Source organism: Notolepis coatsorum (genome assembly GCF_963971535.1).
Source record: "Notolepis coatsorum genome assembly, chromosome: 8".
NCBI lineage: Eukaryota > Metazoa > Chordata > Actinopteri > Aulopiformes > Paralepididae > Notolepis > Notolepis coatsorum.
The window spans coordinates 42,116,798-42,405,155 of record NC_140172.1 but is presented as its reverse complement, the minus strand read 5'-3'; the positions used below and the strand labels follow the sequence as shown (position 1 = coordinate 42,405,155).

Sequence of the window (288,358 nt, the reverse complement as noted above, 5' to 3'; positions counted from 1 at the left end):
TGTGTGTGATCTTGCGGAAACGAGAGAATAGATTTTTCAGCTCGCGTCTATAGCGTGCATACGTACACATATACAGAAGCTACTAACCCTACTACCCTCAGTACCTACACAACCAGACAGAAGCTACTAACCCTACTACCCTCAGTACCTACATAATCAGACAGAAGCTATACTAACCTATACTACCCTCAGCACCTACACAACCAGACAGAAGCTACTAACCCTACTACCCTCAGTACCTACAGTCACTCACATCCTGGATATGCTAGTCTATAAATTAAACGCCCCTCTCTCTCTCTCCATCTGTCAGTATTGCAGTGTATGACCTGGGTGGAGGTACGTTTGATATCTCAGTCCTGAAGATCCAGAAGGGCGTGTTTGAGGTGATGTCGACCAACGGAGACTCCTTCCTGGGAGGAGATGACTTTGACCAACACCTCATCACGCACATCGTAAAGGAGTTCACAAGAGAGGTCAGACATTCACATGAAGAGACCTTAATGTGATATGGGGGAAATATATACAGTATGTTAGGGTAAAAAAATATATACATTATGTAACTGTAAAGAAGTATGTTATGGTAAAAAAATATATATAATGTAACTAAAGAAATATGTTAGGGTAAAAATATATACAGTATGTTACAGTAAAAATAAATGCATTATGTAACAGTAAAGAAATATGTTGGGGTAAGAATATATGCAGTATGTTATGGTAAAATATATACAGTATGTTAGGGTCAAAATATATACAGTATGTTAGGGTCAAAATATATACAGTATGTTAGGGTAAAAATATATACAGTATGTTAGGGTAAAAATATATACAGTATGTTAGGGTAAAAATATATACCTTATGTTAGGGTCAAAATATATACCTTATGTTAGGGTCAAAATATATACATTATGTTAGGGTCAAAATATATACCTTATGTTAGGGTCAAAATATATACAGTATGTTAGGGTCAAAATATATACAGTATGTTAGGGTCAAAATATATACCTTATGTTAGGGTCAAAATATATACAGTATGTTAGGGTCAAAATATATACAGTATGTTAGGGTCAAAATATATACAGTATGTTAGGGCCAAAATATATACAGTATGTTAGGGTCAAAATATATACAGTATGTTAGGGTAAAAATAGTTAATAGCAGTCACGAAAGGGGCTATGCACTGCAAGCTAGCTAGCTAACATTGCATCGTGCAGCCGAGAAAATGGTTCCATGACACGTGACACCGTTGTTACTCCTTGCTGTTATAGATACTCTTCTCTTTCCTCCTGTCCTGTCGTCCTTCCTCTCTTCTCCTCCTCTCCCTCTTTCTCCTTTCCTCTCTTCTCATCCTCTCCCTCCTCTCTTCTCCTCTCCTTGTCTCCTCTCTTCTCTCTTTAATCACAGTGTGACAAATTGAAACGGGCTGTCACCAACCTGCAGCCGGCGTCCCTCAAGATGTTTGGGACCCTCTACAGTCTACAAGAAGGTACGAGTACAATAAGTCTTTTAGAACTGATGTTTGGGATGGCCTACAAGAAGGCATGAATAGTCTTTTAGAACTGATGAGATACAGAGAACTTTTTCTTCACCCTACACTTTTTTCTTTATATTTTCATCATTTTTTATTTTATATTCATTGAGAAATAAAACCATTATTTCCCTTACAAACAACAACAACAACAACAACAAACAAAAACAGTGCAAGGGCTTTTTGTTTGGACCGACGAGTTTTACTGAATCTTTGTGCTTGGAGATTGACCTTGAGACTTGTTACTCGTACATTTTAAAATATAAATGATATGAATGAATTTATGAATTTAACCCCGGTCTTCCGCGTGACAGGTGGGGGTACTCACCACTATACTAACGAGGACGCCCAGGTGCAACCGAGGGGAGGAGGAGGAATGGCACTGAGACGCATACAAGCGGCCAGATGGTCTCCCTGCAGCCATTTCCTCAGGTCAGTCTTTTACATTAAGCACCCCCCACAGTATGATGAATTGAAAATGGGGGACCCTGATGTAAACAAGACGAAAGTCTTTCTCTGGTCTGCATCCCCTTAACAATTGTATGTATTGAGCTGTACTGTACTGTACCCATTCTGCAATCTGTTAATAAAGTTTTCAATCAATCAAAGCCCAAATGAAATGATAGAAAAAAATTGTCTAGTTCATAGCAGCGGCGGTCCTAATTCAGCAGTCCCCTTTTCATATATTTCACATGCTGTGTGCTACCTCTAAATCTCAACAAATCTTTCCCAAACTTTGCACAAATAATGTTTGTGTGTCTGAACAAAATTTAATTTTTGCATTGCAATTTGATGCACCCTAACGGACAACTCGCTCATCACAGACAAGCTGGATGTAGCCAATTACCTAAACATTTTCTTCACAAACATAGCCACAACACTGGTAAACAAACTACCCTCCCACTCAGGGCATGTTGGGGTAGAACACATCATAGCCTACTACAAAAACCAAGGGGTCCGCAAAGACGATTTCAAACTAGAAATGGTAACAACAGCTGAGGTACTTGTTGACAGAATTGGCTATGGGGCGACAATAATATAGACATGAGGCATGGTTTCTACCTTGAGCCCTTAATCGGCGTGGTTTATTATGTACAATGATTCATAGCACAGCAGCACATGAGATCTCCTCTCCGTGAGAGGCAGATGTGAGAAGAGACAGAAGAGGGAGTCGGCATAAGCTTTTATACTCTCTACCTGGTGGTAACAGTAAAAGCTCCGCCTATAGCGCCCTCCAGTGGACACAGATATATATACAGTCAGTGGAAGCAGTTAAGTACAGTTAGACAGTTACTTGCAACCCTACATACAGGGATGCAGTGGTGGTAGGACGGGGTACCACGGCGTCCTAGTAGTTCGCTGAGCAGAAGTATGCGCAATCGCGCACGGATGTGTACACGCAGTCGTGCACGGATGTGCATGCGCGCGCACACAAAAATGCGTTCACAATTTTCACTGGACTCGTCGCGCCGTGCGCCAAGTACCCGGCCGGCACTTATCTATCACCTAGACTTTGCATAATAATAGGATACCGATAGCGTAACAAAGAACGAGAAGAGCCAAACCAAAATACAAGCCCTGTACCAATTGGTAGGGGTTTGCTTGATCTGTGGTCCCGACTGGATGTGTCAAATACCCTCTCTCTCTCTCTCTCTCTCTCTCTCTCTCTCTCTCTCTCTCTCTCTCTCTCTCTCTCTCTCTCTCTCTCTCTCTCTTTTTTTTTTTTTAATTACTCTATTTTACGAGTAATTACATAACCGCTCGCTTATCCTCAAGCATAATTTCTGATTATTTTTGTGTTCTCTAATGTGTCAAACCCGCCCTATTTTCTTGATCCTCAAATCACAACTGTTGCTTCCCTTGGACAAAGTTTGTGGAAGAGGGAACTGGTTGTATTAACTCAAACGCCACCCGTTAATATCACTTATCTCTCTCTCTCTCTCTCTCTCTCTCTCTCTCTCTCTAATAATCTGTTCTGTGTGCGTGCACGTGGCGTCCGGGCAGTTCCCATATTACGACTGCACCACTGCCTACATATAACCTCTAACTTTAACACTCCCACTTAGGGTTGTTTTAGCACACTGTATAACTTCTTCAAAACTATTTACAAAGAAAATAATACAGTTTAGAACATCAAAAAGAATATGGCAGTCAATATTTACACACCAAACATGACCTCTGCTAATTTTTTCAGTTTCAGTTTGGAAGCAGGCTTCGTCATAGCGCTGCTACCATGTCGTCTGTTGGACAATAAACCAGTGTCATCCTTTCTTCTCTGATGACAAATCTGATGAAATGGTACTTTATATCCACATGTTTACACCTTTGTCGGCAGACAGGGTTTCTCGCAAGGGCAATGGTTCCCTGGTTGTCCTCATAAACAACAGTCTTCTTATATACATAGGTATCCATTCCTTCGAGCAGTTGTTCTAGATAAATACACTCCTGTATTGTCATGGCCAGAGCCATGTATTCGGCTTCACAAGTTGATAGTGCCACTCTGGGCTGCTTCTTTGTTTTCCATGAAACCAGTGAGCTGTTTGTGTTCAAACTAACACAATATCCTGTGGTACTCCTTCTATCTGATGTCAGCTGCCCAGTCTGCATCACTGTAGGCTTTAAGCCCTAAGCCCTCGCTGCTCTTTCTGAAACACAGCTGTTTATCTACTGTACCTTTGAGATAACGAAAAACATGTTTTACCGTAATCCAGTGCTCCTCTGTGGGATCAGCAAAATTCTGTGACAACTTACTCACTACAAAACATAGGTCAGGGCGAGTACATGTTGTCAAATAGATGAGGCTACCCACAGCTTCCCTGTACATTTTTACATCTGTCAGTTTCTGAGCATCCTCCTGGTAGTCCAGTTTTTGATCACATGGTGTTTCCCTTGTTCTACATTCCTGCATGTCAAAACGTTTCAGGATCTTTTCCACATATCTCTTTTGGGATACTGTTACACAATTGGCAGACTGTTCAAAGTCCATGCCTAGGAAATGCTTTAACCTGCCAAGGTCTTTCATTTTGAATCTGGTGGAGAGCATACCTTAAGTTTCACCTGATCTAGGTTTCTAGTGTTGTCTGCTGCGATGATCAAATCATCCACCCAAATGCCGATTATCACTTTTCCTGACTCTTTTGACTCCCTTGAGTAAACACAGGGGTCTACTGGATTCTGTAGGAAGTGATCCTCAATGAGACATGTGTGAAGCATCTCGTTCCAATTTCGCCCAGACTGTTTCAGGCCGTAAATGGATTTTTCTAGCTTGCACACTAGCTTCTCTCCTTTCTTTTCGTAACCTTCAGGTTGTTCCATATATATCTCCCTATCTATGGGTGCGTGCAGATAGGCTGTCTTCACATCCATCTGATGTCAAATCAGATTGTCCTCAGCTGCTTTCTGAACCACTACCCTTACACTGGTCAGATTGGCTGTGGGGGAGAATGTTTCACCATAGTCTATCCCCTCCCTCTGACTGAAACCTTTAGCTACAAATCTCGCTTTGTACTTTTCGTGGCCTTCGATCCCTTCCTTGATTGAGTACACCCATTTCCCTCCCACTGTCTGTCTGCCCTCTGGCAACTTGGTGAGGGTAAAGGTGTGGTTGTCCTCTAAGGACCTCATCTCCTCATCCATCGCTCTCTCCCACTTACTCGACTCTGGGGACACTATGGCTTCCTTAAAGGACTGAGGCACGCCACACACTACTCTGTAGCAGTAATCAATACTGGCGAGTGTACTGTCATCCTCGTCACTTCCTCTCCGGGCATAATCTTTCAGATACTTTGGGGGTTTGTGTTCCCGTGAGGGATACCTCCCACTGCTTGGGGCATGTGACGTCACCCTCGGGTGCTCCTCGTCATCGTCCTCTGGGGGTGGCTGGCTGTCTGCCTGCACGTCTGTGCTCAGTACACTAGGCTGTGGTGTCTCTGTTCCTCCATACCTTACCCCGGAGTCCAGCCATGGCTCCTCTGTCTGTGTCTCGATTTCGCACGTTGTCTTTGTGACAAATTTCACTAGTCTGTGCTTTTGCACCTTCCCTTTACCGGGATAGTAGACTAGGAGTGCGGGGCTCCCTTTGTCGTGTCCTACAAAGAGTCCTTTTTCACATCTGGACTCAAGCTTGCCTCTGCCCTGCTGGTAAGCATAGCACAGTAGCACACTGATCCGAATTTGTGCATTCTGGCTAGATTACACCTTTTCCCTGCCATTGCTGTATATGGGGTGGTGCCTGTGTGTTTATTAAAACACCTGTTTCTGGTGTAAGCGGCTTCTTGTACCGCATAATGCCACAGGCTCTCCGGCTCAGTGGCCTCGTGGGTAGAGTGTCCGCCCTGAGTTCGGGAGGCTGGGAGTTCAAGCCCCGGCCGAGTCATACCAAAGACTATTTAAAATGGTACCCATAGCCTCCCTGCTTGACACTCAGCATCAAGGGTTGGTTTGGGGGGAAGTCCTTGCGACATACTAGCGTCATGTCCAAGGGGTGTACTTGTACATCAAGCTGCCTCACGCTCCGGAAACAGGAGATAGGCTCCTGCCCCATGTGCCGTTACGGCTCGAGAACCATTGGTTCTCAAAGGCAAACTTCTTCTTCTTCGGTATGTTACTATCGTCTAGCTTACACCTGGCCATTTTGAAAAGAGTGCGCCATTCCCTCTCTGCTACCCCGTTCTGATGTGGGGAGTAGGGATATGACGTCTCGTGTCTGATCTTGTTCCTTCTCAACAAACAGTGATTGGAACTCTCTGTTTGTAAACCCGTTGTCGGACCTCAAACATTTTATGTCCCCATAAGGGGCTACATCTGCAGGGAACTTCTCCGTGGCCTGGAGTGCGTCACTCTTTGCTTTAAGGAAATAAACAAACACTACGCCTGTACCCACATCTGTAAAGGACTGTACATAGTTAAAGCCACCTATGGACTCGTTCCTTACTGGACCGGCTAGGTCGGTGTTAACTAGCTCCAGTGGTCTCTTTACCTTCTCCGTGGGGCCCCTGTTCCTCGTTTGAGTAAACTTCCCCTTTATGCAAACTTCACATTCTGTCAGGTCTATGCTTTTCACCCTTAATGTGCATACCGTCTGTCACTGCTTGCAGCTTTAGTAAATCCTTGTGATTACAATGACCCATGATTTCATGCCATGTCTAGATGTCATGACTAACAGTCACATTACATTTATCATTGTTATTACACTCCGTTTGTAGGTAATACATTCTCTTATACACGTCAATGTTAAACCGTGTACCGTCTTGTTCTACAAGAACATCTTTACCTTCACTGAAGAACACCTTGGCGCCGTTAGCAGTAGCAGACTTTACTGAGAATAGTTCTTGTGGGAACAAGGGTATATAGAGAGCGTCCTTTAACGTCACTGTACACCGGCGCCCCTCACTGTCTATGAGGCATACCTGTGCATCTCCTCTCCCTTGTGCCAACCCGTAGGTGCGCTTCCTGTCTGCCAGCTCCATGCTGTGTCCCTCCGGCTCGAAGGAGTTGTCAAAGTTCTTGAAACTTGAACGGCTTGTACATCTCCGGTAGTCCTCTCATCACCATCGCCATCATTAGCCCATCGCTTGGTGCCTCTCCTGCACTCTTAAGCGCCGTGATGATCTGCTCAGCTTGGATGATGTATTCTGTCACCGTCTCTGTGTGCCCCTTCTTCAGAGCCGTTAACGTTATGTAGAGGGACACAACTCGGGGTCTTCCTCGTCCGATGTAATGCTCCCTCAACACTCCCAGGCTTTCTCGGCCTTTGTCCTTTGTGTCGCGGAATATTAGCCCCAAGCTTGTATCGTCGAGCAGTGGCGCTAGCTCACAGTATGCGTCTGCATTAAGCTTGTCGTCTAGGGCTTGTGCCTCTGCCGTCAGGTCTCCCGTGGGGGCCGTCAAGATCACCGTCTTGAGTCCCGCGCCGTGCATGCAGCATAGCATGCGCTCTTCCCAGACCCCATAGTCCTCAGCCTTTCCATTGAATGAGGGCCATTTGCTCCTTCCCTTGGTCGCCATCCTCCTTTTTGATGGTAGCCGTAGCTTTAGCTCTGTTGGCCTAGCGTCTAGCCACGCGGTACTCCCGGTGCTAACCTAGCCAACACTTCAGCTAAGCTTGCTACCCTTATTATTTAGCCCCTGCGAGATCTGGGCCCATAACCTGTTGACAGAATTGGCTATGGGGCGACAATAATATAGACATGAGGCATGGTTTCTACCTTGAGCCCTTAATCGGCGTGGTTTATTATGTACAATGATTCATAGCACAGCAGCACATGAGATCTCCTCTCCGTGAGAGGCAGATGTGAGAAGAGACAGAAGAGGGAGTCGGCATAAGCTTTTATACTCTCTACCTGGTGGTAACAGTAAAAGCTCCGCCTATACCGCCCTCCAGTGGACACAGATATATATACAGTCAGTGGAAGCAGTTAAGTACAGTTAGACAGTTACTTGCAACCCTACATATAACCTCTAACTTTAACAGTACTCAAAAAACTGAGCGCCCTCCAACCTAACAAGGCCACTGGCCATGACAATATCCCCTCCAAATTCCTCAGAGACTCAGCAGCCGCAATCACCCTAGTCATCACACACATAATAAACCTCTCCATAAAACAGGGACATGTACCCAAAGACTTCAAAATTGCTAGAGTAACACCCCTGCACAAAAAGGGCAGCAAATTAGACCCAGACAACCACCGCCCTGTTTCTATCCTTACCTCCATCTCGAAGGTCATGGAAAAAATAGTATACGAACAGGTCGAAAAGTACCTTGCAGAAAAAAATCTAATCTACGAATTCCAATCTGGCTTCAGAACATCCCACTCCACTGACACATGTCTCCTCTATTTAAACGACCACATCAAACAATAGGTGGACGCGGGCAAATACTGCGGCATGGTCATGCTGGACCTACAAAAGGCCTTCGACACTGTCAATCACACCATTCTGATTGACAAGCTAAAAGCAATTGGTTTTGACGGTACCCTACCCCCCCCCCCCCCCCCCCCTCCCAGTGAGCTGTGGTGTTCCACAAGGAAGCATACTAGGACTGCTACTGTTCCTAATTTATGCAAATGACATGTCGTCAGCTTGTGACTGCAACTTGTTCCTGTTCGCGGACGACTCAGCCCTGCTGGTCTCTGACAAGAACAAGTTACAGGTTGAAAAAACCCTCAGCTTGGAACTCGGCAAAATCTGCATATGGCTCGCTGATAACAAACTATCATTACACTTGGGCAAAACAGAGTCCATTCTCTTCGGTTCAAATAACAATAACAGCAAGACCGACGGCTTCTCAGTTACAGTGGGTGACAATATTGTCACAAGGAAAGATGAAATTACATACCTAGGTTCCATCCTAGAGGCAAATCTTTCCTGTGACAAAATGTCATCCAATGTAATCAAAAAAGTCAACCAACAAACTCGATTCTTGTACCGGATCTCCTCTCTGGTAAACAAGAATACCCTGAAGACTCTGGCAGGAGCACTCATTCAAGGGTACTACGACTATGCTTGCAGCTCATGGTACCAAAGCACCTCAAAGGCGCTAAAAACAAAATTACAAACATCTCAAAACAAACTGGTCAGACTACTGCTTGACCTTACTCCTAGAACTCACCTCACCCCTGCCCACTTTGACAACCTAGGATGGCTTAGAGTAGACGACAGAGTACAGCAACTTGCAATGAGCCTGGTCTACAAGATAGTGATACACTACACGACTAAGGTACCCTTGTTCATGTCAAAATACTTCCCAAAGGTCAGTGAATACCACGATCACAACACCAGAGGGAGCTCCACAAATCATGTTAAACCCAGATTCGGCTCAAACAAGGGACTAAACACGTTTCGCAATTATGCCACATCAATGTGGAACGCCCTACCCACAGCTGTAAAGGAATGTGAATCACTACCCACTTTCAAAACCACTCTCAAAGAGCACCTACGGGAGACTGCAATTCGAAACTGGACCCTGTAAATGTCCTAACGCAACCTCCAATGTACAATAAATGTCCTATTAAACCCAATAATACACGCGGCCCTCTTCTTGGGACCAAGTAAGGTTTAGTCGATAATCCAATGTACAGTTACCCCCCCCTCACCCCACCTACCCAACCCCCCCCCCCTCCCCACCACCTACAATGTAGTTTCCCCCCCCCCACCTACCTACCCAACCTCCCCCTCCACCCCTCCTACCAACCTCCTACCTACCAACCTCCTCCAATGTACAGTTTCTTCGTCAAATGTATATACTCTCTTTTTTAGACTCTTCTTGTATCAAAAATAGTACTGTATTTGTAAATCTGGTATGTCATAAATGTATAGATGTAGCAGTACTGTCTATCTGTATGTCATGTATGTCATATATGTTATGATGAATTGAAAATGGGGGACCCTGATGTAAACAAGACGAAAGTCTTTCTCTGGTATGCATCCCCTTAACAAGTGTGTGTATTGAGCCGTACTGTATTGTACCCATTCTGCAATCTGTTAATAAAATTTTCAATCAATTCAATCAATCAATCAAGATTGTGGGCTAGCATTGATTGATTGATTGATTTTATTTATGGATCCAAGGACACAACAAATCCAAGGGATGACATGCAAAAGTGACAACACTTATTTAAAGTATGTACAAAAATAGCATGTAAGATTATCATAGACATTTGTTTTTTATTTGATTCATACAGATAATATCCACATCTGTAAAATCGGTTATCGGCCATAACAGAAACGTTAATATCGGCCAAAATGTTGATATCAGCACATCCCTAGTAAAAAGAGATTTCATATTGATTTCATATTGAGCATCCTCAGCATGACGGGGGGGGGGGGGGGGGGGGGGGTTCCATTCCACTCCTGTTCTACACTCACCCATCCTTTACTCATGAACCTGCACAAGAAAACAAACACACATACAGCATAACCTCAGTAGTTATTATACTTTATTTATACTTATTACTAAGTTGTGACCCTTGGGTGCTGATCTGCTGCTGTTATACCCAGAATGAGTCCATCCTGCTTCCACACATCCTCCAGGCATCTTGAGTATTCCAGCACGTCTGGATCATCCACATAGGAAGAGAATAAATACAATGTTCACACTGAATCACAAGGATACATGAATTCACACAGGACACTGAATCACAAGGATACATGAATTCACACAGGACACTTGTAAGAGGGGTGATTACAGTAGCCAACTAAGAAGTATGAATGCTGCTCGTCATACAGAGTGAGGGAAGCACAGGTGAAAAAGGTGTCTGGGCATGTTAGATACCTGTACAGGTGTAAACACCTTTTGATGCTGTTACACACAGAACACCTTTACACACAGAACACATACCTTTACACACAGAACACACCTTTCCACACAGAACACACCTTTCCACACAGAACACCTTTCCACACAGAACACCTTTCCACACAGAACACATACCTTTCCACACAGAACACCTTTCCACACAGAACACATACCTTTCCACACAGAACATATATATACCTTTACATCAAACAGTGCTCACAAATCACAACCATACTGTAAGTAATCACACATCTGGTGGCAAGGTCGAAAGTAATGATGCAATATTAACTCCTACTAATTGTTGTGTACGCTATATTATGCTCTTTTGACTGAGACTGAAAATATATTATAGGCTACATTCTACATTCAGTCCTCTTCCGGATAGCTCATGTTTGGGATTACTTTCTTGATTCATTAGATTCTTTGTTAGTCCATAGACCATAGTTAAAACTATTCCAAATATTTTATGTACCAAAAAAATGCTGCTCTACTCCAATTGTGTGTTTGTTCTAATCTAAACACGTGTCCAGTCAGGTGGTTCAGGTCCAGGGGGAATAACCAGGTCATGGAATGAGACAGCTGATTCTGGTTTGCTGCATGTGTGCATGTGTTCACACTCCATCAGGTGACTGAGAGGAAGCACAGCGCAATGCTGCCATGACGCAGCAAACCTTAAAGACACAGCAGCACTTTGACTACAGCTGAAGGCTCACTATCTGCATCCCCTTTCTGACAATCGACTGGAAGAACTAGATTGGAGAGAGAGAGAGAGAGAGAGAGAGAGAGAGAGAGAGAGAGAGAGAGAGAGAGAGAGAGAGAGAGAGAGAGAGAGAGAAAGAGAGAGACCACCTGAGCCTTATGTAAACTGGCCTTTAGATTCCTTTCAGTGTGAGTGTGTGCCTTGGCATAGAAAGGCTAAAGAGTTCATCCCCACCACCTGATCTCTCCAGAAATCAGACTCTTAGACCAGTATGCTTAATTTTGGAGGCAGAGTTTCATACATAGGGGCAATCTGTCATCGGATAAACCCTGGTCTCAAAAGGTATAAAGAACTAGATTGGTTGTAAAAACAAAGGGATGGGGGAAGGGTCCTCATTTAAGTTAGCCAAATCCTCCTTATCCTAGAAGACTTCAGTCTAAAATAAGTATTGTAGTTCAATATAATTCAGACCATTTTTGAAAATGGGGGACCCTGATGTACATTACATTTAGTCATTTAGCTGACGCTTTTATCCAAAGCGACTTACAAGTTCTGTACGACAAGCCATCAGGAAGGGCACAACTCTATCAGCTGAGTAACAATGTTCATCAAAGTGTTGAGTGCTACAGTGTAGGTTAGTTTATTAGGACAAGTGCATGACAGTATGGTTAGTTAGGGTTAGGTTTTTTTTTTTTTTTTTTTTAATTCAGATAATGGTTGAAGAAGTGCGTCTTTAGTCGACGGCGAAAGATTGGACGTGTTTCGGCTGTCCTAACTGGGGTGGGTAGTTCATTCCACCATTGTGGGGCAAGGACTGAGAATAGGCGACTTCTCTTTGATAACCCTCCCGGAGCTTGGATAGGAGTAGGTCTGAGGCGGCCAGAAGATGCAGAGCGTAGGGGTCTTGAGGGTGTGTAGTTAGAGACCATTGACCGGAGGTAGGCGGGAGCAGTTCCCTTTGCCGCACGGTATGCTAGGTCGAGGGCCTTGAAGCGGATTCGTGCAGCAATGGGGAGCCAGTGCAGGTCCCTAAGAAGTGGGGTGACATGGGCCGACTTCGGTAGGTTTGAGATCAGGCGGGCCGCTGCGTTCTGAATGAGTTGAAGAGGCTTAGTGGCAGTGGCCGGGAGGCCAGCGAGCAGTGCGTTGCAGTAGTCGAGGCGGGAGATGACTGTTGATTGGACGAGGAGTTGGGTGGCTTCTTTTGTCAGGAAGGGGCGGATCCTTCTGACGTTGCTCAGGAGGAATCGGCAGGTTCTGGTTGTCGCTGCGATGTGAGCAGAGAAGTTCAACTGGTCGTCGAGGACAACACCAAGGTTCTTGGCGGTCGGGGACGCGGTCACAGCTGCATTCTCGACTGTGATGGAAAGGTCGGTCAGGGGGGAGGATTTGGCCGGCAGGTGGAGCAATTCTGTTTTGCTTAGGTTCAGTTTGAGGTGGTTGGTCGTCATCCAGGCGGAGATGTCGGACAGACAGGCCGAGATCCGCTCAGAGACGTGGATATCTGAGGGAGGGAAGGAGAGGAAGAGTTGAGTATCGTCGGCATAACAGTGGTAGGAGAAGCCATGAGACGTGATAATGTTACCCAGTGATTTAGTGTAGAGGGAGAAGAGAAGGGGTCCTAAAACCGAGCCCTGGGGGACACCCGTCCGCAGGGGGGCGGGTGGCCGACAGGGTCCCTCTCCATGACACTTGGTAGGAGCGGTCATTGAGGTATGATGACAACCATGTCAGCGCAGAGCCAGCCACTCCCATTCCTGCGAGGGCCGCGAGGAGGATCTGGTGGTTGACTGTGTCGAAGGCTGCAGATAGATCTAGGAGAATCAGGACAGAGGAGAGGCCTTTCGCTTTTGCTAAGTGAAGTGCCTCTGTGATCGCAATGAGGGCTGTCTCTGTGGAGTGACCAGTCCTGAAGCCTGACTGATTAGGGTCTAGGAGGTAATTCTGTAAGAGATAAGCAGTAAGTTGGTTAACTGATGTAAACAAGACAAACGTCTTTCTCAGGTCTGCATCCCCTTAACAATTGTGTGTATTGAGCCGTACTGTATTGTACCCATTCTGCAATCTGTTAAATACAGTTTTTATTCATTCATTCACCCGCAACACGGAACACAGAAATGCAAATGCTGTCGAGTCCTCACTGCTTGTAAAAATAAACAGCACAAACTGACTACTTCCGGGTTTTACAGGAAACAACGCTTGCTTTTTTTCCATAGCCTCTGTGAGCGAAGACGCTCTTTGATTGCAGTGAAGAAGAAAAAGACGCTCTCCGATTGGCTAAGCCTAACTCTAAGCATAACCACTTCGAAAGAGGGCCTAATGCCGCGTTCACGTTACGTGGGAAGAAGCGGAAGAACCAGAGGACATCTCGTTGCTACAACTAGGAAGCCTTCACGCATTGACTCGATGAAACGCCCACATCCATACTTCCGCAATTCGTGACGCGAAGTGGGAGATATCGGGGTCTATAAAAAAATCCCATATGTCCTAGTAGGAATTACCACTAGGAGGCTGACGTGAATGGTTTTTCCCAGTCGGAAGCTGGTTCTTCCGCTTCTTCCCATGTAACGTGAACGCGGCATAAGCATAACCACTTCGAAAGAATGCCTAAGCATAACCACTTCAAAAGAATTCTCGAAGTCAACTTCCTGCCTGTTGTTGCTACGCAACCGATAGGAGCTTATGTTATTACGTGGATGTTTGATCGGGTAGTGGCACACGTGGTACCACCACGCAAGATTAGATAAGATAAGCTCCTATCGGTTCGATATGATGTGATTAACGTTAGCTTAGCATGTAGCTACCACGACCACAACACCAGAGCTAGTTAGCCGAACGTTAGCCGCCAGCCACTTTTTCCTCCGTGATGGTATAAAACTTGCGATTTGGATTTCTGTGTTTGTTTTGTTATTAGTACAAAACGTAACATAGCAGCTTCAATTTGGGTATTCGAGAGATGGCCATGTCTGTATGTGTTTTGTATGGACATTATGTCAAGTCAATCAGGGGGAGCTTCTTTGAATAATATCTCGCCTTAGAATCACCAGAAAGGCTTTCGAAATAGTGAAATGCCATGTTGGCCTCAATATTTTCAAAACAAATCGTATGAAAATGTTATGAAATGAACAAGAATGTGATAAAACATGTAATAAAAACGGACCTCAACGCATGCATTTGATGGTATAAATTCGTATGGCCCCCCTATACCAAGATGGCGGCAGTCTCGTGACATCAGAGTGTCTTCGAGAATGCCTAAGCATAACCACTTCGAAAGAATGCCTAAGCATAACCACTTCGAAAGAATGCCGATAATATATGTACGAAGAGACCCTTCGGAGCTAAACCAGTCAGAGAGGATCTTTTCTTCTTAGCTGTACGCGGCCTAGCCAATCAGAGAGCGTCTTCGAAAACAGAGGCTACGGGGAAAAATCACGCGGAAACAACACAAGAGCCCCGACGCCCCGCCCACGCACAGTCACACAGAATACAAGCCCCGAAGCCCCGCCTCACACAGAGTACAAGCCCCGAAGCCCCGCCCAGACGTTGGGCTTGCGGCTCTGCAGATTTATGCTATTGGGCTTTTACAGCAGACCTGCGTGCAAACGTCACATCTGTACTTTCCACTCTGACGTCGGGCCTCTCATTGGCCAGTTCTAACTGCTTATGTCACTGCGCTGCCAGCTGATCGGAGTGGGAAGCCGGGTGTGAGTGAGTGAGCGAGAGAGAGAGGGGGAGGAGGTGGAGGAGGTGGAGGACGAGGACTCTGGCGAGAGTTCTAAAAAGGTGGACCGAAGTCATGAGAGCTACATTCTCCACTGCGCTGAAAAAGTAAGCCATTCGATATGAAAATGTATTTATGTTGACCAAAACGTAATGCTTCACTGTGGATCGTAAAGAATATAAAGAAGGTTCAAATCACGACTCGTCTCTGGGACTGGGAGTGGGCGAGGCACCTCGAACTCCGCCACCGTCCGGACCATCGGGATCGGTTGACCGGGTCGAACTGCCAAGGTGGGGCGCGTCAGGGTGACTGTGACTTGTCACCGGTTGAGTGAGTGGTTAATTCCCTGTTGGTGTGGTGGTGTCTGTCTGTGATTCAGCGTAACATAGGCCTTTTTGATGACCCACTTTCCTAGTAGCACCGGTATGTGTTAAACGATCCTCGATGGGGGAGGGGGTGGTTGCATTTATTGTGTTCGATAACCGAATCGTGGCCTTCTAATGGACCGATCATAGTGAACGCGGTGACACCCAGTAAAGGCCTACAGTAAAACTATGTGTTCTAGACCTAGAGCCACTGACTCAGCGTGTCTTGTTACCTTGTCTCTGCAGGCCTTTCAGGAATGTTCAGATGACTGGAATACAGTAGTGATAGTAGTGAGTCCTAGGCGCTCATGCGAAGAGACTATTCAAAAATGTCCAATAGCCTATACCGTCTAATTTGAAGTTAAAATGCTGTTGGTGTTATTATGTCAAATTCAAGACTGTTGTTAAACTATGCATATTATCAACATTTTGTAAATGAGTGTTGCTCACATTCTAGATGTCTAGGCTATTATAGTCTGAGCATACAGTAAATATTTTCTGCGATATCCCATTCACGCTACAAGTGATTAGGAGGATTAACTTTACAACTGCAAAATACATTGGGAATTTTTTTTATGGACAAATAATAGCCTATGATTCTACATTGCAAAGGTTCAGGTCATTTCTGAAGATTGATAATGTTTAGCAAATAATTCTAAGTGCAATTATAAAGAATGATTCATTGAGGAACCTTTTATCATGAAGTCTTTACACGCGAGTACGTTGTCTCCTTATACGTTTGGAAGCATTTTAAAATGGTTTGGTAATAAGTTTATATTTCATGTGATTTATATCAAGACATGAGGTCTCCCACCAGCTCAGGCCCCTGAACCCACCCACCCCTCCTTCAAGTCCATGGTCTTGTTATGTCATTAGAGTGCAGTAAATGGCAGTCTCGCCATAGCTAAGTTATTATAGCCTGGAGGGGGAAGTGACCACGCAGGCTTTTTAAGGACTAACGGAGGAAAAGCTCATTGCAATGTAGCTTACGCCGCCCATTTTCATTGTAACCTATCTTACATAATTGTACATCTGGAGTTCACTCCAGCGATAGGAATGCGCAATAGGCTCCGTCACAAGCTGCTATTGTGCCGTTTGCAGTCGGGAGTGCAACGCAGGATTCCCTGTTAGTGTGAGCCACATGATATGTGTGCGTTAAAATGTAACTATTTGATGACAGTCCCCCTTGTCTGCATATGATCTATGCTCTGTGGTCTACAACATGTAACACACTCGTGGGACTGCAATGCCCATATTTGCAGAAGTGAAGCTGGCTTGCTCAACTGGGCTACACCCTTCATTCCTATTGCATGTCTTGTCAGGGGAGGAGAGGGCCACTGGAGTGCTGTGTCAGTTCATTCAAACACTCCCAGAAGAGTGCCTCAAACTACAATGGCACAAACTTACTAAGGATAGGCCTTCTCATACGTTGTTGTCAGCTAGTATAATAAATTCAGAACTGGTATGAGACCAGCCTTATTGGCAAATCAGATCAGCCGATTCCTTTGATTAGGGGACATCGGGGGATAAGGACAGTTGAGAGGGAGAGGCGTGGAGGAGGCTCACTCGCTGCACTACCATCAGTATATTACCACAAAGCTGGCGTCGTATCTGTCCTTCTCCCTGTTCCCAGAGGGAAATGATCAGTCTCTGGCTGCACAGCAGGCTATAATCTATGGTGGTAAAGCAAACACATTTCTACTGGGCCACAATCCACAGCACTGGAATATATATACAGACTAGTAGCTACCTGAATAGATACGTGGTAGCAGTAGATAAGGGAGATCTAATTATTTCTACACCAGGCAACCAATAATACAGTATATTATAGCAAGATGGAGTGGTCAGTCTCTCTCTCTCTCTCTCTCTCTCTCTCTCTCTCTCTCTCACTGTGCCTTGAGACCAGGCTAAAGCGAGCCCCTGTGATCTAGAAGCATTAGACACCTTGTGTCTGCCACCTCCCTCTCCATGCTATTTATTTTCCCTGAGCTTGTTCTCCTGCTCTCATCCTCCATCTTCAGCAGAGGCAGGCGTTCCTCCGTTCAACAGTTTGTCTCTCATCTACCAGCTTATTTCCATTTGATCTGATTTCGAGGCTTCTTCTTTGCATTTTATTCATTTATATGAATTCTTCTATCTCACTACACATATATCTACCCCCCCCCCCCCTCCATCCACTGTAGAGTATCTTGGAAGGGATAGAGAGGGCATTTCCTTGAATAATCTCCTTTGGTACACTATAAGATGGCTGCCATCACACTCCTACGCAGAGCCGTCTCTATGCCTGTACGTCACAGCCTGCTAAAGCACTTCCTCTTTGGGCAGAGATGTGTGACGGTGGAAAGTAGTCCAACTCTCTGCGTAGGAGAGTGGGCTGCCATAGAATGTTTGATGATGAAGTCATGGAAATCAGCTTGTGTTTCACATGTGGACAGACTCAGAAAGTTGGAATGTTCAACACAACCGGAATGTCCATCCGAATAATCGCTTTTCTGTTTTCTCATTGGCCAAAACCCAACACTGATTACCATGACAAGATTATCAAATGTTCTACCTATCTCAAACCCCGCCCTCTTTTCCAGATCCTCAACAGTTGTGATGGAAGGATCAAGAAAAAAGGGCTGGGTTTGAGAGAGGTCCATTAGAATCAATGTTTATTATTTATTATTATTAATATATTCTTTCTGTGGTACTAGCCCCATGGACATTCTTGAATGTTCATTTGCACAATCTTCCCACTTTCTTCTCCCTGCATCAACAGAGACCGCCTGACCCCAGTATAGTCGAGATGTACGGCCTTGTGTTTTTGTGTTAGTTACTCATTGTGTTATCTGTGAATCAAGGTCCTGGCGTCTCATGGCCTTCCTCTTTTTGCCATCCTGTGTCCTACTACTGTGTCCAATTCGGGTCAGATTGACAGAGCGGGAGACTGGCAGATAAGGGTAAAAGAAACGCATTTTAAGTGAACAGAGGGAGAAGAAGATAGAAGCACAGTGTCGACGTAGAGGAAGTAATATAATTATATATAGTGGTGGAGTCTAACGTGTAACTCACAAAAGGTTAATGAATATTGGTGTATAGGGGGGAGGAAAGGGTGAACAGTTATACTTTTACAGTTTACATTTTAACCAAAGAGACTCTATATAAGCGGCAAGACAATTTTAGTATCACCACCAAATAAAAGAGCAGTACCAAGAAGAAGTAGTTCATTAACCATATTCACGTGGTGGCCATTTTGCTCTTATGTCATGCTCAGGTTGGGGACAATAAACTTGACACCCTGTTGGTGGAAAGGAATCACAACCTGAGCATGACATAAGAGCAAAATGGCCGCCGTGTTAACGTGGTCAATAGCCTCCGAATAAGAAGCAAAAATATAGGTATGATGGCAAAGGGTAACCGCCAACACCCTATCCCCCTCCCTCCACACACACACACACAGAGATCACATACCTCAGTGCAGTCGTCCAATGAGGACCAGATGGAGGGATGAAGGGGGGGGGGGGGGTTAGAGGGATGAAAGAGAGAGGGATGGAAAAGAATGAGAGGAAGACACAGACTGTAGGCCCCGCAGCAGCCGGATGGAACTTCTAACATACACAGCTGGAATGTCAGGAATTCAGGACAGTCTGATCTGACTGAGAGAGGGAGGGAGGGAGGGAGGGAGGGAGGCAGAGAGAGAGAGAGAGAGAGAGGGAGGAAGAGAGGAGGACAGACAAAAAATTGTGAGGAAATAGAGTGAAGAGATATGGAGAAGAGAGGAAGAGAAGGACTCGACACTGCTGGTTATTGTGTGAATATAAAGATGGTGTTTGTGGAGGGAGTGGCATACTATGAAACAAATATCTAATTCAGTTTCAGAGTGAGGTTGCTGGATAGTTCTGCATCATGCCAGATGGCCTGTGGCCTTGAAGACTCGGGTTCTCTCCCAGAGTGTAATGCATAATAGGTACAAGGTAGGGCTGGGTGATATGGGCAAATATTAAAATATAGTGATATTGTTCTTATTTTGATGGTATAACTCCATTTGAATAAATAAAAATAAAAAATGATTTTCTTTCTTTCCAGTGCACATTATAATGGGATTGACCCCCTTTTTGGTGTATTTCCCTTTTAATTCAAATGGGTATATTTATACATTTGTCTGAATCCCAAAATATTTGAAATACTGCTGCAAGAATAATCTTTAAATAAAAAAAATATATAGTATATAATTTGTATATAGTGTTTATGACTGCATAATACAAATCCATACCTTTGCATGAATTCATGACGGTATACCTTAATATTCAGTGTACCTTCAAGCCCTGTAGTACTGGGGGGATTGCATGTGCATGCTTACCACTGTAGCCAATTTAGATTTTCGCCTTTTTTCCAAGATAGAATTCTGCGAAAACGTTCCAGAAGGGCACAGGAAATACAAGACTGAGATACCTGATCTCATTCTACAATGGAATGTGAGCAGCATGAGGTACAAATTAAATAACAAGTTTACAGAGGTGTTACGATTAACCAACTGAATCAAATAAATCAATTACAAAAAAGAATCTATTCAAAATGACTGCATCAATGCTTGGAAACATTTTCATCTGTGGCAGTTAAATGTTCCAAAGTGTCTCGTCTGACGGAAACAGAAGAAGAAGAATCCTTTCATTGATCAAATAAACATTGGATGAATTGTTTACTTAAATAATTGTTAGCAGCAGTTCTAACACTTTCTATAATGGGATTGCATTCTATTAGAAAAAAATAAGAAGGGAGAGTACACCGCTGCTCTGCAAGTGGTCAGTTTTTCAAACTCTTTACCCTTCTCATTGAGTATTTTCTTGTCAGTATAGTGACATTAAGACTGACTGGCTGTCAAAAAAAAGTATTAAAATAATTGGACCACTGAATGGATTCTGAGATCTCTGGTTAAATAAAGAGGATATTTACCTCACTCACTGTACGGAAATTAAAACAACTGGTGTGCTTTTCTGGAGGCCAGTTTGTCATTTTGAGCATCATAACCAAGAAGAGGGTTCTTTTAAAAGAATATATATATATACTTTTTGATATTATGTGATATGCAGTGGAGAGAGAGCAGAGTTAGTGATGTGCATATCCCTCCTGATAATCCCATGCATGTATCTCAAGCCATTGTTCCATATCAGCTCATTTCACCCATTTACTTCCAGCTGAATAAACACACTGTGACTTGACTGCACTCTACCTCATATACCCATGCCACTAGAGAGCAGGAAGTCGGAGTGGAAGATAACGAACCATATCTCTCTCCTTATCTCTTTCTTCAGGACTTTTGAGTGCGCAAAGAGGAAGAAGTTCAACCTTTTGTTCCTGGGCAGGCTGTCCCTTGCCCAAGGTTCCGTCTTGGAAAGGCCAACCCTCACCCTATAGATGGCAGACTCCCAGCAGCGCCTCTCTGCTCCTGAATGGCTGACTCACGGCCGTTCTTCACTGGGAAGCTTTATGTTCCTGTCCTCATGCTAAAGCTGCCAGCTGAAGAACTGCTCTGGTCAGCCCTGCCCTAGACAAGGAGACAAGGAAGATGTCCGTACCCTCATTAGACCATCGAGTTCCATTATATGAGAAGAACAGTTCATGTCATGGTTAGAACATATATATATATATATTATATGAGGAGAACAGTTCATGTCCTGCTTAGAACATAGAGTTCTATTATATGAGGAGAACAGTTCATGTCCTGGTTAGAACATAGAGTTCTATTATATGAGGAGAACAGTTCATGTCCTGGTTAGAACATAGAGTTCTATTATATGAGGATGAGAACAGTTCATGTCCCGGTTAGAACATAGAGTTCTATTATATGAGAACAGTTCATGTCCTGGTTAGAACATAGAGTTCTATTATATGAGGAGGAGAACAGTTCATGTCCTGTATAGAACATATTTATATTATATGAGGAGAACAGTTCATGTCCTGGTTAGAACATATTTATATTATATGAGGAGAACAGTTCATGTCCTGGTTAGAACATAGAGTTCTATTATATGAGGAGAACAGTTCATGTCCTGGTTAGAACATAGAGTTCTATTATAGGAGGAGGAGAACAGTTCATGTCCTGGTTAGAACATAGAGTTCTATTATATGAGGAGAACAGTTCATGTCCTGGTTAGAACATAGAGTTCTATTATATGAGGAGGAGAACAGTTCATGTCCTGGTTAGAACATAGAGTTCTATTATATGAGGAGAACAGTTCATGTCCTGTATAGAACATATTTATATTATATGAGGAGAACAGTTCATGTCCTGGTTAGAACATAGAGTTCTATTATAGGAGGAGGAGAACAGTTCATGTCCTGGTTAGAACATAGAGTTCTATTATATGAGGAGAACAGTTCATGTCCTGGTTAGAACATAGAGTTCTATTATATGAGGAGGAGAACAGTTCATGTCCCGGTTAGAACATAGAGTTCTATTATATGAGGATGAGAACAGTTCATGTCCTGGTTAGAACATAGAGTTCTATTATATGAGGAGGAGAACAGTTCATGTCCTGGTTAGAACATAGAGTTCTATTATAGGAGGATGAGAACAGTTCATGTCCTGTATAGAACATATTTATATTATATGAGGAGAACAGTTCATGTCCTGGTTAGAACATAGAGTTCTATTATATGAGGATGAGAACAGTTCATGTCCTGGTTAGAACATAGAGTTCTATTATATGAGGAGAACAGTTCATGTCCTGGTTAGAACATAGATTTCTATTATAGGAGGAGGAGAACAGTTCATGTCCTGTATAGTTATATTATGAGGAGAACAGTTCATGTCCTGGTTAGAACATAGAGTTCTATTATATGAGGAGGAGAACAGTTCATGTCCTGGTTAGAACATAGAGTTCTATTATATGAGGAGGAGAACAGTTCATGTCCTGGTTAGAACATAGAGTTCTATTATATGAGGAGAACAGTTCATGTCCTGGTTAGAACATAGAGTTCTATTATATGAGGAGGAGAGGTGTATATATAAGGTATTATATGACCTTAAACTACCAAACCAGTAGTTCTCTAAAATACTGTAAATGTATGTATTACTCATTGCATATCTGTTGTAGGCACATGAAAATGTACCAAATATGAATTCTGTCTATAGTGTATATTTTACAATAAAGCGCATATTGTGTGGGAGTATAATATTGGTGATGTAGATACAGTGAAATATTCTGGGCAGCATGTCTGACACAGATGATGACATGGATGCAGCACTGATTTTGTATTATATAGCACAGTTCACACAGAAAATTCAGAGTGCTTTACATAAAAAAAGAAAAAGCATAAAAAGATGAAAAGACATAAAATAAAAATCGTGTTCACTTTTCAATTAAAGGCAATGGTGAACATAAAGGTTTTAGCCTGTTTTTAAAAGTAGCCAGAGTTGGGGCTGATGTTCCTGAAGTAACTGTAGGAAAATAACTGAATGCTGCTTCACCATGTTTTGTTTTAATCCTAAGAACAGTTATCAGATCGGTCCCCGATGACTTAAGAAGACTAGAGGGGGTGGAAGCAAGTCAGAGATGTATGTTTGGCCCTGAACCATTAAGTGTGGCCTACAGTATAACTGTCCTTCAGTTGGTCTCTAATGATCTGTGATTACAGGAAAACATGGCTTGTTTCTCTTGTAACTACATTAACATCAGCAACATGTAGGTTTGGTCATCAGTGCACTAGAAGGTATTTATTCCCAGTGACCTGTGTTCACCAACCCAATCTAGGAAACCCATTGTTTCACTAATATTCCATGTATGGATTCTGAACATAAAGTGGTTTCCAGATTGTCATACCTTATCTACTGCCTGAACAGGTCATATGGCCATTTACAAACCACATGGTTACTATAGTTTTACAATTTACATTATTTAAATGTAATTGAATAGTATTACAGACCAGCCAATTGACCATATTCACATAGTGGCCATTTTATATCACGATCAGGTTGGGATTACTTACCGCCCTCATGGGTGGGAACAGGGTGGAAAGGAATCCTGACCATGATGTGAGTACAAAATGGCCGCTGTATGAATATTATTTGGCTCTTTTGACTGTGGGCCAGTGTGAACGTGCCTGACCTGGTGTATTTCTCCCCTGACCTGACGGGCTAACGGTTCTCCACCGGTTACATCAATGAAAACTGGGTTGTGAAGAAAAAGCACATGCGGAAGAAGCCAATCTACCATGCAGAGAACGTTTTCATGGCAAACTGATGTAGAGAGTCTGATGTCCACATCCATGTAGTATTGCTTTGATCTCAAGTCCATTCTGTGCCTGTTGTGTCTGTTAAATGAAAACATAAATACCAGAGGGACGTGTGGCGTCTCCAGCGAGGGCCGGTCCCTGAGGGACCAGCGGACACCAGGTTGATGTGAAAGGTATACATGTACGTCCCATGATGTCCATGACCTTGTGTCAATTAAAGCCCATTGTCATAATTGCCACAATCAGCATTACTTTGGGTTTACCTTAGATGAGCTGTTTAACAAAGTAGTGTTTAATTTCTGTTTGTGGTTTTAGAGGGCATTTTCTACCTATTTGTTTTTATTACCGTTATTATTATTTTAAATCAATGTTCAGTTTAAAATGTTCAATGATCAAGCCTGCATGTACAAGTGCACTTTGAGATAATATAATCCTTTGATGGATGCGAGTATCTGTATTGATACAGTATATCATTGGTAGTTTATTTGGGCCAATTCAATGATCCAGATAATAGTTGATTCATAACTATGTATCCATGATATATCAATTAATAACTAGAGGATTCTCTGCAGTTCACCCACTCTCATGCTTTTAAATACAGCACATATGGTCCTAGGTCACAGGATTACTTAGCTTTAGATACACCACATGTAAAAACGAAGCTTGGCAAAACTGGGTTTAGATATTATGCCCCATACAAATGGAATGAACTATAGAAAAGTTACAAGTTGAAGGGATTGGAGTGAAACCTTGGTATGAGATGTAATTTCTCAACATCACCACTAGAGGCCATGCTAAACTATGCTAAAATAAAAGTAAATGTACTGTAGCCACAAGCGGCAAATACAGATTTCAAACTCATGTGGTCGGGGGTCAGGGCTGAATGGATTTACGATGGGGACATCCATCCAATCAGATTGTGATAGAATTTTTGCATTCATTTGTGTAATACAGTACACCGTGAACTAGATACTGTATAATGCTGTAGGTGACGGCAGGGACCAGGGACGTGCACAGGACTTTAGAGGGGCAGGTGCTCAAAGGTTTAGGGCACTAGGACTGTGCGCGTGTAGCGCGAGCAAGCCCGATTTTTGGGCGGGGGGCCCCCTTTTTATGCTTTTTGGGGGGTTTTGGTGATCAAATATTGAATATTGAACTATAATAATCAGTGCAGGAGCTCACTTATCCTTGAAAGACACTTTTATCACTGACTTAGGTCCATACATCTCCATAAATGTTGAGGGGGTAGGGAATAAGTGCTTACCTACAGACCCCAAGAAGTGCTGTATATTCTGTATTGTTTAATATAAATGCATTTTTTATTCCAATCCCCATTTGTATTTGAGATTCCCAAATCCCATCGGACTTGACTTCTTCGTGTCCCTCAGTGAGTGTAATACCAGCATTCAACTGTATGTGCCACAGCGATTTCTTTCATCATCATCATCACCCCACACTATGCATAAAATATATAGGTTTGCGGAGAGGCACGCTGAGGAGGCCGTGCAAACTGCAATGGAATATGGGGCATCTCTCTCTCTTTACCTAATATTTTGATTCTATCCTGACATTTTTCAGTTGGAATAATTTTTTTACTATAGGCACAAAAGGGCAGGTGCCATTTGGGCACCCCTTGGGCTCTATGTGTGCACGTGCCTGGGTTTGACCTACCAACTATCTTTATAAAAAAATTAAATATATAAATACATGTAGTTTTACGTGTCACAGCACTAGGATATCACAAAGTTACATTTAAAATATCATGTTCGGACAAGACTTTGAGGAGTAACGTTTTTAGGCAACTGTGAGAACAAATGACCCAAGACTTCACAGGCCTCCATGCTATTATAGGACAAACATATTTCTCAAGTTTGGTGCAAGGTTTGTCCCATCAATTATCTAAATGACACATCTAACGACGAAGGTCCCCAGATGCCACACAACAAGTTTGGTGAGAATCAGGTGAACAAGCTAGGGGGGAGTAGGGAAATGGTGTTTTTAAAAATCCCAAATGGTGGCAAATCCAATATAATGAACTTTATATGTCCTTATGGGAAATGTGTTGTCCGTGAGGAAACACATCTCTGGGTATTATTTCTGTGACTGTATGAGTAATGGGTCAGATATGCTGATTTGAAAATTTAAAGTTTGGCCTGACGGTGGGCGTTAGAGATTTGTGAAGAAACTGTTTGAGTTAGTTATCGCATTTACACAAAGGATCTGCCACGGTGGTGGTGGGGGTTCTTTTGGCTTGACAATCCCATTTTACTGCAATAATAATTATTGGAATGAAGTGAACAGACTGAACACTGAAACACTGAAGTATTTGCATTGCAGATCGTAACAAAGTTTTCTGTTGGGGACATAATTATTATTTAATAATAATCAAGTTGCGGTCAGTGTGTGTTAGACACTATGCAATTAGTTGTACATTGTTTCATGTACAATTAGCCAGTTTGTGATACACACTAAATCATTTGATAAGCTTCCATGTCACTTCTGTAAATAAATACATAATTCCTGCTTTTTGCCCCTTTTTCCTCCTTCAGTTACACAGATATTGTGATGTATCTTAGATAAAATGTCTTGCATGAATAAATGCTCAAAGGCCTGCCATTCAGCCCTTATTTGGTGACTTTGCATTCAATTAGATATGCATGCTTCAAGCATTAGTTTCTTGTGGCCAAACCTTCACACTGTAATTTCTCCCATTCTTAGCACTTTGCCAACAAATGAGAACAGTCTGGCGGAAGTTGCTCATCATCTAGGAATAAACTTTCAGTCTATAATCCAGCGTGGCACTCAACTAGAAATCTCATGGATGGTCTTTTGTGTGTACATTGCCTTGTCTTTGTTACCTGTTTCAACCATGTGTGTTTTCACAGCAGTCAATAGGGGGTATCTGCAGAGCCGCAGAGCCAGGCGTGGACGGGTTTGAGGTGGGGCTTCGTGGCGTAGACAAGTATTAGTGGCCTGGACAAGTATTTGCACTACTGCGCATGCGGATGAGGGGGGGGGGGGGCTCTCTCGCTCGCTCCATCTCTCGTTTACGACACACACAACTTAACTTTCGTCTCGTTTACATCAGGGTCCCCCATTTTCAACTTCACTTTCGTCTCGTTTACATAGATCCCCCATTTTCAACTTAACTTTCGTCTCGTTTACATAGGTACATTACATAGACAGTAATGTTACATCTAGACATTTATGACATACCAGATCTAGTAATAATAGAGTATATACATTTGAGGGGGAATACATTTACATTTAGTCATTTAGCTGACGCTTTTATCCAAAGCGACTTACAAGTTCTGTACGACAAGCCATCAGGAAGGGCACAACTCTATCAGCTGAGTAACAATGTTCATAAAGTGTTGAGTGCTACAGTGTAGGTTAGTTTATTAGGACAAGTGCATGACAGTAAGGTTAGTTAGGATTCGATTTTTTTAATTTTTTTATTCAGATAATGGTTGAAGAAGTGCGTCTTTAGTCGACGGCGAAAGATTGGACGGGTTTCGGCTGTCCTAACTGGGGTGGGTAGTTCATTCCACCATTGTGGGGCAAGGACTGAGAATAGGCGACTTCTCTTTGATGACCCTCCCGGAGCTTGGATAGGAGTAGGAATAAACTGTACATATACAGCACTGTTTGAACCTGGCACACAACATACTTCACATGTCATTTTTCTTTTTGTGGAGACGAAGATGATGAGTAGCAGTCTTCTCCTCAGACATATAAAATCAGTTTTTCAATACAAGTACGACTCAAGACACAGAACATTAGTATGCAAAATAAAAAATGAACACAGATTTTGAGTGTGAATGAAAACTTTATTTTAACAAGATTGCAGAATGGGTACAATACAGTACGGCTCAATACACACAATTGTTAAGGGGATGCAGACCAGAGAAAGACGTTTGTCTTGTTTACATCAGGGTCATATCGACATAGGGACATACAGGTATTTAGTACCGATACAGAGAAGAGAAGGGGCGTCGCGCTTGACAGAATGATCGATGGGTGTTTGAGGAACTTTTGCCTAGTTGTAGCTGCTTTAAATAGGCCATAATCACCGCCGCTGAGCAATGCAGAAAGCAATTAATTATCCTGCCCTCCTCCATCTGCCTCAAAACAGAGGAGACGTCCTCTGTTTTTTTGTTAAATTGGGCGATCATGATGCTGACTTACTTAGTATTTGAAGTAAACCTGGCTATAGTCATGACAAACTTAAACAGTTGGTTGGGAATGTATGTCCATACATTGTTTGCTGGCTACATGTCACAACAATATGACCAATCAGTAGTGCAAATACTTGTCCAGGCCACTAATACTTGTCTACGCCACGAAGCCCCGCCTCAAACCCGTCCACGCCTGGCTCTGCGGCTCTGCAGATACCCCCTACTCGCAGTCTGGGGAAAATGTGAGGAGCAGGTTATGGGTGTGGCATAGTTGTCACCAGACCCCCACGGGAAGTATCCAGGTCTAAGGTTAAAGTGTGCAAATGCACGGATACACTTCCCAAAGGGCTCAGCCAACCTACCACAACGGATTTCCCCAAGACCACAAACAGACACGGGAGAATGCTTTGAGAAACAATAAGAGAGATTTTATTATAGGAAAAATAGAGATCTAACATATAAGGTTATACTTTACATAAATAATTACTAGCTAACCTATTGCTAAAAGACCCACGCTCAATGCCCTGACGGCCCACCCCAGGCTGTTACTCCCACCCACGCTACCTATCCCCGCCCCTGAGGGACTACACACGTGAATAAGAGTGCTTACACTGCACACGGGTCTATGACTATCACACAACTAGTCTAGAATCACACTACACCTTAAAACACAGTTCACTGCAAATAGCCTGGAATATATCTCTCGGGGAGTCACGGCAAATGATTATAGAGAACACATGTTATGTCAATACACACTGGGTGTCACACAGCAAACTAGGGGGGCTTGGATAGGATAGTGGGTGCTGTTCACCACTAGGGGTTATGACCAGGCCTAGAATACTCCTCTCATATCCTAACCTAGGTTTGGGCCAGTGGAAGCGCTGAGTTACAAACAATACAAAAAGGTTAATTATGACCGGGGCCCGAAGGTGAGGGCCGGAAGGACGCCTCCCCCTTCCGCTCCTGTAGACCCTCACGCCTTCGGGCTAAAACCGTTCTGTCGGTAATGGGGCTTTTAGTGTACTCCAAACGAGGGCGTATAGTAATGTCCTCCCGCCTGAAATGGAGAGCAAAGTCAGTAACAGCAAAGTCCCCCGTTTGCGGGTTAGTCACAATGCACAATTATATATCCTCCACATGATAAAAAAGAGAGGCAGTTCACAGAGGGTGGAGCGTCCAAAATACTGTGCTCCAGTCTTCTACAGTTTACTGGCTTACTGCATGCCGTTCTGATAATCCACAGCTCCACACAGTTAATATCATTCACAATTCCAATGCAGTCACTGTTCTTCTATTCCTCCACTGACCGCTCGGGAACCAGTTCGCTTGTCAGGCGCGTATTCTGATATCTTGTATCCATGTACTCACGGCGTGCAGTGTTGCGACAATGTCTTCTCCTGTCTGAGGCTCCACCCGTTCCACAGCAGGGTGAACACCGCAGTCTGCAACAGGAAAATGTTCCACTGGAGAAAAGCACAAGACAAAGGGTTGTGTGTCCCCGTCTTCCTGCAGCTCTGCGTCCTCCGGTGTCGTCCTCTCGACTCTCGTTCTGTCTACTGTCCACCATTGATCCTCCTTTCAACAGTGCCCGTACTTCGGCGCACCGCCCCTCCACGCCAGCCAGCCAATCCACCTCTTGCTCCCTCCAGCGACACTCCCCAGCTGCGTAAGAAAGAGGGAGCACATGTGTAGACTGCATGACGGTAATTAGGCTACATCCCCCTGGTGGTCCTGCACTCGCCTGCTGTTGCTGTCTTCTGCACAATATCACCATCCTCCTAGGACGGCTCCCCACTCTCCCACCGGGACTTCCTGGACTCCGTCTAGACAAGAAAGAAGGGACAGCATGGTGCAGTACAGTGACGACGCTTCAGTCAACCACCAGATCCTCCTTGCGGCCCTCGCAGGAATGGGAGTGGCTGGCTCTGCGCTGACATGGCTGTCATCATACCTCAATGACCGCTCCTACCAAGTGTCATGGAGAGGGACCCTGTCGGCCACCCGCCCCCTGCGGACGGGTGTCCCCCAGGGCTCGGTTTTAGGACCCCTTCTCTTCTCCCTCTACACTAAATCACTGGGTAACATTATCACGTCTCATGGCTTCTCCTACCATTGTTATGCCGACGATACTCAACTCTTCCTCTCCTTCCCTCCCTCAGATATCCACGTCTCTGAGCGGATCTCGGCCTGTCTGTCCGACATCTCTGCCTGGATGACGACCAACCACCTCAAACTGAACCTAAGCAAAACAGAATTGCTCCACCTGCCGGCCAAATCCTCCCCCCTAACCGACCTTTCAATCACAGTCGAGAATGCAGCTGTGACTGCGTCCTCGACCGCCAAGAACCTTGGTGTTGTCCTCGACGACCAGTTGAACTTCTCTGCTCACATCGCAGCGACGACCAGAACCTGCCGATTCCTCCTGAGCAACGTCAGAAGGATCCGCCCCTTCCTGACAAAAGAAGCCACCCAACTCCTCGTCCAATCAACAGTCATCTCCCGCCTCGACTACTGCAACGCACTGCTTGCTGGCCTCCCGGCCACTGCCACTAAGCCTCTTCAACTCATTCAGAACGCAGCGGCCCGCCTGATCTCAAACCTACAGAAGTCGGCCCATGTCACCCCACTTCTTAGGGACCTGCACTGGCTCCCCATTGCTGCACGAATCCGCTTCAAGGCCCTCGACCTAGCATACCGTGCGGCAAAGGGAACCGCTCCCGCCTACCTCCGGTCAATGGTCTCTAACTACACACCCTCAAGACCCCTACGCTCTGCATCTTCTGGCCGCCTTAGACCTACTCCTATCCAAGCTCCGGGAGGGTCATCAAAGAGAAGCTTTGAGAAGCTTTGAGAAGCTAGTAAAGGGCTACATCTGCTCCTCCCTCCCCATCAACATGGACCCCCTGCAATTTGCATACCGCCCCAACAGGTCCACGGAGGACGCCATAGCCCATGTGCTGCACACAGCAGCATCACACCTGGACAAGAGGCAGGGGAACTATGTGAGAATGCTATTCATCGACTACAGCTCGGCATTCAATACCATAGTCCCCTCCATACTCATAGCCAAGCTCAGGGACCTGGGCTTGGGCTATGACCTCTGCCAGTGGGTCTTGGACTTCCTGACTGGCAGACCCCAGGTGGTGAGAGCAGGCAACTGCACCTCCTCATCCATCACCCTCAACATAGGGGCCCCCCAGGGCTGTGTTCTGAGTCCCCTCCTCTACTCCCTGTACACACACGACTGTGTGGCTCAGCGGAGTAGCAATACAATCATCAAATTTGCTGACGACACAGTGGTGGTGGGCCTGATCTCTGCCAACGACGAGAGGGCCTACCTGGAAGAGGTCAAGGTCCTGGCGGGATGGTGCCAGGAAAACAGCCTCTCCCTGAACGTCAGCAAAACAAAGGAGATGATTGTGGACTTCAGGAGGTCGGGGGTCAAGGACTACAGCCCCCTCAGCATCGACGGGGCACCGGTTGAGAGAGTCAACAGCTTTAAGTACCTCGGAGCCTACATATCCGAGGACTTGACATGGACCACACACATTGACAGTGTTGTGAAGAAGGCACGACAACGCCTCTACTTCCTCAGGCGCCTAAGGAAGTTCCAAGTCAGCCAGAAGATCCTTAAGAACTTCTACTCATGTACAATAGAGAGCATCTTGACCGGCAACATCACCTCCTGGTTTGGGAATAGCACTGCACAAGACCGAAGCAGACTACAAAGAGTGACACGTTCAGCCGAACGCACAATTGGAGGGGGGCTCCCCACCCTCCAGAACATTTACAACAAGCGTTGCAAGGGCAAGGCTAAGAGAATCATTAAAGACTCCAGTCACCCGAACAACTGCCTCTTTGAACTGCTGCGGTCAGGCAAGCGATACCGGAGTCTCAAGGCGAGCACAGAAAGACTCAGAAGAAGCTTCTATCCCCAGGCCATCAGGCTGCTAAACGAACAATGAATGAACACTACACAACAACAACCACCAAACGCACATAGCACACACATCCACACGCACACACTCACTTTAAACAAACACACTGTAGCACCCACTCCACACACTTTATAGCACACACCCACTTTAAACAAACACACTGTAGCACCCACTCCCCACACTTTATATGGGGGACCCTGATGGAAACAAGACAAACGTCTTTCTCAGGTCTGCATCCCCTTAACAATTGTATGTATTGAGCCGTACTGTATTATACCCATTCTGCAATCTGTTAAATAAAGTTTTCATTCATTCATTCATTCATATTTATGGATGAAGGATTGCACTACAACTCGTACACCTTACTGTAAATTGTACCTAAAATTGTACCTCATCCCATTTCTGCTTTGCACTATAGTACTGTACATTAGTACACTGCATAGTATTGTGTATTGTATATTATATGGTAACTCAGAACATTGTACATATGTCTATACCGAATACTGTGACCTCATTTTTCTTCTTCTAAATTCATGCTATATTATGTTATTATGTTATTTGATACTATCTTGTCTAGCACAGTCTCTGGAGCGTAACAGTAAGAAGCATTTTGTATGAAAGTATTCTGTACTTCTGTATGACAACTATTAAAGAACTTGAACTTGAGAAGTCGCCTATTCTCAGTCCTTGCCCCACAGTGGTGGAATGAACTACCCACCCCAGTTAGGACAGCCGAATCACGTCCAATCTTTCGCCGTCAACTAAAGATGCACTTCTTCAACCATTATCTGAATTTAAAAAAATAAAAAAATAAAAATAAAAAAATCTAACCCTAACTAACCGTACTGTCATGCACTTGTCCTAATAAACTAACCTACACTGTAGCACTCAACACTTTGATGAACATTGTTGCTCAGCTGATAGAGTTGTGCCCTTCCTGATGGCTTGTCATACAGAACTTGTAAGTCGCTTTGGATAAAAGCGTCAGCTAAATGACTAAATGTAAATGTGAATACCCATCATAGGCAGATATACACTTGCCTGTTACACCGGCCAGGTAAGCATTTAGGTCCTCCTCCAGACCATCCCGGGGCATGTCTTGGGATCCCGCAGGTACATCCACACACATACCCCCACCCGCAACATAGTTATGAGGTGGTTGTGGTGGCGTGGCATAGTTATGAGGTTCAGTTACAAGTCATCATGTAATATCACTTTCTGTTACAAGTCATCATGTGATATCACCTCTTTCAGTTACAAGTCATCATGTGATATCACCTATTTCTGTTACAAGTCATCATGTGATATCACCTCTTTCAGTTACAAGTCATCATGTGATATCACCTCTTTCTGTTACAAGTCATCATGTGATATCACTTTCAGTTACAAGTCATCATGTGATATCACCTCTTTCTGTTACAAGTCATCATGATATCACCTCTTTCAGTTACAAGTCATCATGTGATATCACCTCTTTCTGTTACAAGTCATCATGTGATATCACCTCTTTCTGTTACAAGTCATCATGTGATATCACCTTTCTGTTACAAGTCATCATGTGATATCACCTCTTTCTGTTACAAGTCATCATGTGATATCACCTCTTTCTGTTACAAGTCATCATGTGATATCACCTCTTTCAGTTACAAGTCATCATGTGATATCACCTCTTTCTGTTACAAGTCATCATGTGATATCACCTCTTTCAGTTACAAGTTATCATGTGATATCACTTTCAGTTACAAGTCATCATGTGATATCACCATAAACGGGGCTACCGTGGACAGGGTGAGCAGCTTTAAGTACCTGGGGGTCCACATCTCAGAGGATCTGACATGGTCAACACACATAGACACAGTCGTAAAAAAGGCAAAGCAGCGCCTCTACCACCTGAGACAGTTAAGGAAGTTCAGAGTATCGGGGAAGATACTCCAGTCATTCTACTCTGGAGCTGTAGAGAGCATCTTGACTGGAAACATCACTGCCTGGTATGGAAACAGCACGGCACAGGACAAGAAGGCCCTACAGAGAGTGGTGCGCTCAGCCGAGCGTACCACGGGTATTGCACTACCTCCCCTGCAGGTTCTATAAAACAGGTGCAAATCCAGAGCCTGCAGAATAATGAAAGACCCTCACCACCCCAATAACAGCCTGTTCCAGCTGCTGAGGTCAGGCAGACGCCTGCGAACCCCAGCTACTAGGACAGAGAGGCTTCGGCTCAGCTTCTTCCCCCAGGCCATCAGAGCCTTGAACAATGAACACTGAGTGCCACAGAACACTGAACTCTCCACACACAAGCACACATGAGCACACACACGCTCGCACACTAGCAGCCACTTTAACATGAGCAGGCACACACTCATGCTGCACATGCCCACACTTATGGCCACAAAGGAAGGGTCACTTTAAAAATAGTATAGCAACAGTAACAGTGTATTGCACTACCAAAGGACCTAGCATGTCCTACATGCTCTGTAAATAACTATGTACAGATACCGAGATGTCCCACTATGTTACCTGTTTATTGCAAAATGTTGTTTTATTGGATTCTATTATATGTTGTACTACTGTATTGCACATCGTTGCGGGCAAGACCACCCGCATTTCATTGTATACTTGTATGCCGTGACAAATAAAACTATTGACTTGACTTGAAATCAATTTCCCTGACACCACAGATCTCATCCACCTCGGCACTGGTCCTCCCGTCCTGCCATCTGACTCCCGCCACATACCTCAACATCTTCCGATCACAGCTCCTTAACACCACCTCTCACACATGGGGCATCTAAAATCCCTCACTCCCCTCAGATTTTCCAAACCTGAACATCTTTGGTAACACCATTTGTCACATTCTCTACACAGCACAGAGTTTACTCCCACTCCTCTTCCACAGACTCCACATGGGTATCTTCCTGACTGAATTCTCTCTTCTTACTCCCTGTTATCATCACCTTCGTCTTGTCGATATTTATCTTCATTCCCCTCTTCTTCATTCCATCCCTCCACTCAACAAACATTCTCCTCACTTCCTCCTCCGAATCGGAGTCATCATGTGATATCACTTTCAGTTACGAGTCATCATGTGATATCACTTTCAGTTACGAGTCATCATGTGATATCACCTCTTTCAGTTACACGTCATCATGTGATATCACCTCTTTCAGTTACAAGTCATCATGTGATATCACCTCTTTCTATTACAAGTCATCATGTGATATCACTTTCAGTTACAAGTCATCATGTGATATCACCTCTTTCAGTTACAAGTCATCATGTGATATCACCTCTTTCAATTATGAGTCATCATGTGATATCACCTCTTTTAGTTACAAGTCATCATGTGATATCACTTTCAGTTACGAGTCATTATGTGATATCACTTTCAGTTACAAGTCATCATGTGATATCACCTCTTTCAGTTACAAGTCATCATGTGATATCACCTCTTTCAGTTACAAGTCATCATGTGATATCACCTCTTTCAGTTACAAGTCATCATGTGATATCACACAGCTGGCCCTGTGGACAATAGAGGCCTTGCGCACACTGTGTGTGTAGTTCTCTGCCTTCCAACATGACAGCCTGTAGGCCGCATGTGTACATGGCAATGGAAGAGACAACAGTTGCTACACGTTTTATAATGTGGAACAGTAACATCATGCTTTCTCTATACCACTGCACATAAATTAGGCATTTTCTTATGAAAGTGATTACCAATCACTGCACCACTTGAGCCAGCCATACTGTAAGAACGAGAACTAGTACACTAACAGTCTGTGTTCAGGCGATAATGAAATGTAGTCCATATTGTACAGTTGTGGTATCTCCCTTTAGCGAGAGAGAGAGAGACGGTGTCTAGGTACTGATGCCATCGTGCGTAAATGGAAAGCTTTTACGCACCGCGCGCGTTCACTTAAGAAGAGGTTTAATTGTTGTGTTTTTGCATTGTCACACGACTCGCTGCTGAGCGCATAAGTAGGCTTCTCCTCAGACACCGAGTCTGTGGAGATGTAAGCGATGCGGTAATAGCTCATCACTACACAATAGAGGGCGTGCGTTCGAATGCTCAGCACATAGACTAAAGACGAGACGAACAGAGACGCCAATAACAACGCGCGCATCAATAAGACGTTTTGATGGGGATAGACTGCTTAATCAAGGTAGCCTTAAAAGTTGGGTTTACTGGATTTATGATACATAATCGGATGACTGTCCAATGGAGTACATCTAAAGGGAGAGACCTCTCAGCTTTTCCACCCAAAGGAAAACGGTTAAATTAAACATAAGGACAGCTGTTTTTTTCCTTCTTTCCAAATCGAGTACTTTTTCCATAATGGCTATTAACACTGATGCTGCTTTTGGAAAAGGCGCCCTGGTGGGCGAGAGGGAAGTTTCCCATCCCAGCGATTTCCAGGACACGGAGAAACTGTTGAGCACCACTACTGCCGAGTCCATCGGGCAGAGTAACGTCAAGCCGTCCGACACCTTCTCCCTCAACATCAGAGGGAGTATCCGCTCCCTCGACGCGGAACAGAATGGACACAGGTCGCCGCTCAAGTCCGGCTCTGTAGGGCAACTCGCGGCCACACCCTCCCCGACGCGACTCAGCTTGGGACCAGTGCCCTCCGTGGTGCCACCCGGCTCGGAGCCGCCGAGCTACCTCTGGCTCGCAGTGTTGTCCTGCTTCTGTCCAGCCATACCGATGAACGTGTTCGCGCTGTGGTACGCACATGTGGTAAGTGTTCCATTGGCACGCGTCAGATAAAAGTAAGAATTTTGTTCAAAATAACACACATCACTTATCTCATGGTGAAAGTGTTTGGCTGTGTGTATGATGTGTGCATGTTTGGCTGTTGCGTCTGCATAATTCCTTTACGAATATATCCCCCCCCCCCCCCCCCCGCCCCCCTCCATCCTTCTCTCTTCTCTTTAGTCAAAGTCTGTTCTCCAGACGGGAGATGTTGAATCAGCAAGGAGATATGGGCGTCTATCCATGCTGCTCAGCTGTGTTGCCATGGTAATGGGTGTGGCTGTAATCATCTTCATAGCCATAGGTATGTAAGCACAAGCACACACACTACAGACCATGTCAATATGAATCTGTGTCTTACTATTCTTTCCATCTCTCTCTTCTCTGTCTCATATAGGGACCCAAAAAAAATGAATGCAGTGATTTCCAAAGCTTATTAAACTTCGACTCATCTCCAAAGTGCACTGAGGCCGGGATGATGACAACACTGCTTTCAAGATGAACAAGCACAGCATCACCAAAGATACTGACTTCTAGAACAGCCAAATGGACTAGAATAGCTACTGTACATCGTTCAAATAATTTCTGCTAAGAACTTAAGAGGAGAAACTCGAAAGTCACCGTCGCTCCTCTTCACGTTCACGCAAGACTTTCTCTCAGTGGTTTTCACTTTTCCAAACTATCCCCCTCCTTCACCACCAAACTCAGGAAATGGCTGATCAAAGGGTTAAAGGAAACAGCGGAGGGGGACAAAGAAAAACGAGAATTAAATGTACCTATTCATGGCGTATATATTAATTGATGGCAGGTATTGGTCTGATAACAGGCTAAAGTAGTCTCCCCACACTTGGTATCTGGGAAGAAGCTAGTTGATGACATTGCAATTATGTTTAAATAACCACGTAACATCATCATTGGTGGGGAAGATGCGATTATATAAATTAGATCACATTATTTAACTTCCCATCCCATCCATTAAGTGTACCCCCCCCCCCCCCCCCCCATGAGTTTTTTTATTAAATAAAATGGCATGGCCAAAATTCTAAATATCGGTACCTAGTATCGGAATTAAACATTTGCACTTATATGCGGTCATCAAAATATCTGTACAGTTCTAGTGCTTCTGTACAGCTATCAATTTGAAAACCTACCAGTGCCTGCTGTTTTATCTTCACTGTTACTACCGTGTCTCATCCTATATAGATTTTTTTATGATGTGTAAGTTTATGGCATTAAGAATGACGTGGCTGTGGGAAAGTTTGTCAAGGTTGATTTCATATACTCATATACATCTAAATGCAAAATAGTGTAATATGCGTGTAAAGATTTACCACAATGACTCCCTGAGGCGTGTCATAAGCTTGAGACAGCTTGCTTTGCGTGGTAAAGAAATGACACTACTATGTAACGTTACCCCGACTTCTAAACCCCTTGTTTAACCTCTACTGAACTGCTTGGAGTAGAAGATCTCTTAACATCATTTGTTTACAATGTAAAGTTACTAAAGGGAGTGTTTTTTCCTGTATGCACTGTTGATGGTACTCTGTTGTTCTCCTCTTTCTACAATGATACTGTATGACTGGGTTACTGTGCCATATTTTTGCATGTCTGAAATAAACTTGAACAAGCATGAGGAACTTGTATGTGTGAATTCATCAACTTTTTATTAGAGGCATCGCAGAAACCATATAAAAATGTTGACAATATTATACAGACAAATTATTACTTCATACATCTAGAGGGACTTTATTTTATACAATAAGACTATGTGGAACAATATACAAATTCCCAAATAAAAAAAAAATTGTATCATAATTGAAATAAATAATCAAAACTGTCTCTCCCTACCCACATACTGCTCAAACTACTATAGGATACCTGATCTAGCGCCAGTACTCATGTCACTATAACTTATGAGTCAATCTGGTCTAAGATCACACTTTTAAGATGCAAGATTAATACAGGCCCAGGTCCTCCCTTGAACTCCCTGAATCCCATCCTTGTCAAGAGAATGTCAAAATATCAGACAAGAATTCTTAAACTTAACAACTTAACTTAACTTAAACCAACATTGGTCACTTAAAGTAGACTACTTCACTGAGAATAGCTGTACATGATAACCAGACACTTTAGAGGAAACTAGCAAGATAGGTCATGATCAGCAGTTGCTTTCTAGACAAATGAAAGACTTAGTTTGGCCCCATTTGAAGCTTTAAACAGATTCACTGGACTTGGGATATAGTCTTAAAAAAAGTGTAATGTTTCCTTGTAAATTTTCTTTGGAAATGGAGATGGCTTCCCTCTTTCAAAAGAAGAACGGTCTATCAAACGAACCTTTCTGTCAAATTACCCGGCAAATCAGTGGAAGGTATAAAGAAGCAGGAGGATTGTGCAGACTCCAATCACTCCGCCGAGGATGAAAGTGTCCCGCCTCTTGCGCAAATTGATTCGCTGAATCAGGCTGTTGATGGCCGGGAAACGATCTGTAGAGCAAGGAAGCATGGTGAAGGAAAAAGTGGGAAGAACGACTTGTGTATGATTTATGATTGTAAAACCATATCATGAGATCATGCTTTTATTAGCTACGACCAAGCAGCTGGTATAGTAAGTCCGTCCCCCTGTTTCTTGGTCAGTCCTGAAAATGTACATTTTTTTTATGTACATGATAATACATTTAGTTAGAGTGCCAATGCATCGCAATAAATAATCACACCAGTTGGCCTGATGGTGGCGCTATAATCGAAGGTCAAAATGTAAACATTTTAAAAACCATGATATTTAAACCGTAAGTCGTAGGATTCTGTACACTCATACAGCTATACTCCTCCTATAACTTTGCCAATATGACCACCCATGTCCTCCATATTGGATTTTTTAAAGTTAAATATTAAAATAACTTCTCCCCCCTAGTACTCCAAGGTTGTCCACACGATTTTCATGGAAACTTGCTGTGTGGCGTCTGAGAAGAAACATCGGTCATGGTGCGATTCTGATCGTTGGCATATGAAACCCATATGATTCCCAATATGACCACGACATCCAATTTAATTTGTGAAAAACAGGAAACAGTAAACAGGAAGTGAAGTGTTACTCGTGAGCACTTTGTTTGATTTGCGCCGAACTTCACACACGTGACTTTCCTCCGTGATGAGGAAGAGGTGTGTCAAACTTCAAAGCAGACGGGGGAGAAAAAATTATGAAAGACAGCTCTGTGTGATTTTGTAAAGACAGTTAAAAAGGATACTGGCCAAGGTGGTGACTCTGGTCTGAATGGACTTGAACATCCCACGCTGAAACATCAAGTTCTCTTTGGTAGCCATGGCAATACTGGGGGAGAGAGAAGGGGAGGGATTATGTACCATATGAAAGGTTTCATAGCACAACACATCAGAGTGAAAAGTCAAAATGTATGAAGGTCTCTTTTGACCTCACAGTGTGTGCATGTGAAAGAGACTATGACAGAGAGAAGACAACAAAGCTTACCTTATTGTGTTGTCGATAAGCCTGTCCGAGCTGTCAACGTGAAAAGTTGGGAGAGAGAGACAGGAAGGGTGGGGGGGGGGGGATCAAGTTAGCCTTTTCAGTACTTAGGCGCAAGTGTGACTTCAACTAAATATTTCAGATAGTGTCAAATACATAATTTTTCTCTGGGCTGACGAGAGAGTAATAAATATTACTACGTAGGCAAAACCACACAGCTCTCCAGTCCAATTATCGTAAAAGGGGCACTTCCTCCGAGTCCAGGGAGACTGGGGAAATGTGGCAGTTAATGGAGGATTTTTGGGAACACTGGGTTCTGATGGGTCCCCCCCCCCCCCATCTAGCTAATTCATCTCCAGGATTAAAATGGGCTCTACGTGTCTAAAGTGAGAGATACTGTACATTCCAGAATGACAATGTTTTCCCATATATAACTTTTTTTTTTACCTTGTCCCCCTGAATGTGAGAGAAACCATTCAGACACTCGTTCATTTGAATTAACACAGGTGGAAGACATTAAGTATCTACATATTCACAGCATTTTCATTACGCGTCATGCGAACCAATATGGCACAATCAATGCCACAGCTCATTGGCCACAGTTGTAGTCTGGGTAAAGCAAATTCCCCTAACACTATAACAAAGCAAATTCCCCTAACACTATATAACAACTACAGCACATTAGCATGGTTCTTCCAGAGTTGATAGTAGCTCAAAAGTGTAGCATAGCAAAGCTAATGCTAAACCTTTTTATGTATGTGAATGGAAAATGCTAAAACAAATAGCGCCATACTCCCGGAGGTATAATTAAACAAAAATGCAGATTTGAGTGGTCTAACCTAATTAGCTAGTTAGTCAATTAGTCAACCTTTCTAACCAAGTAGGGTCCATTTGATAGATTTGGTAGGTTACAGCAAAACATTTTAGTGATTGAATGTGAAAATAAAATGGCACTTGAGCTGAAAGGGAGCCGTCAATCAAGTGTGATCTAACCACGCCCCCACAATCGTGAGATGTGGTCTGAGCAGCCAGATGAGCTGTTTTTGAGCTGGGTTTTTACAATAGTTAACGTTTTTAATCTTTCAAATTTGGCTGGGTGGTTAATAACATATTTTTCTGTGGTGTGACAAACTAGGAACACTTTCCCCTGATTTAATGATAAATCAACTGTTATTTGAGTGTCGTTTTCCGACCAAGATGTCTGCGATGTTAATAGCAAGACATAGCCTAAACACAGACGGACTGTGTTTACATGAGCTGCCATAAGCTTTAATGGGGATAACCGGTGGAATAAAAAGACAAAGCCTTTAGTCCAGAGAGGCTGAGCATCTATGGGCAGCAGCAGCAGCAGTAAGCATCCTGACGGACTCCACTGGAGACCAGAAATCAATACCGCTCTCTCTCCTTCCTCCAGCCATCCATCTCTCGGGCTCTCCATCTACTGTCATCCTTCTCCTTCTCTCTCTTGTTATCTATCCATCATCCACTTTATTTCTTCAACATTACGCCCCCCCCCCCCTCCCCCTAAAATGTCCCAAAATTCTCTTTTTTCCATCAGTTTCCTCTCCACTCTTTTCAAGGCAGGCTGATGTGAGTAATGATATGCCCATTAAATCGTAGACATGCATGTGTGCATGCACCCCCCACAAACACACCTACCTACACACACACCAGAGTGCCCACCACTCTGACTAAAAACAAAACAAACTAAAACGTCCTCAAATTTCTCCAGTCTTTGAGCCCAATTTGTGCTAAAATTTGGTCGACCTCAATTTGCGGTGTTGATTTACTGGTTACTGTAAACTTCAAGCAGCTACACCACTGCTGCACCGGCCGTTCCGCGTAGGGTTTATTGGTCCCTGTGAATCTAACATAATGCCGGCCATAATAATTTAACGTAATGGACTCAAATGCATCTTACACAATTCATCATATTCACACACTGGCCATTTTGCTCTTATGTCATACTCAGAATAGAAGAGCAGAGTTTAGAAAATGCAACCAGTTAGTTTTCATCTGAACATAATTGATGAGACCATAGATTTTCTTGTAGGTTAAACAAGTAGTTTATTACAGTGTTGATTTATAAGTGGGTTTCTGACCCAGTACTCACTTCCTCAGATGCTCATGTTCCTTAAGGAAGACCTCAGTCCTTCTGTTATTCACCCCTGAGCCACTCTTATAAGACCTGAATGAGAAGAGACAGACGGAGAGAGATAAGAGACAGAGAGGGGTGGGGTGGGGGGGAATCAATCCATTTCAGAATGAGTTTTAACTACTTGCCAAATAAGTGCTTGAGCCAATTTACGTTTCTGCTATTTTAAGTATTTCATTAAGTGATGACCTTGTGTTAAAAAAAAGAAGGGTATCAGGTGTATGTATATATGATATTTAACACAGGGGTTCACTTTCATGATAAAGGCTGAGGCTGGTCAAAGGATACAGTACAGGAATGTTAAAAGATTATGTTCTGGCAGCACGTTTCATAGCTATAAGATATAAATCCAATGACACGGCTACCATTGACACAAATTTGGTAAATATTGTATGGACCCACATTGAGTTAGATTAAAAGACATTATTAAGTTTCATGATGATTGGACAAACCAGAGTTATGACCAATTGACTGATCTCAAGCCCTGCCTTCTTTTTTTTTATCTACTTTTTCTCCCATTTTTCTATTTTTCTCCCATCCCCAATTTCGTATTGTCCAATTCTACCCTCCCCTGTCTCGAACGCTGTTAGGCCATGCCTCCCACAGGCCGGCTGCAATGTGGACGAAGCCTTGCATCACGTGTCCCCTCCGGTACACGAGGAGGCAGCCGTCGCATCCTTTCACCTGCACAGCACAATCTCTCAGTGGCGAGGGTCTGCGTGGGAGGGACACGCCGCCCCCGTTGCTTCCTGATTCTGCTGCGCAGGCGCACCAACCGACCTGTAGGAGTCGCTGTCCACAACGTCCGATCCCCACCTACCAGCTTTCCACTCCTAACACCGCCAATTGTGTTAGTATGAGCGACCAGCCAAGCTGGTAGCAATGCAGAGAGCTGGGCTCGAACACAGCATCTCCTGCATTAGTGGCGAGCGCCTTGCCCACTGCGCCACTTAGCCGCCCCGCCCTGCCCTCTTTTCTTGATCCTCCAAGCAACAGTTATGATTGGAGAATCAAGAAAAGTGGACAGGTTCTGAGATAGGTCCATTCTGTAACCACATTCTGTAACCAGCTACACTAACTTGCAAGTTCATTGGTCATTGCTACTAAAGAAACACTTGTTTTCATTGGTCATTGCTACTAAAGAAACACTTATTTTTCTATTCAGGCTATATAGTGTTTGTCTACCTACTTTGGCTATGTACTACCAAGTTTGGTGCTGTAGGTAAAACATTTCGAAAGCGTCTATTGAGTTTTGACTGACAGGGAGGCGAGTATAAAATTACATGGTGACATTAACATTTCACAATAATCAATTTATGACTGAATTAAAACACCATCGTACTGTATCTTTGGGTAAGGTTGATGTACATCTAAAGGGTGAACTGTTCCTTTAAAAAAGGACATTCATTTAAGCTATTTTATCAAGACGTTGGACACCACTAATTAAGGGTGGCCTTCAAATAAGTGAAAGCAAACAATTTCTTCAGATGAGACTAGCTAACCAAAACTAGTGAGATAACAGTGCCTCAATTATTCATGTGATTCTTAGGACTCTGTAGTGCGATGATTCAAAGCATGTGTTGTGTCTGTGTCTATTCATGTGGGATTGCCTATCTGCCTCTCCGTTGTCCTGCAGAGCGCAGGCGCACACACTTTACATCAACAATGCTGAATGATTTCTCCGGCTGTTATGTACAAATGGAGGGAGATAAGACAGAATCCTGGGATACAGAGCTATAATGCAGTACTCTCTAACATCCAGTCTACAAAGTCACACGCCCCATATCCAGAGTGCACACCCACTACTGGTCAGAGCTTTGACTTTCAGAATAATGATAAGGATTAACAGTTACCCGCAATAGGAAAGTGCATCGCCACACAAGTCGATCAGCAGGCATATCACATTACTATGAATGTTTTTCACAGTGCATAGTTCATTACTATTTGATGGATTTGCATAACATTGGGGGGGGGGGGGGGGGGGGGAATCTTCACCAAGTTGTGTAGCGATTGTGCACTCACTTAAGAGTTATATACCATTGTATAATATACCATGCCACCCATATATGCTCGACACAATCAAACTTCATACTTTGACCAATACATGGTCCTAGAGCATATACAGTAGGCTAAACCAAATTTCTAATTGAATTTGGTCTTTACCATTGTAATGGCCCTTATTGATGAATATTATATATATAAGAATATAAGTACGTTCAAAATTCAGCTGCGAGGGTCCTCACTCACACCAAACCATGGCAGCACAAAGGCCCTAAAAACAAGACTACAAACATCACAAAACAAACTGGTCAGACTTAGGCCTGCCACGATAACACATTTTGCTGGGCGATTAATTGCCCCCGAAAATATCGCGATAAGCGATATTATTGCGACCGGTTAGAGAATTTTTTTTTGGAGAAATTTATTTCCCAAAACTTTTATTTTGAAGCCCACCGCTCCGTCTTTTCCGGTGTTTAAGACTTTTATTTTGAAGCCCACCGACCGGACCGGAAGTATTGTTGTGATTATTTCAGGTACTTTTTGGGTACCAGAAAAGTCACGTGAAACACTGCAGACCACTGAATAGAGACGCGTCTCTAGGATTTCATAATCATTATGTTTGCAGCAGGCACAAGTGCAATAAACAAAGGATACAGTCACTGTGTATTCTGCCTCATTTATTGATTAAACAAAACCGACATCAACACAATTTGCCACCGAGCGGAGAGTTTAGTCTCGCAAAAAGATCGCTGACTTGTTAAGGCTTGTTGTTAGGTTAGGTGCTAATGTTGTGCTAGCGTTTTAGCATGGCTATCGTACATAGCGTGATCAATAGAACTCGCTATTGATTGTTTGTATGTATGAGTAACGTTAATGCTAGTAGAATAGACACAACGTGAGGTAATCACCATCCATTTTAAACCGGTTATTACCTAATGCTAACGTTAGCAAATAGACGCGACTGGTAACGTTACAGCTTGTTAGCCTAATGCTCGTTAACGTTAGCATAGACAGCCTAGCTAACGTTAACGCTTGTAGAATAGACACAATGAGAGGTAACGTTAGCGTTAGCAGAATAGACACAACGAGGGTCTCGTTAATGTTGTTATTGATTGATTGATTGAAAACTGTGTTTACTCTGTTTGTATGAGTAACGTTAATGCTAGTAGAATAGACACAATGAGGGGTAACGTTAGCCCCACGGAGCTCCGGTGCTGTGCTCTGTAGTAAAGCCAGCGGCCCGCCTCCCAACACGGACAGTGACTGACAAGGGGCACTGGGTCCGCCTCATTAAAACAAACGCGCAAATAGCAATTAATCGCGCCCGTCAAAATCATTGCATTCATTTTAATTATCGCGGCAATTAATCGATTTATTGCTTATCGCGGCAGGCCTAGTCAGACTACTGCTTGGCCTTACTCCTAAAACCCACCTCACCCCTGCCCATTTTGACAACCTAGGATGGCTTAGAGTAGACGACAGAGTACAGCAACTTGCAATGGGCCTGGTCTACAAGATACACTACACCACTAAGATACCCATGTACATGTCAAAATACTTCCCAAAGGTCAGTGAATACCACGACCACAACACCAGAGGGAGTTCCACAAATCATGTTCAACTCAGATTCGGTTCAAACAAGGGACTAAACATGTTTCGCAATTATGCCACAATAGGGCTGTCTTAACACTTTGATTGCCTAAGGCTAAATTCATGATATACCATAGGTTGCCAGCTCTATTTGTCTATGGATAAGTTCCCCTTCTTTGCAGGGCTATAACTTTTTAAATTCTATTGCTAAATTGCCATTATTAGGGCCCATTCAATGTCCTATATGTATTGTTCAGGGTGTATGAACGTTAAACTTTTTCATTCACATATTCATACTAAAATATGATCTAAAGTATAAGTATGTTTTCATCTCTTTCTGCAGCTTTCTCCAGAACGTGATTTATAGCCCCAAATGCATTATATTGATGATCAAATACAGTTTGATAGCAATCGGCGCGATATAAAAAAATCCAACTGGACGGACTTCTGGAAGTTACTACACATCATCTGATGTTGACCGGATGGGCGAGGGGGCGTTTATAATTCCGTGGGCAGCGTTATACCATTCATCTAATGTGGGTCAAATGTTCATCAGATCAGTTAGTATAGAAGACATTGAAAAATAACGCTGAATCTTACCGTATCTTCCTCGCGCCGTTGGAGTATACATTTTCCTATTATGGGATGTTGGAATACCCGGTCCATTTCCAGGTTGTATAATGGTATATACGTCCAAATCATGTTGTTTATCGAGTTATTGGCAACGGATCGCTATGTATTGTGACGAGCTAGAGTGCCGGGACATATACCGAGTGCCCGGAAGTAATATGGTTGAACAGCACATCGTCCAAGTAACTTCCTGTTTGGCGATTGCGCCGATCGGCCACCAGATGGCGCTCTTGAACCGCTAGAGGGTTCAGTGGGGCTTTTTGGTGGGTCTCAGGCCAGCAGATGGGAAATATGAATCCGATCACAGATTTTTGAAATATTGATATCAAAGACGAGTTACGGCGTCTTCGGCAACTTGAGCATGGCGGGGAAGGACGCCTAAACTCGTCTTCTGGCAGTTAAAGTGTTAAATACTTCGAAGCTTCGTGGGATTCGAATATGAAAATAAAATTCGATTATTAAAAATATATATATATATGATTATGTATTCCCCTCCCCCGCTAAATCAACTCTGCCTCTCTTTGTTAATTACAACAAGCACTGTTTGTTATTTAAGATGAGGTTGGACTCAGCACTGACAGATTTGTGTTCATTGTGCTGCTTTTATAAAGCCTCAAATGACGGCTTACAATATTTCATGAAAGCAAAGTGTTTTGTTTGTCTAAGATTTAAAAAGGTTTAAACTTTACAGCACTGACAAAGTTGAACAAAGTGCTGTTCTCACAACATAAAAAAAATTAAAAATATTTTAATTCCAAAAGATAAATCGAAGGTCAGCCCTATGCCACAATAATGTGGACCCACAGCCGTAAAAGAATGTGAATCCCTACCCTCCTTCAAAACCGCACTCAAAAGAGCACCTACGGGTGGCTGCAATTAGAAACTGGCCCGGTAAATGTCTGCCTTCTCCTACGATGCTCCATACACATGGAATAAGCATTCCCGTCATTCATGGAGTTTAAAGGCATTGCACTTGACCTATGTACTGAATCATGTAATTGTTTTTAATCCATCATTGTAGTAATTGTAATTCATTGTAATTAATAACCGTTATGATATTTGTGTCCTTTGTTAACTCGTCATCACTGTAAATGAGGGAAACCTCAGTGCTTTCACAAGTATAAATAAAGGTTTGAAACGTTTTTGTGTCTTTTATTTCGAAAGCCTGTCTGGAACGCTGAGCGCAAGAAAATGTTTTTTTTCAGCAGTGAAACGGTGAAGTAGGCATTGTGGTGAAGTAGACAGCAGCACGGTGAAGTAGGCAGCGTGGTGAAGTAGGCAGCCGCATGGTGAAGTAGGCAGCAGCATGGTGAAGTAGGCAGCATGGTGAAGTAGGCAGCGTGGTGAAGTAGGCAGCAGCATGGTGAAGTAGGCAGCAGCATGGTGAAGTAGGCAGCATGGTGAAGTAGGCAGCAGCATGGTGAAGTAGGCAGCGTGGTGAAGTAGGCAGCAGCATGGTGAAGTAGGCAGCGTGGTGAAGTAGGCAGCAGCACGGTGAAGTAGGCAGCAGCATGGTGAAGTAGGCAGCATGGTGAAGTAGGCAGCAGCATGGTGAAGTAGGCAGCATGGTGAAGTAGGCAGCAGCACGGTGAAGTAGGCAGCATGGTGAAGTAGGCAGCATGGTGAAGTAGGCAGCAGCACAGTGAAGTAGGCAGCATGGTGAAGTAGGCAGCAGCATGGTGAAGTAGGCAGCAGCATGGTGAAGTAGGCAGCAGCATGGTGAAGTAGGCAGCAGCACAGTGAAGTAGGCAGCAGCACAGTGAAGTAGGCAGCATGGTGAAGTAGGCAGCAGCATGGTGAAGTAGGCAGCAGCATGGTGAAGTAGGCAGCATGGTGAAGTAGGCAGCAGCATGGTGAAGTAGGCAGCAGCATGGTGAAGTAGGCAGCATGGTGAAGTAGGCAGCAGCATGGTGAAGTAGGCATCAGCATGGTGAAGTAGGCAGCATGGTGAAGTAGGCAGCAGCACGGTGAAGTAGGCAGCATGGTGAAGTAGGCAGCAGCATGGTGAAGTAGGCAGCAGCATGGTGAAGTAGGCAGCAGCACGGTGAAGTAGGCAGCAGCATGGTGAAGTAGGCAGCAGCACGGTGAAGTAGGCAGCAGCATGGTGAAGTAGGCAGCATGGTGAAGTAGGCAGCAGCACGGTGAAGTAGGCAGCATGGTGAAGTAGGCAGCAGCACGGTGAAGTAGGCAGCATGGTGAAGTAGGCATCAGCATGGTGAAGTAGGCATCAGCATGGTGAAGTAGGCAGCATGGTGAAGTAGGCAGCATGGTGAAGTAGGCAGCAGCATGGTGAAGTAGGCAGCAGCATGGTGAAGTAGGCAGCATGGTGAAGTAGGCAGCATGGTGAAGTAGGCAGCATGGTGAAGTAGGCAGCAGCATGGTGAAGTAGGCAGCAGCATGGTGAAGTAGGCAGCAGCATGGTGAAGTAGGCAGCAGCACGGTGAAGTAGGCAGCAGCATGGTGAAGTAGGCAGCATGGTGAAGTAGGCAGCAGCATGGTGAAGTAGGCAGCAGCACGGTGAAGTAGGCAGCAGCATGGTGAAGTAGGCAGCAGCATGGTGAAGTAGGCAGCAGCACGGTGAAGTAGGCAGCAGCATGGTGAAGTAGGCAGCACGGTGAAGTAGGCAGCAGCATGGTGAAGTAGGCAGCAGCACTGTGAAGTAGGCAGCAGCATGGTGAAGTAGGCAGCAGCATGGTGAAGTAGGCAGCAGCATGGTGAAGTAGGCAGCAGCACGGTGAAGTAGGCAGCAGCATGGTGAAGTAGGCAGCAGCATGGTGAAGTAGGCAGCAGCATGGTGAAGTAGGCAGCAGCACGGTGAAGTAGGCAGCAGCATGGTGAAGTAGGCAGCAGCATGGTGAAGTAGGCAGCAGCATGGTGAAGTAGGCAGCACGGTGAAGTAGGCAGCGTGTATTTGTTGAGCTTTTCAAACTGGAGTCGGACCCTTTACTTATAAGAATCAACAGGCTTGTCAGAAAGAGGCCGATGGCTGCATGGCTGTTTTGTGGGGTGATTCGGACAAATTAACAGAAAACCGCCACCCTGCTCAAGTTGCTAGACAAACAATACCACTTACCCTTAGCTGCCAGAGGTGTACCCCTCCTGCTGACTTGTACACAATTTGTAAGAGTCAGCTAAATGACTAAATGTAGATGAGTATAGTAAATTATAAGTCTATTGTTGTGGGCAAATTGCATGTTTACTTGGCCCCATTGTCATGTCAGAAGATGCAACAATATTTTCTATTGGTGCACTGCACATGTGGGTGTCGTTTCTTGTTTCTTATTTACTTTCAGTAGCAGCACCTAGGTGTTGTCTGTGCTCCAGACACTGTGGTTCAGTAGCAGCACCTAGGTGTTTAGGGCTGCACGATTTTGGGAAATAATCTAATTGCGATTATTCTGACAGATATTGCGATTGCGATTTGCGATGCGATTATAACATATTTAAAAAGAAATTTACAAGAAGAATGTTGCTGCTTTCTGTAGTCGGGTCCCAACTGCAAAATTACTGTATTACCCTGTATTATACACTTTTACTATCATGTAGACTATTCTGCTTTGTGTTTACATGTGATGTATTGTATACATGCACATTTATTATGTTCTTGTGTGATGTATCGCACATTTTATTGCTGTGTGATGTATTGCAAATGTTATTGCTGTCATCTTGGCCAGGTCTACCTTGCAAAGGAGATCTTGTATCTCAATGGGACTTCCTGGTTAAAAAAAAAAAAAAAAAAAAAAAAATTAATTGCAGGCTTGGCGATTTGATAATTGCATCATTCCAAATCGCGATTTCGATTAAAAAACGATTAATCGTGCAGCCACTGTTGTCTGTGCTCCAGACACTGTGGTTCAGTAGCAGCAGCTATAGGTGTTGTCTGTGCTCCAGACACTGTGGTTCAGTAGCAGCACCTAGGTGTTGTCTGTGCTCCAGACACTGTGGTTCAGTAGCAGCACCTAGGTGTTTAGTTGTCTGTGCTCCAGACACTGTGGTTCAGTAGCAGCACCTAGGTGTTGTCTGTGCTCCAGACGCGTGTTGCTTTCTAACAGCGGAGGAGTGCAAGAATGTGACAATTTGACCATGTGACCGCGGCAACGCGGGAGAGCGGCAGTGCGGAAATAGGCTGTCTATTGCCATTCTCTAAGACAAACGCTAACCTTAACCAGCTCCTTAACAGCGCCTAAACTTAACCGTTCTAACCTTAACCAACTCCGAAACAATGCCTAACCTTAACCTTAACCATGCCTAACCTTAACCTTAACCATAGAAAGAATATTGCCATTCTCTCTAAGACAAACTCTAACCTTAACCAGCTCCTTAACAGCGCCTAAACTTAACCGTTCTAACCTTAACCAACTCCGAAACAATGCCTAACCTTAACCATGCCTAACCTTAACCGGCGAAAGAATACATGTTAAAAAAAAAATTTGATGGGATTCGAACTTGTCAACAACGGACCGCAGGACCGCTGCGCTGCCAGGTGAGCTGAGCTTCGAATGAAAATCATGGCGGATTAGGGCGGTTACATAATGCCGCAAGCTCTGCCGCTCCGCTCCGCGGCAGAGCTCCGCTGTTATTAAGCAATAGGCGCTCCAGACACTGTGGTTCAGTAGCAGCACCTAGGTGTTGTCTGTGCTCCAGACACTGTGGTTCAGTAGCAGCAGCTAGGTGTTGTCTGTGCTCCAGACACTGTGGTTCAGTAGCAGCACCTAGGTGTTGCGACCTGCCAATCAGCACCCTCTCTGTGTTCATCCTCTGTCCTAATATAGTGGATACGTTTTTCGTCTCGACAACCCATATCGCCACGTGGAGCAATATTTTGTCACACACCTAGTCCAGTTTAATGGCAGATTGTGTTGGCACACAGAGGGGCAATAAATGGACAATGTGTTTGCTGCATATGCTGATGTAGTATAATGCATAATGACTGGAATAAGCAAGCAACATGCATTATTTAAATCATGTTGGAACATGGACTTTAGCCTGATAGATGAGTATTAGGCCGAATCACCAAGAGCAACGAAACGGCCTACAGGAGAGAGGTTGACAACCTGGCAAAGTGGTGCCAGGAGAACAACCTCTCCCTCAATGTGGAAAAAGCTAAAGAGCTGGCCATAGACTACATGAGAGGGGGAGAGAAGATGAACCCCATCACCATCGACGGGGCTGCAGTGGAGAGAGTCGGCTGTTTTAAGTTTCTCTGTGTCCACATCACCGACAAACTCACCTGGGACGTCCACACTAATCATGTGGTAAAGAAGGTCGAACAACGCTTCTACCACCTCAGGAGGCTGAAGAAGTTCGGCATGACATCCAAGATCCTGAAGGCGTTCTACAGAGGGACAACAGAGAGCGTCCTGACGGGGTGCATCACCGCCTGGAGGGGGAACTGCACCGACCTCAACCTCAGAGCGCTGAGCAGAGTCGTGAGGACAGCCCAAAAGATCTGTGGATGTGAGCTTCCCTCCATCCATGGAAATCTATGAGAGCCGGTGCATTAAAAAAAGCCGGAAAATGATCAAGGACCTTAACCACTCCAACCACGGACTGTTCCAGGTGATGCGGTCTGGAAAGCGCTACTGCAGCCACACAGCCAGAACCAACCGGCATAAACAGAGCCCATTGAGACAGACCGAGCCACTTTGGTCTTTCACTCACTTCCTTTAACTGGTGACTGGACTGTGTTTATGAGACTTCCTACACCAGGGCAATTAGCTCAGTTTTACCTCCATCCACCACCCTGCTCTAGGTCTCTCTCTTTACCTCCATCCACCACCCTGCTCTAGGTCTCTCTCTTTACCTCCATCCACCACCCTGCTCTAGGTCTCTCTATTTACCTCCATCCACCACCCTGCTCTAGGTCTCACTCTCTATGTACCTCCTTCCTAGACCAACCACCATCCCTTCTCCCTCTCTCCTCTCGTTGTGCTTCTTCTTTTCTCTGTGCAACATTCACTTGTGTTTACAATCTCTCTCTCTCACTCTCTATCTCCCTTAACCCCCCCCCCCCCTCTCTCTCTCTCAGTCCTGCCTGAATGAAAGCCTTGTGGTCTGATTTACTGTAGAAGCCACTTAGGAGACATCCCAAGAGAAAGAGGGGGGAGTGAGAGAGAGAGAGAGAGAGAGAGAGAGAGAGAGAGAGAGGGGGGGGGGGGTGGGGAGAGAGACAAAAGAGAGGGAGAGAGAAAGAGAGAGAGAAGGAAAGAGAAAGGAAAAGGATAAAGAAGATGATAAAAGGGAGGAATTACAGGGTGGGGAAATGATACAATGAAGATGGCATCCCTGCCCCCTACTGGTAATGGCCAACATAACAGAGACTTGGACATAAGAATAGCCAACACAAGCAGCAAACGAGGCCCTGGTCAGACCGTGCAATCACATTAAATAAATAGGTTGTGCCAAGTCTTGGTGTGGATTTACATTAGCAGTCTGGATTTTTAAATGATGCGACACTTGGCCTCGCCCCCCTGGCTCAAAAAACCCTATTTAACTAGAAAGACGATGATCTTTTGCAATTAGAAAAACATTTGATGAGCTTTAACCCTTGTTGGCATTGGTACTTCTGCTTAAAACTATCAGTAATTCGGTATGTATTTTGGCAAAAAAAAGGGGTGAACTATTCCAGCGAAATCTATTATTCAAGCTAAAAAATATGTTCTCATATTAGTTTGGACAACAATGACCTGGCAAAGTAGATTGGAGTTTAGGGGTCCAATAACTGAATCCTTCAGACCAAGAACCATATACTGTAAATGTCTATTTTAAGTCAAATAATGTTTTCAGATCGAATTAACTCAAGACTGTAAATTATTTCCACTCATAGTTAAATATGGTATTATCGGGTGATGCATCACATTCATGCTACAAGTGGACAGTACTATTAGAGCAGCTCTGAACTCTCGCACCACCGCTTACAACCTGGGCAGAGAGTCAGGAAACATGGAGGAGTATAAGGCTTCAGTCTATACTCTACGCAAGGCTGTTAAACTTGCTAAGAGGACATATGCTGACAAACTGGAGACACAAATGGCACAAAACGACACAAGAGGCTTATGGCGGGCCGGGGACTGAAGACAATAACTGACTACAAAGTCAGCGCCCCCTCAATGGGGAGCGACAACGCCTCCCTCGCGGACAAGCTCAACTCTTTCTACGCTCGGTTTGGTGTAGACAGTGGCGCTGCTAGCTCTCCGGCTAGTGACGTCACTGGCGCGCCGGCTGTTGTGGAGGGGGGGGGGGCAACCGCGGGGGGGCGGGGACGCTCTCTCGTTGTCGGAACACAGTGTGAGAAGAGCATTTATGCAGGTGAACACCAGGAAGGCTGCTGGCCCAGATGGTATAACAGGACGCATACTTAAGTCCTGTGCCAACCAGCTAGCCCCAGTGTTCACCGACATATTTAATCAATCCCTGGCGGAGTCAGTGGTCCCTGCCTGCTTCAAGATGTCTACCATCATCCCTGTACTGAAGAAACCCTCCCCAACATGTCCAAATGACTACAGACCGGTGGCACTCACCTCTGTGGTCATGAAATGTTTCGAGAGGCTGGTCAAGGACCACATTTGTGCCTCCCTCCCCAGTGATATGGACCCTATGCAATTTGCATACAGGACAAACAGGTCCACTGACGACGCGGTCTCCCAGGTACTGCACAGCACCCTCTCTCACCTTGACCGTCAGAAGGGGGGCTATGTGAGACTGTTGTTCATTGACTACAGCTCAGCGTTCAACACCATAGTCCCCACCAGACTGGTGGACAAGTTGATCGAGCTGGGTCTGAGCTCCGCCCTGAGCGCCTGGGTACTGGACTTTCTGAGCGAAAGACCCCAGGCGGTCAGGGTGGGGGGGTCAGACCTCCAACACCATCACCCTGAGCATCGGGTCCCCCCAGGGCTGTGTTCTGAGCCCCCTGCTGTACTCACTCTACACACACGATTGTGTGGCCAAGTTCAGCTCCAACTCCATAGTGAAGTTCGCAGACGACACATGAGCGGGCACACACTCATGCCGCACTCACCCACACTTATTGCCAAAAGGAAAGGCCACTTTAAATTAGTATAGCAACAGTAACAGTGTATTGCACTACCAAAGCTACCTAGCATGTCCTATATGCTCTGTAAATAACTATGTACAGATACCGAGATGTCACACCATGTTACCCGTTACCTGTTATTGCACAATGTTGTTTTTATTGGATTCTATTATATGTTGTACCACTGTATTGCACATCGTTGCGGGCAAGACCACCCGCATTTCATTGTATACTTGTATGCCGTGACAAATAAAACTCTTGACTTGACTTGTTATTTGGATTGACTTGGTTACTCATCTGAAGGGTTCAATTAATTGAGCTCAGACATATTTGTCTTAGCTTTGAGCTTTTTTCAGTTGAATAACTTAACTTTTAATATTGTAGATTTCTTTCTTCAATTTCACCCTTAGAATAATATAGATTTGTTTTTATGAGCAGAATATATTTATTTTTTATACGTCAGACCCAGAGGGCTGGCCTACAATACCGAATATGTGAGTGTCATAGCCTACTGAGCATGTGAGCCACACAAACTCATGAAACAGCATGAAATAAATGTCAACTTTGGTTATGGCTACATAAAGTGAGATGCATGTCATGTTAACTTATCACTGAAGTGTAATGCATTTCTGACATTAGCTAACTCTACATTCAATCTGCATCGTCAGAGACTTGGAGGACTATCATCAGTTGCTTGCACTGGATATGAATTCATCAATATTTGTTTTCTTCTGTATCTATACTTAGTCACCTTGTGTGCTTGATGGAATTTACTCGCCCTTATTGCAGCCATGATACAGGCCGGGGGTACAGCGAGGAGTTTCACTGGGAGAGCATAATGGATGCTGAGGTTGACATCATCCCCAAATCCCCTCCCTGCTGAACAACTACAATATGACTTTCACTAATGGTGACAGTGGCTCAGGAGATAGAGCCACTTACTGTAACTGCTCCCGATGAGCAGGTTGGCACCTTGCATGGTTGCCTCCACCGTCAGTGTGTGAATGCATAAGTTGTAAAGCACTTTGGATAAAAGCGCTATATAAATGCAGTCCATTTACTAATGCATTTCCTGGTTGTTAAACATGGTGACAGTGGCCAAAATGGGCCAATAGCTAACATTAAACTAAAGGTGGGGTATATATATGCAGGCCACTCTATATATATATACCATATATATATTTCCCAGCCTCTGATCGACAGGCAGGTTTGTTCAATGTGGATACTTTTCAACAAGGAACACGATTGTGGCATTCATTTTATGATGCAACCCCAGGAACACCACTTGGCAGGCCAAAGAAATCTGATGAATACACGATGGCTAACTTGGAAGTAAACTCTTTTTTGAGAAAATATGTTTCCGACAACATTTTAGGCAAGAAATCGTTTTTTCTTTTTCAAGACATTTCCTGAGAACGCAAAAGGGAGGGGGGAGGTGTGGCTGAAGCAGACTGTATGAGCCCCTTTGTTTTGGTCTGAGATGCTGGTGCTCTAGTGTGACATCTAGTGGCTGAATCTCCAACATAGCACCTTTATTTAATTATTATTATTAGTCATTGCCGCCATATTTAACGTTATGGATTTCCCTATTCAAAACTACCACAGTGATCTGTCTCATTATATAGACTGTCTTTGGATGCTGGCAATTATCTGTACATCTGTAATCGAATGCACAGTGCAGGGCTGTAATTCAATTTCCATTAAATGGAGATATTTTAAACAAAACATGCCACAAGACCTAGTATCGTCTTATGTGCATTTCCCAAAAACACAAGTTCACTATTATAAGCTCTTTAATTGAAATTGGGCAACATTTCCAAAATTCCCAAGCTTAACTCCCCATAGAAGATTTCTGGTAAGTTTCAGGAAGTATACCATAAAGTTTCTGACCCTTTGAAACCCTACCCAGGGATGACTAAAATCTAAATGTTCAGCCCTATAATAAAATGTACTGTTCCTACATACTCGAGCATGTCACAAATATTGATGTAGAATAATGGAAATAAGTCTAAAAGAAACAAATATAGATGCTTAACAATGTTAATTCATGTACATATTTGGCAAAACTGATGTATATCTACAATATAATGGTAAATGGCTGCTTTTTTATATAGCGCTTTTATCCAAAGCGCTTTACAATTTGTTACTCACATTTTACCCATTCACTCACATTCACACACCGACGGCGGAGGCAACCATGCAAGGTGCCAACCTGCTCATCGGGAGCAATTAGGGGTTAAGTGTCTTGCTCAAGGACACATCGACACGCTGCCCGGGAGGAGGGGGAATCGAACCGGGAACCTCCGGATTGCCAGACGACTGCTCTACCTCCCGAGCCACTGTCGCCCCTCTACAATAAAAGTATGATAGCACTTACTCTATGTCTCTATGAACAGATCCCAGCAAGTCCTCTCTCTCTCGCAGGCTAAGGAAGTTGCCTTTGGTTTTGTGGAACTCGTGGGTATAGTCCTACCGGACAGAGGTAACAAGTGTGTACTAAGGTTTAGTTGGTGCCATGGAAATGGACTGATGCTGACAGAGAGGCCAGACCAAAGAGAAATATAAGAGAACACTGTTTTCCTGAAACGTCTGGGAATGGAAGCCATTTGTTTAGGAGAATTATATTTAATATAACAAACACTGAAATGTAATGCAATTCTGAACTGAAACTTAAATCAAGTAGCATATACATTCTCAATTGCTCTACAATAATCTGCTGTTTAAATGCCTTCTACGAGGAGAAAAATCCCACCAATGGCGTATAATCACAAAATGGAGTAGTAATGGAGCAAGTGAATCTATTGTATCTGTTGAATATAACAAAGTGAATCTACTGAATTTACCTGTAAAATGTTGAATACACAACACTGAAATGTAATGAAATTCTAGACCAAAACGTAATCAACATATGAAACGTGCAAACAACAATTTCTCTATTTAGGCCTAGATTTGCTGTTTAAATGCTTTTAGTAGCTTGTCTCAAGAGAGATACTCTTTCCGGTGAAGGAAATAAGGAATGGAACAAAGTGAATCAATTTAATTTACCTGTAAAATGTCTTTGTGTCTCTGTAAGGTGTGCATCAATGCTGCGTTGTGTGGGGCTGTTCCTGGGGTGTTCGTGTATTCTGCCATCTTGTCATTCACTGCTGTTAACTGAAAATAAACAAACATAGACCAAGTACTCAATTGCAATATAAGAAATATGAGAGATGTTTTCTAAGGAGTGACCAATTCGTTAACACAACCAGGAGATCATTCTAGGTAGGTTCCTTCTATATAATTCTATGGTTTATCACCATAACGTCCCACAAAAAAGAAAAAAAATACATTAACTCATTCAACGCCATAGCCACGCCCCATGTCTACTCTCTAGCACCAGCTTTAGTTTCCATTGCCTATTTTCACGATGCGTCACAATGTTTGCAGAGCTATATCTATATTCTATATTATAGCTATGGCAAAAATAGTCCGGCTCATTTGACAAGACACTATTTGTAGTCCAATATGTAAAAAAAGAGTAAATTTTTTCATGTATACGTTCGCGTATTATCCTGTGATGAATATTGTATAGTTTCAGAGTGATCCGGGCTAATTCCTGGAAGCTGAGTTATGGAGCGCTGTGTGCATTTTGCGAAAGTCATTCGCGTTTCTCGCCTGATTTGATTATTTCCAAATCAAAAGGTATATAGGTATTATGTTTCATCATGAAGGCATCAAAGGGGGGGTCGTTTTGTGATGCTCTGATCGTCAGCAACGGCATACGTTTTGAATAATACATACGTCGATCGTTGTGATCGATGTGAAATCATTGTCGGATCAAAGTAGGATTGATGTCATATAGTTCTTACCTTTGATAGGAGGTATTGCAAAAAGAATATTCCAATTGTCTGATCGCGATTTCCAGTATTGCTGTCCATCGGGTCCCTGACATGAAATGGCAGAAAATATGCATCAAGTGTGCTGAACGTGTTCCAAGGTGGTCGGATGAAGCTTTTCACTTGCCTGGGTCCAAATTCTCTGCCCGGACCATATAAAATGTAACACACAGTGTGAAATAAGGTTTCAAAGGGTGGGCGATACTGCCATCTAGCAGGATTTGGCCGGCATTGCACTCTCTGGGTCTCAGAATGAGTTCCAATGATAACACAGAGGTCCGTGAGAGTGTATTAAAGTGAGAATATTAAAGTCGAAAAAAAGAAAAACGGACCAAATAACGAGTATACTCGTGATTGGCGCAGAAAGTGTTAATAAATAAATAAAAAGGTAAACAAAGCAAAGAGATTTTAATACATTTTTTAAAAGGAAGTGATGCTCAGGAAAATTGTCAGGGGTACGATAAAATATGTGTGCTTAAATATGTAAACAGACTAAATATTTAGACAGCTATGGTCCTTTAAATCCCATCTAAATATTACATAGAATGAAAGGCCCAGGTGCATAAAGATGGCACCCTGTTATTGATTTTTTTTAATCTGTAGTCCCTGGATGGGAGACAGTAGCGTTACAGAGTAAATATGTAAAACACCTCATCAGTTTTGTATTCATTCAACTCTCCCTGCTGCACCACATCACACAGTGCAACAGACACTGAGGAATGAATGAACCCCATGTGAAACCAGGAGGAGGTCCAGTGATTGATCTTCTAGAGATGGTATCGTACATGCATGGCAACAGTATTGGTACTACACCAGTGACTAATGTGGTATTTGACTCACGCCAGCCAGGAGCTGCTCCAGTTCAGTAGTCATGGCCTCCAGCATTTTGTCTTGAGAGGAACCCACAGGGCCCGTCCTGTTTTAGGATGCAAGGGAAATTAGGCTACATAAAGACATTTGAATGTGAACATACCCACACCATCATATCAATACACACATGGCTCAAAAGATTTAGCAACGGGAGAAATTGGCCAAAAGAAAGACATATGTTTGAGGACCTATATTTACAAGGGATGGATCAGAAATACTCAAGACATTCAGATTTTCAATTCCCTCTTTGTTTTACTACCATTACACTTCAGTATATAGATTTTACTCATCTCAAAACTTCCGGGAAGCGACAGTTGTGATTGGAGGATCAAGAAAAGAGGGGGGGGGTTTGAGATAAGTCAATAAGCTGATATCTATTTTTTGCATGGAATTCATTCTCCCCTCGATCATTATCTTCTTCCTGTGTGTGGATGCAGCAGTAGTACTAGGCCTGTATCGTTTGAAGATGTTCAATACTGATGACTTGCATTGCATACCAATACTGTAAGAGTACTTGTTGAGTACTGTGCATGTTGTGCTGGTGCTGGTGAGGGCAGGCCTTCAGTTCCAAGGCAATAGCAAAAACTTGTACCCAAAGAGCTTTGTGTTCATTTCTCAATCAAGCCATGTTAGATACAATGATGCTGCAAAAAAACAAATGGAGCACAGCCTGAGCGAGGGAACATACAGTAATAACAAGCAGCTCTTTGATCCGTCAAGTTCCTTCCATATTAACTGGCTAAGATGGGTGTGTTATTTAAAACACGGCTCAATTTGGGGTAACTAGGCAACACATGTTTTTTTCTTTTTTTTTAACTTGACATTGGAGAAAGGGTAGTAATTGATGACACAATGCCCATTGCTGTGTGATCGCATTCACCAAGGAGGCTAAACAGAAGACAGGACATGGGAGTCATATCCTGTGAGTAATTTTGCAATAAATGTCCATACAATTTGGTCCCCAAACACTCCACTTGCGTTATATGAGCATCAGTGTGTGAATGTGTGAGTGAATGGGTGATTGTGAGGCATAAGTTGTGAAGCGCTTTGGATAAAAGTCCTATATAAATGCAGTCAATTTACCATTTATATGTATAAATCCATTTATATCACATATTCTTCTATGAAAGAGAGACATCGAGAGGCTTCGTATCTGATTTTTATCATCACTTACTAACGTCTTCGTATGGAATCCTCCCCCTAGACTCAGTCTGGAGGAGGGATATACCAGACATGGAAATAGATTTTGATTGGCAAGAAGTCTGGGCAAACGTTCGAATTGCGTCACGTAACCCGGACCATCAACAAATTAATCTTAATTATATTCATAGGACATACCTGACTCCTATTAGATTGAACAGAATGGGACTTAAACAAGACTCCCTATGTTCCTTATGTACAAATGGGGATGAGGGTACATTTATGCACATGTGTTGGGATTGCCCACCGGTTAAGATATTCTGGAAAGAAGTGTCCCAGCAATTATCAGTATTCTTATTTCTGAACATACCTGTACATCCCTCTGTATTGCTGTTGAATGATGTATTTCAGTTTGCAGCCCCTATACAGCTAAAGAGACTAGTTTTATCCGGTCTCACAGCTGCTAAAAAGCTGATAGCATCACGATGGATTCAACCGGAAAAAATTTGCCGGAAGGTATGGGTTCTTACCTATCTCGATGTGATTTATCTAGAAATATCTACAGCAAGAATTTTAGGTGTCAGTGAAACCAACATTGCAATCTGGTTAGAAGTGGTGGAGAGAATAAAAGCTAGCATATGAATTGTAGTGCCTGGTTAGAAACGAATGAAAATGGATGGATTATCCAAGTGGGGGTCCGGGGGGGGTGAGCGAGCAGGAGCTATGTATGTATGGTATTAGATAGCAAGTATTAGGTATATATCTCGTAAACTACATTTATAATGATTCAAATGGTGACTTCATTGGATGTTTACTGTTAATGCGTGTGTGTCTAATTTGATGTTATGTTTAAAAAATAATTAAAAGAAAATATATATAAAAAAGAATCCATTTATATATTAGCCTCGGCATTCATTCATTCACTAGGTAGTTTCATTATATTAGCCTTAACATTCATTCATTCATTCACTAGGTACTGGTAGTTTCATTATATCAGCCTTAGCATTCATTAATTCACTAGGTACTAGTAGTTTCATTATATTTGCCTTAGCATTCATTCATTCATTCATTCATTCATTCACTAGGTAGTTTCATTATATAATCCTTAGCATTCATTCATTTATTCACTAGGTAGTTTCATTATATTAGCGTAGTTTTGCATCAGTAGTTTACCTGCTGTCATTTTGGGAGCCGCTGTAGCTGGTGCAGAGTTTACTGAAAGACACCAGCTTCAGGTCCAGTTCATTCTCCAGCCGCCTGGCCTGTTTACGCAGGTCTGGGAGAGCAGGGGTAATAACAATAGTTAGTAATAAACAATAATAAACAAACACGAAAAAGTTATGACAGGTGAGACCTTCCTATAACTATGATTAAGTCTCTCTATCTCACTCTCTCTCAAACACACCTGTTTCATCAATCAAGTGCAAATGATTTGACCCATAATGGCAAGGCAGGAATGTACTATTTTGATCCACAAGAGGATTTATAAATTCACTCGACTTCCTACGTTAATGTTACAAAAGTGTCTAGTAACTAGACCACCTTGCGAGGCAGACAGGATAGTGGCTGTTGTTAATTTCCTATTTTGCACAATGAATGCCAAGCTTGTTGTGAGTGTGTGATGTATGTGATGGCCGTGGAGTTGGCTAACAGTTGTGGCTAACAAGCTACCGTTAACCTGGATGGCTGGATCAACTAATGTTACCTTTTCAGCCATCTTCACTAACTAAACGTAAATTGCAAAAGCTGTGGATTATGAGTGTCTTTGAACGAACAGGAGTTTAATGTATGTAGCTGGTTATTTCAAACTACATAAAGACCATAATTACCTTCCCAATAGTTGCAGTTGTCCGCCATGTCTGTTGTTGACATGTCACCATGAGCCGTAAAGGAGAAAGAATGGTCGCAATCGAGTAGCACACACACTTCTTCTTCCTTTGCTTTTCGGCAGGCTAGACGCCCGTTGGCGTAGTGCTGCCTCTCTGTTAAGACTTGAATACTGCACAATGGGTCTCATTCCCGAACGGATTTAGGACGAAAAATGTCCTCTCAGGCAGATTTCTGCCAATTTAAGACATATTACTATATTAGCGCTAGTAGCGCGATTCCCCAAATTTTCCTGAGAACGGATTTGGCCGTGGCTGAGAGCAGAATTTAGGAGGAGCACACTTATGATTGATTGACATTTTTATTAACTTGACAGACTGTGTTCTCCGTTCATAATGGCTTTATTTGGGAGGAATCATAGTGATTCCTTCATGTCAACGCTACAGGCCTCCTTGGAATTAATTACTTAATCATAATTAAAATAAATATGACAATATTTGTATGATAAGAAATTACGCATTTGATGTCGGAAAGATAAATAATATGGATTCATCTGATCACAGGGCAGCTGGATTAACCATATCTGAACCAGCTATTTTGGACAAATGTATAATTACTTTAATTACTCAGATATTCAAACACAATTATGCAATTATTGTGAAATTATTGAAAATAATAATTTTTTAATGCCTTCTGTGGAATTTGTATTTCTTATTTGTTACATATATGTTTTATTGATTAATTATACATTTGAAAGAATGCAGGTTATAGCCAACATGATTGGTACAATGGGACAGACATTTATTTGATATAGCTATAACTTGCATTCCTTCAAATGTATCATTAACCCATTCTCTGCCACGCTTATATCCATCGCTGTTTGATCTCTGCCAGCACTAGTCTGTAAGTCTATGGAGATGTTCACCTTCTTTGCAGGGCTATAACTTTTTAAATTGTATTGCTAAATTGACATTACTATGGCCCATTCAACATCGATTATCTATCGTTCAGGATGTAGGAACGTTTTACTTTTTCATTCACACATTCATACGAAAATACCGTCTAGAGTATAAATATGTTTTTATCGTTTTCTGCAGTATTTCCCAGAACGTGAGATATAGGCACAAATGCATATATTAGATCATCAAATGCAGTTTGATACCGATCTACGCTATATTAAAAATTTCAAGTGTACATGGTCCTAAACGTTATGACTGATCATGCGCGGGTGAACGGAGGGGGAGGGGGGGGGGGTCGTTTATAATTCCGTGATAGTCGTTAGATGCTTCATGTAGTATGGGTGATATATTGATCAGAGCAGTTTGTATCGAAAATGATAAACAAAAACGCTGAAACTCACGTCAGTCTCCTCGTACCGTTGGACGATGAGAGTGGAGCAAACAGATCCCAGTTATGTGGTGGGGATCGATTCGAGGCGATCCATTTCCGGTTTGTATATTACTAATACACTCCCAAATCATGTAGATTAATGAGTTATGGCAAAGATCCATATCCACGGTGTGTGTATTGAGTCCCGCGACGATAAACGAGTGGCCGGACGGAATAGGGAGACGCACCGGGATCACAAGAGATCCACTTCCGGTTGCAACTCGCCGATCAGCCGCCAGGTGGCAGTATTGAAGAATTGCAGAGTTGTGCTGGCTCACACAGCATCCGACAAGGCTCCGTGAGTGAAATATGAATACCATGGCGAAAATATGAAATTATGATCAGAATCACGTCGTACGCCGTTATTGGCAGAATTCGCATGAACTTGAAACCCGTTGTACGACGTTATTGGCGGGGAAAGGGTGTCATGTACGAAGGTCTAAGAATAACAACTGGAGGGCGGCACATGAGCAAAAGCAGCCTCTCTCAGTAAATGCGTTCAAATCAAGGTCCCAGGTATAGGTAAAAGAAGACACAACACAAGACGTTTTCCAAATAGTAAATTATATATTTATGGTGATAGGGATTTAAACCTCCACCATAATGCAAAAAGGGGAAAGGGTAGGGGAGGACAAACAATACATACATGTAAACAAACAAACACTTAATAGTCAATACAACCACGTGCCCATCATAGGACACCACAGCTATGGAGTTTAATCCACACTCAATGTGATAAATGGCACCCAGCCACACAGTGTTGCTTCAGGCAACAGATAGGCGAGACGGCAGCCTCCTCACTCCACCCTGAAACGTGGCAGTGACTTCCATAAATGAGGGCCCCGTGTGTGTGTCATCTTCCAGTTTATATCCACTCATCCAACTAACTGCCCACAGGTGTAATCAGGCAGGTGCAATCAGCTCAATCAGGAGGATGAGTGGTCTCTGGGAAAAAGAGAGAAGACACAGAATTAAAAGATGACACATCACACAACCAAGAACAACATAACCCATACTCATGATACTAATCTGATGTTCACATGGTCTTCCAAAATACAGTAATAATGATAATGACCAACCCACGTACGTCACACCTCCCCCCATAAGAGCGAACCCGCAGGGTTAGCAAAACATTATCACTTATTATTAACCAACATCCGATTAGCACCAACAGAACAGAAATAAATAAACAACACCCTTCCCAATACCACATGCCATAATGGGAACAAGACAGGCACCGTCATTACGTTCACCCTCCTGTAGTACAAAAAGACCGGAGGGACACATTAGCCATGGGAGTTAGAAGGCAAGGAGAGTCCCAGGGACCATGGCCAGGTGAAGCCAGCCCCCTCTTTCTTTTGTCAGGGTACATAGCCACTCTCCCCACGACCTCCCTCATCGCCACCGGACACCGACACGCGAACCGCTTACCGGGGTTCGCACTCCCAACATCAGCACTATGCGTCCTGCAAGGCACAATAGAACACAACCCAGCATGTGAACCAACCACCCTGTCACATCCCAACTCGGACGAGACGCGGGCAGAACCTTTCATTAGCCTATTTACATGACACCAGCGTGTCCTCCTCCGCCGCCCGGGCGTATGCAACATATACTTAGTGGCAGACACCCTTCCTTTTACCACATAAGGTCCTGAGAACCGGGCAGCGAGCACAGTGCTAGGCGTGGGCAGCACAATAAACACCTCATCCCCCGCCTCAAAATGCTGCGCCACCGCCAATTTGCAAAACTCACCACAGACAGAGTCACCCAACGCTAGACCTTGGTCTCGCTTCCGCTCCTGTACCCTAGGGACAGCACAAATAGAAGAAACATTGGGGTGATTATCAATCAATGAGTTAGTAAATGGAGCGTCTCCAACCTCCAACACAGGGACGACCTTACCCCCAGCGATATCATTCCCCATGACGAAATCCACGCCCTTTACGGGAAAACATGGGCAAACCGCGACCGGAAAGCAACCTGTGATCAGTACAGACTGTACATGCACCTTATGCAACGGCACGCGCACACACCCCATGTCAATACCTCTCACCAATTCACTCGACTGACAGGAGTCCACATCCAATGGTAATACATCAGCCAGGATGAACGATTGAGCAGCTCCTGTATCACGGAGTATTCTCACCTGTTGGTAGTCCCCAACTTTACCCGACAGGGACACATAACCATCAAAGAAAAAGGGTTCAAAAGAACTATGCTGGTCAGGACATGACACCGTACCAATCAACCCCACCCCTTTCGGGTCCTGGGCTGACTCCCTGGTCTCCTGTCGATCCCTTAGCGCATGACAGTCCTTCACAAAATGCCCTTCTTTTTTACAATAATGACACACCTTTTCAGACGGCGGTGAGCGTGGTCGGAATGCTCGCTCGTCACCCAAGGCATTTCGAGACGGCGGTGAGCGAGGTCGGAATGGTCGCTCGTCACCTCCCCGAAACGGCGACCCCGACGGAGAAAACGCGCCCCCTCCTACATACACATCATTTCGTACAGAAATAGATTTGTGGGTCATTGCTAACTCGTCACACAAAACTGCAGCTTCCTGGAGGGTAGAAACCTTTCGCTCCTCCAAAAACACTATCATGCGTTCGGGCACACATTTTTTAAATTGTTCAATGAGGATTAACTCGCTCAAAGCCTCGACCCCATCCACTTTACATGCTTCACACCAACGAGTGAACATCGTCCGTTGTTCCTGGGAAAATGCCACATGTGTTTGCGAGGGAGCTTTACTTAGTGCCCTAAACTGTTGCCTATACGCTTCCGGCACCAGTTCATATACGCGCAAGACAGCACCCTTCACTTTCTCATATACCATGCTGTCCTCCTTTGATAATAACTGGCATGCCCCCTTAGCCCTACCTGTGAGCTTATATCGCAATAATAGTGCCCACTGGTCCTTCGGCCACTGCAAAGCCCACGCTACCTGCTCAAAATGAGAAAAATATGCTTCCACCTCAGACTCCCGAAAAAGGGGGACCATAGATATATGCTGTCCAATATTAAAACTGCCCTGGTAACCTTCAGATGAGGGAGAAGAAGAGCCACCACTCTCCAATTCCATCCTCCTTATTGTAATCTGGAGCTCTCTATCCTTCTCCTCTTTCTCCCCCTGGAGCACTCTCTCCTCCCTTCTCTCTCTTTCCAGACTGTCTCTCTCCTCTCTTCTCTCCTCTCTGTCTCTCTCCTCTTTTCTCTCCTCTCTTCTCTCCAATCTGTTTCTCTCCTCCCTTCTCTCTTCCCTGTCACGCATAGCAGCTCTCTCCTCTGAAACAGAGGCACGTCCTGAGTGTACAGAATTATCACTGTCAATCTCCTCAGCCTTGGCACTGCTACCCCTCCGTTCCTGTATAGCACCACCGGTTCCCACACTGGACTCACCAGACTCCTCGTCATGCGTGACGTCCTCCGAGTCATTTCCCTCGGCTATGGGCGAACTAAATATCTCCTTATCTACTAACCCAGCGAGCACAATTGCTTTCACCTCCTCTTTACTCTTAGAACTTTGGACCGTAATGCCATAATGCTTGGCGACCCCACACAATTCAGCTTTCGTGCAGACATCAATCTGATCCCTCGTAGGATCCGCCACAAAAAAATCCAAAGTAAAAGCTGTCCCAGCCATAGTCCCTACAGAATATGACTACACCACAAATAACCTACGCACAATAATACAATAATAATAAACGAATCACAGGTGCCAAGAAAATAGCCCCTCACCTACTCCACAATATCTGTGCGTAACACATTTAATCATTACATTCCGCAGTATACAATTCAACCACTCTGATTTACTGCCCACATCTACCATTTATGAAAACAATAAATGCTGGTCTAACCATCTAACTAGGATCACCTACGTCACTCTAGCATACCCCAGCTAAACTACTCCCCTGCCGGGATGAGGCTACACATATCTTCAGTCGCTTACCGATTTCATTGCGCGCTCCACCGGAATTACGACGCGTGCCCCCCACCCGCTAACCAAGTAGGCGATCCCCCTGTTACCTATGTGGCAGAAAAAACAGATTAGTTCACGAGTGTCACATACAACAATGGTTTACATCAATCAAACTGTGTAGCACGGACAATGGAACCACACTAACTTACCAATTAGAAAACGCTATCTTATCTTACCTGACATGCTTCAATCGACAAGTCACCCCGTTATTTTACCAACAAGGAACCATACAATTGCGCAAACTAACAAGCCCCCATGTCATGTACGAAGGTCTAAGAATAACAACTGGAGGGCGGCACATGAGCAAAAGCAGCCTCTCTCAGTAAATGCGTTCAAATCAAGGTCCCAGGTATAGGTAAAAGAAGACACAACACAAGACGTTTTCCAAATAGTAAATTATATATTTATGGTGATAGGGATTTAAACCTCCACCATAATGCAAAAAGGGGAAAGGGTAGGGGAGGACAAACAATACATACATGTAAACAAACAAACACTTAATAGTCAATACAACCACGTGCCCATCATAGGACATTACAGCTATGGGGTTTAATCCACACTCAATGTGATAAATGGCACCCAGCCACACAGTGTTGCTTCAGGCAACAGATAGGCGAGACGGCAGCCTCCTCACTCCACCCTGAAACGTGGCAGTGACTTCCATAAATGAGGGCCCCGTGTGTGTGTCATCTTCCAGTTTATATCCACTCATCCAACTAACTGCCCACAGGTGTAATCAGGCAGGTGCAATCAGCTCAATCAGGAGGATGAGTAGTCTCTGGGAAAAAGAGAGAAGACACAGAATTAAAAGATGACACATCACACAACCAAGAACAACATAACCCATACTCATGATACTAATCTGATGTTCACATGGTCTTCCAAAATACAGTAATAATGATAATGACCAACCCACGTACGTCACAAGGGTTAATCAATAAAACAGATATGGAAATACACTATGTAGCCTAGTACACCAACACTGCAAATGACAGTGGATAAATAAATAAATAAGAACTAAAGCTAATCGTATGGAAATAGACTGCATTAATATTCCATAACAAGTCTTGTGTGCGCCAGTATATGGCCTATACGTGTCTAATGAATGAACATTATTCTAGTTACTTGTTTCATTAGGCTTTAGTAGATACTATATATATGCTCTGCCCTACGTACAGTATAAGTACAGACTGTACAGTACTTATACTGTACGTAGGGCAGAGCATATATATAGTATCTACTAAATCCTAATGAAACAATTAACTAGAATAATATAAGTCGACTGTTCATTCATTAGACACGTAGGCCATACTGGCGCACACAAGACTCTGGCAGCCAGAGTCAGGCGTACCATGAGCGGACTGCATGGTTGACTGTACTACGGTCTACGGGGCGGGCAGCGCAGTGTGTCTTTGCTGCTCTCCTAATGAAACAAGTCATTGGAATAATAAGCCTATTGCGTTCATTCATTACGTGCGTAGGCTATACAGTAGGGATGTCCGATATTATCGGCCTACCGATATTATCGGCCGATATTGGCATTAAAATGTGATATCGGAAAATATCGGTATCGGTTTTAAATTAAAATTATTTTTTTACATTTCTATAACCTTTATTTACCCAGGCAAGCAAGTAAGAACAAATTCTGATTTTATTTATTGTCAAAAGTATGCATAATGTTGTGTTAATTCCACAACAAGAGATATGTAATGTTAATTACCTGAAATTATTCCGTTTTTTGGGGGGGGGGGGGGAATCCTGCATATATCGGTATCGGTTGATATTGGTTGATATCGGTATCGGAAATTAAGAGTTGGACAATATCGGTATATCGGTATCGGTGGTGCTGCAGCAGGTGCACCACAAGCTGTATGTGGGAGCTATTAACTATTTTTACATTTATTTGTTATGTGATTTTGTAGTATCAATTTGTTTACGGCCATATTATTTAAGTTATTATGAGTCGCAGCTAAATGCTTTTACTTTGAAGGGGTTCTGGGCAATTGGGAAGCACAGCTGGGTGTATTTAGGTAATTAGAGGCAATAGCACAGTGGGCATCAGGGAAGGTATATGGTTTTTACCAGCGTCAGGAGATCATATAGAATCAAACATAATTTTTCTGTATTCTTTGATTAACAGACAATAAATGCCACAAAACTGTCAAATGCTGTCTGGACAATGGACTTCCTGATCTGCGTGAGATTCGCTGCCCTGGTGCTTCAGTGGCTTTTTAGTTTTTATTAGTTGTTGTTGACAAATAGCCACTACATAAAGTAAAAACCGTTCCTTATTGAAGCGGACACTTTTTATCGTTGTTTTGGATTTTTGCCGTTGGACGTTTTGGACATGGAAACACCACGCTCAAACGGAGGATCATTCAGATCAGAGGACATGGATGCTGGCGCTCCAGCGTTTGGTCTGGAGATCGAAGACTATGATCAGTGACTTTTGTGAAGCTTGAATTGCCTTGGATCAACCTGTTAAAGACACGATCGGAGAACGGAGGACCACACGGTCTAATGGACGTCGCACTCGAACAAAACAACATCATTGGTATGTGAAGAATAATCCGTCAGCTTTATTGGAAAAAGGCAAACTTATTGGAGTGACTGAATTATTGTCTCGCGACGCTAAATGATGTTGATGAATATTGGGAGTTGTTGAACTTCATTGTAAAGACATTCATTCATAAATCTCCGACGTGAAGTTGGCTGTATGAACCAATCAGACAGTATGGAGCAGCTGGTTGGGACATATGAGACAACGCCTGTGGTTGGTTCAAACGTTGCAAGTGTGGAGAATGTTGCTCCGCCCAAGCCCTCTGTAAAACGGGGCATCAAGTTTACCGCAAAAGGGTTGGCATTTTACATGCAAACATGCCAAGAAAAGAGGTCTGCAAAAATCAAACAGGCCAAGAAATACATTGAACCAATACGTACCTTGCTGAAATCTACTGACAATGTGAACTATGTACAGGCTCATTTGAGTAACTTCATCAATTGTTATGAGGACGCTAAGGACATGCATGAGTCTTTCATAAATATGGATTTGCCTGAGGAAGAGGTTAAAAGGCAAAATACATGTTTCAATGCAACAATAATGAAATTTTGTAATTTCACAGAGGATGTAAGGGGTTGGTTGTCTGCTGCTGGGCACCCTCAGGTGGAATCAAATGCAAATATTGACAATGAAACTAATGATGTTGTTGAAACAAATGAAGATGATGATGAGGCTCAATCTAAACAAAGTGTTGTTATTGATGATATCAATCCTGAGGACAGTGCCTCTAACATTTCATGTACAAATGAAAAGCAACAAAAGCCACACTCCAGTGTATCAAAGACATCATCCACCGCGTCTACCAGGCTAAAGGCGGAGGCTGACAAAGCATCACTACTAGAGCGGATGAAAGCCTTAAAAAGGAAACATGAGTTGGAAGCAAAGCAGGAGGAACTAAGGGCAAAGCAGGAGGAACTAAGGAAGGAAAAGGAACAGTTTGCTCTGGAAACTGACCTAGCTGCAGCCAATGCGAAAATCAATGTGCTGGAAACCAATTCAAAATGTAACTCTAAAAGGTCGGATGGAATGAACTCGTATCTGGACAGGAATATAGCTCAAAGAATGACAGGCCAACTCAATCCTCAAGCTGGTCAATTTGTCCCGCAGGGAAATAACATGCAAAATGAATTTCATCCCGAGGCCCAGGCTGTCACTGTAAGGCCCAAAGGACCATCACAGACCATCGGGTTTAAAGATGCATCACAGACTGTCAGGCCTAAACAAATGGCAGTATTACAGACGGACCTCAGACCACTATACACTCAGGCACCAACACAAGTGGTTCATGATGCTCAACAGACAGGACGAGCATCCTCCCTGAATATGGCATGCAATAATGACACCCAAAATGACATTGTGAATATCATGCAACGCCAAACTGACATCACTACAATGTTGGTACAGCAAAATTTGGCATCTTCTCTACCAGTGAGAAATATAGCCATATTTGATGGTGATCCTCTTCAGTATCATTCCTTCATCAGATCCTTTGAAAATTGTGTTGAGGTTAAAACCGACAATGCAAGTGATTGTTTACACTTTTTAGAGCAGTACACCAGGGGACAACCAAGAGACCTGGTGAAAAGCTGTCAGCACCTACCCTCTGTTCAGGGATATCAACACGCTAAATCCCTGCTTGCTGAACATTTTGGAAATGAATACAAAATTGCTTCTGCTTATATGGACAAAATTGATAGCTGGCCTCTGGTTAAAGATGAAGATGTAAAGTCATTACAATCATTTTCTCTGTTCTTGCGAGAATGCTCTAATTTAACACAGAGAATCATGCAAATGAATGAGTTGGACATGCCATCAAACCTCAGGAACATTGTGATGAAGCTTCCTTATAAGCTGAGGGAGAAATGGAGGAACGTCGCATGTGATTTGCAGGAGCAACGTGGTTGCAGAGCACTATTTATTGACCTTGTGAACTTTGTTGAAAAACAAGTTAGAATTGTCTCTGATCCACTGTTTGGAAATATTCAGGATTCAAAATGTACCAGCCGCAACAAACCCCCCATTGACAGTCAACCAAGGCAAAGGAAACGTTAGGTTATGACTATAACCAAGTTCTGTTAGTTAGGGGCGATGCTTGGCTTCGCCTTCTGCACTATCTCGCGTACGTGCACGCGTACTGAATAAACCACAAATGTACCTCTAATACCAGTATTAGTCTGACCACACCCCTCATCAGCTTACCTTCATAAGCAGGTGTGTGGTCACCTGCTCTCCTCCTTCCCAAGCTTTCACCACAAGGTGAGGTCAAGGGCTGCAGCGGCCGTCCGAAGCCAAGCATCGCCCCTAACTAACAGAACTTGGTTATAGTCATAACCTAACGTTCTGTATCGTTAGTGGCTTAGCTTGGCTTCGCCTTCTGCACAAGGGAGGCCAAGCGGAGCCACTTGGCTGACAAATACACCCCGCTGACAGCCCCCCAAAACCATCAGAACAGGGAGGGCCGAGCCCCCCCGACCCCCCCTAATGGAGGGTATCCCCCCTATTAGAGGCTTCACGGGAAGGCGACGGACCCGACCGTGCGAAGAGCTCTCAAGCAACTTAACGCACAGGGTGAGCAGACCGTGGCTTGACCCACGACTACACACACGCACAACCCGCATGCCACCCGGGAACGAACGGAGGAACAACCTCGTTACTGCCCCCAGAATCACGGGGTCAAGGGCAAACCCAACCCCGTGGCAAGGCCGTAGCAGCGGAGCACGAAGGAAGACCCAGACCCACCAAAAGGACTGGACTCCCTGGAATGGGGGCCCGGAGAAGTCCATGATGCCAGCATCAAGACCCCACCAGGTGGGCACGTAGTGCCCCGCCCCCCACATCGCCAGCGTATTCGGACAAAGGCCCCTCAGTTACTGCACCTGGTATTCCCAGGCGGAACCAACCAGGCCAGTAAGCCGAGCGGGCCCCGTCCCCCCAATAGTACACCGCCTGGCACACTGACCCTGCAGAATAGGCAGTCAGCATGGCCGTAAGCACACAAAAAAGGTTAACCAACGGAAGCAGGCAGCGCACCGGGGAAAAACCAGGCAACAGGCTGTTAACCCTAGCCTGGAGACTGCGGACGAGACAGGCGCCAGAGGGGACAGCTGAACACAGCCGCCCCGGCGGAAGGAGCGTAAGCTGGCGGTGTTGCATGACCAAGCCTCCATTTAACAACCCCCACCCAGAGGGGTCGAGGCAGAGAAGGCTGACACGATTGGCAGACGTCATGAACGTGCAGGGGCACCCTCAACCGGTGAACCCGGGAGTTGACACTGCTCCAACACACCAGGGAATCAACCACCTCGGTGTTACCCAATGCGGTGGTTGTTCCTATAACCCCTCAAGAAAAAACTCCAAAACACACCTGCGGGTATACACCGGCTATACCGCAGTACAAGTGTTTCAGTTTCCAAAAAGGGTTAACCCAGGCCTACGGGTCGCAAACATCACTTCGGACCGGGCCTGGCGGTACGGGAAGCACAGGGTCACCAGAGGAGGTCAAAAAACCACCCCCACAGGCCCCTCTTCGCCATGCGTGAGAGAGGAGCGAAAAACAATGGAGAACCAGCCCCTAAGCACACCGTTCCTGGTATTCCCCGGCGGTCTCCCAACCAAGTACTAACCAGGACCAACCTGTGTAGCGGCCGAGATCCGACGAGATCGAGCGCGTACAGAATGGCATGGCTGTAAGCCATGACGACAGTGCTGAGTAAAAACATACCCAACCAGGGTCTCCATAGCGCTTAACCCTGTGACACCCAGACCGACCTGGCATTTTTCCCCCTGAAAAAAGCCCAAGTCCCTCAGGGTACCAGAACAGCAGATCTGCATCCCCGGCGGACAACGGGTTCAACTGATCTGGACCAGCGTGACCAGAACCAGTCCCGTGCCCTAACCACGCCGACATGCCCCAGGAAAAAGGCAGATATGCGTGTTGATCTTAACATGAAAAGAAGGCGCCACCCAGACGTCGGGACGAACCGCGCCTGGTGGCCCACCCCAAGGGCGTGAGACCCCACTACATATGTTCAGATCCATCCCGTCATCATCCCCCAGACATGAACGAGGATCCGTCGACAACCCACCCAGGTCATGGGATGTGGTCGCCGGAAGAGGAAAAACCCCCATCTCAGTTGCTTTATAAAAACGCTGTTTCAACCACAAGCAACTAAGGCGTGCCAGTCAATCGCCTGTTTACAGCGAGCTAGCACTATACGTGCGTCGGGACACACCCCCATCAATGAACAGGCTATTTAGACCTGCCATTGAATCCCCAAGGCGCCCAGGGGAACGACAAGAGGGGTGTGACACTCCCTAACTCCAACACTTCTGGAATAGAAAGAAGGAAGCATCAACAGTATGTATCCCAGTCTACACAGCCGGGGTAAAAAATGTTCACATTTTTACATCCCACCACCCTCCCATAGGAAAGAGACGGGGATCCCCAGAGAGACTTCCCACGCGAGCTGTACAGATTGAAAAGAATATATTGCACCTTGAGCCATGTAAAAAACTGGTTTTAGGGCCTCCGGGGAAGAGGCACCGAACCCATACACACTCAATAAACGAATTGAATCGAATATACATACAATAGAAAAGGACCCTTCTAGAGGGTCCACTCACTTTGACAATCTGAGGAGGAAGGCTCTGTACTCTGATGGAGGCTTCCTCACATGGATCACATGGAAGAAGGAGTCCGAACTCACAGAAGGCCTGAGTAGGCGCTTGGTGAGGAGGAGCCCTGACCACCCCCCCTGAAAACAGATCCATCACATGGACCTGAACAGCACACGGAAGTCCTACCAACAGAGACGCGCACGGTGACGTACTCTATGGCGGGGGAATTCCTGCGGTGCACACGCCCAATATACCAGGCCGTGGGACCAGGAACTCCCTCCCCCCCCCCCCCCCCCCCCCCCCCGCAACGTGCCGAACCGCCACGTGACGGGAACCTTGAAGGACAGGGGGTGTACCCCTGACCGACAGACAATGGGGAGAGGAAAGGTTACCAGTTCACCCCTTTACGACCCCACACCCATGATACGACGTAACGACAAAAAGAGAATATGACACAGTCATAGTCAGCTCTATGAAGCGTTTCACAGCTCCACACAGCGCACGAGCTAACCTGCTATCTGATTTTTACTAAGGAAAAACACAGAATAGAGAGGGCTCTAAGAACCCCGGTCCAACATACACATGTGCTTCTGTGGCCAGTACAACCCAGTTGTAGGTCACATGACACACACAACCCATCATCATCACAATGAGAGAATACATCATTCTTGATTAGTATCGACCACAGGCCTTGCTAAACACACATGACAGCAACCAAACCAATTTCCCTTTAGGAAATAAGTTTCTCCAGCAGATTTAGCACAACCTCAGCAATCAAGCTGAGAGTCACATCGTATCCCTACCACACAAAAGACACAATTAATGCACAACATGTCTGATAGGAGGTGATAAAGTCCCCAGGGAACCGGGGGGGGAAAAACACAATCCTCCTATTTTACCCTCAATACGGCCAGTTAAAACAGGAAAACCTGTTAATGTGTGAACTCACTGTCCATTGTCATTACAGTCTGAGAAAGAACATTCTTTTACTCACTCGTCACCAAGCATAGCTTCATAGGTTAGTTGCCTTAGTAGTGAGTACACGGTACACATAAACACCATGATGTTTCTCACACAACAACCAGATCAATACATCACGACCTGCACGGAGAAGCTACTGCCAGTGACAAAAACAGCTCACACACAACCCGCAACGTATCTCAAATGCATTGCAACAACACACGTTTTGGGAAAAAACACCGTCATTCACAATACATTTAGCAAGGTAAAAACCAGAAGACGTGTTATGAGGGTCTGGCCAACCCCGTACCTGCCCGGAACGCAGATCAGCGAAGTGCAGTCACAAGCGTCCCGTGTTGTTCGATCCGGGCAGCGTCGCCGCTCCACCAGTCGCTACAGTCCTCTTTGTTGACGCAATCCCCGTCTAGGCTCGGGCAGGGTTGACGAACATCCCCTGTCAAGGATGACGTCGTGGTCAAGAGTGTAAAACATGTTAAAAATCAAAGCACGTTCAACAGAATAGCATCAAGCTAACGGCTGCTCCAGCCGTTCGGGTGCTATCGCTTCCGCTCGCGAGACGCCGATCTACGACGCACGCGATCAGGAGCGAGCTCCCGGCGGCGCGCGAGAAGCCAAGCTCCCCGCGCCAGGCCACCGACCGGCTAACCGTAAGCTATGAACATGTAAACAATGACATAACACTCACCCAGACAGGCCGCCGTTCTGAACCCTCCTCACTTTTTAAGAGAAAAGAGAAAACAAGACGTCAACACCGCTTCACAACGGTGACAATAACACGTCCGGCGGAATCAGCACAGTACCAACTGGCCTGTATAGCTGACTTTGAACATGAATCTGCCGCTATCGCACATTACATGCACATATCCCCTCGTGAAGGAATACTCTCATTTGGATATGAAAGATGGGGTCTTAACACGGTGACAGAGAGAATCCACTCGTCCAGAACACACAGGGATCACCAGTGTCAATGGTCGCGGCCCACTAGTTAAAACTATAATGGTCGCCAGACCAAGGCCTTCTGTCGCCTAGACGGCTAAACAAAGGACCCTAGCCTGGGGCCGGTTTCCATAAACTTTGTCTAGTAGCCCCCATAGCACTAACAGACAAGTGGAGCCCGCCAGCAAACACTACTCACCCAACCTGGAACGCACCGCTCCTCACAACAGCGGCATGTCCGACAGTTCAGCTGTGGCCTGACAGGTTTCACCCCAACAAACACAGCAAGGAACTGCAGTTGAGAAGCATGCAGCGGCGTGCTCCCAATACGAAAACCGGTGGAGGGTTTGTAGAATGATCATCATCTTCTAGACACTCCAGTACGAAGACAATATCGCCGTATTTTCTCGAAAATAGTGAGAGAGAAAATAAAGATATGATGTCAACGTATCCTTGTTTCCCAAGCTGTTCCTAATCCAATTTCTTCCATCATGGTGTCAAGTGTGGGGATCTACCGAGGCACCTCTTCCTTGTGGTGAAAGCGAGAAGGAGGAGAGCAGGTGACCACACACCTGCTTATGAAGGTAAGCTGATGAGGGGTGTGGTCAGACTAATACTGGTATTAGAGGTACATTTGTGGTTTATTCAGTACGCGTGCACGTACGCGAGATAGTGCAGAAGGCGAAGCCAAGCTAAGCCACTAACGATACAGAACAGAGCACCTTTGCCACCAGTGTCACTGCAATGAAAGAAGGAAACAACAAAAGGTACATGGATAATAAGATCAAGTCCTTCTCTGCCCAAAGTCACATCAAATGCTGCTTATTCTGCCAACGAACAAGTCACTCACTTGAAAAATGCTCACAGTTTAAGTTAAAGATACAAAAGGACAAAATACATTTCATAAAGGAGCATGGAATTTGTTTTGGTTGCTTGAAAGTGGGACACATAAGCAAAGACTGCAGGAGTCGATTGGATTGCAGTGTGTGTCAGCAAAAGCATCCATCAGTCCTACACATTGAGCAGAAGGGTATAAGTACACCTTTTAATAAGGCAGAAGAGCCTGTGAGCCATCTGAGTGTAACATCTGTTCAGTCTCAAACATGTGGCCGTATAGGGGCCGGAGATGAGGACAATGCTGTGTTTTCGATTGTTGCAGTTCAAGTGAAAAGCCAAGTGACTGACAGAGTTGTGCAGACATATGCATTCTTGGATCCCGGAAGTTCCAGTACTTTTTGCACTCATAACCTGGCAAAGAGACTGGGGCTAAGTGGCAAGCCAGCCAATATTCTATTACGAACAATGGGGCAAGAGAAAATTGTGAGCACCAATGTATTGTCTCACTTGGAAGTGTCTGGCATAGATAAGGAGGATTTTATTGAATTGCCCAATGTCTTAACCCAAAGAGCTATGCCAGTGTCACGTGTGAACATTCCACGTCAGGATGATGTGGAAAAATGGTCTTACTTGAGTAACATAAAGCTGCACGACTTGAATGCAGATGTGGATTTGCTCATCGGAACAGATGCAGCAAAAGTAATGGAACCATGGGAGCTGATCAACAGCCAAGGTGAAGGACCATATGCAGTCAGAACAAGAGTCGGCTGGGTCATAAATGGACCACTTAGGAGTGGAAGTAACAGCAGAGTTAAGACTGGCTGCTCTGTTGTCACAACAAATCGAATATGTGTGGAACATCTGGAAGAAATGCTCATGAAGCAATACAACCATGATTTTAATGAAAAAACATCAGAGGGGTCATTGGAAATGTCAAGGGAGGACATTCAATTCATGAAGATAATGAGAAGAACAACAGAGTTGAAAGATGGACATTATTACATTGATTTACCTTTCAGAGAAGAGGAACCGGTCTTGCCAAATAATCGCTGTGTTGCAGAGCAGCGACTTCAAGGCCTGAAGAGGAAATTTGAAAAGAACATCAAGTTTAAAGAGGAGTACACCTCATTTATCAATGATATGCTGGTTCAAGGTTATGCTGAAGTTGTACCCATTGAACAGCTGGAACAAGATGAGGGAAAAGTGTGGTACATTCCCCACCATGGAGTACATCACCCCACCAAAGGAAATCTGAGGGTTGTATATGACTGTGGAGCCTCATTCAAAGGAACATCTCTGAACTGTCAGCTCTTGCAGGGCCCCGATCTCACCAACACTCTTATGGGGGTCCTCATTCGCTTCAGGAAAGAGCCTGTCGCAATCATGGCTGACATCAAGGCCATGTTTCATCAGGTGCGGGTGCCTGATAAACATGTGAACTTTCTTCGCTTTATTTGGTGGCCTCAGGGCAACACTGACCAGGAACCAAGGGAATATCGAATGAGGGTACATTTGTTTGGAGCTGTTTCGTCCCCCAGTTGCGCCAATTACGCCTTGAGGCGAACTGCAGAGGACAATGCAACTCACTTCCCTCCTGAAGTGATCAAAACAGTCAATCACAACTTTTATGTAGACGACTGCCTGAAGTCTACATCCTCGGAGGGAGATGCAATTAAGCTTGTAAAGGATTTGACTCTGCTCTGTAGTCAGGGAGGATTCAGCCTTCAAAAATGGGTGACAACCAGCCGTTATGTTTTGTCATCGATCCCAGGTGACATCAGAGCAGCAGAGATGAAAGAGCTGGATTTGGACAAAGATCACCTGCCTATGGAAAGAGCACTTGGACTGCAATGGTGCGTTGAGTCCGACCAGTTCAGCTTTAGGACTTCATTACAGCCACGCCCACAAACCAGGAGAGGTATCTTGTCGGTGGTCAGCTCTCTGTATGACCCTATAGGATTTTTGGCTCCTTTTACAATGCCAGCCAAGTTACTGTTGCAGGAGCTTTGCCGGCAAAACCTGAAGTGGGATGAACACATTTCCCCCTCCTTCTCCAAACAGTGGTCTGATTGGCTGAGCGACCTCCAAAGGATGAGTGTATTCAAGGTGGAACGCTGTATCAAAACCCTGAACTTTGAAACATCTGTGACAGCACAAATTCATAATTTTGCTGATGCCAGTGAAGCTGGTTATGGTACAGTATCGTACCTGAGACTGAAGGATAAAGATAGAGACGATAAGGTGCATGTTTCATTTCTTGCCGGAAAGGCCAGAGTTGCACCTCTGAAGCACATCACCATTCCTCGTTTGGAACTCACAGCAGCAGTCCTTGCTGTCCGAATGGATGGCATGCTTCAAAGGGAACTACAGTGGCCACTGGAGAGGTCAGTGTTTTGGACCGATAGCACGACTGTCATCAAATACATCTCCAATGAAACCAGACGTTTTCATACGTTTGTTGCCAACAGAGTCACTGTAATCAGAGAAGCTACAGATGTTGACCAGTGGAAGTATGTGGGCTCCAAGGTCAATCCTGCTGATGAAGCATCATGTGGATTGAGAGCTGAAGAATTTCTCACACACGGAAAATGGATTAAAGGCCCAGATTTCCTGTATTTGCCTGAAAATGAGTGGCCTACACTGGAAATGGATTCAGTGATTCCCATTGATGACCCGGAGGTCAAAAGAGAAGCGGCAGTGAATGCCATTGTTAAGGATTCAGAAAATCCAACAGACCATCTCATCAGCTACTTCTCATCTTGGAAGAAGCTTAAAACGTCTGTTGCCTGGTTCCTTGAACTTAAAGGACTTCTGTTGCTTCTGAGTAAAAAAAGAAAGGAACTTAAAGCTACCGAAGATGACAAAGATGCTGGAGTGAAAAGTACAGTTGAACAGAAACTCAAGAGCTTCAAAGCCACACTCTGTGGAAAACATTTGACTCCAGACGATTGTGATGAAGCAGAAAAGGCAATAATTCGTTTTGTTCAGAAACACAGGTTCAAGAGTGAAATTGCCTCCCTCAAACATGGCTTAAATATCGTCTCCAAGGACAGCCCACTGTACAAACTAGACCCCATACTGGAGGACAACATCCTCAGAGTTGGTGGTCGTTTGAACAGGTCTGCATTACCATCAGAAACCAAGCACCCTGTCATTCTTTCCAAAGACCTGCATGTCTCCCAGCTCATTTTACGTCATATCCATCAACAACTAGGACACGCTGGGAGGAACCACATGTTGTACAGACTTCGACAGAGGTATTGGATAATCAATGCCAATTCAGCTGCAAGGAAGACTATTACAGAGTGCATGGTGTGTAAACGGCACAGAGGAAAACTTGGGGAACAGAAGATGGCAGACCTGCCTGAAGAGCGAGTTGTGCCAGACAAGGCTCCTTTTACTAAAGTGGGAGTTGATTATTTTGGGCCCATAGAAGTGAAAAGAGGAAGAAGCCTTCTAAAAAGGTATGGAGTGATTTTCACTTGTCTGACCAGCCGTGCAATACACCTGGAGGTGGCACATTCACTTGACACAGACTCTTGCATTAACGCCTTGCGGAGATTCATATGCAGAAGAGGCCCTGTGTCAAATTTAAGATCTGATAACGGCACAAATTTTGTTGGAGCAAACAAAGAATTGAAGCAAAGTCTTGCTGCTTTGAATAATGCAAGGATCCAGGATGCCTTAATTCAGGATGGAATTAAGTGGAGCTTTAATACGCCAACAGCCTCACACCAAGGTGGCGTTTGGGAGCGTCTCATTCGATCAGTAAGGAGTATACTGACCTCTGTTCTTGGACAGCAGGTTTTGGATGATGAAGGCCTGCAGACACTGTTTTGTGAAGTAGAGGCGATACTAAACGATAGACCCCTCACAAAAGTGTCTGATGACCCTAATGACCTTGAGGCCCTCACCCCAAACCATATTCTCCTGCTGAAAGGAAAACCCATATTTCCCCCAGGACTCTTTGAAAAGAGTGACCTGTACATCAGAAGAAAATGGAAGCAAGTACAGTATATCGCAGAGCTGTTTTGGAAGAGATGGACATCCGAATACTTACTTGTGATGCAGGAAAGACAGAGATGGGCAGCTCCAAAAAGAAACTTCTCCCCAGGAGATATTGTCATTATTGCCGATGCTACAGCTCCAAGAGGATCCTGGAAGATGGGTCGAGTTTTGAGTACCAAGTCCGACTACAAAGGATTGGTCCGGTCTGTGTGCATCCAAACTAAAACCAGCGTTTTGGAGAGACCTGTAACAAAGATCTGCCTGCTGGTGGAGGCCACAGAATAATAATAATACCTGTTCTATCTATTCTCTCTTTCTATCCTGTCTTCTTACCATCTGTTTTCTTTCAGTGGCAGCAGAGAAGGAGACACAGAAGACGCTTGAATAGAAAGAATAGCTCCCTTACATGTTATATATATATATATATAAGGGTAATTGTGACTCACAATTAGGGGCCGGCTTGTGGGAGCTATTAACTATTTTTACATTTATTTGTTATGTGATTTTGTAGTATCAATTTGTTTACGGCCATATTATTTAAGTTATTATGAGTCGCAGCTAAATGCTTTTACTTTGAAGGGGTTCTGGGCAATTGGGAAGCACAGCTGGGTGTATTTAGGTAATTAGAGGCAATAGCACAGTGGGCATCAGGGAAGGTATATGGTTTTTACCAGCGTCAGGAGATCATATAGAATCAAACATAATTTTTCTGTATTCTTTGATTAACAGACAATAAATGCCACAAAACTGTCAAATGCTGTCTGGACAATGGACTTCCTGATCTGCGTGAGATTCGCTGCCCTGGTGCTTCAGTGGCTTTTTAGTTTTTATTAGTTGTTGTTGACAAATAGCCACTACACTGTACTATATATGATGACAATACATTAATCTAATCTAATTTTGATGGGTCGCAAAGCGCTTCCGCATCCATTTTCACACGGCTGCATCACTAGTTGCCTTATAAGGAGCTCTGGAGGCATTGTTTTGTATGCAAATGACCTGAACGGGGACGCGCGTTCGCGTTTCAGACTGGTGCCATTCAGGGCCGTAGCCAGGGTTTAGAAATTAGGGAGGTCCATTTATTTTTTTTGGCCCAGACCGGCCCACTATAATCGGTCGGACACCACCCAGCCAGGGTTTAGAAATTAGGGAGGTCCGTTTCTGGCTTGACTAGACATTATGAGCCCTCACCTCCATAGCCATGAAGTGCTTTGAGAAGCTAGTGAAGGGCTACATCTGTTCCTCCCTCCCCATCAACCTGGACCCCCTGCAATTTGCATATCGCCCCAACAGGTCCACGGAGGACGCCATAGCCCATGTGCTGCACACAGCAGCATCACACCTGGACAAGAGGCAGGGGAACTATGTGAGAATGCTGTTCATCGACTACAGCTCAGCATTCAATACCATAGTCCCCTCCAAACTCATAGCCAAGCTCAGGGACCTGGGCTTGAACTATGACCTCTGCCAGTGGGTCTTGGACTTCCTGACGGGCAGACCCCAGGTGGTAAGAGCAGGCAACTGCACCTCCTCATCCATCACGCTCAACATAGGGGCCCCCCAGGGCTGTGTTCTGAGCCCCCTCCTCTACTCCCTGTACACACATGACTGCGTGGCACAGCGGAACAACAACACAATCATCAAATTTGCTGATGACACAGTAGTGGTGGGCCTGATCTCTGCCAACGACGAGAGGGCCTACCTGGAAGAGGTAGAGAATCTGTCACAGTGGTGTCAGGAGAACTGCCTCTCCCTGAACGTCAGCAAAACAAAAGAGATGATTGTGGACTTCAGGAGGTCGGGGGTCAAGGACTACAGCCCCCTCAGCATCGACGGGGCACCGGTTGAGAGAGTGAACAGTTTCAAGTACCTCGGAGCCCACATATCCGAGGACTTGACATGGACCACACACATTGACAGTGTTGTGAAGAAGGCACGACAACGCCTCTACTTCCTCAGGCACCTAAGGAAGTTCCAAGTCAGTCAGAAGATCCTTAGGAACTTCTACTCATGTACAATAGAGAGCATCCTGACTGGCAACATCACCTCCTGGTTTGGGAATAGCACTGCACAAGACCGTAGCAGACTACAAAGAGTGACACGTTCAGCCGAACGCACAATTGGAGGGGGGCTTCCCACCCTCCAGAACATTTACAACAAGCAGGGGGAAGGCTAAGAGAATTATTAAGGACTCGAGCCACCCGAACAACTGCCTCTTTGAACTGCTGCGGTCAGGCAAGCGATACCGGAGTCTTAAGGCGAGCACAGAAAGACTCAGAAGAAGCTTCTATCCCCAGGCCATCAGGCTGCTAAACGAACAATAAACACTATGCAACAACCATCAAATGCACACAGCACACACCCACACGCACACACTCACTTAAACCACACAAACACACTTTATATTTATTGATAAAGGATTTGCACTACAACTCGTACACCCACTGTAAATTGTACCTAAATTGCACCTCATCCCATTTCTGCCTTGCACTATATAGTATTGTATTAGTACACTGCACAGTATTGTATATTATATGGTAACTCAGTTACGTCTATTCTGCATTGAACATTGTACATATGTCTATACTGAACACTGTGACCTCATTTTTTTTACTTCTAATTTACATGCTATACTATGTTATTTTATTTCATACTTATCTTGTCTTGCACAGTCTCTGGAGCGTAACAGTAAGAAGCATTTTGTATAAAAGTATTCTGTACTTCTGTATGACAACTATTAAAGAAACTTGAACTTGAAACTTGAAACTTGATTACAATGAACTGGTACATTCAGGTCCAGAATTGTTGGAATTCCCTGACAAAGATGTGCAAAAAGCTGTACAATTTAAACAATACCATACTGGTAATGAGCAAATAGTTGTTTATTCAATTAATGCATGGAGCTGTTCCATTTTATACTAACTTCATTCATTCATTAATTTGGTACTAACTACTCAGTTCATACAGATTTCAAGTATCCAAATATCAATGATGAATATTGCATAAGGTTTACACAGTTATCACCTGTTTGTTTTATATTCATGCTCAGAGAGGAGTAATAGTTAGATCTTTATATGTGTGTGATTTATATGGCAATTAAATCAATGGTGTGCTTGTTTGTTACAGCCGGCCACTAGGGGGCAGCGTCTCATTAGTAGTGCTGATCAGCTTAGATCAGCTTAAGCACTTTGAACTGCAACCCCTGTATGAAAAGTGCTATACAAATAAAGTTATTATTATTATTATTATGTGACGGTCACTCACAGACTGTCACAGTAACGTGGGCTTATTTTAGCCAACGCGATGCTGACCAAATAACGTTATAATTAATATTATTATCGACATCACCATGGCAGAGATGGCACACACAAACTACCTCAGGTTCCTCCTCCAGCTCACCCTCCCTCCTCGGCCCTTCTGCCTGTGTCTCTGCCTGGCTGGCTACCTGAGGCTGTGTTGAACTTGTTGCTGCACCTGCACTAGTATTATTGTGGATGACGATGTTGAAGCAGCAAACATGTCTGTGATTTTATTATATTTTTCAGCATCCACCTCTAGTTTTCAGATTTTTTCCGCCGGCAATTTCTCCGCACCCCCTTTACGTTTGTTCTGTTTCTCCATTTTTCCTGTTTCCGCATCTGTTCTTCTCACACGAGAAACAGGTGAGAGAGGGGGGGGCTTATTAAGCGATGTGATTGGGCCGCAGCACGCATAATGGGCCGCTGTTCCCAGCCTAGTGGGGGAGGGGCTTAGTAAAAGATGTGATTATTGGGCCGGCCCAGTGTCAGTCAGTACAAAATGGGCCGGTCGTTGACCAAACGGCCACGCGCAAATAGTTACCTCATAGCTGGCTATGGCCATGGTGCCAGTGGCGGCTCTACCACTAGGGGCGCTAGGGCGCCGACCCACCTGCTGGCTGATTGGCCGACGCCAGTATTTTTTTCCATGGCAGAATTTCACAGAGACGATCTCTGATTGGCCGAATCCAATTTCTAATGTTCCAATTCTAGCTTCTAATTCTAGAGTTCCTAGGTTGGTCTAGGACTGTTGTTTGTCTTAGAGCGTGCCGTGCCGTGACTGCAAGTTCTTTAGACTGTTAAGCTTAGGCACTCTTTCAAAGTTGGTTAAGGTTAGAGTTTGTCTTAGAGCATGGCGATAGAACGCCAGGTAGTTTGCAGTCTGTTCGAGCGGAAATGGACAAAGGAATGTACTTGTTGAGTGTTGTGCTAACGAGCTCAGCTGAGCTAACACTTGGCTAACAAGCTATATGGCGGATTATACACGTTTATCAAGCTCTCCTGCCCTGGACGTTTCAACTAAACAGTGAGTCTCTCTCTCTCTCTCTCTCTCTCTCTCTCTCTCTCTCTCTCTCTCTCTCTCTCTCTCTCTCTCTCTCTCTCTCTCTCTGTGCTTAACGTTAACGTTTGTAAATAGTTTTTTTTAGGAGCAGTACTGTTAGGCTACTGCTGTGCTGGCCATTCATGAAGCGAGACATTGCTGATTGTTTATTTATTTTATAACACAAGACTATGACTACCAACTGCCTAGCCAGCCGTGTATCAATCTTGGATGCAATAATAACGTTACTTACCACACTGACTATGTCGATGGCTCATTGATTTAACTACTGCAGCTCTCTCGGATTGAAAATACGTGGATTATGGCTTGTTCAATATCGTCTATGTTTGAATGAATGAATGAATGAGAACTTTATTAACAGATTGCAGAATGGGTACAATACAGTACGGCTCAATACATACAATTGTTAAGGGGATGCAGACCAGAGAAAGACGTTTGTCTTGTTTACATCAGGGTCCCAGATTTTCGATTCATATCGATAGTTTAATAGCTAGCCTTGGCTCGTTTAACAATATGCAAAATATGTGTACAGCCCTGTACTCATACTGAAGTTATTCTTGGTATATAATAGGTCTGATTGTGTAACGAATCGATTCCACGTCGCGCTGTGTGTGAGAGAGAGAAGGAGAGAGGGAGAGATCTGCCTGTGTTTGGAGACGGGCGAGTTTTGTTTCTAACTTTTCTATTTATATTGTGTTTCAAGTTGTGAATTAGAGTCTAGACTATACTTTATTTGACTGGTTGTGTGTTGTTGTAGTAACAGCTGAGCGACTCGTTCATAAGAGCCGATTCATTGCCGTGAGCGTGAGTCGAATCGCTCACGTCTTGCCATGAGTCTTGCGTGGTACAGTACTGTACTGTACAAAATATTTGGTATAGCGCCCCTAGTGGCGAAGTACCCATTGGCCGCCACTGCATGGTGCCATTCCCCAACGCAGATATCACACACCCTTTGAGACACTTAAGACATCTTCCCCGCATGTTGGGGACGAACTTGTCATTAATTCTGTCTCAGTCGGCTCCAAGATAAGTCTTCCAAGAGAACTCTTTGGAAAATATACTTACTTTAAGAGTAAATATACTTAAACAATTATAATATATGTTTCTGGATGTGACGTACGTGGGTTGGTCATTATCATTATTACTGTATTTGGAAGACCATGTGAACATCAGGTTAGTATAATTAGTATGTGTTATGTTGTTTGTGCTTGTGTGATTTACCATTTGAAAACGTCTTTGTTTACTATCTGCCCACCCGGGACTGTTTTTGAAAAGCATTTCTACTGAGGGGGCTGTTTCTGCCCATGTACAGCCTGCCCCAGTTACTATTCTGTGCGGTCGTTAGACCTCTGTACATGACACTGGATCTAGAAAATAGCATAAATGTTGTTTTACTAGCATTCAGCATCAGTTTAAGCTTGATGAGAGTCTCCTGCAGAAAGCCAATCAATATTCCTGTCACCCAAAAAGTATACTTCTCTGTTTCCATCAGAGGCTTTATCAACCATGCTGCATACATTTGACAGATAATTAATATCATTAGGGGGTCTATAACAACATATAAGAAATGGCATATGTGGTAGATGTACCAGGACCCATAGTGCCTCTAGTCTATACCATCTATAGTTAGATCATCCATAGGTTCAGCAGGGATATGACTTTGAATATATATATTGCCACACCACCACCATATATATTTCTGTCTTTTCTGAATATATTGTAGCCTGTAATGACACCTCTGCTGCTCTGCATTACCAAATGAGGGGTCAAGGTGGGTTTCTGTTACAGTAAAAATATGGATATTATGCTGACAAGTCAGGCGCTTTACTTTCATGAACTTTATTTCTAAGACTGCATACATTTAGATGAACCATTATTAGGCCTTTTGTTGGAAATTTAGTCATAGCAACCATGTGAAATGATACAGCCTCCCATACCACTCTGCCAAGTATTCAAATTATGTGAATTACGGCCATACATTAAAAAGTACATTAACAAGTACCTGGCAAAAATATGACCACAATGAATAAATTTGAAATGACAAAGACAAAAAATATGATTGGAAATAGTTTTTTAATTTTTGATTATTATCTTTTTCCTCTTCTTTTTTCCGTTTTTCTCCCATCCCAATGTTTAGTCGTTATGCCAATTCCCAATCCCCTTCCTGGTCGTTCCGCACTCTACCCCCTACCGTCGGTCCGGGAGGGCGGAGACTATCTGCATGCTTCCTCCGACACATGTGTACCCAGCCCACCGCTTCTTTTCACCTGGCAGCGCGGACTCTCACTGGGAGAGTGTAACGTGTGGAAGGTCACACTACTTCTCTTAGATCCTTCCCTTGCTGTGCAGGCGCCCCAACCGAACTGTAGGAGTCGCTGTTTACAACAACCAGGACCCACCCTCACCGGGTTTCCCACCCTCTAACACTGCCAATTGTGTTAGTATGGACGGTCGGCCAACCCGGAAGCACCACAGCTGGATTCGATCCCACTGTCTCTGTGGTGGTAGACAGACGCTTAGTCCGCTGCACTACCCGGCCGCCCGATTGGAAATAGTTTTAACAATGATCTTTTTCCCTGTTAAAACTTAAAATGATCCAGAATACAGATCATGATACACAGTAAGTCAACTGGTCACCATAACAATGACAACACGACCCCTCTAATCAGACTCATTATCTCTCCCCTGCTGGCGACCAGGGCGAATAATGAGCTTGTCATGTCGCAAAACAGCCTTCATAATCTTTGGTAGTAGCTCTTTTCTCTTTTGTATGACAGCTTCTGTATAGTCTTCATTAATGTATACATTTGTGCCTTTGAGTTTGTTTGCCTTTCCTAGCACTGTTTCACTGTCCTTATACATCAGGAGCTTAACAACAATGGAGCGTGGCCTGTCATACTTTTTTCCAGACCCCTATTCTCTGTAAGCCTCAGCCTCAGCTTGGGCACTGGACCTCATGACAATCTTTCCTGTGCGATGGGCCATTTCAATCTCTATCTTAGTACTATATCATTTATATAAATAAACGATATAGTACTATTACTGTATATAAATAGTGAAGAGGACATGATCAAGAATTTAACCTTGTTGTGGCACTTGTGGCAAATTCAGATTGGGCTCCGCTGAACCCAACTTCACACACTGTCACCTATCAGACAAATAATCTAAAAACCAATCACATGCACCGCTATCCAAACCAATATTAGACAATCTCTTTAACCCTTTCACTGCCGCACGACAGAAGGTTAACCCTTTACTATGACACAACCGACAGTCGCCGTTGGTTGTGTGATAGTAAAGGGTTAACCTTCTGTCATGTGGCAGTGAAAGGGTTAACCGGCTGTCGTGTGGCAGTGAAAGGGTTCTATATCGTGTCAGCTTCCGCTCAGCGTCATTCTGCACATATCTCGCTCCAGTGTATATGCACTGAATAAAAACTTCACAATGTACCTTTACATACCAACATCCATCTGACCACACCCCCATCTGCTACCTACATAAGCAGGGGTGGGGCCACACACTCATCTCCTTCTCTAAGAGAGTGCCTGTATACCAATCACTTGAAATGGGAAAGAAAGTATTTATCTGAAGAAAGGAAGAACAAGGAGATACGTGACGTTATATCTTTATTTTCTCTCTCACTATTTCGAGAAAATACGCGATAATGTCTTCGTCACTGGAGTGTCTGGAAGATGATGATCATTCTGACCTCCACCGGCTTTTTCGTATTAGGGGCTCGCGTTGCTGATATACTCCCCACCTGCAGTCCTCCTTGCTGCGGCTGGTTAGGTATTGAACCTCCGGTCATACAGCTGGACTGTGGGAGGCACCGGCTGTTGTGAGAAACTGGTTGCTTCCGAGCTGGGTGAGTAATGTTTTGCTTGCGAGCACTAGTTGTCTGCTAGTGCTATGGGGGTTAGCTGACAATTTTACGAAGGCCGGCCCCAGATTGGGGTCCTCTGCTCGGCTTCTTAGGCGGCGGACGGAGGATCTTGGTCTGACGCCCATGATGGTCAAACTAGTGGACCGCGACCGAGACCTGGTTGAAACCGGGATTCTCTGGACAAGCGGATGCTTCTCTGTCCCGTGCAGGCCCCATCTTTCACATGAATGTGGAAGTACACCCTAAAGCACGAGGAAATGTGGGCATGGATCTTCTTTATCGGTAGTTCCATGCTCAAGTCGGCTGCAGCCCGTATGGGAATTGAGCCGACTCCGCTGTATGTCTGGTAAATCACTGTTGAAAACTGTGTTTGACATTTCTTTTTCTCTTCTCTCTTAGGATGAGGGGGGTTTCAGGCGGCGGCCTGTCTGAAGTGTGGCTTGTTATGTCGTTGTGTACAGTTCAGGTGATAGCTGCTTAGGTTGCGTGCTAGTTTGTGGCCTACTGTTAGCCAGTCAGCTGTTAGCTGCGGCGCTAGCCCGTTGTGTCACTAGGCTAGGAAACGTTAGCTTGTTGCTATCAGTCGGGCGGCTGTTACCTTAATGCTACACTGTTGAACGTTACTGTGACTATAACATGCCTTAAACACACTACGACGTCATCTTTGACAGAGGATGTTAGTCGACCCTACACCTGGGTGCCATGCCAGCGAGGACTTCGTCAACATGGAGAACGGCGGCTGGGTGGCGTAGCGGACATTACCCTCGTCACCAACGCAGGAGATGCCGGGTTCGACTTCGGTGTCCCGTTAACCAGTGTTGCAGTCCTCTCGGCCTGCGCTCAGGGTGGAGGTAGGAGTCCTGACCGGACTTTAAACACTTCTTCTTTCCTTCCCTTCTAAATGTTTTGTAATAACAATGTTTCCAAAACATGTGTTGCTGCAATACATTGAGGATACGACGCGTGTTGTGTGTGAATTGTCTTGTCACTGGTATAGCTTCTCTCTGCGTTGTTTTTTACATGTGTAAAAATGAACTAGTTAGTTGTGATGAGAACATGTGTTTTCGTAACGTGGGTGAACTCACAACTAAGTGGGTTAATTAACCTGTGAAGCTATGCTTAGTGACATGTGATTGAGGAACGAATCCTTTTCTCAGCCTGTGATGACAATGAACAGCATGTTCACATATTAACAGGGGTACCTGTTCAACCTGGTCGTATCAAGGGTAAGGTAGGAGGGGTGACCCCCCCGGTTTCCCTGGGGCTTCCCCCCCCTCCTCTCAGACATGTTTGTTTACAATATATTGTGTCGGGCGGTTAGGTGGTCGAGCGGAGATTGCGTTCGTCACCAGCCCCGGAGCTGTGAGCTTGGTTCGCCTGTTCGAATCCAGCTCACAGCTCCGGGGTTGTCACCAGCTTGGCTGGCCGTCTGCACTGATACAATTGGCTGTATCAGAGGGTGGGAGAAGCTGGCGGGGTGGGTCCGGGTCGTTGTAAACAGCGACTCCTACAGTTCGGTCGGGGCGCCTGCTAAGCGCGGATTGGACGTGAGGGGGATAGTGTGGTCCTCCCACACGCTACGCCCTCTCAATGAGAATCCGCGCTGCCAGGTGAAAAGAAGCGGTGATTGGCTGGACGTGTGTCGGAGGAAGCACGTGGTAGCCTCCACTCTCCCAAAATGATCTGACTGTGGGGGGTAAAGCGCAGCGACCAGGAAGGGACTGGGAATTGGCATACGACTAACATTGGGATGGGAGAAAATCGGAGGAAAATGGAGGAAAAAAAAAAAAAAAAAAAATATATATTGTGTCACTGTGTTTGTGGGGATACGATGTAACACTCCGCTTAAGCTGCTGGGGTTGTGCTTCCGCTTGAGAAACGATAATTTTCCTAGGGAAACGGTTGTTTGGTCACTATCATGTGTGCTTAGCAAGGCCTGTGGCCAATATGTAATCAAGGACTTATGTCTCTCTCGTTATGAAAAACGGTGTTCCTCTGTAGTAAGAGTGTACTTTTGCCATTTTTTGTTGTGATGAAGGGTTGTGTGTGTCGTTGAGATCTACAACTGGGTTAGGTTTTGGCCCACAGAAGCACATGTGTAGGTCTGGTACCGGGGCTCTTAAAGGGGCCCTCTCTGTTCTGTGTTTTTTCCTTAGTAAAATTCAGATAGCAGGTTAGCACATGAGCTATGTGAAGCTGTTAATGCTTCATGTAGCAGGCTATGACTGGGTCATGGCTCTACTTTGTCATTACATCGTATCAGGGGTGAGGGGTAGTAAAGGGGTGAACTGGTAAACCTTTCCTCCCCTTTTGTGATTGGTCAGGGGTTAAAACCCCCTGTCCTTCAGGGTTCCTGTCACGTTGCTGTTCGGCACGTTACAGGGTAGGGGGGGGGGGGAGGGAGTTTCCTGGTCCCACGCCCTGAAAGATTGGGTGTGTGCACCGCGGAAATTCCCCCGCCATAGATTACGTCACTGAGCGCGTTTCTATTGGTAAGACTTACGTGAGTTGTTCAGGTTCCATGTTATGGATCTGTTTCAGGGAGTTGTCAGACTCCTCCTCACGAAGCTCCTCCTCAGGGAGAAGTGCCTTCTGTGAGTTCGGACCCTCCTTCCCAGTGAGGGAGCCTCCTCAGAGTTTCAGAGCCTCCTCCTCAGATTGTCAAGGTGAGTAGAACTTCAAAAAGGTGTTCTGCTCTATTGTATGTGTATTCGATTCAATTCGATTATTGAGTGTGTATTGGTTCAGAGCCTCCTCCTCGGAGAGTCCTAACCCAAGTGTTACATAGCTCAATGTTGCAATATTTCTTTTCAATCTATACAGCTCGCGTGGGAAGTCTCTCTGGGGGTTTTCCGTCCTCTCCTTTTTGGAGTAGGTGGACGGGGTATTGTTTAGGGTTTCCCTGACTCCTCGCCTTATAGGTCTGTTGAGTCATGGGTTTCCCCCCGTCATAGAGGTACGTCGCTCACCGTCCCCTCTTATGAAGTGTGGTTGACGGGATGGTGTTTCCCTCAGCCGCGTCGCATGGGACCCATGTCCGTATTATTTTTTCTTTTTCTGAAAAAGGTAAAATTAAAAACCGGCTTCTTGTCGTTCCCCAGGCGGCTTGGAGGAACGGTATCTGGTGTCTTGTTAGACTATCCATTGATGTGTTTTGGGTCTCGATGCATACATAGTGCTGGCTCTGGGTGTTTCTGATAGGAATCACGCATTAGGCTGGTGCGCCTTGGTTGCTCGTTATTAAAGCAGCGTTTTTATAGGGCAACTGGGATGGAGTTTGTCTCTTCCGAGCGCCAGTTTACTAGGTTTGTCTCGACGAATTCTCGTTCATATCTGGGGGATGTTAACGGAATAGATCAAAACATAGATAGAGGGGTCTCACGCCCTTGGGGTGGGCCACTGAGCGCGGTACAAATGGGACCGTCTGGGTGGCGCCCTCTATAATGTTTAGATCGACACGCGTACCTACCCCCTCTCCTGGAGTGGGGATGTCGGCGTGATTAGGGCACTGGACTGAGTCTGGTCACGCTGGTCCAGGTCAGTTAACCCGTTGTCCGCCGGGGACGCAGATCTTCTGTTCTGATACCCTGAGGGATTTGTGCTTTTTTCAGGGGGAAAAATGCCGGGTCGGCCCGGGTGTCACAGGGTTGGGCGTTATGGAGACAGCTGTCATAAAGGGGCTTGGTTCTCCATTCTCTTCGCCCCTCTCTTCTCCCGCTTACGCATAGCTGAGAGGGGGCTGTTGAGGTGGTTTTTATAGTACTCCTCTGGCATCCCTGTGTACGTCCCGGTCCGCCGGGCCGGTTCAAAGTCGTTTTCGTCGACCCGTAGGCCTGGGATAACCCCTTTTTGAAAACTGAAACACTTGTACTGTGATATAGCCAGTGTATACCCGCAGGTGTGTTTTGGAGTTTTTTCTTGAGGGGTTATAGGAACAACCACTGCATGTGGTACCAAGAGGGTGGTTGATTCCCTGGTGTGTTGGAGCGGAGTCAACTCCCGGGTTACCCGGTTGAGTGTGCCCCTGCCCCTCTGGAGAGTCGGGTTTTTTGGTGGAGGCTTTGTCATGGTGTGCAACAATGCCAGCATACGCCCCTTCCGCCGGGGTGCTGTTTTCAGTTGACCCCTTTGGTGCCTATCTCGTCCGCAGTGCTCCAGACTCGGGTCAAGTGCCTGCTGCCTGGATTGAGGGATCGGCCTCTTCTGGAGGTCGTCTCCCCGGTGCGCTGCCTGCTCCCGCTGTAGTGTAGCCTCTTGAGTGCTTCGAGTTGCTGGCGATGTGGGGGGCGGTGTCACTAGTGACCGCCTGGTGAGGTCTTGATGCTGTGGCGTCGTTGACCTCTCCGGGCCCCCTTTTTCCGGGGGGATCCAGTCCCTTCAGTGGGTCTGGGTCTTCCTTCGTGTTCCGCTGCTACGGCCTTGCCACGGGGTTGAGTTTGCTCTTGACCCTGTGATTTTGGGGGCGGTAACGAGGTTTGTTCCTTCCGTTCGTTCCCTGGTGGCATGCGGGTTGTGCGTGTGCGTAGTTGTGGGGTCAAGCCACGGTCTGCTCACCCTGTGCGTTGAGTTGCTCGAGTTCCTCTTCGCACGGTCGGATCCGTCTCCCTCCCGTCCTCCAATAGGGAGGGTATCCTCCATTAGGGAGGGTCGGAGGGCTCGGTCCTCCCCGGTTCTGATGGTTGTGGGGGGCCTCAGTGGGGTACATTTGTCGAGCTTCAAGCTCCCGCTCAGCTCCCATTGTGCAGAATGACGCTGAGCGGAAGCTAACACGACATCTACGATAGGTTATGAATATAACCGTAGTTCTATGAGTGTTAGTGACGCTCAGCGTCTAGACGCCACTGCGGCCCTTGATCTTTCCTTGTGGTGAAATGATTGAGAAGGAGATGAGTGTGTGGCCCCACCCCTGCTTATGTAGGTAGCAGATGGGGGTGTGGTCAGACGGATGTTGGTATGTAAAGGTACATTGTGAAGTTTTTATTCAGTGCATATACACTGGAGCGAGATATGTGCAGAATGACGCTGAGCGTCACTAACACTCATAGAACTACGGTTATATTCATAACCTATCGTTAACCTTCTGTGTATTGTCGCAGTGAAAGGGTTAACCGTTTTGGTATTGCGGCAGTGAAAGGGTTAAGAGCAAGTGGTGACCGACTGTATCAAAAGCTTTGAACAGATCCAGCGGGTGGCCTAATGGTTAGAGAAGCGGGTTTGTGACCGGAAGGTCGCTGGTTCGATCCCCCGGACCGGCAGGAAGAAATCTGGGCTGTGGAAGTGAATTAATAACTCTCTCCTATCCCCTTAACACCAACCGCTGAAGTGTCCTTGAGCAAGGCACTTAACCCCCAACTGCTCCAGTGGAGTTGCTCAGTGGCCAACGGTGGCAGACTGTGGTTGTACTGGGCAGCTCCCAGGTGTGAATGGAACTGTGTGAATGTGAAGCAGGGCGTTCCTGAAAAAGAGCATCCGTGCTCAGGGAAACTACCCTGGGTAAATAAAGGTTAATAATAATAAATAGGGTGGCACAATGGTTCTTCTTGCCTAGTGCTGAAATTATATAATTTGTAACTAATATGATGGCTGAAACTGTGCTGTGATTGGCTCAGAAACCAGATTGGTGCAGGCTCAGTATTGAGTGAGTTGAAAAAAAGGATTTAAGTAGATTATTTACCAAATATTCTAGCTAAAGACACATGCACAATCACATACACACAGCCTTCTATCTACACACACTACCCCCCCCCCTCTCTTTCTAGTACAAACATATGCACACACATAGCCTTCTATTAGATTATCCTCTCCAGTAGAGGTCCTGGGATCTATGGATTGCAGATCATCTAGTATCTCACTATGTGAAGAGGGACAAATGTACAATCAACATCTACATCAGCATCAATATGAACTGGGATAAACCTAGAATATTCTTTATCAAATAAGTGCCCAGCATATGCAAAGTGCCTGTTAAAGGCCAGGCAAATTTCATTCTGGTTCGAAATCTCACAATCATCTAATTTAATATGGACAGATAGCGAATTAGAGGTCTTGTTTTTATTTAAATGAACTGCTTTCCAGGTCGGGTTTGAGGAGAAACTAGAGATTAGATCTAAATAATAATCAGATTTAGCTTTCCACACAGCTGTGGTACATTTATTTCTAAGCTGTTTGAAGTAAAGCCACGGTTGAGAAGATCAGATCACTCAGCATGAGACCAGGCCTTATTCCTGTCATTGAATAACGTTGATACTGTAGCTCATGCGAGAACCAATTATTTAATTCTAAGCCTCTTAAAGGAGCATGTGTATCAATGACAGAAATAAAGGTATCCATAAAGAAGCCCATGGTCACATGAGCATCAGCATTCTATATTACTATGCTTAATATCCTCTGAGAAAAGTTGCTCATAAAATTTGTTAAGGTTTCTCTTCATAACAGTGTGTGACTTTGTTTTTGCCAGTTTTGCACTTCTCACACAAGCTGTGGGGCAGTGATGCTAATTCCTAGGTCAAACACTCCAGTGGCCCCAATTTCATCAACTCTATTTGAAAAAATAAGATCAATTAACAAGGATTTCGAATTTTAATATTAGGTCTAGTGGGTACAGTTATTAGATGGGTTAAATGTAGGTTACTACTAACTTCGTTAAGATGATCAGAGGTGTTATTTAGCCAATACAAATTAAAATCACCAACAACCAACATTTCAGAATCAGAACAACAAGAAATTAGATTTGATAATGTGTCTAATTTCTTTCTGTATAGATGGAATTAATCACTACATTAATCACCACGTATATGAAGCTCCACAGGTCCAAATAGGTTTTTCCATAGAAACAGAAGATAAGCCAGCATCCAAAATAATGGCTGTACTTCTGATATTTCTGAGAAATCGATAAGGGATGTATTTGACTTATATGGTTGAGAAGGGGCAGGGATCACTATTTAACGTGATAGACTATTTCAAAGTGATAAAAATAACATTCTAAAAGGACTCAGATTTATTTCCTAATGTTTGCTAATGCAATAACTGACAGGAAATACATTTGGGTCCATAACAGAATTCCAATGAAACCATCATGACGTGCCAGTCAAACATTCACTGCTATTATCAGTGCTTATAGATTATGATTATCCATGAAGACATTTATTTTTATCTACTTTTTCTCCCCATTTTTCTATTTTTCGCCCATCCCAATTTTCGTATGATCCAATTCTCCCCCCCCCCCCCCTGTCTCGAACATTGCTAGACCATGCCTCCCACCGGTCGGCTGCAATGTGGACGAAGCCTTGCATCACGTGTCCCCTCCGGTTCACGAGGAGGCAGCCGTCGCATCTTTTCACCTGTACATCTCTCAGTGGCGAGGAGTAACGCGTGGGAGGCTCTGCGCCTGTAGTCTGCTGTACAGGCGCACCAACCGACCTGTAGGAGTCGCTGTCCACAACGTCCGATCCCCACCCACCGGCTTTCCCACCCCCTAATACTGCCAATTGTATTAGTATGAACGACCAGCCAAGCCGGAAGCAACGGCGAGAGCTGGGCTCGAACCCAGCATCTCCTGCGTTAGTGGCGAGCGTCTTGCCCACTGCGCCACTTAGCCGCCCCATCCATGAAGAACATATAGAAATATTAATTGTGATATAGTGATAATTGATTTTAAACAAAAATGTTAACCTTTGTTGTTCAAATGGTAAGACAGCCACAAAACGAATAACCCTTATTATCCTTACCTTAACCTTGCTAGAAATCTTGCCTAACCCTAAGCTCAACTAGAGATGACATTTCTGTTGTTGTGATAATCGTGCACTATTACATTCTGCAAAATCACCTTCCCTGGGGTGAAACTGCATGCAAACAGGCTGCTCCTAAAAGCAGGGGATGCAGCTGAATGGTGATGGGGCGCCCCAAAAAGAGGCCCTTCCCATTAGTCCAATTAGTACTTGAAAAACCAATGGAGAAAAGGAAAACCCAAGGCAACTCTTTTTCATGGACACAAATCTAGACTAAACTGTCTGTGCTACTGGAACAACACAGGTGCTGTTTTACAGCAGATCTTCGTGATCACATGCTTGTATTTTCAGGAATTTATGGTTCAGTTTAATGCCATTTCCCCCAATCCCCACTTAAGTGGCATTCATTCATTGACCTTACTCCTAGAACCCACCTCACCCCTGCCCACTTTGACAACCTAGGATGGCTTAGAGTAGACGACAGAGTACAGCAACTTGCAATGGGCCTGGTCTACAAGATACACTACACGACCAAGGTACCCATGTACATGTCAAAATACTTCCCAAAGGTCAGTGAATACCACGATCACAACACCAGAGGGAGCTCCACAAATCATGTTAAACCCAGATTCGGCTCAAATAAGGGACTAAACACGTTTCGCAATTATGCCACATCAATGTGGAACGCCCTACCCAAAGCTGTAAAGGAATGTGGATCACTACCCACTTTCAAAACCTCCCTCAAGGGACACCTACGGGAGACTGCAATTCAACACTGGCCCCTGTAAATATCCTAACCCAACCCCCTCCAATGTACAGTCATTTACCTAGTATGGTTTTGTCAATAGTCCAATGTACAATTTTGTTTGTTTGTACAGTGTCCCCCCCCCCCCCTCAATGTACAGTTTTGCTTGTTTATACAGTGTGCCCCCCCCCCCCCCCCCCAACCACCTCCAATGTAAATTACCCAGTATGGTTGTCAATATCCCAACGTACCCAACCCCCCTCACCCAACCTCATCCAATGTACAGTTTCTACGTCAAATGTATATACTCCCTTTTCTTGACTCCTTCTGTATCACAAACAGTACTGTATTTGCAAATCTGGTATGTCATAAATGTATAGATGTAGCAGTTCTGTCTATCTGTATGTCATGTATGTCATATATGTCCTGATGAATTGAAAATGGGGGACCCTGATGTAAACAAGACGAAAGTCTTTCTCTGGTCTGCATCCCCTTAACAATTGTGTGTATTGAGCTGTACTGTATTGTACCCATTCTGCAATCTGTTAATAAAGTTTTCAATCAATCAATCAATCAATCAATCAATCAATTCATGAGTAGTGTGTTGGCCTCCCTTCTGCCAGGGCAGAGTGTGAAGTGGAAAAGGACACCGGTGTGATTGAGATGCCTGTCAGTCATTGCATTGTGACACTCTCTCTTTGCTCATTCTCTTTATTCATCAGTCTTGAACATGAAATCATAATTTACCACAGTAACAGTAATACCGATGATGATGATGGTGGTGGTGATGATGATGGCACTGATGAAGAACACAATGATGATGATGATGATGATGATGATTATGGCATCAATGGTGAGGATGAAAATGAGCAAAGGTTCTGAGGTGTTCCGCCATTCTGCAGCTGAGCTTCATGGAGATGAGGAACTCCCATGCTATATTTCAGGTCTGCCATTCCCATTGTCTTTCATAGAATTAATTTCTCCTTTCAATTAGTGATGGTTTAAAAAAGAAAAAAAAAAGTGCTGTGAACACGTTGACACCGTTAAGCACCTGAAACCCGGCCTGAGGTCCTGCTTTGACTAGCCGGACCAGCGGAGCCGGGCTGGAGAAGGTAGAGGAGAAAAGAAGGAAGGATGGAACTGAAGGAGGAAGGGTGGAGGTGGAGGGAGAGGAGGAAAAAGAGGAAGCAAGACTTAGTGCTGAATCCTCCTGACGGACTGGATCTGGGGAGTCTGGGAGTGGGATCCGAACTCGCGGTAACACTTGTACTCTCCTCCGTGACAGTCGCACTCCAGGATGTACTGGTGACCGCGATATCCGGGGAACTGGTAGCACACGAAGCTGGAAACAGACAAAAACAGGTCGATTAGACTAGCGGATAATGAGAGCTAGGGAATTAAAGGAAGGATTTTGTTACCAGCATTTATGCGGGAGGTATCCTCTACTTGTGACCAGAATCACAGATAGGAAATCTTTATTTCCTGATAGTAGCAAACATTGCCACAGGAAATACAGAATGTTTATGTTGTCAAGTTGAAGCCGTCTATAAGATCTCAACATCCATTATTAATATGAGCTGGCTAGTTGATTGACAAGTAATGTAACTACTCCACTACCATTCAGTTAATTTTAGTGGTCGAGACTTAATTTCCCAAATGGTTGTATAGAATTCCAGACAATATCACTGTTCCCATGAAAGATTTGAAAGCATTCTCTATGATGACACTGACTGCTTGACCTCCATATGTTTTATGCTCCTAGAATCATAGCAGGCAAGGGCACCATATGGAACCATAAGGCCCCTGGACAATGTTACCCTGGTGGCCGTTGTAGTATTCCTATTTTGCATTCAAGTGTGTCGATAGCTGGCGTGACTGTGACGTTATGGTACACATGCGGGAATGTGTGAGAGAGTGTGTTAAGTAGCAATTGCTCAGTGAAAAGATAATGATGACTTACGCTCCACTCTGGATGTGCATGGATCCAACCTCGTTGTTCATCCAGCCCATGGCCTGCAGGGAGGGGTAGTCATCACACAGCTCAAACTGATGACCCAGCATGTTCTCCTTCTCGTAGATGGTCATACGGCTCTCCTTGTGGCTCTGCATTGGGAAAAAGCAAGAGTGTGTGGGGGAAGGGAGGTGGGGGGAGGTATTACAGACACATTTGTGATTAATTGTGTGAAATGTGTGCGTGATTGTTATATGTACGTCAAAGGAGTTGCTGGGATGTGCAAATATCAGTAGAAATATTTTTATTTACTCTCAATAACTGTCGAACTAAATTAATGTGTGCAAAACTGTTGGATGGTGTGTGAGAGATTATGTGCAAAATAAATCAGCATTGTCTTTTGGTGAAGTGTCCCTTTAAGTTCAAATGTGGATTTTTCTTTTTCTTTTCCCTCTCTTTTATCGTGCGATAATGTACTGAGATGCAATTCGATGTGAGAAGTGGTTATGTTTAGATAAAGGACGGCGATGGGTTTCTATTTTGGAACCTACGGCAGAGCAGATGGGCCTGAAAGAGATCATCCTCTCGATGCGGTAGGAGTTGCTGCCACTGTAGGCCTCGAAGCGAGGGTAGTCTCCCTTCTCCAGGATGAACTGCTGACCACAGAAGCTGGAATGCTCATAGCCCACCCAGCTACAGACAGAGGAAAAGAGAAATATAAGAGGGCGAAAGGGACACAACATGGAACATGGAACATGGAAAAAAATTGTCTACTGTGAACACAAACAATTTACATTTTCCCCTCGTTAGTCTATTTCAGTTAATTAGTTATTGGAGGAAGCTCAGTGGCTGTAAATATCGATTACTTCTTGCTGCTCAGACCATTTCTCAGGATTGTGGGGGTGTGGTCAGATCATGCTTGATTGACAGCTCTCTTTCAGCTCAAGTGCCAGCCAATCAATAAAAAGCTTTGCTATAAACTCTATCAAATCTATCAAATGGACCCTACTTGGTTAGAAAGCTTGACTAATTGACTAACTAGCAAACTAGGTTAGACCACCCAAATCTGTGTTTTCATTTATACCTCCCTAAGTATGCATTTTAGCATTCACATACATGAAACAGTTAGCATTAGCTTTACTATGCTACACCTTTGAACTACTATCAACTCTGGGAGAACCATGCTAATGTTTGTAGTTATAGTGTTATAGGGAGGGGTTATGTTAATGCCTGTAGTTGTTATATATAGTGTTAGGAGAGGGTTTATGCTAATGCTCCCTAGTTTTTATATAGTGTTAGGAGGAGAGGGGTTATGCTAAGGATGGCGCCAGCGTCTCATCAAGCCATGACTTCAGGTTTGCCCAATAAATCCTGAACACAAAAATGCTGAAAAACGATTTAACATAATCTAGTAGGCTACTACATAGTTCAGTCTTTTCATGTGTTTTCAGCAACTATTTTCTAACATACATAATGAGTTTTAAAACAAATCTCTGAATCTGCTTTACCTGGACTTTAAATTGTTCTCCACTCTGGCATTGAAATGAGACTTACAGTATAATTTCCATAACTGTGGGAAGTGCTTTCTGGATACTTACGCGCCACACTCAACCTTCAGGGAGCGGATGTTCTCCATTCCACACTCCATGATGTTCTGGCAGCAGGCGGTGAACTCCATGCGCTTTCCCTGGAAGAACTCCTGGTCGTACACAGTAATCTACAAAACGAAGGAGAAATCTCGTTGTAGGCACTAATATCAAGTTAGAGTTAAAAAAAAAGAAAAGTTGAAATGTCTGTGTTTCCATCATACCAACATACTATTTGAGAATACACACATACATGTTGTACTTTTGCTTGGTGGTCATCAATCATATAGAGGCCTAATACATTTTACAGTATATTTGAGGTGCAGGCTGTTTCCAGGTAATGCCATATGCTTACCTTCCAAGGGCCCATGGGCATGGGGTTCATAGGGTTAGTCAGAGCCATTATTATCCTTTATCTCTGCAATACCTGGAGGGACAGAGAGAAACAACGCTATCAAACAACTCTATTTTTCATCTAGTCAAACCCCACATTATTAGGTATCTGTAGAACGTTTTTTTTATATATATTTTTTTTAGATTTACATTTTTTAAATTATTTTCTCTCACGTATAGTATCATTATATTGGATATGAATGACTTGCCCTGTCCCCTGCTATGTAGCACAACCTACTGAGTCATCCAGCCAAATGTCAGATAAATCTGGGACTACTAGCCTCTTATTACCATTTCTTACACTGTAAAATGCCCCCATTTTCAAAATCTCGTTGTGAATATATACATCATGTAAAATGAGCTAAGTAAACTGGACCAACTTATCTGGCTTCAAACTAATCAAACAAGGTTACCATCCATATTTGATAGACCCTGTGACATAAGGGGTGGCCCATTACTCCATTTATATCCATCGTTTTTGGAAACTGCACTGTGCTGTTAACTACTTTACACAAAACACTGTCCCCATTGTGAACTGTCGGCTAAAGCAGACCTACCCAAAATGGTGAGCTGTGTGTCGATAGGGTTCCACAGAGCGGTGTGCCGGCTGGAGCGTGTGCGTGGGTATATATACACCCCTGGGCCTCGGGGGCCAGGGGGCGGCACGCCTGCACTCGTGTCAGCACTTTGCTTTCGACTCCATTGTTTTGTTGAGAGGGGTTAAAACTCACACACATGCAAAGATGACTGTGTGTCTATGCTGCACTTCATGTCCCTAGATATCAAAATCTATATGTTTGAGACAAGCATGTATAAATCTACCTTCACAGACACAGAACCAGACACAGCTGCACCCAGTGGTGGAAGAAGTACACAGTTCCTTCACTTAGGTAAAAGTAGAAAAGTACTCTGGTAAAAGTAAAACTCCTCCCTTCAAAATACTGCTTAAGCGAAAGTTTAAAAAGGTATTTGATATTGAATGTATTTTAGTATCAAAAGTAAACGTATATTCTATAGGATGTTCTTATATTTTTGTGCACTTGGGCACATTCCATCCTCGATCCAATCCATTGACCTCTAAATGTCATGTTAAAGTGATGTGATCCAGTTATGCTGCTCTACATCCTCTTGAAGTGCAGCTTGAAATTTCAATGTGCATAATCTTCATCAATGTATGCCATGTTTTGTATGCAATCTTTTTATTCAAAGTAACTAGTAACTGATGGGTTCAGATAAATGTAGTGGAGTAAAAAGCACAATATTTCCTTTGAAATGTAGTGGAGTAAAAGTACAAAGTTCCCTCAAATGGAGCACCTAAAGATTTGAGTGCAGTACTTCACCGCTGGCTGCACCCGTATATAACCATGATAATGAATGTTCAGAAGGTTCAGCAGTTACACTTATATTGTACACAGCTCTATTATCACTTGTTTGTAAATGGCTATTCTTGAGCTCATCGGACAATGTTAAAATAATTCGTTTTCACTCTCACACAAAGATTATGTGAGATTTTGACAGTTATTATCTGTACATATATGTCTGTGTATTAACATTTTAATAGGTAAATAATCAAAGCCACCATTCATGAAAATGTTTGTGGCATGCTCCCACAGTGGCCCAAGTATATATACTGAGTTATACTGTAATCATCATGAGCACCCACTTTGAATTATAGCCAATATTACGTGATAGACCATGTCTACATTTACTTGTCGTGATCAAACTTTACTGACTACAAATGCCTTAAAACATCAAGATAATTTGACAAACTATCATGGAATTACAGATTTGTAATAAGCCATATCAAAAAGGTCAGTAGTTCATGGAGGCCCTATTGTGCATTTGTTATGGTTTATTCATTAGTATTGTAGCTATAACAAGCCATGGATGCTATATCCATGGATGAATTGAAAATGGGGGACCCTGATGTAAACAAGACGAAAGTCTTTCTCTGGTCTGCATCCCCTTAACAATTGTGTGTATTGAGCTGTACTGTATTGTACCCATTCTGCAATCTGTTAATAAAGTTTTCAATCAATCAATCAATCAATCCTATGTTTGGTGTTGATAGGTAAAACATTTGAAATCAACTGCTTAGGAAAAATCAAAATGTCAGAAATCCACCACACCACACTTTGATAGACCGATGGGGCAGATCAGTAGCCTGCCTCTAGTGTAATAATTATTGTACTTTCAAGAAACCCACGGAAATTGTGATTATAAATCTTGTTTTAGAACAATGGTATAAACCCTGGTCATTATCTTAATTTTATATTTAACCAATCACTATCTTGGAGAATTGTGGATGTTGCATAGTAGAATAATTGAAGGGAATCTTATTTATTCTGGAACCTGAGGGGGATTGCTGAGCTCTACTCATAACATGCACTTCAGCCCAATTAGAACATGGAGCTATAAGGTTGCATTCTCATCATGCTGGAAAGGTTCTGTCTCAAGCATGTTCCCTCTCTTGGGAAACTCAGTGTTCAGAGTAGAAGGGGAAATCAATATACTGTAGACGTGATTACAAGGATAGAACAATCAATCAAAACTGTATCTCCACTGATGTTAAAGTCTCAAATCTTAACTAAACTTCACATAATCATTTTGTCTACCAGCTTTTATGTTTTTTATTTTGGTCAAACCAGGTCAACTGGATTAAGAGATATACAGGATTATTTTTGTGAAGTAATTTGTGGCACCGGATTTAATGAGGTGCAATAGGATGGTCTGAATTATCTCATTGCCTGCAAGCACATTACAGTGTTGTGGTATTGGCTGGCTATTTGTGAATAGGTGATGATAACACTCATCATCATCATATAAAAGAGGATGGGTTGTTCATTGACATTTTCTTATTTTTTTTATTCAGTCGCACTTCCAAACACTGTTGATAGAAGCACATTGATATGGTTTTGACCATTGGTGGAAGAAGTACACAGTTCCTTTACTTAAGTAAAAGTAGAAATACCCAGATAAATGAGTACTCTGGTAAAAGTCCTCCATTCAAATTCTACGTAAAAGTAGAAAAGTATTTGCTATTGAATGTACTTAAGTATCTAAAGTAAAGGTACGCATTCGATGTTTGCGTATTCCAGTGCTTGGGAGCATTCAACCCTTGATCCATTGACATTCCTCTAAAAGTCATGTTAAAGTTATGCTGCTCTGATTAAAGGTTATGTAAAAATGGTATGTGGTCCAGTTATGCTGCTCTGATTACCTCCTCTTGAAGTTTGCAGGCTTCAAATGTGAAAGTATATAATCTTCATTAATGTTTGCCATGTTTTCTATGCAAAATCTATAGTAACTAGTAAGTGATGGGTTCAGATAAATGTAGTGGAGTAAAAGTATAAAGTTCCCTAAAATGTAAATACTCCCGTGAAGTACTGTACAAGTAGCTTGAAATTGTACTTAACTAAGTACTTTAGTAAAATATTTAGGAGGCATCTTTTCACCAGACAGCTCGAACTCTGTGGCGAGGAGTAACCCGTGGGAGGCTCACACTGCCCCCGCTACTTCCTGCTTCCGCTGCACCGGTGTCACCAAACCGACCTGTAGGAGTCGCTGTCCACAACATCCAATCCCCACCCACCGGCTTTCCCACCCTCTAACACTTGCCAATTGTGTTAGTATGAACGACCGGCCAGCCGGTATATCAACGCCGAGAGCTGGGCTCGAACCCAGCGTCTCCTGCGTTAGTGGCGAGCGACTTGCCCACTGCGCCAATCAGCCACCCACATTAAACTGTGTTTAACTCCAGTGACTGCCCAACAGCACCTGACTGGGTACAACAGGTGGAGCAGCTCTAGCATGTGGCAACAGGGGATGAATGACACTGTATCCTGGGTGCTCGTTGGTGCGGTTCAACAACACTGGTTGGAGGCGCGACAGGCAGGAAACCCCCTGTGGGTCATTACACCTGTGCTCCTTATTGTGTTGATGAAGCCACAGTCCTCCATCTTTGTTGAAGTAGTTTAAATAACCTCAGATGATTTATCACTCTATTTCAAATGTCTTAAATGCATGGGAGATAAGTAAAGAGAGAACACTAGCTACTATACACAACAGGAGAGCAGAGGGTGCGGCTATCAAGTGCTGCTGTATTATGAATCCGATCAATTCGCTCCCCTGTTATTGTGACGCTAAAGCAAACCAGCAGAGACTGGCCAAAACACCATAGAGAGAGAGACTCGTAGGCTATTCAAGGCTAACCAGCTAACTGAGCCACAGGCTTCACACAGGCTCATCCTTCCTCTAACCACCCTGGACAATGAACATGTAGGAACAGATTACTGAGGTCAGCACATTGTCCAGACTCTCTCTGTGGTGTGTGTTTGTGTGTGTGCGTGCTTGTGTGCTTGTGTGTGTGTGTGTGTGTGTGTGTGTGTGTGTGTGTGTGTGTGTGTGTGTGTGTGTGTGTGTGTGTGTGTGTGTGTGTGTGTGTGTGAGTGAGTGAGTGAGTGTGTGTGCATGCACACGCGTGAGTCTGTGTGTGTTTGTATTTCAATGTGATTTCCTGATTGTGTCTGTAATACAGAGAAAGAGATATGTAGAGTATATTTCATAATAGGAACTGGTTTAAATGATTTATGAGTGTTAAGTGTTAAGAACCTTTTTCTCTCTGTCTGAGTGAGTGTGTGTGTGTGTGTGTGTGTGTGTGTGTGTGTGTGTGTGTGTGTGTGTGTGTGTGTGTGTGTGTGTGTGTGTGTGTGTGTGTGTGTGTGTGTGTGTGTGTGTGTGTGTGTGTGTGTGTGTGTGTGTGTGTGTGTGTTAGAGAGTGTGAGTGTGTGTGTGGATGTGTTTCTGCTGATGAAAGCAGCAGCCCAGAGGTGACAAAGAGACAAGCAGACTCAGCAGAGCCCACTGTCACCATATAGTCCACACTCAACCGTATGCAGTCACAGACATAGACACCCACATCAAAGAGCCAAGACTTATTCCACATGTAAACTGATATACTCTTTAAAATATATCAGACACAGCCCCAACACACTCTCACTCACACACACGCACACACACGCACGCACGCACGCACGCACGCACGCACGCACGCACGCACGCACGCACGCACGCACGCACGCACGCACACACACACACACACACACACACACACACACACACACACACACACACACACACACACACACACACACACACACACACACAAAATGATTATGTTGTGGAGATGTGGAGATGCGGGCGTGACAGCAGACTCTACGTCTAGTCTTCTTCTTCTTCTTCTTGTATATTTCCGGCGGACTGCGTGTCTAGGCGTATTGCCGCCCTCCACAGGACAGAGGGAGCACTATAGATTCCTCCCTATACGTCTAGTCCAGCCAGGGTCAGCAACCTTTACTATCAAAAGAGCCACTTTTCCCCCCTCCCACAAAATAAAATGCTCAGGGAGCCGCACAACCTATTTACCCTTAAAATGAAGATAACACAGTGTATAACGTTTTATATATCCCCAAGCATACCCCACATTTAGCATAAAACGCCTGACAATTGCATACCCAAAGTAATTTGCGATTTATTATACTTTATACTTATTGCATTAATGGAATTATAAAGCAACAAAAAGAAATGTTTTTACTTTTTATTGCTGTTTTTACCTGTTATAACAAAGGAAAACCTCAAACTCTTATGAAGAGGAGAAAAAATACTGGCTGTGTAGAACTATTTTTAAGGGGAGACCACCCACCTAAAATACCCTTTTCCTGATTTTGGGGCAATTTTGAGATTTTTGTATAATGTTGCCCCTTTACATGTCTTCTTTCAAACTAGTGACAAGAAATCTTTAAAAAAAAAACACATTTAGTTGCTTATTTTGCTTCATTTTGCATGATTGCATCCATAAATGTGCACATATCGAATGGGGAAGTGCCTCATTTGCATATATAAACATAAAATTCAGAAAACGTGCAATATATTCTTTCTTAGTTTATATGTACATAACAAACTGGGAAAGTTTCATAGCGATATCTATTCAAATATTTTTTTGACTATTAGGGGGTACAGTAATCGGTTGTGTTGTTTGTTACTAAACTGTTACTACTACTACTACATCATTATTATTATGTTATTATGTTATTCAGTTATCAGGCATGTGTTTAGGTTGTCTATTACTAATGGTTTGATTGGGTGTTGTGTTTGTAAATAGCGGTTTCAAATAAAAATGTATGGCATTTTACAATACAGAACTTTGAAGGCGTTTTCCCAAAGGGTAGACAATACCATTTCCCTAGCATACACACACCAAACTTTCCACCTTTATTCATATCTATATCCTGCTTCTTTGTGCCAAAGGGTTTGTTGATATGTCATACATAGCCTGATTTACAGACAATACAAAACTTTAAAGGCGTTTTTCTCAAAACGAGATTTTTGTGAGGTTTTGCCCGCTGCTCACTACCTTTTCTCTGTCTTCTTTAAGCCTACTGTTAGGAATTCCCTATTCTCTGTCTTCTTTAAACCTACTGTTAGGAATTCCCTACTCACTCTCTCTAGCCCCCACCCTCTCGTTCCTTACCCTTAGTGGCCACACCTGTTTGATATTCTATTATCTCTCGCACCTGTGGTGGCAGGCTAATTAGTCCCCCTGTGGGCTTTAAATACCAGGGCGCTTCCCCTCGTTTTGGCGTGGGGTCGTGTTGTATACTTGCCGAGTCATATTCTCTAAACATCTAGACTCTTTCGGGAGATCCTCTGTCTGCCTATGCTGTTCCATTCTCCGGCGTCGAGAGTTTTGCTCCAGCCTTCGCCAGCTGTCGCCGTTGCCTGTGGGGGAGACTGGTCTGTGCTCCCTGTACTTCCACGGGAGGCACCCCAGCGTTCCACTGCAGACCCCCGCGCGGCTGTTCGTCCTGACGCACATCCAGACCAGCGCAGACGCTCTCCAGTCCTCAGCGCGCAACGCGCATCTTCCAGACCTCCGAGCTTGGCACGCTCCTCCGTACCAGCGCGCACTCCCAGCCTGACGCGCATCTTCTAGACCTCCGAGCTTGGCACGCTCCTCCGTACCAGCGCGCACTCCCAGCCTGACGCGCATCTTCTAGACCTCCGAGCTTGGCACGCTCCTCCGTACCAGCGCGCACTCCCAGCCTGATGCGCATCTTCCAGACCTCCGAGCTTGGCACGCTCTCCAGTCTCCAGCGCGCAACGCGCATCTTCCAAGGATCCTCGTGCTTGGCACACTCCTCCTCGCAGACGCACCCCGAGGCGTCTCTCTGTTCCGACGCGCACACCAAGGTGTGGCGCGCCACTCTGTTCCTCGGCTCCGACAGTGGCTACCCGGTGGACGACATCCTCGTCACCGCCACTGTTCCAGCTCCCTGTTCCGACGCGCACACCAAGGTGTGGCGCGCACTCTGTTCCTCGGCTCCGACAGTGGCTACCCGGTGGACGACATCCTCGTCACCGCCACTGTTCCAGCTCCCTGTTCCGACGCGCACACCAAGGTGTGGCGCGCACTCTGTTCCTCGGCTCCGACAGTGGCTACCCGGTGGACGACATCCTCGCCACCGCCACTGCTCCAGCTCCCTGTTCCGACGCGCACACCAAGGTGTGGCGCGCACTCTGTTCCTCGGCTCCGACAGCGGCTACCCGGTGGACGACATCCTCGTCACCGCCGCTGTTCCAGCACCCTGTTCCTCGGCTCCGACAGCGGCTACCCGGTGGACGACATCCTCGTCACCGCTGCTGTTCCAGCACCCTGTTCCTCGGCTCCGACAGCGGCTACCCGGTGGACGACATCCTCGTCACCGCCGCTGTTCCAGCACCCTGTTTCCTCGGCTCCGACAGCCAGCCACCCGGTGGCGATGCCCTCGCCCCGTTGCTGCCCCTGTACCATTACGCACACGCCTGGGTGAGTTTTGATTGTGATGTCACTCACCCAGCGTGGTGCCCCTTGCCCTCGCCCCGTTGCTGTCCCTTACCTTTACGCATACGCTGGGTGAGTTTTGATTGTGATGTCACTCACTCAGCGTAGTGCCCTTGCCCCCGTTCCCGCTGCTGTTCCTGTACCTTTACGCATACGCTGGGTGAGTTTTGATTGTGATGTCACTCACTCAGCGTAGTGCCCTTGCCCCCGTTCCCGCTGCTGTTCCTGTACCATTACGCATACGCCTGGTTGAGTTTAGATTGTGATGTCACTCTCCCAGCGTATTGCCTCTGTTTTTGGTTCTCACTTAGAATAGTATTTTTGGACTTTACATCTCCCCCTGTGTGTTTGTCACACGAAGATATTATTACTTTGTTCACTTTGTTTATTTGGACTGTTCTGCACCTGCTCTGTTTTTTCCCTTTTGTGCATTAACTATCTCCTCTGTCCTGCAGAGCGGCCCAGATGATTTCCACCAGTCCTCCCAGTTCCTCCCTGTTTCCCAGCCCGCCTCCGCGGGCCTCAGTCCCCTCTGTTCCCTAGTTCTCCCCTTTCTAGTTCCACCTAGTTCCTGTTCCCCAGTTCTCCCCTTTCTAGTTCCACCTAGTTCCTGGTCCCAAGTTCTCCCCTTCTAGTTCCACCTAGTTCCTTGTCCCTAGTTTCCCCTAGTCCCCGTTTCTCCTATCCCTAGCTCTCCTAGTCCCTAGTCCTCTCTCCCTAGTTCTCCTTGTCCCTGGTTTACCTAGTCTCTAGTTCCTCTGTCCCAAGGCGTTCCCTTAACCTTCCCTTAGGCGTTCCCTTACTTTCCCTTAGTGTTCCCTTCTCCTGCCCGCCTCTTAAAGGCACCTTTCCTTCCCCTCATATTATATTCCTGTATTTGTGATTCTCCCTTAAAGGGACAGTGCCCTTTTCCCTGTATTTCCCTGTTGTTCAATAAATATCTGTTTCTTGGCAAACCATCATACCTGTCTTGTGTTGTGCGATTGGGGTCGGTTACAAACCATAACAGTACGACCCCACCAAGTCTACGACCCCAGCCAGCACAGACGGTGTATGTTGAGTTTGCCTTTTTTTTTCTTGTTCCCTCTAGCTCCCCTGTTAGCCCTGTTAGCTCCCCTGTTAGCTTGTTAGTCTCCCCTCTAGCTCCCCTGTTAGCCCTGTTAGCTTCCCTGTTTGCCCAGTTTAGCTTCCCTGTTAGTCCTGTTTAGCTCCCTTGTTAGCCTGTTACTCCCCTGTTTAGCTTGTTAGTCTCCCCGGTTAGCTCCCCTGTTTGCTTCCCGTTTTGCCCTGTTTGACCCCCCTGTAGCTAGCCATGCCCTGGCGGCTAACCCAGTCCCTCAGCAGAGCCCCTGTCTGCTAGTCTTGCCCCGGCTGCTAGCACAGCCTCTATGTTTATGCAGCCCTTACTGCTGGCATGGGCCCTGTAGCTAGCCATGCCCTGGCAGCTAACCCAGTTTCCCTCTGCATGGCCCCGGTCTGCTAGCTTGGCCCCGGCTGTTAGCACAGCCTCTATGTTAATGCAGCCTTGCAGCTGGCATAGGCCCTGTAGCTAGCCAGGCCCAAGCAGCTAACCCGGTCCCTCTGCATGGCCTCCACTTTTTTGTGTAGTTTCTCCCACTGCTAGGACTGCCCTTCAGCTAGCAAGGTCAGTATTCCCACAGCTAGGACTGTCCTTCCAGCTAGCTTGTTCTCTCATGCTGGTCCAGCCCTGTCTGCCAGCCTAGCTCCGGCAGCTAGCGCAGCCTCTATGTAGATGTAGCAGTACAGCTAGCATAGGCCCTGTAGCTATCAGTGCCTTGGCAGCTACCCTTTCCCTCTGCTAGCCTAGCTCGGCAGCTAGCGCAGCCTCTATGTTGATGTAGCAGTACAGCTAGCATAGGCCCTGTAGCTATCAGTGCCCTGGCAGCTAACCTTCCCTCTGCTAGCCCTTTCCCGGTGCTACCATGGTTACCCCTTTGCTACCCTGCTTGCCCCTCAGTTCCTCTAGACCTGTTGCTCTAGACCAGTTCTCTAGACCCAGTTCCTCTAGACCAGTTCCTCTAGACCAGTTCTCTAGACCAGTTCTCTAAACCAGTTCTCTAAACCAGTTCTCTAGACCAGTTCTCTAGCCCAGTTCTCTAGACCAGTTCTCTAGACCAGTTCTCTAGACCAGTTCCTCTAGACTAGTTCTCTAGACCCAGTTCCTCTAGACCAGTTCCTCTAGGCCAGTTCCCCCAGTTGCCCCTCTGCTACCCTAGTTACCCCTCGGCGACCCTGTTTCTTTTGCTAGCCCCACTTTTGTGGTGGCTTCCCCTGCTGGCTTGGCCAGTACCTCTTGTTTTGCCCCCTGCCACTCTGTCTGTATTTGTTTTGGGTCGCCGGGTGGCTCCCGTTGGAGGGGGGGATACTGTGAGGTTTTGCCCGCTGCTCACTACCTTTTCTCTGTCTTCTTTAAGCCTACTGTTAGGAATTCCCTATTCTCTGTCTTCTTTAAACCTACTGTTAGGAATTCCCTACTCACTCTCTCTAGCCCCCACCCTCTCGTTCCTTACCCTTAGTGGCCACACCTGTTTGATATTCTATTATCTCTCGCACCTGTGGTGGCAGGCTAATTAGTCCCCCTGTGGGCTTTAAATACCAGGGCGCTTCCCCTCGTTTTGGCGTGGGGTCGTGTTGTATACTTGCCGAGTCATATTCTCTAAACATCTAGACTCTTTCGGGAGATCCTCTGTCTGCCTATGCTGTTCCATTCTCCGGCGTCGAGAGTTTTGCTCCAGCCTTCGCCAGCTGTCGCCGTTGCCTGTGGGGGAGACTGGTCTGCGCTCCCTGTACTTCCACGGGAGGCACCCCAGCGTTCCACTGCAGACCCCCGCGCGGCTGTTCGTCCTGACGCACATCCAGACCAGCGCAGACGCTCTCCAGTCCTCAGCGCGCAACGCGCATCTTCCAGACCTCCGAGCTTGGCACGCTCCTCCGTACCAGCGCGCACTCCCAGCCTGACGCGCATCTTCTAGACCTCCGAGCTTGGCACGCTCCTCCGTACCAGCGCGCACTCCCAGCCTGACGCGCATCTTCTAGACCTCCGAGCTTGGCACGCTCCTCCGTACCAGCGCGCACTCCCAGCCTGATGCGCATCTTCCAGACCTCAGAGCTTGGCACGCTCTCCAGTCTCCAGCGCGCAACGCGCATCTTCCAAGGATCCTCGTGCTTGGCACACTCCTCCTCGCAGACGCACCCCGAGGCGTCTCTCTGTTCCGACGCGCACACCAAGGTGTGGCGCGCCACTCTGTTCCTCGGCTCCGACAGTGGCTACCCGGTGGACGACATCCTCGTCACCGCCACTGTTCCAGCTCCCTGTTCCGACGCGCACACCAAGGTGTGGCGCGCACTCTGTTCCTCGGCTCCGACAGTGGCTACCCGGTGGACGACATCCTCGTCACCGCCACTGTTCCAGCTCCCTGTTCCGACGCGCACACCAAGGTGTGGCGCGCACTCTGTTCCTCGGCTCCGACAGTGGCTACCCGGTGGACGACATCCTCGCCACCGCCACTGCTCCAGCTCCCTGTTCCGACGCGCACACCAAGGTGTGGCGCGCACTCTGTTCCTCGGCTCCGACAGCGGCTACCCGGTGGACGACATCCTCGTCACCGCCGCTGTTCCAGCACCCTGTTCCTCGGCTCCGACAGCGGCTACCCGGTGGACGACATCCTCGTCACCGCTGCTGTTCCAGCACCCTGTTCCTCGGCTCCGACAGCGGCTACCCGGTGGACGACATCCTCGTCACCGCCGCTGTTCCAGCACCCTGTTTCCTCGGCTCCGACAGCCAGCCACCCGGTGGCGATGCCCTCGCCCCGTTGCTGCCCCTGTACCATTACGCACACGCCTGGGTGAGTTTTGATTGTGATGTCACTCACCCAGCGTGGTGCCCCTTGCCCTCGCCCCGTTGCTGTCCCTTACCTTTACGCATACGCTGGGTGAGTTTTGATTGTGATGTCACTCACTCAGCGTAGTGCCCTTGCCCCCGTTCCCGCTGCTGTTCCTGTACCTTTACGCATACGCTGGGTGAGTTTTGATTGTGATGTCACTCACTCAGCGTAGTGCCCTTGCCCCCGTTCCCGCTGCTGTTCCTGTACCATTACGCATACGCCTGGTTGAGTTTAGATTGTGATGTCACTCTCCCAGCGTATTGCCTCTGTTTTTGGTTCTCACTTAGAATAGTATTTTTGGACTTTACATCTCCCCCTGTGTGTTTGTCACACGAAGATATTATTACTTTGTTCACTTTGTTTATTTGGACTGTTCTGCACCTGCTCTGTTTTTTCCCTTTTGTGCATTAACTATCTCCTCTGTCCTGCAGAGCGGCCCAGATGATTTCCACCAGTCCTCCCAGTTCCTCCCTGTTTCCCAGCCCGCCTCCGCGGGCCTCAGTCCCCTCTGTTCCCTAGTTCTCCCCTTTCTAGTTCCACCTAGTTCCTGTTCCCCAGTTCTCCCCTTTCTAGTTCCACCTAGTTCCTGGTCCCAAGTTCTCCCCTTCTAGTTCCACCTAGTTCCTTGTCCCTAGTTTCCCCTAGTCCCCGTTTCTCCTATCCCTAGCTCTCCTAGTCCCTAGTCCTCTCTCCCTAGTTCTCCTTGTCCCTGGTTTACCTAGTCTCTAGTTCCTCTGTCCCAAGGCGTTCCCTTAACCTTCCCTTAGGCGTTCCCTTACTTTCCCTTAGTGTTCCCTTCTCCTGCCCGCCTCTTAAAGGCACCTTTCCTTCCCCTCATATTATATTCCTGTATTTGTGATTCTCCCTTAAAGGGACAGTGCCCTTTTCCCTGTATTTCCCTGTTGTTCAATAAATATCTGTTTCTTGGCAAACCATCATACCTGTCTTGTGTTGTGCGATTGGGGTCGGTTACAAACCATAACAATTTTATGAGTTTGTATTACACATAAAACAAAAAATCTCAATTTCTCTAGTACCTCCACACACCAAACTGGCCACGTTTCCTCCTATCCATATACCACAACTTTTTGCTAGAGGATTTTTTGATATATCACTCATCCAGATTTTTAGAACATTTTATACAAAAAATGTATGCAAAAAAAATGTTTTTTTTATGACTAGGGGGTCATAAAAGGTCATAAATTCCTGTTCGGGTGGCATATCAAAAAATCCTCTAGCTAAAAGTTTGGTATTTAATGTAGTAACATGAAAAACCATGAGAAAATATCTATATATCATCCTTTTTTTCTAAATTTTGTTTAGGGTAACATGCAAAAGGGGTAATCTTTTTATAGACCACGCCCCTTTTTGGGTAATAACATTATGCGACCAAAATAATTTTAATACATTTTTTTCTTTTTTTGACTATTGTAAACTATTAAGATGTTTGCAAATGATTTCATCCTTTATTATTTCCCCCCCCTATCTAGGTGGGTGGTCTCCCCTTAAATAAAACACAGAAGAGGAGACAAAACACTGGTGTCTGTAGACCGACTTTGAAATAAAACCCTGAACTATTCAGGTATATTTGAGTCCTTCCCTTATTTGTGGAACATTTATAAAATAAAAAGTAGTCCACTTTAAAAAAAAAATACTACCATAACCATAGACCTACTTTGAAATAAAACCCTGAACTATGCAGCTCTATTTGAGTCCTTCCCTTATTTGTGGAAAATCTATAAAATAAAAAGTAAATTTTTCGTTGTTCGCAAATTTCACACCACATATCAGGCATAGGCTACAGGTAAGCCTGGATTGTTATAGTTGTGAAAGCAAATTAATCTGTCCACGCTGAATTAAACCCTCTATTTTCCTCAGACTTTCCTTTTTTTGGATTTATCCATGGTTAGCTTACTGGGGGGTCGGAAACTCAAGATTAGCCACTTGCAGACGGCAGGTGTATATTTTAGTTGATGAAATATTTGTGTTGACTAAATATTTTAGTTGATGAAATATTTTTTCATTTCAGTGTCACAGTATGACATCGATCTCCAAAATAAGAAAAAATAAAAATAAAAAAAAAGTAAAAAAAAAATGTTTTTTTTAGGCCCCTCGTCGCTAGAGGCCCACGGGCCGCGCCCCAAACGGCCCGGTCGTTAATCCGGCCCTGCACACACACACACACACACACACACACACACACACACACACACACACACACACACACACACACACACACACACACACACACACACACACATTTTGCAGTAGCTTGCTGGTAGTTCAATTCAAATTTGCATAGTGATTGTAGTTGTTAATTACTTTTTTTTGTGTGCTATTTTGAGGTGTAGTTAACTCACTGATTGTTGAGAGTTGGGACAAAACATGTCCTACATAGAAAAGTCTAATTTATATAAAAAATTCAGAAATTCATAATCATTGATATACTCACAAAGTTACATCTAAAGGTATTGTGTATACTGATGTTATGTTTTAGCACATATATTAGTTTTTGGGGGGATATTTGTTTAAATGTATAATTTGTGGTTAGAAGCTCCCATGTTAATTATCTTGTCCTCAGCAAGGGGTCACATTATTGACCAGCCCAAAAAAGCTTGAAAGACCTCTCCACTTGTGAAAACATACATATCAAATCAAAGATAAGGGTTATACATGTATAAAACAATGCATGCCATGAAACTCAAATAATATTGTCCATAGAAATCTACCTATCAAAGTTGTGTCCTCAGTTTATGTCAACTCTGTCAGACCTTTTCATAAACCTAATTAAATCAGGCAATAGCATGGCCAGCTCTATCCCTGAGGACCCCTTTTCCTTCCCCTGAATGTGGTGAATGCAACACTACCACACATGGTCTGGTAAGTTTTACACTTTTTGATATTTTAGACAAACAATGTCAATATTCCGATGGTCACAGCTGGAACATGTCAACACCGTCTCTCCGTTATTATACTTTTAAAAAACAATAGTGGATTGAATTCAAGTGTTTCAGTGAGATTATTAAGACAGCTAGCAACTGCCAAAAAACTAGCTAGCTGTAGTGCACAATACAGGCTTGGAGGGAAAATGTGTGCCCTTTTGTCAACTCTGTCAGACGTCAACTCCATCAGATTTTGTGTCTGACGGGGTTGACATGTAAGCTGACGGAGTTGACAAATCCATCAATAACCTCATACTATGCTATTATTATAATATTTTTGAACATGGTAAAGGATTTAAATGTTATTTCAGAGTTGTATCTGCACAGAAGTGTGCATATAATAGCATGCATTACAATACACTTCTGACTTTTAGAGCATAGGCAGGCTGTGGTCTGCTTATTGAATAATTGTCTTACTTTCCCAGCACATGTGTTAATAAATAAATATAAATATATCACTTGTCTACGTTGATTGATTGATGTAAAATATGGTGCAGTGTGTAGTTTTCACTACCAAACATCTACACTCTTGCCTCTTATAGAGCGGGGAAGGAGTTCCATGTTGCCCTATCCCAGAAGGGATACAAGACAGAAGAAAACAGTTATTCTTGTTATTATACTGTTTACTTAGATCATCAGAGCAAAGGTGCACGGTGGTAAACTGTGGATATTTCATCTTAATATCTTTATAATAATTCTTAATATAGGACTGGTTCATGCATGTCTAGATTGCGGCATCATCCTTTCTCTGACTTTCCATCCATAGTGTACATTATGGTATGGAGTAATCAACAGGATAACTCTTTGCTAGTCAGTTGTCACAATCTTATCAGTTGTAATATACCCTAGGAATATTGGAATTACTGTCTTCTTGAATTTTCTCCCACTGCTTCCACTGAACATGGATTTTGTCTGCACAAGCCAAGCCAGTGTGAAGATGTTTGCAATATCTAGTTGTAGAAACTACGCACTGCAGGCACTGAAGGTGCGGTGCTGGAGGCAGACACCCCCCCCCCAGATCAGGATATTCTAGATAACAATGCCAGACAGCGCAGAGAGTCTCTCAGACAGGAACAGAAACAAAGTAAAACGCGAAAAAGGCATTCAAGAGAAATACAAACTTTAAAAGAGAAGATTACAAATGTAACAAAGCAACAAAACAACCTGAGAAAAACAATAATGTGCTGAAAAAAGGCTATAAATACATCACCACTGGACTCTCTAGGCACGGAAACAAAGAATATGCTATCAGGAAGCAAAGTAAGGAATAAGAAAATCCAAAAGGCCCTGCTATTCCACCACATCCTCAGAAGAGAGCTGAAGACAAACAAACAAACTCCTGGCCCACGGCGCCAAAAACCAGCACTGAGTGTGTCATCAGGCACGATTCTTAAAAAGTCTTCTTCAACAAATTAAAGACTTTGGGTTAACCTATACGTTAATGAGAGAAAGGGAGCATCCTCAGAAAAAGCCAACATTCATACAGGGTATAACACAGACTGTCCAGGATTTCTTCCTGAACTCTGCACGTGTGACGATGTGTGATGATGGATAGTGCTAATGATGGCTTTGTCATTATAAATGATTTCCCATATCTTTTAAAATCTTCGAAAGGGAATGGGTACATTTGGAAATTTTGCAATACAAATTATGTAGGTTAGAGTTATCCTATCCCAAAAAATTTACTCATATTTAAATTCCCCATTAAGAAACACATCATTTAGACACTTTGCATGTTAGGATTTCCTTCAGATTCATGTTGGCATCCATGTATGGCGAAGGCCCGGACTGGCCATCGGGAGCTCTGTCTGTCTGTCACACACACACAAAGGGAGCCGCATGTGATTGGTGGAGGCGGGACCAGGCCGCCTGTTACTGTTCCGCAACTGTAAGTTACTTCCGGGGTAGGCCTGATTGGCCCCGACAGGCACGTGACAGGCGCGGCCACGCCCCGCGGCAGCCTCAGGACGCGCAACTTTCTCTGCCGCGCGGCACGCTCCGCGGCAGCATTATGTAGATTATGTAGCAGTAATACGCCCTTTTTCACTATCCAGAAATAGCTCAATTGGCAGCGCTGCATTGGTGTGGATCCTACCGTCCGTTGCTGGCAAGTTCGATTCCCTTCAATTTTTTTTTTTATTTATTTTTTAGCGTGCATTCGTTCGCCGTTAAGTTTAGGCATGTTAACTTTAAGCATTGTTTCGGAGTTGGTTAAGGTTAGGCATTGTTTCGGAGTTGGTTATGGTTAGAAAGGTTAAGTTTAGGCGCTGTTAAGGAGCTGGTTAAGGTTAGAGTTTGTCTTAGAGAATGGCAATATTCTTTCGGAGTTGGTTATGCCTTATGATTAAGGTTAGGCATGGTTAAGGTTAAGGTTAAGGTTAGGCATAGTTTCGGAGTTGCTTAAGGTTAAAGGGTTAAGTTTAGGCGCTGTTAAGGAGCTGGTTAAGGTTAGAGTTTGTCTTAGAGAATGGCAATATTCTTTCGGAGTTGGTTATGCCTTATGGTTAAGGTTAGGCATGGTTAAGGTTAAGGTTAAGGTTAGGCATAGTTTCGGAGTTGCTTAAGGTTAAAGGGTTAAGTTTAGGCGCTGTTAAGGAGCTGGTTAAGGTTAGAGTTAGTCTTAGAGAATGGCAATAGACAGCCTATTTCCGCGTTGCAGCGCGAGGCAATAGACAGCCTATTTCCGCGCGACAGCTCTCAGCAGCCTCGTTGCGCGTCCTGAGGCTGCCGCGGGGCGTGGCAGCGCCTGTCACGTGCCTGTCGGGGCCAATCAGGCCTACCCAGGAAGTAACTTACAGTTGCGGAACAGTAACAGGCGACCAGGCCATACAACTGATTGACAGTGGAGATGGCGAATGGAATGGCAGATGGCACTTCTGCAAAATGACAGGGAGAGACAGCGAAAGACAAAAAATGTCAAGCATAATGCGCTTGAAAATGGACAGTGAAAAAAGAGGAAGGTGGAGCAGAGAGGGAGGGAGAGAAAAATACATACTGCTGCTGACTGCTTGTATTTCACAGAACAGTCAGATGGAAATTACTGGAAATTAAATGTTTCAACACTTCAACAGTGAAAAAAAGAGGAAGCATGGAGCAGAGAGGGAGAGAGAAATAAAAATAAAGACCCTTGCAGGAGATGCTGCTAAATGTGGCAACATTTACCAAATGTTTTTTTGCACCACAGGACCACCAGGTTAGTCAGTGATAAAAATAAATATGCTAGCTAGCTAACATAGCTAACGTTACCATGCATCATCATCATCCCCTGTCACTTTCCCCCCCCCATAAATCTTTTATTCAACTTCAGTCCTGATCATAACCATTTTTATTTTTCATTGTTCTTGTAATGTCAGATTAGAAATGAAATACTTTCACTTTTCTGATAAGAGTTGTTAAGTCTGACATTACAAAAACAAAAAAAAGTGTTGTTGCACATTGACACATGATGATTATAACAATTATTAGCCTGTAATAATCCCCCACAGAAAAATCCACTTTGCATTTGGTATATTGAAAATATTTAAATGTTTGTGTGTTTTTTTTAACAATAATTTGTGATGCCATCACAAACAATGGCATTTAAAGGGTAAACATTTTAAAGGTCCTGCACCAGCATGCAGGGAATTAAGTCTTTGTAACAAAAATCTTCCTGGTGGGGGACCCCCAGACCCCCTGCTTAAAAAGTGGCCTGACTTGGGCTATATTTCACACTAAATTTCCTGGCCTGAATAATTCCCCCAGTCCGGCCCGCGTGTAGCTTTTTTACAACACATCCGCGTTTCCGGCGCTCTGATTGGCCAGGTCATGTGACATGTGCGCCCAATAGCGTGTTTGCCCATTTCCGCATCGAACAGCCTGCAAACTACCTGGCGTTCTATCGCCATGCTCTAAGACAAACTCTAACCTTAACCAACTTCGAAAGAGTGCCTAAGCTTAACCGGCGAAATAACTTGCCGTCACGCTCTAAGACAAACTCTAACCTTAACCAACTTCGAAGAGTGCCTAAGCTTAACCAGTGTAGAAACTTGCCGTCCCACGATTGGCGCTCATGTCACATGACCTGGCCAATCAGAGCGCAAAACGGGAACCCGGAAACGCGGATGCGTTGTAAAAAGGCTACACGCGTCCGGCCCTACAAAGGGGTGAAAAGTGGTCAAATCTGCCATTTTGAAATCCAAAATGAGAGTTATCATATCCGAAAAATTATCCTATATTTGAATTCCCCACAAGAAACACATATTTTAGACACCCCTCATGTTAAGATTTCTTTAAAATTCATGTTTGCACAAAAGTATGGCCCGCCCTAATATGATGACCACTGGTGGCTAGCCAAGACCATCAATGTGGATACTGATCAACAAGATGTGAAAGTGGAATTTCTGCATCCCCATGGTCCAAGAGAAAAGGTTCTGTTTCTGCCCAGTTCAAGACATCATAGTGAAACTAATCGGAAATGCAGAAGGAAACGAAGAGAGTGAGAAAGTGGAGATCAGGAAGTGGTGTAGAAGAGGTAGATAAAAACAGGGACGAGAAGAAGGGGTCCTGGTCTCCATTGTTGGAAACAGTGCATTTTGTAATAGTTGGAAACGGTGTATATAAAGTTTGTTGTTATTACAATTAGGTTAACAAAATGTTCAGTATAAGACAAGGAGTTATTAGTTCTTATCATTGTCACTTCCATCTGTTTAAAAAATGCATGTGTTCATTTATCAGAGATGCATATACAATTTTGTCAACTCTGTCAGTTTCTCGTCAACACCGTCAGATCTTTGTCAACACCGTCAGATGTTTGTTTTTGTTAATTTTGGGGAAAATACAAATTCCTTCTTCAGTTTATGTTGTTTAAGTAATAAAGGAGCATCAGATCTTCATCTAAAAACAAAGTTTGAAAATGCAGATATTTCTAAATCTGGGTTGTCAGAATATGAAATTACACCTGAGGTTTATATATTATATTTGATTGCATACCAGAGTAACTAAACACTATTACAACATACTTCAGAACTTTAGATTCTTGTTGGACTGGAATAATTAGAATTATATACTTTTTGTGTGTCTGACGGAGTTAACACAAATCAAGTTTCAAAGGGAAACATGTGAATTTGTTGAAAATGTTTTTCTATGTAGAGCCTGCACCTTTACATGGTTAAATAGCTCAGACCTTTCTCTACATGAATATACAACTCTAATCAATATAGTGTGCATTCTCAAAATATATTAAAAAGTGTTTTGTCCCGACTCTCAAGAATCAGTGAACTACAAACAATTTCATGTCTATAAAATAAAGGAACAAGAACTTTGAGAGACTGTTCATGTGTCAAGTAAGAGATAATAGAGATTCTGTGCTGACAACTAAGCTGACAGGCTCATTGTTCAGACAAGTTGGTAAATAGTGTAGACTGTTTTAGTTGATTGTGCAAGGCACACACAACAGCAAGACAACATATCTTGCCCTGTTTGTCTGTGAAGAGCCCAGAGAGGGTTACTTGGTGTTTCACGTCTGACTGGTATAATAGTGCTAATAGTAATAGGTATATTAATACTATAGTGACACTTACATTTTCACTACATTTTCAGTAGGTTTGATGCAAAAGAAAGGATCATCAGCAAATGATGCACTGGCTTGACTCATGTTTGAGTCAGATCATCCCTAGTATGAGTCATAGAGGGACAGGTGAGGAAAATAGAGATACAATTGATTAAAATCTCCACAGATAAGTATCTAGGATACAATTGAACAGATAGTATGGGCTGATAGAAAAGGGGGTAGAGTGTGCTACATGTGGGTTCAGTTTGTGAAGGAAAACCACTGCTCTTTGGTTTGGGTAAATCAGGGAGTCGGACCAAACACAGTCCTTGACAAACAATATTATATTTTAATAATATATAATATAATAATTAATAATATAATATATTTTATATACAAAATGGCTGCTGGCTAATGGTGATATAAGGTGTGGTCATCTTTTAAATTGACCATCTGTACACCCCTAGACATGCTCATGTAAGCCACAAGGCACACATACTTATTATGTAACGGTTGTGACATCGTCACCTTAAACTTCGATGCCCCAAGGGAGTTTCGAACCCATGGTCTCCCACACCGTGGGCAACAGCACAGACCGCTATACCAAGAAGTGAACTCACTGCTTTGTAACATGTCTTTTAAGGGTGAGAGTGAGTTTAACCCATAGACAGTACCGCTACTTGCCGCAGTCACTTCACAACATCTGAAGTCCATTGTGACTGCGCTTTGCGGTACCATCCGTTACTCACTCTGCACTCCACCCAAGGCATCCGGGTGACGGCACCAATGTAACGGTTGTGACATTGTCACCTTAAACTTCGATGCCCAGAGGGAGTTTCAAACCCATGGTCTCCCACACCGCGGGCAACAGCACAGACTGCTATACCAAGAAGTGAACTCAGTGCTTTGTAAAGTGTCTTTTAAGGGTGAGAGTGAGTTTAACCCATAGCACGCTACTCACCCCAGTCACTCACAACATTTGAAGTCCATTGTGACTGCGCTTCGCGGTACCATCCGTTACAAAATACATTTTAAAGAAACAACAGAGGTCATGCCATTTCATCTGAAAAATTATATATATATGTAGCGGATGGTATCGTGAAGCGCAGTCACGAAGGGCTGGGGTGAGTAGCGGTGCTATGGGTTAATCTCACTCTCATCCTCAAAAGACACATAGACACGTTATTGTTGTTATTATTGTGTGTTGTTGCCCGCGGCGTGGGAGACCCGGGTTCGAAACTCCCTCGGGGCATCGAAGTTTAAAGTGACGATGGTGCCGACTGACCCGGATGCCTTGGGTGGAGTGGAGTGAGTTTAAGGAGGGTGAGTGTAACGGATGGTATCGTGAAGCGCAGTCACGAAGGGCTGGGGTGAGTAGCGGTGCTATGGGTTAAACTCACTCTCATCCTCAAAAGACAGATAGACACGTTACAAAGTAGTGACTTGGTATAGCGGTCTGTGTTGTTTCCCGCGGCGTGGGAGACCCAGGTTTGAAACTCCCTTGGGGCATCGAAGTTTAAGGTGACGATGTGACAACCGTTACATATATATATAAATGTAAAATGTAAATATATAAACCCCCATTATATAATTTTGTCATGTACAAGTCAGTCAGTCTATCAAGAACACACCAGATGGCGTTGAACAGGAAGAGAAACAGGGAATATAGAGTTAATAATGTCACATAATGTCCTTCCTGTGCCCCAGGACAGTTCAGTCAATATTTGTGAACAAACAACACTCTCTCCTAAAGCTGTAAATCAGAGAGAGAACCCTCTCTGAACCCTCCAAAAGGTAATATAAAATCTGTGGCTGCTCCATATAGGCCAGTCATGTTGGGGTTAGGATAGTGACCTAACCCTAATTCAAATGAGGTTTATATTTAGCATTGATAGTCACTCTGAACCTGAATTAAAACCTAACATGGGCGAAAGAGCTCACACATAGTTTATGGCCTCCTAAAGTCAGAGGCCCATTCATTGTCTATGCATGTGTGTTCTTTCAAGCAGTCCTGGAGAAAAGACTGGAGTCTTCTGTCCTGCCCAGGGCCCCGTTCCATGTACGTGGTTCAACTAAGTCGATCAACATGTCCATTATCCAGCTTCAGTTAACCCGATGTTCAAAGCCGGGATTTTCCTGTTTCACAAAGGAGGATTCAGTCTCGTTAACTCAAGCCAGACTTGAGAGTCAGGCTCAAGTCAGGCTAGATGCGCGCTCCCGTTTTAGGTGGAAAGCCAGCACGTATCGATGGCAGAGACCCTGATTCTCAACGGCATTGATTGATTAATTGATTTAAGACTTTATTGACAGATTGCAATAGGCTCAATCGCCTCGCCGACAAGTTAAATGCGTTATCTATAGGCTAATTCTAAGTCCCTCATTACCTCAATCAATCAGATTATATTTCTTTAAACTTGCCTGCTGGATTGAATAATCAAATGAGATCTTGCTAGCGAAAATTATTAGTTAACTGTTATACAGAATTACGATACGGCTCTCTTACCCATTGATTGATGTATAGTCAATCTTTTACTTATCTTCTCTGTGGTGTAACGGGTTCTTCTTTTGACTTTCACACGGACGACCGGGGTTCAAGGCCCTAGTCTTTTCCTTCTTTTTGCAATATAGGAATAATTCAATTTGGTGCACGTTGAGAGCTATATAAAGAATGACATCCTCAATGCATGTAGATTTATAATATTTTAACTTAAAACCAGGCTACTTTGGCGTATAATCATTAATATTATATTCAAAAAAATCATATTGGAAACACGGGGATTTGAACCCCGGTCGCTGAACTGGCAGGGATGAGCACTACCGCTGGGCCACTGGGCCAGATGGGATAAATTCATTGTTTATACATTAATGAACGAGAGACCCGTGTTTAGAATATCCGTTGTTTTGAATGAAGTTTATCTCTTCATCCTCATTCATTAATGTGACGTCAACGGCTCATTCAATTTCTCAAATCCGTCAAACAGCGCATCTCATCAGACATCTTAATCCCAGTTACAATTAAAATAACCACATCATGTGTACATCGCACGAGCGAGCGCCACCGTCGCCACGGTATATATAACGTGCATTATTTAGGACAAAGTGAATTTAATATCAGCATTTTGGGTCTATTTTACATTTCAAAAGCCCCCTCTGGAAGAATGGAGCACAAAAACGTAATTCAGAATGGTATAATGCAGATCGTAGACTGTGGGAATAGTTTCAGGAAACGGGCTGTCACTTCTTTGCGGGGGCGTGGCGATAGTTCAGGCTAACTTGAACTTGAACTCTGCTTTCGAGCAGGCTCAAACTTTTGGATATGTTGTCATGGTGATTTGGGAAATCCAGGTACATGAAATCGGAAAGTCAGGCTAACACAGTTAGCCTGATAAAGTTATCCGGCTAACTCGGTTATCCCGGTACATGGAACGGGGCCCAGAGCCTTCTAAAAAATATAAGGGTAAGCCTTATTTATAATTATAAAAAATGCAAAAAAATATTAATATAAAAAAATTATAATAAGCCTTATTATAATAGTATAAGGCTCTGGTCTTGTCTACATAACACTTTGTATTGTGGGCATTCCAACCTGTAGAGATGACCTGAGTAGCCTTTAGCCTACTCTTGCAGTTAATTAAATGATTCACTTGGTATGCCGAGGCCTATTGGTTGCAGTGTCAAATGTCTTTCTTTTGTGATATGGGCCTTCTCTATAGAGTCAACCAATGTTGTAAATAAATACAAAGCCAAACTATGGCCTCTGTTATTATTATGTTCTTCCATCAGTGTATGGCATAGTGAGCTTCAGATAAACAATATTATAGCAGCGAGCTGTTTCATCACTACGAAATTAATTGCCTACATATTATGCTACAACATTTTATTTGAAAATGACCACTTTAATAAAAATGACATCACATGTGTGGACCATACCACGACTGGAAAAGAGGGGCGATAGCCGCCGAATTCGATCATATTAAATTACGTCATCTTGATGTCTGCGCGTGGAGGCACAGAGCAAACAGCCGTTTGATTAGGAGGACATTGTCCTCCCCCCTCTCCCTGACAGCAGGGCCATCTGCTGCTCCCCCCTCAACTGAAAGCCGTATTTTAATATATTTTCAGCCATACACGCACATACTAGAGAGCCGAATGCACATTCATTCAAGACTAAGCATTTAAAAAAATAACACCTTCTCCCGTGCGTTCTGTCGGGCGAGTGCCCCGAGAAACTCGTCTAACCACGGGCGCATAAAGAAGAGAGTGTTTGAATGAAGCACCGGGGGGTAATAGACAGTAACTGTGGTCCCTTCGTGTGAGAGGGAGGTGACAGCTTTGTATCTTGTAGAGACAGTCCGGTGTTAGGAGGAGGAGGAGGAGGAGGGGGAGGAGGAGGAACGGAGAATGAGCTATTCTTGTACCAGCAGAGGCAACAGCCAGGACCCATCGAGCGCTAAGAAGAAGTCCGCCGGTAATAACCAAGGCACTTGCGGCACTAGTGGCGGAGACACCACCGGAGGGAGCAGCGAGAACAGCACCGCCACCACCAGTACCGTTGTCGTCGGAGGCAGTCAGGCGAACCCTATCATCCAAACCACGGCGGCAATGAAGGTGAAGAAAGGCTGCAACTCGACTGATGCAGGTGTCCCTGTGACCAAGGAGGGGGAGCTGCTCGCCAACACCATCATTACTCCAGAGGACGTGCTGGGCTTGCAGAAGATCACCGACAGTAAGTTTGTGGTGGTGAATGGCTTCTTGTTTGTAGGTCACTAGTACTGTCGATGTTGTGTATGTCATAAATGTCACTATGAATTGAAAATGGGGGACCCGATGTAAACAAGACAAACGTCTTTCTATGGTCTGCATCCCCTTAACAATTGTATGTATTGAGCCGTACTGTATTGTACCCATTCTGCAATCTGTTAAATAAAGTTTTCATTCGTTCATTCATTCATTCATTCATTCATTCATTCATTCATTCATTCATTCATTCATTCATTCATTCATTCATTCATTCATTCATTCATTCATTCATAAGTCTAAAGTAATAGAGGAAAGGGGTGTTATTAAAATGCTGCAAATAGTGTGAGTGACTCATTTGCACACCATTGTTGCGCCCTCTACAAAGTCTACAGCACCCAATAATTACAGTATAATAAATGAGCCAAATCCCTTCCCCATGCAGTTTAGTTGTTGTTGGCAACATTTCAACAGACGTGCGCAGGCCTCTTTGATTGTATACAAATCAATTAATTTAACATGTGTAGAACAAGAACAGGTAGAAGCTGCTACTGTGCTTGCTTAGTGCTTTGAAAGAAGGCTAGTTTAAGCTTTTAAGCTGATGTGACTGTGAGACACCATGTTTGTGTTTTGAATCCAGGAAAGCAGAAGCTGAGGCGTGTGTTGACACTGTGGCTAAAACACAATTCAAATTCTCTATAATAGCAATAGTCTAGAACAGGGGTCAGCAACCTTTTTGACATGGAGTGCCTGTTTGAAATATAGTTGTAATTAGTGTGCCTCAACAATATTCCATGCATCGTAATTTTTTTCTTCTCATAATCAGGTATTTTTAATGATAATTTTTACATTATTACATCATTATTGTTATTGTTATTATTAACAATATTATTATGATGGTTGTATCAACCCTAAATCTGAGTTGGGGGGGGGGGATGCAATGCAGACAAACAGCTGCATACAGTGCGACCATTTCACTCACATTTTGTGAGGTTTTGCCCGCTGCTCACTACCTTTTCTCTGTCTTCTTTAAGCCTACTGTTAGGAATTCCCTACTCACTCTCTCTAGCCCCCACCCTCTCGTTCTTTACTCTCGTTTACTCTCAGTGGCCACACCTGGACTATTATCAATTACCTCTCGCACCTGTGGTGGCAGGCTAATTAGTTCCCCTGTGGGCTTTAAATACCAGGGCTCTTCCCCTCGTTTCGGCGTGGGGTCGTGTTGTATTCATGCTGAGTCATATTCTCTAACATCTAGACTCTTTCGGGAGATCCTCTGGTCTACCAATGCTGTAAGATGGATCTCTCCAGCCTTGAGATGTTTGCTCCAGCCTTCGTCTGCTGTCGCCGTAGCCTGTGGAGGAGACTGTTCTGCGCTCCCTGTAACTTCCACGGGAGGCACCCCAGCGCTCCACTGCAGACCCCAGCGCAGCTGTTCGTCCTGACGCACATCTAGACCAGCGCGCCAGATGCGCTCAAGCCTTCGCCACCTGCCGCCGTTTGCCTGGAGGGAGACACTGTACTGCGCTCTCTAATCCTCTACGGGAGGTATTCCAGTGTTCCACTTCAGACCTTCGAGCTTGGCACGCTCCTCCGTACCAGCGCACAGACGCGCATCTTCCAGACCTTCGAGCTTGGCACGCTCCTCCGTACCAGCGCACAGACGCGCATCTTCCAGACCTTCGAGCTTGGCACGCTCCTCCGTACCAGCGCACTGACGCGCATCTTCCAGATCTTCGAGCTTGGCACGCTCCTCCGTACCAGCGCACAGACGCGCATCTTCCAGACCTTCGAGCTTGGCACGCTCTCCAGACCTCAGCGCGCCGACGCGCATCTTCCAGACCTTCGTGCTTGGCACACTCCTCCTCGCAGACGCACCCCGAGGCGTCTCTCGGTTCCGACGCGCACACCAAGGTGTGGCGCGCACTCTGTTCCTCGGCTCCGACAGCGGCTACCCGGTGGACGACACCCTCGCCACCGCCACTGTTCCGACGCGCACACCAAGGTGTGGCGCGCACTCTGTTCCTCGGCTCCGACAGCGGCTACCCGGTGGACGAAACCCTCGCCACCGCCACTGTTCCGACGCGCACACCAAGGTGTGGCGCGCACTCTGTCCCTCGGCTCGGACAGCCAGCCACCCGGTGGCGATGCCCTCGCCCCGCTGCTGTTCCCTGTACCATTACGCATACGCCTGGGTGAGTTTTGATTGTGATGTCACTCATCCAGCGTAATGCCTCTTGCCCCCGTTCCCGCTGCTGTTCCCTGTACCATTACGCATACGCCTGGGTGAGTTTTGATTGTGATGTCACTCATCCAGCGTAATGCCTCTTGCCCCCGTTCCCGCTGCTGTTTCCTGTACCATTACGCATACGCCTGGGTGAGTTTTGATTGTGATGTCACTCCCCCAGCGTATTGCCTCCTTTAGTTCTCACTTAGTTATTAGTTTGGACATTTCATCTCCCACTCTGTTTTGTTCTCTCGTGGATATTATTTTGGACATTTCATCTCCCACTGTGTGTTTGTTCACACGAAGATAGTATTTACTTTGTTACTTTGTTATTTGGACTGTTCTGCATCTGCCCTGTTTTTTCCCTTTGAATATTAACCCTCTCCTCTGTTCTGCAGAGCGGCCCAGATGTTTTCCCACCAGTCCCCAGTTCCTCCCTGTCCCCAGCCCGCCTCCGCGGTTCTCTGTCCCCAGTTCCTCCCTGTTCCCCAGCCCGCCTCCGCGGGCCTCAGTCCCCTCTGCCCCTAGTTCTCCCCTTCTAGTTCCACCTAGTTCCTGGTCCCAAGTTCTCCCCTTCTAGTTCCACCTAGTTCCTTATCCCTAGTTCTCCTAGTCTCTAGTTCCTCTGTTCCCTAGGCGTTCCCTTAACCTTCCCTTAGGCGTTCCCTTACCTTCCCATAGTGTTCCCTTTTCCTGCCCGCCTCTTAAAGGCACCTTACCTTCCCCTCTTGTGTTATTCCAGTGTTTTGTGTTTTCTCCCTTAAAGGGACAGAGCCCTTTTTCCCTGTTCTAAATAAATATCTGTTTCTTGGCAAACCATCATACCTGTCTTGTGTTGTGCGATTGGGGTCGGTTACAAACCATAACAGTACGACCCCACCCAATCGACGACCCCAGCCAGCACAGACGGTGTATGTTGAGTTTGCCTTTTTTTTTCTCCTTGTTCCCTCTAGCTCCCCTGTTAGCCCTGTTAGCTCCCCTGTTAGCTTGTTAGTCTCCCCTCTAGCTCCCCTGTTAGCCCTGTTAGCTTCCCTGTTAGCCCAGTTTAGCTTCCTTGTTAGTCCTGTTTAGCTCCCTTGTTAGCCTGTTACTCCCCTGTTTAGCTTGTTAGTCTCCCCGGTTAGCTCCCCTGTTTGCTTCCCGTTTTTGCCCTGTTTGACCCCCCTGTAGCTAGCCATGCCCTGGCGGCTAACCCAGTTCCCTCTGCATGGTCCCAGTCTGCTAGCTTGGCCCCGGCTGTTAGCACAGCCTCTATGTTAATGCAGCCTTGCAGCTAGCATAGGCCCTGTAGCTAGCCAGGCCCAAGCAGCTAACCCGGTCCCTCTGCATGGCCTCCACTTTTTTGTGTAGCATCTCCCACTGCTAGGACTGCCCTTTTCAGCTGGCAAGGTCAGTTTATCTCCCACTGCTAGGACTGCCTTTCCAGCTAGCAAGGTCAGTATTCCCACAGCTAGGACTGTCCTTCCAGCTAGCCTGTTTTCTCATGCTGGTCCAGCCCTGTCTGCCAGCCTAGCTCCGGCAGCTAGCGCAGCCTCTATGTTAATGTAGCAATACAGCTGGCATAGGCCCTGTAGCTATCAGTGCCTTGGCAGCTACCCTTTCCCTCTGCTAGCCTGGCTCCGGCAGCTTGCGCAGCCTCTATGTTGATGTAGCAGTACAGCTAGCATAGGCCCTGTAGCTATCAGTGCCCTGGCAGCTAACCTTCCCTCTGCTAGCCCTTTCCCGGTGCTACCATGGTTACCCCTTTGCTACCCTGCTTGCCCCTCAGTTCCTCTAGACCAGTTCTCTAGACCAGTTCTCTAGACCAGTTCTCTAGACCAGTTCTCTAAACCAGTTCTCTAGACCAGTTCTCTTGCCCAGTTCGCTAGACTAGTTCTCTAGACCCAGTTCCTCTAGACCAGTTCCCCCAGTTGCCCCTCTGCTACCCTAGTTACCCCTCGGCGACCCTGTTTATTTTGCTAGCCCCACTCTTGTGGTGGCTTCCCCTGCTGGCTTGGCCAGTACCTCTTGTTTTGCCCCCTGCCACTCTGTCTGTATTTGTTTTGGGTCGCCGGGTGGCTCCCGTTGGAGGGGGGGATACTGTGAGGTTTTGCCCGCTGCTCACTACCTTTTCTCTGTCTTCTTTAAGCCTACTGTTAGGAATTCCCTACTCACTCTCTCTAGCCCCCACCCTCTCGTTCTTTACTCTCGTTTACTCTCAGTGGCCACACCTGGACTATTATCAATTACCTCTCGCACCTGTGGTGGCAGGCTAATTAGTTCCCCTGTGGGCTTTAAATACCAGGGCTCTTCCCCTCGTTTCGGCGTGGGGTCGTGTTGTATTCATGCTGAGTCATATTCTCTAACATCTAGACTCTTTCGGGAGATCCTCTGGTCTACCAATGCTGTAAGATGGATCTCTCCAGCCTTGAGATGTTTGCTCCAGCCTTCGTCTGCTGTCGCCGTAGCCTGTGGAGGAGACTGTTCTGCGCTCCCTGTAACTTCCACGGGAGGCACCCCAGCGCTCCACTGCAGACCCCAGCGCAGCTGTTCGTCCTGACGCACATCTAGACCAGCGCGCCAGATGCGCTCAAGCCTTCGCCACCTGCCGCCGTTTGCCTGGAGGGAGACACTGTACTGCGCTCTCTAATCCTCTACGGGAGGTATTCCAGTGTTCCACTTCAGACCTTCGAGCTTGGCACGCTCCTCCGTACCAGCGCACAGACGCGCATCTTCCAGACCTTCGAGCTTGGCACGCTCCTCCGTACCAGCGCACAGACGCGCATCTTCCAGACCTTCGAGCTTGGCACGCTCCTCCGTACCAGCGCACTGACGCGCATCTTCCAGACCTTCGAGCTTGGCACGCTCCTCCGTACCAGCGCACAGACGCGCATCTTCCAGACCTTCGAGCTTGGCACGCTCTCCAGACCTCAGCGCGCCGACGCGCATCTTCCAGACCTTCGTGCTTGGCACACTCCTCCTCGCAGACGCACCCCGAGGCGTCTCTCGGTTCCGACGCGCACACCAAGGTGTGGCGCGCACTCTGTTCCTCGGCTCCGACAGCGGCTACCCGGTGGACGACACCCTCGCCACCGCCACTGTTCCGACGCGCACACCAAGGTGTGGCGCGCACTCTGTTCCTCGGCTCCGACAGCGGCTACCCGGTGGACGAAACCCTCGCCACCGCCACTGTTCCGACGCGCACACCAAGGTGTGGCGCGCACTCTGTCCCTCGGCTCGGACAGCCAGCCACCCGGTGGCGATGCCCTCGCCCCGCTGCTGTTCCCTGTACCATTACGCATACGCCTGGGTGAGTTTTGATTGTGATGTCACTCATCCAGCGTAATGCCTCTTGCCCCCGTTCCCGCTGCTGTTCCCTGTACCATTACGCATACGCCTGGGTGAGTTTTGATTGTGATGTCACTCATCCAGCGTAATGCCTCTTGCCCCCGTTCCCGCTGCTGTTTCCTGTACCATTACGCATACGCCTGGGTGAGTTTTGATTGTGATGTCACTCCCCCAGCGTATTGCCTCCTTTAGTTCTCACTTAGTTATTAGTTTGGACATTTCATCTCCCACTCTGTTTTGTTCTCTCGTGGATATTATTTTGGACATTTCATCTCCCACTGTGTGTTTGTTCACACGAAGATAGTATTTACTTTGTTACTTTGTTATTTGGACTGTTCTGCATCTGCCCTGTTTTTTCCCTTTGAATATTAACCCTCTCCTCTGTTCTGCAGAGCGGCCCAGATGTTTTCCCACCAGTCCCCAGTTCCTCCCTGTCCCCAGCCCGCCTCCGCGGTTCTCTGTCCCCAGTTCCTCCCTGTTCCCCAGCCCGCCTCCGCGGGCCTCAGTCCCCTCTGCCCCTAGTTCTCCCCTTCTAGTTCCACCTAGTTCCTGGTCCCAAGTTCTCCCCTTCTAGTTCCACCTAGTTCCTTATCCCTAGTTCTCCTAGTCTCTAGTTCCTCTGTTCCCTAGGCGTTCCCTTAACCTTCCCTTAGGCGTTCCCTTACCTTCCCATAGTGTTCCCTTTTCCTGCCCGCCTCTTAAAGGCACCTTACCTTCCCCTCTTGTGTTATTCCAGTGTTTTGTGTTTTCTCCCTTAAAGGGACAGAGCCCTTTTTCCCTGTTCTAAATAAATATCTGTTTCTTGGCAAACCATCATACCTGTCTTGTGTTGTGCGATTGGGGTCGGTTACAAACCATAACACATTTGCCCATTCATTTTTGGACACATCACACACCATCGGTGTGTGTACTGTACGTGTGCTGTCATAGCTCCACCTACAGGCCTAATGGAGAACACCAGGAGAACACCAGGATGTGAATGGAGGGTGAATGTGAGGTATATTGTGTAAATACGTTTTGATTGATCGCAAGACTACACTGTAAAAAAAATTATAATAATAAGTTACCAGAACTTAAAAATATTGAGTTCAGTTACTGTGCATTAAGGTTTTCAGTTTTCAATCCATAATAAGTTAACAGAAAAATAAGTACACAACCACATTATTTCAACCTAATAAAACTATGTTTATTGTCATTGTTTTAAGAACACAAGTTGACTTGGTAATACTCACATTTTGAGTAAAAAAAATGGCTTTTAACATGTGCAATGTTCAATGAAATAGAAAAATAAATAATAAAATTTGTTGATTAATCCCACTGGTCACAACGGTGACCGTAATAATGTTTTTGTTATAAGGCTCTGCAAATGTTACTGAATGATGTAGCAATGTATTTCCAGCTAAATTGAAATAATAAACAAATAAAGGGTCTCAATTAAATATGTGGTAGTAAAAAGAACCTGTGGGAGGATTTCAACAAGATAAATGCGACAACAGTGCAAAATATTTCACTATAATATTTAAAAAAAAAAGAAAAAGAAAATGTATATATATATATATATAATATATATTTTTTTAATTTTACTGCTGCCCCCTGTGCCTATGCAAATGCCCCCGCGTGCCTATGCATCTCTACATCTCTATTTTCCCACTTTACTCAAATGTAGTCTATCAGATGAGATCAATTTGAGGTTAATATTGGAAATACAATGTTAATAAAGATTGTATCATGCTTTTATGCCCTAAATATTGTAGATTTTGTGTAAACAAGGCCAAAAGTGGAAGACTAATGTGAAAAGACTAATTCGTCCTACATAGACAAATGAACACATTTTCCTATACAATTTGAAATCCAGTGAAATATGTTTTGTTAAGGTTCAAACAAAGTACTATTACAGTACATCTTCTCTGTTGGCACAACATTAAAATCTAAACTACTAATCATCATCATCATCATCATCATCATCATCATCATCATCATCATCAAAGAGATCGTCAAAGTCTATCTCTCCAATCTCCATCCTCATCACACTTGTACTCTCCATCCTCCTCATCCACTTTATGTTTTGTATAATCTGCCTCCTTATTAAGAGCTTCTTGCTCTTCTGACTCCGCTTTCTGGGCCAGTACCTCAACAAGAGAAGGAGGGAGGATGTGTCCAATCGTCCAGACAGGCTCTAACACCCCCTCATCCATCATCTTCTCCCAGCCCATATCTTGATCATATCTCAAATATTGGCTGGTCTGCTCTTTTGTAGCAGGCAACTCTGAAGTTGACTCGCTGTACATGTGGGATGAGACAGACATTGGGAGGAGGCAGGCGTTCAAGGTCTACTTTGGATTTTGCATGGACTTTATCAAGACCCACCATTTTCTACAGCATCTTGGCCCGCACAGCATCAACTGACTTCATCTGACCATGGCCATACATAATGCAAGTGAAGGACTCCATCTCCTGTTGGAGCTCATCTGTCACCAGCCATAATGCACCAAGCTGACTGAAAGCCTTCTGGAACCTAGGGTTCTTCTGCAACTTCTTCAAGGGATTCACCTTTCCCTAAGTTGCCTTTGAAGGCGCTGGTACAGTCTTCCCCAGAAAATACATAGTATCCCAGGCCCAGCAGAGTGCTGCAGTACTCAGGGCCCAGAGCAGGGTTTCCGTTAGAAAATATTGGTGCCGGTCTCCGTGTCCTGGAAGATTTCAATCTCCCGGACAAATGGGAGAAATTCCGGTCAGAGTTTATTGAGCTTAAAAACAATTGATAGGCAGGCTATATAAATAATGACATCCTCAAGGCATGTCGATTTATAATATTTTAACTTAAAACTAGGCTACTATTGCATATACATTATATTCCAAATAAAATAAGTCCCGTTGATAGACTCACGTGCTGCTGCTGACTTGAAATCAAATAGGCGAATTTCCGTCTGTGGGCAGTCGGCCCAACATTAAACAGCAGTCTGTTATAATCACATTTTATGAGCTAACGAATTCCGTTATATTGGACATTTGTATTAATTATATCAAGTGAAGAACTGAGAAATTTGGCACTACTGAGAGAGAGAGACGGCAACATTATCATGTGGGGTTCACTGAAATCTAAACGTTGCGTGATTTGCCGAATCCAATGACTATCTCCGCCTCCCAACGAAGCGATACGCTAATCCAGCATCAAGCTCCCGCCCCGCCATTCTCATCAGCAAACCACAGGTCGCGCTGGCGTCACACCCCAAATGAATCTCGACATCGCTTCACCAATAATCGTTGTATCAGAACACTACACTTATCATAATGTTCACAGCAAACTGTAGTTGATCACCAGGTATGTTTTATTAACGTAGGTTGAATAATTCATATAAGAAAAACGATAGGGAAATCTCTCTTACCTTTCTCCACTGGTTAAAAATGCCAGGAACTGGTGAAACTTGCTGTGCGTGTGAACATATCCCTTGGACATGAACTGACAGTAAGTTTTTATTGATATATCATTGGGATGATGGGATCCCCCTCCGAAATTGGTCAACACGTCACCACGCATTTTGGCCGGAGTTTAAAAAAAATTGTTGATAGAATTTGACGTTCTGAGCGCGGTGGACACCTTACGTCTGTGTTTACAAGAGGGAGGAACACACTCGACCACTGTTACACCCCGTTCAGAGTCGGCTACAAGGCGGTAGCGGCTCCGCCATTGACGGGGTCTACAAGCTCGAGCGATCACGACTCCATCTTGTTGTTCCCTGCCTACAAACAAAGATCACGTGACAGCGTCGTGTCACGTGAAACAAAAAAAATGGACTGACGAATCAGAGGCCACGCTCCAGGACGTGCTCGCAGACACGGATTGGAATATGTTTCGAGGAAGCGCCAGTGACGTCAGCGAATACGCGGACACCGTTGTGAGCTTCATAACAACACTTGCTGATAGTATTGTTCCCATGAAAAACGGTGCGGGTTTTCCCAAACCAGAAACCATGGGTGGACAGTACTATCAGAGCAGCTCTGAACTCTCGCACCACTGCTTACAACCTGGGCAGAGAGTCAGGAAACATGGAGGAGTACAAGGCTTCAGTCTATACTCTGTGCAAGGCTGTAAAACTTGCAAAACGGACATATGCTGATAAACTGGAGACACAAATGGCACAAAACGACACAAGAGGCTTATGGCAGGGACTGAGGACAATAACTGACTACAAAGTCAGCGCCCCCTCAATGGGGAGCGACGACGCCTCTCTCGCGGACAAACTCAACTCCTTCTACGCACGGTTTGGTGCAAACAGTGGCGATGCTAGCTCACCGGCTAGTGACGTCACTGGCGCGCCGGCTGTTGTGGAGGGGGGGGGGGCAACCGCGGTGGGGCGGGGACGCTCTCTCGTTGTCGGAACACATTGTGAGAAGAGCATTTATGCAGGTGAACACCAGGAAGGCTGCTGGCCCAGTTGATATAACAGGACGCATACTTAAGTCCTGTGCCAACCAGCCAGCCCCGGTGTTCACCGCCATATTTAATCAATCCCTGGCGGAGTCAGTGGTCCCTACCTGCTTCAAGATGTCTACCATCATCCCTGTACCGAAGAAACCCTCCCCAACATGTCTCAATGACTACAGACCGGTGGCACTCACCTCTGTGGTCATGAAATGTTTCGAGAGGCTGGTCAAGGACCACATTTGTGCCTCCCTCCCCAGTGATATGGACCCTATGCAATTTGCATACAGGACAAACAGGTCCACTGATGACGCGGTCTCCCAGGTACTGCACAGCACCCTCTCTCACCTTGACCGTCAGAAGGGGGGCTATGTGAGACTGTTGTTCATTGACTACAGCTCAGCGTTCAACACCATAGTCCCCATAAGACTGGTGGACAAGCTGATCGAGCTGGGTCTGAGCTCCGCCCTGAGCGCCTGGGTACTGGACTTTCTGAGTGAAAGACCCCAGGCGGTCAGGGTGGGGGGTCAGACCTCCAACACCATCACCCTGAGCATCGGGTCCCCCCAGGGCTGTGTTCTGAGCCCCCTGCTGTATTCACTCTACACACACGATTGTGTGTACAAGTTCAGCTCCAACTCCATAGTGAAGTTTGCAGACGACACGGTGGTGGTGGGGCTGATCTCGGACAACGACGAGAAGGCCTACCGGGAGGAGGTTGAGGTACTGGAACGCTGGTGCCAGGACAACAGCCTGCTCCTGAACATTGGTAAAACCAAGGAGCTGATCGTGGATTATAGGAGAGGACAGCAGGAGACACACACACCACTGATGATAAACGAGGCTACCGTGGACAGGGTGAGCAGCTTTAAGTACCTGGGGGTCCACATCTCAGAGGATCTGACATGGTCAACACACATAGACACAGTCGTAAAAAAGGCGAAGCAGCGCCTCTACCACCTGAGACAGTTAAGGAAGTTCAGAGTATCGGGGAAGATACTCCAGTCCTTCTACTCCGGAGCTGTAGAGAGCATCTTGACTGGAAACATCACTGCCTGGTATGGAAACAGCACGGCACAGGACAAGAAGGCCCTACAGAGAGTGGTGCGCTCAGCCGAGCGTACCACGGGTATTGCACTACCTCCCCTGCAGGTTCTATACAACAAGAGGTGCAAATCCAGAGCCTGCAGAATAATGAAAGACCCCCACCACCCCAATAACAGCCTGTTCCAGCTGCTGAGGTCAGGCAGACGCCTGCGAACCCCAGCTACTAGGACAGAGAGGCTTCGGCTCAGCTTCTTCCCCCAGGCCATCAGAGCCTTGAACAATGAACACTGAGTGCCACAGAGCACTGAACTTCTCACACACAAGCACACATAAGCACACACATGACACGCACGCTGTGCACGCCCACACACTAGCAGCCACTTTAACATGAGCAGGCACACACTCATGCCGCACACGCCCACACTTATGGCCAAAAAGGAAAGGTCACTTTAAAAATAGTATAACAACAGTAACAGTGTACTGCACTACCAAAGGACCCAGCATGTCCTATATGCTCTGTAAATAACTATGTACAGATACCGAGATGTCCCACCATGTTACCTGTTACCTGTTTATTTCACAATGTTGTTTTTTATTGGATTCTATTATATGTTGTACCACTGTATTGCACATCGTTGCGGGCAAGACCACCCGCATTTCATTGTATACTTGTATGCCGTGACAAATAAAACTCTTGACTTGACTTGACTTGACTATAATGAATGAATGGTAAAACGGATTTTATTGAAACATAGTGCGAGTACTCACAACAACTATTCACACAATTTAAAACAGCCCATATTTATTTTGTCATACACAATGTTTGTATCTATTGGTTTATCTAATGGAGACCGGCGGTTGAGGGGAAGAAGCTCAGTCTGTGACGAGCTTTCACGGCCTTTGGGATCCTCAGCCTTCTCCCAGAGGGGAGCAGGGTGAAGAGGCTGTGTCCGGGGTGAGAGGGGTCGGCCATGATCTTCCTCGCCCTCTTCAGCGCCCTGGAGTCGTGCAGGGACCTGAGGGAGGGCAGGGGACAGCCGATCACCCTCTCCGCGGAGCGAATCACCCGCTGCAGCTTAGCGAGATCTTTTGCCGCTGCAGCGGGGAACCAGGAGATGATAGAGTGGGTGAGGATGGACTCAATGATGGCCGTGTAAAATTGGGCCATCATGGCAGTTTGTATTTATTCAACTGCCGGAGGAAGAACATCCTCCCCTGGGCCTTTTTGAGCAGGCCCGTGATGAGCTCCCATTTCAAGTCCCGGGAGATGGTCATGCCAAGGAATCGGCATGACTCCACGGAGGCCACCTGGGTGCCTCCCAGTATGATGGGAGGGGGCAGGGCTGCTTTCCTCCTGAAGTCCACTACCATCTCCACTGTCTTTTGAGCATTGAGCTTCGTATCGGTATCGGCCGCCGATATCAGTAAAATAGCTGGATCGGGTATCGGTAAAAAAAAATATATATGGAACTTTTATTTTAATCTTTTTTTTAAATTTTATAAATAAGAAATAAAATAAGAAATAACCATTCAGTACATTTATATCTATGTGTTAATTTGTTACATTTAGTTTCACTAAGTTAGGAAAGTAATGTTTTAAGTCAAGCCTGATGTTGCCTTGTACAAAAGAATGATCCCAGTCTCTTCCACACAGTGACAGTGAGGCATACAGTTTATTAATTGAATGAATGAAGTTTATTTTCTGTCTTTGTTTACAACAAATCAAAAACACACTTGTGATCCTTTACAATTCTTAAAAACAAAATATCTTTTAATATAAAAGAACTTGGAATTTCTTTTACAATGGGTATCGGATCGGTATCGGTAGCTAGTAGTCAGACTTTGCTAGCACAGAATGTCTCACTCGCAGAAAAGAAAAATATCAGATTTATTTTCGAAACGTCCCGCCGGTCCCAGTGACAGTCCACAAAATCTGATAAACGTCAGAGAGAGACAGAGACGACAGGTTCAGCCTCAGCATCAGGTATTGAAGAGTTAACTGAGTCTGTTCCCCTATACCCCCCCTCAGGCGCCAGGGGCTTCCACTGAGGGGTGATGCAAATAGGGATGGGGTGTTATGGCAGCTGATGATGGAAAGAGTGCGCACCGAGTCTGATCCCGAGTTGAAGAATTGGCTCCAAAAGAGAGACAACTGGATGTCCAACAAAATCCAAAACGAAATCTTACAGCTGTTTGCCCATGATATTCAGCGACAATTTAGAGGCAAAGCATCCAAAAGCCCAATCTTTGGCTTGAGCGCTGACGGAACCACTGATGTCACTGGAAAAGAACAATTCTCGTGTAATATACAGTTCGCCGATGACAACTTCGAAGCTCAGAACTTCTTTTGGGGTTTTTACAATGCCCGGCCCAGACACAACAGCCGAGACGCTGTTTTTGTGTATAAAAGACATTTCTTTACGCCTCGACCTGCCCATGGAGAGGCTGATAGGATACTGTTTTGACGGGGCCAGCAACATGTCTGAGATGCATCCAGCTGCAGCCCCGCAGAACCATACTGGGCTCCTCCCACTGCCACACTGTCAGGCCCCACACTGTCAGGACCCACGCTGTCAGGCCCCTCTCTCCCAATGGCTGATTTGGGTCACGTGACCGTCACAGGCCCCCTCTCTCCCAATGGCTGATTTGGGTCACGTGACCGTCACAGGCCCGCTCAACAGCGCCACCCACCCAATGGCTGAATTGGAGTATTGCACTGTGAGGGATTGATTGATTGAAAACTTTATCTCAGACCCCACGCTTTCCGGCCCCTCTCTCCCAATGGCTGATTTGGGTCACAGGCACGCTCAGCAGCGCCACCCACCCAATGGCTGAATTGGAGTATTGCACTGTGCGGGATTGATTGATTGATTGATTGAAAACTTTATTAACAGATTGCAGAATGGGTACAGTACAGTACAGCTCAGTGTAATAGTGTAATAGTGTGTAACAGATGTAAGGTGTCCACCGCGCTCAGAACGTCAAATTCTATCAACACTTTTTTTAAGCTCCGGCCAAAATGCGTGGTGACGTGTTGACCAATTTCGGAGGGGGATCCCAATGATATCTCAGTAGTGCCAAATTTCTCAGTCCAATATAACAGAATTCGTTAGCTCATAAAAATGTGATTATAACAGACTGCTGTTTAATGTCGGGCCGACTGCCCACAGACGGAAATTCACCTATTTGATTTCAAGTCAGCAGCAGCACGTGAGTCTATCGACGGGACTTATTTTATTTGGAATATAATGTATACGCAAAAGTAGCCTAGTTTTAAGTTAAAATATTATAAATCGACATGCCTTGAGGATGTCATTCTTTATATAGCCTGCCTATCAATTTTTTTAAGCTCAATAAACTCTGACCGGAATTTCTCCCATTTCTCCGGGAGATTGAAATCTTACAGGACACGGAGACCGGCACCAATATTTTCTGACGGAAATATACCTTTGATTTGGGATATTTGGGGTTTCAGGCGATCAACCAGAACGATTTGGGCTTATTGCATATAATGCGTCATATCTTGCGATCTATGAAAAAAGACTTATTATTGGATTAGGATTATTTTGGAAAGGGGCGATGTTTAGCGTGTAGCGTGTAACAAACTACAGTGTGTAGAAATGAACTGATTAGTCAGTAATGGACTGAACAATGCCTGTCAAATGAGCCATACTATTGTCTCCATAGCTATAATACAGAACACACGATGGGTCTGCAAACATAGCTAAAATGGTCAATAACGCTGGCGCCAGGCGGTACAGATGGGGAAAGTGGGTGGCGCTTAAAGAGTTAATAAAAAAATATATAATAATTTACTTGCCAATGCGCAACCCCACTGTCACCTACCCACGGCCCCACTTTGGGTTGCGACCCGTAGTTTGAGAACCACTGATTTAAATTATGTTGCAAGAAAAAGCAGTTTCACTGTTGAGTGCCAGCTAACGCTAACTGTTTAGCCTGTTAGCTTGTTGCATTAGCCCATTAGTGTGGTCGCTAGAGGGCCTTTTAGACTCTTAAGGCGCTTTCGGACTAGAGGAACATTTTCATAGTTCTATTAACTATTGTATGATCTACCCCCTTTTTGTGTCACTCTCCACCGCAGGAACTGACAACAATCATAGTTCTTACTAGAATGCCGTTTTGAGTTTTTTTTGCTAGTTGACGTATCAGGGGCATCTATCAGCCATTTACCATCTATCAACAAGTCGTTGGTTTTTGGGAAACAGCGTGAAGTAACGTTGATCAAAGGACAGACTTGTCATGGATTATCGAAGGACATACAATACTGCCGAAGAAAGACCATGGGAATAACCTTATGAAGCAGAAAGAGATTTATGGCTCCATGGCTGTTTTATGGGCTATTTTGGACAAATTAACAGAAAGGTATGCACGCTTTTTATTGCCATTCTCTGAGTAGTGTTGATGATCAATAAGGACGATTGACGTCGAGCATCACTGTAAGCCCCACAGCTAGTCCCATTGTTGTGGGCATATACTGTAGTGTTTACTTGACTCCATTATCGGTGCTCTGCACATTGCATTTGTTTTGGAAACGAGAGTGGCTGCGTCATAATTTTCACAATCTCCATCTTTGCCTGGAATCTGTACTGTACTGTGGACATGAGTTTCTGTGGACTTTTAAACTGTTTTACAAGTGTTGACTTGCTACTAATGATGAGTAAATTACAGTCATGCAGGCACGCTTTATTTCTGTAGTTACAGTAGCTAACATGCATTAGCAAGCATTGTTGCCACATTGTACAGATGTCGTCTGGTAACATTAGATCTATTTGTATTGTCGGGTTGAGAGAGAGAGAGATAATTAGAATGTGAAAATGGCAGATTGTGCGCATGGCAGACCACTAAAAACACGGCTATCTGGTTTTCATCCCCAGTGGATATCAAAATAACCGTTATGCACATCCCTAGTCGACATGGTGAACACATTGAAAGTCTGCCATTTAGTTGACACATTGTTTAGTTGACATATTATCACATCCCTACAGTGGAGGCTGCTGACCAAATTTTTAGGTGAAGCACAAATTATTATATTATATATTAAATTATATTTTTTAAACATCCCCAACGCTGCAACACCCCCATTCCTCCCAGGTGTCAGGCTCCTCATTTGCTTCCATTCATTTTGGGGACCATGTTTAAATATCATACTTCTGAAGTATAAACAAACTATACTGCTGTGACGATTTCAATAAAACAGACCATTCTGAGTCAATGGTATGCACAACTGTACATTGGAATATCTAACATGTATTTACCACCTTCCTCTGCACGAGGCCACAGATGGGTTTTATGTAACACAAGGACAATGAATGAATGAATGAATGAATGAATGAATGAATGAATGAATGAATGAATGAATGAATGAATGAATGAATGAATGAAAACTTTATTTAACAGATTGCAGAATGGGTACAATACAGTACGGCTCAATACACACAATTGTTAAGGGGATGCAGACCAGAGAAAGACTTTCGTCTTGTTTATCAGGGTCCACCATTTTCAATTCATCATAACATGACATACAGATAGACAGTACTGCTACATCTATATATGACATACAGAGATATAGACAGTACTGCTACATCCAGACATTTATGACATACCAGATCTACAAATATACATTACTGTTTAAGAGTACAACGCCTGTCATATAGACCTATAGCGTTGGAAACTCTGATTAAGGAGAGGAGAGGAGAGGAGAGGAGAGGGAGAGGAGAGGAGAGGAGAGGAGAGGAGAGAGGAGGAGTGTTACAGTAACGTTACACAAACTGACATTCTAAAGCCAAGATACTTACCCATAAAGACGGTATCTCGATCGATCTCACCTTTCGTTGAATAGTGCAGCTTCTCCATGTGACGAGTCCGACTCGAGCCGCGTGCATTAATCCCATGGAAAATGTAAACAATAGCCATGTGCATCGCGAGCCAGCTTGTTGCACCAAATTGATGTTTGGCTTTTGTCTCCCGAGTGAAGTTAGAACTACACTACTGTTACGGACACGTATTGTTCTCTAAACAATTCGGCTGGCTAACGTTAGCTCACGTTAGCGTCCAGGCTAAGCAGGCTTTCGTTTTACAAACACTACAACTTACTTTTTTCTGATCCAGATGCATAAGTCCACTTCTTCATGTTGCTCAGTTGCTGGTTTATACTTCGGTCCTAATGTTGGCGCAAAGTTTAATCTAGCCTACTGTGTTGTTACAGCTGTACAGCTTACTAAACTACTAGCTTGCTCTTTCAATGCTGCCTGGCTTGCACACAGTCAAAACAGTCCAGCTGCAGTTTCGTAGGTTAGGTTTAGCTGGGGCCAATCTCAAGTTTCTCAAGTTTCTTCATTAGTTGTCATACAGAAGTACAGAATACTTTTATACAAAATGCTTCTTTCTGTTACATTTTGTATAAAAGTATATATATATAATATGTAAATTAATAATAATTATGAATTATGAGTGAATTTGTGTTTCACGTGTTGTCATAGAGAAACCTCCACTGCATCCCTAGTAGGTACTCTCCCAGCCTAGAGGAACCATGAGTAACGTAATTGTACGGTGATTGTTCCAGACATCAAGTGCATGGTATCAGACCTAACCTGCTCAGCTGTGCTCTGCTGCTCGGGGCTAGAAAGCAGACATGCCAATGCCCTAGTCAACTCATACTGTAGATGAAATACCCATGCATTAAAAGTTTCATGTTTATTGGTTAAGTATTTAAAGTTAGCTATTGGCCATTTTAGCTCTCTCATTTAGTTATTAACCAGGATATGCTTAGTTGTAAATTGATTAATCTAGTGTGATCTATGCATGAAAACAATTACCTTTTCCAGCGAATCCCTTAGTAAACAACAAGATTGTATAAGTTAAATGAGCAATAGGTAGCCGTTGATTTTTGGCAGAACTTATATATTTTCAAATCTTTAAACCGAATTCGACAACACCTCCAAAGCCACACCCTGCTAGGTAGCTAACGTTAGGTTATGGCTATAACCAAGTTCTGTGAGTAATGGTGACGCTCGGCGTCACTACTGCACTGTACCTCGCTCGTGCACGCGCACTGAATAAAAAATTCAAAAAAAGTTCATCATCCTTTGATGAACATTGTTACATCTAAGGGCAGAGTGACTGTGACTGTTCGAGAGAGCAGTCGCAATTTTCTGTCCCGCGTCACTCAGCTGTTTTTCTTGTTTTTTCTCGGATCCAGAGCATTGCTGGCGTTAACCTGTGACTGCCGCTTCTGTCCGTATCTCTATTTACCCGTTTAAACTGTATCCCAGCCCTGTTACCCGTTTCCCCCACGTCCATTCCTTGTACTCTATTTGTTATTTTGTTTTCTACCGTCGACGCTGCTTGTCTCTCCCGTCCTCTCCTGCGCCCGTCCTGACTCTCTACAAACATTTCACGTCCTCTCTTTCCCCCCTGCTCTCTGGACCTGCCGACTGTACTCTCACCGTTCCCACCATCACTGGATCTCAAACTGGACTACAAACCTTGCCACTGGAAAACAAACTCCCGGATCGACACATTTTTCTCCCAGACAAAACCTTACCTGTCCTCCGGACCGGTCCTGTGCGTGTCCCTCCATCTGCTCCTGGCTGTCTGCTGTCGGCTAAACCAGCCACCCGCTGCTGGCACTGCCTGCCTGGCCGTGCTATCCTACTACTCCCTTCCCGCGAGGGCGACACCACTCCCTCGCGCTGGTTTGCGGGTTCCCCATCTCCTCGGGTGAGTGTCGGCGATACTATACTACTGCCCTCACTCTCCTCTCGGTCTTGGCTGCTGGTATGGCGCGGTCAGGTTGGCCCGCTACGCGGGCTTGGTCTGGAGCCGGCTACTACACGCTGCTCCAAAACAATAACACTCTCTCTCCCAGTATCCAGCTGCAACTCTGGAGTGCTCCCTTTGTCCAGCTGCAGCCCCGGAGTGATCCGCTCAACATTCTACTCCAACTCTCCGCCCTCCAGCTACTACCAACTTTTAACCCACTCCTGCTCCTATTCTACACCCAACTTGGACTCCTGCTTCTCCTACCGTTTTCCCCTTGGATTCTCACAACCCCCCCTCCCCCCATTTTTCACTGCCCCCCCCCACCCCCCTGCCGCCTCTCATATACTCCTGCTGATCTTCACTCGCTCAACAACAACTACCGCCTCCCCGCTGCCACTGCCACTGCTGCCAGAAACGCTGGCATTCACTGTCGCCGTCGCAACATCCACAGAGGCCCCCGCCTAAATCGAAACCGGTCTCTCCACCTCCCTGACGGCTCATACATCCCCTCTTCCTGGACTACCTCTCGCCCCCCTGCCACCCCCACCCGCCGCACCGCTAACCTCGATAACCTTCGCTCCTTCCTCCCTGCTCCCCCATCCATCTCCCTTGCTCTCCTCAACACCCGTTCTCTCTCTAACAAATCACCTCTGATCTATGAACTACTACTGGACAACAACCTGGACCTACTCCTCCTCACTGAAACCTGGCAACAGCCCTTGGACTTCTACTCCCTCAACCAAGCTACCCCCCCAAATTACAGCTTCATCGCCAAGCCCCGCCTCTCTGGCCGAGGGGGGGGTCTTGCCGTTTTTCACAAACTCTCCCTATCCATCACTGAACTGCACCTAAACCTCCCTCCCATGCTATCCTTCGAATACCTTGCCCTCTCCCTCACCAACTCTATCACTGCACTACTCCTCTACCGCCCTCCAAAGCCTCATCCCTCTTTCTTAACTGAACTTTCTGATCTCCTGACCATAGCCTCCACTCTCTCCACCCGCCTCCTACTTACCGGTGACCTCAACATCCATGTTGACCAACCAAACTCAAACCTCACTCCTGACTTCCTCTCCCTCCTTGACTGTTTTAGCCTCACCCAGCACATCAACTTCCCCACCCACAACAAAGGCCACACACTTGACCTTGTTTGCTCTGCCTCCCTACCCATATCCAATCCTCACCCCATCCCATTCCCACTCTCTGACCACTACTGCATCCTTTTCTCTGCTCCCCTTCCCCCACCCCACCACTCCATCAAACGCACCATCTCTTTCCGTAACATAAAATCCATCGACCCTCTCACACTGTCTCAATCCATATCCTCTGCCTTTCCCCCTGACTCCGCCCCCTCTAACCCCGACGACTATGCCCTCCTCCTCAACTCTACTCTCTCTGACTCCCTCGACTCACTGGCACCCCTGAAAACCATCACTGTCTCATTCACCACCTCCTCCCCCTGGTACACTCCGGAACTCCGCTCCATGAAGCAGACCGGCCGTCAACTAGAACGCCTCTATAAAAAAACCCGCCTCACCATCCACGCCGACCTCCACAAACAGCACGTCTCCTCCTACCGTGATGCACTCCAAGCTGCCAAATCTGCCCACTACTCCACCATCATCAACAGCAGCAACCGCAACCCCCGGACCCTCTTCTCCACTGTCAAGAAACTCTTACAACCCCCGGACAATAACTCACTCTCCTCCCCTGACCTCTGCAACTCGTTTCTCCTCTTCTTCAATAATAAAGTATCTTTAATCAACAGCTCACTGACTGCCCGCATCGCCAATTCCCCCACCCTCGCCCCCCCCACCAACATTTTTTCCCCACCTGACTCCATCCCTCCCACCCCTTTTACTGCCTTCGCCCCAGTTGACTCCTCCTTCATCATGGACCTCATGACTACCTCCAAGACCACTACCTGCTCCCTTGACCCCCTACCCACTACTCTCACCAAAGCCTGCCTCCCTGCTCTCATCCCCCACCTCACCGCCCTTTTCAACCAGTCACTATCCCTAGGCCACGTCCCCTCCCCCTACAAACTCGCCGCTGTCACCCCTGTCCTCAAAAAACCCACTCTTGACCCATCCAGCCTCTCCAACTACCGCCCCATATCCAATCTTCCTTTTTTCTCAAAAACACTGGAACGTATTGCTGCCTCCCAACTCCACTCCCATCTCCAGTCCAACACCCTATATGAACCCCTTCAGTCTGGCTTCCGTCCCGCTCACAGCACCGAAACTGCACTGGTAAAGGTCATCAATGACCTCCTCATCTCCGCTGACTCCGGTGCCCTCAACATCCTGATCCTACTCGATCTCAGTGCAGCCTTTGACACAGTGTGTCACTCCATCCTCCTCCAAAGGCTGCACCAACTGGGTGTTGAGGGCACAGCACTTGACTGGTTCTCCTCCTACCTCACTGACAGACACCAATTCATCTCCCTCTCCGGCCACACCTCCCCCCCCTCCCCAGTCACACAGGGGGTCCCCCAAGGCTCAGTCCTCGGCCCCCTGCTCTTCATCTGCTACATTCTCCCCCTTGGTCACATCATTCGCAAATACCACCTCAACTTCCACTGTTACGCTGACGACACCCAAATATACATCAGTACACAATCCCCCCACAGCCCACCCCTCAGTCACATCGAATCATGCATCACCGAACTCCAAACTTGGATGACCCACAACTTCCTCAAACTCAACAGTGACAAGACTGAACTCCTCATCATTGGCACCAAAACCACCCTCACCAGATCCGGACCCATCACACTCACCATCAACGACTCCACCATCACCCCCTCCCCCCTAGTCCGCAACCTTGGTGTCCTCCTTGACCCCACCCTCTCATTTGACCCCCACGTCCGCTCCATCGTGAAAACATCCTACTTTCACCTCCGCAACATCGCAAAAATCCGTCACTGCCTCTCCCCCCCCGCTGCTGAATCCCTCATTCACGCCTTCATCTCCTCCCGCCTGGACTACTGCAACTCCCTCCTCACTGGTATCACCTCCCGCTCCCTCCATAAACTGCAAATGGTCCAAAATTCAGCCGCCCGCCTCCTCACTAACACCCGGTCCCGCGAACACATCACTCCTGTCCTCCACTCCCTCCACTGGCTCCCGATCAAACACAGCATTAACTTTAAAACACTACTCCTCACCTTCAAAGCCCTCCACAGCCTGGCCCCCCCCTACCTGACTGATCTCCTTCTCCCCTACCGCCCAACCCGTTCCCTCCGGTCCTCCTCCACTGCCTCCCTCACTGTCCCGACATCCAAGCTTAAAAACTTCGGAGATCGGGCCTTCTCTCGCACTGCACCCCGACTCTGGAACTCCCTCCCCCAGTCCATCAGAGACTCCCCTACACTCTCCACCTTCAAAGCTCGCCTCAAAACCCACCTGTTCTCCCTTGCCTTCAACCCCCCCCACCCCTAAACCCCCCCCTCCCCTCCAACCTGATCGATATGTCTCTAGTCTTTTTTTTTTTTTTTGTGCCATCAGGCTGTCTCCCCCGTTCCCCCCATGGTCTCATGTTCCTTTGTTTTTGTTTCTTTGTTGTTTTGTTTTGTTTCTTTGCTTTCGTCTCTTTGTTTGTACCCCTGCTCCCGACTACTGTCAGCGACTTCGGGTTATTGAGAAGCGCTATATAAATTAAATGAATTATTATTATTATTAAGTGTTGCAGTTTTTCAAAAAAGGGTTATTCCAGGCCTACGGGTCGACGAAACATTACTTCGGACCGGGCCCGACGGCACGGGAAGCACAGAGTTATCAGAGGAGGTCCAAGACCACCCCAACAGCCCCCTCCACGCCACGCGTGAGAGACTGGAGCGAAAAGAATGGAGAACCAGCCCCAAGCACACCGCCCTTGGTATTCCCAGGCGGTCTCCCAACCAAGTACTAACCAGGACCAAACCAGCGTAGCGGCCGAGATCGAACGAGATCGGGCGTGTACAGGTTGGCATGGCCGTAAGCCATTACGACAGTGCAGAGTACAATATGTACTCAACAAGGGTCTCCATAGCGCCTAACCCTGCGACACCCGGACCGACCTGGCATTTTTCCCCCCGAAAAAAGCACAAGTCCCTCAGGGTACCAGAACAGCAGATCTGCGCACCCGGCGGACAACGGGTTTAACTGACCTGGACCAGCGTGACCAGAACCAGTCCCGTGCCCTAACCACGCCGATATGCCTACTCCAGGAGAAGGGGCAGATATGCGTGTTGATCTTAAAACATGAAAAGAAGGCGCCACCCAGACGGTCGGTGCGAACCGCGCCTGGTGGCCCACCCCAAGGGCGTGAGACCCCTCTACATATGTTCAGATCCATTCCGTCATCATCCCCCAGATATGAACGAGAATCCGTCGATAACCAATACAGGTCGTCGGAAGAGGAAAAAACCTCCATCCCAGTTGCTTTATAAAAATGCTGTTTTAACCACAAGCAACCAAGGCGTGCTAGTCACTCGCCTGATCTTCAACAGAACACCCCGAGCTAGCACTTAACGTGCGTCGGGACACAACCACATCAATGAACAGGCTATTTAGACCTTTCAGTGAATCCCCAAGGCACCCAGGGGAACGACAAGAGGGGTGTGGTGCTTCCTAAACTCCAACTCTTTTTAATAAAAAAGAAGGAAGCACCAACAGTATGAATCCCAGTCTACACAGCCTAGGGTAAAAACTGTTTATATTTTTACATCCAGTCACCCCTTCCACAGAGGATTTAGACCGAAATTCCCCAGAAAGCCTTCCCACGTGAGTCGTAGAATGAAAAAGCCATGGCAACTGCGAGTCACGTGACCAACTGACTCAAGTTACACATAAAATCGAGCGTAGCGGACCCGTAAGTCCTACGCTCTAACCCGACACTTTGACACAACAGACCTTACGTAAAGATCTAACTCACGGAAGCCATCGTCATAGCAACGTATCGTATGCTATGACGGGGGGAAACCCCACACACAACTCCTGTTTGTAATAGGAGCATAGTCAGGACACCCCCCCCCCCAGCCAAGGCGTTTAACGGCTTGGCCCTGACTGGCCCAACAGGAGATGAGAAAACCCATTTGACCAATCAAGTGGGAAGGAGAGGTTTATTCGGCACCCCCTCACAAAACCCTTCCCCCTGCACACAATAACAACTGTAGTATATGAAACCTTTGGTAGAATGCCAATGAATAGCGCAAGCTAATACAATGCATGCTACCCACAGAATGTGAACAGGGTTTACAACAAAACCAAGTCGTGTGCGTGTGTGAATCCTACACCCGCATTCCATGTTGGACAACACTGATAGAGAGTATAACGGCTAGGCCGTGGAACATGTGTATACGAGCATTACTGCAACTAACACAACAGTGTTGTAGTTCAACATTACTTCGTGTGTAAGCAACAGACCATACAACCAGCTTCTACCTGCATGTGGAGCGTCAGGCCGAGATAGAAACCCTTCTATAACCGAGTGAATGCTGCAGACCTTGCTTTAATCTCATAACACGAACGTAACTCATCCATCAATGTATACCAATGTAGATTCACACTTTGCAACCTCATATGTTTTGGTGAAGAAACACACAGTTTGTTTAACCAAAAAATACAGTCCCCCTTTTTAGGGGACTTTTTATTTAATCAACAAATAATATGAGAGGGCCGGGGAGGGGTAAACAGAGGGGAGGGCATGGGGAAAAAAGTCACTGTCTAGCGGCGTCTGCTGCCTCGAGCCGCTCAGGCTTTGCCACCCCGAGAAGCCCCGGAGGGACGGTAGGCAATCGGTTGCTGGTCTCGTCGATCCCTACCGTCTCCTCCGGTCGTAGATGGGCCGGCTGCAGCAGCAGCACCGTCTCTCCTCCTGGCCTTCGTCGACGGGCCAGCAGTGGCGATGGAGGCATTGGCAGCCACGGCGGAGGAAGCTCGACGACGTGGAAGCCTTCTGACTCCACCGGCGATGACGGGAGGTGGAAAATGGGGTTGGAGCACGGATCTCTCCTCTGCCATCTCTCTGCATGTTGAGGTCATCAATTGCAGGGCCTTCCCGAACAGTCCAGCATCGGAGAGGGTGGCCGTCAGAAGAGGAGCCCTCTTCTTCTCCGGCAGACGGGCCTGCTCCAGCCAAAGGTGGCGCTGGATCAGAGTTGCCAGGGCGCGCACTTTCCCAGAGGCTATGGCCTGCACCTGAGTCAGATGCAGGACAGCTCCTGCCGCCTGGGTGAGCTGATCATGTTGTACCTCCGACCGCTCCGTGCCGCCCGTCATTATCCCGGATACAAATCTTGCCAGCTGTGCAATATTAGACGCAGCAGCCAGCGATTGTGTACCCGCGATGAACGACTGGTCACTCCAATACGCCAACCGCCTAGCCGATTTTCCTTGGAGAACCGGCTTGCATAACGGCTCCCACACCACATCCGGACAGAGGAGAGCGGCCATCGGCCTATCAAGCCGTGGCACACCCTCTCTCATACCTTCAACCAAACCCACCACCCGCGTAACTGGTACGTAGGCGGGAGTGAGGCCCATGATGTGGGACACCACCTGGCCCCGACGAACATAGGCCCCCATTGAGGGGAAAAATGGGTAGACAACGTCCAACCCTCTCACCGGGCGACGCTGCCAGAGATGACCTATTAGATCATCGGGGACAGGAGCAGGCAGTGGCTGCGGCAGCGGCACGCCGTTTGCAGCGGCCGCCACCGCCATAAGCTCGGGGAACAAAGCCTGCAGTTTCCCCTGCAGACTTTCCTCCACCGAACCCGCATCCCTCACATGCAGCAGGCTGCGACTGGTTAAGGAGCCACAGTCTGATGTGGCTGATAGTAGGGCATCCTGCCGAAGAGGCCGAGGGGTTTCCCCGACATCCTCGAACAAGGCGCCCCAAGGAGACATATCACCCCCCTCCAGTGTTACCTGGACGGGTGGGATATTCGTCTCTACTAGGCCTTCAAACAAGAACCCGTCCGCCTCTACCATGCAATCCGAGCAGACGCAAATAGCTTGCGTCTCAAATCCTCCGGAACCAACGGAACCGGCCGTTCAACAACGGACGATTCCCCGGAACCAGAGGAACCAGAGCCAGGACCAGGCCATCGCAGAGGCGACGGCACCGGTGCACTGGCTCCTCGGAGAGGCAAACTACCCATCGGATGCCTACCGGGCGTGGCTGCCGACCACGAACGCGGCAACAGCCCCGCACCAGAACGCACGACGGAGGCGGGAATGGAGAACCGCTGGTGAAGAGTGAAGTAGACATTATGACTTAGATTTTTCTCTTGAATATTTATGAGAGAAGAAAAAAATAAGCACAATGTAAACTCGTCTCAACTTTCTTTAACTAGCAACCTCGTCAAGTGGGGATCTACCGAAGGCACTTCCTTGTGGTGAAAGCGAAGAAGGAGGCGAGTAGGTGGCCACACACCTGCTTATGAAGGTAAGCTGATAGGGGTGTGGTCAGACGGATGTTGGGATGTAAAGGTACATTGTGGAATTTTTTATTCAGTGCGCGTGCACGAGCGAGGTACAGTGCAGTAGTGACGCCGAGCGGAGCCATACGATACAGAACAGACAGCTATGTGTTAGCAGCAGGCCTTTGTGTACGCGCACAACTGTTATCGAGAGGGTTTGATAGCTCATTCCAATCATTTGACTTTGTCGTTTGTTTGATTTGATGTTGTTGTTTTAACTCCTGCTTACCAGAACGACAGATCTTTTTCATTTCTGTGTCAAACGTCTTCTTTTATTTTAGTACTATCGATTACTGTCGAGATATAATAAGAAATATTAAATGTTGCCAAAAATTGGAGGCCTGTGTTGTTGTGTTTATGCGGTGAAGTTACGTTATTTCCAATGTTCGCTATTTGGCCAAACTGTAATGCAGCCAAGCTTTCTCACTACACGCCCAGCCACTGTCTTTCTCCAGGGAAGACAGGAGCACATTCAGCTTGTGTCACTTCAGTGTTCCTACTGGTAGTGCAAATGTAAAGAGAAAAAAAGCCATGAAGGGTATGTAGTTCTCGACAAAGCTTCCCAGAGTAATGCTGAGTAACAGGAACACTTGTCTTTATGACAAAAACAAACTGACCCCCAAACTACACCGCCAACTAAATTGGAAGCGAGCACCAGCTGCAGCTGAGCTAGGGTTGCCAACGATCTCACTACCAAATAATGGACAAAAGGTGGCCTGAAGGGGACACCACATGTGTCTGCAGAATTTATTTGTGGGTGTGCTTTGCTGTGCTGTCTGGAACTTTACATCTTAATCAGCCTCTCTCAGTCAGGCTTGAAGTAACACCAAATAACGCTATCTCGGTTCTTCACAGAAAAGAAAGTCCATGGAACGTTAACTTACTGCTGCTGTATGTGCCTTGTAAAATCTTAACAGGTAAAACAGTCGACAGTCTGAACTGAACAATGGGCTTTTCAGCTTCGTTGTCAGCGCAGAATCTCTTACTTATGTGACTCATATGGGCAGTCTTCCAAAGTTCTTGTTCCTTTCTTTTATAGCCGATACATGGCCGTCAAATGCTTAATTTGATCTCTTTAGAAACAATATTATTTTGCACTATCCAGGTCAATTCACACACTTGTTTGATCGCTGATTCAGGATTATAATTCACAGAAGGGAAAACAGTGAGTATTGTACAGTAGCCTAATGTTACAGCAAACACAATAATTTGATAGGAATACGCAAGGAAATGCATATCTGTGAAATAAACAACATTTAGATGTTTAATTTCTGTAAAAGTATTCAACATGCACTGTTTGTTCCTCAAGGCCTATGGCAAACCGAAAGGGTCAAATTACGTCCTTAGTACTACGCGCAAGAGTATTCTACATACCAAACAGCGCTTTCCATGGTTCTGAATAACAGCACTCCTCTCCTCTCTTCTCCTCTCCTTATCACAGATCATTTGGTCTTTAGCCCAATATACAGGATGTACCAGCTAATACGGGACAGCTGACAACCGCTGCACTGTGCAAAACCAGCACTTTACCATATTCACGGGTTCTTGCATTCTCAATATGGGCAAAGGTGTAGGGATTAGGGCTGGGCGATATGGCCTCTAAATTATGTTACGATACACGATATACATCATGATATTTTGACATTTCCTCTAAAGCACTTACAAATGCTTGATTTAACCCTTTGAAGCATACAGTCACGCCAACATGACGATTAAAATAGTCCCTGCAACATATGTCTGCATTAAACCATGAAGATGCTTTCAAAAATCATTTGAAAGTGAGGGAGAGACGAGAGAGTAAAGCGCTGCGCCAAAGTAACTTGTCTCATCTCAGCCGCGGCGGTTTAGAAACTGACATGAGGGATTGTGAGAAACATCACGATATCCACGATACGTTTAAAAAGTGTATCGTTAATGAACTGTACTCGATATTTATTTAATATTGTCATATCGCCCACCCCTAGGGATGCTGCCATTTTCAATAGTTTATTCAACATTTCTGGAGGGAAAACTATATCATACAAATTATTATTCAATATAAAAAAAAATTGGTTTCCTAGCAACTTGACTTTAGTTGATCTCAGTGATCCCATCACCTTTCCTCTAATGCCACCATCAGGCCAAACGATAAATTTTTAAATGAGTGCATCTCCTGCAGGGTTCCTACTCATCTTGGAAAAACGGGACTTTCCAGCCAGATCGCTTATGTAAACCTTGGTAGGATTATAGCAATGCTGCCCAATTTGTGGCCCGCAGGCTAAGTTTGGCCCACACTCCCTTTGTCTTGGCCCACCATGGCATTTGACAAGCTCACTACAAGCTCACTATGATTTTTCATTACAAAATGTAAGTTTTGTGCCGCTAAAAAGTACACAATCTGAGTTTTATGGCAATGTATAGCACAGTGCTACTTCCCTATTAATTAAATTACGTACATAGGAGCGACAGTGGCTCAGGAGGTAGAGCGGTCGTCTGGTAATCGGAAGGTTCCCGGTTCGATCCCACCTGGTGGAGATAAAAATAGGTCCTCTGCCTTGTGGCCAATGTCCCCACTACAACAAAAAGGTAGGAAAACAAGGCCACACACACACACACACACACACACACACACACACACACACAATCTAATTGTGTTTAAGGTTTCTTGTTAAAAAAAAAAGTAATAGCCAATTAGCAGAGCAATTGTGTACCTTTTTCGGTCCCTGCCCCAGTAAGTTTCTGTCTTGACTCAGCCTCTGACCCCTAAAGTCTTGTGGTCTTGACTTGAACTGGATGAGCTCTGGGCTAGTCTACGTCTTGACTTGAACTGGATGAGCTCTGGGCTAGTCTACGTCTTGACTTGAACTGGATGCGCTCTGGGCTAGTCTAGGTCTTGACTTGAACTGGATGAGCTCTGGGCTAGTCTACGTCTTGACTTGAACTGGATGAGCTCTGGGCTAGTCTCGGTCTTGACTTGAACTGGATGAGCTCTGGGCTAGTCTAGGTCTTGACTTGAACTGGGTGAGCTCTGGGCTAGTCTAGGTCTTGACTTGAACTGGATGAGCTCTGGGCTAGTCTAGGTCTTGACTTGAACTGGATGAGCTCTGGGCTAGTCTCGGTCTTGACTTGAACTGGATGAGCTCTGGGCTAGTCTAGGTCTTGACTTGAACTGGATGAGCTCTGGGCTAGTCTAGGTCTTGACTCTCTTTAGGTGTTCTCTGCATCACTGGGCTTTCTCCCCTGCTCTCAAAAGTGGTTTGGGTCCCCAGTGCATGCAAGTGACATTTGTCCCTTTGCCCCTCTGGCTTCAAGAGCTAGACTCATAGAATTATTATAGAGTCTTGCCCTTTGTCTCTGCCAGGCCTCTGTTGGCACGACATCCCCATTCTGGCTTGTGAGTGTTGCCCTTGTTGTTTGGATGCCATGATAATGCAGCAATAGCGTTTTGTGACCCTGAATCAATTAACATTTTATTCATGTCGATGCAGTTGTTTGATGACGGTGCTGGAAACAAAGACTGTTATTAAGAGCACTATCATTTTGTCATACGATTTATTTAAAAACACGGAAAGGTGATCAGAGGCAGAGTTTGCGGAAGGTGGATATTTAACTATTTAATATTTAAGTTAGTCGCATTACGTTTTCCCTCTGCCTTCCAGTACTAGGAGCTGGTCTCAGATCCTCCTATTATTAGTATTGATTATAAAAATTGCAACAGTACTGGTGGACATGTACCTGTGTGTATGTGTCTGTGTGTGTTTCTGTCTGTCAGTTTATCTTGTATTTGTAAAAAAAAAAAAAAAAAAAAAACGACCCAGGGAAGCAACCGGCGCATTAAATACATGGAGGAAAAAGTCTAGAAAAAAACAGGCACGTGCCAGGTTCTCGTGCCACCCGACTGCATCAGGGTCATACTGTCTGTGCTCATCTGCTGAGAATCCCGTCTGGGAATATATTATACTGATTCCTTCCACCACGACGATCCTTATCAGCGCCTTGAAAACACTCGCTCCCTTCGCCCCCAGCGTCATCACCAGAGGTGACGGGAGCGCATGTGTGAATCACCACGGCAACGGGGATATGCGCCTGAGTCGCTACAGCAACATGGAGCATCTCTCCATGGTTACAGTCCTGAGGAGCATGCATCTCTGTTTACCTCCGCACGCCCTCCTACACACACCTCTTCTCCTTTCTCTTTCCTGTATAAACACCTCCAAACCTTTTTAATGCTCTGATTGACTCATCACTTTATGAATCACACGCACACCCCACCACCCACGTGCATGAGCACACACATCATATTGTCACTCAGTCTCCTCCCACGTTTACCTCATCAGATCATCAGATCATCAGACACATGAAGGGACATTTTCACAAGCAGAAAATATTTGTCCCAACACACGCACGCACGCACGCACGCACGCACGCACGCACGCACGCACGCACGCACGCACGCACGCACGCACGCACGCACGCACGCACACACACACACACACAGCACGCACGCAATCAGGTCCTGTGAGTTCAGATGGAGAAGAGGCCCTCTGTCTACTGGGCTTGATTTTCCTTTTCCCCATAGAATATCTCTCTCTCTCTCTCTCTCTCTCTCTCTCTCTCTCTCTCTCTCCCTCTCTCTCTCCCCTCTATTTCCTTCTCACTTCTCTGGGTCTTACTTTCTCTCCCCTCTCTCTCTCCCCTCTATTTCCTTCTCTCTTCTGTGTCTTACTTTCTCTCCCTTCTCTCTTCTCTCTGTCTTGTTTTCAGCCTCTTTTCTGCCTGTGTTGTCTGGGCTGCTACTATAGGTACTCGAGTGGCTGCAAGTGATTCCCTCTGTAAGTGGCTTGTCAGCCTGGATGATACACTACATTTGACAGAGTTTGGGGGAGCCTGAGCACAGTTGTTTGCTTTTTGCACTATTTTCTTTATGGTGCACTTCCGATTTGTCTATATATGTCTCATCATGTCTGTCTACCAACAAATGCTAGCAGAAAAACCTATGTGCAAAGTTTATATTTTCTATAATTTCTTTGTAAAGACTAGTGTGTTTGCAACAATTATCACTGTGTCTGGGACATTCATAACAATGCCCTGTAACAGGGATGTAAATCAAAATATTGTGAGGAAAATGGGTTCTTGTGGAGCCCAATAGCGAACACAGGAGGAGAGAGAATGGAGCGGTTTAGGGTGTTTTAATAGTTTTCCCCAAACAGACAAGTATCAACTGTAGGAATGTATACAGGCGGGGATGAATGTTCTTGGGGGGTAGCACAGGTGTACTCCTTGTGCAGTACGAGATGGTCCTTGAGCAGGTGCACTCCTCGTGCAGTATGAGAGGACGGTAGACACTGGCTGTGTCGGGGTTGATAACAGGAACTCCGTAGTCCAGCACCAGGGGTCCAGACGGGCACGCTGGAGCGGAGGTCCTGGTTGGCACTGGAACGGATGTCCTTGGGCACAAGAGAGGAAGGTTAGAACAGGGAAGTCAACAAGAGCGGGTAGCAGAGCTTCAGGTCGAGACGTCGTACCTGGGAAGGCAGTTTAACACTGCGACACCGGATGACTGGATCTGCCAGGTGATATAGAGCCTGCTTGATGAGGTAATCCCTTGCAGCCGTGCTGATTGCTCCTTGTCTTGCAGGCTCAAGCCCTGATCGTGACAAATATTTGTGTTAAAGTAAAACATTATTCATGTAATACAGGTATATTCTTCCATTTTACTTTGCCAGGATTTTTACTTTGATATCGAGTGTATATGCAATTATTCAATCTTCCAGCCTATCACATTGGCCCAAATATAAGATTTCCATTTTATTTAGCAAATTACACCTGAAAAACACAAGCTCTTTATATACGCAGACTAGAGATTGGAGGTGTCGCAGGAAAGAAAGTGTATTATATTTAACCTCCTTCCCAGTAAGCAAGAATGACGTGTGGTATCTATGGATTCCTTGCCATTTCTCTGCTATGATAATGTAATTGATCACATTTAGTTTAAGTTATGCCAAAACCCAAAACTCAACAATAATTAGAGACTGCATTGCACCAGCAGGTACAGTATCACGCTAGTTAACTAGTTTGGGTTGTAACCAGGTTACTTATGCATTATAAATGGCTTTTTTTCTGTGTTTAGCATGGTTTTATAGTAATAGGAGTTAGTATCACTGGGTCTGTGTCTCTAATTACCATATTGACTCATCAGTCTAGTCTCGAGTTCACGAGATCTTCCCTCACTCAACTAAGCTGTTCTGATTTGACAGTTTTGCTGACGTGAATATAGCACTGATTTGCATAACTAATGCCCCCTCTATGGTTGACAGCGACAGCAGAACGAGTGGAAATATCTTCACTTCCTCAAACAGAGCGAGGCAGAGAGCGCATAGTGTAACCTGTCAAACTGGTTTTGCCTGCGAGCAGGGAGCGGACGAGAGAGAGAGAGGGACCCGTCTTCTCTCACACACGCAGCGTTTACACAGTGCTCCGTGCCTCCGTGTGTCCCTCTCCCTCTCTCTCTCTCTCTCTCTCTCTCTCTCTCCCTCTCTCCCTCTCTATCTCTCTCTCTCCCTCGCAGTCGAGCACCAACATATCACTGTAATATCTTTGCGCATGCTTCCACCCGCACGCCCGTATTCCGATCCGTACAATAATAATTACAGGGGTATATATTGTCATTTGAAACAAGTTACCAATGCATTGTCCCGTGGGATTATGCCCCCCCCGCGGCGAAATTAATTAGTATCCCCCTCAGTCTCTCTCTATCTCTCTCTGTGCCAGTCGCAGACTGTGTGGATGACTGTCACTCAAAGTACTTATGGGCGGAGCCAGGCCAACACAGCCTGAAATCCAAAGGGAGAAAAATGTGGCTTTTGAGTACTCGATTAGAAATATAAAATAATGATTTTCTTTTAATAAAAGCTTACAGATGTGTTCAATAGTAGGGCTGCCGCGGTATTGATTCTTTCCTTACCGCACAAATTTGCGAAGCTATTGAAACCGCCGCAGTAACCAAAAAAAGTTTGAATGCATTTTTTTTTTTTTTTTAGTAGTAGTCTATTCTTTATAGCATATAGCCTGCCTCTAGTCTAAATGTCTATTTTTAGAGGATGACTTTGCAGCATGAATATTGTTTGGGATTCGGCAAGCATGCATTCGTTATTGAAAGTGAAACACAGACAACATAGGCTACTGAACAGTGAACACTGTTTATTGACGCTTGCAGTGAGGTACAACGTGAGGCTCACTCGAGGTAGACGGTGGACGGGTCTGTTGAGGAGCTGAGGCGCGCGCCTCTCTCCCCTTCCCGTCGACCAAGAGTGAATACCTGTAGTCCCCAGGGCTCTGTCCGGTGTCCAGATCCCCCCCAAAAGGATGGGTGAGCCGCGGCCGGGGAAGACCGGGTGAGCCCGACTTAACGAGAACCATAAAACCTGAGCGCGGTGTGGCTCCAGCCCCTCGCGCGCCGCCCGGTTCCCAACTCCCCTCTCCCTCACGGGGAGAGGCGGGGGGGATTCGAAGTCTCCCCTCTGGTCATGTGCCGTTCACTCGGTGTCGCGGGCAGGGGTGGTAGCGCCCGGCGGCGCCGGTTACCCCCCCCGACCCTTTCTTCTTCTTCTTCTTCTTCTTCTTCTTCCTCTTCTTCTTCTTCTTCTTCTTCTTCTTCTTCTTCTTCTTCTTCTTCTTCTTCTTCTTCTTCTTCTTCTTCTTCTTCTTCTTCTTCTTCTTCTTCTTCTTCTTCTTCTTCTTCTTCTTCTTCTTCTTCTTCTTCTTCTTCTTCTTCTTCTTCTTCTTCTTCTTCTTCTTATTATAAAGTTACTACTTATGATTAACAAAGGCATTCGTTTTGTGGCATTAACGTTATATAGTTACACGTTCAATAACATCAGCGTATTTACCGGACCATAGCAAGGCAAGCATTACTCAATTCATATCTCAGTTCCTTCCTTTGCTCAGAGCGTGCTGAGTTGTGCCCATTCTGCGGTCTGTTAATAAAGTTTTCAATCAGACAAGTGTATAGAATGAAGGGCTTTTATTATAAGATTCGTTGCAGTAAAATCATTATGCCTTGTTTAGTACTCCTGTGGAGCGCTGGTAGTCCACTCGTGGCCGGCGGGGAGCTAACGTTATTAGCCTTGTTGTGAGCTCTCATCAAAATCAATGGCGGACATCCAGGAAGTAAAAAACGAATACGCGCTTGCCGATTGGTGGTAACAGCAGAGGCGGGTGCAAGCGGTGTGACGTAATTGGCAGAATCGACTGTCAATCAAAATTGTTCTGTTGCATTGCTTTGGTTGAGAGTATTATTATAAAAAACAGCGGTGATGCGGTATTCAGCTTAACTCTGCGGTGGCCGTGATGTAACAGCGATACCGCGGTAATGCGGTAATCGCAGCAGCTCTATTCAATAGACTCACAGGAATTGTGTAAAGTTGCCCAAATAGTGCTAGGAATAGCAATGCATGTCCCCTTTAAGTGGTCTCAGCCTTACTGCTAATGTGAAATGCTAACGTGAAACTCATATTATGAGTTGATATAGTGATCTAGTCTAGTGATCTATGCATGAAAACAATGATTTATTTTTCAGCTAATCTCTTACTTATAACAAGATTGTTTAAGCTAAGAAGTGTTGTGTGTGGGTGGAACAAATTTTTGGCGAAGCATTTAGGTGGAAAAAGAGAAAGTTAACTGGATTGGGGAAGACATTTTCAATTCATCATGACATTTATGACATACACAACATACAATGTATGAATGAATATAAACTTTATTAACAGATTGCAGAATGGGTACAATACAGTACGGCTCAATACACACAATTGTTAACACTTTGACGACCGATGGGCTTAGTCTAATTAGTGGCTAGAGGACCGGGGAATGTAAACAACATGTGGGTTTTGTTTGAACTATATCTATACTTTATAGTATTGCTATCTGTCCATTCTCATTGTCACTTGAGTTCATAAACCGTCCCTTCAAAATGGCTTAAAGGGAAAAAAAAATCCGTCGGTAGGTTGTCATTTTATAGCGCCGTGAATATAAGCTTTATCGCAGATTTCGTCTCATCTATTTTCTGGAAAGCTAGTTATGGAGCTAAAGGCTACTAACGTTATATTCAACGGCATTTCCGTTTTATATATGCTAAAGAAATAACACAAACTGTTTATGATCCGGACTATCCCAGAGCATCTATGGATGAAAGGGGGGCGGCGGGGGACGTCGATTAGTATTATTGATTACCAATACAGTGTCCGTGTAAGTAGCCACATTCACTTATCGACTGCTTGCGTTGCGCAGCAAGGTCCGATCTGGCTGTAAATGAGGTGATAAAGGTCTTACCGTGTGCCTGTGGGATATCCCCCAGCATTTTCCCGTTATCGATCGGCATCTGGTAGATCGATATGCCCATTGGCTGATGATAAATCCCATTATTCCATGGTGAAATCTGCGATTCTAAACTTAATCCACTGTATATTGCGTTCGTTCAGGATCAGGCTATAATGATACTCCATTGGAAGAAAAAAAAAAGTTTTTCATTCGCCCACAGGAACATACTGCAGCGGAGCGATGGCGCCCCTAAGAGGATCTGGCCGGTATTGCATGCTCGCGATTCCACAGACGAGGGTAGATCTGCAGAGTCGGTCGGGGATCTTGATCCGGTTATTAATATGGAATAAAACAATAACAACTTGCCACTGCTATATACGTAAAATCTTGTACACGTTCTTTCTGAACGGACATGAGATGCATATATGATTTTTTAGAAACCTTTTTGCGAACTTTAGAAGGTTTGTCCATTTTCGTCCGTAACGTTACTCTGTGGATGTCATTTGTTGACACCGGATGGCTGTATCCTCGCAACAAAGAGAGCTGCTATTGGTCGAGCGCAAGATACGTGACCAAACTCGCACCAATTACGTCAAATTACGTCAAACTCTGTGGTGACCAAATATCCGTTCACGAGGAAAGATCTAGTCACGATTATTTAACACGATTACGCATTGACTTTGGAAACATCATGCATTTATTGAACATAAAAAGGCTTAAAAACATGACCTGGCAGTAGATTATAATCATTCTAAGACTAAATGTGATGAAATGCTCAGCCTATGACTAACCCAAGGGGGGGGGGGGGGGGGGACATCACTAGTGAGAGACGACATGTTTACTTCTTTGCGTCTTTGAGCATCTGGAAAAGCGCTATATAAAATAGATGTATTATTATTATTATTACTTGTTTTCCCATGCTGAAGGAACCACCCGCCCTTATTTGGGCAGAAGAATTATGATGTGTGTGATGCGTGTGCTTTATTAAAGGGTTCTTCGTCTGAGGTACTTAATTGTCTGTGTGTGACTATACTGTACATTCAAACATGTCTATTGCTGCGTATGTACAGCTCAGCCGTGACTAATAGTTTCCATGCCAACAAGACCACAGGTTTCAAGCCAGAAAAAGGCAATTGTTCCAGAGGGAGCAATTGTCTTTTTGGGGGGTCGCTATGGTGATTATTCACAAAAGCAAAATATAATAAGCACTCACAAGGGCAAATATAAGCCGCCAGCTCGTCACAGACAAGTGCATTTGATAATGCAAACACTGCTGACAAAGATTAACTTAAAATTGGACTGGGAAGATTGGCCCATTTGAACAGCTATTCAGTTATACACTAACTGAAAAGGGTTGTTGTTAGATGTCAAATCTCAATTGCTGCCTACAATATATTTTCACCTTATCACCCCGCCCCCCTCCTCCTTCGCCTGCAAGAGGAAACACAACAATCACACTTAATTCCCAGCTGGCTAATATTTGACTGATTATAAATTGATTACTGACTGGTTACAAATTGTCTCCTCTTTTCCCATCCACTACTATCCTGTCCCCTAACCACCACTACTATCCTGTCCCCTACCCACTACTATCCTGTCCCCTAACCACTACTATCCTGTCCCCTAACCACCACTACTATCCTGTCCCCTACCCACTACTATCCTGTCCCCTAACCACTACTATCCTGTCCCCTAACCACTACTATCCTGTCCCCTAACCACTACTATCCTGTCCCCTAACCACCACTACTATCCTGTCCCCTAACCACCACTACTATCCTGTCCCCTAACCACTACTATCCTGTCCCCTACCCACTATCCTGTCCCCTACCCACTACTATCCTGTCCCCTAACCACTACTATCCTGTCCCCTAACCACTACTATCCTGTCCCCTACCCACTACTATCCTGTCCCCTAACCACTACTATCCTGTCCCCTACCCACTACTATCCTGTCCCCTAACCACTACTATCCTGTCCCCTACCCACTACTATCCTGTCCCCTACCCACTACTATCCTGTCCCCTAACCACTACTATCCTGTCCCCTAACCACTACTATCCTGTCCCCTAACCACCACTACTATCCTGTCCCCTACACACTACTATCCTGTCCCCTAACCACCACTACTATCCTGTCCCCTACACACTACTATCCTGTTCCCTACCCACTACTATCCTGTCCCCTAACCACTACTATCCTGTCCCCTACCCACTACTATCCTGTCCCCTAACCACTACTATCCTGTCCCCTACACACTACTATCCTGTTCCCTAACCACTACTATCCTGTCCACTACACACTACTATCCTGTCCACCAGTGTTTCCCATAGGATTTTCAGAGACTATAGGGGGTGAACCTCCGACCCTCTAGGGGGGTCCGGGGACATGCCCCCCCAGAACTTTTTTTTGTGTGTACATTTTAAAGTTAAATGGATCAATCTGGTGCACTTTGAGAGCAAAATAATGAGGCTAGATCTATGATGAACTTTGTGCTCAAAACACAAAATCGACTAGACTAGTGCTTCCCAATCCTCTCCTCGAAGCACCCCAGCCGTTCAATGTATTTGTTAAATTCCACCACCAGCACACCTGATTCAACTTAACTAGAGCTTTATTAGTTGAATCAAGGTGTGCTGGTGGTGGAATTTAACAAATACATGGAACGACTCTCGAGGAGAAGTTTGGGAACCACTGGACTAGGGCAGCATACATTTGAGCCATCAAAGAAATTAAGCAAAAGTGGTTACCTGTGTTGAACTTGTTTATTTTTTTGAAAATAAAAAAATTTAGTGGATTACTATTACGACTACTACCACTGCCAATACTACTGATACATCCCTATTGGCAAACTTTATATTTAAAAAAATAGTAATAGTAATAATAATTCACATTTGTTTTGGTTCATTATACAACTGTGGCAGGACTACTTAGACTGTGGCGGGGGGGGGGGTGTAGTAGCCTTACCCCGAAAATGCGATCGTTACAAAAAGCTTGGTTTAGGTCCGGAAAAATACGACACATGCTTCAGGTTCAGTAAAATAGACATAGAATATACCTTGCCTTAGCCAGAAGGTACTCCATAAAGAATAATTCCAATTATCCCATCGGCGATCGTGATTACTCGTTTATATGTAATTACTTGTGTATACGGGAAACTATAGGTTTTGAGGCGAGAAGATCTCCTAGCGATTGCTCTACAAGAGCTCCTCCCCCTCAGAGTGAGTCAGGACAGAAAGGGATCAGGACAGACACTGTCTGAACTAGACTATCAGAGTTCAAAAGGTAGGCGATACTGCCACCTGGTGATATTCGATCGTCATTGCAATTCCAACGTAGGCAGATGAGCCAGGGACACCTAGAGGGCTCCGGCTGACCGTATAGAACGGGGATCAAAGGAAAAAGATCAAAGGATCAAATCCGAGAAATCTCGGGTATGGCGCTCAATGCATGGCGAGATAACCCGACTTATCTCGGGTATGGCCACCAAAGAGTTAACCTCGCTTCATGTTGCCAAACCGGCATTTTATCTCGGACAAGGCTATCCCAAATAAGTACAATGTTGTGTTTATTTTTCAAATGTAGCCAAGAGTAAAGAACATAACCCTATCAAAACAGCAGTCAAAGTGTATATTTTCAGCACTACGTTTGTTTACCAATGATTTAAAAAATCTCTGCGCATTGCACCGGAAAACGGGGGCGAGGACAGGAAGCCGTCATGAAATCGCTGTAGTCTTATTAACTTATTAACTAAAAGATTTAAACAAAATAAAAAGCAGCAGCTCTATTGCAGATTTGAGTAATGTATACTATGTATTTATTTTAGGGGAGTAGGATTTGTTTTACAGTTTTAGCATGCTGTTTTATAGATGCCTAGGTTATACACAGGTTTATGTTTTTGAGAGGGGGGGGGTAGGATTGGTATCAGATCGGTATTGGCCAATACTCAAGGCTGTGATATCGGTATCGGACATAAAAAAAGTGGTATCGTGCCATCCCTAGATACCACAGTGCAGAAAGCAGGAATCCCAGGGTTTGCAGTATGTATAGAATACACTTGTATGATATGGCACCAGATTGTCAGCCAAGATAGAGGAAAGAGATTTACATGTGGTAATTTTTGACCTGGCAAATGCATTTGGTTCGGTGCCGCATAGCCTTATTTTGAGTGTGTTTTTGATTTCTGAGTGCCAGGGGTGATTGTAAACTTTGTGAAAGCATACTTCCAAGATATTAGAATGTGTTTTAGTACTACAGATTTTACAACCGCATGGCAGAGACTAGAGATAGGCATTATGGTAGGATGTACTACTTCCTCACTAGCATTAACAATGGCGATGGAAGTAATTCATTATTAGAGCCTCAAGGCGGGTGGTTGGTGGGGAGAGATGGCAGGGCGGGCTGCGCCTCCCACCAATTAGGGCTTACATGGATGACATGACATTAGTGACCAGGACAGTGCCTTGTACAAACAGGTTACTAGAGAAGTTAAATGAGAATCTCAAGTGGGCTAGGATGAAGATTAAGCCTAGTAAGTCAAGGAGCATTTCATTGACCAGAGGTAGTAGGTAATATAGAGAACGTTTTATGTAGATGAGGAGGAAATTCCAGCGATAAGGGACAAGCCAGTGAAAGGTTTGGGTATAATAATAATAATAATAACTAGACAATTCCGCGCGGGGGAAATTGTGAAAGTGTGGGTGACGCCTGTGCACCGCCGGCCAACGGGGGAGAGGGTCTCTCGCGAGTCTCTATGACAAACGGTTCAAAGGATACAAAAAGGGGGCGCGGCCTAAGGATCGGGGGAGTGGTCAACATAGACCAATCAAAGAGGATATCCCTACTGAGTGCAATGACACAACCCGCAACACTATTACACTATTACACACTATTACACTATTACACTATTACACACTATTACACACTATTACACACTATTACACACTATTACACTATTACACACTATTACACTATCACACACTATTACACTATTACACACTATTACACACTATTACACTATTACACACTATTACACACTATTACACTATTACACACTATTACACTATTACACACTATTACACACTATTACACTATTACACACTATTACACTATTACACTATTACACTATTACACACTATTACACACTATTACACTATTACACACTATTACACACTATTACACTATTACACACTATTACACACTATTACACTATTACACACTATTACACTATTACACACTATTACACTATTACACTATTACACACTATTACACACTATTACACTATTACACACTATTACACTATTACACTATTACACTATTACACACTATTACACTATTACACTATTACACACTATTACACACTATTACACTATCACACACTATTACACTATTACACTATTACACACTATTACACTATTACACACTATTACACACTATTACACTATTACACACTATTACACTATTACACACTATTACACTATTACACTATTACACACTATTACACTATTACACACTATAACACTATTACACTATTACACACTATTACACTATTACACACTATTGCACTATTACACTATTACACTATTACACACTATTACACTATTACACACTATTACACTATTACACACTATTACACACTATTACACTATTACACACTATTACACTATTACACACTATTACACTATTACACTATTACACACTATTACACTATTACACACTATAACACTATTACACTATTACACACTATTACACTATTACACACTATTGCACTATTACACTATTACACTATTACACACTATTACACTATTACACACTATTACACTATTACACTATTACACACTATTACACTATTACACTATTACACACTATTACACTATTACACTATTGCACACTATTACACTATTACACTATTACACACTATTACACTATTACACTATTACACACTATTACACACTATTACACTATTACACTATTACACACTATTACACACTATTACACTATTACACACTATTACACTATTACACTATTACACACTATTACACTATTACACTATTACACACTATTACACTATTACACACTATTACACTATTACACTATTACACACTATTACACTATTACACTATTACACACTATTACACTATTACACACTATTACACTATTACACTATTACACTATTACACACTATTACACACTATTACACTATTACACTATTACACACTATTACACTATTACACACTATTACACTATTACACACTATTACACTATTACACACTATTACACTATTACACTATTACACACTATTACACTATTACACTATTACACTATTACACACTATTACACTATTACACACTATAACACTATTACACTATTACACACTATTACACTATTACACACTATTGCACTATTACACTATTACACTATTACACACTATTACACTATTACACACTATTACACACTATTACACTATTACACACTATTACACACTATTACACTATTACACACTATTACACTATTACACACTATTACACTATTACACTATTACACACTATTACACTATTACACACTATAACACTATTACACTATTACACACTATTACACTATTACACACTATTGCACTATTACACACTATTACACTATTACACTATTACACACTATTACACTATTACACACTATTACACTATTACACTATTACACTATTACACACTATTACACACTATTACACTATTACACTATTACACACTATTACACTATTACACACTATTACACTATTACACTATTACACTATTACACACTATTACACTATTACACACTATTACACTATTACACTATTACACACTATTACACTATTACACTATTACACTATTACACACTAGTACACTATTACACTATTACACTATTACACACTATTACACACTATTACACTATTACACTATTACACACTATTACACTATTACACACTATTACACTATTACACTATTACACACTATTACACTATTACACACTATTACACTATTACACTATTACACACTATTACACTATTACGCTATTACACTATTACACACTATTACACTATTACACACTATTACACTATTACACACTATTACACTATTACACTATTACACACTATTACACTATTACACACTATTACACTATTACACTATTACACTATTACACACTATTACACTATTACACTATTACACACTATTACACTATTACACACTATTACACTATTACACTATTACACTATTACACTATTACACACTATTACACTATTACACACTATTACACTATTACACCGAGTACAATGGCACAATCCGCAAGTCTCTACGACAAACGGTTCAAGAGATACAATGAGGGGGTGTGGCCTAAGGGGGCGTGGTCTAAGGATCGGGGGAGTGGTCAACATCGACCAATGAAAGGTGGTCAACATGGACCAATGAAAAATGAAAGAGGATATCCCTACTGAGTACAATGACACAACCCACAAGACAGAGGGCGCTGTCAGCAATTCAGTACTGCAACACAGTGATGGCCAATGATGGGTTAAGTGGATGATGTCATTGGCAGCTCAGCCACGAGCCACACAGCTGAACCAATCATGAGTGAGCCATGAGCCACACAGGTGAAGCAATCACTATGACTTGCATATTTTCTATCCAATGCATTTTATGGAGGCAGATGCATGACTGCATTGTCACATTGATTAAAAGAAAACTATAAGAGATGAAGCGTTGTGACGCGCACATGAGCACTACAACGAGTAGGCGAAGGGTTGTGCGCGATATTGTGACATTCGTGCGATATTGTGGCACTCCTTCGGCGATCGGAACAGAAGGCTAAAAAATAGTGTGAAAAATGTGATTTCTAGAGGGCGATTGCATGGCGGTCAATGGGGAGGAGAACCTTCAAACAAATGGTCGTCAGTTGAGATAGAAATGTCCAATTCCATTTATTTTTCTTTTGTGAGCGGGTTGACAGCCGTGTCATCGTTTTGATGTGTTTGTTTTATTTCTACGTCCAAAATTGAGATCACACTCGCAATTCACCCAAGGTAGGGGGAAAAAGATTATTTCAGCTGCTACACTCTAAAATGCAATGCATTCCCAATGGGACCGAAATTTTACCGTTTAAAGTCGATTCGTAGCCAGACGGTGCGGTGAAACTTTACGAGTTCGGAGACCGGTGTTGCCATAGGCAAGCCGCTCGTTTTGATACCTTTCACGTGTATGGGGCGCGAACGCTTACGTGTTGCAAAGTGTTTGCAAAATCGGTGGAATAAAGAATAATAAAAAGAGTATGGATATGTATAGTGTGGGTGGCAACCTGGCTTCGCCAGGTCACCCACACTAATAACTGGACTTTGGAGAAGTCTTTATTCTGCATGCAGGCAGACACACACATGCGATGGGCAGCACACACACAGGAACACATACACATGCAATTAGTTGGGTTGCCGATGCGATTGAGTCTCTGCACTTGACCCATCCCGTCGTCCTTCCCCCCAAGGGCAGCAGGGAGCAGATAGGGGCGTCAGCGTGGGGCTGCACCCCGGGGACCAATCCAAGTGCTCCTGTCCATCTTCGTCAGGGACGCGACAGCGTTAGCGATCTGTTGTGCATGTTTTTCCATTGGGTTTATCTTATCTGGGGGGGAAACCCTTGCGAGCACTGGGTGAACATGCAAACTCCACACAGAAAGGCCTGGGAAACCTGGTCCCCAAGCGGGAATCGAACCCTGGACCTTCTAGCTGTGAGGCGACAGTGTTAACCACTACACCACCATGCCGCACACGGGTAGGTGGTATAATGAGGAGTTGAATGATAGTGAACAGATAGAGCAACTTAGGAAATATGTTGTAGAGGGGATAGGAAGGCTAGAGAAGTCAGGGGTTCCAGGCAAGTTGAAGTTATGATGTTTGCATCATAATGATGTCACAGTGCCGGCCATTAACATGGTTAAGCATGGTTAAATGCCACCACCCACTTCAATGATAGCGTTGTGAACGCATAATCTCTGTCTTAAATTATGGCTATGTGTCTAATCTGCCTGTCGCTTATCAATGACTTGTTTGCAGTCAACATTGTCGAAACGGATTGTTTTTTAATCGGTTCATTTCCATTTGATAGCATTTTGAAAAGCCCTCGTTTTCAAGGAATATATATAGATTCCGTGATAAACGGCATTTACTGGAATATTCTAGCATACACAAACACGTTGTAATTTTTTGGCCTATTTATGAATCGTTTTCAAATAAACGCTAGATTATCGATAGTATATGTGTACTTATGCACGCTATAGAGGCGGGCTGAAATATCCATTCTCTCATTTCCTGATCGCGCACACACACACGCATAGGGCAAACGCTTATATCTCTGTGAAAACAGCTCTGATTATCCTAAGACTGGTCAAATAAATTCCTTGCCTGAGATCAGATGTTATCCAAAAAGATTATTCCAATTCCTGATCGCCATTCCAAATATCGATCACGCTTATTGATTACAGTGTTGGGTACTGTAAATACATAATCAACGCGTTTTCCGGGCCGGCGAGTACAATGGATTCTTCAGTTGGCCTTGAGGGAAAAGTAAAATGAGGAAACTGGCCACCCCCCCCTTCGTCAGTGTAAAGTAATGGGGTGCAGTTACACAGGAGAGACGATAGGGGGCGGTATCTTCCCAATTGAGCTCAGAGAGACTCTGCAGCACTAACCCGAGGCTCGATTGATGAAATATGAATTCAAATCGGCAATAAAAAAAAAGACAAACAAACGCTATATAGCGTCGGGGGCACTCAAAGGTCGGCATGAACTAACGACAAAACATGTCCGTGGCACTCAATGTGTTAAAGGTAGAAAGGCTTGAGAGATTGGTTAATTTGTCTATTAGGAAATGGCTAGGAGTTCTGTGTATTAGTAGTGTGGCATTGTATGGGGAAGGTATTCTCCAGCTACCAGTAACTTGTATAACAGAGGAGTTTACGTTTGTGAAGGTGAGAACAGAGCTGTTGCTATCAGGGAGCAAAGATACAGTATTTAGTCATTTGGTCCCAAATCCAACTAGAGGGAGGAAACAGGCAGTACAGGAAGCAGAGACAGCTCTTAGGCATACAGACATTGTAGGCAAGGTGCAACAAGGCCAGGGGGTTTGGGGCTCAGCTCAGGGAAGCCAGTATGGAATAAAGCAGGTCCCACAGAAAGGAGGAAGCCGCTAGTGGAGCAGGTACGTTGACGGAATAGTGAGGTGTAAAAAGGCAGTGGCCAGGCTAAGAAGGGACAGTGGATGAACTGAGAGTGTAGAAGAAGTAGAAGATTAGATGGAAGGACCTGTGGAGTATAGAGGAAAATCATATACAATTCCTAATATGGGCTACTTATGATGTGCTGCCATCACCACTGTTCTGAAGGTCCAGATTAATTATTAGACTTAGTTCAACAAAAGGTAGATTAGGCTATCACCTAAAGTCCACATTTATTATTTTCTATACCTTATGTGTTGTTTATTTGTATAAGAGATATATATTTTATTTACACTGTTTATTTACTTGAGAGTATTTTTATTATTTGCCCATTTCATACTGTATGTCCTTTTATCGCACTGTAGACAGCGCAAGCCCACGCACCTGCATATTGTACGTAAATGTGTTGGAGCGGGAGGAAAAAAGGCTACAGTCCAGATGCCTGGATTACTCGACACAAGCATCGATGCCTCGCTTCAAATGACACATCACTAGGACTCAGATAATAACGGACGGTGAAGAGACGTTGAGCTGAGTTCGGTTGCGTCTGGATTCAGCTTGCTACCACGGACTGTGTGCTGGTTAGCCCTAGCATAAAGGGCTAGCTAGCTATTGAACCCGAAGCTCGGGCGTTTGGACTATAGGAACACGGTCCGTACGAGACCCCCTATCCAGCGACTACCCGACGGTCTTCCACGGGTCTGCATCAGCCTCTGGAGTAGGAACTCCAGAGATCATCGTCTCCGTCCTCGTCTTTCTCCTCCTGACTATTCACCATCCACCCCCATTCAGAGCTCCAACGACCTGGTACCATTAGCTTTAGGACCCATAATAATTCTGACATTTATTGCATATAAATTGTATAATAATTAGGACATTTGTTGCATATAAATTGTATAGTAATTCGGATATTGGTTGCACATAAATTATATTAGTTTAGGGAAATTGATGCCATATGTTACATGTGTGTTTTGATGTTAAACATTAAATGTAATACTTGTTCAAATTGGTACCCCTGCCAGTTAACTCATTCACGGCCATACCCGAGTATAGTCGGGTTATCTCGCCAGCGGTTGAGCGCGATACCCGAGTATAGTCGGGTTTTGGTCCTTTGATATTTTTCCTCTGATACCCGTTCTAAACCATCATCCGGATCATTCTATAAGTCCCTGGCTCGTTTGCCTACGTTGGAATTGCAATGCCGATCGAATATCACCAGGTGGCAGTATCGCCTACATTTTTTACTCGGATAGAAAGGGAACAGGAGAGTCAATGAATGAACTGGACTGTCGAGACTCGCTCTGAGTGGGAGGAGCTCTTCCAAAGCAATCGCTAGCAGATCTGCTCGCCTCAAAACCTATAGTGTCACGTAAACACGTGTAATTACATATAAACAAGTAATCGCGATCGCCGATGGGATCATTGGAATTATTCTTTTTGGATTACCTTCAGGCTAAGGTAAGGACCCCCTATGTCTATTTTACCGAACCTGAAACATGTTCATGTAACGATCACAGTGTATTACTTTACAGGACATAAACCAAGCGTTCTGTAACAATCGTATTTTCGGGGTAAGAATACCCCCCCCCCCCCTTGATCATTTTGTGAAGGCACATGTGTACATTGTATATACCTTCGATTTGGGAGTATTTGGGGTTTCAGGGGATCAACCAGAACGGTTTGGGGTTATTGCATATAACGCGTTTTATCTTGCGATCTATGGAAAAAGACTGGATTATCTTGGAAATGGACGAGCGTGTAATAAACTACAAATTACAGTGTGTAGAAACAAACTCTTTATTACATGTTGGACTAGAAATAGTGTCTGTATAGCTATAATATAGAATATACAGTGTACAGTTTTTATCATACAAATATTGTCATATTTATTATTATTATGATTATTTAATTCCAAGGATGTCTGTAGTAACCGAGTTGGCATGAGCGCAATCCATGATTCCTCCCAAATAAAGCCCTTAAGAACACGGCGCGGAGGGACTTCCGGTTTGCAACGTTCTGGTGAGCAGCCACATGAAAGAGCTCCCGGTCAATGAATATCAAAAAAAGGAAGTAAAACAATTCAAAACTAAATAAAAAGTCAAGATTCGAGGACAAAAGAAAGAAGGAAGAATGAACACCAGGACAAATGAAAGAAAAGCAACCCCAGATGAAGTAAATACACAGATGGAAAAGACTCAACACGAGGCAATGATGCAACAGGTAGAACAAGCTAGCTGGACGCTGAATGTCAGTGCAGAGGAGCTACAGGCTAACATACAAACTAGCTTACAAACTAACATAGAAGCTAACCAGACCACCACGCAGATTGGATTAGGAGCAATGCGGAGCATACAATGCAACACTGAAAAATACAACGGAGGTGGCAAGGAAACGTCGGAGCTATGTAGAAATAAAGAAAATTCAGAAAAAGAAAGGAACCAGGTCCCAACAACGTGCAGGAGGCGGCGAGGGACACAACACGGAGAGGATGGAAGGAGCTGGGAGGGGAAGGAGAGAGGCCTACGCTGACGCAGAGGGTGGGCGCAGGTGGACCAGAACCGAGAGACGAGGACGAGGAGAGGACGGGAGGAGGAAAAGAGGGGACCTGAACCGATTCAAAGCAGATCAACTATGAAGAACGACAAAGGGACACAAGTCAAGTCAAGTCAATAGTTTTATTTGTCACGGCATACAAGTATACAATGAAATGCGGGTGGTCTTGCCCGCAACGATGTGCAATACAGTAGTACAACATATAATAGAATCCAATAAAACAACATTGTGCAATAAACAGGTAACATAGTGGGGCATCTCGGTATTTGTACATACGTTATTTACAGAGCATGGAGGACATGCTAGGTCCTTTGGTAGTGCAATACACTGTTACTGTTGCTATACTATTTTTAAAGTGACCTTTCCTTTGTGGCCATAAGTGTGGGCGTGTGCAGCATGAGTGTGTGCTTGCTCATGTTAAAGTGGCTGCTAGTGTGCGAGCGTGTACAGCGTGCGTGTCGTGTGTGTGCTCATGTGTGCTTGTGTGTGGAGAGTTCAGTGTTCTGTGGCACTCAGTGTTCAGTGTTCAAGGCTCTGATGGCCTGGGGGAAGAAGCTGAGCCGAAGCCTCTCTGTCCTAGTAGCTGGGGTTCGCAGGCGTCTGCCTGACCTCAGCAGCTGGAACAGGCTGTTGTTGGGGTGGTGAGGGTCTTTCATTATTCTGCAGGCTCTGGATTTGCACCTCTTGTTGTATAGAACCTGCAGGGGAGGTAGTGCAATACCCGTGGTACGCTCGGCTGAGCGCACCACTCTCTGTAGGGCCTTCTTGTCCTGTGCCGTGCTGTTTCCATACCAGGCAGTGATGTTTCCAGTCAAGATGCTCTCTACAGCTCCGGAGTAGAAGGACTGGAGTATCTTCCCAGATACTCTGAACTTCCTTAACTGTCTCAGGTGGTAGAGGCGCTGCTTCCCCTTTTTTACGACTGTGTCTATGTGTGTTGACCATGTCAGATCCTCTGAGATGTGGACCCCCAGGTACTTAAAGCTGCTCACCCTGTCCACGGTAGCCCCGTTTATCCTCAGTGGTGTGTGTGTCTCCTGCTGTCCTCTCCTATAATCCACGATCAGCTCCTTGGTTTTACCAATGTTCAGGAGCAGGCTGTTGTCCTGGCACCAGCGTTCCAGTACCTCAACCTCCTCCCGGTAGGCCTTCTCGTCGTTGTCCGAGATCAGCCCCACCACCACGTGTCGTCTGCAAACTTCACTATGGAGTTGGAGCTGAACTTGGCCACACAATAGTGTGTGTAGAGTGAGTACAGCAGGGGGCTCAGAACACAGCCCTGGGGGGACCCGATGCTCAGGGTGATGGTGTTGGAGGTCTGACCCCCCACCCTGACCGCCTGGGGTCTTTCACTCAGAAAGTCCAGTACCCAGGTGCTCAGAGCGGAACTCAGACCCAGCTCGATCAGCTTGTCCACCAGTCTGGTGGGGACTATGGTGTTGAACGCTGAGCTGTAGTCAATGAACAACAGTCTCACATAGCCCCCCTTCTGGCGGTCAAGGTGAGAGAGGGTGCTGTGCAGTACCTGGGAGACCGCGTCGTCAGTGTACCTGTTTGTCCTGTATGCAAATTGCATAGGGTCCATATCACTGGGGAGGGAGGCACAAATGTGATCCTTGACCAGCCTCTCTAAACATTTCATGACCACAGAGGTGAGTGCCACCGGTCTGTAGTCATTGAGACATGTTGGGGAGGGTTTCTTCGGTACAGGGATGATGGTAGACATCTTGAAGCAGGCAGGGACCACTGACTCCACCAGGGATTGATTAAATATGGCGGTGAACACAGGGGCTAGCTGGTTGGCACAGGACTTAAGTATGTGTCCTGTTATATCATCTGGGCCAGCCGCTTTCCTGGTGTTCACCTGCATAAATGCTCTTCTCACTGTGTTCCGACAACGAGTGAGCGTCCCCGCCCCACCGCGGTTGCCCCCCCCCCTCCACAACAGCCGGCGCGCCAGTGACGTCACTAGCCGTTGAGCCAGCGGCGCCACTGTCTACACCAAACCGAGCGTAGAAAGAGTTGAGTTTGTCCGCGAGAGAGGCGTCGTCGCTCCCCATTGAGGGGGCGCTGACTTTGTAGTCAGTTATTGTCCTCAGTCCCTGCCATAAGCCTCTTGTGTCGTTTTGTGCCATTTGTGTCTCCAGTTTATCAGCATATGTCCGTTTTGCAAGTTTTACAGCCTTGCGCAGAGTATAGACTGTAGCTTTGTACTCCTCCATGTTTCCTGACTCTCTGCCCAGGTTGTAAGCAGTGGTGCGAGAGTTCAGAGCTGCTCTGATAGTACTGTCCACCCACGGTTTCTGGTTTGGGAAAATCTGCACCTTTTTCATGGGGACAATACTGTCAACGATTGTTGTTATGAAGCATACAACGCTGTCCGCGAACTCGCTGACGTCACTGGCGCTTCCTTGAAACATATTCCAGTCCGTGTCTGCGAGCGTGTCCTGAAGCGTGGCCTCTGATTGGTCTGTCCATTTTTTTGTCTCACGTGACACAACGGCGTCACGTGATCTTTGTTTGTAAGCGGGGAATAACAAGATGGAGAGAAAGGGGCATGAAGGGACACGGTGATCCAAGGAAAGATACAAGACAAAATCAACGTGGAAGAGTACCCAATACAAACATACACACGGGGGACCTGGGAATGAGAATAGATACAACAGAGGAAAGATAATTGAACAGTTACCCCAAGTAGGGTAAAACTATGACTTGTATGCCGTGACAAATAAAACTCTTGACTTGATTTGACTAACACCAGAATTTAGAATAATTAACACTATGATTTACAATACACACGTTATAGACAAAAAAAAGGGACACGCTGATTAGGAAACATATTGGGGAATAATACACGATGGACTGGTATGAAGGAACTAGAGGATTACACGTGACACACGATACAAATGAACATGAGCATAAGAAAGACAAGTTCAGAACATTGACCAGGAGCTCTGAGGCCGTCCACAGAACGAATGTTGGACTTATATAGTGTGCACTTCGCCACTAGGGGGAGCCCTCTCACTAGGAGAGCCATTACTCCTCACCCTTCCAACGGGGAACAGAGGGATACGATGGAGATCCTCTAACACCATGGGAGCACCAATGTTGTCTTTTTTCTTTGAGTTGTGTTAGAGTCTGAGTTATGTTAGAATAGCAGTTGCTTTAAATGTGCACATGGACATTTGTGAAGGACAGGAATTCAAAAGATGTTAGACAATGATAGAGGCTTGGAGAATCTCCATCGGGGATATCTCCGTCACTAGGGGGGGGGGGGGGGCTTCTCCCATAGGAGAGCTGATTCCCCTCCAACCCGCCAACGGAGGCAAAGAGTGCTAGCCATATAGCTTATTTTATTTTCATCTATTGTGTTTTCAGTTTAATTTTTTAAGTCATGTTAGCATAAATGTATATAGTGATATTGGTGACATGGGAGGTACAGAAGTGGGCAGGCTGAGTTCAGCGGGGGGGAATATCGGGGGGAGGGGCCATCGTTCCGGCAGTTCGACCCGGGAGAGGGGGGCCTTGCGTGTTGTGGGATCGGTATGGGTGGGGTGGGGTTTCCTGGGGCCCTTGGCCGCCCTGGCCTGGGCGGTCTGGTCACCGGGCCGGGGGGACACCGGGCTTGGGGTCGCGGGGGTCGGGGGGCCATTGAGGCGTGGTGCTTTGGCCTTCTGCGGGCCTAGACTTGGGGTTCTCGTGGGCCTGGTGGTCGGGGTGGGGGCTCTAGGTGCTCGGCTCCACGCATGGTGGACCAGGATATGGGGGTGTTCTGTTTCTCTGGGAGGAGGGCGGGAGATAGGGGTTTCTCTTATGGGGGTCAGAGCGGCTCAGCTTTGCCCAGTGGGGTCTTGTGTGTTGCGGGGTCGGTGTGCGTGGGGTGGGGCTCTCGGTGACATGGGAGGTAGCGGGCTTGGCTCGGTGGGGGGGAGTCCCCTTCCCTCCCCTCTACTGGGCCTGGCCCAATTAATTCAAGGGACCCGTGTCGCTGGGGGCCCGGCTCCGCGCGCATCGGCCTGGGATATGGGGGAGTTCTACGGGCTTAACTCATAGCATAGTTTCCGCGGTTTGGCCCAGGAGAGTGGGGTCTTGTATGTTGTGGGGTCGTTGTGCGTGGGGTGCTTGGTGACATGGGAGGTAGCGGGCTTGGCTCGGTGGGGGGGAGTACCACCCCTCGCTCCTCTACTGAGCCTGGCCCAATTAAATTCAAGGGACCCGTGTTGCTGAGTGCTCGGCCCCGCGTGGGACGGACCTGGGATGTGGGGAGCCCTATTTCTAGGGGTGGATGGCTTGAGGGGGGGTTCCTTCTTATGGGGGTCTGGGCGGCTGAACGCAGCCGTATTACAGTAATTCAAGGGGCCCATGTCTGTATACTGTTATGTTATTGATGTTATTGTAGGTATTGTCTAAGTGTTGTATGTCTATAAATGTAAGTAAAAAAGAAAAAAGAAAAAACACGGCGCACACCTGTCCGACTTACGACTGCTCTTCAGTGCTCCTAAATCCTGCTTTTAGTTAAGACCGAATCCAGGATCGGCCCGAAAATGTCTTAAGTGGAGCTAGGACAAAATTTTGTCTGATCTTTTGTCTTAAGTCTGTTAAGTCTTAAAACGTTAAGTTCTATAGATAAAATTATGCCACCACTTCCGCACTAGTGCACCATTATGTAATTTAATAATGTCAATCAATCAATAATGTTCTGGAGGGAAAAGCAATACTTTTATTCCACACCTTTCTGAAAGCTCTGTGGATGTATTTATTATTTAATAAATGCCTTACTGTAACAGTTTAGACTGTATAAATGAATGAATGAAATTTTATTTTCGTGTCATGTCCGACGACCCATCCCTTACGGGATTATAAGACACCAAAAACAACAATTGAACATAACAATTACTTCCCATGGTTTCTAAGCTACACCATGCACACCATCAATGGCCAAAATACATCACATATGTTATGTCCGTGCGTTTATCCCAAGCTTTCTCTAAATATTCAGCAAGTGCAAAAACCCTATGATCAAAAATCCATTTGAATCTATCTGCATCACTAAACCACATTAACTTAAGGCTTTTACACCTGTCAAATAACTTTTTACGCAACTCATAGTATAGTAGACAATAAAACATAAAATGAAACTCATTCTCAATATCGATACCACAGTAAATACAGACTGTATGTCAGTAATGTGTTAACCATCATAGCTGGAGAGAGGAGCTGATGGTGACAGTGTGCAGGCCGTTGGTGACTTATAGTTCTGTATGTGTGTGTGTGTGTGTGTGTGTGTGTGTGTGTGTGTGTGTGTGTGTGTGTGTGTGTGTGTGTGTGTGTGTGTGTGTGTGTGTGTGTGTGTGTGTGTGTGTGTGTGTGTGTGTGTGTGTGTGTGTGTGTGTGTGTGTGTGTGTGTGTGTGCGCGCGTGTGTGCACGTGCGTGCGGGTGTGGCTGGGTGTAGTTTACTTTTATTGATAGCACTGGCTCCCCATTGCTGCACGTATCCGCTTCAAGGCCCTCGACCTAGCATACCGTGCGGCAAAGGGAACCGCTCCTGCCTACCTCCGGTCAATGGTCTCTAACTACACACCCTCAAGACCCCTACGCTCTGCATCTTCTGGCCGCCTCAGATCTACTCCTATCCAAGCTCCCGGAGGGTCATCAAAGAGAAGCCGCCTATTCTCAGTCCTTGCCCCACAATGGTGGAATGAACTACCCATCCCAGTTAGGACAGCCGAATCCCGTCCAATCTTTCGCCGTCGACTAAAGACTCACTTCTTCAACCATTATCTGAAATGATAAAAAAAAAAAAAAAAAAAAAAAAAAAATCTAACCCCGACTAACTTTAATGTCATGCACTTGTCCTAATAAACTAACCTACACTGTAACACGCAACACTTTGATGAACATTGTTACTCAGCTGATAGAGTTATACCCTTCTTGCTGTCTTGTCGCACAGAACTTGTAAGTCGCTTTGGATAAAAGCGTCAGCTAAATGACTAAATGTAAATGTAAATGTAATTGATAGATTGATTAACACATTGGGCGCCAATAACGTCGTATAACGGGTTTCAAGGTCATGCGAATTCTGCCAAAGCACGGCGGCACGGTGGTGTAGTGGTTAACACTGTCGCCTCACAGCAAGAAGGTCCAGGGTTCGAATCCCGCTTGGGGACCAGGTTTCCATGATGCCAGTTACCCAGGTGGGGTATCTCCCAGGCCTTTCTGTGTGGAGTTTGCATGTTCTCCCCGTGCTCGCAAGGGTTTCCCCCCCGATAAGATAAACCCAATGGAAAAACATGCACAACAACAAGATCGCTAACGCTGTGGCGTCCTTGACGAAGACGGACAGGAGCACTTGGATTGGTCCCCTGGCGCGGCTCACGTGGCGCCTGTCTGCTCCCGGCTGCCCTTGGGGGGGAAGGACGACGGGATGGGTTAATCGCAGATACGCATTGTATGCATGGTTCGCATGTGTGCCAAATGATGACCTCGGAGCAGGTCCTAAATTATTATTATTATTATTGATATCATATTGAATTTTTTCACCATGGTATTCATAATTCCCTCACGGAACCTTGTCTGATGCAGTGGGACCCTGCACAACAGTGCAACGCTTCAATACCGCCGCCTGGTGGACGACCGGGCGAGTTACCAAACCGGAAATGGATCCCAGAAGATCTCTGTGATCTGGGAAGTCCGTCCGGCAGTCACATATTGTCGCAGGACTCTAGACACATATCTGTGTATATGGATCGCTGCCATAACTCAATAATCGATATGATTTGGTCGTTTATTCCACCATACAAACCGGAAATGGATCGAGTCGATCACCGTCAAATAAGTGGGATCTTTTTCCTCCAGTCTCATCGGCGAACGGTAAGAGGACGCTGACGTCATTTTCAAGACGATTGTACATTTCTTTGTTTACAAACCAACTGATCAATAAATCAACCCATACTTCATAAAGCATTTACTGACGATCACGGAATTATAAACGACCCCCCCCCCGTTCAGCCGCGCATGATCAGTCATAACGTTTAGGATCGTATACAGTTGGATTTTTTAATATAGCGTCTCTAGGGAATAGACTGCAATCGATAATCTATATTATGCGTTTAGGCCTATAACTAGCCTTCTAGGAATTACTGCAGAAAACGATAAAAATATACTTATATTCTAGACGGTATTTTCGTATGCATTTATGAATGAAAAAGTATAACGTTCCTACATCCTGAACGATAGATAATCGATGTTGAATGGGCCATAGTAATGTCAATTTAGCAATACAATTTAAAAAGTTATAGCCCTGCAAAGAAGGTGAACATCTCCATAGGCTTAGACTGGTGGCAGTGATCATACATTTATGGATATAAGCGTGGCGGTTAATGTGTTAAAACATTTATTTATTCTCGAAAAGTTTGTACATTAATTTGCAATGTGGCCGAGATTTCAAATACAAACAGTTCTGAATACATATAAAAGAGATAAAAGACATTTGCATGAATAGGACAAAAACAAGTGAAAAGTGAAAAAAAATTAAGAAAGAGATACGGTACGGAGGTACGGAGGTTTGTGATCATATTCTTTAATTGTCCATATGATAGTGGGGTATTGATTGCTACACTAAATCTCTGGGTAACATCACGTCTCATGCCTTCTCGTATCATTGTTATGCCGATGATACTCAACTCTTCCTCTCCTTCCCTCCCTCAGATATCCACGTCTCTGAGCGGATCTATGCCTGTCTGTCTGACATCTCTGCCTGGATGACGACCAACCACCTCAAACTGAACCTAAGCAAAACAGAATTGCTTCATCTGCCGACCAAATCCTCCCCCCTGACCGACCTTTCCATCACAGTCGAGAATGCAACTGTGACCACGTCCCCGACCACCAATAACCTTGATGTTGTCCTTGACGACCAGTTGAACTTCTCCCCTCACATCGCAGCGACAACCAGAACCTGCAGATTCCTCCTGAGCAACGTCAGAAGGATCCGCCCTTTCCTGACAAAAGAAGCCACCCAACTCTTTGTCCAATCAACAGTCATCTCCCGCCTCGACTACTGCAACTCACTGCTTGCTGGCTTTCCGACCCCTGCCACCAAGCCTCTTCAACTCATTCAGAACGCAGCGGCCCGCCTGATCTCAAACCTACCGAAGTCAGCCCATGTCACCCCACTTCTCAGGGACCTGCACTGGCTCCCCATTGCCGCACGAATCCGCTTCAAGGCCCTCGACCTGACATATCGTGCGGCGAAGGGAACGGCTCCCGCCTACCTCCGGTCAATGGTCTCTAGCTACACACCCTCAAGACCCCTACATCTTCTGGCCGCCTCAGACCTACTCCTATCTGAGCTCCGGGAGGGTCATCAAAGAGAAGTCGCCTATTCTCGGTCCTTGCCCCACAATGGTAGAACGAACTTCCCACCACAGTTAGGACAGCCGAAACCCGTCCAATCTTTCGCCGTTGACTAAAGACGCACTTCTTCAATCATTATCTGATTTTTTTTTAAATAAATAAATAAAAAAAACTCTAACCCTAACTACTGTCATGTACTTTTCCTAATATACTAACCTACACTGTAGCACTCAACACTTTGATGAACATTGTTACTCAGCTGATAGAGTTGTACCCTTCCTGCTGTTTTTTTTTTATCTAATTTTTCTCCCCCTTTTTCTGTATTTTTCTCCCATCCCAATTTAGTCGTTATGCCAATTCCCCCCCACCCTTCCTGGTCGTTGCGCGCATTTGCCCCCCACTTGCCGGTCTAGGGAGGGTTGAAGACTATCACATGTCTTCTCCGATACATGCGGAGTCAGCCAGCCGCTTCTTTTCACCTGACAGCGAGGACTCTCATTGGGGGAGCGTAACGTGTGGGAGGATCACACTACTTCCCCCAGATCCCTTCCTCGCTGAGCAGGCGCCCCGACCGACCTGTAGGAGTCGCTGTTTACAGCGACCAGGATACCCACTCCACCGGCTTCCCACCCTCTAACACTGTCGTGTTAGTATGGACGACCGACCAAGCCGGAGGTACCGCTGACAGCTGGATTCGATACCAGTGTATCTGCGGTGTTAGGAAGCCGCTTAGTCCGCTGCGCTACCCAGCCGCGCCCCCTTCCTGCTGTCTTATTGTAAAAAACTTGTAAGTCGCTTTGGATAAAAGTGTCAGCTAAATGACTAAATGTAAATGTAGTGTGAGTTGAAGATCATTCCAGGAAGCTGGTGCATCAAAACAAAAGGGAGACCTACCAAGTTCAGACTGAACTCACGGGACCTTACGTGTAAACCAAATAATTTGAGCGGGTCAGATCAATTCCATAATTCCAATATAGCATCATTGTGATACATGGTGGCAATTTTCCATCAATGGCCTTAGAGATAGAGAGATACCAATGCCTATTTTGCCTCTCTGATAGAGAAGACCAACCCCTCCTTATCATACAGAATGCAATGATGAGTGTCGTAACTATCACCAGTAATGAATCTAAGAGCAGAATGATAGACCATGTCTTGGGGTAAAAGAGTGGCTAGATTTGTTTCTGTAAAATAACGCAATTGTTGTCTCAGTGTGCTAGTTAGATTGGCTATGTGGTATTTAAAAGTACATGTTCCATCAAACCATATGCCAAGATATTTATATTCTGTGACTCAATAGTGGATCCATTTAGAGTAGATGTACTTTAACAATTATAATATATGTTTCTGGATCTAGAAAATAGCATACATGTTGTTTTACTAGCATTCAGCACCAGTTTAAGCTTGATGAGAGCCTCCTGCAGAGCATGAAAGAAATGTTGGAGGTATCCATTGCTAGCTGAACAGAATCGGCAATACAATTAATTATAGTATCATCCGCATACAAATGGTGTGATTGGCTCTGAAACCAGATTGGCGCTGGCTTAGTATTGAGTTAGTATTGATCTCCAGTCTAGTGGGGTCAGTTATTATTAGCTGGGTTAAATGTAGGTTACTACTAACTTCCTTAAGATGTTCATTTCAAACCTTTATTTATACTCGTGAAAGCACTGAGGTTTCCCTCATTTACAGTGATGACAAGTTAACAAAGGACACAAATATCATAACAGTTAATAATTACAATGAATTACAATTACTACAATGATGGATTAAAAACAATTACATGATTCAGTACATAGGTCAAGTGCAATGCCTTTAAACTCCATGAATGACGGGAATGTTCCGAGCTTTAGAGTCTTTTGCAGGGTATTCCATGTGTATGGAGCATCGTAGGAGAAGGCAGATTTTCCAAGCTCAGACCGAACTCGAGGCACCCTGAGCACAAGCCGATCATTCGAACGAGTTTGGTAGGTGACAGCACTCCAGACCAACAAAGATGTAATATAAGGTGGAAGGTTGCCAATAATTGCTTTGTAGATAAAAAGATACCCATGATAACTACGTCGCAACGAGAGAGATGGCCAGCCTACCCTCTCATACAAAAGACAATGGTGAGTATCATATTTGTCACCCGTAATAAATCTTAGGGCGGAGTGGTAGGCAGAATCCAAAGGCCTTAATGTAGACGCAGACGCATGCCTGTAAATGACATCACCATAGTCCAATATTGACAAAAAAACAGCCTGTATAATTCTTTTCCTACAGAACATAGGAAAACTAGCGCGGTTACGGTACAAGAAACCAATCTTTTGCCGTAATTTTGTAGCTAGGTTATCTATATGGAATTTAAAAGAAAGTTTATCATCCAGCCATATACCAAGATATTTATACTCACTAACTCTTTCAATATACAAACCATTTGCTGTTGTTAGGTGTAGCATGTCATAATCTATAACCCTGGCTCTAGAAAACATCATAGACTTGGTTTTACTAGCATTAAGCACTAACTTGAGCTTAGCTAGAGCATTTTGGAGAGTGTCAAACGCAAGCTGCAGGTTCACAATAGCTTCCTGAACAGTATCCGCAATGCAGTAGACAACTGTATCATCCGCATAAAGATGAGCCTGACAACCTGCTAGTGCTGAAAGACTAGAAACAATATCATTAATATAGATTGTAAAGAGGACCGGCCCCAATACCGAACCCTGTGGTACACCCTTAGACAATGGCAGGAAATCAGATTGAAAGTTACCTGAATTCACAGATTGACACCTTGAAGATAAATAGTCCTGAAACCAAGCACAAGCGGCTTTATCCAGGCCAATGCTAGCTAGACTATTCAAAAGCAAGTGATGGTCTACTGTATCAAACGCCTTTGAGAGGTCTACAAAGAGAACTGCACAATGCTTCCCATTGTCCAGGGCTGAAATAATGTCATTAGTGACCAAAGTAACAGCTGTAATAGTACTATGATTTGCTCTGAAACCTGATTGGTGTGTACTTAGCACTGAGCAACTTGAGAAAAAGGTTTTTAATTGGTTGTTTACCAAGGTCTCCAGTGCTTTGGCTAGGCATGATAGTTTGGAGATAGGACGATAGTTATCCATCTTATCCATCCATCTTTGACAACCTAGGATGGCTTAGAGTAGACGACAGAGTACAGCAACTTGCAATGGGCCTGGTCTACAAGATACACTACACGACCAAGGTACCCATGTACATGTCAAAATACTTCCCAAAGGTCAGTGAATACCATGATCACAACACCAGAGGGAGCTCCACAAATCATGTTAAACCCAGATTCGGCTCAAATAAGGGACTAAACACGTTTCGCAATTATGCCACATCAATGTGGAACGCCCTACCCAAAGCTGTAAAGGAATGTGGATCACTACCCACTTTCAAAACCTCTCTCAAGGGACACCTACGGGAGACTGCAATTCAACACTGGCCCCTGTAAATATCCTAACCCAACCCCCTCCAATGTACAGTCATTTACCTAGTATGGTTTTGTCAATAGTCCAATGTACAATTTTGTTTGTTTGTACAGTGTCTCCCCCCCCCCCCCCCTCAATGTACAGTTTTGCCAATGTACAGTAATTTACCTAGTATGGTTTTGTCAATAGTCCAATGTACAATTTTGTTTGTTTGTACAGTGTCTCCCCCCCCCCCTCGATGTACAGTTTTGCTTGTTTATACAGTGTGCCCCCCCCCCCCCCCCAACCACCTCCAATGTAGATTACCCAGTATGGTTGTCAATATCCCAGTGTACCCAACCCCCCCCCCCACCCAACCTCCTCCAATGTACAGTTTCTACGTCAAATGTATATACTCCCTTTTCCTGACTCCTTCTGTATCACAAACAGTACTGTATTTGCAAATCTGGTATGTCATAAATGTATAGATGTAGCAGTACTGACTATCTGTATGTCATGTATGTCATATATGTCCTGATGAATTGAAAATGGGGGACCCTGATGTAAACAAGACGAAAGTCTTTCTCTGGTCTGCATCCCCTTAACAATTGTGTGTATTGAGCTGTACTGTATTGTACCCATTCTGCAATCTGTTAATAAAGTTTTCAATCAATCAATCAATCCCTATCCCCCCCTTTATGCAAGGGGAGCACCTTGGCAGATTTCCACACTTGCGGGACTATGCCAGATGCAATAGAAAGGTTAAAGATGTGTGACAATGGCTCACAAATGACAGGGGCTGCCAGTTTTATAAAAAAATAGTCTAAATTGTCCACACCAGTAGAACACTTAGGGTCTATGGATTGCAAGATATTGAGAGTTTCACTAGATGAAAATGGCTGGAAGGAAAATGTAGGTACACACGAGGCATGATCGAAGATTGGGCTAGGGTCAAAGTCAACATCCAGTGGAGCCAGCCCAGTAGACAACCTGTCAAATAAGGACCCAGCCTCAATGAAGTGTTTATTGAAAGCAAGACAAATTTCCTGAGGATCCGAGATTTTACAATCAGCCACATTAATACACAATGGCAATGTAGCCGGGTTATTTTTTGACAGGTTTACTGCACCCCAGAATTTAGCTGGGTTAGAGTAGGAATTCGAGACCAAGTCTAAAAAGTAATCAGATTTAGCCTTCCTCACAGCTGCAGTAGTTCTATTTCTAAGTTGTCTGAAGGAAAGCCAGTCTTGCGTATCCCCAGTGCGTCTAGCACGTGACCACGCAGAGTTCCGCTCAGAAAATTATGCTGATAGCTCACTTGAGAACCACGGTGCCACCCTATCCTTAATCCTAGTCCTTTTATAAGGAGCATGTTTATCTACAAAGCAATTAAATGTCTTTATAAAAGAATCCAGTGCAGTTTGCACATTATCAGACCCTGCTAAACATAGACTATTATTAGTAGCAATGTCCTCCAAAAAGGTTTGGGGGTTAAAGATTTTAAGATTTCTCCTTTGAACAATACGCGGTCTTGATTTCAGCAGTTTTGTGGATCTAACACAGACCGTAGGACAATGATCACTAATGCCTAAATCAAAAATACCACTAGCAGAGATCCTGTCACATCTGTTAGAAAATATCAAGTCAATGAGAGTGGATTTAGCATGATCTTTAGGGTTTGGTCTAGTGCTCTCAGTAATCAACTGAGTAAGGCAGAGGTTACCACTCACCTCCTTCAGGTAACTAGAAGCAGCATTTCGCCAGTCCAAGTTAAAATCACCCAGCACTAGCATCTCTGAATTAGAATATAATGACAGTATATCCATAATTTTATCAGTAGCACTAGCCTCAGCTTTGGGAGGCCTATAGACACCAATCAAAACTAAAGAGTTACAAGGCCCCAAATCAACCTTCAGCACAAGTAATTCGAAACACTTTGGAACTGTGATGGTATTCAATACTGAAACAGACAAACAGGATTTTACATACATTGCAACACCACCCCCTCTGCCAGCTCTGTCGCTTCTATATAAATTATAGTGCTGTAAAGCTGCAGATGAGTCATTGTCAGATTTTTTTAACCAGGTTTCCGATAAAACCAGAACATCAGGATCAGCCTGAAATACTAAAATGTTCAGATGGTCTAACTTATGTTGTTGAAGGAGGCTTCGTATGTTTAAATGGATTAGGCCAAGCCCTTTCCTATCCTTGAAGGCAGATGGGCTGTTCAGACTAACTGTGGCAGAGACTGTATCATTAGGTACAGAGGTTATGGGAACAGAAACCTGAGACAAGGGGTGTACATATCTCTCATTTTTAAGATCCACCAGGTTACTCCTGACCACACCCCTCTCTTCTACATAACTGCGCCTACCACGCGACAAACCATCACGTACAACAGAGATATTTTTAGGAGTAGGTCCATCAATAGGGCTTTGATCCGGGAGTGGCTTTAAAAACATGGACACAAGGAACTATGAGATGGATCGGACTCACCCCATTTCAGGCCACATCCACTGTTCTATGTTTTCGGACCAGTTCCCTACTCCCACTCACTGCGGATCTCAGAGCCATGTCCATACCCATGGAGAGCAGCCGGGCTCCATTCCAGTTGGGATGAAGGCCATCCCTAGCAAAGAGCTCCGGACGTCTCCAGAAAACATAGAAATTATCTATATAGGGAATCATCATTAGGCAACAGTAACCCTTCAGCCAGATATGAAGTTCACGGATCCTGCTGTACTTGCCATCCCCATACCTAGGGGAGGGAAAGGGACCAGAGATAATGCAGGATTTATTAGATGACTGGACTGTGGAGATCAGGGCCCTAAAGTCCTCCCTCAATAACTCAGACTGTTGATACCTAATGTCATTAGACCCGGAGTGGATGATGATGGATGATGCCTGAGGATGGTCCTTAATGAGTGAAGGGAGTGCTGCCTTGATGTCCGAGACCCTGGCTCCTGGGAGGCAGTAGGTTCTGGCCCTCGGGACAGCCACATGACGCACCATTGAAGTCCCAATGACAAGCACAGAGGGAGGGGGGGGGGGAGCGGTGCAGGGCTCACCATGCCTTGTGGGTCTCTGTAGAGGTTTACCATTCCGAGTGGGAGGGGGGCGCGGCTGGCGAGGGGGATCCTTCAGAGAGTGAGGCAGGGGACCCATCCACGCCTCCTGCGTGTCGGCTACAGGCGTGGTACCAGGAGCAGCAGTGAAGGACATTCCTGCATGACCAGTCTGCTGCAACACCTGCTCCCACGCCCCGGGAGAGGAGGTCGGTTTCGGTCTGGGGGTGAAGACCGGGAAACCAGGGCGCCTAGAAATGCTAGGAGTAGCTGGCAGATCCTCCTCCCGCTCCTGTGGTGGGGGGCCCAGACAGCTCCTAGCCGTAGGAGTGGGTGAGCCTGACCCCGGACGTTGCCTCTTGGCCCCTGGTGTCCGGTGGTCAAGCTCCACACTCTCCAGGATGTTGAATCTGTTGGAGAGTGAGAGAGACTCATGGGGTGGAGGGCTAAGACGAGAGTCCCAGGTTCGCCTCTTACGCCTCGACCGCACTTTAGACCAGGCCTGGGGAGGGGGGTGAGTAGGAGTGGAGCTGTAGAGCTTGGGCTTGGCTCCCTGCTTCCTGTATAGGCTCTCCCTAGAAGATCCAGCCGAACGGGGGGGGGGGGGGTGCTTCTCTCAGGTCAGCCGACAGGATGGTCTCCCGATGTCTCTGCTCATCCAGATGGATGGTGGTGAGGAGGGAGACCCGCTCCAGCAAATCCTCCAACTGCTTGGCGATCTGGCAACAGCCAGTAGTGGAACACTCCAGTGGGGGACCGGCGCCCGATGTCATCCTGGAGCTGTAGGCTCAGGCAGAGCAGGCTGGAGGCCTAGTGGAGCTGGAGGTCCTCAGGTGGAGATGGAGGCCCAGTAGAGCTGGAGGCTAAGTGGAGCTGGAGGCCCGGTAGAGCTGGAGGCCTGGTAGAGCTGGAGGCCCAGGTAGAGCAGGCTGGAGGCCCAGTAGAGCAGGCTGGAGGCCCAGTAGAGCTGGAGGCCCGGTAGAGCTGGAGGCCCAGTAGAGCTGGAGGCCCAGGTAGAGCAGGCTGGAGGCCCAGTAGAGATGGAGGCCCAGTATAGCTGGAGGCCCAGTATAGCTGGAGGCCCAGGTGCAGCTAGTGGCCCAGTAGAGCTGGAGGCCCAGGTGTAGCAGGCTGGAGGCCCAAGTCAGGCCAAAGTAAAAAATATATCTCTCAGGCAATAAGCCTCTGCTGTAGATCTAGGCTATAGACGAGCCACACTGCAGCAGTAAGATGGTTGTGATGGGCAGGTAAACAGGAGATTATTCTTCCAACTCTGGACTGGATTGATAGCAGGACTAGCAGAGCCAGCTAAGTAGTCCACTGTTTTTAAAGCAGATTAAATAAAACAGACCTTTTCAACTGGCAGTACAATTCCATGTTAAAAATCCATTAAAATTCAATAAAATCCAATAAAATCCAACAAACTTTTCAGGAGCTGTCATTTCACACAGCTGACACAGTTCAAAGGTGTTATTTAGCCAATTCAAATTAAAATCACCAACATTTCAGAATAAAAATAACAATAAATTTGATTAGCTAATGTATGTGTCTATAGATTCTAAAGTCAGATGGATGTCTATAAAGACCGATCAGAACGAGTGAGGAAGGCCCCAACTGGATCCTCAGGGCAATAAATTCAAAGCATTTTGGCCTGGTGACTGAATCCAAGATTGACACAGATAAACCCCTTTTCACATAAATGGGCACCCAGCCCCCCTCCTAACTCGATTCACTCTGAACAAATTGTAGCCCAGAGCCACATCTGAATCTGTGACACAAAATACATGATCTAATTTCTGCATTACACTCCTAACATTCCAATGAATTATTCCTAAACTGTTTCTATTTTTGAATGTGGATGGGTTGAGTGGAGAGTTTAGTGCAAACGGAGGTAGGAGGTTGTAGGAGGATCGGGATCAGATTTGAGGTATTAACAGAACAAATTCAATAATGAGCAGGATTTCTAGAAGTGATATGTGACGTGTGGGAATAGAAAAAGGAGTTGACTGATAGTCAGTGGTGTCGAACAGACTACAATGTTGTGTCAATGTAGTTTCAGTCCAAACCGTTACTACCTTAGTTGGGTGTATAGTAGTAACCATAACTCCTGGGTTATGGTTTATAGACATATTGTTTACATGAATAATATCAACCAGTATGGCATACATTAAAATGGATCGGACTCACATATCAAGGACAGAACAGACAAGATTTCAGTGCTAAGTTCATATTTATTGAGAGAAGGAGAGAGCCAGCTTTGTTTGGGTGCAGGCCGTCAGTGGCAGAAAGTGCATCTCTGTCAGAGAGAGTGGTGAAGTTGTCCACAAACAGGATCCCCAGTGAGCAACAGTAGCTTATCAGCCATATGTGCCGGTTGCGAATGCGGCTGAACATCACGGTCCCAGTAGTGAGGGGACGAGAAGGGAACTGAGATGATGCAGAAGAGTGTTTTATGAGTGTTGTGAAGAACGACTTCAGCTTGTTTTTAAGATCGTTGGAGCTTGGGGGCGGCCGGGTAGCGCAGCGGACTAAGCGTCTGTCTACCACCGCAGAGACACTGGTATCGAATCCAGCTGTCAGCGGTGCCTTCGGCTTGGCCGGTCGTCATACTGACACAATTGGCAGTGTCAGCGGGAGGGAAGCCGGTGGGTGGTAATCTGGTTGTTGTAAACAGCGACTCCTACAGGTCGTCAGGGTGCCTGCACAGCGAGGAAGGGATCTGGGTGAGGTAGTGTGCCCTCCCACGCGTTACACTCACCCAATGAGAGTCCTCGCTGCCAGGTGAAAAGAGGCTGCTGGCTGTCTCCTATGTATCGGAGGAAGCATGTGATAGACGTCAGGGCTCCCTAGACCGGCAAGTAGCGGGCAAATGCGCGCAACGACCCTTGAAGGGGAGGGGGGAATTGGCATAACGACTAAATTGGGATGACAGGAAAAATACAAGAAAAATAGGAGGAGAAAAAGTGGATAAAAAAAAAAAAGATCGTTGGAGCTTGATGCCGTTGGCTTAAGCGTGAACAACAGCAACTGTGGTGCTGAAGGATAAACTAGTCAAGTAGTGGTTTGGCATTTATGTCCAGTATCGTAGCACCAGGGGAGCAACATGTTTCTGCCTTGGGGATGGCGATATAGCTTCGTGGTTGCAGGAGCGAGTGAACACAGTTCTCAGTGGTGGTGGTGGTGGTGGTGGTGGTGGTGGTGGTGGTGGTGGTGGTGGTGGTGGTGGTGGTGATGGTGATGGTGAGAGATTTGTAGCTCCACCAGCCTGCCTGTGGCATTCCACTCAGCAGGAAACAGGAAGCTTTCTCTGCTGGGGGTCGCTAATCAACAGTGACACCGCCTGGTGCTGGCAGGAAGGATTAGAGGAATAGAAATAGCATTCTCTCTCTCTCTCTCTCTCTCTCTCTCTCTCTCTCTCTCTCTCTCTCTCTCTCTCTCTCTCTCTCTCTCTCTCTCTCTCTCTCTCTCTGTGTTGCATGTTGTGAATGACTACTACTAGACATGATCATAGTGGAATTCATTGCTACAGCTGTGCAGGTGCTACCAAAAAACGTATGTCTGTATAATATTTATTTATTTATTATTATTTGGCAGCCTCAGGCATATTCAATGAAAACATTATGGAACCTCTTTAATATTTAAAATCCTGTGTATTGTGTCGTTTGATCTTGGGATTTCAATCAAGCATCTGAAATGTGCATGTTCCACATAAGGACATGTCAAGTTTCAAGTTTCAAGTTTCTTTAATAGTTGTCATACAGAAGTACAGAATACTTTCATACAAAATGCTTCTTACTGTTACGCTCCAGAGACTGTGCTAGACAAGATAGTATCAAATAACATAGTATAGCATGTAATTTAGAAGAAGAAAATGAGGTCACAGTGTTCGGTATAGACATATGTACAATGTTCTGAGTTACCATATAATATACAATACTATGCAGTGTACTAATGTACAGTACTATATAGTGCAAAGCAGAAATGGGATGAGGTACAATTTAGGTACAATTTACAGTAAGGTGTACGAGTTGTAGTGCAATCCTTCATCAATAAATATAAAGTGTGGGGAGTGGGTGCTACAGTGTGTTTGTTTAAAGTGTGTGTGTGCTATAAAGTGTGTGGAGTGGGTGCTACAGTGTGTTTGTTTAAAGTGAGTGTGTGCGTGTGGATGTGTGTGCTATGTGCGTTTGGTGGTTGTTGTTGTTGTGTAGTGTTCATTGTTCGTTTAGCAGCCTGATGGCCTGGGGATAGAAGCTTCTTCTGAGTCTTTCTGTGCTCGCCTTGAGACTCCGGTATCGCTTGCCTGACCGCAGCAGTTCAAAGAGGCAGTTGTTCGGGTGACTGGAGTCTTTAATGATTCTCTTAGCCTTGCCCTTGCAACGCTTGTTGTAAATGTTCTGGAGGGTGGGGAGCCCCCCTCCAATTGTGCGTTCGGCTGAACGTGTCACTCTTTGTAGTCTGCTTCGGTCTTGTGCAGTGCTATTCCCAAACCAGGAGGTGATGTTGCCGGTCAAGATGCTCTCTATTGTACATGAGTAGAAGTTCTTAAGGATCTTCTGACTGACTTGGAACTTCCTTAGGCGCCTGAGGAAGTAGAGGCGTTGTCGTGCCTTCTTCACAACACTGTCAATGTGTGTGGTCCATGTCAAGTCCTCGGATATGTAGGCTCCGAGGTACTTAAAGCTGTTGACTCTCTCAACCGGTGCCCCGTCGATGCTGAGGGGGCTGTAGTCCTTGACCCCCGACCTCCTGAAGTCCACAATCATCTCCTTTGTTTTGCTGACGTTCAGGGAGAGGCTGTTTTCCTGGCACCATCCCGCCAGGACCTTGACCTCTTCCAGGTAGGCCCTCTCGTCGTTGGCAGAGATCAGGCCCACCACCACTGTGTCGTCAGCAAATTTGATGATTGTATTGCTACTCCGCTGAGCCACACAGTCGTGTGTGTACAGGGAGTAGAGGAGGGGACTCAGAACACAGCCCTGCCCCTATGTTGAGGGTGATGGATGAGGAGGTGCAGTTGCCTGCTCTCACCACCTGGGGTCTGCCAGTCAGGAAGTCCAAGACCCACTGGCAGAGGTCATAGTTCAAGCCCAGGTCCCTGAGCTTGGCTATGAGTATGGAGGGGACTATGGTATTGAATGCCGAGCTGTAGTCGATGAATAGCATCTGAAATGTGCATGTTCCATAAGGACATGTCTTAATCAAGCATCTGAAATGTGCATGTTATGTTCCATAAAGACATGTCTTAATCAAGCATCTGAAATGTGCATGTTCCATAAGGACATGTCTTAATCAAGCATCTGAAATGTGCATGTTCCATAAGGACATGTCTTAATCAAGCATCTGAAATGTGCTTGTTCCACATAAGGAAATATCTTCATTTTCACAGAAGCCACATCCTGCAGTGCTTTATAGTCCAGGCACATCCAATTATCTTTCCTGATTAACTTGTTACAAAGTCGCTGCTCAAGTGTCAGGGGTTCCCAAACGTTTTCAGCTTGAGACCCAAAAGATAAATTTGGTGTTTCCCCGGGACTAGGGATGCTCGATATTGGCTTTTTTACCGATACCGATATACCGATATTGTCCAACTCTTAATTTCCGATACCGATATCAACCGATACCGATATATGCAGGGTTCCCTCCCCCCCCCCCCCCCCCCCCAAAAACGGAATAATTTCAGGTAATTAACATTACATATCTCTTGTTGTGGAATTAACACAACATTATGCATACTTTTGACAATAAATAAAATCTGAATTTGTTCTTACTTACTTGCCTGGGTAAATAAAGGTTATAGAAATGTAAAAAAAAAAAAAAAAAAAAATTGAAAACCAATACCGATATTTTCCGATATCACATTTTAATGCCAATATCGGCCGATAATATTGGTAGGCCGATAATACCGGACATCCCTACCCGGGACCCAAACTTACAAAAATACATCATGAATTGCCATAACATACATTTATAAACTACTGATAAAGAACACAACAAACCATGAATTTCAAATGTATATGAAATGTATTTATTTAATTATAAAAGTACATCACAGCAATAATCAGAGTGCAATGTTAAGTTGCTCACCACCTCATAACATACACTTTTGTAACACTTTTAAATGAACAAACATGTTCTATTCTCCTTTCTATTTCTCACCCCTTTTTCAACTCTCCATTTCTTACCCCCTCCCTCCGTCCCTCAACCTTAAACCCCAACATTGAGCAACATTCTGATTAATTTGTACTGACTTATTTTAAAATTCTACTGACCTGACATCATGCTAGAAGGGATATAATATTTCATCTATGGCACAATAAAATCTAATGAGAGGTATGTGGCTGGTTGAAGTTTTCAACCAGCAGATCTATTCTGGGCTTGGTTTTTGAAAGTGCTATTCTGAGGTCATGCTGAGCATTTAGTCTGTTTCTGTATTTGTTTTTCAGGTATGCTAGAGTAGAAAACCCAGATTCACATAAGTATGTGGTGCCAAACTGAATCAACACATCTACAGCTTTTTTTTATAAAAAAATTATATATATATATATATTTCTTTTTATTAAATTATTATTATTATTTTTTTTTTACCCAATAAAAACGGGTCCGCGAGACCCATTTTGGGTCGCGACCCTAAGTTTGGGAAACGCTGCAGTAGAGGAATCTTTGTACTCATAATGTTGAATAGACTATAATTCAACTACTGCAATGCACTGCTAGTTGGTTTACCGGCTACCGCCACCAAACCAACTCATACAAAACGCAGCAGCCCGCCTGATCTCCAATCTACCAAAGTCAGCCCACGTTACCCCACTTTTCAGAGAGCTGCACTGGCTTCCCATGGCCACATGAATCAGCTTCAAGGTCCTTGACCTGGCATACCGTGCAGCGAAGGGAACGGCTCCTTCCTATCTCCGGTCAATGGTCCCTAACAACACACCCTCAAGACTCCTACGCTCTGCATCTTCTGGCCGCCTCAGACCCACTCATATCCGAGCTCCTGGGGGGTCATCAAAACGAAGCAGGCTATTCTCAGTCCTCGCTCCACAATGGTGGAACAAATTCCCAATCCCCACCACAGTCAGGACAGCTGAAATCCGGTCAATTGTCCACCATTACTCGTACGGATATAAACCACCTACAAGGACAATGTTTGGTTTGTAGCACATTTTTTTTAGCACAGCCTTCAACAACGGATTGTTAAATAAATTAATTAAAAAAAAAACTGAATCATGTGAAATATATGTGTTTTTTTATTTTTTATTTTTATATACATTTTCACACATTTATTTTGAAGGCTAAACGTCCTAATCTGTTTTTCCGGACCGGAAATCTTATTGTTGTTGCTTGGCTACTCTAAACTGGTAGTAATGAGCCACGAGCGAAGCTGGAGTTTAAATTGAGGTGGTATTGTCTTTTTGGCTGAATGCTCCAGGAAATCTAATTTGACTTAATTTCAACTATTCACTCCATTCAATCAGTGCCATTGCAAACCGTATAGTTCTCCAATGTCCTGCATTATTACAGTGACAATGCATATTTGATCCTGTTGGAAGATTGATAACTTGAAATTAAATGTGTTATTTGGAGATAAGACACACCGGGCCTACTATCTCGTGCGGATATAAACCACCTATAAGGACAATGTTACTTGGGTTGGTTGCACTTTTTTAGCACAGTCTTCTAATACTGGACTGTATCCTACAACTGATTCCCTACTGTAATGAGACACTCAATACAGACCGGTTGTGAGGTTTTGCCCGCTGCTCACTACCTTTTCTCTGTTTCTTTAAGCCTATACTGTTTATTTCCCTTCTATACTGTTTATTTTCCCTTCTCACTCACTCTCTCTAGCCCCCACCCTCTCGTTCCTTACCCTTAGTGGCCACACCTGTTCGATATTCTATTATCTCTCGCACCTGTGGTGGCAGGCTAATTAGTCCCCCTGTGGGCTTTAAATACCAGGGCGCTTCCCCTCGTTTTGGCGTGGGGTCGTGTTGTATACTTGCCGAGTCATATTCTCAAAACATCTAGACTCTTTCGGGAGATCCTCTGTCTGCCTATGCTGTTCCATTCTCCGGCGTCGAGATGTTTGCTCCAGCCTTCGCCAGCTGTCGCCGTTGCCTGTGGGGGAGACTGGTCTGCGCTCCCTGTACTTCCACGGGAGGCACCCCAGCGTTCCACTGCAGACCCCCGCGCAGCTGTTCGTCCTGACGCACATCCAGACCAGCGCAGACGCTCTCCAGTCCTCAGCGCGCAACGCGCATCTTCCAAGGACGCTCGAGCTTGGCACGCTCTCCAGACCAGCGCGCAACGCGCATCTTCCAAGGACGCTCGAGCTTGGCACGCTCTCCAGACCAGCGCGCAACGCGCATCTTCCAAGAACCCTCGAGCTTGGCACGCTCTCCAGACCAGCGCGCAACGCGCATCTTCCAAGGACGCTCGAGCTTGGCACGCTCTCCAGACCAGCGCGCAACGCGCATCTTCCAAGAACCCTCGAGCTTGGCACGCTCTCCAGACCAGCGCGCAACGCGCATCTTCTAGACCTTCGTGCTTGGCACACTCCTCCTCGCAGACGCACCCCGACGCGTCCCTCGGTTCCGGTGCGCACTCAAGCAGTGGCGCACCACTCTGTTCCTCGGCTCCGACAGTCGGCTACCCGGTGACGACACCTTCGCCACCGCCGCCTGTTCCAGCACCACTCTGTTCCTCGGCTCCGACAGTCGGCTACCCGGTGACGACACCTTCGCCACCGCCGCCTGTTCCAGCACCACTCTGTCCTCGGCTCCGACAGTCGGCTACCCGGTGACGACACCTTCGCCACCGCCGCCTGTTCCAGCACCACTCTGTCCTCGGCTCGGACTGCCGGCTCCCCGGTGGCGATACCCTCGCCACCGCCGCCTGTTCCATCACCACTCTGTCCTCGGCTCGGACAGCCGGCACCCCGCCGCTGCTGTTCCTGTACCATTACGCATACGCTGGGTGAGTTTTGATTGTGATGTCACTCTCCCAGCGTATTGCCTCTGTTAGTTAGTTTGGACATTTCTTCTCCCAGCGTATTGCCTCTGTTAGTTAGTTTGGACATTTCTTCTCCCAGCGTATTGCCTCTGTTAGTTAGTTTGGACATTTCATCTCCCAGCGTATTGCCTCTGTTTTTGGTTCTCACTTAGAATAGTATTTTTGGACTTTACATCTCCCCCTGTGTGTTTGTCACACGAAGATATTATTACTTTGTTCACTTTGTTATTTGGACTGTTCTGCACCTGCTCTGTTTTTTCCCTTTGTGCATTAACTATCTCCTCTGTCCTGCAGAGCGGCCCAGATGATTTCCACCAGTCCTCCCAGTTCCTCCCTGTTCCCCAGCCCGCCTCCGCGGGCCTCAGTCCCCTAGTCCCTAGTCCTCTATCCCTAGCTCTCCTAGTCCCTAGTCCTCTTTCCCTAGTTCTCCTAGTCCCTAGTCCTCTATCCCTAGCTCTCCTAGTCCCTAGTCCTCTCTCCCTAGTTCTCCTAGTCCCTAGTCCTCTATCCCTAGCTCTCCTAGTCCCTAGTCCTCTCTCCCTAGTTCTCCTAGTCCCTAGTCCTCTATCCCTAGCTCTCCTAGTCCCTAGTCCTCTCTCCCTAGTTCTCCTTGTCCCTTGTTTACCTAGTCTCTAGTTCCTCTGTCCCAAGGCGTTCCCTTAACCTTCCCTTAGGCGTTCCCTTACCTTCCCATAGTGTTCCCTTTTTCCTGCCCGCCTCTTAAAGGCACCCTTCCTTCCCCTCATATTATATTCCTGTATTTGTGATTCTCCCTTAAAGGGACAGTGCCCTTTTCCCTGTTTTTCCCTGTGTTTCAATAAATATCTGTTTCTTGGCAAACCATCATACCTGTCTTGTGTTGTGCGATTGGGGTCGGTTACAAACCATAACACCGGTACATGATGCAACCTACCCTCTGTCTTATCCACAGTAAGAATTAGGACTGGGCGATTCTTGCTAAAATGTGAATCATGATTATTTTCTCTAAGAATTGAGTTCACGATTTTCTCATACGATTCTTATTTTCTCAATAAAATAATTTATTGCACTTCTTCAGACAACACAACATATATGAAAGTGCTTGACTTAAACTTAAATATATATGAAAGTGCTTGACTTAAACTGAGATTGCATAGGTCTATGAATCGAGATCGCGGTTATTTTTTTTTTTTTTATATATTTTTCCCTCAGATTAATTGCCCAGCCCTAGTAAGAATACAGCTCTCTAAAAAGTTTATCATTAGTAGTTTACTATTCTCTGTGGACATAAGCCACTTGCACTGTAGTGCCAATGTTTAGTTGTCCACACCTGATTTATGTTTGATGTTCACGTTTGATTTATCTTGTACCAATGGTCACACATCTCAGGTAGCAATAGTCCACGTGAGCGGATCGGCGCGGCCGAGAAATCCGCTCTTCGCTCTTTAAAGCTTGGTCCGCTCCGCTAATCACTCATGTTGACCCCGCCCCCAAGTCGCTCTCCGCTCGCTCCCCGCTCACCTTGAATCGAGCGCTCCCCGCTCCCCGCGCCAGATCGCTCGGCAGATTTTTTTCTTCTTTTTTTGGAGCATGGTGTAAATGAGCTCAAACTACAACAGTCTACACCCCCTGGGCCCCTTAACAATTGTTTGTATTGAGCCGCATTGTAATTGTAGCCATTCTGCAATGTTAAATAACGTTGTTTATCCATTCACTATCTCTATTAAGCGATGATAGGCTAGCCGAGCCACAATGCTATGGTCGCTGCCATTAACGTTAGCATGTAAGCTAACGTCAACAACAATGGCGTCGATATACTTTTTCTAACTGGAGTGAGTGTGGGCGTCTCTACAGTGACAAAGCCTGAACGAACAGCCTATCACAGGTTCACCCTTCTCATTGGTTGAAAATGGCCTTCATGTTTGTACATCGCCATCTGTTGCTTTGGCATTGTACTGCATGTATATATTACATCAGTGTTAAACCACTGTGAGCGGCCCGGAGTGGATTGGAGCGGAGGAGAACTCTCGCTCCGGACGTCGCGCCGACTCATTTTAAAACCCACTCCTCGCTCACGTCAAAACCGGCCGCTCCGCGCCCCGCGCCGCTCACGCTCCGATCCGCTCACATGCACAATTAGTTACCACGTTTTTCTCTAGGCTATTTTGGTATTTAGGGTTTTGCTTGCATCTCACAGATGCTTCGGCAAGGGAAGGGGTGTTTTCTGTGTTCCTTGTGTGTTTTGTACTTTCTTCATTCTTGTTTTGTATGTTTGTGTTTTCTGTACTGTATTATGTGTTTTTGGTTCTAGTTTTTGTGTTTTCTGTACTGTATTACTCGTTTTTGTTCTTTGATTTTACACATTCAAGGTTAACCAAAATCTCTGGTCTACATGGTACCCTGCTCTTTACACATCTTCTCTTTCCCAAGACATGACCCAGCCAGGTGTAGCCAGCTCGATAGGAGGAAATGGTCTTAATCTTATTACTTGGAATTGCAGAGGCATTAATAACCCAGTTAAACGTAGTAAGGTTCTCCACCACCTTCACCAATTAAAGGCTCATATTATTTTTCTGCAGGAGACCCATCTTAAAACCTCACAACATTCCAGTCTTAGAAGCAGATGGGTGGGTCAAGTGTTTCACTCCTCATTTCAGAGTAAGGCCAGGGGGGTGGCTATTCTAATTCACAGATCGGTACCTTTTATATGTTCCAATGTGATTGCAGACCGCAATGGCAGATATGTAATTGTCAGCGGTAGGTTATTTAACACAAATGTACTCCTTGTCAATATCTATGCTCCTAACTGGGACAATGGGGATTTTTTTTAATCTGTTTTTTCCACTCTCCCTGATATGTCTTCCCACATGTTGATAGTAGGAGGTGACTTTAACTGCTGGCTGGACCCACATTTGGACCGTTCCTCCACTAAACCTACCACCTTGACAACCTCAGCTAGGGTAGTCCGGACCTTTATGTCTGATTATGCGGTTTCTGACCCTTGGAGATTATCTAACCCATCTGGTAAAGTATACTCCTTCTTCTCACCAGTCCACCACACCTTTACACGTATAGACTACTTCCTTGTAGACGACAGATTTCTTCATTCCGTATCTTCATGCTTGTATAATCCAATAATTATCTCTGATCATGCCCCTGTTACCCTAGTAGTAGTCTTTCAGGCTGCCACCAATCTACGACCACCCTGGCGCCTGAACACCCACCTGCTCAGTAAAGATGACTTTGTAAACTTTGTGTCAAACCAAATAGATTTTTTCTTAAGTACAAATAGAACCCCAAACATCTCTGCATCGACTCTCTGGGAAACTTTGAAAGCCTATCTCAGAGGCGAAATAATTTCATATGCTGCATATGAGAGGAAACAGAAAAATACCAGACTATCTATACTGAAGCGCAGTATCGCTCAATTAGACAATATATATGCTGTATCACCATCTCCAGATGCTTATAAGGAGCGTCTAGCTTTGCAAGCAGAACATGATACACTACTGACGGATCAGGTTACTGAACTGCTTATTAAATCTAGAAGCACTTATTACGAACAAGGAGATAAAGCCAATAAATTACTAGCTCACAAGCTGCGCCAGGTCTCGTCTTCACACCAGATTCCTAAAGTCCGCACATCGTCTGGGATATCCTTAGACCCCAAAGAGATCAATAACGAATTTAAGCGTTTCTACCAATCTTTATATACATCTGAAAACGATCCCGATATCTCAGAATTAGATGACTTCTTCCACACCCTCGATATTCCTTTAATTAGCCAAGACCTGGTAGGAAAATTAGAACAGCCACTTACTACTGAAGAACTATCTATGGCCGTAAAATCTCTTCAATCCGGGAAAAGTCCAGGACCGGACGACTACTCAGCCGAGTTCTACAAGAAGTTTCTTCCTAAGATAGCCCCTATCCTAAACGAAATGTACAATGAAGCATTTGTAAATGGCACTCTCCCACAGACTCTTACCTTAGCCACGATCTCTCTAATACTTAAAAAAAACAAGGACCCTCTGGAATGTGCTTCATATCGTCCAATCAGCCTACTAAATGTAGACTATAAAATCTTAGCCAAGCTCCTAGCAATACGTTTAGAATCAGTCCTTCCGTCAATTATTTCACCTGATCAAACAGGATTTATAAAAAATAGACACTCATTTTTTAGTCTCAGACGTTTAGTTAACATCATACATAACCCCTCTATGACCAATACCTCTGAGGCTGTCATATCCCTAGACGCAGAGAAAGCATTCGACAGGGTGGAATGGAAATACCTTTTCTACACCCTAAATAAATTCGGCTTTGGCGCTAAATTCACTACTTGGATACGACTTTTGTATGCATCCCCTCAAGCCTCAGTCAGGACTAATGACACACAATCCAGTTGGTTTCCCCTACAGCGCTCAACACGTCAAGGTTGCCCTTTAAGTCCTTTATTATTTGCTCTTGCCATAGAACCTCTTGCAATAGCACTCCGCCTTAACCCTCTCATCAAAGGTATAGTTAGATACGGCCATGAACATAAGGTATCGTTGTATGCGGACGATTTATTATTGTATACATCTGATCTTTCTGTTTCTGTCCCCGCTGCCCTTATCAATATCGAATTCTTTGGTAGCCTGTCAGGCTATAAACTGAACCTTAACAAGAGCGAACTGATGCCACTTAATATAGCCGCAAAAAATTCTCCTCTACACAATCTGCCATTTAAAATTGCCCATGATGGCTTCACCTATCTTGGGGTACATGTTACAGACAAATTCAACAAACTCTTTCAGGCCAACTTTGCCCCCCTCCTAACTCGTACTAAGGATGATTTTGAACGCTGGTCTATACTACACCTCTCTCTAGCCGCAAGAATTAATTCTGTTAAAATGAACACCCTCCCAAGATTTTTGTATCTATTTCAATGCCTACCTATTTTTCTCCCCAATGCATTTTTTAAGAAAATTGATGGCCTGATTTTGTCTTATATATGGGATAAGAAGCCTCCCAGGATAAGAAAGCAGCTCTTACAGAGGCCCAAATCAGATGGAGGCCTCGGACTACCGGATCTTAGGTTCTACTACTGGGCTGCCAACTTTAGGACCGTTCAGTTTTGGCTACGGTGTAGTGGGATGTCCTCACCTCCAGTTTGGCTGGAGATGGAGGCAGCCTCGTCCGCACCGGCATCACTGACCTCTCTCGCTCACGCCACTAGTTTAGGCCCTTATATCCCCTTTACAAAAAATGTATGTGTCAAATCAACAATGAAAATTTGGAACCAATCTAGACGCCACTTTGGCTTTCACGCAACATCTTTTGCTGCCCCGGTGGCCTCAAACCCGGCCTTCCCCCCATCTATGATTGATGGCGCTTTCTCAACCTGGACTAGTCTCGGTATTAGAACATTTAAAGATCTCTATATCGACAATACCTTTGCTACGTTTGAACAATTATCGGTTAAGTACGGTCTCCCCAGAAGTAATTTTTTTAGGTTTTTACAGATCCGGAGCTATGTCCGCAGCTTAGATACCCAGTTCCCCATCCTTCCTGGTGAAACACAACTTGACATTTTTTTTACCCCTCTTCCCACTCTAAAGGGCTCCCTGTCGAGAATTTATAGGCAGCTATGCTCATTACAGCCCACCTCCTTAAATATTATTAAGTCCTCATGGGAGGAGGAATTGGGGGATGCGATATCTAATGACATGTGGGAAAAAGCACTCAAAAAGGTCCACACCTCTTCCATCTGTGCTCGACATGGTCTCATCCAATGCAAAATCATCCACCGAGCTCACTGGACTCCAATGAGACTATCCAGAATCTACAAAAGTGTGAAACCTAACTGTCCACGATGTAATCGGTCCCCAGCAAACCATGTGCACATGTTTTGGAGCTGTCCATCCCTAGCAGACCTTTGGGAAAACATATTCAATACACTCTCTGAAATATGCAGTACTCAGGTGGAACCAGATCCTTTGACTGCGCTATTTGGTGTTACCTCACCCTTACTACAACTAACAAATAATAACAAAGAGGTCTTGGCCTTTGTTACTCTGTTAGCAAGACGGTTAATCCTACTTCAGTGGAAATCCTCCTCACCCCCTTCCCATGCCCTTTGGATTAAATCTATTCTTAACTGTATTAAACTAGAAAAAATCCGACACACACTCCGAGGATCTACAGACAAGTTCTTTTCTATGTGGGCTCCCTTCTTTTCCTATGTTGAGAGGACCCACCTTCCCATAGTTCCAGACTGATACTCACTCACACAATACCCTTGGTACACTACTCACCCATCCCTCCCCTTCAAAATTTCTCCTATGATGCACCAAATCAACACCAGAGTTGGTTGACCTATGAATTGCTGTACTCACTTTTTCAAAGGTATCGCCTTATTTAAAAAATAAAACTAACTAACTTTTTATTTTTCAATTATTATTATTTACTTTATTTTTACTTTATTATGATTATTATTATATATATATATATATATATATATTTTTTTTCTCCTTTATATATTTCTTATTACCATCACTATAATCTCTCTCTGAAACTGTTTTTTTCTTTTTCTTTTTTTTGTCTACATGTTACTTTGTCTTGATGTCCGCTGTTCTTTGTATTTTGTTTTTGTGTTTCAAATAGAACTTTTTCAAGTACATATAATTTGTAAATGTTGGTTGCACTGGAAAAAAACCCAATAAACAGACATATAAAAAAAAAAAAATCCACCATTGACCAAAAACACACCTCTTCAACCTCTTCACTGTAACCCCCTCTAATTGCAATGATGACAGCAACACGTTCTTTATATTACTGATTGGATTTATTTCAATCCGGACCGTGAGAACTTATTGGCTGCATGCAATAAGAGAGGAAATTATGGACTTTATCATCTTCTTTCTTGATCTTCTTTCTTGATGCTATGAACTCTTTACACTCTTTATAATATATATATATACTCTTACTTATACCTCTTACTTACTATTATGTACCCTAATACCATGCTACTATTCTTATACTACTACCTATTTTGCTAATGTCTATACTACTATGCACTGAGAGTGTAACACTCGAGTTTGATATGATGAACAATGCCACTAACCCTTAGCTGCCAGATATACCCCTCGTGGGGACATGTTGTTCACAATCTGTAAGTCGCTTTTGATAAAAAGCGTCAGCTAAATCACTCAATTGTAAATTGAATAGCATCTGTTGAATAGAAGATTCAAAGCATTTGCTAGAAGTGATTTCTAATTCTCAATACACCCATCCTCTCTCTCTCTCTCTCTCTCTCTCTCTCTCTCTCTCTCTCTCTCTCTCTCTCTCTCTCTCTCTCTCTCTCTCTCTCTCTCTGTCTCTCTCTCTCTCTCAATTCAGTGGGCTTTATTGGCATGACATTTGACATGTGTTGCAAAAGCACAATCATAATTTAGAAAGAAAATGGTAATAAAATTAACAAACAATCTTAAATATGTCTCTCTCTCTCTCTCTCTCTCTCTCTCTCTCTCTCTCTCTCTCTCTCTCTCTCTCTCTCTCTCTCTCTCTCTCTCTCTCTCTCTCTCTCTTCTCAGGTTATCTGTGTGGACCAGGTGAGAATGTGTATAACATTGACTTCACCAGATTTAAGATCAGAGACATGGAGACGGGGACAGTACTGTTTGAGATCACCAAGCCACCGTCCACAGGTGAGACACAGGCTGTGTTTAATTCCCGTCTTAAACCCGGCTACTCAAGCAACCTGGTCTGGGTTAGGCGTCATATAAACATCATAACTCAGTTACAATAACCTGGTTAAACTCGTATTGTTGTTATGAGTAACATGGTTAAGATGCCTGCCTTACACTCCAATGTTAAATGGGTTACTGTGGCATGTCGCCAAAAAAAACTAAATGACAAATGTACTAATTTATCTGGAGATGAATAAGTATAATTTATTTCCTATAATAAGAGTAACCTACTCCTGACCATATTCACATAGCGGCCATTTTGCTCTTAATTCTCAGGGTGAGAACAGGGTGGAAAGGAATCCCACTCTGAGCATTAGATAACAGTAAAATGGCTGCCGTGTGATTATGGTCAGTTGCTCAGTCTAAGATGGAGAGGTTAGCTGTTGGGTGCGACCATTCTACCTGTGGAATATTCTGTTAATTGGTGTCATGAAAACAGGGGTACAGCTTAACCTGAATAAGACCTTAAATGTAGAATCTGTAATGCCATCAAACAGCGACCTCTAGGCAGAAGAGCCCCGCTTGGCATTGCGCTTAACTTTTTCTGTTTCGGTCTGACGTTAGTTGGAGTTAAACAACTTATTATAGTGTGCATTTCTCCAGACCTCTCTTGACAGAGCCTGAGGCCAGTAGTAGCAACCCCTCACCTATACCCACTGAAATCCATTCCACACACATAGAAAGAATTGTGTGCAATACCAAGGGGGGCTATTTTGCCTAGAAGTCGCTGGTTGACGACATTACAGATTCTACCTTTAGCGGAAACATGGCCAATAGCTGGCTTACTCCATGCATGTAAACATTTACGTAGTTACTGACTACAGTATAAACTGGATCATTCACTCACAGAAATGCTCATAAATACATTCATTTCTATTCATTCAATCTTTATTTCAACTTGAAAATTCCCTCATTTTCAATGACATGGAGCATACAAACATAATAATAAATACATGATAAATACAATAGATATACAATAAACTACATTCTACAATAAATGCAATCATAATAGATTTTGTACAATGAACAATTACCGATTATGGTGGAGTGGTTGGTGATTAAGGATTTAGACTTGCATATACAGTATACAGTACATACTATAAACATTCATGTAACTAAATATAAATACATGTATCGTTGTCTTTTGCTTTATCTCAGACAAAGCAGGGGAGAAGAAGGATATTGACCCAAATGCCGGCCGCTTTGTTCGCTACCAGTTCACTCCTGCCTTTCTCAGATTGCGGCAAGTGGGAGCCACGTAAGTGTGTGTGTGTGTGTGTGTGTGTGTGTGTGTGTGTGTGTGTGTGTGTGTGTGTGTGTGTGTGTGTGTGTGTGTGTGTGTGTGTGTGTGTGTGTGTGTGTGTGTGTGTGTGTGTGTGTGTGTGTGTGTGTGTGTGTGTGTGTGTGTGTGTGTGTGTGTGTGTGTGTGTGTGTGTGTGTGTGTGTGTGTGTGTGTGTGTGTGTGTGTGTGTGTGTGTGTGTGTGTGAGAGAGAGATACTCTGTCTCCTCCCCTCTATTCTGTGTGTGTGTGTGTGTTTACCTGTGTAGCATAACATGACCAAGAACCAGCAGGGGGCAGTTCATAAGCTACTGTAACAGGTATCTCTATCTCTCTCTCTCTATCTCCCCTCCAGGGTTGAGTTCACGGTAGGGGACATGTCCATAGATAACTTCAGGATGATCGAGAGGCACTATTTCAGAGAGCAGCTGCTGAAGAGTTTTGATTTTGAGTTTGGCTTCTGCATGCCAAGCAGCAAGAACACCTGTGAACACATCTACGAGTTCCCGCCCTTGTCTGAAGACATCAGTGAGTTCACACATGCACACATAAACTCTCTGTCTCTCTCTCTCACACGTTTTTATGTGAAATATGGGGACATTACATAGACTTACATTCACTCACCCTAACTCAGCACGTCCACAATATACTCATTTGGTCCCTGAATGTACAGATTTTTTGGTGTATTTTCAAAAAAAAAATCCCGATTTGGCCATTTTTCTTTACAGCAGTGATGCCTGTATGTCTGCATTTGATGTGTCCGTTTGCAAAACCTGCCTTTGTATCTGTCGCCCCCTGCAGTGAGGGAGATGATCCTGCACCCATACGAGACACAGTCCGACAGCTTCTACTTTGTGGACAACAAGCTGGTCATGCACAACAAGGCAGACTACTCTTACAGTGGAGGGCCCTAGAGGCCCCTGGGGGCCCCATTACTGGCTGAAACAGAGACAGTTGGCTGTATGGACAGAGCGAAGGACCGTCCGCTGATAAAAATACATTGTGTCTGTCTTTCTCTCTTTCTCTCTCACTTATATATTTCTACCGCTTGGTCAGACACTGCCATTGACCCAGTAGAAGCCAGCATCATTGTGAGTGTGTATACCAAGGTGTGTTTATAGCATGACAAACCAGACATGACTCATGTCGTTTTTCAGAGGGTTTTCATCCAGCCAAGCCAACAAAGAAAAAAGATGCTTGAACGATTGATTAGATACATCTAAAAAAAAAAAAAAAAAAAAAGGTTAGATTTAGACATAAGGTGTAGTGTACTGAGGTTAAGGCTTGGCTTCAATACAACTTTAATGGTTTCAGATTGTGTGTATGTGTGTGTGCACGCATGTGCGTGTGTGTTTGGCTGTGTGTGTGTGTGTGTGTGTGCGTGTATGGCTACGTGTGTGTGTGTGTGTGTGTGTGTGTGTGTGTGTGTGTGTGTGTGTGTGTGTGTGTGTGTGTGTGTGTGTGTGTGTGTGCGCGTGCATGTGTGTTTGTGCGTGTGCCTGCAAGGCGCACCGTTTTTGATGTGTGAATTTCGGTTTTGTTATGTCTTTGTGTGTGTGTGTCAGTGTGTGACTTTAAGCATGATAAAATGAGATACTTGACCTTGAATAATTTATGTACATCACACATTTGGTATATATCCATTTCATGTTCAGGAATAGTAACACACATCGCTATGGTCAAATAGTTTTCCATTTTGTACTCGAAAGACAATAGATACAATTTCAAATCAAATGTATGCCTGATCTATTTATTTTTAACATGTAGCTACTGTAGGTGGTAACTATGTATTGGATTCTATTTGTTCAAAGCACAACATCCCTTAAGTAAGGACTAACAATAAGGGAACTTAAAATGCAGAAATTATGTGATAAGATCACAAGCTTACTTCATCATCTGTGTACTAACATACCAGTCACTCCTTACCGCGTCATTTTGTGTTAGAGGATAATGGCATTATGGCTGCGTTTTCAGCATTATGTGATTCCGTGTCCACGTTTGATCGTTTTGTCAACGGAATTAGTAAAAACCTTTCATAAGAGAACAAAATGGAAACTTGTAAATGTTCGTTGTTGAAATATTGCAAAAAAAGGGAACACAAATTGACCGTATTCGCACGGCAGACATTTTGCTCTTATGGCCCGGAGTGGGAATAAGGAACCTGACCTGAGAGGGTGACACAAGAGCAAAATGGCCGCCGTGTGAATATGGTCAACAGATATTTCAGTTTATATATTGTCAAAAATAAAGTCAAGTCAACAGACTTGTGGAATGTAGCAAGTGACGAGCAGAAGCTTACTGTACTAAAACTCTTTCCAGCTTTCGTTTCTTGTAATTCTACCCATTATTTCAACATGTCTATTCTTGTCTTCTTCTTTCTCTTCTTTATTTTTACCTCTTTTCTGCTTTTCTCCCACATGCATCCATCTTTTTTTTTCTTTTTTCGTCACATTCCAGTGAATCAGGACCTGTGTGTGTGTTGGTCTGTTGATATTATGATGCTGATATTATAGATGACTGCCTCTGAACTGGAGTGTCTTCTTGAGATTTTAATCTTCATTCCGTCTTAATTGACTCTCAAACCCTGCCCTCTTTCAGTTGTGAGGATTGGGAAAAGAGGACAGGGTTTGAGATGGGTCCATTGGTGTCCTCTCCTCTCATTCCCTTCATCGACCCCCCCCCCCCCCCCCCCCCCCCCTAATACTGGGAAATCTACCACCTTCATTTTGAACACACCTAATTGAGCTGGATTCTAAATTATATGACCACAACACAAGAGGGTGTTGTGGTCATAGAATTTAGAATCCAGCTCAATTCAATTTCTATGGTTGTAAGAGAGTTGTTGTCAATGAAGGCTTTGGGGGGTCCACTATCGGCAAATTTCGGCCAATCAAAGTCGACTATCCAAATCCTTAGTCGGGGACAGCCCTACATTGAATAATGATAACCTTGGTTTTCCTTGGTTTATTGCACCTGCATATGTTACTGATTGTGGTGAAGGTGGATTCGAGGTGATAGGAGAGCAGATAATATCATGGAACAGTGTGAAATGAAAGGGAGAAGGAGCCCATTGAAGCCCACTCAGGCTTGACTCAGTGGAAGTGGATTGACTTGAATGTTAGTCAAACATGTAGAACAGATTTATTTATGATTGATTGTGACTTCTGTAAAAAAAGAAAATCATAATTTCGAAACAAACCAATGTAAGGTTTTTGACTATTTAAATGCTGATCCGACTGAACAAGAACCAAAAATAAAGGTTTGTGTGGATTTTTTTAAATAAATGAATGGTTTTGATTATTGCCTATTAATACTTTGCCCATTAAGGTTGTGGATGTTGGATGAATGGAAGAGAAAACACTTTTTATTCGAATGTTGCCGTTTTAATTTTCAGATTATAAACTAATAGTTATGGAATAAAAGAAGAAATTAAATGCTGAAAGATGGCAGTAGCAGCACTGTGCTTGAAGTATGGGTTTAACCATTTCAGGGGTTTTCTCAGAATTCTATTTTAGAATTCTACCTGCTTAGAATGGCCAGTGGTCATTGTAACATCGTCACTGAATTCTCAAAATGTGAATCTCATAGACACTATGAAATGTACACCTGAAAGGGATTAAAATACTACTGTGCAATACTGGCACATCTCTCCTCCATTTCCTGTCTTTTCATTGCCTGCTATTGCAAAAATAATGAAATATGTCAAACAAACATGGTAGACATGACAGGGGAATTACACCTCCAGCCTGGTTTCGGATTTATACATATATCATATGATCAGATAAAATATGACCAGAAATACTGAAAACTAAACATATGATGTTCAACACAGAAACCTCTATTCACCACAATAATAAGTAAAAAAAATCTAATCTAAACCGAACATCACCCAAAAGATCTCCCAATAGGAATAGCAATGCAGGTCCCCTTTAAATAGGGCCTGGGTTAAAATAAAATAAAAGTCACCATCTCCTTCTAATACTCTATTAAAAGAGTATTCATGCAGTCTCTCTCTTCTCTTTTTCTCTGCCTCCCTCACTCAGGGATTGATTGCGTTGCGTAAACTTGCGTTGGCCCAGTCAGGGAAGGTATCTAGCTGAAACATTGTAGTTCCCCAGGTGTTGACTCCTAAGTTGATGCTCAGGATTCCAATGATATTCAGTATGGAACCAGCCCTCACCTGGAGGAATGCACATTAATACAGAGATTCAGTATGGAACCAGCCATCACCTGGAGGAATGCACATTAATATAGAGATTTGGTATGGAACCAGCCCTCACCTGGAGGAATGTACATTAATACAGAGATTCAGTATGGAACCAGCCATCACCGGGAGGAATGCACATTAATACATAGATTCAGTATGGAACCAGCCATCACCGGGAGGAATGTACATTAATACAGAGATTTGGTATGGAACCAGCCCTCACCGGGAGGAATGCACATTAATACAGAGATTTGGTATGGAACCAGCCCTCACCGGGAGGAATGCACATTAATACAGAGATTTGGTATGGAACCAGCCCTCACCTGGAGGAATGCACATATTCAGTATTGAACCAGCCCTCACCGGGAGGAATGCACATTAATACAGAGATTTGGTATGGCTAATTCATGTCAAATTGTAAAGTTTTGGCCTGATGCATGCTGGGTTCACCCACAGGGTGCGATCCACGAGGGGAGCCCGGTGAGCTATAGCTCCCCTAGATCAGACATCAGCTCCCCTGGGGGTCTCTAAAGCTCCCCTGGGAGCTGTATCATCATCGTGTATAATAATAAACGTATGCTATTTTGGATGTATGATTAATGATTTGCGTGTAGTGGCTACTTACTGGGACATAATTCAGGCATTCTAGCCTTTTGTGGTGTTTACTACATCTCCCATGACCCTTAGCGGGGGATGACGTAGTTAAAGAGAGACAGTGTTTGTGCGACAGTAGAGTGCGTAATAAACTAGCGTTTTTGCATCGGAACACGACTCCGTCTACGCTATCATTACTGCATTCCTACATTTGTGACCCTTGGACGTATTTCGGAGATTATATCGAACATGTCAACTGAACAACAGAACGCAGATCGCAGAACTTTGAACGCAGTTTCACTCAAGCTGCGCAGAGTGCCAACGCTTGGTTCGCGCAAGCCGAAGCCCAATTCGCTCTCAGGAATATTACCGCGGATGCCACCAAGTACTACTATGTGGTAGCAGCCCTTACGAATTCAACGGCAGCGAGAGTGGTGAGTTTGCTGGAAAACCCACCTACACATGACAAATATGTGACTATAAAAACGCTCTGAGTTTTTTTCCGCTGAGAGGCGCGCCGTTAGAGGATTGAAGTTCAGAGCATGAGCTGAGCGGACTGGAACACCCAGGACACAATCGATGGTCCAATTGAGGCCTTTCACAGATATTTTTTTTTTTTTTATCTTTCTTCCCCTCCTTTTTCCCGATTTTTCTCCCATCCCACCCTTCCTGGTTGTTGCATACTTTCCCCTACTGTTGGTCCGGGAGACCGGAGACTGTCACATGCTTTCCTCCGACGCATGTGCAGCCTGGGGCAGGCCAACCTGGCCGTGCAGGTTCTCACCGGGGAGAGTGTAGCGTGTGGGAGGCCACACTATCTCTCCTTAGCTCCAACCCTTGCTGAGCAGGTGCCCCGACCGAACTGTAGGGGTCGCTGTCCACAACGCCCAGGACCCACCCTTCAGCTTTCCCACCCCCTGATACAGCCAATTGTATCAGTGTGAGAGGCCAGCCAAGCTGATAGCAACGCCGGGAGCTGGATTCGAACAGGCGAATCCAGTGTCTCCCGGTGTTGGTGACGAACGTAGTCTCCGTGCGCCACCTGCCCCCCTCACAGAATATTTTGAACGTGTTGATGAGAAAGATATAAACAAAAAATTTGTAATTTGGTTTCTTATCACTGGATCTTGTAAACAAGTTACAGTGGTTACCAATGGTTACCGGCAGCCATGTTGGAAGAAGGGGAACTACACAAACATTCCGTGCAATCTATTGACAAGTTTTGGTCAACATCAGTCGGTATGATAGAAAATTATCCTTATTTTAGCTTGCAGCTGGATAGCTTTCTACTGAACGCACAGAGAGATAATTGGTATCTATCTTCTCGTCTGACTCAGACTCAGAAGACAGTAAGCACATTTTCCATAATGTCGATGTGTTCCTTTAATGGGTGTCTCACCATGTCTATGACTCTCAGATTTCCAAATGCGAAGGCGATGGCGTTAGGAGGTGTAGCAACAGGCAGCATGAAGGCCAGAGAGGCAGCTACGGTGCAGGGCAGCATCACATACAGCGGATGTATCTTGATGGCTACGGCCTGGGGAACACACACATACACACAGACTGTTAAGAAACATCAAAGATTAATGTGTGTGTGTATTCAGTTCTGTTCAGTTTCTAATGTAACAGTTAAAAAAAATTGTAAAATGGGAACTGATATGAATTGAAATGATGTGAAATATAATTGATGATATTCCCAAATAAAATACATTTATTAAAAATAAAAAAAAGTATGTGTGTGTATGCGTGCATGCTTGCATATGTGTGTGTGTGTGTGTGTGTGTGTGTGTGTGTGTGCGTGCGTGCGTGCGCGTGTGTGTGTGTGTGTGTGTGTGCGTGCGTGTGTGTGTGTGCGTGCGTGTGTGCGTGCGTGCGTGCGTGCGTGCGTGTGTGTGCGTGCGTGCGTGTGTGTGTGTAGGTGTGTGTGTGTGTGTGCGTGCGTGTGTGTGTGCGTGTGTGTGTGTGCGTGCATGCATGCGTGCGTGCGTGCGTGCGTGCGTGCGTGCGTGCGTGGATGTGTGTGTGTGTACCATTGACGCCAGTATAGGCAGGAACAGGGTTGTGGTGGCGGTGTTGCTGGAACACTCAGTGAAGGTTGCCACCAACAGACTGAGTATCAGAGAGATGGCGAAAGGAGGGATGTTTTTCAGAGGAGACAGACTCTCACCCAGCCACACCGACAGACCTGATACCTAAATGCAAACAGAGCATAAACCTACCACTTTATTCTGTGGGGCAAATAATGATTACAGTGGTAATCTCATGTTATGGGATTACAGAATACATAAAACTTGTTTGGTAACTGCAGCCATTGCAAAAAAAACAAATAAGATTAATCATCAGATTACAGGTTACTTTTGAGAGAGAGATAAAAGAAGGTTGAAGCTGTAGAAACGTGATTTTACATAGCAATAATGGATGATAGTAGTTGTAGATTATGATAATACAATTATTCTATTACAGTCTGTAAAGCATAATAAATTCATATTTTACCTGTTACATAATATATTACAGGTAAAGTAATCCAATAGTAATTTAAAGGAATCCAATTACGTAACCAAATTGGTCTAATCCAAAGTATTATACCAATCTGGATTATTTTGACTATATAAATGTGGTGTAGATTGATTGATTGAATTTATTGGACAATCTAAAATCACATACAATACTGATACACAACATGTACAGCCATCACATATAATTTAAAACCGTCGGGTATTAAAACACAATAAAACCTTACGGTTTATTTCCATTGTGGTCCTCAAAAGGGGGGGGGACAAGATGACGAATATGCACAAAATAAGACATACAAATAAAATGTTCAAGCATTATGAATATGTAAATATTCATATATATGTGTATAATAGTCCTTTTATCAAATGGTCTACGCATTTGTTAATTTTTGGAACACAGATTAGCCCTTTAACCCTGTAATCTGTAATATTACAAAAAAAAAATGTATACACTTTTTCTCCTTATTTTTCTATTTTCTCCCATCCCAATTTTGTATTTCCAATTATCCCCTCCCCTGTCTTGAACGTTGCTCGCATATTCCCCCCACTGGCCGGTTGTAGGGAGGATAGAAGCCTTTGCATCACGTGTCCCCTCCGGTACACGAGGAGGCAGCCCGTCACATCTTTTCACCAGACAGCGCGGACTCTCATTGGCGAGGTGTAACGCATGGGAGGCTCACACTACCCCCGCTACTTCCTGTCTCTGCTGTACAGGTGTCACCCAACCGACCTGTAGGAGTCGCTGTCCACAACGTCCAATCCCCACCTATCGACTTCCACCCTCTAACTCTGCCAATTGAGTTAGTATGACGGATGGCCCAAGCCGGAGGCAATGATGACACCCGGATTCGAGACCGGAGCCTCTTGCATTGGTGACGAGCGCAATCTCTGCTGTGCCACCCAGCCGCCACCCTAATATTACTACTTTCTCAACATTGTGTTCACCTCACTGCCAGCTGCCAGAGCAAAGCCTCCCCCCAGCAGCAGGATGATGTTCCAGGGCATGCGTTCATGGACGACATCCCAGCTCAACAGAGTAGGAGGGGCCTTCACCCTCTTTCCTGAGAGAGGGTAGAGCAGGTGAACACAGAACCAACGTTAGGAAGAAGGAGTGGTGTCTGGTAGTAGCAGAAACATCATCCAATCATCATTACTATCATTATTGTATTCTACTGCCATTATTTATTAGTTATACTTACTATGTACCACTGCTGCTAAAAAGATTTGCACTAAGTTCTCTTTTACCTCCTATATTTATTTCAGTCATACATTAAACAAATTTAGCGACTGTTTATACTGTATATAGTCCTGTATAGTGTGTGTACATCGTGTCCCTGTTACTTTATGTTTATATTAGATCTTTTTTCATATACACCGTTGGAAGGGGGAAACGCAATTTCATTTCTCTGTATGTCTTGCACATTATGAGAAGCGACAATAAAGCTGACTTTGACTTTGATTAGATTTGTGGAAAAACTGAATTTAGCGTTCTTGAATGTCAGGCGGTGAGCCTTAAAGTACACCGTGCCATTGTGTAAAGGTGCATGGTGGTGCACGTCCAAAAAAGGTTGAAATTAGGTTTTTGTTGATATTCGAGGCAACACTTTACTTTAGGTATAGTAATAACGATTAAGCACACTGGAAATAAAGAGGAACTACATGTTAACAAACCGTTGATTAACCATCAGTTACTGAAGTCTCAGACCTGATGTCTCTTCTTCAAGAATCACTTGAATCACTTTGCTTCCCACACATTCTGAAGGAAAATAAATATTGACTCTCAAATCCCCATTTTCTACCTTATTACCTTTAATTATAAAAGGTAAGTATGGTATCAGACTATCAGTTAAATAATATTTGTTCCTACATTCTGTTACATGTTACACTGTTATTTGTGTGCCCTAAAGCAAAGTGTTCCCATGTTCCAGTACAAACATTGAGATCAACACACTCAAGTCTATTTCTTTCTATTGCCCAACCTTGAGGATCACGACCCCAGAGGCTGGGCAGCTCTGATGGAATGATGAAGAAGAGTGTGGACATGAAGATGGCAGTGGTTCCATCAGTCACATACCTGAGAGAAACAAACAATATTTGTTTGTTTGTTTGTTTGTTTATTTACACATATAAAAACAATTACATATATAATACAATATAATCCACAGGGGATGTGTAGGAGAATTGCCTAAAAACCCTCTAGGGGCTTGCATGTGGCATTCACCAGGAAGCAAAATTACCCCCCCCCCCCCCCCCAAACAAACACACACAAGCAGGTCTACATAGACACAGAAGCAGGCACCCATGCCATACGATTTCTGGTATAGAGAAAACAACTAATGACAGGAAGAATATATAATAAAACGAAAATACAATAACAAAATACAACAAGCCATTAGACCACAGTTTGTAAAGGAAGTCCATATGGGAAATATTGGTGATCTAGGAGATGAGATTTTATCTGAGGAAATTATCTGTATTGGTTTTCAAAAAAATTAAATATATATATATATTTTTTAACATTTATTTAACCTTTATTTACCCAGGCAAGCAAGTAAGAACAAATTCTTATTTTATTTATTGTCAAAAGTATGCATAATGTTGGGGGGGGGGGGGGGGGGACCCTGCATATATCGGTATCGGTTGATATCGGTATCGGAAATTAAGAGTTGGACAATATCGGTATATTGGATATCGGTAAAAAAGCCAACATCGAACATCCCTAGAATGCTGCACTCTTTTCTTAAAGGAACACGCCAACATTATGGGAAATTAGGTTTCTCCAGAGTCAGACAAGAAGATAAGATACCAATTTCCTCTCTGTGCATTCAGTAGAAAGCTACAACATCTGGCTGCAAGCTAGCCTAGCTTAGCACAAATGAATGGAAGCGGATATGGACCAGCTAACCTGGCTGCTGGCCAAAAACACCTCCGTATCCGCTTTAATTCCTTTGTGCTAAGCTAGGCTAGCTTGTAGTCAGATAACTTTATACTGAATGCACAGAGAGGAAATTGGTAACTATCTTCTTGTCTGATTCTGGAGAAGACGTAAGCGCGATTCCCATAATTTTGGCGTGTTCATTTAATACAGAAGAATACATAAAAAAAAGTCACATAACAGTGTAATTCAAATATTGTTCTTTGAAGAGTACAGTGAGGGGGGGGGCACACTCACTGTCCATCCTGATTAAAGAGCAACGTGGCCCAGCCGTCAAAGAATCCTGGTTCTCTGGTGAACCACAAGATCACCAGCAGAGTGAAGATGAGGAGAACCATCCCCTCCGCGAAGGACATGCGTCCCAGTTTCTTGAACTCTTCCTTCATCACTGCATATGCCTCCTTATCTCTTTCATTCTTTGAACCGCAGCCAAATGACTTCTTCATGCTGAGTGGAAAAGTACAAAGGGCAAAAAGAGGGGGAGGATCAGACAACTGAGGAAATGATTCAAGATTTCTAAGTATCGACTGAATGGATGACCTGGAAGGTCATCTTGAAACATTTCCTCATTAACTGACTGGGTTTGGTTAAACATTTTTCTAACATCTATTATTTAAACATTGTCTGGCATGATGTTGACTAGTACACGCCATAATTTCACTGATCGCTTTAGTATTGAGAAACCTCCTCTCACCAGGCTCCAATCCAGTCCAATGGGGCAATTGTTTTTAGCCTTCAAAAACCATGATACACGTCCTTCTTCAAAAATGGAAGCTCATAGTGTAATCATATGTTCTACTGAGGAAATGGTTTGTGAACCGTCCAATGCATCAAAAGTTATACTCTATTTTCTACTGTTTCTCCTCCTGTTGTTGTTGATGCTGCTACTCCTGTGCGTGACATCCTTGTTGGTGACGTACATGCTGCCACACTTGCTGCCAACTGTCCCACATGTCGTGTCTCCGATTGTTCATGTTGGGGCAAACATATCAAGATTGAAAAATCTGAACAATTAGAAAGAGACCTCAGCCAACTGTTACCACTCTCTGGGAGGCTCCAGTGTCTCAGGCCCACTGCCCTGGGTTATCCGTGGGGATGTGAAGTTCAGCCACCTCCACCGGCTCCATTTCTGTTCTGGGACATTCCCTATATATGTCTGTTCCATAACAGACATGAACTGTATAACAGGGATGGGATCCATCTAAATAGGGAAGGAGTCAAGTTGTTCTCATTGAACATGAACCAACTCACACTGAGATCTGTCCTGTGGGAGCCGTCTACCTCTACGCCCCTCATGCCCCCTAACTGATGCTGCTTAAGTCCAAGCCTTCCTATTAGACAGACTCAGAAAACAAATGGGAGTTGGACCTCCAACCCCAGGCTTGGGCTGTCTTTATGTAGACACCTGAATATGTCTGACAATAATTCAATGTGTCTAACGCTAATTCCTTGCATTCCCTGTGTTCGCGAGGACGTTGTGTAACCGGCTGACCGCTCTTGATCCTCCCTACCCTAACATTGACACTTAACTTGCTACCCCTCTTTGATCCTTCCTATCCTAACATTGACACTTCATAGTGGGACAGGATACAGGTGCCACCAGGGGGAGCTGGTGACGACGTTGGGCAGGGAGATACAGGTGAAGAAGGATGGGCTCAGGGCGCAGCGCCGACGGGAGGCACTTCCTCTTCAGTGTTTTTGTGACGTACGTGGGTTGGTCATTATCATTGTTACTGTATTAGGAGACCATGTGAACATCAGATTAGTATCATGAGTTGGGTTATGTTGTTCTTGGTGGTGTGATGTGTCATCTTTTAATGCTGCCTCTTCTCTTCTTCCCAGAGACCACTCATCCTCCTGATTGAGCTGATTGCACCTGCTTGATTACACCTGTGGGCAGTTAGTGGGATGAGTGAATATAAGCGGGAAGATGACACACACACGGGAGTCTCGTTGCTGGAAGTCACTTGCCTTATGGTAGAGTGGGGAGGCTGCTGTCTCGCCTGTCTATGGCCTAAAAACAACACTGTGTGGCACGGTGCCATTTTATCACATGGAGTGTGGGTTAGACTCCACAGCTGTGGTGGCCTGGGATGGGCCCAAGGTAGTATCGTGACTACTAAGTGTTTGTTTGAGTTGCCTTATATGTATGTCTTGTTTGTCCTCCCCTACCTTCTCCCCTGTACACTATGGAGGAGGTTTAAACCCCTACCTCCATTCAATATATAATTTACTATTTGGAAAACGTTGTGTGTTGTGTCTTTCTTTCACCTACACCTGGGACCTTGATTTTGAACATATTTACTGAGAGGGGCTGCTTTTGCTCATGTGCCGTCCTCCAGTTGTTATTATCAGACCTGCGTACATGACAGTTTTCCACAGAGGGGAGAGGATGCACAGAGCTGGAGCTCCGGAGATCAAGCACGAGAGATAAACCCAGTTACGAAGCGGGTTATTAATGAGTATGCGATAGCTTAGCGTTTAGTTAATGAGGAAGAGACATTGTGAATGAACCAGCAGACGAGCGACTGCTGAAGACCAGGTGGTAGATATTGTCCACCTTGCGTTTAGCTGAGTATATGCGTTATGACAGGGGGTTCACCACGACCCACAGCTTAGCTTCAGTTAGGCTAGCACCACAGTTTAGCCCGCGTGTCGTCCCACCCCTTCAGCCCAGCAGCGGACGTCACTACACTGCACGCTCCTCCAGCCCCTCCGAGCCGTTACCCCAGCAGTCACCTGCCCAGCGTCTACCCAGCCCCGCTGCCTGTTATCACGGGATCTCCCGACGGCCATCTTACCACACGGACGGTTGGTGGTGAGAGCAGGCCCGCCATTTGGATAAGTACAGCGGCGCTCCGAGTGCTGAAACTTTATCGGTAGACATTTTCTCTGTGAGGCGCGGGCTCTCTAAGGGCGAAGATAAACGGTGCTTTGAACTGACGCTGGCAGCAGTGTTTAGGGGCGCCCCAACCTTTTATTATTTTGGGGAAAAGCCGGCTATAGATAGGACTTTTATTTGATAACGTTTGAGTGTAATAATAACGTGTGTTTCTTTATAAAAAATCCCATTGAACTCCTTTACTCCTTCCCCTTTTCCCCCCACCTACGGAGAAGCGGAGCAGTAGATAACCCTTAAAGGGAAGAGGTTATTACTGTGTCTAGCCCACTGTGGGAATAACTTGAGTCTGTAATATAGAGCGAGAGCACTAGGTGCCCAGTGTGGAAATAGCCTTTATAGGTATGTGATAACGTGGAACGTGTATCAGACTTAAGTAAAGGAGACGTAAATGGGAGCACTGTGTGTCTGTCTAACCCTTTTCTTTCCGGGTAATGCTCATTACAGTTTAACCCTTTCCCCACCCCCTGCCTATAGTTCATTGTGAAAGGTCTCCACTCATCATTAAGGAAGGGTACTGGTTTGGGGAGCGAATATATCATCCATCTTTACTGCCATCGGGTGTGGGAGGGCCCAGGAAGTATTGGGGGAAGTGTGGGTGTGTGGGGAGCTACTGCTGATCGCCCTGGAGGGCAAGAAGGACCAGCATACCATCCCTAGGTCAGTGAATCCTAGGCCCCATCCACTCCTGCTGCTCGACCTCCACTTCAACATTCCTGGCCTACAGTCGGTGACCCAGCTGGACCCAGCTCTGCTGCGTTCTCGCTACCAGGTGGCCGTGTACAACCACTCCCATAAAGCAGGGATAATCCACCCTGCTACATTTGGCGTCACAAACAGGATCAACATCCTAACTCACTTCCTTGATTGACCGAGAGAGAGACCAACGATGTCCGATGAACGGACCCGCGCCGCGCCGAAAACGGCGGCGAAGGAAGAGGCATTCCCGGAGGAGCGACAAAGCGCCCAGCACGCCTCCCCCGAGGTAAAAGAAGAAGAAACAGAGACAATGCGAGACTTGGCCGCACAAGTGGAGGCCTTGAGGGGTCAGTTCCACGACCAGGCAGGCCTCCTAGACCGACAGGCGACGTATCTGGAACAGGCCCGGATCGACCAGCGAGAAACCCTCACCTTACATTTACATTTACATTTAGTCATTTAGCTGACGCTTTTATCCAAAGCGACTTACAAGTTCTGTACGACAGGTCATCAGAAAGGATACAACTCTATCAGCTGAGTAACAATATTCATCAAGGCCGTCCTCGAGAGACACGCTCGTGAACCCCAAGCGACCCCCCCGACGGTATACGTCCAACGGGAGCGAAAATGCAGCGAGTTCGGGGGGGGGGGAAAGAGAGGGGAGAGCTGTCAATAGAGGACTGGATCCAGGCAATGAAGTCGCACTTCCGAGCGAGCAAGGTGCCGGCCGAAGACCAGGTGGAGGTATTACAACTCCACCTGAAAGGCGAGGCTAAACAAACCGTGCGCTTCATGATGGAAGAGCCCTCCCCGGACCCAGACGCCCTGTTCAAGGTACTAGAAGCGACCTACGGGGACAAGGCCCCTGTCAGCGTCCGTCTGGGGGAGTTCTACGATCGCAAGCAGAGAGCCGGTGAGACCGTAAGACAATTTGCGTACGACTTGCAAGAAATGCTTCGGCGTCTACAGCGGCGGGCACCCACGCGGGTCCCAGACACCGCCACCAGGAACAATTCGTTCTAGGCCTAAGAGACGATGCACTGCGACGGGAGATGAGACGATATCAAAGAGAGAAAGGGACGCTGACGTTCCTCGACTTAATGCTGGCCGCGATCGACTGGTCCCAAGAGGAGGAGACACTGTCCACCGCTAAGAGCCCCGCCCGGGGCACGATACACGCCGCTGCCGCAGAGGGACGCGAAACCCCTGTCGACGTGTCTGCACTACAGGACTCCATCCGCCAGCTGGTCGCGGGCCAAGAGCTGCTCCTCCGGGCCCTGCAGTCCGAGCGAGACGGGCCCCAAAGAGGCTTCCCTGGACGCCGTCCCCGGGGAGACGTGCCCGCTACCCCGCGTAGACTACCCCACCGGAGCGAGGATGGAAGACTGATCTGTTACGCCTGTCAGCAGCCGGGACATATCAGTAGAGAATGTCCACTCCAGGCCGGCGGACCGCGCCAAGCACCTTCCCCCGCACCTTCCCCCGCACCCGAAGCTTCGGGCTCGCAGGGACGCCTATCTAGAACACGAGGGGCAATCGACGCCATCGAGGCAGGAGCCGTCGACTCTATAGCCATGGGCCCAGAGACCCAAGATGTGTACGGGGGCTGTTACACCCTAGACGTACAGATAGACGGCGTCAAGACCTGCTGCCTCTTAGACACCGGATCCGAGGTTACCACCATGACCCAAGCCCATTTCAAACGGCAAGAGACTGTCCTCCGCCACCTGGGTCACCCTCACGGCCGCCAACGGCTTAGAAATCCCTGTGGTGGGGTGCCTCTTCGCTGAAGTGGAGTGTCTAGGCATGAAGTTCCCTGGAAAATGTGTGTTCGTATTAAAGGACGACCCCCACTGCAGCCCTGCGGGAAACGCCGTCCCGGGCCTCCTGGGGATGAACATACTCAGCGGGGTGTATGACCTCTTCGCCGGAATGAAGGGGATACGCCCAACTGGTCGCCACCGCTCCAACGCCGGGAGCGCCGCCCTGCGCCGCATCGTCGCTGCCGTTGCTCACGAGGAACAGGGGTGCACCGCCCTGGGGAGAAGGGGGTACATGAAAGTGGCCGGCCGAGACCCGGTGGTCATTCCCCCCCGCAGCGAAGTGGTCGTCCAGGGCTGCTGCGAGACGTCGGCAAAGATACAAGGCCCCGTAATGCTCGAGAGCACTCCGAGTGCCAACCTACCGCCCGGCCTATTGGTGGCCAACGTGGTGGCACACGCCCTAAATGGAAGGGTGCCCGTGCTTCTGTTAAACCTGACCGACACAGCCATCGTGCTCCGGCCCCGGTCCCGACTGGCGGATATCCACCGCCCCGTCAAATACTGCCCAAAGAAAGGGTGACCGTGGAAGAAGTTGCCGGATGATTGAGGGTGACGCGATTGAAGCCGGAGACAACCCGACGCCGGCGGCCGCCGACAGGGGGACCCGACGACTAGCCGTGCCCGTGCAAGCGAACCTCCAAGACCTTGCCCAGGGGCAAGTAGACCGACTGAACCAGGTATTGGAAAAACACAAGACGGAGTCCTTGGCCACAGGCATAATCACCCCCTCATCCTCCCCTGTCAGTGCTGGGTTATTTTTTGTGTCCAAAAAGGATCATTCTCTCCATCCCTGCATTGACTATCGTGGTCTGAACAATATCACTGTGAAAAACAAATACCCTCTGCCTTTAATCAACTCTGCTTTCGAACCACTCCAGGGAGCCACCATCTTCACTAAGCTGGACCTGAGGAATGCATACCATCTGGTCCGCATCCGAGAGGGGGACGAATGGAAAACGGCCTTCAACACCCTACTCATTTCGAGTACTGCGTGATGCCATTTGGCCTAACCAACGCTCTGGCCGTTTCCAAGCCCTCATCAACGACGTACTCCTCGATCTCCTCAACCGCTCCGTTTTTGTTTATTTAGATGATATTTAGTTTTTTTCCCTGTAGTCCAGAGGAACACATCCTCCATGTTCGACAGGTGCTCCAGAGACTTTTAGAAGACAAAGTGTTTGTCAAAGCTGAGAAGTGTGAATTTCACGTCAGTTCCGTTAGTTTCCTGGGATTCATAGTCGAGAGGGGGCAGATAAGAAAAGATCCTGAAAAGATCAGAGCGGTGGCAGAGTGGCCCAAACCGTCCAACCGCAAACAACTCCAGCAGTTCCTGGGTTTCGTCAACTTCTACCGTAGATTCGTCAGGGACTACATCCGTGTTGCCGCACCCCTCACACAGCTCAAATCACCGCCTCTTTCCTTCTCCTGGTCAGCTAAGGCAGAAGATGCCTTTTCTGAGTTCAGGAGACGCTTCACGTCGGCTCCCATCCTCATCCAGCCTGACTCATCTCGCCAGTTCGTGGTGGAGGTTGATGCCTCCAACACAAGAGTGGGAGCGGTCCTCTCCCAGTGCTTTGCATCTGACCAGAAACTCCACCCCTGTGCCTTCTGCTCACGTCGGTTGTCTCCGGCGGAGCGGAATTATGAAAACCGGGAGCTCTTGGTGGTGAAGCTCGCACTGGAGGAGTGGAAACACTGGCTGGAGGGCTCAGAGATTCCATTCCTGGTGTGGACAGACCACAAGAACCTTGCATATATTCAGACGGCAAAGCGTCTGAACTCGCCTCATGCTCTATTTTTCTGTCGTTTAAATTTTACCCTGACTTACCGCCCCGGATCCAAAAACCTCAAGCCTGATGCTCTCCCCCGTCAGTATGCATCCGAGGAGGCTCCTGTCCACCCAGACACCATCCTCCCCTCTTCATGTGTGGTGGCCACTGCTATAGGGAGATCGAGTCCATCGCCAAGGAGGCCCAGCAAACTCAACAAGACCCAGGTAACGGACCTGCCAACCGGCTCTTTGTACCTGACTCTATACGCCCCCAGGTGCTCCAGTGGATCCATACCGCCTGGTTCGCCTGCCACCCTGGGATAGGCCGAACACTCTCCCTGCTGCAGTGGCATTTCTGGTGGGCCACAATGAAAGAGGATACCCATGCCATTGTCCTGGCATGTACGGTCTGCGCTTGTGGGAAGTTCTCCCACCGACCTCCTGCTGGGTTGCTCCGTCCCCTGCCTGTCCCGGACCGCCCATGGGCCACTAGTCCATTATCCCTTCCAGCTCCGGTTCCCCCTCCGCCTCGCATCATAGACGACCACCCCGACCTACACGTTCATCGGCTACTGGATGTGCGTTGCCGTAGCCAAGGTTTCCAGTATCTGGAGGACTGGGAGGGTTACGGCCCAGAGGAGCGCAGTTGGGTGTCCCGCCAGATGATCCTGGACCCCTCAAACATCCAGGATTTCCACCATGGCAACCCTGGCAAGCCTGGAGGATCACCGGGTGGTGCTCGTAGAGGGGGGGGGGGTCCTGTTACAGCCACAGCCAGGGCTTTTCTCTCCCTGTCTGTCAGCAGGTTCCCGTGCCCACATGGTCCCCTTCCTGTTCCCATCTCACCATCAACCTAGTCACCTGTGCCAGACGACACACCTGCCGGCTATCACCCAATCACAGAACCTGGATAAGAGGCCTGCACTCCTGCCACTCCTTGTCCGAGTGTTGTTTACACCTCCCGTGGTATAGGACTCTCTTTTTTTAAAACTCCTACTGCTACCTGTGGAGCCAGCCATTTTTTGCCTCTAGCTTTTAGCTTCTTAGCCCCCCTCTGGAACCTGTTAAACTGTCTGTTTTTCCGGTCACAGAGTGGTTTGCCTACCTACCGGCGTGCTTCTTTTTTTTCTACACCGACCATCCCGGTGTTGTCGCCGAACTCAAGCGGCACCATCTATCACCCGCCAGGCTGCCACAGCTTCCCACCTCCGTACGAGTGCTTCATGGCTAGAAGCTAGCGTCATGATCGGCTCTTCCTCCTTCGGAATGCGGCTATATTCCATCTCGCAGCTGCTGCGACTCAACTGCACACATATTCCAACCTGCCTTCCAACCATCAAACAACTGAAACTCCTTCCCCGGCCCCGGTACTTCCACAGGAGTGCCCAGAGGAAAGTTGTTTACACGCAGCAACAGCAGCACGGAGCCCCATTGCTTGGTCAGTCAATCCCCACTGTCGCAGTGGTGCGACGTCATCAGAGCGCTCCCTCTCTGCAGCCTTGTAGCTCCGTGAACATTACGAGCACTAGGTGGCACAGAAAACACGGAATGGATTCCAGTGTTTTACGGCCCCTCCAAAAACACACAACACCGTCCACTGTTAAAATAGAACTTTTAAACGTTCGATCCCTCACATCAAATTCCTGCTCCATCCATGAGCACATTCTGGACAGAGGGATAGACGTAATGTGTCTTTGTGAGACTTGGCATCAGCCAGGGACCTACTCTGTCCTGAATGAAGCCTGCCCCCCCGGTTACACCTACCTAGAGAAAGCCCGCAGTACTGGGCGACGTGGCGGCGGTGTGGCCATTCTACATCGAGGTGGAATAGAGCTGACCCCCCTCCCCCTGCCCCAGCCCTCCTCATTCGAATGCCTTGCTGCAAGGTGCAAACCCCCCTTCCCCATGACCATACTGGTCATCTACCGGCCTCCCAAACCAAACCCAGCATTTATTCCCGAAATACATGACCTCCTAACCACCCTCTGTACTACATCTGCAAACATGATAATTCTCGGTGACATCAACATTCATGTTGACACCCCCTCATGCCACTCTGTTTCAGAGTTTCTACAAATGCTGGACAGTGTCAATCTGACACAGCACGTGCACGTCCCCACACATGACAGGGGGCACACACTTGACCTTGTGATTTTCTGACCCTGCTGCCCCTATTAACAACTTGTGTGTATATGACCCAGGCATGTCGGATCACATGGCCGTTTCCATGGATATGCTGTCCCCCCCCCCCACCCATTCAAAGCCCAAGCGCCAGATATGTTTCAGAAACATAAAAAACATCAACCTGGATGCTCTGGCCTTGGATCTTCAACATCTTGCCCCTCCTGCCCTCTCCTCAGCCAGTGACTCGGTAGGCTATTACAACAAAGCCCTGAGTGGCCTCCTGGATGTTCACGCCCCCGTGAAATCCAAGATGGTCACCTTCTCACGCTCTGCCCCGTGGTACACCAGCGAGCTGAGGGAGATGAAGGTGGCTGGCCGTGTCCTTGAGCGACGCCTCACTGCGTCGGGACTCACCGTGCACAGAGAGGTCTACAGAGAGCACCAAAAGGCCTACTCCAAAGCCCTGAAGGACGCTCGGTCATGGTTCTACTCCAACATCATCAACAATAGCCCCGGCAATTCTAAACAGCTTTTTTCCACCATACACCACCTCCTCAAACCCAAAACCCAGGCACACAGAGAGACCACTGAGAAGCGATGTAATGACTTCATGTAATTTTTCACATCCAAGGTTGAGGGCATCCGCTCTCTCCTTCCCGGCTCCTCTTCCTCACCTGCTCCACCTGCTGTCTTACAGCCTGAAGTCTCCCAGCTCCTCCGCTGTTTCAGCGACACCACGCAGCGTGAGGTCGAGGCCATCATCGGGAGGATGAAGTCATCCACGTGTGCTCTGGATCCCCTCCCCACAGCCCTGGTGAAAGCCAACATCCGCACTATTGGTCCCCTTATGACCAGCACCATCAACCTCTGCTTGCAGACTGGCCACGTTCCGCCTGCCCTCAAAACTGCCATCATCACCCCCCTCCTGAAGAAACCCACCCTGGACCCAGAGGCCCTCGTCAACTACCGGCCCATCTCCAACCTCCCGTTCCTTTACAAGGTGCTGGAGAAGGTAGTTGCGAAGCAGCTCCTAGCACACCTCGGAGACAACAACATCTTCGAGAAGTTCCAGTCTGGTTTCCGCTCCGCGCACAGTACAGAGACAGCCCTGGTCAGGGTAACCAACGATCTACTGATGGCGGCGGATGCGGGAACCCCATCCATTCTGGTCCTTCTCGACCTATCGGCAGCCTTCGACACGGTGGATCATCCCATTCTACTGGACTGTCTCCACTCCAATGTCGGACTCCGCGACCTAGCCCTTGGCTTATTCCAGTCCCTCTTGGCTGGTCGGACTGAGTGTGTCTCCCTCGGAGGCGCAACATCCTCCAACCACCCTGTCACCTGCGGTGTCCCCCAGGGATCCATCCTCGGCCCCCTGCTGTTCACCCTGTACATGCTCCCCCTCAGCCGCATCATCGGCCGGCACGGTGTGTCTTTCCACTGCTACGCTGACGACACCCAGATATATATCCGGATCACACCATCATCACCTTCACCACCCCCCACACTGACCACTTGCCTGGAGGAGACTAAGGCGTGGATGAACCACAGGTTTCTCCAGGTCAACAGTTCCAAAACACAAGCCATGCTGATCGGTACCCCACACCAGGTCCGGTCAACCACCATCACCACCATCTCCTTCTCCGGTCAGGACATTCCCCTTTCCACCCTTGTCACCAACTTGGGCGTGAAAATGGACCCCCACCTCACATATGATACACACATCAAACACCTCTGCAAGACCTCTTTCTTTCACCTCCGTAACATCACTAAACTCCGCCCCTCACTCACCCTGGCAGATTCGGAGAAACTCGTCCACGCTTTTGTTTCCTCCAGGCTGGACTATTGCAATGCACTCCTCATCAGGATTCCTAGCAAAAGCATTAAAAAACTGCAAACCATCCAGAATGTCGCTGCTAGGATCCTGATGAGGGTGCGCAAATATGATCACATCACCCCCACCCTCAGATCCCTTCACTGGCTCCCCGTGGAACACAGAATTGAGTACAAGGTGTCCCTCCTCACTCACCAGTGCGTACACGGTGGTGCCCCTGCCTATCTCAAGGAACTCCTCACCCCCCAGTCCTCCTCACGTTCCCTCCGCTCCGGCACAGCCTACCTCCTCAAAGCCCCCAGGACTAAACTGCACTCCATGGGTGATCGCGCCTTCTGCTCCGCCGCACCCAGACTTTGGAATGCTCTCCCCATCCACCTGAGAGCACCACAATCCGTCGAGGTTTTTAAAAGGGGCCTAAAAACATTTCTTTTTAACAAGGCTTTTGCCTGAATTTTCTTTTACTTTTATTTTTTACTTCTATTCATTTTACTATTATTTTTATTTTATTTTACTCTTAGGTTCTTCCATTTCACTGGTTGTTAGTATTTTTAATTGTTTTTATTCATTTTAAATTGTTTTATTCATTTAACTTTTGTCTTTATTCTCCTGTAGCACTCTGAGATTCTCACGAATGTAGAGCGCGGTACAAATTTAATCCATTATTATTATTATTATTATTCAAGACCTTAGCGTTCCTAGAATTATGTTTTGTGTGCTTAGTGACTTTGCTCTATACTAACCCTTGTTCTTCGATGTCCAGGACCTCACCTCTCCAGCCTACACCTCGACCATGGATCCTCACCAGCACTCTTTGTTCCCCGTCTCTAGCTCCTCTCACGACCCCTGGACCCTGCTTTCCCCATACATCGATTAAACATTCTAAACCGTTCTATTCTCCTGTGCCTGTGTTCCGCTCCTGGGTTCTAGAAAAACACCTCACCCTAACAAGTTGATCATTGCAAACGTTAATAAATGTTGATTTTGATTTGCCTGCAAAAAGGTACTGTTTGTGATGATTTGCATATATCCACTCTGAATTTATCTGATATCGAGAGAGCCTGATAAGCTGTAAGCCGTATTTCGCCTAAAGGTACATGCCTAAGTAAATGGAAGATTGCTCCACTTCTGCAAGGTCAATTTGCATGTTCTTGGTATCTAGGAACTTCTAGGGACCTGTGGGTATGTATTTCCAGTGTCAGAAATATTGTGTCTGTTACTAGGCTTGAGTAAATTGTAATGAAGAAAAGGAGAATATAAATTATGATTTATGATTTTTGCATCTTTGATCAAAGATTTATACGGGTAGGAGAAAATGCTCACTGAGCTCATTCACCACCTTATTGAGATCATGTGTACAAAAAATCTAAGCAAATGAACCGCGGGAAGATGATTAAACAGAAGGATTTGTAGATACAGTAATTAATGATAATCGATTTTAATTATAAATTCATATTTGACCTTGAACTTGACCTTGACCTTATTATGGCCAAATCATACATCTATGGATAGGGAAAATGCTCATCTTTCCAATGGCAGGGCTGAATCTGGATCATGTCAATTGCCCTTTCAGGTGACAAAATCCGTTCAGCGGTTCTCGAGTTACATGCCGATATGTGAGGCGTGCCCCAAAGTACGCAAAAGTACACATTACCACCCCCGACTCCCGGGGCTGTAGCTCCGTCAATCATTTGGCAATCTCGAACATCTTTACACACGGTTGTAGCCAATGAGTGTGGCTTTCCAATGATATCCCATGATATGATAATACGGTCTCTATTGATCAATTTATGATAAAGAAAAGCAAAAACCTATAGGGGGACCTTAAGGCTTAACAGGTTGAATATATCTTGGCATCTGGCTTGATGAGAAATGTACATTTAAATGCCATGTTGATTTGTTAGCCATGCTAGTGATCTAAATAATCAATCCATGCCAAAGCTAGATATGTAAAATGTGAAAGACTCACACTCACAGCCATGCTGATTTGGCAAAACGGCATCCAGCCGTTTTCGTTTGAAACAACTTTTAGTCAGGGGAATGCCATGGGTTGAGCCTCGTCGTATTCTTTTAGCGCAGAGGCTTGCGCAGGTCCGGGGCGAGTGTAGTCTTTTACCAACAAACTTGCAGTTCCGCATTCGGGTTCTGCGATCTGATTGGCCACTGACATACGCTCTCTCTATGCCCAAACAGCGCGTTGCGCTAGTTCTGCCTCTAACCTCTAACAGCCTGCTACAGTAGCATTATCCAATTCATATCAATCGAAATAACGTATTGTTTTCATCTCTATATTAACGTGATTCCATCAACACAACATAAATGTTCAAAACACAACAAGACAGTTTGCATCACTTCCCACGGTATTGGGTCTTTGGGTGAATACTTCATTGGCGGGGAAGAAGAACACTGATAGCGGTGTGTGGACCGTCCTGCGAGCTCCAGGCCACCGCCCCGCGAGCCCCACAGGACTAGACCAGGTCGAATTTTAGGCGCACGGGAAGCAAGTCTCGCGGGGAGGTGGTCTGGGGCTCGCAGGATGGTCCACACACCGCTATCAGTGTTCTTCTTCCCCGCCAATGAAGTATTCACCCAAAGACCCAATACCGTGGCAACAACTACCGCACTACCGGTAGAATAAGTGCCGAGAACCGTGGGAAGTGATGCAAACTGTCTTGTCGTGTTTTGAACATTTATGTTGTGTTGATGGAATCACGTTAATATAGAGAGATGAAAACAATACGTTATTTCGATTGATATGAATTGGATAACGCTAGCAGGCTGCAGGCTGTTAGAGGTTAGAGGCAGAACTAGCGTAACTAGCTGTTTGGGCGTAGAGAGAGCGTACGTCAGTGGCCAATCAGATCGCAGAACCCGAACGCGGAACTGCAAGTTTGTTGGTAAAAGACTACATGCATCCGGGGCAACTTAGTCACGTGACTCAGTTGGTATTGCTGATCATACTCGCTCTGCTGATTGGCTTACACTTAAGGTTACTAGAGTTTGCCCTAAATTAGGAAAATCTGCTTTTAGTTTCTGTGCTTCAGAAACATGGAATGTTTTGCAATGCACTTTAAAACCAAATGCTTTTTTTATTTTTTTATTATTGTGTTTTGTATTTCTCTACGACCGTCATTGTAAATGAGAGCTTGTTCTCAATGATCCTTCAAGATTAAATAAAGATTGAATGTATAATGACTGTATATATACCGGTAGTATGAGTTTAAATATAGTATTATTTACTCCTCATTGTGCTTTCCTGAAACAATTGAATCCTCGAGATGCAGATCTATCATGTTGTTTTAGTTCTCCCCCAGGCAGCACCATGGCTGATCTACACTGTGGAAAAGACTATGGGATTGAAGCTAATTGTCATGTTATCGAAAATTGTTTGACCGTTGAATCGTTGCCCTAGTGATCACAATCTAATTGCAAGGTCAATGGCAATTCCTACCCCTTGTGGTAACAGATCAGGGGGTCTTACTTGAAGCCCAAGTACAAGAACTGGAGCCAGAGCCAAGATAAGACCAGCATAATCAGCATGTTGGGGAGGGCGAAGGCAAACCAGCTGGCAAAGTTGATCACATCACCATTCTTGGGGAAGAGCCTGCCGTTCGTAGAATAGGGGATGTGGAGATGAGGGGATGAGGAGATGAGGGGATGAGGAGATGAGGAGATGAGGGGATGAGGAGATGAGGGGATGAAGAGATGAGGGGATGAGGGGATGAGGGGATGAGGGGATGAGGAGATGAGGGGATGAGGAGATGAGGGGATGAGGAGATGAGGGGATGAGGGGATGAGGAGATGAGGGGGTGAGGGAATGAGGGAATGGCAGGAAAAAGAGAAGGGAAGAAAAGGAGAAAAAAAAAGAAAAGAAGTACATATTGTTAATTTGTATCTGAAGTCAAATATTTTATTATTATTGGTTGTGTATTATTGATACATCACAGTCCTGACATTACATCCTTGTCGTGTCGTACATGCTAAATTGCTTTTATGAGCACCTTACTTGTGTCATAATCTGAACTCTCTGAACAATCCTCTGCCGCCCCGTGGCGGTCTGTTCGTGCTACTACAGGCACAGGCAACCTCCCTGTGGTTACATTGTTGTCTGGAGCCTGTTGACTGTAATTGCTAATGTCCTCCCCTGTCTGGGGATGTTTATGTTCCAGTGAGCCCCTTGTTATTTAGCCCTGTTTTCCCAGTGTTGTTATGTTTACTATGTTTATTCCTGCCTGTTAGTTTAGTGTCTAGTCTCCTTCCCTTGTATTCGTGTGTATTGATATTCTTGTGTCCTAGCCTGTCAGCCCCCAGCTGTTCCTTGTCAATTAATTAGTACCTGTATTCATGCCGCCCCCTGTCTACTAGTGTCGCGCCATTGTTTTGTTGTTCACCCCAGCACCTTTCCGTGCTGTTCTGCCTACCTTGTGTTCCCCTCGTGAAAGCCTTGTATTCCTGTATTTCCTCGTGAGTCCGTTCCTCTATTTTCTAGTCCACGTTTTCCAGCTTGGCTGAGGTTTTCTTTCATGCTTACAGTTCGGTTTTGTTTTGTACCCCCTGTAACGTGTACCTTTGTGTTCTACTGTGCAGTAAAGCCCTTTCATTGCACCTACTCTGTCGACTCTGCCTTCTCTCTCATTACCATTGTCCAGCATTTGGGTTCTATCACCTCCCCTCACCGCAAACCCTAACAGAATGGCGCGACCAAGCCTGAACCCAGCGGGCAAGAAGAGAGACATTGCTGCTCGCTATGGAGATATTCCTCGAGGGAGATTTTTTCTCCTCGTCCTCGGAGGAGAGGTGGACCATGTACACGCTGCTCACCTCCGTGAGTGAGAGCGAGTGCAGCGCGGAGCAGGCGCTTCAGCTGGAGGCACATGGCCGGGTGATCGTAGGGTTGCTTCGGGCGCTCTGGACCCCTGCCCTCAGCGAAGTCATTGCTACCAGCACGTCCTCCCCCGCAAGTAAGGCCCCTAACGCTACCGCAGCAACGGCTAGTTTAGCCCCTGTATCCAACACAGCCCAGGCGACTAGCACTGCCACTAGCCTAGCTCCCGTAGCTAGTACAGCTAGCCCCCTCTCTGCTAACACAGCCCAGGCTACTAGCACAGCCGCTAGCCTAGCTCCTGTAGCTAGTGCAGCTAGCCCCCTCTCTGCTAACACAGCCCAGGCTACTAGCACGGCCTCTAGCCTAGCTCCCGTAGCTAGTGCAGCTAGCAGAACCTCCGTCCCCACAGCTAAGACTATGGTTTCTTCTGTTAGGAGACTCAGTGTAGGCTCGTTCTCTACCACTAGCTTACTCCCTCCTGCTACTGCTAGCGAGGCTTCTGCAACTGGCAGAACCTTTGGTGATAGAGCAGCCTCTGCAGTAGCTACCTACCTAGCTGCCCTCACGTGCACAGGCCCTATAGCTAACGTAGCCTCAGATTCTGGGACCGCCCCTTCGGCCGGCATGGCCTCTGTGGTTAGCACCTGCTGCTAGTGTAGCCTCGGTAGCTACCGCCTCAGTCCAGTCTGCTAGAGCCCCGTCTGCTAGCGTAGCACGCACTGCTAGTCTCAGAAGGCTAGCAAAGCTAAGAAGGCTAGCAAAGCTAAGAAGGCTAGCAAAGCTAAGAAGACTAGCATAGTCCTTCCTGCTAGTGTAACCCCTACAGCTAGCACCTTAGCCCTTCCTGCTAGTGTAGCATCTACAGCTAGCACCTTAGCCCTTCCTGCTAGTGTAGCATCTACAGCTAGCACCTTAGCCCCTCCCGCTAGTGTAGCCTCTACAGCTAGCTCCTTGGCCCTTCTTGCTAGTGTAGCATCTACAACTAGCACCATAGCCCTCTCTGCTAGTATAGCGTCCCCTACTGGTCCCGTAGCCCCCCTCTGGGACAGGTTTCATGAGGCACATTCCATTTTACAAGAATTCCTGGGCAATTATTCTCTGGCCTGCAGTCTGGAGGAGCGAATGAGCGCTTATCGCCTGGTGTTCTCCATGATGAAGTGGAGTCCTGGAAGAGCATGTGAACTCCGGTTACTGGCCGGGAACATGTTTAGGGTGCTTTTCCAGGACCCCAACTCCCCAGCCGACTGCCAGGCTGCTAACCCTGTCAGGCCCTTTGCAGGTAGCTTAGCCTCTACAGTGAACCAGGACTTAACTGCTAGCTTAGCGTCTGCTGCTAGCATAGCCCCTAGAGCTGGTTCAGCCCCTGTAGCTTCTGCAGCTTCCCCCCTGACTTCACCTACTAGTGTAGCCCTGCCTGCTAGTGTAGGTACTGCAGCTGGCACTTCAGTTTTCCCCGCTAGTGTAGCACCTATAGCTAGCACCCGAACCCTCTCGGCTAGTGTACCCTCTACAGCTAGCACAGGCCCTGCAGCTAGCACTGCCCAGGCAGCTAACCTAGCCCCCGCTAGTGTAGCCCTTGCAGCTAGCACAGGTCCTGCAGCTAGCACTACCCAGGTAACTAGTCCAGTCCCTACTGCTAGCATAGTTTCCACAGCTAGCATGGCCTCCTCTGCTGGTGAAGCCTCTACTGCCAGCATGGCCCCAGTTGTTAGCATAGCTACTGCTAGCACCTTAGCCCCATCTGCTAGCGTAGTTCGTACTGCTAGCAAGTCTCTGAGAGCTAGTAAGTCTAGGAAAGCTAGCATAGCCTCACCTGCCAGAGTACCTACTGCTAACACCTCAGCTCTGCCTGCTAGCCCCACTGTGTGTGTAGCTCATTCAGCTAGCTTGTCTCCCACTGCTAGGACTGCCCCTTCAGCTAGCAAGGTCAGTCTCCCTGGACCCGCCCCGTTGGCTAACCCCATGGTTCCTACAGCTAGCCCCACTGTGTGTAGCTCATTCAGCTAGCTTGTCTCCCACTGCTAGGACTGCCCCTTCAGCTAGCAAGGTCAGTCTCCCTGGAGCCGCCCCATTGGCTAACCCCATGGTTCCTACAGCTAGCCCCACTGTGTGTGTAGCTCATTCAGCTAGCTTGTCTCCCACTGCTAGGACTGCCCCTTCAGCTAGCAAGGTCAGTTTCCCCACTGCTAGGACTGCCCCTTCAGCTAGCAAGGTCAGTTTACCTGGAGCCGCCCCGTCGGCTAACCCCATGGTCTCAACAGCTAGTACAGCCCTGTCTGCTAGCTTAGCCCCTGCAGCTGACCAGGCTTCCACAGTTAGTCCAGCCCCGTCTGCTAGCTTAGCCCCTGCAGCTAACCAGACCTCAACAGCTAGTATAGCCCTGTCTGCTAGCTCAGCCCCTGCAGTTTGCCAGGCTCCCACAGCTAGGACTGCCCCGTCAGCTAGCTCGTTCCCTATGGCCCCTGTTCCTCCTCCGGCTCCCGGGGAGACCCCGACGTCTAGTCCGGGTCATGCTCCTGCTCCTGTCCCCGGGGAGTAGCCTGCCTCCGGCTTCTCGCCTGGTCCCGTCTCAACGTCCGGCCCGGCCTCCGCGCCCGGCCCTTCCTCGTCATCTGGTCCGGCTCTCACGTCGGGTCTCGTCTCTACGTCTGGTCCCGGCCCCTCGTCTGGTCCCAGCTCCTCGTCTGGTCCCGACTCCTCGTCTGGTCCCGGCTCCTCGTCTGGTCCCGGCTCCTTGTCTGGTCCCGGCCCTTCGTCTGATCCCGGCTCCTCGTCTGGTCCCGGCTCCTCGTCTGGCCCAGCCCTGCTCCGTGGTCTACGCCATGGTCTATGCCGTGGTCTACGCCGTGGTCTGCGCTGTGGTCAACGCCGAGGTCTGAACTGAGGTCTACGCCGCGTGGGACCCCCGTCCGGGGTCCTGCGCCCAGTCCCGAGATCTGCACCTGGAGTGTCCCCCGTCCGGGGTCCTACTCCGGGGTTGTCGCCTTCGCCCCTCTTCTCCGGGCCCCCTGGTTCGGTCCCGAGGTCTGCACCGGGAGTGGCCCCCGTCCGGGGTCCTGCTCCGGGGTTGTCGCCCTCGCCCCTTTGTTCCGGGCCCCCTCACCGGGCCCCTGTTCCCATCTCCAGCCCCCCTCACCGGGCCTCTGTCCCCGTCTCCAGCCCCCCTCACCGGGCCCCTGTCCCCGTCTCCAGCCCCCCTCACCGGGCCCCTGTCCCCATCTCCAGCCTCCCTCTCCGGGCCTCTGTCCCCCTCTCCAGTGCCCCTGGTCCCGTGCCCTGTGCGCCCTTCTCCGGGCTCCCCTCTGGTCCTGTTCCCTGGCCCCCCTGCTACTGTGCCCCTCCTGGGTTCTTTTCTCCGCCCCCCAGCTCCAGTTTTCCGTGTCCTCGTCCCCATTATTTTCCGGAGTCTCGGCCCTTCGCCCTGCCTGTCCCTGGTCGGTCTTGTGGGTCGTCTGGGAGCCGCCCGTTCGGGGGGGGGGGTACTGTCATAATCTGAACTCTCTGAACAATCCTCTGCCGCACCCTGGCGGTCTGTTCGCGCTACTACAGGCACAGGCAACCTCCCTGTGGTTACATATTGTCTGGAGCCTGTTGACTGTAATTACTAATGTCCTCCCCTGTCTGGGGATGTTTATGTTCCAGTGAGCCCCTTGTTATTTAGCCCTGTTTTCCCAGTGTTGTTATGTTTACTATGTTTATTCCTGCCTGTTAGTTTAGTGTCTAGTCTCCTTCCCTTGTATTCGTGTGTATTCATAATCTTGTGTCCTAGCCTAGTCAGCCCCCAGCTGTTCCTTGTCAATTAATTAGTACCTGTATATATTCATGCCGCCCCCTGTCTACTAGTGTCACGCCATTGTTTTGTTGTTCACCCCAGCACCTTTCCGTGCTGTTCTGCCTACCTTGTGTTCCCCTCGTGAAAGCCTTGTATTCCTGTATTTCCTCGTGAGTCCATTCCTCTATTTTCTAGTCCACGTTTTCCAGCTTGGCTGAGGTTTTCTTTCATGCTTACAGTTCGGTTTTGTTTTGTACCCCTGTAACGTGTACCTTTGTGTTCTACTGCGCAGTAAAGCCCTTTCATTGCACCTACTCCGTCGACTCTGCCTTCTTTCTCATTACCATTGTCCAGCATTTGTGTTCTATCACCTCCCCTCGCCACAAACCCTAACAACTTGAGTTGTCCCTTAAGAAAAACTATAGAGGTAGTGCCTTACTTGTCTAATTATTCCTTATCTTCTTGTCTCTCTCTGGAGAAGACGATAAGCTAATTTCCCAAAATGTTGGTGTGTTCTTTTAAGGATAAGCTTAAGGGTAGTGCCGGCGGCAAGAGACTCCGGTCTCGACTCCCGGTGTGAGCATTGCCTGCGGCTTGGGCCAGTCGCCATACTATCTCAATTGGCAGCTGGTGGAAAGTCGATGGGTGGGGATTGTACGTTGTGGACAGCGACTCCTACAGGTCAGTTGGGTGACGCCTGCACAGCAGAGACAGGAAGTATCGGGGGCAGCGTGAGCCTCCCACGCGTTACTCCTCGCCACTGAGAGTCCGTGCTGTCTGGTGAAAAGATGTGACAGGCTGCCTCCTCGTGTACCAGAGGGGACACGTGATGCAAGGCTTCTATCCTCACTACAACCGAGCAGTGGGGGGCATAGTCTAGTAACGTTCAAGACAGGGGAGGGGAGAATTGGCAATACGAAATTGGGATGGGAGAAAAATTGAAAAATAAGGAGAAAAAGTGGATAAAAAAAAAAGCTTAAGGGTAGTGCCTTACTTGTCTGGTTGTCCCTTAAGGACAAGGTTAGGGGTAGTGCATTACTTGTCTAGTTGTCCCTTAAGGATACGGTTAGAGGTAGTGCCTTACTTGTCTATTTGTCCCTAAGGATACGGTTAGAGGTATGTCCTTACTTGTCTAGTTGTCCCTTAAGGATAAGGTTGGGGTATGTCCTTACTTGTCTAGTTGTCCCTAAGGATACGGTTAGAGGTAGTGCATTACTTGTCTATTTGTCCCTAAGGATACGGTTAGAGGTAGGTCCTTACTTGTCTAGTTGTCCCTTAAGGATAAGGTTGGGGTATGTCCTTACTTGTCTAGTTGTCCCTTAAGGATAATGTTGGGGGTAGTGCCTTACTTGTCTATTTGTCCCTAAGGATACGGTTAGAGGTAGTGCATTACTTGTCTATTTGTCCCTTAAGGATACGGTTAGAGGTAGTGCATTACTTGTCTAGTTGTCCCTTAAGGATACGGTTAGAGGTAGTGCATTACTTGTCTAGTTGTCCCTAAGGATACGGTTAGAGGTAGGTCCTTACTTGTCTAGTTGTCCCTTAAGGATAATGTTGGGGGTAGTGCCTTACTTGTCTAGTTGTCCCTTAATGATACGGTTAGGGGTAGTGCCTTACTTGTCTGGTTGTCCCTTAAGGATAATGTTAGGGGTAGTGCATTACTTGTCTAGTTATCCCTAAGGATACGGTTGGGGTAGGTCCTTACTTGTCTAGTTGTCCCTTAAGGATAAGGTTGGGGGTAGTGCCTGTGAGGGTGGCCGTGCCTCCAATGCTGGCAGCGTAACACACACTCAGACTCATCCCTTTAGTTAGCTCTTCGTACTTCTGATCCCTCGCTTTTTTCCTTCTCTCCATTGGTGAGTCTGTGCTGGATTCCTTGTTGTGTTTCTCATCTGGAGGCCCGAGAGTAAGGTGGGTTGAAGGTGAGGAATTAGCTGTTTAGAAAGGGGAGGTAAGTGAAGGAGCAAGTTATTAATGCCTCAACCAGACAAAAACATTTAACAATTCTGTCTAATTAGCTAAAACGTACTTCAAAGTAAAAAAATCCTGAATCCATCCATCTGCCCATCCATCCATCTGTCCATCCATCCATCTGTCCATTCATCCATCTGCCCATCCATCCACCCATCCATCCATCCATCCACCCACTCGCCCTTGTCTGTCATTCCTACTTACGTTCTACATTGTCCAGCTGAGTGATGACGACCTCCTCATCCTCCTCTGTCACTTCCTGTATAGTTTCCTGTTTAGTTTCCTGTTTAGTTTGTCTGGTCTGGAGCTCGAAGGCGTGGTTGTCTTCCCCCGCGGGCTGGAGCTCTCGCTCGTCCGCCCGCGCCTCTGTGGCTTTCAGCTGTTGCAGCACCGCCGATGCGATGGGCAGCATCATGGCTGTGGTGGCTGTGTTACTGATCCACATGGATAGGAAGGCTGACACGATCATGAACCCCATCATCAACCTGGGTTAGGGGTGGTGGTGGGGTAGTGGGAGGGGCATGACATATGATTAAAGGACAAATGGTTAATTGCTACAAACCCAACCTCCCTCAAAGTTCTATCAAATTGAAGATCTCCTCCACTGGAAAACGTGTTTAGTTTATTATGGTGACCTCCTCTTGGAACCGGGCCCTCATTTATCAAGAATGCGTAGAAAGTGTTCGCGTAGAAAGTGTTCTATTTTCGTTCTCAAGCACAGAATTTAGAATGTGTGTACGCACAGAAAAATCTGGATTTATCAAACGTACGTACACAGGTTCTACGCACACTCCGTATTGATAAATACCATTTGTTCTACGCTCCGCACTCGTGCACGGTTTTACGTATTTGCATATAGAACCGCCCATAATTAACCATATACGGTAATGGAACACCCCCATGAAATGTGGAAAAGTGGACTAAGCCGAGGGAAGCGTGTTATGGGAGAAATACGCGACAGGCTGACAGAGACGTGTACACGTACGGTGATGTCGGATATGATATCTATTAACCATTGCTGCCTGGGCAGCGCAAACACTAATAAAGACCGTGCTGGAATATGACTGCCTTTTCCCGTTTCGTTCGATTAATACCCAGGGATTAAAGTTCTCCTCAATTTTATTCCAAATCGTGATGGATTTTCCGTAAATGTTCTACCTGCATATGATTTGTAGAGGCATACAATCTATTTTGATGTCGGTATTAGGTAGCCTATATAAACAATAATACAAGAGCATATACAAGAACAATGAATCTCACTGCCATGTATGATGTAGCCTACGCCAGTAGCCTGCCTATATGTGATCAATACAAACTTGAACTTGAATTCCATCATCATATTTATATGTTGTGTCTGTCCACTATGTTTGTTACTTTGTTATTCCCCCCCCCCTATCTATGTAAGTGACCTTGGGTCTCTTGAAAGGCGCTATATAAAATGAAGCTATTATTATTATTATTATTATTATTATTATTATTATTATTATTATTATTATTATTATTATTATTATTATTATTATTATTATTATTATTATTATTATTATTATTATTATTATTATTATTATAATTATTATTATTATTATTATTATTATTATTATTATTATTATTATTATCACGTCTGTGCGGGAGCTCATAAATAGACTGTTAGTATCAGTGAAGTTTCAACGGAGGTCATCTATTCTAAAGAATTTCGTTGTGACCAATCTTATTTGGAAGCATGACACACAAAATAATAGTATTTCGCTTTTTATTTGAAACAATATTTAATCGCGTTTGGAGGTGGGTGTTCTGCGTCTGACCCCCCCCCCCCCCCCGTGCCAAACAAGCAGGCCAACCTCTTGTTCGAGCGTGAGCCCGTTATAATTACACTACTGTCGCTATTTTACAATGAACTATAATGAATTACGGTTCATACAGAACACGCGCCAGTGTTGGAAGTAATGCACGGAAGCTTATTTCCGCGTTGCAATAATAATATTCTACCGCCGGGCGCCAGGTACGCACAAAGTCAAGCACACGTTCAAATTGATCACACAAAGTCACACACTTTGCTTAGAAATTATCGTACGCACGGGTTATGCACATATCTGTGCGTATACGCACCATTGATAAATGAGGGCCATGACTTTTGACTATATACAGATTGTTTGTTGTGCAGAAGCTGTCAACCAGAACTTGTCACACATGTGATGTCACTAATAAGTTGAACCTATCATGGTCCAATGTGTGGTAACTTGACACCTTTAGCTTCAGCAGACACAGAAATGTGAGTAGGTATTGACATTGTCCTGAATGAATATAAGCTGCCAACTTGGAAAATTGTAAATTTCAATGGTTCCTTTTTATCCATTTGCATATTCACATTCTTGCACATTGTTCCTTGCATTCTCAATGAGGGTAAAGGTGTAGAGATGCTTCTAAGCCATTTTCAGTAGATTATCAAACTATTTGTTGGAAAAAACACATTTATACAAATAGTTATTCAATATAGAACATTATTTAAGGGTTTAAAATACATCCATATGTTTAAGTACTTGATATTAAATGTACTCAAGCATCAAAAGTCAAATAACTTGTTCTGCATCAAGTACTCATGTTTCAGTGTGGAGAGGCGTTCCATCTGTGATGCATTCACTTCTAGACAGAGGGCTGGTGAGCCACGTAAAATTACCCTGATGGTGTCCTCTAACTGTTCCACACACGATGTGAAAATCCACATAAAATATATACCTAGGTAAATGGAATATTGCTCCACTTCTACAAGGGCTATTTGCATATTCTTGGTATCTAGGTACATCTATGGACCTCAGGGAATGTATTCACAGTGTCAGAAATATTGTGTCTATTACTAGGCTTGCTTAAATTGTGATGAAACAAAGGAGAATATGAATTATGATTTTTCTTTGCATCTTTGACAGTGAATAACACCATGATAATAATGACCAAACTTAAAAAAACGGCCACTGACCTTATCCTCTTGAGATCATGTGTACAAAAAATCTAAGGAAATTAATAAAGGGAAGATGATAAAACCGAAGGTTCTGTAGATACAGTACTGAATTCTCCCATCCGGACCAATGCAATTTTAAATATTATCATAGAATATAGAATAGATGCTTATACATTACCTTATTATAGCCAATTCGCACATTTATATATATATATATACATATATTATCTTTCAAATGCCCGAGTTCAATTTGGATTTAGTATCACCAGGCGTGCATAAGAACAGATAATGATATCTACTGTAATCTAGTGTACTTTTAAATTTTCCCCACAGTGCAACCGTTTTGAAACTAATTTCAGATCTAATTGTTCCTACATACTAACAATAGGGAGGAGAAACTAACTGTGTTTCAATATTTGTCAAAAACGTTACCTTTTGTGGCTTATTATCGCGAATAATAACAGTTATTGACATAAATCATAATTCAACTCTGAACTTTGAACCCCCATAGAACTTGCCAGGAAGTGTAGTTCGGAAAAATTCCAACGCTGGTCGACAGCTATGCATGTCCTCTACGAAATGGCCACAAAAAGACTACAATTCCCATGGTTCAAAATGTCCATTTTCGTTTCAAGCTTGGAATGGACGATCGAAATTCGAAAACTTAAAACTATCTTTTAACACTTTTAACCTATTGCTAAACTAACGTATTGATGATAATATACATTCTACATGCTTTTGTGACATGTTAGTGATGTTAATACTTGAAAAAGTTTGATTTTAAAATCGCTAATTTTTTGCATCACTCTGAAAAATATGGATCTATGATCATAATGTAATTTAGGGGTCGGTACCGACCCTGGGGGGTGGAACAGGTTGGTTCGTTCAAAGTTAAAAAGTTATGAATTTATTGTGTAATCTTGTATAAAGGATACAAATAAATACTGTTACTAAATGTTTTGGATCACTATCCTATGGTGTATGACAGTCCAGTCAATAATTGCGAACCAAAAATAAATAAAGTCTTCCGAGCAAGTAAAATGAAATAAGTTAACTAAAGCTTGAGCCTGTGATGCCATTATCACAGTATACAAATCTGGAGCTGCTTCATAGGAAATTACCAGAGAAAATACGCTGTGGACCCACAGAATGTTGTATTCTATGTGTTGAGCTGTCAGTTTTGCACCAGAAAATCCCCCTGAGTTTCACTACAGTTACCTTTAGCATCTTTTCCCAATTCTTTCTCCATGGAGCAGCTCATACTTGTCAAATTATTTTATTTTATGTAGGGACACCCACACATATGCAACCAGGGGCAGTTTAACCAACATTAAACTGTGCAAATTTAAGAGCTCAATGGGGTAAAATACCTTCCAGTACTCAGCAGCTTGTGAGTGGAATAAACTGCCAGTGTCTATAAAAAGTATTGGCTCAGATAGACATTTTAAACAGGCTGGCTTAGTCACTCTGGATAAAGATATGAAGGTGTGCTGTTGACATTGTGTTTGTTTGTTTTATTGCATTTTCTTATTCATATTTAAATATTTATAATGCTTGAAAATTGTATTTGTATGTCTTATTTGTGCATACTCGTCATCTTGTCTCCCCCCCCCCCCCTTTGTGGACCACAATGGAAATAAACCGTATGGTTTTATTGTGTTTTAATCCTCAACAGTTTAAAATGATATGTGATGGCTGTAAATGTTGTGTATCAGTATTGTATGTGATTTTAGATTGTCCAATAAATTCAATCAATCAGCTCCTCTCCACACATATCACATCTGGACCAGTGGCGTCGCGTGGGTAAAATAACAGGGGAAGCCAAAAAAAAATTATTAAAAAAAAAATTATTCAATATTTTTATTAATAATTTTTTTTTATTTTATTTTTTTTTTAAGTCAAGCAGTCACCATGTACACTACAGTATGGCTCGGCGGCCAGTCAAACGTTATTTTTATTTATTTAACAGATTGCAGAATGGGTACAATACAGTACGGCTCAATACACATTTACGATGAATTGAAAATGGGGGACCCTGATGTAAACAAGACGAAAGTCTTTCTCTGGTCTGCATCCCCTTAACAATTGTATGTATTGAGCTGTACTGTACTGTACCCATTCTGCAATCTGTTAATAAAGTTTTCATTCATTCACACACAATTGTATAAGGGGATGCAGACCAGAGAAAGACGTTTGTCTTGTTTACATCAGGGTCATTAATACTGCTGGAGCATTGGTTAATTTTTGGTCCGATTTTTCCTTGCGCGATTTTGCGCGCCGCGTGGGAGCAAATTCGAGACACATATTCGGTTGCAAAAAGGTGTCCCACGGTCTCCTCTATGGCCGTGAATATTTTCACGCGGATCGGAATCACGGCGCGCCCGTGGGACACTTTTCCGTTTCGGCGAGTTTATTCCACGCTTTCTGTTTTCCTTTTCTACGCATTTTAGGGGCTACATGTGAATCAGTAAAAGTTGCGGGACGCCCAGATGTTTCCACGATAGAAAGCTCGCGTGGATCCCATAATAGGCTCACTTAATACAGCGTTTTTAAAATCACGCGACATTTTCAGGGTCGCGAGCCGACCTTTTCCCCTCGTTTTCGATGATGGAAGTGATTTAGGAAAAGCTTCGGCACGCCGAGAGGTCCCCGTGGATTTAATCTCGCGAGGATCGGGGCAATATTCGGCCCGTGGGAACAGTTACGGGTTAATACAATGTTCAGAGTGCAGAGGGGAAAATATGGCACCTGCCCCGCCTCCAGGTGGAATATTATGCTGAACGTCTTCCTCCCAGCTCCGTTTTAAACTTTTAGGGTGTGGCCAGTGGCAGTCAGCTCGAATCTGATTGGCTAGGATCGGATTTGGAGTTTGGACTCACTCTATAATGCTGGAAGCCTGGAGAAAGAGACCTACCCACTGCTTCTCTCCTATACTAGCTGCAGTAGTGAGCACAGTCTGACAGTGTGTTAGAGGGAGTGAGAAGGAGAAGAGGGAGACATTAAAAAAAAAAAAAAAAAAAAAAACACAGATGCACAGATGAAAATGAATGTAAACTATATTAAAAAAAAATTATATTTTAATTTTTTTTTTTTTTTTCATATTTCATATTTCATAATTTGATATGAAATTTATAGGGAGGCATGGCTTCCGTTGGCTTCCACAAGGATTCGCCACTGATCTGGACCAAACTACCACTTCAAGCAGGGTGCTTATTGACACCTTCACACCTTGTTGAAGGCAAATGCTGAAACAAAAGCAAACTATGTTTGCTGGTAACATAGTCCAATAAAATATTTGTAACTGCAGGAAGTGCGGTCTTGAAATGTATTACTGTCTTCTCCAGAGTCAGACAAGAAGATAAATACCAATTTCCTCTCTGATTCTAGTTGATCCGTATCCGCTTCCATTAATTTGTGCTAAGCTAGGTTAGCTTGCAGCCGGATAGCTTTCTACTGAACGCACAGAGAGGAAATTGGTATCTATCTTCTTGTCTGACTCTGGAGAAGACAGTAAGCACATTTTCCCAAATGTTGGCGTGTTCCTTTAACTCTGAGCAGGCAGCAACAAGCAGCGTTCTTACAGCGCAGGACGAACCCCCACCAGTAGTAGAACAGTGAGAGCGATGCGTTTATGAAGGTTCCACTCTTCTACAGCAATGGCCACCAACAGGCCCCCAATGAACAGCATGTTAGAGTCCTTCAGATACTCAAGGCAAACCTGAAAATAGATACAAAATAAAAACATAATGTTTTTTAAATAAGTTGATTGTATACAGGGGCATAGGTTTGATTTGAGCTTTGGTAGGGACACATAATATACGAGCACACAAAGTAAAAAAATATATAAACATACAGTTTTCACTCTTTTTGATAGGGACAATTCGTGTTTCCATGGCTTTGTTAGTGACATGTCTCTAGCGTCCATATATACAACTTTGCCTATTGTTACATTTTTTTATTTAATTTTTTAAAGGATAAGCAAGCGAAAGGAATCAACTTTTCCAGGAAACCTCAAGATGTTTTGCTCACACAAGATACCTGAGCAAACAAAGACTGCTACATGTGGGCTTTATGAGCCATAAAACTAAAGTTCTGGGAGTAGCAGAGTTGCTGTTATGGTTTGTAACCGACCTCAAACGCAACGGCACAGACAGGTAGTTCAGAGTTAGCCAAATACTAGGGCGTATTTATTTACAGAGTCAAAAAAAGGGTAAAGTACTATTATCAAACAAACAGGGAGACTGCCTTCGGCAGAGTCATCTGCGGCTCTGCAGAATCCTCCTGGTGATAGCGGTGGGGAATTGGCATGTGACGTTGTAGCGGCTCTGCAGATACTCCCAGCTTTAACTCAAGGTGGAAAACGGAGAGAGAGAGAGGTATCAGAAACAGTCCAACAAAACACAGAGGCAGTGTGGTTCCCTCCTCCCTTAGCTGTGTCCAGAACCAATTGACAGTGACAGTCTTCAGTGTTCCCCACAAAACACAACTTAGCTGAGTCAGTGCAAACAAAACGAAATCTTCAGTGTCTCTTCTAAAACACACAATCAGAATAATCCAGACGGGTTTGGTTCCACTCACCCAAGCGCAACGCGTAAAGCGGGTAAAACGAGGCGCAGCTCCAAACGGGGAACAAGGTTCTCAACAGCGGTTCTCCACAGAAAGGTCCTGGAGAGAAAGTAGACCAGGAACAGCAACGGGGAAAAAGCAGGCAAATGCAGTTGTATTCCAGAACGACCCGACAACGATAGAAGGAAGGTCCAGGTATATAAAGCCCTCTGGGGCGCTAATCACAAACTATGACAGCTGCGTGATGGGCACGATGGAAGTCGGTGATTAGGCCGGGATCCACGATGAGCTGGCGGGAGACCCAGCTCCGCTCCTCCGGGCCGTACCCCTCCCAGTCCACCAGGTACTGGAACCCCCGACCCCGCCGTCGAACGCCCATCAACCGGCGGACCTGCCACTGGGGGTGACCGTCCACCATCACGGGAGGAGGTGGTTCCGGAGCAGGAGGCATCAGGGGACTGAGAGAGACAGGCTTAACCCGGGACACATGGAAAACGGGGTGAATGTGCATGGACGCAGGAAGCTTAAGACTCACCGCCGCCGGACTGATTACCTTCAGAACCTCAAAAGGACCGACGAACAGGGGGTTAAGCTTCTTGGCCGAGGACCGAAGCGGAAGGTCCCTTGCGGAAAGCCACACCCTCTGCTCAGGGTGGTACGTCGGCGCAGGGACCCGGCGCCGGTCAGCCCCACGACTGGCACGCTCCGATGACCGGAGCAGCGCAGTCCTGGTGATCTCCCAGACCCGATGGCACCGGTCGAGGTGGTCCTGTACGGAGGGAACTGCCACCTCCGACTCCTGTGCAGGGAAAAGAGGGGGTTGGTAGCCCAGGGATACCTCAAAAGGTGAGAGGCCGGTGGCGGAACTGACCATGGAGTTGATGGAGTACTCGACCCAGGGAAGGAAACGGCTCCAAGAAGCGGGTTTCTCGGCAGCCACACACCGAAGAGCAGACTCCACACTCTGGTTCATCCTCTCCGTTTGTCCGTTAGTCTGGGGATGATAACCAGAGGAAAGACTGACCGTTGCCCCCAATCCCTTGCAAAAAGCCCGCCATAGCTGGGAAGTGAACTGGGGCCCCCGGTCCGAGACGACGTCCTGGGGAAACCCATGGAGGCGAAACACGTGGCGTGTCAGGAGGTCCGCCGTCTCGGCCGCCGAGGGAAGCTTGGGAAGGGCCACGAGGTGAACCCCCTTGCTGAACCGATCCACCACGGTCAGTAGGCACGTGTTCCCCTGGGAAGAAGGAAGACCCGTGACGAAGTCCAACGCCACATGGGACCAAGGGCGGCTCGGAATGGGAAGCGGCTGCAATAGCCCGGAGGGTGCCTGGTGGGAGGCCTTGCTGCGGGCGCAGACTGCGCAGGCCAGTACGAACTCCTTGACGTCGTTCCTCATGGTGGGCCACCAGAATCGACGAGCCAGGAAGGAGAACGTGCGATGAACGCCTGGGTGGCAGGCGAACCGGCTGGTATGGCCCCACTGGAGGACCCGGGACCGGACTGAGTCAGGGACGAAGAGACGATGAACCGGTACATTGCCTGGAGCGCGATGGAAGCGTAAGGCACGCCTTACCACCCCCTCGATGCCCAAGGTGACTACTCCTACCACCCTGGCCTCTGGGAGGATGGGAGTCGGGTCCTCAGTGGTTGGAGCCCCCTTGGAGTGTAACCGGGACAGGGAGTCGGCCTTCGTGTTGCGGGAACCAGGGCGAAACGTCAGCGAGAAGTCGAACCGACTGAGGAAGCTGGCCCATCTTGCCTGCCGGCCATTGAGGCGCTTGGAAGCACGGATGTACGTCAGGTTCTTGTGGTCTGTCCAAATGGTAAATGGCTCCTCGGCCCCCTCTAGCCAATGACGCCACTCCTCCAAGGCAGCCACAACCGCCAGCAGCCGATGTCGTAGTTCTTCTCGGCAGGGAGGAAACGACGCAAGTAGAAGGCGCACGGATGTACCTTCTGGTCCGTTGCCGACCGCTGGGATAAGATAGCTCCTAGTCCAGTATCCGAGGCGTCCACCTCTACGATGAACTGTCTCTTGGGGTCTGGATGGAGCAAGACCGGGGCGGAAGTGAACCTCTTCTTGAGGGAGCAGAACGCAGCACACGCCGCTGAGGACCAGTCGAACGGCAGGGCGGGAGAGGTCAGCCTGGTAAGTGGTTCCGCCACCTGACTGTAGTTCCGGATGAATCTTCGGTAGAAGTTGGCGAACCCGAGGAAGCTCTGTAACTCCTTCCGAGAGGTGGGTTCCGGCCACTCCTCCACGGCCCGGATCTTGCGAGGGTCAGCTTGGGTCAAGCCTCTCTCCACGATGAAGCCCAGGTAATCGACGGAGTCGGAGTGGAATCGGCACTTCTCTGCCTTGACGAAGAGCCGATTGTGGAGGAGGCGCTCCAGCACACGGCGGACATGCTGGATGTGTTCCTCGAGGGTCTTGGAGAAAATGAGGATGTCGTCTAGGTATACTACCACAAACTCCTCCAGCATGTCACGAAGGACGTCGTTCATGAGCGCCTGGAATACCGCCGGAGCGTTGGTGAGGCCGAACGGCATTACCAGGTACTCGTAGTGGCCCCTGGGAGTCTTGAAGGCGGTCTTCCACTCATCGCCCTCTCGGATACGGACCAGATGGTAGGCACTCCGGAGGTCCAGCTTGGTAAAGACGGTAGCCTGGGTGAGAGGCTCGAAGGTGGAGTTCATGAGAGGAAGAGGGTACTTGTTCTTAATGGTGATCTCGTTGAGCTGGCGATAGTCGATGCAGGGTCGAAGGTCTCCGTCCTTCTTCCCAACAAAGAAGAAACCGGCCGCCACAGGGGAGGAGGAAGGCCGAATGAGTCCTGCTTCCAAGGACTCAGAGATATATTGATCCATCGCTGCCTTCTCAGGGACGGTCAGACTGTAGAGGCGGCTGCCGGGAAGGGGAGCCCCTGAGCGGAGGTCGATGGCACAGTCGTAAGGCCGGTGAGGCGGAAGGGCCTGAGCCGCGGACTTACTGAAAACCTCCTCGAGGTCGTGGTACTCGGGGGGTATGGTCGAGAGGTCCGGAGGCGGCTCACAAACGGATCTCCGGGGCAAGGGACAGGACGCCGCCTGAAGACACTGGGCATGACAGGAGGAGCTCCACCCCCTGATGGTACCGGAGGACCAGGCGATGTGGGGCTCGTGCAGCGCGCGCCAGGGCCGGCCCAGGACTACTGGGACAAGAGGGGATCTGGTGATAAAAAACTGGAGTCTCTCAACGTGGTTACCAGCAATGGTGAGCAGGACAGGACAGGTGCGTTGAGTGATGTCAGCCAGGCGGTGTTGGTCCAATGCGAACACCTCCAATGGAGGCACCCGAGTCAATGAGTGCCTCCACCGTGGCCCGTTGGTCCGCCCAGGCCAGGGTGACGCTCATCAGACGGCTAGGTGGTGCACGGCTCTGGGAACGAGAAAAACGGCTCACCAGGATCTCCCGGGGTCCCGGCGAGCCTGGTCTTTTGGCCGGGTGGGGCAGTTGGAGATACGGTGTCCATCCCGACCGCAGTAGAGGCAAAGGCCGGACCTGAACCTTGCCTCCCGTTCAGCTTGGCTAAGATGTGAACGTCCCAGCTGCATGGGTTCCTCCCCGGGCACCGAACGGGAGGGGAAGGAACCACCAGTTGTGTTGGGAGCAGGGTGGGCCGCAGTACCGTCACGAGTACGGGGGGTCTGGGGAACCTCTGGAGGTCCCGGTCGGATTCTCTCACATCTTCTCTCCTGGAGGCGTCCGTCGATGCGAATGGCGAGGCTGAATAGGTCCTCGAGGGACTCAGGTTCCTCACGGGTCGCGAGCTGGTCCCTGACAGCGTCGTTGAGCCCCCTCATGAAGGTGAGACGAAGCGCTTGATCGTTCCAACCGCTCTCCGTTGCCGCCAGTCTGAACTCCAGCACGTAGTCGGTGACCCCGCCACTGCCCTGCCGGAAGGTGCCCAACCGAGCTCCAGGGTCCTGGCCACGGGCTGGGTGGTGGAAAACCCTGCGGAGCTCAGCCACGAAGTCTGGGTAGGAAAAACAGAAATCAGCCCCCATTGCCCAGGAGGCAGTAACCCACTGTGCTGCCCGGCCTGAGAGCAGGTTAGTCATGTAAGCCACTCGGGCTCCCCTTGAAGTGAATCGGCTGGGTTGATGACGAAAAACCAACTCACATTGCATGATGAATGTGTCACAATCCTCGAAGTTACCATTGAACAACCGTGGTTCGGAGAGACGGGGCTCCCGAGGTGCGGGATCGGGAGGCGCGGGGCCTGCCACGGCTGCGGGTGATGCTCCGGCCGAGGCTCCTGTAGTAGGTGGGGTTACAAGCAAGGTGTTAACGGCTTCACTCAGCGCTTGTAATTGGTGGAGAATATTAGTCTGCTGATTACCCTGGGCTGTCTGCAGGCTAGCCAGAGAGCCAAGGGACTCCTGAATAGGCAGGACCTGGTCTCGGAGCTCCTGTACAGCAGCCGCAGCCGCACCTAGCTGTAGGCTGTGGTCGTTGGTTAATTCAATCTGGACCGCCAACGCTGTTCTGACCCTGTCTGTGTCGGCTGAGGTCGTCAGGGTCGGTTCATAATGTTATGGTTTGTAACCGACCTCAAACGCAACGGCACAGACAGGTAGTTCAGAGTTAGCCAAATACTAGGGCGTATTTATTTACAGAGTCAAAAAAAGGGTAAAGTACTATTATCAAACAAACAGGGAGACTGCCTTCGGCAGAGTCATCTGCGGCTCTGCAGAATCCTCCTGGTGATAGCGGTGGGGAATTGGCATGTGACGTTGTAGCGGCTCTGCAGATACTCCCAGCTTTAACTCAAGGTGGAAAACGGAGAGAGAGAGAGGTATCAGAAACAGTCCAACGAAACACAGAGGCAGTGTGGTTCCCTCCTCCCTTAGCTGTGTCCAGAACCAATTGACAGTGACAGTCTTCAGTGTTCCCCACAACACACAACTTAGCTGAGTCAGTGCAAACAAAACGAAATATTCAGTGTCTCTTCTAAAACACACAATCAGAATAATCCAGAACCAATTGACAGTGACAGTCTTCAGTGTTCCCCACAACACACAACTTAGCTGAGTCAGTGCAAACAAAACGAAATCTTCAGTGTCTCTTCTAAAACACACAATCAGAATAATCCAGAGGGGTTTGGTTCCACTCACCCAAGCGCAACGCGTAAAGCGGGTAAAACGAGGCGCAGCTCCAAACGGGGAACAAGGTTCTCAACAGCGGTTCTCCACAGAAAGGTCCTGGAGAGAAAGTAGACCAGGAACAGCAACGGGGAAAAAGCAGGCAAATGCAGTTGTATTCCAGAACGACCCGACAACGATAGAAGGAAGGTCCAGGTATATAAAGCCCTCTGGGGCGCTAATCACAAACTATGACAGCTGCGTGTTGAAAGTGGCAATCGCTCAAAAAGCGTGTGGCGGGGAATGAACCAATCAGCACCGTACCTCAGGAGAGCGTGTGGCGGGGAACGAACCAAACCTCACAGTTGCTCTTTAAAAGCGGTGTTTCAACCATGTGATCTCTATTTTACACCAGAAGTATTCGGGGAAACCAGTCGATCATAATGTATTTAAGCTGCCTATGGACACGACAGTGGCAGAATGTGCAAAACAGCTTCGGAGGTGTGGCATTGCACCATGCTGATCCACTCAACAGGTAGCGATTTCAAAATGAGATTAGATTCAAATGTATTGTCATTATACAGCACAAGTACAATACACCATCCAACCAGAGTGGATAAATGAATTAACGTTAAAAAGATTATAATAATTTGTAACTGATTTTGAACCTGGGACCATAGGATCCATAGGCAGCACACTAATCATTTGTGCTAAACGGTCCAACGTTAACTGTGAGTGACTAATCCATCATTTACACTTGTCAAGTGCCAATTGCGCTTGTCGTCCAGTATTGGCATTAACCTGTTAAGCCGTAAGGTCCCCCAATTGGTTTTTCTTTATCAACTGCTTTTCTTTATCATAAATCGACCAATAGAGACTGTATTAAATCCCCAATTATCATATCATGGGGTATCATTGGAAAGCCACACTCATTGGCTACAACCCTGTCCAAAGATTTTCGAGATCGCCAAATGATTGACGGAGCTAGAGCCCCGGAAGTCGGGGGTGGTAATGTGTACTTTTGCGTACTTTGGCGCACACCTCACATATCGGCATGTAACTCGAGAACCGCTGAACAGATTTTGTCACCTGAAAGGGTAATTGTTGACAGAATCCGGCTATAGGGCGACAATAATGTGGTCAAGAGGCATGGTTTCTATCTTTGGTGTGGTTTATTTATTCACATGGCAGAGCAGCAGTTCTAGAGTTCTCCTCTCACTGAGAGGCTGGGGGGAAAGAGAAAGAATGGGAGGAGACATCTCTATTTATACTCGCCACCTGGTGGTGTTCCTGAGTGGCTCCGCCTAGAGCGCCCTCTAGTGGAAACAGTTATATATGCAGTTAGACAGTTACAAGTGGAAACAGTTATATATGCAGTTAGACAGTTACTAACAGTCCTACACCGAACCTCTGACTTCAACAGCAATCGACAGGCAACAAATAGGGCTTTAATTCTATCTATATATTGTATTAAAAGAAATGCACACCCGAGCCGCTAGAGATCGGCAAAGTGGCATCGCGAATCGTCCTCATGAGGGCCCACATGTGGGCCCCTGGATGCTAAGAGATTTAATGTTTTTTTTATTAAATTTTTTTGTAGCCAAGAGTAAAGACCATAACCATATCAAAACAGTAGTCAAAGTGTATATTATTTACCGATGTTTTATACGATTTACCGAAAATAAGAATTTATCGAAAAAATGCTAATTATATCTCTTTTATCGTAAAACCGCAAGGAAATGACTAAATCCAGATTTAACCCTGCCATTGGAAAGGGGAGCCTTTTCCCTATCCATAGATGTATGATTTGGCCATAATAAGGTCAAGGTCAAGTTCAAGGTCAAATATGAATTTATAATTAAAATCGATTATCATTTATTACTGTATCTACAAATCCTTCTGTTTAGTCATCTTCCCTTTATTCATTTGCTTAGATTTTCTTTACACTTGATCTCAAGAAGGTGGTGAATGAGCTCAGTGAGTGAAATCAAAAGAACCTCAATGTTTTCATGGTGTTATTCACCGGCACAGATGCAAAAATAAATCATAATTTATATTCTCCCTTTTTTCATTACAATTTACTCAAGCCTAGTAACAGACACAATATTTCTGACACTGGAAATACCCCCAGGTCCTTAGATGTTCCTAGATACCAAGAACATGCAAATTGGCCTTGTAGAAGTAGAGCAATCTTCCATTTACTTAGGCATGCACCTTTATAGGGTTACAGCTTAAATCAGATGTCATGCTAATATGTCATGTTCTACAGTAGGACTTACTACTATGATACCCATTAAAACAAGTAATTCGAATAATAGAAGCCTACTTTGCTGGAACGATAAATTTCAAACGTATACAGTGCGTGTGTGTGCGCTCGCTCGTTGAGGCTCGCTAAGCCTTTCTCCACGCATTTCTGGAGCATTTCTTTATCCACTATGGTTGGATGGTGTATTGTACTTGTGCTGTATCATAACAATACATTTGAATCTAATCTCGTTTTGAGATCAGTCGCAAAATCGATTCCTGTTGAATGGATCGGTTGAGTGCAATGCCGACTCTCTACTTTCCCCCGTTTACTCGTCTTCACATCCTAGAATATGATGATGATGATGATGATGATGATGATGTCACTGTTCGAGAGGAAAAAACAACTATTTTTCGGTGCCAGCTGAGCACTGATTTGTCACGCTCTGAACCAATTAATCCCGGTGTGAACGTGCCGATCGGTGCGAGATTACATTCGGGAACCGGCTCTAGCACAGAGCCCGGCCGGTGTGAAAGGCCTATGATGTGATTCAAATGTAAACAAATGCATAGCACCACCACCAAAAATAAGAATGGAGACATATTTTAATTTCTAGCTGATTGACTGAGCTTTTTGTTGCTGTAAAAGGTTTGTTGGTAATAGCCAAAAAATAAAAATCTATATTCAGATTTACATTGGGTTTAGGTTTAGAAAGTTGGGTTTAGAAAGTTCCATCTACAGATCAAACTCTTCGTGAATGTACTGTATATGAATATACTGTACCCCACGTTGATATGGTTAAGAATATAAGTGTAAGATGAATAATGAAAAGCCTACGTCTGCAGACTTCATGATGCCCATCATGGGGAAGAGGACCACAGGCAGCAGGGCGGTGACAGCCAGGGGCATACACTCTGTACACCAGAACAGAGCCATGATGATGATGGCATAGCCACAACGTGCCTCCTGTAAAGTGTAAACATACGTACGCAGCACGCACGCACGCACGCACGCACGCACACACACACACACACACACACACACACACACACACACACATACACACACACACACACACACACACACACACACACACACACACACACACAAAAAGATGTACACACGGACGAACAAACACACAATTGCCACATTTTACTATCCTTGTGGGGGGACACATTGATTACATTCATCAAAAACTACCCGTAAGACTGCCCTGGCTCTTTTGTATACCCATGGAAATATTAGTAATCGTTTTTGGAAAGTTGTGCGTCAAAAGAGAGATGGATCGCAATGTGGAGTTTTCTCTCCTGTCTTGGCTACTCCATGACAAGCAAGATATCCCCTACATTTTGAAAAGCCTGCTTGTCTTAAGCGTGTCTTCATTCATCATCATGAGTTATGCATTTCAAATGAATCATATTTATCGTGTGCGTGTGCGCCTTTCGAAACTTATTTCAGAACCAACCAGTGCGTTCCCGCCTCTCCTCTCCTACGTTACTGCACTAAGGGCAGCTGTCACTGACGCCAAAAAGAACAAACTGATTTAGCAGGGGAGGGGAGGTGGAGTGTGCGCAAGGCTGTTCTACACACTCTTAAGTACATTTAAACACAAATGGTGCTAAATAGCACTAAAAAAGGGGTTATTTGGCTCATCATCTACAGGTAAAAAGAGATGAAAGAATTATAATACAAATGTTAATGTATACTATTACTGTTATGTAATACTGCTTTTTTCAGTTTCTGATTGTTCAATGTCTCCCAGTTAAAGTTCATAAAACTTAATTTTGGTAATATATATATATATATATATATATATATATATATATATATATATATATATATATATTAGAGGTGGGCATAGATTAATTTTTTTAATCTAGATTAATCTATCTGCAATCCTGGATTTAATCTAGATTAATCTAGATTAAAATGGCTCAAAAAAAAAACCTGCCGAAGGCATTCAAAATATGTGTGTTCTACCCAAATAATGACCAGAAGTAAGTCCTTACTTTTTCTTTCCTCCTTATGTTTCTCAGGCCAGGTGGCCCATTACACCATGAGCCCATCTCCCGTTTCCAAAATGCATTACAGACTGTTTGAAAAAGCTGTTTTGCTATGATAATTGGTAATGGAATATCAAAATAATGTTCAATAAGATGTACTTGTGTTTAATAAGTTGTTTTATTCAGAAGTTAACACAAATAAATAATATTACCAGTACAGTACAGTATCTAGCACTCTCAGGAGCAAAACAGAAAGAATAATTTCAAACTTGAACTATGTGACATGGCTTGAATCAACTGCTCCAGTGGAGTTGCTCAGTGGCCAATGGTGTCAACTGTGGTTGTACTGGGCAGCTCCCAGGTGTGAATGGAACTGTGTGAATGTGAAGCAGGGCGTTCCTGAAAAAGAGCATCTGTGCTCACTGCTCAGCGAACCTACCCTGGGTAAATAAAGGTAAAAAAAAAATGTAAAAAAAAAGAAGAAAAAAATGTTTTTTTTTTTTTTAGATTAATGCGTTAATTATATTATCGCGCGATACTAGTATAGCGTTAACGCAGCACGTTAACGCCGTTAACGGCCCAGCTCTAATATATATATATATATATATATATATATATATATATATATATATATATATATATATAAAGAGAGAGAGAGCACAAGTACAGATGACAAGTACAGTATGAAGAGGTAAAAATATATATTCATAATTAATTATATGCCAATATTAAATAAATGTGATGCTTTGAAGGCACAATAATTGCATTGCCAATGAATATTAGATTAGAAAATACATTCATTGTTCGAGCCAAGCTCTCCTCATTGCTATCAGCTTGGCTGGTCGTTCATACTAATACAATTGGCAGTATTAGGGGGTGGGAAGCTGATGGATGGGGATCGGACGTTGTGGACAGCGACTCCTACAGGTCGGTTGGTGCGCCTGCGCAGCAGAATCAGGAAGCGACGGGGGCGGCGTGCCCTCCAAACGCAGACCCCCAACGTTGAGAGATCGCGCTGTGCAGGTGAAAAGATGCGACTGGCGACTGCTGCTTCCTCGAGTACTGGAGGGGACACGTGATGTAAGGCTTAGTCCACATTGCAGCTGGCTTGTGGGAGGCATGGTCTAACAACGTTCGAGACAGGGGAGGGTAGAATTGGATGATACGTAATTGGGATGGGAGAAAAATAGAAAATGGGAGAAAAAGTAGATAAAAAAAAATAAAAAATACATTAATTGGATTTAACATGACTTCATACAATCATTTTTGCAAAAGAAAAAAAAACTCTTGTATAAACCACGACTACTTCCGGTCTTCTATCTGAGACATACAGATACAGATCATTTTGTTGGTTGAACAGATACAGATACAGATAATGGACCTGATTCTCGAACATGTTCGTAAGTATCTTTGTAACTATCTTTGTTTGTTTGTACTAACAAATGTACGGAAATCCTCCTCCGGATTCATGAATGCAAACGGCCACTCTTCGACTCAACAAACCATAAAAATAAATAAATAAATAAATAAATAAATAAATAAATAAATAAATAAATAAATAAATAAATAAATAAATAAATAAATAAATAAATAAATAAATAAATAAATAAATAAATAAATAAATAAATAAATAAATAAATAAATAAATAAATAAATAAATAAATAAATAAATAAATAAATAAATAAATAAATAAATAAATAAAACCCAATCGTGCGGACGTAGCTATAGTGGAATAGACTGTATTAATATTCCATATACCGTCTTGTTCTCTATGATATTATTGATTTATCCAAAGCGACTTACAAGTTCTGTACAACAAGTCAGCAGGAAGGGTACAACTCTTACAACTGAGTAACAATGTTCATCAAACAGTGCTGAAACGTGGCTGCTGCAGTGTTGAGTGCATAATAGTAAGAAGACATATTAGTATAGTAGGAAGAGTGCATGATAGTATAAGAGAATAAGAGGGTTAGTGTTTAAATAGGATAGCGCGGATAGCGCTGCCCCCCTGGTTCATGACCTCAGACGGAGCAGGAGGTGGCCTTGAGAGCCAAACATGCAGTCGTTCTGTATTGACACTACTAAATAAGATGTCACGCTAAGTTCTACAGTATGACTTACTACTATAGGGCAGCACATATCCATATATTTCCTAATAAAACAAGTCATTAGAATAATATAAGCCTACTGTAATGATTAATTATGCACGTATACAGTGTGTGTGTGTGTGTGTGTGTGTGTGTGTGTGTGTGTGTGTGTGTGTGTGTGTGTGTGTGTGTGTGTGTGTGTGTGTGTGTGTGTGTGTGTGTGTGTGTGTGTGTGTGTGTGTGTGTGTGTGTGTGTGTGTGTGTGTGTGTGTGTGTGTGTGTGTGTGTGTGCGTGCGTGCGTGCGTGCGTGCGTGCGTGCGTGCGTGCGTGCGTGCGTGCGTGCGTGCGTGCGTGCGTGCGTGCGTGCGTGTGTGTGTGTGAGTGAGAGACCCGTAAGGGATGGGTCGAATGAATGCCATTTTATTCCGACGACCCATCCCTTACGGGATTAGAAGACACCAAAAACAATAATTGAATATAACATTCACTTCCCAAGGTTTGTAAGCTACACCATGCACACCATCAGAGGCCAAAATAAATACATCACATATATGTTCATTCATTCACACACACACACACACACTGAAGAAGAGCAACTATATTGACTGCTCTATTAACTCTCTATCTTATCTTCTGCACCTCTTTAGACTATAAGACTTTACACATGCATGCAGATAGCAGTACCTCCTCATAAAAGGATCATAAAAGACAACACTTTGTCATGTCATTGTTTTTCAAGATCCCGCTTTATGGTTCGAGTGTAATTCCAAATCCAAGAGATGGTTGAAACTCACTTTCAGATTCTGTAGTTTTTCACCAAACAGGTCATGCACTTTCTCTTATACTTTTTACTTTTATTTAACCAGGGTAGTTTGCTGAGCACTCGCACATTCACACCTTATGGCTTAGTCAGCTACAACCACAGTGCTCTACTGTTGGCCTCTACTGTTGGGCTCTACTGTTGGCCTCTACTGAGAAGCTCCACTGGAGCAGTTCAGGTTTAAAGGGATATTTCACGTCTGTTATCTGCTCCCATGTCTGCTTTTCTGCATTTTTTAACCCCTGTCCCTGTCTCTCTGAGTGAATGTATCTATATAGACATTCCAGTGACCTTCTACCTCATACTGGACATGAGCACCACCGGTCCCATGGAACAGCTTCATAACGCCTTCTGTCTGACCTGCAGCGTCGAACCTTACCTGCTCTGCTCTGCCTTGACCTATTCTGATTGGTTTCTCCTGCCCCCCCGGGGCATATGGCCCTGAGCCATCGTCTTGTATCTCATCCTGTATACATACGCTTGCAGTAGTTCTTAGTTCTATCTATTACTTAATTTCACAATTCTCTTATATACTTTGATTCTATTGTCACCATGTATGCATATATATGCTTACTACATGTATTTATTGCTCCAACTCCGCCCACTACAAACATGGGAACTCTCTAACCCCTGTCTGTCCCCATCTCCCCATCTCTCTGAGTGGTTGTCTCGTAGTGTTTTTTGTTTTGTTCTTGATTTATTGTGATGTTTCTTCTTGACTTGTTTAAAGAAGATGTGTCCGGCCCATGGGGACCTTAACGTGTGCTGTCGGGCCTTACCAATACATTTGATTTGAAGTGAAATATCCCTTTAAGTGATCAAGGGCACCTCATTGGTGGGTATAGCTTAACTTTATTTGCTTTACTTTATTTTAAAGGGTGAGTTCACATTTTATTTTGTTTCCTACTCAACAATGATGAAGGGTATAGTGAGTCCCTTCTCAGCACAAGCCATGCTTCATACTGGACACCCAGCTCCTGTTAGTTAGCCACAAAATTAAATGGGGCCACTTTAAAAAAAAATACTTAAACATAATCCACAGTTTCACTCAAAGAAAACAAAAGGCTACAGCAGTTTGGTTCACTGGGGTGAATATGAGTGTGTATATGCCATAGTTTAGTTTGGAGGTAAACTATTGCTGAATGCTTTACTTTGTGCTGCAGCTGTTATTTCCCTGTACTCTGACAGAGAACAGGTTCAGCAGCAGGGGTGTAAAAAGTAGGGATGCTCGATATTGGCTTTTTTACCGATACCGATATTCCGATATTGTCCAACTCTTAATTTCCGATACCGATATCAACCGATATCAACCGATACCGATATATGCAGGGTTCCCCCCCCCCAAAAAACTGAATAATTTCAGGTAACTAATAATGTCACTGGATATATATATAACAAATATTGTTATTGTTTTAATTTTTTTTTAAACCGATACCGAGATTTTCCGATATCACATTTTACTGCCGATATCGGCCGATAATATCGGTCGGCCGATAATATCGGACATCCCTAGTAAAAAGTACAAAGAAATTATACTTAAGTGAAAGTATGGGTACCGTCTCAAAATCGTACTTAAGTAAAAGTCAGAGTATCTGGCTAAAAATACACTTCAGTAAAAGTCCAAAAGTTTCTACTTTTAAATGTACTTAAGTACTAAAAAGTAAAAAAGAGTAAAAAAGAGTTGTACCCTTCTTGCTGTCTTGTCGTACAGAACTTGTAAGTCGCTTTGGATAAAAGCGTCAGCTAAATGACTAAATGTAAATTTTAATGTAAAAGTAAAAACTTATTTTTATTCCCAGGCAATGAAATGTTCCATTTCCTCCTCTTCATCACTCGTACTATCGTTTGTGGCCATCTTCTGTAGCTTGTCACTCTGACTGTCTATTCTTCTGATAGCAGGTGTTTAATCAAAGATCCCCGATTTCTAGTCTTGCACAAGGACCAATCAGGATGGGTATGGGCTGGTTAATTTTCCATTGATGGGGATTTGATTGGCTGTTTTTAAACAAAGTGTGGCCGCAGGATTAATAACGTTAACGTTAGTTCGGCCAGAGAAACACAATTTTAAACGTAAGGAGTAAAAAGTATGTTTTTTTCTCTCAAATGTAATTGAGTAAAAGTACAAGTATACAAACCTAATAATACTTGAGTAAAGTACAAATCCCCAAAAACAGTACTTAAGTATTGTAACGAAGTACAATTACTCAAGTACTTTACACCCCTGTCCAGCAGTAATAGTAAAATATTTTACCACAGTTTAACTTTATGGCATAAACCTTTTTCTAAAGACTGCAAAGCGTTACTTAGCATTAGTTTTGTGGCTAACTAGCCAGAGCTGGGTATCCAGTAAGAAGCACAGTTGGATTGTGCTGAGAAAGGAGGAAATAGGGTGAAGTGTCCAAAACTGTGAACTTACCCTTGAAGTGGAAGTGTTTGCTTATTAGTAAGATAATCATTGCCATATTCCACACGGTGTAATTATGATTTAAATGTCCCCATAACATATCCCTCCCCATGATAATTTAAACGTTTTTCAATGAAAATGAGAATAATGACACATGATCATTCCGATCATTTTCAATATCAGTCCAAATAATCGCAACTCGATATTTCCCCCAAATCGCTCAGCCCTACATAACACCGTATTTACAGTGACCATCACTCTTCCCAGTTCAGAAACGCTGATGGGACCAGAAGTCAACCCAACAGGTTTCCCTCAGCATGTCCAACTCTGTGGCAAAGCGGACCAAGGTAGGGAGCCATAGGCTAAGGGTTATTAGGTGATTGTGTTTATGGCGATTATAAGAGGAATTCAGCCTTGAAAAGAGACTTTATCCTCCCTTTGCCTTGGGTGGACACGCCCCCCAAACGTGCACAGTTGACATTTGCATAATTTCAAACAATCGGGCTTCAAAATAGGGCTGTTTCAGTAGGACAAAAAGTGTAATCCTCAAAGAAAAAGGTTTTTGGGAAATTAAATTTGAAGCAGTTCTTTGTCCAAGTCTAGACCATCACAAAATCAGGCAGACACTTCTGTTATTCAACCAGCCAAAATATGAAAAAGGGGTCTAGCTGTTCACCTGCCAAAGGGTTTACTATGGAAGATTAAATTAAGGTATAATCTGTAATGCCATCAAACAGGTGCCTCCGGGCAAAAGAGGCCCGCCTGGTATTGCATTTAGTTTAGTTTTGTCTTGTTTTGTTTTGGTCCGACATGTGCATTGGAGTTTAGTTTAGGCCTGAGGAGGCCAGCAATAGCAGCCGCTCCCCTATACTATATATACTATACTGAAATAACATCAGACAACAACTAGAACTGTGTGCAGTACCATGTCGTCATCTTTTGCCTTGAGGTCGCTGTTATTATTTCTATTTATTTATTCATTTATTTTTCACTTACCGGTACATTGTAGTACAGAGGCAGGGGAAGGAAGATAAGAGGGGTGAGAATGACGATGATATAGTTTCTGTGGCTCATAAGCCACCTCAGAAATCTGACCATGACTCTCCAGCAAGCAACCCAGGGATGCAAAAGTATTTAGTAATCTCACAGGTAAGTCCAAGCAGCTCCTGGTTGTTGAGCCAAGACAGAAAAGCAGTTAGTTTGCGTGAAGGATCAGGGAGCAGCACCAGTGCGACCACGGCTACACAGGGCAAAGGCAACACAGAGGTAATAAACAGGTGAACAGAAGCTCGAGGAAAGGACAGGTGTTGTTCCAGGCAGAGAAGCCTTAGCGAGGCACTGCTGAGGTAATGAAGCTATAACACTACTGTCATTTACTGTTTCTATCTCAGGTAGAGGATGAAACATTAACTACAATGGGAGGGTGATCATATTGAGAGACGGGGAGGCGGCGCAGTGAGACAGAGAGGAAGATAAAAGTAAGGAGAGAGAGACAGACAGAGATATTGACAGATTGAGCCGAACAATAGACAGGTTTACTGCTGAAAAGATTAAAGTTATTTCAGGTTCGCTAGAAGCTGGAAGGTGTAAACTGGCCACTACATGCTGATAAACCATAGATAACAGTTTATTGCACATGTTGAATGTCTTGCGTTCTCTTCAGAACACTCTGTTCTGCACATTATAAAGTGATAAAGTGCATCACTGTTATCAGACCAGTGTAGTTTGTTATAAAACATGAAGTACAATTGTGCACGGAATATGTACAATTAACCCTTAAAAGCCAATTGCAACCCTTTAATCTAAATGATTTCCTTAATTTACCCTGACATTACTGATTAAGGTAACCCCTGGCTGAAACAAAGGCATGTTTAAGGGTTTTGCAATGTATTAACCCTCTAGTCACCCTATGCCGCAATTCTCTGCAAATAGCCTTTTATTGACGTGTGTGTGTGGATAGCATTGGCTATATTTTATATATGCCAGGAAAGTAGCTCAGTCTCACATCTTTGACTCACATTCCAATAATCCAATAATAATATTTTTTTTTGTATCACTATTAACACTTTCTGTGCCGTTCACGTAGTTCTACGTTTCTGTAGCCCCGACCGTTGAGTGCCGGAAACGTAGATCTACGTTTCTGTTTCGGTATTTCTTTTATTCGCTATTGCCATTCATAATTCATCTGGGCAGCCTGTGCATGCTGTACTGAATGTGTCTGAGATCGCAGACGGTCAATACCGCCGCCCGCCGCTATTGCACTCCATTTGAAACGATGTAGTTTCTTTTCTCTACCGAGCTGCGGCGTGGGAGCGGGTCCTAAACACACGCTTGTAGGGATGGCTTGGACAACTGACCCCCGCCTGCCCGTTCATGTGCAATTCCAGATAACGTCAGAGACAGGATCGCTGTGGATATCTGGAATGGCAATCAGATAATTGGATTATTCTTTTTGCAGTACACCAGAGACCAGGTAAGGACTCTATATTACCAATATTGCGTTGATTCGATATTTTTTTTCCCGCAATTGCTCTGTGTCTGTGTGTATGTGTGTGTGTGCTGTGTCCCGTTGGCAGTGATCACAGCACGGAGGTGCGCCCTGCTCCAACCCCCCTTTCATGTATGCACGAGGAAACATAATACCAATAATCTAGCGTTGATTTCAGGATGATTCGATAATCAGGCGAAAAATGGCAACGTGGATTTGACTAAAGGGCTGTTTTGACGGAGTTCCCTGGAATTACACAGGATCACTCTACCACTATACTCATATTCACCACGGTATAAAACGGAAATGTATAGATGAAAAAATAATCAGTTTTTTGCACGTTGACCGTGTAACCTACTGTAATTCAACACTATCAGTTCTAACTGCAGTGGTACATCAACTATAGGTTCAAGGAGACTGGCTCTAAGAAAAATACACAGACACCGTGATCTACGTTTTACCTTTTATGTAACTTAAAGGAGTTCACCAGGTTCAGTACACATTACAACATCATAGGATCCATATAATGGTCCACATTTATAGAAAATAATAAATGAAATAAAAAGGGTACCCAATAACATCTGTTTTGAGTGCACACATTTTTTTTTAAAAGGGAACGGATATTCTGTTCCTATGGGGCCAAGTTAAAGTTCACCAGCCGACCGTTGGGTGATGGTGAGTAGAGAAGGTCAATGAAGAAGACCACTTCAGTTGATGCAGATCCGTGTTCAATGAAGGGGGTAACAAAAACCAATCAGGATTCTTCCATTTGTTTATCAGTCTTTCAATTGGCAATGGTGTCTCCTCCAATTCGGTCTTCAAGTATTTGTTTCTTTTATATCAGCATCCAGTCTCCACCACCGTGTGTTAAACTCTTCCTGTTGACGTTCGAGCGTGACATCGCCTACGGCAAGCTTACACGCTCAAAACGCAAACCGTAAACAGAACCCGGAGCTAACCAAGACTGAAGTGTGTACACAAGAGGGGGAGAGGGGGGCGGGGAGTTCGCACCCAAGGACGGAACGAGGACGGAACGGAGCTGATTCGACCCCAATGGTGAGTGAGAAAGCACCCTCGGGGGCTGTGGTACATGACTGAGATGGGGCTGTGGTACATGACTGAGAGGGGGCTGTGGTACATGACTGAGAGGGGGCTGTGGTACATGACTGAGAGGGGGGCTGTGGTACATGACTGAGAGGGGGCTGTGGTACATGACTGAGAGGGGGCTGGTACATGACTGAGAGGGGGGCTGGTACATGAATGAGAGGGAGCTGGTACATGACTGAGATGGGGCTGTGGTACATGACTGAGAGGGCACTGGTAGATGACTGAGAGGGGGCTGGTACATGACTGAGAGGGGGCTGGTATACATGACTGAGAGGGGGCTGGTACATGACTGAGAGGGGGCTGGTATACATGACTGAGAGGGGGCTGGTATACAGGACTGAGAGAGGGCTGGTATACATGACTGAGAGGAGGCTGGTACATGACTGAGAGGGGGCTAGCTGGTACATGACTGAGAGGGGGCTGGCTGGTGGCCTTGTGGCGTCTGGTTCCAATGCAGAAATTACAGGCCACGTCTCCTGGTCCGGCGTAGGTCAGAGCAGCAGAGGCAGAAGCCTGCTGGCCCCCTGTCCTCTTCAGCTGCTCCACCACCTAGGAGGACAGAAGGAGGACGGCTCAGTCACTGATGACCACAAAACAAGGAAAACAATACATCTGCAATGAGACATTACATGTGTTTCTGTCTCTCTTTATGTACATGGGGGAGGGGGGGGGGTCAGTGGAAATACGCTAAATGAATGGCCTACTGACAATCAGAGATATTTGTTGTTATTGAGTCTACTATTAGCATAAGTTACTTCATATTGCACACTGACCAAAAACTTCAGATTCAATCAAAGAAATTGTAGGCCAGGAAAAAAGTTCTGAAATGTGTAAGAACACTGTATGAGGATTAGTATGGTTAGCATTGTTATTATCGCACATAAAAAAATGCCCTTATGTTTAAAATGGCCATAGGACAAAAGGCTCAAGAAAAAAACACCTTTTTTGAACTTTTAAAACAACATTTAAAAACAAACCTCTTAGTAAAGACACTGAGGGCCCTCCCCCAGTTTTGGGCCATAGGTAATCTGTTCCCCTCTTAAACTGGTAAATGGTGCATTTATATAGTGCTTTTATCCAAAGCGCTTTACAATTTGTTCCTCACATTCTACCATTCACTCACACATTCATACACCGACGGCAGAGCCATGCAAGGTGCCGACCTGCTCATCGAGCCACCCACCTCAGCAAGTATGGTGTTTCTCTTCAGTGCAGGCCTGGGATTGAAGCGCTGCCTGCACAGGGGACAGCTGTATACTCCCTTCTTCTCATCCTGGTCCCAGCTAGCTCCAATACAGCTGCTGCAGTAACTGTGTCCACAGGGGATTGTGACTGGTTCATTAAGAAGGTCCAGACAGATAGAACAGGTGAACTGGTCCTTGTCGAACACAACCCCCTCCTGCTGTTCGGCCATTTTACCCACGTCGCTCTCTCTTAGACAAGAGACAAAACAACCGTTTTGTTTTCTCTGAAAAGGCAGTGGGAGAGAATTGATTGATTGATTGATTGAAAACTTTATTAACAGATTGCAAAATGGGTACAGTACAGCTCAATACATACAATTGTTAAGGGGATGCAGACCAGAGAAAGACTTTCGTCTTGTTTACATCAGGGTCCCCCATTTTCAATTCATCATATATGACATACACGACATACAGATAGACAGTACTGCTACATCTATACATTTATGAGGGGGGGAGGGATTTGCTAGTTTCCTCCCAGGGGGTGGAATTTAAGTCAGCATAGAAAGTTACGAATGTCGTTGGGGTGGTTTTGAATAATATAGGATGCAGACAGTAAAGACAAAACTTAATTGTTTCATTATTTATATAATTTATTTGGTTTCTTACACCTCCAAGCACCACATTTCATGTAATATATATACGAGAACAAAACAGAAGTGATTGTTACAGGCATAATGTTTGTAGCCTGTGTTACAGAGACACCTAGTGGTGCTCTTAAGATGTTGCATGTAAGACCCAGATGGGATGTGTGGGCATGGAGGGGATGGAACCTCAGTTAAAGGACTCTATCACAGAGTTGTTTACACACATCTGCAACTGTCACCCAGCCCTTTAACTGTAGTCTGTTCTGCTTCATGTATTATAATTATCAAATGTATCTTCATGTATTATAATAATACAAATGTTATTATTATTATCATTTAAACAAACACTCACCTTAACACTCACTTTAGACACTTCAACACTACATTATATTTATCTATTATTAAAGAGATTTGCACTACATTCATACCTCATTTGTATTTGTATTTCTGTACTGATATTCAGGGGTGGTTCTAGCATCAGACCTTTAGGGGGGCTCAGCCCCTAGAGCAGTAGCATAATTTCACTAAATGCCATGGTCAGGCAAGGGAGGGTGCGGGGCCGGGGGGGTAAAGGTGGATTTTTTTGTCAAATCAGTTGTGCAATAGTCAATTTTGGTGAGTTGTTTCTATATAATTCACTTATGACATTTAGGTAACATTAATGAACAACTACAGTATTAAGGAGACAACTACAGTATGTAAGTAGTAAACCTATTATTATTTTTTTTAATTCCAGTCGATCATAATGATCATGATCATATTACGGAGGGCTCACTGCGTTCGAGAGAGAGAGAGAGGGAGAGAAAGAGAGGGAGAGAGAGACTCACATTTTTGTGACATTACACACACTTCTGCAGTCCCTCCCGCCGTCCCTCTCTCTCTCTCTCTCTCTCTCTCTCTCTCTCTCTCTCCCTCTCGCTCGTTCTCTGCCTGTGAAAACCCATTTGAGGAAGTGTCGGGTTACACTGCACTACAACCATAGAGGGGGCGTTACTGCAGATCAATGCTATGTCGACGTCACAGAAACCGTCAAATCAGAACAGTTTAGTTGAGTGAGGGAAGATCTTGTGAACTCGAGACTAGACTGATGAGTCAATATGGTAATTAGAAACACAGACCCATTGATACTAACCTGTATTACTATAAAACCATGCTAAACACAGAAAAAAGGCATTTATAATGCATGTCCCCTTTAAAAACAACTTTCCAGCCTTGTCAACTGTCAAATGATTTCAACTGTCAACCTGAATTAACATTCAGTATTCAATATGTAAGGGATAATGTATGGCTACGAGGTCATTGTCGCAAAATAATTGACCGACACAGAGTTTAAAATACCGAGGCGCCGCGCCGAGGTGTTTTAAACGTAGTGAAGGTCAATTATTTTGCGACAATGACCGAGTAGGCTATACATTATCCCGCTTATTACATGGCTAACTTACTAACAATATACCTAATTCATTTGACAAATCGCAGTTGTTCTGTGGCTCTGTCAGCCCAAATAAAGTGATTATTATTATCGCGGGCAGCCTCTGTTCTGGCTCCGCTGACACTCCGCTGTCAGTGCAGCGCTATACATTATCCCGCTTATTACATGGCTAACTTACTAACAATATACCTAATTCATTTGACAAATCGCAGTTGTTCTGTGGCTCTGTCAGCCCAAATAAAGTGATTATTATTATCGCGGGCAGCCTCTGTTCTGGCTCCGCTGACACTCCGCTGTCAGTGCAGCGCTATACATTATCCCGCTTATTACATGGCTAACTTACTAACAATATACCTAATTCATTTGACAAATCGCAGTTGTTCTGTGGCTCTGTCAGCCCAAATAAAGTGATTATTATTATCGCGGGCAGCCTCTGTTCTGGCTCCGCTGACACTCCGCTGTCAGTGCAGCGCGGCAGGTGTGTCTGATTTGCTGCACTGATGTGGGCTTGATTGCCAACAGCTGCGCACTGCGGTCATTATTGAAAAAACAGCGGTCATTATGACCGCTGTCGGGGGCTGTTGACCAATCACAAGCAAGCATTTCGGCGAATGTGAAAACGCCATGTAATAAGGTCTGATATTAACATTCAGTATATTGTCCGATTCAATATTAACATTCAGTATTCAAGTAGAACAGCTAGCTAGCCGTTGTGGACACTCACCTTTCCACAGCAAAACGGTCTGCAAGGCACCTTGGTTGAGAAATGCAGGCTTCAATCTATGTTGTTTAGTCTATCTGTTCAGTCCTGTTCAGTCCTGTTTCAAGATGCACAATGAGATCTTCTTCTTCTTCTTCTTCTTCTTCTTCTTTTTGGAGTTAATGAGAACTTCTGAGAGAATTGTTGAATATATATAGAACACAAATGTTCTAGAATGTTCTATTATGACATCACACTGTGATATCACAAATGTTCTAGAATGTTCTATTATGACATCATACTGTGACACAAATGTTCTAGAATGTTCTATTATGACATCATACTGTGTCATCACAAATGTTCTAGAATGTTCTATTATGACATACTGTGACATCACAAATGTTCTAGAATGTTCTATTATGACATCATACTGTGACATCACAAATGTTCTAGCATGTTCTATTATGACATCATACTGTGACATCACAAATGTTCTAGAATGTTCTCTTATGACATCATCTGTGACATCACAAATGTTCTAGCATGTCTATTATGACATCATACTGTGACATCACAAATGTTCTAGAATGTCCTATTACGACATCATACTGTGACATCACAACGGAACATGTTTGAGGTCCATTTGAATAATATAAATAATGTTTGGTAAGGTTGTCCCCGAAGCCTGTTTTTGGGATTCAAACTTCGTCAGGGTTCTTCGAACGTATGTTCGAACCTTCGTTTTTAATTAAAAAATAAAAAAAAATAAAAAAAATAATAATTTTATAAATTCTTTTTTTATTTTTTTATTTTTTTCTCTCTAAATCCTCAATTTGAATAAAGTGATTGAAACTTCGGAACATTCGTTTTTAATTTAAAATGTATACAAAAAATATTCAAATTTCTTTTATATAAATTATTTTTTATTTAAATTTTTTTATATCCTCAAACTAAATCCTCAATTTGAATAAAGTGATTAATCTGATTAAATTAGTATTTTCTTATTTATTATTTTGTTAGTGATGTAATAAAAAAATAACACTTGGAACAAAGAAAACGATAATATACGATTGGTAAACACTCTGATTAACCAAAACACTTAAAAGAAAACTGGATGGACTTCCGGTTTGCGATGAACAGGTAGGAAGCCACAGGAAAGAGCTCCCGGTCAATAAATACCAAAAAAGGAAGGAAAACGATTCTAAACTAAATAAAAAGTGAAGATTCAAAGACTAAACAAGGAAGAAGAAATTAACACGAGGATGAGTGAGAGAAAAACGGCCCCAGATGAAGAAAATACACAGATGAAAAGAAACCGACACAAGGTGATGACGCAACAGGCGAATCAAGCTAGCGAGACGCTAGCCGATAGCGCAGGGATACCCAGATGGGCAAAGCAGCTACAGGCTATCCAAGCTAGCGCAAGCCAATATAGAGGCGAACCAGGCTAACACACAGATTGGGCTAGAAGCAATGCGTGACATACAATGGAATATCGAGAAGCTCAGGGAAGAATTGAAGCAAGGACAGGATGAGCTCAGAGAAGAAGTGAATACGAGACTCAAGACAGTTAACGAAAAGATACAGAAGCAAGAAAAAGACATAGAAGCGTTTTTTTTTTTTTTTTACCTTTATTTAACCAGGAAGTCCCATTGAGATACAAGATCTCTTTTGCAAGGGAGACCTGGCCAAGATGACAGCAATAACATTTGCAAATATCAGACAGCAATAAAATGTGCGGTACATCACACAAGAACATAATAAAAGTACATGTATACAATATACAATACATCACATGTAAACACAAAAACACAAAACAGAATAGTCTACATAATAGTAAAAGTGTACGACAGTAAAATACAGGGTAATACAGTAATTTTGCAGTTTTGCAGTTGGGACCCGACTAGAGAAAGCAGCGACATTCTTCTTGTAGGAAGTTATGTAATACAGATTTAAATTCGCAGAGGGAGACCAGGGTATCTAAGTGGATATGGTCCTGTAGCCCATTCCATGCCCAAGGTGCGAAGCTTGAAAAAGCTGTTCTTCCTAGTTCAGTGTTTATTCTGTTTTTTTTTTTAAGTAGCCATCTTGTGGACCTGGTATGGTAGCTGCTAGAGGCAAAGCTAATTAGGTTGGAAAGATATAGGGGAAGCTTCCCTATGATGGCCTTATATATATAAAAACAAACATGTGGGATTTCCTCTGTACGTACAGAGAGGTCCATCCTACCATTTGGTAAAGCACACAATGGTGAGTAAGCCCTTTGGCACTAGTGATGAAGCGCAGAGAAGCATGATACACACTGTCTAGCTTTTTTAGCATTGAAGAGGCAGCATGCATATATATTATGTCACCATAGTCAATTACAGACAGGAATGTGGCTTGAACAAGTTTCTTTCTGGCCTCAAAAGAAAAGCATTGTTTGTTGCGAAAGAAAAAACCAAGTTTTAGTTTAAGTTTCTTTGTGAGGTTTCCAATATGCGCTTTAAAAGATAGCTTTTCATCCAGCCATAGCCCAAGATACTTGTAGGATGAAAAATTTTCTATGGTTGCTCCCTTTAGCGTAACGATATGAACATGATTCACTGGCTGTGAGCGAGCCCTTGTGAACATCATGGATTTAGTTTTCTTTGCATTTAAAACTAGTTTAAGATCAAAAAGGGAGGTTTAAAAACAATTAAACGCAGCCTGGAGGTTCTCAATCACCTGAGTAAGGGAGGGAGCACTTGTATACAGGACTGTATCGTCCGCATAAAGATGCATCTTGGCTGTCTGGATTTTATTTCCCATGTCATTTATTAAAATAGAGAATAAAACCGGAGCCAAAATAGACCCTTGGGGAACACCTTTGTTGATTTCTAAAAAACTTGATTTGTAGTTCTCTGCAACATTGTGTTCTGTCTGAGAGGTAATTTCTGAACCAATTTACCGCTTCCTGTCCATTGCCAATGTTGTCCAGTCTATCCAGTAATAGTTTGTGGTCTACGGAGTCAAATGCTTTTGATAAATCAAAAATATGTCCCTGAAGCCTGTTTTTGGGATTCAAACTTCGTCAGGGTTCTTCGAACAGACGTTCGAACCTTCGTTTTTAATTAAAAAAATTATTAAAAAAAAAATAATAATTTTATAAATTCTTTATTTTTTATTTATTTTTTTTCTCAAACTAAATCCTCAATTTGAATAAAGTGATTAAAACATCGTAAGGGTTTTTCGAACGGACGTTCGAACCTTCGTTTTTTATTTAAAAATTTTATAAAAAAAAATCTAATTCTAATTTTGCCTAATTCAAATTTCTTTTATATAAATTATTTTTTATTTTTATTTTTTTATATCCTCAAACTAAATCCTCAATTTGAATAAAGTGATAATCTGATTAAATGAGTCTTTTTTCTTTTATTATTTTGTTAGTGATGTAATATAACACTTGGAACAAAAAAAACGATAATATACGATTGGTAAACACTCTGATTAACCAAAACACTTAAAAGAAAACTGGATGGACTTCCGGTTTGCGATGAACAGGTAGGAAGCCACAGGAAAGAGCTCCCGGTCAATAAATACCAAAAAAGGAAGGAAAACGATTAAAAACTAAATAAAAAGTGAAGATTCAAAGACTAAACAAGGAAGAAAAAATTAACACGAGGATGAGTGAGAGAAAAACGGCCCCAGATGAAGAAAATACACAGATGAAAAGAAACCGACACGAGGTGATGACGCAACAGGCGAATCAAGCTAGCGAGACGCTAGCCGACAGCGCAGGGATACCCAGATGGGCAGAGCAGCTACAGGCTAGTATCCAAGCTAGCATGCAAGCCAATATAGAGGCGAACCAGGCTAACACACAGATTGGGCTAGAAGCAATGCGTGACATACAACGGAATATCGAGAAGCTCAGGGAAGAATTGAAGCAAGGACAGGATGAGCTCAGAGAAGAAGTGAATACGAGACTCGAGACAGTTAACGAAAAGATACAAAAGCAAGAAAAAAACATAGAAGCGATAGAAGAAAGAACAGCCGAGGTAGATGAATGGAGCACAGAAGTACAGGAGATCCTGATAGCCACTATCGAACAACAAGAGAGAATGCAAGAAAAGATAAGGGAAGATCAAGGAGGAACAATATACGCATATGGGGACTGAAAGAAGGGATAGAGGGAGACTCGATGACCAGGTATGTGGAAAATCTAATCCGAAAAGAGTTGGAAAAGCCAGAACTCGACAAGATGGAGATTCAAAGGGCCCACAGGGCACTGGCCCCGAAACCACAACCAGATAAACCTCTGAGAGCAGTTATTGTAAACTTCTTGAGATTCTAAATGAAAGAAAGCATTCTCAGAGCAGCCTGGCAGGCGAAGATAGAAGTAGAAGGAAGGAAAGTGACTTTTGATCACGACTATTCAACAGAGGTGGCTGTGAGGCGTCGGAGCTATGCAGAAATAAAAATAATTCTAAAGGAGAAAGAAATCAGGTTCCAATCACCTATGACCTCGCTGAACGTACACTGGTACGAAGGCACCAAACTATACAACAGCGCACAAGAGGCGACGAGGGACATGGCCCGGAGAGGATGGATGGCGCCGGGAGGAGGGGGAGAGAGACCGACGCTGATACAGAGGATGGAGAGAGCGCGCAGATGGACCAGAGTTGAGAGACGAGGAGAGGAGGACGGGAGAGGGAAGGGAAGGGACCTGAAGCGATTCGAGGCAGATCAACAATGAAGACGGACAAAGAAACACAGGAAAAGGGGCATGGAGGAGGAGACGTGAAGGGCCACGGTGATCCGAGGGAGGATATGTACAAAATAGATTAACATGAAAGACTACCCAATACATACACAGAGGATAATGGGGGATACAAGGGAGGAGTGAGAATAGCCACAACAGAGGAAGATAAATGAACAATCGCTCCAAGGAAAATGTATTAAGGACACAAGTCTACAACACAGGGAATAAATATATATAAACACACAGGGATTTGTACCACGTCAATCTCAGGGGAGCGTCAACAAATTACACTCTTCCAGGGAGCGTCACCCAATTCACAGTCCATAATGAATGTTTCAGCTAGACAAGAAAATAGCATGGGCTACAACCGGAAGAAACCCACTGACAATCGATGGCGTAATTAGATCCATAGCTATAATATAAAATATAGGTTTAGCTCTACAAACAAGGTGAGCGTTTACATGGGGTTAATGGGCGGCAAGGCCTATGCACTTCCCGGAAGGGGGCGTGGCACCCAATGTGTTAAGCAAACTGCATAAATGTTTATCCATGTTCCTCAGTGTTCTCCCCATCTTGTTGTCTGTTACCTGTTGTATTCCCATGTCTGGTTTAGGTTAGTATTCTTGTCTTTAGTATTATGTCCCCAGTGTGTTTAGTCTTGTCTTGTGTTTGTTATTTAGGCCATGGTTAGACTAGTGTATTCCTGGCGTTTTTTATACGTTTTTGACGACGTTTCATGTCCCTATTACACAGAAATGCGTTTTTTGGCGTTTTTTTGTGGATACGGCTGAAACGCAAAATTGTGTTTGCGTTTGGAGATACGAAAAAAAAACGCATCGACAACAGCGTGTAGTCAGCACGGAGCCGTTGTTGCAAAAACGCCCATGCGCAGTAGATACCATCTGCGTGCCCTTCCGGTGACAACAGTGTGTGTGTGTTTGGGACATAGCTCCGTGTCCCAAATAGCTTCAGCTACCATGTGTTGTCAAGTTATTGTTATAAGGACCCCAGTCCAAGCTACAACAGTCTGCATTCCCTTAACAATTGTTTGTATTGAGCCGTATTGTATTGTACCCATATGCAATATGTTAAATAAAGTTTACATCCATTCATTCTGCTAGCATTACCGATTGCATGAGCAGCTGGCTAACGTGAGCTATCAGGATTCAGACCCTGTTAGCTCAGAGCTCCTCTTTCAACTTAACAAGCATTAAACAAAATGGCCCAGTCATCTATTCACCTTTGTTTAATACACACAGCGTTGTCTCTAATGTTATCTAACTACTGATAGCTCGTGATATCATCAGTTTGGTGCTGGCTAAGTAGCGTGAGCTAACGTTAGCTTCTAGCCACAATGCTATATTGTTATAATGGCATACTCCATTGACGTTAGCATGCAGCTAACAATGCTACTTGTGTTGATGTTAGTTTTGTTTCATCAACAAATGACAGGCAGAACACACAGTGAATGTATCCGTTTTGTTTATTGCACTTTTATTAGGCTTTGCTGAAAAAGAATTGCTGCATTGAGTAAATAGGCAAGATGGTGGCGCGGCATAGCCGCCTGCCTTATTGACATTTTCTTTGCTGGAGCTTCCAGGAAGTGTATTGGCACATTCGTTCTGATTGGTTGAAATTGCCTTCATGTTTGCCACCTACTGCCACCTACTGCTTTGGCAGTGTACTACATCAGTGTGCTCGGGTGACAAAAACGGAAAAAAAAACGAAAGTGTGACTCGAGGCGCACGACGTCGCGGCGAAACGCATATGAAAACAATACGAAGATGATACGAAAGGTGTAACCGACGCCTTAGTCTTGTACCATAGTCTGTCAGTTTGTTTTCCCTCCCAGGTGTTCCTTGTTATTATAATCAGCCCTCATGTGTCAATCAACCGGTGTATATATGTCTACATTTACATTTACATTTAGTCATTTAGCTGACGCTTTTATCCAAAGCGACTTACAAGTTCTGTACGACAAGACAGCAAGAAGGGTACAACTCTATCAGCTGAGTAACAATGTTCATCAAGTGTTGCGTGTTACAGTGTAGGTTAGTTTATTAGGACAAGTGCATGACAGTAAGGTTAGTCAGGGTTAGATTTTTTTTTATTTTTATTTTTTTTTAATCATTTCAGATAGTGGTTGAAGAAGTGAGTCTTTAGTCGACGGCGAAAGATTGGACGGGATTCGGCTGTCCTAACTGGGATGGGTAGTTCATTCCACCATTGTGGGGCAAGGACTGAGAATAGGCGGCTTCTCTTTGATGACCCTCCGGGAGCTTGGATAGGAGTAGGTCTGAGGCGGCCAGAAGATGCAGAGCGTAGGGGTCTTGAGGGTGTGTAGTTAGAGACCATTGACCGGAGGTAGGCGGGAGCGGTTCCCTTTGCTGCACGGTATGCTAGGTCGAGGGCCTTGAAGCGGATACGTGCAGCAATGGGGAGCCAGTGCAGGTCCCTAAGAAGTGGGGTGACATGGGCCGACTTCGGTAGGTTTGATATCAGGCGGGCCGCTGCGTTTTGAATGAGTTGAAGAGGCTTGGTGGCAGTGGCCGGGAGGCCAGCTAGCAGTGCGTTGCAGTAGTCGAGGCGGGAGATGACTGTTGATTGGATGAGGAGTTGGGTGGTGTAATGTATTGGATATTACATATAGAGTGTCAGCACCATCTACTGGCCACTATTATCATGCCCTGTATTACGTGCAGTCTAGACCCATTAAACCAGCTATGAAGCACGTATCTGTCTCCGGAGTATTCTTATAGATCATAAGAACCCTAATATGTTACAGTGGCGACGAGGACGGTGAATTCTAAGAAGAATATACCTGGGAGGAGACACAACATGCAAACTAGCAACTAAGTTAGTTAATTCCGTGGACTTTGTAGCTCTGAAGAAGAGGAGGCTAACGGAGTAAGCTAAAGCTAGCTGACGGAGCTAACAAGCTAACAAGATGGCTATGTTTAGGATCGGTAACTTATCGGAATATAAGGAGGGACAAGAGGATTTCGAATCTTACTTGGAAAGACTGGACATGTGGATGTTGGCAAATTAAGTGGATGAGGGAAAGAAGGTCAGTGTGTTCCTAACAGCCATTGGAGCAGAAGCATACAGACTTTTGAAAAATCTACTCAGTCCTGACAAGCCAAGTGCAAAGACGTACAAGGAGCTATGTGATATGCTCAGTGAGCATTACAAGCCAAAGCCAATCGTGATTATGGAAAGATTCCGTTTTCAAAAGAGAAATCAGCAGGATGGTGAGTCAATTGCGGAGTATGTAGTAGCATTAAAACAACTGTCAACTCACTGTGATTTTGGTGCACATTTGAACGATGCACTTCGCGACCGTTTTGTGAGTGGATTAAAAGCCGAAGAAGTGCAAAGGAGACTGTTATCGCGGCAAGCGCTGACGTTCAAGGATGCATGTGAGACTGCATTAGCAATGGAGATGGCATCACTCAATGCACAAGAATTTTCAAGCAAGCTGAAGGAGACGGGGAATGTAAACAGTGTGAGGGAAAATGAAAAAAGGCAGTGGAAAAAGAAATCTGAGCCACACCGTACACAAAAGAGCTGGCAACCAAAACAAGATGGTGACCAAAAGAGCTGGCAACCAAAACAAGATGGTGACCAGAAGGAGTTTAAGCCTTGCTACAGATGTGGGGGTAAGCAGCATTCACACGAGGCATGTAAATTCAAGGATGAAAAGTGCCACAATTGTTCGAAAGTGGGACATATTGCACGGATGTGTAGGAACAGGAAGACGCATTATGTACAACAGGAGGCTGGGGAAAGCGATACAGATGAAGAGCTTTCTGTGTACACAGTGTACACTGCTGCTAACAAAACACATGGCATTCACATCCCTGTTACAGTTGAAGGCAGGGTGGTGAATATGTTACTGGACACAGGAGCTCAAGCAACTCTAGTGTCAGAGACTGTTTACAGAAAGTCGTTAGCTCATCTAACCCTGAGGAAATGCAACACAAAACTGTTCACTTTTACGGGAGAGAGAATCCCCACGCTGGGAGAAGTGACAGTGAATGTAGAATATGAGCGGCAGACAGACAAGTTGCCCCTGGTGATTGTGAAGGGAGACAGACCAGCGCTGCTAGGTTGTGACTGGCTGAAGATACTCAGGCTGAACTGGAGAGAAATATTCACGGTGAGAGCCAATAGTGACAGTGATGGAGACATGGAGGCTGTGTTACAGAAACACAAGGCTGTGTTTGAGGAAGGCCCCAGCACAATCCGTGAGTTCAAAGCCTCTATCAGAGTAAAGCCAGGAGCCCAGCCCATCATCAGGAAGGCTAGACCGATGCCATATGCCCTCAAAGAACCAGTTGAGAAGGAGCTGGATCGACTGGAAGGACTAGGCATCATATCCAAGGTTGACAGAAGTGAGTGGGCGTCGCCCATAGTCATAGTCCCAAAGCCAGATAAGTCAATCAGGATCTGTGGTGACTACAAGGTAACCATAAACCAGAGTGTGGAGGAAGAAACATACCCACTACCGAACACAGAGGATCTGTTCGCAACATTGGCTGGAGGAAAGTTGTTCACCAAATTGGACTTGTCACATGCATATCAGCAGTTAGAACTGGATAAAGACTCTGAAAAATATCTCACGGTGAACACACACTGGGGACTGTATGTGTATCACCGTCTCTCATATGGAGTCTCCAGCGCGCCATCCATCTTCCAGGGAGTGATGGATCAAATCCTGCAAGGGCTAGACCACATGACATGTTTTCTGGATGACATTCTCATCACAGCGGAGTCTAAAGAGGACCACTTGAAAATGCTGGACGAGGTCCTGAGTCATCTGGGGAGATATGGCGTCAGAGTGAAACGTGCCAAGTGCAAATTCATGGAGAGCAGAGTGGAGTATTTAGGGCACATGGTGGACAGCGAAGGACTCCACCCCACCAAAGAGAAGGTGGAAGCGATAATGAATGCTCCAAGCCCCACAAATGAATCGGAACTCCGTTCATTCATTGGATTATTGAACTACTATGGGAGGTTCATAAAGAACCTGTCTTCTCTGTTACAACCACTGTATGCGCTACTGAAGAAGGACAGACCTTGGAAGTGGACAGTGGAATGTGACCAAGTGTTCAAAAAGGCGACAAACCAGCTGTTAGAGAGCACAGCGGTTGTACATTATGACACCAAGAAGCCAATGAGGCTAGCATGCGATGCATCACCCTACGGGGTGGGTGCGGTGATATCGCACATCATGGAAAATGGAGAAGAAAAGCCCATTGCATTTGCGTCACGCACCCTGACGGATGCAGAGCGTAATTATGCGCAAATTGAGAAAGAGGCTCTAGCCATCATTTTCGGAGTGAAGAAATTTCATAAATACCTCTATGGAAGAAAGTTCACCCTGATCACGGATCACAAGCCGCTCTTGGTGATCCTGGGCCCAAAGTCAGACATTCTTACCCGGGCTGCTCTCAGATTGCAGCGGTGGGCACTGATACTCATGGCGTATAATTATGACATTGAATATCGCAGATCTGCCGATCATGCCAACGCTGATGCGTTATCCAGGCTGCCGAGACGTGACAAGGACAAAACGGCTGAAGATAAAAACATCTTCTACTTCTCAGCAGTAGATGACCTCCCTGTGCATGCAAGCGACATAGCACGGAGCACTCGCAAAGATCCAGTGCTGAGCAAAGTCAGAGAGATCACTTTAAATGGTTGGCCAGACCACATTGAGGATGAGGCTCTCAGACCGTTCTTCATTAGGAGGACAGAGCTATCTGAAGAGCAAGGATGTGTTCTGTGGGGCAGGAGAGTTATTGTTCCTGCAGCGCACAGAGCCAAACTACTGAGTGATCTACACACTGGACACCCGGGGATCTGCCGTATGAAAGCATTCGCAAGATCGTATGTGTGGTGGCCCCACATGGATAATGACATTGAGAAAACAGTACAGCACTGTGGAGCGTGTCAGTCAGAGAGAACACTGCCCGCCGCAGCCCCGCTGCACTGTTGGCAGTGGCCAGCCCGTGTATGGCAGAGGATACATATAGACTTCTGTGAGAAAGACAAACAGTACTTCCTGGTACTCGTTGACAGTCACTCAAAATGGCTCGAAGTTGTTCCTATGACAACCACTACAGCAGTGAAGACCATTGACGTGCTCCGGAACATATTTGCTTCTCAGGGCCGACCAGAAGAAGTGGTTTCAGATAATGGACCACAATTTACATCCTGTGAGTTCAAGCAGTTTCTGAGGAGCAACGGTATCAAACAGACACTGGTGCCAGCATACCACCCCGCCTCGAACGGGGCAGCGGAGAGGTCCGTACGAACCGTTAAAGCAGCACTCATGAAACAGGTTATTGGAGAAGAGGTTCTGCAGACCAAACTGTCACTACAACACAGACTGGCAAACTTCCTGTTGATGTACAGGAGCACACCGCACTCGGTGACAGGAGTCACACCAGCGGAGCTGTTCTTAAAACGTCAACTGAGAACCAGATTCAGTCTACTCAAACCAAGCCTGGCGAGAACAGTTGAAGAGAAACAACTAAAGCAAAAGACCTACCATGACAAAACAACAACAAAGCTGACAGACCTACAGCCAGGTGACCAAGTGCGTGTAAAAAAACGTCCGTGAGGGAAAGGAAAAGTGGTTAAGAGCAACAGTGGTAAAGCGCCTCGGACCAGTCAGGTACCTGATCGACGATGGAGGGAGACAGCGCTCAGTCCATATTGACCACTTACTGTTCTCCAGAGAAGAAACACCATACCAACACACCAGTGAAAATGTGACACAGACTCTGGATTGCACAGAGCCGTCTGTCAGACCAACCACTAAAGAGACTCAGATCACCAGGGAGTCCACACCAGGACCAGCTCACACTCCGAGGAGGCCTGCAAATGACAGCTCTGAACCGCCACCACCACCGCAGCTGCAGCAAAGCCCAACACAGCATAAACCATCGCAGAGTACAGCTCAACCCAGAGACACTCTGCCGACACCTGTTAAAGCAAGCAGTCCTACCCTGAGCCGGTACCCGCAAAGAGCGCACAGGACACCAGCAAGGTTCAAGAATGATTAGATGAGACTCAAGCGGGTTAAAGAGAAACGAATGTTCTTTCGTATTAGTGATGTTATGTTCTGGGAATGTTTTAATAGAACAAAAGGCACTTTAAAGATACGGGTGTTGTTATAACGTATTAAGTTATAAGTAATTGTTGAAGTGATTTTGGTTATGGGGATAACAAAGGAAAAGAAAAACGAAACAGTACGAGTTTGTATTTACAGGGAAGGAGTGTAATGTATTGGATATTACATATAGAGTGTCAGCACCATCTACTGGCCACTATTATCATGCCCTGTATTACGTGCAGTCTAGACCCATTAAACCAGCTATGAAGCACGTATCTGTCTCCGGAGTATTCTTATAGATCATAAGAACCCTAATATGTTACAGGTGGCTTCTTTTGTCAGGAAGGGACGTATCCTTCTGACGTTGCTCAGGAGGAATCTGCAGGTTCTGGTTGTCGCTGCGATGTGAGCAGAGAAGTTCAACTGGTCGTCAAGGACAACACCAAGGTTCTTGGCGGTCGGGGACGCGGTCACAGCTGCATTCTCGACTGTGATGGAGAGGTCGGTCAGGGGGGAGGATTTGGCCGGCAGGTGGAGCAATTCTGTTTTGCTTAGGTTCAGTTTGAGGTGGTTGGTCGTCATCCAGGCGGAGATGTCGGACAGACAGGCCGAGATCCGCTCAGAGACGTGGATATCTGAGGGAGGGAAGGAGAGGAAGAGTTGAGTATCATCGGCATAACAATGATATGAGAAGCCATGAGACGTGATAATGTTACCCAGTGATTTAGTGTAGAGGGAGAAGAGAAGGGGTCCTAGGACCGAGCCCTGGGGGACACCCGTCCGGAGGGGGCGGGTGGCCGACAGAGTCCCTCTCCATGACACTTGGTAGGAGCGGTCGTTGAGGTATGATGTCAGCCATGTCAGCGCAGATCCAGCCACTCCCATTCCTGCGAGGGCCGTGAGGAGGATCTGATGGTTGACTGTGTCGAAGGCTGCAGATAGATCTAGGAGAATCAGGACAGAGGAGAGGCCTTTCGCTTTTGCTAAGTGAAGTGCCTCTGTGACCGCAATGAGGGCTGTTTCTGTGGAGTGGCCAGTCCGGAAGCCAGACTGATTGGGGTCTAGTCTGTCCTGTCTCCTGTGCACATTCATTGTCTACTGTTCCAGTGTCCTTGCTGTATGTTCCAGTCCTGTTTCCTGTTGTTGCTCTATACCTTGTTCTAGTAAGTCTTGTTCCAGTTTATGTTAGGTTATTTCGTGTATTCCCTCGTTTAGTTTTTCCCTCTTCCAGTTTTCACTGAGAGGTTTTGTTTGTAGTGTTTTGAGTTACCCTGTTTCTAGTAAAGTCCTTTTGAATCTATCCGCCGTGTCCTGCCTGCTTCCTCATTGCCTGTCTGCATTTAGGTCTCACCACAAACACCACCATGTCTAAACCTAACAGGGCAGAGATCCCATTGTGATTATATTAAGGCAGATCGTTTGACCTCCCTATCTTTGTAAATGATAATCATCTTTGATTAACACTTTATTGATTCCTAATCTTTCATGATTTCATTCATTCGCATTCATCTGAAATTATTTTCCGATATTGAGCATTTAATCATGTGACAGTCATCATTCATCACCCCAGATTCAACAGATCATCCAGTGCCAACCAAGCATGTTTAGGAATTATCTCATCGGGTAGATAACCCATCTTAAGCACTTTGAACTGCAACTTCTGTATGAAAAGTGCTATACAAATAAAGTGTATTATTATTATTATCTTGTGTTTAGACAGATGTCCTTTAGGGCGTTCAGCTGCTATGCCTATTTTGGTGGAGCTGGTGTTTCTAGCCTATTGGGCCTAGGCCGACTCCAAGGCAGGTAACAGCCTCATCTTTTGCTTATTTCTGACAGATGCTGGGGCCAACTGAGCCACATACTGTACTTCTTTGAAGAGTGAAGAGGGGATGATGCCATTGTGGGAGCTGGAAGGCTTCATATGATCTCCATTCGATTGTGTAGAGAGACCACTTATTAGATCTAAAAAGATAAATAATAAAAAAAACAAGACTAATTAGGCAAGACATTACAACATTTTCCAAAAGTAGCCTACAACTGAACACGAGATCAATTGGGTTGAAGCCCAAAATACTTGAGATTAGGATTCAAGGACATCCTGGAATGTGAAACCTACGAAGCGCAGTACAGAAAATAAGAATACAGTTCCTGATCACAGTGTTGCATTTCTTTATAGACACTCTCATTCAGGTTTTATGATCTTGCACAATCCAAGGACTTTGATTAAATATTCCTCCTTTTTACATAACTTATTCTGACAGGTCTAATCTAAAGATAAGGGCTAGATATAGCTTCAATAAAGTCATAAAGTATACCTGCAGTGCAGTCTTATTGAATCCAAATAATGGAAGCTTGTAAAAGGGGAGACACTTATTAGTCTGTTAGGCAAAAGGACAAAGCTTGGGCCAACTATAGGCAGACAACGGTTCAGGCTGACTGGTAAGTATAGACATTTAATGTTAGGGTAGCGTTAACTTGAGCCCAAGGGCAGAACATAGGGGAGAGGAGAATGAGGTGGTTTAGGTTGTTTAATATAGGTACCAAGCAGACAGGTTAGGAATGTGCGACAAGTTCAGGAATGTGCAACAGGTGCGAGCAGGAGCACTCCTCACGAAGCACAGGAACGTCCTGGTGGGTGGTGTCTCGGGAGACAACGTAGACCGGGCGACAGATGATCCTGGGCACAGGGAGACAGGGTTAGGACAAGGCAGGGAAACAAAGGTTAATCTATAACCCTAGTTATATGAGTATAGCGAGCGCTCTGCTCTATTGGAACTATCCCTTTAATCATACTATCAATGAAAAACGTTCTCCACATGTACGCACCTACTCACCTCTGCCTGACCACACCCACATCCGCTCCTATCTAAGCGGGGTTGTGGCCACACAATCAGCTCCTTCCCCAGTCTTTCACCGCCAAAAAGGGAAGACCATGGGGTCCTCAGTGAGTCAGAGCAGAGTGCTCGCTATACTCATATAACTAGGGTTATAGAATAACCTTCGTTATAAATCGTATAGCTTTGCGCTCTGCTCTATTGGAACACAGGAGCCGAGCAGAGTGAAAAGCTCGACAGATGTACCCGCTGAGGCCCCCTACAACCATCAGAATACCGGGGAGGATCCGAGCCCCCCGGCCCCCCCTAGCGGGGGACAGGAGGGAGATCGGACCGGACTGTGCGAAGAGGGTTTAGCACCTCAAACGCACAGGGTGAGCAGACCATGGGACTTACCTTGGTTTAGAAGGGCCCGCGACCACACAAGCGCGCATCCCACACGCCACCAGGGAACGGACGCGAAGCAAAAAAAGAAAAAGAAACCTGTCACAGCCCCCAACATCACAGGGTCTGGGTTTAAAAAAGAAAAACCAAACCCTGTGGCAAGGCCGTAGCAGCGGAGCGCGGAGGAGGTCCCAGCCCTAGGCCACAACCAGTGATGTACCTGAACGCGTTCAATGAACGATCGTTCATAAACGCGTTCGTATTTTGGGCGAACGTGAACTGAACGTACTGTATTTCCGCTAAATGAACGTAATTGAGAACGCGTTCATTCTCAGCGCTGTATAACGGCGTTCAAAAGTGCACTCAGCACTTTCATATGCCTTTCAGCCGAAAACCCAGTTAAAACACACCGTAAACAGGCTTCAAAATAATGCGGAAAACCACCCAATCTGGCAACGTGCCTGTCACCCCCTGGCTACGTCATCAGACTCCTCACAACAAACAGTGGAACCGCGGAATCGGCGAGCATAATTATCATGGACGAAGCCGAGAGCTGCAGCAGCACTCGCTCAGAGTCAGACTCTACCTCTACGACGTCGGCGTATGAGCATTTAAAAGAGTTTAACGTTAAAGTCAGTACTGACTCAGACGGAAAAAATCGAACGTTTGTCTGTAAACTTTGTCCACCCGGTTTGAAGAAGCAAGTCCGTACATCGACGACGTCGACAACAAACCTTAAACGGCACATTGAGAATAAGCAAAAGTCCTGTTTTTGTTTTAATAATAAAGACAATTCAAGCAAAGTTTTTCCTCATGTTTTTGAAAATATACTGTAGAGATGAAAGCTGCAGCTGCTACTAGTGTGGACTGAATGGGCGGCAGCAAAGCGTTATGGAAATGCCAGTATTCTGATTGCTGTCTGTGGTTCAATAATCTTTACAAATAATAGCTCGCAGCAACGTATTGAAAAAAGAACTATAAACTATAAATTAGTTCATTTTTGAAACCATGAACTTTAGTTCAACATTTTGAACTATGAACTATGAACTGAACTAGTTCATTTAAAAAATTGTGAACTGTGAACTGAACTAGTTCATGTAGAAAGTGAACTTTCCCAACACTGGCCACAACCCGAGGACTAGGACCCCCTGAAAATGGGGCCTGGTGAGGCCAACGAGGCTGCGGCATCGAGACCCCACCAGACGGTCACTGGTGACACCACCCCCCACATCGCCAGCGTATCGGACAGGGCCTAAATCAGGTGAAGGCCCTTCCCCCCTTGGCACGCCGCTCTGAAGCGCTCTCAAGGAGGCTTCCCCCCCACAATACTGTGGGGCCAGCCGGCGTGCCGGGGAGACAACCCTCCAAGGAGGGTGATCCCTCAATCCAGTCCCAATCTTTACCCTTAAGTAAAGAAAAAATATCAGACTAAAGAGAGGGACAAAAAGGACTTCGGTTCAAGAGCCATATATGCACAACTTCTGTAGGCTAATACCCAACCCAGTTGTGGACTCAGTGCCATGTTTACCTAAACGTAAACACGAACACACACAACCCTCATTCACAATAAGAAAGGCATAAGTTCACTCTTACTACCGTAAGAAGAATGCCGTCTTTAGGAAGAGAGAAGACATAGGTCCTCGACCAAGTGCTAGCTACAGGCCTTGCTAAGTTATACATAATAGCGACTGAAGGGAGGGACTCAAAACAGTCCTTGGTCTACATGCTACACATGTACAACTCTGTAAGCTAACAATAGCACCCAGTTGTGGACTCAAATGCGTAACTAAACGTAACACATGAACACAACTCTCATCATACAATGAAGCCCCAAGTTAACTTTTACCACGTAAGAAAGAACACGGCTTAGGTAGAGAGAAAGGACCTAAGCCCTTGGTTAAATGTTAGTACACATACAAGTTATACACAATAGCGACCAAAACTATTTTCAGAGAAAATGTACAAACACTCTCAAGCAAGAACACTACCCTAGCATTTTGCAGCTGCGGGCCCATATTGCACACGTCGTATCCCCCAAAATACAGTGAAATAAACACACGTTTTGTTAAACAAAAACATTCCCCCCTAGGAGGGAGCTTTTGTGCTATTTAACCAAATAAATACACCTAAACCTGGAATCACGACTGGACATCCATCTGTGTGTGTTGCTGTGTCTACTGCGTAGGATCACTCCCATACCCTACCTGTGAAGTAATGTGCAAGGTAAAACCAGACATTGGAACATGAAAAATTGCCGTTACACAATATCTTAGCTCTTCCTGCAAAACATGAATTCCCTCTTTCTCCACTGCTTTCTTAACCTGTTAAGCTGTAGGGTCCCCCAATTGGACAAAATATATTTAGGTTATAGTTAAAAAGCCTTGATTCAGAAATGGCTTGTTGTGTACAACATAAGATAAGATAAGATATTCCTTTATTGATCCCCTTGGGGAAATTCAGGCATCATAGCAGCATGGGGGGGAGGGGGGAGGGGTACAGGTAGTAAAACAACACAGTATACAGGTAGTAAAAGACAACACAGGCAGTGTAAACAATTTGATCAATATGGTCAATATAATTTACTATCTGACTAGCTGAGGAATATTCACATTATTCACAGTGTCACATGAGGTGCAGTATGCAAGAGGTAGTGTTATAATAATTTACTATCTACTGAGTATACATTAATCAAAGTACCAGGGTAGTCTACTTTGTCCCCCTTGGGTTCCTATAAGTCCCAGGTCAATGTCTGGTAGCAGTCGCTGTCGCTGCCCCCTGTTGTGGGGCCTGGAGGCTGCTAGTCGCTGCCCACTGTTGTGGAGCCTGATGGCCGCTGGTATGAAGGACTGTCCGAGGCGGTTAGTTGAGTGTCGGGGGGGGATGAGTCTGTGGCTGAACGAGCTTCTCATCTTGACTAGCTCGTCGTAGAGGGGGTGGTAGGGGTTCTCCATGATGGCATCCAGCTTCCTTATCATCCCCCTCTCTACCATCACCTCAAGTCTAGGTAGCTCGACTCCCACCACGGAGCTAGCCTTCCTCACCAGCTTGTTGAGCTTGTTGGTGTCCCTTGAGTTGATGTAGCCTCCCCAGCATGCCACAGCATAGAAGAGGATGCTGGCCACAACAGA

At 45.2% G+C, this 288,358-nt stretch overlaps 5 protein-coding genes across 7 annotated transcripts; 2 read left to right on the top strand and 3 right to left on the bottom strand.

Moving 5' to 3' along the window:
* Positions 1-36,272: 36,272 nt before the first annotated feature.
* Positions 36,273-37,427, top strand: LOC311233007 (trafficking regulator of GLUT4 1-like). Its single transcript, XM_084319860.1, has 3 exons — positions 36,273-36,677; positions 36,876-36,996; positions 37,090-37,427. Exons 1-3 carry the CDS (start codon positions 36,276-36,278, stop codon positions 37,104-37,106), a joined length of 540 nt encoding a protein of 179 aa, XP_084175986.1. The 5' UTR covers positions 36,273-36,275; the 3' UTR covers positions 37,107-37,427.
* Positions 37,428-38,357: 930 nt separating this feature from the next.
* Positions 38,358-62,347, bottom strand: LOC311233026 (Golgi SNAP receptor complex member 1-like). Its single transcript, XM_084319880.1, has 9 exons — positions 62,298-62,347; positions 61,642-61,744; positions 59,299-59,374; positions 57,629-57,736; positions 56,961-57,052; positions 42,286-42,360; positions 40,176-40,205; positions 39,937-40,019; positions 38,358-39,175 (listed from the first exon to the last, which is right to left on the bottom strand). Exons 1-9 carry the CDS (start codon positions 62,338-62,340, stop codon positions 39,051-39,053), a joined length of 735 nt encoding a protein of 244 aa, XP_084176006.1. The 5' UTR covers positions 62,341-62,347; the 3' UTR covers positions 38,358-39,050.
* A 37,169-nt stretch (positions 62,348-99,516) lies between these two features.
* LOC311232989 (beta-crystallin A1-like) lies at positions 99,517-102,262 on the bottom strand (the record flags this gene model as incomplete). Its single annotated transcript, XM_084319837.1, has 5 exons — positions 99,517-99,664; positions 100,283-100,425; positions 100,825-100,966; positions 101,872-101,990; positions 102,215-102,262. The coding sequence occupies 5 exons, from the start codon at positions 102,260-102,262 to the stop codon at positions 99,517-99,519; spliced, it is 600 nt and encodes a 199-aa protein (XP_084175963.1).
* Positions 102,263-126,906: 24,644 nt separating this feature from the next.
* On the top strand, positions 126,907-209,351 carry LOC311233877 (protein unc-119 homolog A-like; the record flags this gene model as incomplete). 3 transcript variants are annotated; one of them, XM_084320942.1, is made up of 5 exons in its annotated part: positions 126,907-127,231; positions 207,002-207,115; positions 208,316-208,415; positions 208,793-208,965; positions 209,239-209,351. In XM_084320942.1, the coding sequence occupies 5 exons, from the start codon at positions 126,907-126,909 to the stop codon at positions 209,349-209,351; spliced, it is 825 nt and encodes a 274-aa protein (XP_084177068.1). The 3 variants fall into 3 exon arrangements, with proteins under 3 accessions (XP_084177068.1, XP_084177070.1, XP_084177069.1); XM_084320944.1 differs by having other exon boundaries at positions 127,108-127,231; positions 208,325-208,415; XM_084320943.1 differs by having other exon boundaries at positions 127,108-127,231; positions 208,322-208,415.
* Positions 209,352-212,476: 3,125 nt separating this feature from the next.
* On the bottom strand, positions 212,477-263,709 carry slc13a2 (solute carrier family 13 member 2; the record flags this gene model as incomplete). The annotated part of the gene is made up of 12 exons (XM_084320392.1): positions 212,477-212,617; positions 214,638-214,775; positions 215,269-215,430; positions 216,697-216,812; positions 217,731-217,825; positions 218,924-219,133; positions 233,321-233,443; positions 240,142-240,303; positions 240,608-240,892; positions 246,939-247,075; positions 256,133-256,261; positions 263,608-263,709. 12 exons carry the CDS (start codon positions 263,707-263,709, stop codon positions 212,477-212,479), a joined length of 1,800 nt encoding a protein of 599 aa, XP_084176518.1.
* Between the last annotated feature and the right edge of the window lie 24,649 nt (positions 263,710-288,358).

Coding starts and splice junctions, on each gene's coding strand:
- LOC311233007 (XM_084319860.1), top strand. CDS start 36,276: ATGGCTATTAACACTGATGCTGCTTTTGGAAAAGGCGCCCTGGTGGGC. Junction 36,678..36,875: donor CGCTGTGGTACGCACATGTG/GTAAGTGTTCCA, acceptor TCTTCTCTTTAG/TCAAAGTCTGTTCTCCAGAC.
- LOC311233026 (XM_084319880.1), bottom strand. CDS start 62,340: ATGTCAACAACAGACATGGCGGACAACTGCAACTATTGGGAAG. Junction 57,737..59,298: donor TGGAGCAGCTCCTGGCTGGC/GTGAGTCAAATA, acceptor GTTTATTTTCAG/TTAACAGCAGTGAATGACAA. Junction 40,206..42,285: donor GAACATGAGCATCTGAGGAA/GTGAGTACTGGG, acceptor TCACGTTGACAG/CTCGGACAGGCTTATCGACA.